This window comes from Heptranchias perlo, chromosome 20 (genome assembly GCF_035084215.1).
Source record: "Heptranchias perlo isolate sHepPer1 chromosome 20, sHepPer1.hap1, whole genome shotgun sequence".
Classification (NCBI taxonomy): Eukaryota; Metazoa; Chordata; class Chondrichthyes; order Hexanchiformes; family Hexanchidae; genus Heptranchias; species Heptranchias perlo.
Window position 1 is genome coordinate 48,402,646 of NC_090344.1, and position 288,358 is coordinate 48,691,003.

Genomic DNA, 288,358 nt, shown 5'->3' on the forward strand with positions numbered 1-288,358 from the left:
TGAACCTTAATAAAACACTGGTTTGGCCACAACTGGAGTATTGTGTCCAGTTCTGGGCACTGCACTTCAAGAAAGATGTGAAGGCCTTAGAAAGGGCCTCAGAAGAGATTTACTGGAATTATTCCAGGGATGAGGGACTTTAGTTACTTGGATAGACTGGAGAAGCTGGGGTTGTTCTCCTTGGAACAGAGATGTTCCAAGGAGAACAACCCCTTGGTTGCAAGGAGATGTGATAGAGGTATTCAAAACCATGAAGGGTCTAGACAGAGTAGAGAGAGAAAAACTGTTCCCATTGGCGGAAGAGTCAAGAACCAGAGGACATAGATTTAAGGTGACTGGAAAAAGAACCAAAGGTGACATGAGGAAAAACTTTTTTACACAGCGAGTGGTTAGGATGTGGAATGCACTGCCTGAGGGGGTGGTGGAGACAGATTCAAAAGGGCCTTCAAAGGGAAACTGGATAAGTACTTGAAAGGAAAAACTTGCGAAAGGGCGGGGGAGTGCAACTAGTTGGATTGGTCTTGCAAAGAACCGGCACGGACTCAATGGGCCAAATGGCCTCTTTCCGTGCTGTAACCTTTCCACGATTCTATGACTCTACGACCTCAGCTTTGAATATACTCAACGACCGAGCATCCGCGGCCCTCTGGGGCAGAGAATCCCAAAGATTCACGACCCTCTGAGTGAAGAAATTCCTCCTCATCTCAGCCTTAAATGTCCAACCCCCTTACCCTGAGACTGTGCCCCCTGGTCCGAGACCATTCAGCCATGGGAAACAGTGGCTCAGCATCGACCCTGTCAAGCCCTCTCAGAATGTCCTGTGTTTCAATGGGATCGTCTCTCATGGACCCATTGGACTCAATCTCCCCTCATGGGGACAACCCCCTCTCATCCCAGGAATGAATCCAGTGATGTGGATGGATGGACAAACCATCTAAACCCTTCAATCAGTTGGAGATTATGATCATGTTGAGCACCAAAGCATCACTCTGACAGGCAACACTTTCTCTGGGACCAGAAGCTGGGCAGACAGTGACTGGGAGCTGCAGTGTGAGGCCGCCGGCCGGCAGGGGGTGAGCGAGTCCGGCTCCGGGGCGGTTGCCGGGGGGACGGGTTAGTGTGACGGAACCGGGCTTCTGGAAAGTTCCTCCCTCCACTGCCCGGGGGGGGTTTTTTTGTTCGGGGACCGGGGCCGCAGCCATGGGCCGGAGTAGGAGCAGGTCCCCGCGGAGGGGTAAGTGCGGAGAGGGCCAGGCTTTCGGGGGGGGGAGGACTAGGCCTCAGCCTGGGTGTCGGAGTGAGCTTGGAGTCCCGAGGTTTAAGGGGGAGCCCTGGGCCTCGGGCCCCGGCCTGGTCCGGTCCTTGGCGGCAGATTCCTGGTCTGCTTTGCACCTTCACAAACCCAGAGCGGACACACGAGAGGCCGCTAAAGGCCTGAGCCCAGCGGCCCGCCCCAGGCCCCTGGATTTATTGTCATCCCCCCCCCCCGATTCTCTCCATTCCCCCCCCCCCCGATTCTCTCCCCTCCCCCCCCCCGATTCTCTCCCCTTTCCCCCCCGATTCTCTCCCCTTCCCCCCCCCCGATTCTCTCCCCTTTCCCCCCCGATTCTCTCCCCTTTCCCCCCCCCCGATTCTCTCCCCTTTCCCCCCCCGATTCTCTCCCCTTTCCCCCCCGATTCTCTCCCCTTTCCCCCCCCGATTCTCTCCCCTTTCCCCCCCGATTCTCTCCCCTTTCCCCCCCCCCCCGATTCTCTCCCCTTTCCCCCCCCCCCCCGATTCTCTCCCCTTTCCCCCCCCCCCCGATTCTCTCCCCTTTCCCCCCCGATTCTCTCCCCTTTCCCCCCCCCCCGATTCTCTCCCCTTTCCCCCCCGATTCTCTCCCCTCCCCCCCCCCGATTCTCTCCCCTTTCCCCCCCGATTCTCTCCCCTTCCCCCCCCCCCGATTCTCTCCCCTTTCCCCCCCGATTCTCTCCCCTTTCCCCCCCCCCGATTCTCTCCCCTTTCCCCCCCCGATTCTCTCCCCTTTCCCCCCCGATTCTCTCCCCTTTCCCCCCCCGATTCTCTCCCCTTTCCCCCCCCGATTCTCTCCCCTTTCCCCCCCGATTCTCTCCCCTTTCCCCCCCCCCGATTCTCTCCCCTTTCCCCCCCCCCGATTCTCTCCCCTTTCCCCCCCCCCGATTCTCTCCCCTTTCCCCCCCGATTCTCTCCCCTTTCCCCCCCCCCTGATTCTCTCCCCTTTCCCCCCCGATTCTCTCCCCTTTCCCCCCCGATTCTCTCCCCTTTCCCCCCCGATTCTCTCCCCTTTCCCCCCCGATTCTCTCCCCTTTCCCCCCCGATTCTCTCCCCTTTCCCCCCCCGATTCTCTCCCCTTTCCCCCCCGATTCTCTCCCCTTTCCCCCCCGATTCTCTCCCCTTTCCCCCCCGATTCTCTCCCCTTTCCCCCCCCCCGATTCTCTCCATTCCCCCCCCCCCGATTCTCTCCATTCCCCCCCCCCGATTCTCTCCATTCCCCCCCCCCCCGCCCGATTCTCTCCATTCCCCCCCCCCCCCCGATTCTCTCCATTCCCCCCCTGGCCTCACTTCCAATGTTCAGAGAGGCTGCTCTCCCTTGTCTGACCCACAGACCCGTATTTTGGGGGCAGCTGTCACAGTTGCATTGAATGCGCCCCCCCCCCCCGCCTTTCCTGCAGCTTTGTGTATTACTCGTCCTAATTACACTCACTGATCTCTTCCCCAAAAGCGTGTAATGTGGCAATATCACTGCAGAATAAGACGATAGGAACTGACAGACTGCAGCGGAACACCAAGCAGATTTCACTGAATATTGAAAGGGGGAGGGGGGGGGAGATTAATTCCTTGAAAGTGCTGCTGACAGACTACTGGATTTGAGCCATTATGTTCAATGCTGCCAATGGTTGAATTCAGTTCCATGGGAAGCAGATTGTGATTGTCAGCATCGGGTTTCTTGGCCTGTGTCACAGTGAGTCAGGAGCAGCTCCAGCTTGTGTGTTCAGTGATCTCAAACAGTTCTGCCCCTGCCTCAACCCATCTGCTACAAACCCTCATCCATGCTTGTCTCACCTCCAGACTCGACTATTCCAGTACTCTCCTGATTGGCCTCCCATCTTCCACAAATGCACAGTGGGTCAATCAGCAGCTGACACAAAGACAGGTTTTAGATGCTGATCGACCTATGCATTTGCAACATATACAACTTTCTTCCTACTTCCATCTCCCCACGTATCCCAGGCTATTAAAAGAAGCAAGAGACGAAATGGCGGAGGCTCTGACCATCACTTTCCGATCCTCCCTGGCTACAGGCGTAGTGCCGGAGGATTGGAGGACTGCTAACATTGTACCGTTGTTTAAAAAGGGAGACAGAGTAATTACAGGCCAGTCAACCTAACCTCGATGGTGGGCAAATTATTGGAATCAATTCTGAGGGACAGGATAAACCATCACTTTGAAAGGCACGGAGTAATCAAGGACAGTCAACATGGATTTGTTAAGAGAGGATCGAGTCTGACTAACTTGATTAAATTTTTTTGAGGCAGTAACAAGGAGGGTCAATGAGGATAGTGCGTTTGATGTAGTCTGCATGGATTTTAGCAAGGCTTTTGACAAGGACCCACATGGCAGACTGGTCAAAAAAGTAAAAGCCCATGGGATCCAAGGGAGAGTGGCAAATTGGATCCAAAATTTGCTTAGTGGCAGGAAGCAAAGGGTAATGGTCGAGAGGTGTTTTTGTGACTGGAAGGCTGTTTCCAGTGGGGTTCCGCAGGGCTTGATACGAGGTCCGTTGATTTTTGTGGTATAAATGATTTAGACTTAAATGTACGGGGCATGATACAAAATTGGCCATGTGGTTGATAATGAGGAGGAAAGCTGTAGACTGCAGGAAGATATCAATGAACTGGTCAGGTGGGTAGAAAAGTGGCAAATGGAATTCAGTCTGGAGAAGTGTGAGGTGATGCATTTGGGGAGGGCAAACGAGGCAAGGGAGTACACAATAAATGGGAGGATACTGAGAGGTGTAGAGGAACAAAGGGACCTTGGAGTGCATGTCCACAGATCCCTGAAGGTATCAGGACAAGTAGACAAGGTGGTTAAGAAGGCTTAAGGGATACTGTCCTTTATTAGCCAAGGAATAGAATATAAGAGCAGGGCGGTTATGCTAGAAATGTATAAAACACTAGTTAGGCCACAGCTTGAGTACTGCATACAGTTCTGGTTACCACATTACAGAAAATAAGTGAATGCACTCGAGAGAGTACAGAAGAGATTAACGGGGATGTTGCCAGGACTGGAGAATTTTAGCTATGAGAAAAGATTGGATAGACCCCCAAATAGTCAACGGGAAATTGAGGAGCAAATATGTAAGGAGATTACAGACAGCTGCAAGAACAATAGGGTGGTAATAGTAGGGGACTTTAACTTTCCCAACATTGACTGGGACAGCCACAGCATTCGGGGCTTGGATGGAGAGAAATTTGTTGAGTGTATTCAGGAGGAATTTCTCATTCAGTATGTGCATGGCCCGACTAGAGAGGGGGCAAAACTTGACCTCCTCTTGGGAAATAAGGAAGGGCAGGTGACAGAAGTGTTAGTGAGGGATCACTTTGGGACCAGTGATCATAATTCCATTAGTTTTAAGAAAGCTATGGAGAATGATAGGTCTGGCCCAAAAGTTAAAATTCTAAATTGGGGAAAGGCCAATTTTGATGGTATCAGACAGGAACTTTCAGAAGTTGATTGGGAGAGTCTGTTGGCAGGCAAAGGGACGTCTGGTAAGTGGGAGGCCTTCAAAAGTGTGTTAACCAGGGTTCAGGGTAAGCACATTCCTTATAAAGTGAAGGGCAAGGCTGGTAGAAGTAGGGAACCTTGGATGACTCGGGAGATTGAGGCCCAAGTCAAAAAGAAGAAGGAGGCATATGACATGCATAGACAGCTGGGATCAAGCGGATCCCTTGAAGAGGATGGTGATTGCCGGAGTAGAGTTAAGAGAGAAATCAGGAGGGCAAAAAGAGGACATGAGATTGCTTTGGCAGATAAGGCAAAGGTGAATCCAAAGAGCTTCTACAAATACATAAAGGGCAAAAGAGTAACTAGGGAGAGAGTAGGGCCTCTTAAGGATCAACAAGGTCATCGATGTGCGGAACCACAAGAGATGGGTGAGATCCTAAATGAATATTTCGCATGGGTATTTACGGTTGAGAACGGCATGGACGTTAGGGAACTTGGGGAAATAAATAGTGATGTCTTGAGGAGTGTACATATTACAGAGAGGGAGGTGCTGGAAGTCTTAACGCGCATCAAGGTAGATAAATCTCCGGGACCTGATGAAATGTATCCCAGGACGTTATGGGAGGGTAGGGAGGAAATTGCGGGTCCCCTAGCAGAGATATTTGAATCATCGACAGCTGCAGGTGAGGTGCCTGAAGATTGGAGGGTAGCAAATGTTGTGCCTTTGTTTAAGAAGGGCGGCAGGGAAAAGCCTGGGAACTACAGACCGGTGAGCCTGACATCTGTAGTGGGTAAGTTGTTAGAGGGTATTCTGAGGGACAGGATCTACGGGCATTTGGAGAGGCAGGGACTGATTAGGAACAGTCAGCATGGTTTTGTGAGAGGAAAATCATGTCTCACAAATTTGATTGAGTTTTTTGAAGGGGTAACCAAGAAGATAGATGAGGGCTGTGCAGTAGACGTGGTCTACATGGACTTTAGCAAAGCCTTTGACAAGGTACCGCATGGTAGGTTGTTACATAAGGTTAGATCTCACGGGATCCAAGGTGAGGTAGCCAATTGGATACAAAATTGGATTGACGACAGAAGACAGAGGGAGGTTGTAGAGGGCTGTTTTTCAAACTGGAGGCCTGTGACCAGCGGTGTGCCTCAGGGATCGGTGCTGGGTCCGCTGTTATTTGTTATTTATATTAATGATTTGGATGAGAATTTAGGAGGCATGGTTCGTAAGTTTGCAGGTGACACCAAGATTGGTGGCATTGTGGACAGTGAAGAAGGTTATCTAAGATTGCAACGGGATCTTGATAATTTGGGCCAGTGGGCCGATGAATGGCAGATGGAGTTTAATTTAGATAAATGTGAGGTGATGCATTTTGGTAGATCGAATCGGGCCAGTTAATGGTAGGGCGTTGGGGAGAGTTATAGAACAAAGAGATCTAGGAGTACAGGTTCATAGCTCCTTGAAAGTGGAGTCACAGGTGGATAGGGTGGTGAAGAAGGCATTCAGTATGCTTGGTTTCATTGGTCAGAACATTGAATACAGGAGTTGGGATGTCTTGTTGAAGTTGTACAAGACATTAGTGAGGCCACACTTGGAATACTGTGTACAGTTCTGGTCACCCAATCATAGAAAGGATATTATTAAACTAGAAAGAGTGCAGAAAAGATTTACTAGGATGCTACTGGGACTTGATGGTTTGACTTATAGGGAGAGGTTGGACAGACTGAGACTTTTTTCCCTGGAGAGTCGGAGGTTTGGGGGTGATCTTGTAGAGGTCTATAAAATAATGAGGGGCATGGATAAGGTAGATAGTCAAAATCTTTTCCAAAAGGTAGGGGAGTCTATAACGAGGGGGCATAGATTTAAGGTAAGAGGGGAGAGATACAAAAGGGTCCAGAGGGGCAATTTTTTCACTCAAAGGGTGGTGAGTGTCTGGAACGAGCTGCCAGAGGCAGTAGTAGAGGCGGGTACAATTTTGTCTTTTAAAAAGCATTTGGACAGTTACATGGGTAAGATGGGTATAGAGGGATATGGGCCAAGTGCAGGCAATTGGGACTAGCTTCGTGGTATAAACTGGGCGACATGGACATGTTGGGCCGAAGGGCCTGTTTCCATGTTGTAAACTTCTATGATTCTAGGCTGGGGTTGTTTTCTTTGGAACAGAGGAGGCTAAGGGGTGATTTAATTGAGGTGTATAAAATTATGAGGTGCCTCGATAGAGTGGACAGGAAGGACCTATTTACCTGAGCAGAGAGCAATAACCAGGAGACGTAGATTTAAAATAATTGGTAGAAGGATTAGAGGGGAGCTGAGGAGAATTTTTTTCATCCAGACGGTGGTGGGGGCCTGGAACTCACTGCCTGAAAGGGTGGTAGAGGCAGAAACCTTCCTCATATTTCAAAAGTACCTGGATATGCACTTGAAGTGCCACAACCAACGGATCAGATCAAAGCCCTGCAGTCCTGCCACATCCAGTCGTGAATGGTGGTGGACAATTAAACAGCTAACGGGAGGAGGGGGCTCTGTTAACATCCCCATCCTCAATGATGGTCGATCCCAGCACGTGAGTGCAAAAGACAAGGCTGAAGCGTTTGCAGCCATCTTCAGCCAGAAGTGCCGAGTGAATGATCCATCTCTGCATCCTCCCGACATCCCCACCATCACAGAAGCTAGTCTTCAGCCAATTCGATTCACTCCACGTGTTATCAAGAAACAGTGAGTGCACTGGATACAGCAAAGGCTATGGGTCCCGACAACATCCTTGGTGTAGTGCTGAAGACTTGTGCTTCAGAACTTGCTGTTCCAGTACAGCTACAACACTGGCATCTACCCAACAAAGTACAAAATTGCCCAGCGATGTCCTGGGGCTTAGATAAATGGCCTCCAACAACCACTACCATCTTCCTTTGTGCTAGGTATAACTCCAGACACTGGAGAGTTTTCCCCCAGTCCACAAACAGCAGGACAAATCCAATCCAGCCAATTACCGCCCCATCCGTCCACTCAACCATCAGCAAAACGATGGAAGGTGTCGTCGACAGTGCTATCAAGCGGCACTTACTCACCAATAACCTGCTCACCGATGCTCGGTTTGGGTTCCGACAGGACCACTCAGCTCCAGACCTCATTTCAGCCTTGGTCCAAACATGGACAAAAGAGCTGAATTCTGGAGGTGAGGTGAGAGTGACTGCCTTTGACATCAAGGCAGCATTTACCGAGCGTGGCATCAAGGAGCCCTAAAATTGAAGTCAATGGGAATCAGGGGGAAAACTCTCCAGTGGCTGGAGTCATACCTAGCACAAAGAAAGATGGTAGTGGTTGTTGGAGGCCAATCATCTCAGCCCCAGGACATCACTGCAGGAGTTCCTCAGGGCAGTGTCCTTGACCCAACCATCTTCAGCTGCTTCATCAATGACCTTCCCTCCATCAAAAGGTCACAAGTGGGGATGTTCGCTGATGATTGACCAGTGATCATTTCCATTCAAAACCCCTCAGATGCTGAAGCAATCTGTGCCCACATGCAGCAAGACCTGGACAACATACAGGCTTGGGCTGATAAGTGGCAAGTAACATTTGCACCAGACAAATGCCAGGCAATGACCCTCTCCAACAAGAGAGAGTCTAACCATCTCTCCTTGACATTCAATGGCATTACCATCGCCGAATCCCCCTCCATCAACATCCTGGGGGTCACCATTGACCAGAAACTTAACTGGACCAGCCACACAAATACTGTGGCTACAAGAGCAGGTCAGAGGCGGGGTATTCTGCGGCAAGTGACTCACCTCCTGTCTCCCCAAAACCTTTGCACCATCTACAAGGCACAAGTCAGGAGTGTGATGGAATACTCTCCACTTGCCTGGATGAGTGCAGCTCCAACAACATTCCAGAAGCTCGACACCATCCAGGACAAAGCAGCCCTCTTGACTGGCACCCCATCCACCACTTTGAACATTCACTCCCTCCACCACCGACGCATCATGGCTGCAGCTTGTACCATCTGCAAGATTCACTGCAGCAACTCGCCAAGGCTTCTTCGACAGCACTTCCCAAACCCACGACCTCTACCACCTAGAAAGACAGGGACATAAGACACATGGGAACAACACCACCTGCACGTTCCCCTCCAAGTCACACACCATCCTGACTTGGAAATATATCGCCGTTCCTTCATCGTCGCTGGGTCAAAATCCTGGAACTCCCTTCCTAACAGCACTGTGGGAGAACCTTCACCACACGGACTGCAGCGGTTCAAGAAGGCGGCCCACCACCAGTGTGGGCAATAAATGCCGGCCGTGCTAGTGACGCCCACATCCCATGAATGAATAAAAAAAAACCTGCAGGGCTCCGGATCAAGTGCTGGAAAGTGGGATTAGGCTGCGTAGCTCTATTTCGACCAGCACAATCACAATGGGCCGAATTGCACCCTTCTGTGCCTCCGGAACATTGCCCGTCTCCACCCTGCCTCAGCCCATCTGCTGCTGAAACCTTCATCCATGCTTTTGTCACCTCCAGACTCGACTATTCCAATGCTCTCCTGGCCTGCCTTGCACCTTCTATAAACTTGAGCTCATCCAAAACTGCTGCCTGTATCCAAACTCGCACCAAGTCCCCATTACCCCTGTGCTCGCTGACCTCCATTGGCTCCCGGTCCGCCAACGCCTCAATTTTAAAATTCTCATCCTTGTGTTCAAATCCCTCCATGGCCTCACCCCCTTCCAAACTCTGTAACCTCCTACAACCCTCCAAGATCTCTGCGCTCCTCCAATTCTTGCCTCCTGCATATCCCTGATTTTAATCGCTCCATCATTGGCAGCCGTGCTTTCAGTTGCCTTGGCCTTAAGCTCTGGAATTATCTCCCTAAATCTGTCTGTGCCTCTCTTCCCCCTTTAAGACGTTCCTTAAAACGTACCTCTTTGCCCAAGCTTTTGGTTACCTATCCTGTATGTGGCTCGGTGTCAATTGTCTGATAACACTCCTGTGAAGTGCCTTGGGACGTTTTACAGCACAAATGGTGTCGTGGTACATGCAGCAGGTGTCAGGTTTCCATGAATGCATCATCACTGACTAAATTGTTCATGTGCAAAAGATTATTATTAATGACAGAGAGTTTGACTGTCGGACAAAACTGTGTTTGACTCCATCCATTGTTGCAGTTCAGGGATGGTTATTCAATATTTTACATATTTCAAGAAGTTGGTGTGGTCTCAGAGGCAGTCGTGTCGTGGTTGTTGTGATGATGTCACTGATTACCCGATGTTTTTCTTTTCAAGTGATGACCATTCGCTCCACAGAAACATAATGGACATTTGTCCAAGAGCCAGCTTAATAATTGGCCTGAAATGAGCACTGCTGCACAGAGACCGATACCTGTACCTGTTACGGTGAAGCAGTCTCGGGTGGGTGGTTTGAGGAACGCTGTGTAATGGCAGCATGTGCTCATGACCCAATATTGATATTTTCAAGAAGTAATCCCCGCCCCCCATAACCAAAACTTGTTGTGTCCAACCGCTGTCGTCAATACGTTACTTATCGGCTCTTGTCATTTTGGGGACCAGGGACTTCTGGCAGTTGATGGTTGTGTCATTTTATAGTGGAGCTCCGCCTGTGTTCTCACAGGTTTTTACTCACTTTGTGATTGGTTGTGAAGATGACCTCAGGGTCAAGGAAATGCCCCCAAGTCCTATTCTGTTGACTCTGGGACGGTGTGTTGTCCGTGGATGTAAAGGATTTCTATCTATACATGTACAGAACGCCGTCGGTCGAGATCAACGTCCAGAGAGAGGGAAAGAGCTCGACGACGTGAACGATCCAGGTCTCGAGAGCGAGACCGCGAACGTAGGAGGAGTCGTTCAAGATCGCCACACAGAAGGCGCTCAAGGTCTGTGTTGAACTCGACAGTATGTGGTAACCAGTTTCAAACAGTTGGGTTCGCTTTACTTAACTGATATTTTCCTAATCGTATAATGATCCCTGTTTTTCGGTACTTTTCATGTTGAAAAGATGAGGCAGCAGTGTCGCAGCATGCATGAATTGCTGAATAATATTTTGTTCGCTTGTTGATGTGCTGTAGGTCTCCACGACGACATAGGTCAAGTTCAACATCTCCTTCGAGGCAGAAAGATCCAAAGGAGTCCAAATCTGGGAAAGAACATGAGATTTCAGGTAACTGAGCTGCTTCCTCTGTCAGTCAAGTAAACCTTAGGTTTGCAATGCCTGACCACCCTTTCTATTCATGGCCCGTTCCCAGGTCCACTGGAGCCAACTTCAACCTTGGCATTGTCTGGTATTTGTATTTTCACTATTGCAGGCATTGGGTTTCCCATCTCCATTGAATACCCCATGCAGCACTGAAAAGACGTGAGATTCCTTTCACCAGCAACTCACATGGTACTGGAGCTGGGTATGTGGCGATATCTGACCTGGGGAGGGAAATGGAGGAATGCATTTATAAAAATGAGAACTTTGAGGGATTGAAAGAATCTCTGTAATGATAATACCTATAATGGCTGAAGCTAGCGGACCAAACTTTGGACTGTGTTCAGAAAAGCAAATTTTCATTTCAGTTGACTGATGAGCTGTAAAAGTGTCGAGCAGTTTTGTGGGTGGGGATGTGAACTTTACAGTCACTAGTAAAATTTCATTGGTAAGGCTGTCATAAAAGTTCCTCAGAGATCAAGTCTCCGAGGGCAAGAAGGTCCAGTCCATTCCTGGTCTGTGCTGTCATAGCTGAGCTTAGTTGGGGCAGCATCAGGAGGAACTAGAATTGGTCTCAGGACTTTCGGGTTCGAGAAAAAATCGGCCTGTGTTCCTCCTGCTGATCGTTACATAGTAAACTCAGCTGGAAGTGTAAGTCTTTGGGTTAGAACAGGATTGGGCTTGGTTGTGATGCCTGGCTGATGCTGTTGAGACTTGCAGTAACGGCTATCACAGCGAGATTCTGGAGGATGACCATGACCAGCACCCCAATAAGCGAGTCAAGGCCTTCAGGGAAAGAAAGTTGGAGAGGAAATTTTTTGAAAAATACTTATCTACAGAGCAACAGTTTCAATTGGCAAGTCGCAGTGAAATTGTTGGTCACTTGGAATTTTAAAACAATGGACCAGTGTGATTGAAGATCAAAGAAGTCTTTGATCTCTTTGAAGGCACTCTGAGCTGTTAACCTAGACAAGCTGTATCTATGCTTTTATGGTAGCCTCCGCTTGTGGGTGCGAGCCTTCATCTTACTTTCTCAGTGAAAACTGACACTGCTGTAAAGCTTCATTAATGTTTCGTTCGGCAGTTTCTCGTTCAGCAATACTTGTATTTGTGACACTCTTTAAATCGGAGAATGATTTGCTTAATTTCTTTTCCTACCTTTTAGAGGCAGACATGGAGGGGAAAACTGAAGAAGAGATTGAAATGTTAAAGGTGATGGGATTTGGTGCTTTTGACACTTCAAAGGTGAGTGTGGGAAATTTAAGGGCTTCCATTCACTCCTTGACAATTCTGTTGGGTCGATTGAACGTTGAGTTCATGGAGGAAATGTACTGGCCCTGTCGGCTGAGAACATCAGAAATAGGATCAGGAGTGGCCCCTCAAACCTGCACTGCCATTCAATAAGATCATGGCTGATCTTCGACCTCAACTCCACTTTCCTGCCTGATCCCCATATCCCCTGATTCCCCTCGAGTCCAAACATCTCTCTATCTCAGTCTTGAATATACTCAATGACTGAGCATCCACAGCCCTCTGGGGTAGAGAATTGCAAAGATTCACAACCCTGAAATCCTGCTGAACATGGCACTGCCACTGTAAAGCAATACTGCTAAAAAGTGGCATGTGGAAGTCAATGCGAGGTGGTACGTTTTGCTTTGAAAAATCGTAATAATTATACTTTGAATGGGGGAGCAGTAGGGGATGTGGAAGAGCTGAAGGATTTGGGGGTTCTGGATCACAAGACATTAAAAACTCCAAGCAAATACAGCATGGACTTGCAGTTAGTTTAACAATGATGCCACAGACTCTGCTTGGAGAGCAGAATTGTCTGCAACTGAACATATTTGAGGGGGAGGGTCCAAGAATCATCTCAAGAATTCCACATTTCTAAATGAGTTTTGGGATTCCCATGTGTTCCTGTTGGCCTTCTCCTCAACATTCTGAGTTGTGCCACTAGAGGGTGGTGTTCACCACATCCAGAACATCAAGCTCGCAAATGGTATATATATTTAAAACTTCAGTACGCAACACAAAGTGAACAGTCCCTTCGGCAAGGAAGATGCATTCAGTTCCCAACCTTTTCTGTTTTCTTTCTTGTGTGCAATTTCATTTTTTGGATTTCAGGGATTTAAGAAAAGGTGTTCGACCAACTCCCTGTAATTCCGTGTTAAATGCGCTTTGAATTAATTTGGCCTTTTAAAAAGTCAGCCTTCCAGTGGTTTAACAGTTCAATTAGTACACAGAGTTACCCCAATCTCCACACACATTCACCTTCCAGCATGGTAGCGTACCAGATTGAAAACCCTTGTTGGTTTTATTCTTTCCTACCCTGAGACTGGTTGTAGTGCCTCAATGATGCTGGCTGAGATCGGCTGTCTCAGCACAGACTGAGTTGAACATGAGACCTCCTGTTGTGTCTGGCTCAGCACGACACTGGGTGGTGCCTTCTACCCGCTGTCATCGGGGAGTTTGAAAACCAGATTCAAACTCGTGTGTTGACCTTTGTTTTGCAGGGAAGGAGAATGGATGGCTCTGTAAATGCTTACGCTGTGAACGTACAACAGAAAAGAAAGTATCGGTGAGTAAGTGGTGTGATTTGCATGGTGTTGCTGGGACTTATTTCTAATCTTGGCACCAAGACACTATAGACAAAGTTGTAATTAAGACAGTTAGTTTTAATGTTGACTCAATACATCGCTAATGCGGTACTGCTGATTTATCACCTTAAATTGATCCCACCACGGCCACCCCAGTATGACAAACGCTCCGTATGCTCTCTTGGCACAATTTGAAAAGATAAACTGTAAATTGTATTGCTGGCTGCACATTGTATAAAAATTTCACATAGCATTACGATTTAATGAAACTCCAGTCAAGAATTTATCATTTCTTGGCAGTTAATTGCCACTTGATTTTACAATCCTTAATGCAAAGAGTAGGCATCAGTGCACATTGACTGCATGAGGCACATGAGCTACTGGCATCCACTGTGCAACCCTGCATATGGTAAACAAAACCCAAGAAAACCACAGATATTATGTAAATTACAAAAATCATGTTCATGGAAAAGTGACTTCACAGCTCTAATGTCATTTCAGGGAATTGTCGGGCACTCTCCAGGGTTTTATGTTCCTCTGAACCCCTCAATTCGGTTGCCATCTTACAGTCACTATTGAGAATTCATTATCTGCACAGTGCTGAGAAGAGTGGCCTACTTCTGTAGGTTCATTCAAACCTTTCTTATCCATGCCTTTGCTACCTCTGGACTTGACTATTGCAATGCTCTCCTGACTGGCCTCCCATCTTCCACCCTCCATAAACTTGAGCTCATCCAAAACTTTGCTGCCCGTATCCTAACCCGCACCAAGTCCCGTTCACCCATCACCCCTGTGCTCGCTGACCTACATGGACTCTCGGTCCGGCAACAACTCAATTTTAAAATTCTCGTCCTTGTTTCCAAATCCTTCCGTGGCCCTCGCCCCTCCCTATCTCTGTAACCTCTTGCAGCCCTACAACCCTCCGAGATCTCTGCGCTCCTCCAATTCTTGCCTCTTGCGCATCCCCGATTTTAATCGCTCCACCATTGGCAGCCGTGCCTTCAGCTGCTTAGGCCCTAAGCTCTGGAATTCCCTCTCCGCCTCTCTACCTCTCTCCTCCTTTAAGACGCTCCTTAAAACCTACCTCTTTGACCAAGCTTTTGGTCACCTGTCCGAATATCTCCTTACGTGGCTCGGAGTCGAATTTTGTTTGATAATCGCTGCTGTGAAGCGACTTGACATGTTGTACTACGTTAAAGGCGTTATATAAATGCAAGTTGTTGTTGTTCTCATCAACTGGTACTATTCTACTGCTGATGTAGCATAAGAGTGTAGTAAAATGCCCCTTCCAGGCATGAGACAGAGGGCCACAGAACAATTTCAGCCAATTCGTAATTGTTGCAGTAAATACCATTGTGAAAAGGATACTGTAATTCAACCTCCGTATGATAAACTCAAATAACACACACACATTTGACATCCTTGGTTATTTAAATTCGAAAAGTTACCGGTAGAATTGCCTTACAATCATCGTCCTGAATAACTTTCATTTTCCCCCCCACAGGCAGTACATGAACAGAAAGGGTGGATTTAACAGGCCTCTGGATTTCATTGCATAACGTCTTTCTGTCCTGGAGCGGCACGGTGATGGGATGTAAAGTTCTCAACGCTGTGACCAGGACAACGGCCAGTTATTCCTCATCTTCTGCCACAATTTACGGGCAGAGTCTGCACAGTTTTTTTTTTGCATGTCAGAGTAAAGCAGTGGTTGTGGGCATGGTCTTCAGGCTTGACAGTTCAGGTTTGACTGCATTTATTATGTTTCTTCTGTATATTGTTTTCAAATTAGTGCACTAATATTTAAGAATAAAAATATAAGATGACAGAAATACACTGCAGGTTCGTCGACGTTTATAAAAAGCAAAGGTAACAACTTTTTGGGTCTGCGCCTCCAGCATTAACCTGTATTTTTAGTTTTTATTTCAGATTTCCAGCAGATGCGGTTTCTGTCTTTTTATTAGAGTAGTGGTTGGCGATTGAAATCGTGAAAGTCTTCACCATAGGAAAAAAAATCCCAAGTGTAGCATGTTCGTACGTTTTTCTTGGTCAACATCCAAGTTTGCATAAACAAATTTAATTATGTACTTTTTGATGCACCAGCCTGTGGGTTTAAAGATACGTCCACATTAAATTAACAGCTACTTCTAGATTTGAGTTCCGTCTGAATTATCAGACAGAAGTATGCTTTCTTTTTACTTCATTTTTCTTTGTTCGTTTGATAGCGTGCATGCTAGAATTCAAGTTTAATACATAATGCCTTGCTGCAGATCCAGCTGCTAGATTTGATGTGTGAAGTCTTTGTCTTGACAATGTAGCTGAAATTTTTCTGACCTGCCACCGTGACCCATTATCAACGCAATTCACTCCAGATTTTTTGTTTGAAAAATCCCTATCTGAAATTTTGTGGACTTATCTGTATCAAGCAGTGCAACACAAAAATAGTAATCTGCAGTTTTCCTGAACCAAATAAAACTCGATGCTTTTACACCAAGGTGTGTGACGTACCAACTTCAGTGTAATGCAAGGACTGGGGGAGCATGTACTATTCGCTTCTCTCTGATTTGAACTGAGCGTTAACTCTTGGGGGGGCTCCAGTGTAAATGTGTTTGAAATGATTGCAGTGGGGATAAAACAGACCGAGCGCATTGCCAGAGCGACAGTGGGGAGATTTGGCGGCCAACATAAATGAAGCTGTTACCGTCCAACCAACCCCCTTCCTGCACTCACTTAAGAGAATTCAGAATTGAGTGATTCAGCTTGCAGGTGCCATTAGGGGGTTCCTCAGTCAGCTGTGTAATTTCCCACCCCTTTCGTTTCCTGGATGACCTGTGCTGGACTGTCAAGTAATTATGTGGAGGGAGGGAGGTAAGAGAGAAATCAGCCCAAGTCAGAGTGTTTGTTAACACTGAGATTTGAGCTGTCCTCTGAATCGCAGCTCCAGTGCTTAAGCATTTTATGCTTAGCTACCAGCACTCTTCAACCTAATTACAAACTTAAACCTACACTTTTATGTTAGACAGTGTACTGGAAAAATACTCTGAGGTGGAAGAGTGGACAGTGATTTTTGCTGTTTGTTTGTGCCATGTCATATTTAACGCGAATATTTATTTCCATGTTCTGACAAACCATAAATTATTTAAAACTCAGCGTAAATTAATCGATAGTCCTCTATCGTCTCGATTTGCCCTCAAACAACAATAGTGGAATCTGAAGTTCCTTGTCTTCTCTGCAAATTATTAACTACCAATCGGTTGGCACAGAACAACATATCTATTACAGAGATGTCAGAATAATGTCTTTATAAATGGGTCTTATGTTATTCGTTTGCAGTTGTCACTGTTTAAAAATCTTGTCGTATCCTGAAGATTTCCCTTTGGATTTGTTTTATTTGTACAATTTCTCCCCTCCCCTTCTGTTCATCTGATTTTTCTTCTTTTTTAAACTTCAAAGCTAATCTTATTGGGAGAGATAGCAGAACCGGGCCAGTCTGTAGGCGCCTATCATATCAGGGTGACATTCCAGAGTTTTAAGAAGTTGATTGGTGAGGATCAAAACTTCTTAACTTCACGTTAGGAGTTTATCTTGTGAAATACTTTTAACTGAAGTGCTCCTTCAATGACTTCAGGATGTGAATTTGCACCTCAAAGAACATTCAGTTCCAATTGGAGAGAAGCTGTGGCCTATTTTAAAAACATATGTTCCAGTAGCTTGCTGCCAAGTGAATCGTCTGATTTCTGCCTGCACCAGCATGTAGCTGTGCTGGGCGATAGCCATTCTCAGAATGGACAATTTTTCACCACTTGGGTTTTAACCTCTTGCTGCCTTTCCACAAGTGTTCTGTGTCAAGGACCAGTTTTTGTGCAAAACATCACTAACAGAACAGGAGTAAAATATGCAGTAGAATTTTCCGATTGGGCAGCTTGTAAATATGGTCAAAAGTCCATTTTTGATTTTGACTTTGATTGAGCCATCTTCCATTGCATATGAGAAGATGTGAGATTTTTTGCAATGACATGCAATTCAACATCTTAATTTTTTTGTGGTCTTTGCTGCTCCTCCCTTCTTGAGGAGCACTTATTAAACCTCTGAGGTTCCTGTGTGTCGCAGTGATTGTCTCAAAGTCCTTACTGGACTTCTAAGATTTCTGTAAAAGTAAACTGAAGTGTTTCATTGCCAGTCTCCCGTTAGCTTGTATTTCATTGTTATTTTAGTATTTGTATCATATTCTGTTGTAAATAAAAGTTCTTCTGTTACTGTGAATGCTTGTTGTTGAAATCTGTCAAGAAATTTGAAGCATTACTGGCAGCAGTTGATGTTTTCTTGGGACCTCTGCAGATAAATGCACACTAGTTCACATGAAGTGCCATGGAAACAAGTTACCGGATTAATCCAGAACCCTTTGTGTTTTTGATAGCACTATAATTCGTAGGAAATGACTTGGATTTGTCGAGGATGAATCGGTATAACTTATCAACATGAGGCCACAACACAAAATGCTATTAAATATCTTTCCTGATTATGTTAACAAACAAGCAACAATTCAAATTGCTGATGTTTATTCCAGGATCTGTCTGAATAACATTTGTTTTTGCTTCCCCAGTGGCTGAGTAGGTACCGACACTGCCAAGTTCACTCCGACCAAACAGTCCCAGATTCCGTTCTTTGGTGAGTTGGCTGATCAGCATATGACTTAGCGCCTTGGTCCAGGGAAGGGGAAATCCGTCCGATCATTGGTAAATCATCCCTGGACATATAACCCCTTCTGCGAATGGGCTCCCATTATCCTGGTCTCTGATGATGTCAGCAGCATTACTGCTGAAACAATAACATGTAAAAGAAATGTCCTCCCACCATCCACCGGCGATGACAGGACCTCATGTACAGAACAAGTCGTTTAAGGTATCGTGGGAGCATAACCCAATAACCCATACCCCCTTGAAACAAGGTCACAGTCTGTTGAACTTCTAATACGCTACTGTGAAATGCATTACATGTTGGAACGGTTTAGCTGGCCAAGTGATAGATGTACTGTGTCTCGAGAAGAGGTTTTCAGTCTCTTGAAAGCACCATCAAATCGAAACATTCTCCAGAGCGCCTCTGGTATATTTTAATTACAGTTTTCAGAAGTGGTGCACACCTGCAAGTTCTGTGAAGCCTTCTGGCCAATTTCTTTACACTTAGCACGTTAACATCTGTCCACATGCTGTATCTATTCTGAGTGACGCATAAAACTGGAATGAGGAATTTACCATCTATTTTTAGCCTCAAATTATATTTCACCTGAAATTACATGGGTTTGACTTTGGAAAAATGTAATTTCAGAGATGTAGCAATCAGTTCTGATCTGATAAAATCTTTATTTAAGAATATTGTACCACCTGGAGGAAGACATACTTTGTTCAGTTTGGATTTTGCACTTTTTGACCTTTTTACCTTTTTCAGTTTCATTTTCTTAAATCACCATTTGCTTGTTTCTGTTTTAGTTCAGTTGGGAGGACACTGAATAAATAGAAATGAAAGTTCTCCCATTGTTTTACATACTAGAGGCAAGTGAGCTCCAGGATGATCGAATGAGACTGAACTTAAGCCTGCCATCATAAAGAGCCTTGTTCTTGAGTTTGCTTTTTACAGTTATTCCCTCGGGCATGTGAAAATTATTTTCCTGAATCCTTCTTACCGAAACAAATACTCCACGATTGTCCCACACTGTGCCTGATTCCCAATTGCAACGACTTTTCCGAAGCTTCTCTCTCGTCAGGTCGGCTGAGGTACCCCGCGTGTTGCTGAACATTCCCACTCTTCTGCTACTCAACCTCATCCATCTGTCCCTTGGCGGCTGAGGGAACAGATTAACCAAACCATCTATCAAGTAATTTTTGAGCACCATGATGTCCTACTTGGGAGTAGGCTCTGATATCTATGTTAGAGAGATTCACTCAGACAAGGAGTAAATGGATCTTACCCCTGTCATCTAATCCATCATCGAGACTTCTGAAACATCACCCACCTCTGCTCCCTACTTTTATTCTGGTTTGAATCTTGTCAACTAAATATTCCTTCCAGTCTTTAAATTTCATGTATTTTCTTGTTCCAACAATGATGTTCCGAAAGGAATGAGCTAACCTATTTATGTATGGGCTGAACCCCATACACATTTCGGTCAGCTCAATTCATGTCGCGTTTCAAATTAATTTATTCAGAGAAAGTAACATGGAGGCAAAATAATACATCTTGGGTTTAAAATTGGACCAGTTTATCTTGGGTGCAGTTTGAATTTTCTGGGCTTAGAAAGGAGATTGTTTCTGTAATATTGTGAAGAACCACACTACCAGGAGCCATTAACTATGTTTCAGTGTAATCTGTTGAACAGTTTTATGTGTTTGCATAGCACTTATCAAGCTAACTTTCAGTTTGCACCTAGATTAAAATTATGTTCCCTGAACATGAGGACTGCCACGTGTAAACATCTTAGAGCAGACCCAGACAGTCAGGATTTGCATGCAGTTATCCCCAAGCTGTGTTGACTGCTGTGGTGAGAATATTGATAGCAGGAGAGACATGCAGATCAATATTGCCAATTCTTGCAAAAACAATCCCACGTTAACAGACATTTACATTATCTTACATAAAACAAGGTACTAACTGTACAAATTTGAAAAAAGAACTTGGGGAGTGGGGGAGGACCAAAGTCTAAACCAAGAAAATAAATAGTCATACACCAAGGTTAATGAGTATGCGCTTATCATGCTGGCAATCATCAGCACAGGCTAATCTTGATAGATTTGTCTGCGAGTCAGCAGCAATAAATTCTAATCATTGGTACAGCGCTCCAACGGCAAAGATGCATGTTGGTGTGTCAAAAATGGAACCAAGACACAGACTGAGAATGAATGTGGATTGGCTCCATGTCCCCAACAAATTGCGCAGTGGGATAAACTGATAGAATGCTTGGCATAACACCCCTCGCCGTTTCAAAGTCAGGAGGCTTGGGGATAGCTTGGCTCTGTTCTCTTTGAAGAGGGAAGGCGAAGGAATTCCATCATGTTCCTCTTGCATCTCCCTTCCCCTTCAGAGGCAAAAAACTTAAAGAACCTCATTATACAGCATTTCAGTGTAAGTCCTGTGAATGTGGGGTGGTTTTTGCAAGAATTGACTATATCGATCTGCATGTCCAGCTGCGATATTTCAAGAAGTTGCACTGATCCTTGACAGTTGTGTAACCTCTCCCGGTCATCAGTAAAACCTGTTCTTTGGGGCTTTTCTCGGAGAAAGATGGACAATAAGAAACGACGAACTCTGTAAAATCACCAATTGTTTGGGGCTTACAATCTCATAGCTTTCATAAATGGTTAGCGGTGTCCCAGTGATTTATTTACGATTGTTAACCATTTTATTCATATAATGAGCCTCGTGCTGCTGTTTTGCAATGCATATTCCTTTTTGTTGATATTTTCTTTAAAAAACACGTTGCACAGAAGAACGTAAGCCCAAGGAACAAGAGGTTGTTGAGCCTGTTCCAGCCACAGATCATTTGCAATCTGCTCCACCTTGAGGGATACTGAATAGCACAGTCTGGTGGAATTGTTATGCTTAGGACCCATAATTATTTGAAATGACCTCCAGAACAGAAAAATGGAGAGCCAGGGGAGATGAAGGTCGATCAATCGGAGAAAGACTGAGATGAACCTGGAATTAAATAAATAACTGTTGAGACTGGGCCGACATTGTAATGTCACTTAACAGTTCCAAAAGTGGCACAAAACACCTGTAAATCAGAATTACGAATTTCCAATCGATTACAAGACATGTAGGATAAACATGAAGTTGGAATATCATAATAGTGACTGGACAGAGAGCAGTATTGATGTAATATTTCAACAGATAGAAAATTGAATTCATTTTACAAATCTTATGTCAAATGTAGCTGCATGGTAGCATTCTCACCTCTGAGTTGGAGATTTGTGGGTTCAAGACCCACTCCAAAGACTTGAGTACATAAACTAGGCTGACACTTCAGTGCAATACTTGAGGGAGGTGCCGTCTTTCAGATGAGACGTTAAACCGAGCCCCCATCTACCCTCTCAGGTGGATGTAAAAGATCTCATGGCACTATTTTGAAGAAGAGCAGAGGAGTTCTCCCCGGTGTCCTGGCCAATATTTATCCCTCAACCTCCACCAAAAACAGATTATCTGATCATTATCACCTTGCTGTTTGTGGGATCTTGCTGTGCGCCAATTGGCTGCCGCGTTTCCTACATTGCAACAGTGACTACACTTTAAATGTACTTTATCGGCTGTAAAGTGCTTTGCGACATTCTGAGGTTGTGTAAGGCCCTATAGAAATGCCAGTCTTTCTTTTTTAACTGCTCCATTATCATGCACCTGTATTTACAGAACTGGACAAACAGGGAAAGGAGAGTCATGGGGAAATATTTTTTGTTTAAAGTACACCTTTTATATACTAGGGAATAAGGGTCCTACCCTAAATTTCTTTGCTTTTTTAAATATCAATTTTGTGGCTGGGACAAAGATCTTGAGTCTGGGTCTTCCTGCTGAGCCAGTCCAATTACATCAATTACAGAGGCCGTCCTTGTGTTTTCAATGGTCACTCCAAACTTCAAACTAGCCTGACAGCATCCTAAAACCCTCTCAACTCTGAGAAATCATGCTCCAGGATGGGAAATCTGCAGCCTATTTTGAAGTGCTGGCCCCTGCTGTTAGGAATGGAGATGCTCCAGGACTCTTCCTTCAGAATGAATTTGAATTCGGGGGAGGGAAACTCCACTTGAGGTCTCCTTGTCAGCAGTGGCACCGCTGTCATTTTTTCAAATGTCAAAGAAATTTTAGCGAAGACTTCTTTTCTCGTCTTTATAGCCGAAGGGGGAGCACTTGAAACAAAACGTTACACCCCCCCCCCCCCCCCACCACACACCCCAGACTTCATTTCCTGTTTAAGTAATATCATGTGGTTGATATTCAAGCAGAATATTAGACTAGATCGCTCATGGGAAGAAAACATCACTTGATGGGCCAAATGGCTTGTTTTTCACTGTAGCACTCTATCGTTCTCGGACATGTAAGACCACTTACTGCAACTGGGGAAAAGCTAAAGAATGCACCACAATCATAACCAGGTTGTAAAAGTGAGCACAAATGAGAATTCTCAAAATTATTGTGCCAAACTTTGGCAGCTCATGAGACCATGTTTTCCCAAAGGTTTGGGAATGAAGTAACCCTGCCTCTTTTTTTAGTTGTAAACAATTTTACAACACCAAGTTATAGTCCAACGATTTTTATTATATGTGTTGGACTATAACTTGGTGTTGTAAAATTGTTTACAATTGTCAACCCCAGTCCATCACCGGCATCTCCACATCTTTTTTTAGTAACTGAGTTGTGTGAAAACTGAAGAGTATCAAGAGTTCTTTGAAAAAAAATATACCAACTTGATATAAAAGAACTGATGCTGACAGGTGTAAAATAATTTGCCCTTGTTTTCACTTTATTGTTCCCTTTAATATTTATGCGTAAACTATCGCTATTGATAGTGGGGAAACAGGCATGACATTAATGATCAAAAAAGTGAGAAGGATTGCAAGCCCTTGTAAGAATTGAAGTGCTTATTTTTAAGAGGCAGATACATCAAAATACATTATATTTTTCAACCAGAATGAGTGTCAGAACTCCTAATGAGCCCTTGTCTATTCGTCTCTCCCATATTACCTGCCACCCCTTTATATGTTGACGATGTGCCTCTTTCTTTCTTCCCTTCTCCCCATAAAAAAAATTGGTTCATATTTGCCAAGTATATGGGCAGACAGGCCAAGGTTGGGGAAAGGACATCCATGATTTGAGTTCTGATTGATGTCTCTACACGTGTTGAAAAAAATTACAGGGCGATGGGGAAAGAGCAGGGGAGTGGGGCTAATTGGATAGCTCTTTCAAAGAGCCGGCACAGACAGGATGGGCCAAATGGCCTCCTCCTGTGCTGTAACATACTATGATACTATGATCGTAAGACAGGGAAGTGGGGAAAAGCATTTTATTTTTAAAAGGCGGTGTTGTATGGGGGGATTACATTTTAGAAATTTCCATGCAGCCCACTCCGAAACCATTCAGGTGCCAACCTGAAGATTCATGCCTTTGGGCAGGGTGAGTTGCATTCTCTATGAAAGGGCAATGGAAGCAGACTCAATAATAACTTTCAAAAGGGAATTGGATAAATACTTTTGAAGGGGGCAACATTTGTAGGGCTTATGGGGAAAGAGGTGGGGGGAGTGGGACTAATTGGACAGCTCTTTCAAAGAGCCAGCATCGGCAGGATGGGCCGAATGGCCTCTTTAAAAAATTCATTCATGGGATGTGAACGTCGCTGGCAAGGCCAGCATTTATTGCCCATCCCTAATTGTCCTTGAGAAGGTGGTGGTGAGCTACCTTGAACCGCTGCAGTCCGTGTGGTGAAGGTTCTCCCACAGTGCTGTTAGGAAGGGAGTTCCAGGATTTTGACCCAGCGACGATGAAGGAACGGCGATATATTTCCAAGTCGGGATGGTGTGTAACTTGGAGGGGAACGTGCAGGTGGTGTTGATCCCATGTGCCTGCTGCCTTTGTCTTTCTAGGTGGTAGAGGTCGTGGGTCTGGGAGGTGCTGTCGAAGAAGCCTTGGTGAGTTGCTGTAGTGCATCCTGTGGATGGTGCACACTGCAGCCACAGTGCGCCGGTGGTGAAGGGAGTGAATGTTTAGGGTGGTGGATGGGATGCCAATCAAGCGGGCTGCTTTGTCCTGGATGGTGTCGAGCTTCTTGAGTGTTGTTGGAGCAGCACTCATCCAGGCAAGTGGAGAGTATTCCATCACACTCCTGACTTGTGCCTTGTAGATGGTGGAAAGGCTTTGGGGAGTCAGGAGGTGAGTCACTCACCGCAGAATACCCACCCTCTGTCCTGCTTTTGTAGCCAGAGTATTTATATGGCTGGTCCAGTTCAGATTCTGGTCAATGGTCACCCCCAGGATGTTGATGGTGGGGGATTCGGCGATGGTAATGCCGTTCAATGTCAAGGGGAGGTGGTTAGACCCTCTCTTGTTGGAGAGGGTCATTGCCTGGCACTTGTCTGGCACGAATGTTACTTGCCACTTATCAGCCCAGGCCTGGGTGTTGTCCAGGTCTTGCTGCATTCCGGCACGGACTGCTTCATTATCTCCTCCTGTGCTATATCATTATGTCTGCTGCCCTGTTTATTTACTGTGTCGGGTTTCCACGCTCTCTCTGGGCAAGTGCAACACGTCACACGTGGGTTTGGAGGCTGGTAAACCAGGCGACCCCTGATTGGGCGAGAGCCGCATTACATAAACCCCTGAGCGGCCCATCAGAATCCTCCTGCGTGACGTCAGGGAGGAGGCGGGGGGGGGGGTTGGGTCCGCCAATGACGGACAGCTCGAGCGACCAATAGCGCCGGGGGAGGCGGGATCTAACCTTGACCAACGGAGGCCAGAGGCGGGACTTTGCCGCTCTTGTTTTTTTTGAAAAAAAAAGGCACAAAAGTCTCGAGCGGTCAGGATGATGGGCGGCGCCTTCCGCCAATCGGAAGCAAGGAAGGGGCGAGCCCACGTGGGGCGGCGACCAATCGGCGAACGGGAACCCGCTGGGAAGGAGGCGGGACCTTGATTCAGGTTAGGTTGCGCGGCCGCTGTGCGTTTATTTTTCAGTCCAGGTAAACAAAAAGCCTCGAGTCGGCGGACGGTGCGCTGTCAGCGCGGGCTCTCATCGTGTGGTGAATTTAACCGAAAGACATTTAAACCCTTCCTTTTATTATTTGTATTTTGTTGGGTTTTTATTTAAAAAAAAATCCCCCTCCCTCACAATGAACACGGTGCAGCTGATCAACATCGAGAGGCTGATCGAGGCCGCCCAGTACTTGGACAGGCGAGAGCGAGGTAAACAGTCCCTTTCCCCTTCCCCATCATCAGCGCTGAGGGGCCGGGGCCGGGGGGCCGGGGCCTCTCTCACTCCACTCACTGACCGTCTTGTTCTCTTTTTTTTTTCCCCTCCACCTCACACAGAGGCCGAGCACGGGTACGCGTCGCTCCTGCCCTGCAGAAGCGAGGAGGCGGGCAGCAAGAGGAAAAGCAAAAGCAAGAAGGGCGCCGGGAACAGGTAAAGACGGCGAATTGATCGGGGGGTCGGGGTGGGGGGGGGGGACGGGGCGGCCTGTGATCTCCTCTCCTTTACCTGCCCTCGGGATCCCGGACTGTCCTCTTCCCCCCCCCCCCCCCCCACCCTCAAGATCACAGACTACCCCCCCCCCCCCACCCGCAGGATCACAGACTACCCCCCCCCACCCTCAGGATCACAGACTACCCCCCCACCCCCACCCTCAAGATCACAGACTACCCCCCCCCCACCCTCAGGATCCCAGACTACCCCCCCCACCCTCAGGATCACAGACTACCCCCCCACCCCCACCCTCAAGATCACAGACTACCCCCCCCCCCACCCGCAGGATCACAGACTAGCCCTCTACCCTTAGGATCACAGACTACCCCCTCCCCACCCTCAGGATCACAGACCAACCTCCCTTCTACCCTCAGGATCACAGACTACCCCCTCCCCACCCTCAGGATCACAGACTACCCCCTCCCCACCCTCAGGATCACAGACTACCCCCTCCCCACCCTCAGGATCACAGACTACCCCCTCCCCACCCTCAGGATCACAGACTACCCCCCTCCCCACCCTCAGGATCACAGACTACCCCCCCCCACCCTCAGGATCCCAGACCAACCTCCCCCCCCCCCCACTCTCAGGATCACAGACTACCCCCCCCCCACTCTCAGGATCACAGACTACCCCCCCCCCCCACCCTCAGGATCCCAGACTATCCCCCCCCCCCACCCTCAGGATCCCAGAATATCCCCCCCCACCCTCAGGATCCCAGACTATCCCCCCCCCCACCCTCAGGATCCCAGACTATTCCCCCCCCCCTACCCTCAGGATCCCAGACTATCCCCCCCCACCCTCAGGATCCCAGACTATCCCCCCCCACCCTCAGGATCCCAGACTACCCCCCCCCACCCTCAGGATCCCAGACTACCCCCCCCACCCTCAGGATCCCAGACTACCCCCCCCCACCCTCAGGATCCCAGACTACCCCCCCCCACCCTCAGGATCCCAGACTATCCCCCCCCCACCCTCAGGATGCCAGACCAACCTCCCCCCCCACCCTCAGGATCCCAGACTACCCTCCACCCTCAGGATCCCAGACTATCCCCCCCCCCCCCACCCTCAGGATCCCAGAATATCCCCCCCCACCCTCAGGATCCCAGACTATCCCCCCCCCCACCCTCAGGATCCCAGACTATTCCCCCCCCCCTACCCTCAGGATCCCAGACTATCCCCCCCCACCCTCAGGATCCCAGACTATCCCCCCCCCCACCCTCAGGATCCCAGACTATCCCCCCCCCCCCCCACCCTCAGGATCCCAGACTATCCCCCCCCCCCCCACCCTCAGGATCCCAGACTATCCCCCCCCCCCCCCACCCTCAGGATTCCAGACTATCCCCCCCCCCCACCCTCAGGATTCCAGACTATCCCCCCCCCCCCACCCTCAGGATTCCAGACTATCCCCCCCCACCCTCAGGATTCCAGACTATCCCCCCCCCCCACCCTCAGGATTCCAGACTATCCCCCCCCCCCACCCTCAGGATCCCAGACTATCCCCCCCCCCCTCAGGATCCCAGACTACCCTACCCCCCACCCGCAGTATTCCAGACTGCCACCCCCCCCTCCCTGCCCGCAGAATCACAGACTACCCCCCCACCCCGCCCGCAGAATCACAGACTACCCCCCCACCCCGCCCGCAGAATCACAGACTACCCCCCCACCCCGCCCTCAGGATCACAGACTACACCCCCACCCCACCCTCAGGATCACAGACTACACCCCCACCCCACCCTCAGGATCACAGACTCCCCCACCTATCTTCTGGATCCCAGACTAACCCCCACCTACCCTCAGGATCCCAAATTAACTCCCTCCTACCTTCCCTCAGAATCCATAATAACCACTCCTGCCCTCAGTAATCCCCCCTCACCCATCCTCAGTATCCCAGAGTTATCCCCCTCAGATTCCATAATAAATCCATCCCACCCCTCACCCCCACCTACCCTCTGGATCCATAACAGTCTCCCCCTGTAAACTTGCCCTCAAGATCTCATGGTAATCCCTCCACCTGACCTTAGGAACCCAGAATAACCCATCCTTGCTGTCAGGATCCCACAATAACGCTCTCGACTTGCCCTCAGTACCCTGGGATTATCACCATTCTCTCAAATTGGTCAGGGACTTAATTTGTCTCTTATACTCTCCTAGAATCACGGCGATTTACTAACCCTGCCATTGCTCTGGGATTAAGCCTGTTCTAAAGTTAGACTGCCTGTGCTTGGGTTAAGACCAGTTTTGCTCTGCCACTTTCCTGGGATTAAATTCACAGTTTATTTCTCTTCACCCGCTCCCTACCCCCAGTTGAAGTGTTAAAAGTGAAGGATGATGCTGACAGGGAGGGCTGGACTGAGATCGGTGTGATCTCCTTTAACACTGATTATTGACCACGATCCCCATCACCGTGTGTTTGTAAACAAGGTAATAAAATAAATATGTACATGGACAGAACTAAAACAAAATGGTAGATTTTAGGAAGCAGGTCCATTAAGAATTACATTGCAAGCCTGTACGGTTACAGTTGCTTTTTAGATCTTTCTTTATCCAGCTCATGTGGTTTTCACCATTTAATTAGCTTCATTGACTTTCTCTTCAACTGTTGTGTGAATGATTGTTGCAAATAAAAATTGAATGTAATCTTTAGTCCAAGAAGTGCCTCAAGTCCTTTCCAAGATAAAATTTACTTTTTGCTTTTCTATCCCAACCCCTGCAACTCATTTCTGTTTGATCTGTGGAGACCTTCTCATCTCAAAAGAAAGAAATGAATTAACATTCACTAATGTCTTGGAAGGTGGTATTTTTAATGTGAGTAGGATCATTGTAACAATATTTGCACGATAGGAGTTTATTTTTGTTGTACGAAATGCCATACTGGTAATCTGACCAGTTTGTCATTTAATGGCCCTTTTACTTTCAGTCGTCAGTTTTAAAAAATAATACTGGCATTGCACTGTTATCAGCAATCCAACTTACTCTCGCCAAACTTCGATTTCAGAGTGAAGGATCAGTAGTGAGTTGACGAGCAGGATTTGTTATTTTTGGATGTATGTTGAGAGCTCAAGTTCATTTCAGGTTCATGTTTAAGGGATAGAGCGAGGTCATTTTTTTTTTAAGACTTAAGAGCCTCCTGTTTTTCACTTAATCCATGAACAAACTCCTGGAGAAAATGCGATTTTCCGCCAACCGCCACTACCTCAACAAATCAGCCCTTTACTTCAGGTGACAGGAGCCACACAGTGGACGCCTGAGAGTTGCCTTTATTTTCCTTCTTGTGGGGAAACAACATTGTTTTTCTCACCAACCCATCCAAAAGCAAAGCTGACATTGGGGACTTTGTGGAGGGAATCATAAAAGAGAGGCCCTTCATCAGTGGCACAGTACGTGGAAGCCAACAACAGACATTTCCTTTAAATGTGGAACTGTATTGTGGCATCTTCACCAATGAAAATTGCCTCATCCTTTTTGAAAAGCAATAATCGCCACAAAAACTAAGTCCCAACGCTCTCATTCCACCTTTGGTTGCAGTTATACTGCATGTTTTGCAAACTCAAAACCATGTGAGTTGGATTGCTGGATGGGGGTCTCACACCTCAAGATTTTAATGCACTCAGTTGCCTTTTGAGTTTTACTGCTACTTTTGTCCAAATATGCACCCATATTCGCTTTGCTTCAGTATAACTGCAACCTTGGTGTTGAAGCTGTGGCGTTTCGTTGACTGTGAGGGGAAATACTCTTTTTCTTAAAAAAAATGTTGTCTTCTCCAGGCAGGAGGGTTGGTTTATTTTGATGGCCGTGGCAACATGCCAACCAGAGTTGAATGGCAAATTGTTCTTTCAAGTTTTGTGGCTGTATTCTGTACATTATAGGACAATTGGAAATGATTGCTTTTATACTGCTCTGGCTTGCTGGTGTTTTTAGTGAATGTGCATTTTAATATTTATTGCATTAATGCTTTTAAGGTTTATCTCGAGCAAATTACGCATGCTGACGAGGTCATATCTAAAGCATCAAACGTTTAAGGAACTGGTTATTTTGCAACTGAAAAGGAGCATTTGACAAAATGCAACATCTTGCTCTGCTGTTTAAAGTTAATTTTAAACCAGTTTTCTCTCGAAAGTCCATTGAGAAGACACTTCCCCAGCATCCCAGGCAAATTCCGCAACTCGTGAAAAGAAATGTGTTAGTTAGTAAAACCCAAGCAATGCAGATAGAGAAACCAAGTTGCAGAGCTTAATTGTAGCCTGTGAAGCACAATATACCCTCTTGTCATTACAGCAAAGCAGCAAGTTGTGTTTCAAATGGACACTGTGAGTTGTGGTGTAATCTTGTGATTTGAATGTGCGGAGTACAGTCATTCTGCCATTAATATCATTTATTTTATAAATCTAATTCTGATGTGAAGACCGTCAGTTTTCACTGTACAATTTTCAAATTCTTGCATTTTATTAGGGACAACCTGCAAATGGTGCTTTTACCCTTAGACCACCATTCGACCCAGGGAAAGAGCTGGCTCCCTAGGCTGGCCAGCTGTGAAGCTGAAAAGAACACTGGTTATTATTACAATGACAAAGCTGCTAAAATACCAGGAATGGTTTTATTATTTTAATACTAAACCATAAAAATAAAGTATCTAAATTAAAAATTGAATTATTAATGGGAGATGAAGTTGAAGAACCATTAGCTATGGCAGTAGATTTAATTTTTTTTCATTTCCTAATTCAAATGGCTGAGGTGACCAAAGAAAAATGGAATCTTCCGCAACACAACTTTAATTTTGTAGATTGTGTAATAGCCTATTTCAAACATGCTTATCAGTAATAGATCACAGTTAGCTGTAAATTGCCATTTATTTTTTAAATTTAACTTGAACAGATTGTAATCCTTGTTTCATTCTTTTTCTAGGTCAACACACAATGAAATGGAAAAAAACAGGTAGGCTGATTGAAGACTGTATGTGATGAGTTGAAATGTTCATATGTAACTGTGTGGTTAGTTTAGTATTCTGTAATACATACTTCCACACTGTGACCTCCTGATGATCAACTACAGATTATTTCTCGATGAATTAAGATGATTAAGTCGAAGTCTTTAGTGCTTTGTGAGCCTAATTATGCATTATTGACAGCGGGCATACTGGGAACTGTTGCCTGTACAAAAATGAACTACGTCCTGAACTTTAACTCTAGCCTTTTTTTAAAAAAAAATAATATTTTATGCTTAAGAACCAAGAATTTAATATTAGGGTTCAAGTGACTGCCAGAAGTTGTTTTTCTAACTTGTGATGCCATCTGAGCCCCTTAATCAGATCATAGCCGTGGATACTTTCTCGGGAAACTATACTTCACCATTAGAAGAAAAGAAAGACTTGAATTTCTATTGCACCTTTCATGACCTCAGGATGTCCCAAAGCACTTCATAGCCAATTAAGTACTTTTGAATTTTAGTCACTGTTATAGTCTAAGAGCTGTGTGGGTAATAGAGCAGCAGGTGCAGTATTAATGTACTGTTTCATCCTGTAATTCTTCATTTCTAAACAGCTTTAGCCTACATCTCATTAGATGTACATTTCTAACTAATGTACACAAATCACCTGTACCTGCAGTAAAGCATCAGATATGGTCACTGTTTAATGCACTGGTTGGTGTGGTATTAAGCCATATGGAGCCATTGCCTTTTAGGGTTATGTACTAGTTTGGGTTTTTTTCTCCTTCCCTCCCTGCCACTCCCCTACCCCAAGACCTGGGTCGGCTTTCCCCCCGGCCCCAATCCATCTCCCCATCCCCTCTGCCCATCCATCTCTCTCTCGATGTTCTGTACCCTCCTCCCAGTCCACAGTCCCTCTCTCCTTGCCCCCAGGTTTGATTCCTGGCTGGTACTGAGTTAATTGTTCTTGGCCAGAGTGTTATTTGAGGCACTACAGTTAGCTCTAATGCCCTGTACTAAGGAGGGAAAAATGAGGAAGAGTTCCTGCTGCTTATTACAACCATTGACAGGATTGGCTTGGCTGTGATGCCCAATAGTTGAATAGTCTGATGACACACAGTGTCCAGGTTTTCAGATATACGACCATGTGGAAGGTACTGGAGGGTGACTTCTGGAACTGTATCCTACTAAGCCTTCAGGAGTGGAAGGAACAACATTTTTTTTAGATCAGAAATGTGGACAGAGCAGGTGGCTGGGTTAGGGTTAGGGTTACAGGGGTTATCATTGAAATGTCAGGACGTTTCTGGAAGAATTTCTGTCGATAGTTTTTCCAAATTCCCCCCTCCCCCCCCCTCTTGAGGGTATGCATTTTCCAATGTGCCACATGCCTCCTACGTTCCAAGAAGATCAGATGGGTGTCCTTCTCCTAGTATTGAGCCATGGCTCCTTGTGGTTAGTTACCAAGAAAAGCACATTGGAGACTTCCCATGTCTGATAATTGTTCCTCAGTGCAAGGAAGCACTTCATCTCTGCTCTGTGCCTCTCACAGAAAAATGAGTAATTGAGCAAAGTGAGGGATTGAAACTGCATCCATCCAGTCTCATTTGTTGGATTGCTCACCACTGCACTGCTTCCTCTGATCCCACATTCTTAAATGTCAGTTTTGACTAAAAGCATTAAATGGTTTTCAAACTCTCTTCAAAGCAGAATTTTGCCACACACTTTGATTTTGCAATTGGCACTCCATGGGCTGAGCAAAAGAACGTAATTGTGAAGCCTGCTTTTGTGTCTCTGGAACTGGGCACCTGCCACACAGCACTGTGTAGTTTTAAAAGGTAGCCTGGAGACTAATAAGAAAGACTGCATTAAGAAACCTTTTCCAGAGTGCAGGAGTTTTAATCAAGTGGTAGCCCCCCATGTTGTAGTTTCAGGAACATGCTGTTTGCACTGCTCTATGCTTCATGTTCTAGCTTTATAGTTGGTTCTGGTTGTTTTTTTTTTGCTTTCTCCTCTCTCTCCCTTCAGCCATCCCAGGATGACCTGCATCCAGACATCCACTACTCACACGAGGAAGTGCACAAGCAGTCTGGGCAGTCTTTTTCTGGGATGCTTGCCTCCCCACCCCTGTCCTAAGGAAGCAGCTAGCCATCCCCTCCCAAGTATTTGAGTAAACATGTTTGGACTGTCGAGTGCCAAAAAAGTTTCCATTCATCAGAAAAAGTACTTAGCGTTCAGCTCGTGTGAAATAGTCGGCTCCTCATCTGTTTTGTTTGTGTACAGCATGAGCACACTTTTTGAATAAAAATATCTGAAAGAAAAGGAGCTTGGGAGAAATATTTGATCAGATTTATGTGTACGTGTAGAGTTGATGTCGCTTTATGTGTACTTAATTATACTGGTGGTTTATGGTTGGTGATTAACATTTCCAGTCAGTTCCTGCTGCTTGCACCATGGTGGGCGAGGATAAAAGAAGAGAACTTGATTCTTGAGAGTACAAAGAATTAGCAACAAATTGTACACAACTTGAAGAACTTGTTCCACCTACATCTCCGATGTTAACAACAATTACGGCAGTCACACAGCGGATGCTTTTTGCAACGAGTTTTGTCAGCACCAAGTACCTGATCACTCCATCTACATAGTTTGCTTCTTTTCATGGAGCTAAAACTATCTTGAACATTTTCCCATATTGAATTGAGTGTCCTTTGAAAGTTGAAAGCATGACTTTTCGTGTGATGGAGTGGTACAGATGCACATTGTCATGGAGTGGGGGAAGCATGGGTTGACCCCCCACACATCTTTTCCTACCTAAGCAATGCTGCCCATGGAAGGAAAGGAAACTCTGAAGGAATGGCTCAATTGGAGAGTTGCTTCACAGCACTTGGCAGCTGGCTAAGTGCTGCATTTATGGTAGTTTGATACCTGGTGCTCTCAAGGCATATGGATTACATTGGGGAGTGGGAGGGAGCTGAAAGGAAAGAAAAGCAGGGAGATGGGGTGAGAGGCCAAACAAGTGTTCATCCTTTCCAAGGTAACCTGGATTGATAGTGATTTCTAAAGTGAACTGGTCATATAATAATTATATGATGTAACTTAGAAAAATGAGGCCCAAAATCTTCTATCCACAAACACTGCATTATGTTAGTCATAAAGCAACTTGTATGAATACAACTGTGCCCTGGTTGAACCGTCTGCATTGGGAAGTAATGCACATTGAGCAATATACATTGCAGCAGATACATATCCGGTGGCTTGTCCAATATTTCACTTGGTGCCTGCTTGTGTGCTTCTTTGAGCTCATACTAGGTGGACTTCTAAATTAGAACAGAATCTCCAGTCCTTTTTAGTTCCCATTGAACTTTTTCAACTGCTGAAGTTAAATGGAAGCTTTGGACCAGTTTGTTGTGTATCATTAGATTAAAGGGATATTATTGTTCAACAATTCATATTTGTGCAAATACACTAGTATAATTAATGATGTGTCTCAGATAACCCTTATTGCCGTATTTTGTCATTTTGATTTGAGGCAGCTTGGGAGCAGATCTCTTCCAACAGTTCCCCTCATGTGGAGGTCTACGCAGGGAGATGGGAGAGAGTCACCATGGCACATTTCTTGGCTAAACCTAGGAGAATATTGTTTGCCTACTTGGATACACTGGGAAGATTTCGAATGATAAAAATGTACAAAATAACATCCACCAGTCCCTGACCAAAAGTCAATTTTGAAAAATGTTTTCACATTTGATTTATTTCAGTTTAAAACTCCCATTGTTTTCCTGGCCTCTGTGGACATGTACCAGTTGCAGGGAGGTGGGAAACATGCTCCAAGGCCTCTGCTAATGTCGCCCTGAACGAGCTGCACAGAGGCCCACAGGAGTGGCCTGGGGAGAATTTGCATTCCATTTCTCCAAATATTTTGCTGATATTTCAGATCTATGTGATAAAGCCTGAGTGTTGTAAAATGAAGAATGTAATGCAGACTTCCATTGCTTTCATTCGTCTCAGTTGCTTTCATGAGAAAGCATAGACATGAGGATACATATCTGCGAAGAATCAGGTTTCATATTACATGCTGCAGATTTCTGAATGAGATAATGTGGGTCAATCTTCCACTTTCTCCAGGTGGAAGGATCCCAGTTGTGGTGAAGGTTCGTGCGCTTGACAGATCACGCGAGTTTAACATAACGAGATAATAGAGGTTGGATGACGGAATAAATGGTCAGAATCTTGAGAGGACAGCTGCAATGGAGCTGCCACTGACAGCAAATCTTGTGCTTCTATATTTCCTGAATTGACTTTTGGAATTGCAGTTTTTAGTTGAGGCAGGAGACAAATCCAGTTTATTTCGTGTGAATTGCACTGTGCTTACACTTCAGCTGTGCTGCTGTTAGGAATTTTTCATAATGCTACAGAGGTAGTGAACGCAACATGTAAAGATGTATTTCAGCTAATGGTGCCCATTGCATATGGGATATAACTGACTTACCATGGAGTAATGGAAATAGCTATGACACAGGAACAATGCTCACATGGATGCAGTGTGCTGAAAAATGGTAAACTGTAAAGTTGCAGGATGCTGAACAACCCACCTACCTTGCTGTTGCAGAATGTTTCCTATGAGTCACATTTTAAACACAGAGGATATTTTGAGAATTAAAGATTGAGGTAATAAAGGGCCTTGTGCATTTCGAGTGATTGTGTCTGGTCTGACTGCATGCAAAAAGCCCCAACAACCAAGGATGCATGGATAAGGTAGTTGGTGAAGCGAGAAAGTCTATCTTTTAAAATAATTGCAGGGCCTCTCAACCTCTTGTGGATTCATTTCTATTCCCTCTTGTGGCTTACACTTCATTTTTGAAATGCTTTATTGCGCAGTATTATGCAGCTTTTAACAGTGCATTCAATCTGAAGTGAAGCTTGTTCTCGGGTGGGCCAGAATTTGTTGAACCCTGAATGAAACTTTTTTTTAATCAAGCCCTTTGCCTCTGAAGGTCACTTTTGTTGCACCCCTCATCTCCAAACATTATTCACTGGCCAACAGAGCAACCAGGAAACCTACTTAATGACACTCTACGACTGGCCAAATGGGTTGTTGTCGGGGAGGCCGTCACAATTAAGAAAATTTTCCTTAGTGTAGCATTGACCCTTGTCACCAGTGCAGATTTGCAGATCCAAACTTGAACCTTAACATCCCATTTACTGAGTTGTTGTATTTGAGTGCACTGTACCAACACACTATGTAGCTGGTGGACATTTGGTTTGCCCTTTTACTAATAGCTCCCTTTGACTGTAAAATGGAGTTGGAACCGTGGTTGAAGAAAGCAAACTAACCTGTTTGTCAACAGGTAGAAGAGCTGTAATGCTGATCATTAATGAGCAATAAATCAGACATTTGCCAAATTCATTTCAGATCGCAGGGAACCTGAAATCTTAAGGCAGGATTACTCCTAACTAAAGAAAGCTAATGCTCGAGAGAAATTGTTGCTAAAATAGGCCAATCATATGTCACAAGATGTGCGCTGGGAAGGCTTTTTTAGAAATGTGTGCGGTTGTTAAGTGCGCTGTAGTGGTTATGTTACTGGACCAATAATCCAGAGACCTGGACTAGTAATCCAGAGAATGTGAGTTGAATTCCCACCATGGCAGTTTGAGAATTTGAATTCAGTTTAAAAAATCTGTAAATAAAATACTGGACCCTGAAGCTGATGGATTGTTGTAAAAACCCACTAATGTCTTTTAGGGAAGGAAACCTGCTGTCCTTACCCAGTGTGGCCTCTCTGTGACTCCAGCTCCACCCCAACGTGGTTGACTCTTAACTACGGACTGAAGTGGTCTAGCAAGCCTTTCAGTTGTATCAAAATGCTTCACGCAGCAGTTAAAGAAGGAGGCCCACCACCACCTTCTCAGGGCCATTAGGGATGGGCAATAAATACTGGCCTTGCCAGCAACGCCCGCATCCTGAGAATGAATAAAATGCACAACTTTTGCTATCTGACCACCAAACTTCCCCAATGTTAAACAGTGGTCTGACAAAACCAATAATACAAAAAAATTTTCCTGGCCTGTATGGGTGGGCTCAGCTCACAGCCTGCCTGTTGCCCAAACAAAATGGTGATCCAGTGCTGCCAAAAGCATCAGTTTGCTACCAGGAGTGCTGTGTGGGGGAAAAGATCTCTCGAATTCATATTTCAGGACTGCTGCTGGAATGGAGGCTATCTGCATTGTAAACACTGTGACTAAAATGAGATCTGAGTGTACTTATCTGCATTGCTTCAGTAAAGATGGGGAAAAGACTCCAACAAGTAAAAACTCAATTGACTTCTGTTCTGCTGTCAATCGGCAGGTAGCACAGGGCTGTAATTGCTTCATGTATCGGTTGTGGGTGGCAGAGCAATCCTTTTACATTTGTCTTTAACATGTTAACCTGTTCATCAGTAAATAAAACTGGTTCAGGGAACTGTGTGGTTGAGGTATTGTGGCACTAGAAGTAACTTCCTTAATTATCTGTGGTAGGTTGGTGGAGTCATATTGGATCATGAGGTTGGAATAATGTGCTGGAGTTTTGTTGGATTACCTTTTGGGGCATGGGTGGAAACTTCATATACCTTTCTCTTAGAGATGCTTGTTTTTTTTTCATCAGGAGAATGGGTTTTTCTGGTTATAGTGCAAATTATATTTGGTCAATTGGGGAAGTGATTTTGAGGAACAGTGGCTTTTTCTTATAATGTAATTCTTCATGTTGACTCCACATTTTAAAAAAAAACATTCAAAGCAATTTTTATACTTCTGTAACAGACTTGTTAAAAGCATACGCATACCTTTATATACTGTATGTGCACAGACAAATTCTTGATACAATCATGTTGAAACAGATGGTAATGGTGACTGTACGTCTTGCAGATTGGTTGGTGTCGGCACGCAAACCTAATTAGATTTGTGTAACATAGTTTTTGTTTTGTTAAAGGGAGTTGGACCTTTCGATCTCAGCAGGCTCAGTCCAATTAGGATATTGTATTATGCTAACAAATTTGGGGTATATCTGAGAGGGGTGACGTCCGGAAGGATGATGAGGAAGTTCTGTTTATCTGTAAAGTGGAAGGTATATCCCTATTTCCCCCCCACCCCCAAATAAAACTGCTCACAAAAAGATTTAAACAAAATATATTTTTTTGTTTTTTGCAATTGTATTTAGTTGTGTTGTGTACCCATGATGCTTCAGCGTCTGTTTGGAGTATCGTGGAGAGGGCAAGAATTATGTAAAGCCTCGTACATTAGAGAACCTTTGGGAGAGTCTTCACAAACTCTGTAAACCACAGCAATTTCTGGACTGTGTTACAGCACATTGTGATATTCACAGAAGGTTTCAGAATTGTCTATTGAGACGGCAGTTAAAAATTAACACCAATGTAGGTGCTGTAAAGCCATTGTCTAACTTTTTCCATTTGTACTGTTTTCTTTCAAAGACACATTATGAAAAATGTAATTTTAACCCTTTTGAAGGCTGCAGCACTATTTATGTGCCTGCCAACCTGGAATAGTAGCAAAAACTGACCAGCAGATGACTCAAAAGCAACCATGAATATAGGCGTCTGATAGGTTGTTATAATCTTCAGTTTGTCGAGGGAAGTAAACAGCAAAGATCAGGAGCTTAGAAAGATGGCAGTTTCTTTGTACCAACAATACTGTCAATCAAAACATGTTTTGTGATTCTGTCCTCAACTTCTACTTGATAATTAGAAATGTTTTGGCACGCTTACACGAAGGAGAAAGGTGTGCCCAATAAATATGTTTCAGCCGTGAGGGCAAAGATAAATACTACGAATGACGAAGCTAAAATAGGCAAGATTGTCAGCTGATGCAGGCTTTGGTTTTCACATGAACCCTTTTAAAATCCAGCAAGGAAGGAATTGTAGCTTTCAGTTTCCCTTTCGGTACTTGGCTTGCGGGTTTTTTATATTGTTGAATGCACCCTCCAAACAATGCTGTACTTTATGCCAGCATTAAGTAGAATGTTGCTAAACAGGATCTTACAAGAATATATTTATATCTTTGGGGGAATTTAGTATTCAGCACAGCCAAGCTTCCTGCTCCATTTACACCATTTGAGGGGACTCCACTTGTCTGAAATTATTCCCTATACAATGGCACTGTTCTCTTACACAACTGAGGCAAATCTTCAGTTGCAGGAGAAATAGAACTTTGATTTCTTTGTGTATGTTTTGTTCTACAAGCTAATATTTATGCTTTGGAATAATGCGCTCCAGACATATAATTGCAAATTTATGATTCTTTTTCCCTAAGTGTCAATCAGCCTTTAGTTGTCATCAATCCTCCCTATCTAGAGTGCTCTCTTAAATATTGAGGAGCCTTATGTTGTAGGCCCAAATCTTATCAGCCGTTGAAGAACATGTTCTATTGTTCTTTTGCTCACTGTTCAAACCAAGCACTGTGGATCAGGCATGAGGAAGCCCCTTGTGGTGATCTGTTTTCATCTCTATTTCAAGGGCTGGTGTGTTGGAGCAGTGGTACCTGATGAGTTCCCTGACTTTGGCCATGCTGCTGTTGGGAGGAGCCAAGTGCCAATCAGCCATCTCCTCACAGAAAGGGAAAATCATCGGGAGAGTTCACACAGGCCTCTCTATTTAATACTGTTTAATGGGCAGCTGAAGAACAGCATTGACCAAGGCCTGTGGCCAGCATGCTGTCTCAGCCACCAGAGGAGTGTGACCCCAGGTACGTGGGAGGAGGTGTTCATTTTACTTAGTCTAAATTGGCGTAGCTGAACTGAATTGCTTGAAGCCTCTTCATATCTCTCCACGTGACGGTTTTATTGATGTTGATCCCGTTAAGCGATCCAGCTTCATTTAACTTACAAAAGATTATTTTCTCCTCTCCCAGGAGTAAATGTACCAAGGTGTCTGTTATTGAAACGTACGGACCAGGAAGGTCCAAAGCTCCATCCCAAATCTGTGTTGAGTGAGATGACCTTAGTTTGCATGGTGTGAGGCATAACCATTGACTTCAGTGCTGCCAACCTCAGGAAAGAGAAAAAATAACCAGGGTCAGTGCTCCTGGTAACTATCCATTAATCTGTGCTGGAAAGTACTTGTGTGGAAGTAAAATGAATTTCAGTTTTTCATCACTCTTTTCCCCCCCCCCCCCACCCAAGATTTGTTCATTGTCATCTATTACTAGATAATTGGCACAACACTCCTTCTGTTGTACAGTGGAGATTCAGCATTTCAGGTGTGGGAGATGCCAGTCATCTTCAACAGGTGCCACCCACAGGTTGTGTCATCTCGAGCTTCCATTGACCATATGGGAATTGGCTTGCTTTCAGTTCCTAAATGCTAATGCAAGGTCAGTGATTTTTTCACTCTCTGCTTCTGTGTCTGTTAACTGAGAGCAACTACAATTATGGATCCCCCAAAAGGAGTGGAACAATGAGATAAAGCGGTATTTCACCAAATGGGCAGACAAGATACTTCGATTTTTTTTTAAATATGCATGAAATCTTGACATTTCTTCACTTAGCAACATAATCCTGACCAGCTGAAGCCCAGCAATCTCACCTTGAGCAACAATGTGTACATCCTTTTACATAGCAAGGTGTTAATTGACGTCGTACTGAGTGAGTCCTCATGATGGATATTTGATTTGTCTATTCAGTAATTGATGGAGCACCAACTGGGAGGACGTGTTCATTTTACTTAGTCTAAATTGGTGCCGCCATATCATTAGGTGCATTAGAAAGCATTTTAATTTTTATCACTAAAAGACCATGGGGTTTATTTCAGGATGGCCGAGCGGGTGCGAGGTGGGGGGGCTCGTAAAATCGGGGAATCCCGGAGCGGGTCCGGAGCCTGGCTCCAACCCGCCCACTTCCAGGTTCCCCAGTGATGCGTGCGCACCCAAACGGAGCTCCCGCATGCGGGACTCCCACCAGCAATTAAAGCCGGCGGGATGACAATTTAAATACTTACTTACCTCGTTGCGGTACTTGACAGACCTCATTGACAGGAGATTTTGGCAGGGGTGCAATTTTCATGGATCCTCAGCGTGTTTCCCGTGCTGTGGGAAATACTCCCTGTTGGAGCAGACGTGTTTCAGTCAGCAGCCAGTGGGAGATGCAAAGGATTTTTTGACAGTTTGGGGGAATACCTCATTTATTGCAGCAGGGCACTCTGTCACTTCAGACAAAGTTTTGGCTGTTACACCTTTGTCTTTCCACTCAAAGTTATTAATTTATACCCTAAACTCTGCTGTGCAAACACATTTACCTACTTTGCAGACCCCCTCAAACTCACACCGTCAGGATGGGGGGCGCCATGGCTGCATTCATCATTTCATCCGAGGACAAGCAACATCACCAGCCTCGCCAGGCACGCCGTCCACCTCCGCCACGTGGAGCTCCACAACACAGTGCTGCCACAGGCACCTGCACAAAATAGTCGTGCAACTACACATATACCCACTGTAGGGTGACCCAGTGGGTGGCATCAAGCATGGGTGTTCATGGTGAACCTCATAAAAGGGACTTATTGCACAAGCCAGTCAAGAATGGCCAAGACGTGGCAGTAGTGGTGACAATATAACATTTAATGTGAGTTGAACCAAAATCAAATATAAATTAAAAACATGACAAACCGTCAAACACCCTTGTGCATCCCCTTTGTGCTCACGAAACCTTTGCCTTACGCTTCCTACTACTCATACATGATGCATCCCCTGTGGCTGCAGCAGAGGTAGTGGCAGCTTGGGTGAGGGTGACCGTGAAAGAGATGCATCAGAGGGTGAGTGTGAGATTGTGTGAGGATTGGGTTGAGTGGTAGTGGTGGGATGAGTACTGGGGAGGTGAGTAAGTGCAGGTAAGTTGAGGATGAGGTTTGAGTGAGTGTGAGGAGCGATGTGATAGAGTAGTGTTGGCAGTGCAGAAGGAGTTGTGGGGTGAGGGGGGTGATGTGGAAGACTGAATGTCGGAGAATGAGTAAGAGTACTCACTTTGGCTGACCTAGTTTGGTCATTGAAGCGCTTCCTGCACTGTATTCAGATGCGGGATATGTTGCTGGTGCTGCTGACCTCCTCTGCCACCTCGAGCCAGGCCTTCTTAGTGGCAGAGGCAGGCCACTTCCATCCGCTGGGGAGAAGATCTCTCTTCTCCTCAACCCATCCAGTAAGACCTGGAGTGAGGCATCATTAAACCTGGGAGCAGCCTTTCCCCTGGGCTGCTCCATGCTGTAATTTTGGCTGTTTGCTGCAAGAGCAGCATTGAAGGACTGCCCCTTTAAATAGGGCTCCTCCAGCTGACAGCCTGTGATGCGGGTCCGCCGTCCTCCCACTGCGCAGGTTTCCAGTGGGAAACCCGGAAGCCAAGGTAAGTGGCTTCCATTTACTCACAATCGCATGGGGAACGCACCGATTTTACTGGGTGGTTAACCCACGCGCCCAGTTGCCCCGCCCCCCCCCGCTGCCAACCTGCCTCCCTGGTAATATCGGGGCCCAAGTCTTAATTATTTAACCCTTACCCCCCTGCCCCCACAGTTATTTTGGGAGATTCATTCTGATGGATAGAGCAAAATCCATTGCTCAGTTGTTCAGTTGGAGAAGGAATGATACTGTCACAGCATTTATCATCTGGTGACTTTGGACCATTCTGTCAGTGAGTAAATGATTGAGCCAGCCATGGTTGGGCATCTTCAGATTAGAATTCTGTGCTTCAGCCACACCTTTAATCTAATTTTCCTCGACAGAAATTAGCTAACGGTTGGAATATCCAACCAGCTGTAGCAGAATACATCAACATCACAGTAGTTTACATGCCATTGTATTTTTAAAAAGAAAAATCCCTGACTATCCAGTGAAAAGTATATGACAGTAGTTGCTGTGATGCCTATTACTGTACTAGATTTGTTGTGATATCGATACACTGTCAGCAAGTTTGTCCTAATGTTTTCTTTTTACTTTTTCCCCCCACTTGTTTTCTCCCTTGTGCTTATTGGAACTCCCCACCCCATACACAGCTCACAACCAATTGGTGACAAGCTGTCAGTCTTTTATCAGCATCATCTTGAAATCAGCTGTGAAGATATCTGCAAGTGAGGCCGAGTGATGACTGATTCAGAATTTTTTCCTTCCCCCTGTTAAAATGCCTGGCTTCCATTTGCCACTGCCCCACTGGTGGCATTATGAATTTAGCCATCTCAATAAATGGTCATAATTACAGACTGCATCAGACTATAAATGGTCAGTAGATATGTACATCTGCTACACACACACACACACAGACACAGACACAGACACGATGTAGTACAAATTCTCAGAGAAGGTAACTGATTCAAGGGTAGGGTGGACATTTGATGCCTTTAAAAGGGAACTGGGTGGGATTGAATAAATTTCACAACACTGCTTGATTATGTTTTCAGGGAGCTCTAGGAAGTAAATTTATGTTTTGAAGTCGGGAAACAGGTTGGTAAGGTGAGAGGGAGGGAACTCTGATAGAACAATTCTCCATGAGCTGTGGTTGGAGCAGGCTTGATAGGTTGAATGTTCTTCCAGTTTTTCTTGTGTCTGGAACTGCAGTGGAGTTTCTTCCTCTCTGTAATCCTGTGACTGTCAGGGATTCAGAGCCCATATTCTGCACATCTTAGTGGTTAGCTATTTGTTTACTTGACTCGTCTGTATCATCAATGATTGTAACTTACAACTACAAAACTCAAGATGAATACTGCAGTCGCAGGAGGTTGGCAAATCTCTGGTATGCAGTTGGTGAAGGAGAAGAGAGGTGCTGGACCTCCCATATGGAGAAAACCATCCAGATCCCACAACAGCAGTGAAATGAATGATCAGTTGGATCTGTTTTTTTCTGATGTTGGTTGATGGAAGAATGTAGGCCAGGATACGCTGAGAGCTTCCAAGTCTTGTTTGAAAAGCTTTATGTACACAGTACTGAGTGGTTCTAGTGCCTTCAACATTGCTGAGTTACCAGTTTTTGAATGCGTTCTGCTTTCTGAGATACAACACTTCAGAAGTAGGCTTTTTAAAAAAAAAAGTAACTATTAAATCTGAAGTCTTTTGAGGTATCTTTTTATTATGACAATTGAATTGAATTGAAGAAAAAGTGCAAAGAAGCACACCATTTAAATGGCGACTTTTGTCAACCCACTGGGTTCCCAAAGTGTAGTAATGGGTTCCTGAGCCTCATGATTCTCACCAGCTTGAGAAGCCGTAGTGTGTTGCTAATCTATTGGCAAATGCCGACGTTTAAATCAGAGCAGCTGAACTGCTGTCTGATTTCCCCATGTATCGGATTAACTTTGTGAGCTCACGTTCCATCATCTGCATCCCATTCAGCCTGGAGTAAACAGGCATGGGACACGTGCTGTCCAGGGTTGTGTGAAATCGTGTGCTACATTACACTGGCATAATGCCCAGAACTGTAAATTCAAGCACCGTATCCAGATTCGGAGACACTAAGTGTGTACAACAACTCAAGGAAGCAGTAGGGCTGCATTTATTCACATGCAACTTCTACAATCCCTAAAAACAAAATAAATCCATTCTGGTTACATGTGGCACTGACTTCAGCTGATTTTTAAAGTTGCGCCCTGATGACGGTTTATGGACTAATCTAATTCTCCTGGAATTCTTTCACATTTTTATTGCAATTCATCCCTTTTTTGTCAACGAATCTGTGCTAGGAACAGTTTGTCATTTCAGTAATTGCAAAATGCATTACTGCCTCCATTAGTTTCTTCAGAATCTGATCTCTATTGGTGTACACTACTATGGATTTTCATAAATTCAGTATTGCAGGCTGTATGTACTCATATTACAGAAACATAGCCTGAGATTTTTTTTTAAGAGAGAACAGTTCACTGTTGCAAATTTCCAGTGCAACGAATTTCAAAGCAACCACTAGTCCTGGAACATTCAAGATTCTTGGCCGTACTCCTTCTGAAGCCTTGCTGCCAAAGAACAGTTAATGGGTGTGTTTGTGGAGCCTGTGAAGTGTTGACTTGGCTTGACGGTAGCACTCTCGCCTCTGATTACGTTGCCACTTTCAGTATAGTTAGTTAAGAAAGAACGCAGCTTATATTAGCGCATTTCAATCGTCGGGACTTCGAAGCGCTTCACCGGAAATAAATTACTTTTTGAAGTGTGATCACTGTAGCCAATTTGTGCACAGCCATGTCTCTCAAACAGCAGATGAGATAAGTGATCAGTTGACCTCTTTTGGTGGTGTTGGTTGAGAGAAGGACATTGGCCAGGATGTATGGATACCCCTGCTCTTCTGTGACTAGTACGATGAGATCTTTTACATCCAGCTGAGCAGTTCCATCTGAAAGATCACACCTCTGATAATGCAGCACTCCTTCAGTACTGCACTCGCGTGTCAGCCTAGACTATGTCTTCAATTACTGCATGAACCTATGATCTTCTGACTCAAAGGTGAAAGGGCGACCACTGAGTCAAATCCTGCACAGTTTGACCTGTGTTGACCAGTAGGTAGGTGCATTACAGCATCAACAAAAAATGAAAGCCATTGGTTAACATTGTCAGACTGTGTTAAGTACGTCATAATATCATCTAATTCCTTCTCACGTTGATTTATGATGTACTGAATCAAAAGCATCTGCACTACAGAATGCCATCCTTGAGCACCTTGCAACTTGGTCAAAAATGGAGAGTTCTGAGGGGAGTAGAATTTTAAAAATTGGTTTGTGTCCCAGTATCACTTAATTCATAAATGATTGTATTTTTGAATGAATTATTGTCCCACCAGCTCCTAGGTTGTATGTTTTTTTTTAAAAAGTGAAATGCATATTTTTTTAACCAGACGGGCCCACCTACGACTTTGCTTGGAACGTTTGAAAGAATTGGTACCAGTGGGACCTGAGAGCTCGAGACACACCACACTCAGTTTACTTATGAAAGCCAAATTACATATCAAGGTAAGCTACTGGGAAGAAAATGCTGTATGAAATCAGCCCTGCAGGATAAATTGCAACACCAGGGAGTTAATAATATCACTGACCCCAGTTCGCCTGTTATTCACAAATAAGATAAGGGCAGGAAGGGCTGGTCCCATTAGGTGTTAAATAGTGTCAAATTTAACACCTCACAAAACTTTATGGCATTTAGACATTGGTTTTCTTGGCTATTGTAAACAATTTTACAACACCAAGATATAGTCCAACAATTTTTATTTGAAATCTACAAGCTTTCGGAGGCTTCCTCCTTCCTCAGGTAAATGTTCAGGAGCTCCTCGAAGCCTACGCATTTATTGGCTAGAGGTTGTGTATTTAGTTTGATACTTATTTTTGCACACATGCTTAATATAGGTAGGACCCTTTAGGTTTTTACGTAAAGGTTTAAAAAGTGACTGTTTTGCCTTCATTTGAATACCTGGGCAATTGAATGTCATTTACACTTTTGACAGCAGACAAAACTATTTCTGATGGAATGACCTACATAGTTACCTGGTCTCTTCCCTCCAGCCACTACTGCAATGCACTGCAGTATCATGGTACCGTGTTCAGTGCTGTTAATGTAAAAGAGTATGTGCGAAGGTAAAATTGATGACTAATCTCACCAAGCAGATGCTGCCGCCCACATTCTCATTCAGATTCTGATCTCTAAAAATCCTTTAGGAGATAGATATTGAGCAGAAATTAGGCAATTCCCTACCAATGACAAAAATCTGATGGAAATGCACCCTAAGGTGATTTGGTGCCTCTAGTTAGAATTGGCAGAGTCTTGGGACAAGTTACTTAATTGATATCCTGGTCTTGTAATTTTGTGTAGTGCATGGGAGGAGAGGGGTGTGATCTAAAGAGGGAAGAAAAATAACTCAACAACTAGCAAATGGAATGAAGATCTGTAAAACTGAAACCGTGTTATTGGTGTATGGATTTCATTTGACATAAGAGTTATACCTGCACAACTCATAGGAACGTAGGCTAGGGTATCAAGCAATATGGAGCAACGGTGGGTAAATGGAGTTGAGGTTCAGATCAGCCATGATCTAATTGAATGGTGGAACAGTCTCAAGGGGCTGAATGACCTACTCCTGTTCCTTCACCCCACTGCTTATTTTCTTTCCTCTTAAGTGACATGAGTCATGCTAGCCTTGCTATGAATACAGAGCTGTTGACCCACCACATAAGGTGCCATCTCGGCTACTTCTCGTGGTTCTTGAGCAGCGGAGGAAGACCAGGTTTTTACCTCGATTTCCCTGACTGTTTAGACTGATTGTACTCCGCCTGCAGGGAAAGCCTGTTGTTTGACTGCTTAGACTTGAGCCCCAGGATTGTCATGTTGGAGCAACCTAACTGTGCCCGGAGAAGTGTTTGACACCGTAGCTGGTAGGAATGGAGCAAATCTGACTATCTGTTTCTTGGGAGGTATTCTCACAGAAGATCTGGCCACTCACCTAGAAAGCCAGAAATCCATCACACCAACGATATAAAGGCAAGAATATTCACTTGAGAGAACTCTGTGCGGCAAGCCCCTGTTCCATCGGCCAATCTGAATATACGTAATCAAAGTGTCTGTACTTCCTTAGACTCTTGAAGAAGGTGATCGAAGGGCACTTCATCAGATTGATCAGCTAAAACGAGAACAGCGTCACTTGAAGCGGCAGCTGGAACTGCTCAACGTTGAGAGGACGCGGATGGACAGCATAGGATCAACTGTTTCTTCAGACAGATCAGATTCTGATCAAGGTAACATCTAAAAGCAGAGCGTACATTTACTGCAAAATCATTGTCTGCGGGTTGACCATGACAGAGAAACTTCTGACAGTAGTTTCGTTGGTATTGATCGAAGAATAGCGAAAATTCTTGATTACGTCGTTGTGAAATTGCTTCAGGTATAAATAGAAGTCTTTTTTTTAAAAGAGTTCACATTTTATCCGTATGCTCAACCTCTTCTGTCAGGTAGCAACAAAAAAATTATGCCTCCCATCAACTCACCTTTGTTTTGATCCCAGGTTAAGGCGAGTGAGACTTGGGCGTTTTTTTTCACCAAAGTCCTGTAAAGTGACTCATGCAATTTGTGGTTGAAATTCTTGAATACCTCAGCTGGGCACAAGCAGAAATGCAGACAGGATTATTATGGAGCCTTGTGTCATCCCTGGTTTAGAAGAAACGACTTCATGGTAGAGTTGGAGGAGGGAAGCAGCTTGTAGAAGATGCTTGCGCACCCCATGTACACCTGGGTCCTTGGAAGGGTTACTTTGGGAGAATGTTGGTCAGGATGCTGTTAGTAATTTGTGAAATCCATCATCCAGCAGGGTAGGGAGTTAAGACGACAGATCAATCTCTGAAGGATGAATCTTCCAAAACAGTTCCCACCTATCACTGGGGTGTTATAAAAGGCATCGCTGAGTGTCCTATTCTTTCCAATAGGTACAAGAACCCAAAAACTTGTAATCTAACAGCCAGGATCATTACCAAGTCAGGCCACAAATAATTGCCCATAAACGTGTGCTTTTTTAAAAATGGACAATAATATTCTTCTGCTGACGCAAAATAAAAGTATTTGTTCACAATAATTCAAAGTTACAATCTGTACAATAAAAACGAGAGTGGAATCTTAAAATGGTTGCATGAGCAAAATGGAGGGCAAAACCTCTCGCTGCTTTTGGTCATAAAACGTGATCCTTCTGTTTCCTGCAGAAGAAATCGATGTGGATGTGGAGGGTACTGAATACCTGTCACAAGACCTGGACTGGAGCAATAGCAGTGTGAGTGACTCTGACGAGCAGATCAGTGTGAAGAGCAGCTGCAGCGATGAGGGATACTTCAGTACTGGCATCAAGAGAATGAAACTGCTCCCAGCCCCTCACAAGACCCACACCAGCCTCTAAGGAAAACCAGTCCAGTCGTAAATTTCTTTCACACGACACATTGCTGCTCCTTGGTTGGACTTAGTGTTCAGTAGCACAACATGTCTTTTTCTCCCCCATTCACCACGCATTATTGCCTCCTGGTACTTTAAAGTTGCCCCGAAGAAAATGCACGTCATTTTAAGAATGGAACAAATTACAGAAGATTTGGAGGGGGAGAGGAAGAGGAGCGAATTACACTCTGAAGGCACGTCTCATATATTCACAGGTCTAGCTTTCCTTTTTTGTGTTCGTTCTTACACACGTTCTTTTTTTTTCACTTTTCCCATCAAACCCCCCCCTTTCCAATTACATTTAGAGGCACTTATAACACTTGCAGCAGTATAGGGAAGAGATCTGTTTAAACAGCCACAAGCTTGTCTCACAGGGTGCTGCATCATGCCACATGTTAGCCAGTGGACAGATTTTGCCATGGGGCACTGAGTGGCTGTTTAGTATGACACTCTTCTTGTATTACTCACGTTTTTGAGTTTAAGCTTGTTTATGATGCAATAGGGGTTACCTCATGTTTTCAACAAATTCAGCATAACTTTTTAGAGCAAAAATGCATCAACTTTTATATAAATCCTAATATGTATTAATATGGTTTTACTTATAATTTATACTGTTTGTTATAAATCAATAATGGGTAAATTTCATATGCATTTTATTGGATTGGATGCACTTGGCCATTTCCCCACTCCACCTCTCTTTTTCTTTAAAGAGATGGATTCGCTGCATGTAATCATTCTTGCTTGAGGTGATCAGCAATATCCTTCTAAAACCAATTCATGGAACAGAAGTGTAAACTTTGTGTGAAAACCTGTCTGATACAAGGATTCTTTATTAGAAATCCAACTCTAGGAACCTTACGTTTCAAAACCATTGCAAATTTTACAAGAATTGCCACAAAAACGCCCGCCCACAGCAAAACAGTGGTTCTTTGGTAACATCAAAAGTGGTGGTGGAGAAAAGTCGGTCGGACAACATACAGTCAAAGCATGTTTTTTCTTGATTTTTGTACAGGTACAATCTTTATTTTAAAAGGTCTTCGCTTGAAACCCAAAACCCTCCACCAGCAGGAATCTTGTGAAGATCTCTGTGGATGCTCTGCCACCCTATTCTGATGTTCAGATGATTAATTATAAGCACTCCCCATCAAAATGTCACATTTCTCCAGAGAGGCAACATTCAGGGCTGTGAGGTTCACTTCACAACCCTTGCCCGTGTGCTGCGACGATCCTTTTAATTTCCTTCCCTTCCGCTTTGCGGGCCTTCCTGTACCACGCACCATTCCTGGGTGATGGGGCAGGTGACCTGCTCCCAGCTCTCAACCAGTATTCCTCTGAAATTGTCCGGAGCAGCTGCACAGGACCGTCTCCTGTACTCTATCTCTTCCTGGAGAGAACCAATCGCTATCTACTCAGTGCCCTAACAGGAATCTGTTAAACTGGTCGGCAGCTGTTTTAATGTTTCTGTTTTATGTGTTGTCAGCTATGGCAATCGTGGAGGCTTTCCACCAAACCTGTCCTACATGGCAAGAAGTGCCTGCCCGTCGTCCTTTGGTAAAGAAAATGGCAGCTGGTGATAATCCTGATAAATTAAGTGCTGAATATGTTTTTTTTTTGAAGTGCACGTGCTTTTTTTTAAACATTGCTGCGCTTATACCATTGATCAGTCCATGGTGTGCACTTTCTGAAAAAAAGTTGGTGCTCACAAAGTTGTGACCTCCTCCTGAAGCTCCAGGAGTAAACCTTGATCTTCAGGAAAGGAATACTTTGAATATTAAACTGTCAAGTCAGAGAGGCCTCTTGACAAAAAAAAATGATGAAACCTGCACTTTGAAGATGGTTTGTTTGAATTCACTGACACTAGCCCTGGCCTGAGAATTCTTCCAAGTCCATCTGTGTTCTAAAATTGCCTCAAATCCAATAAAAGGATTTTAAAAATGTCGGTACCATAAAATTCTCTATTGACTGTAAATATACCTTTCCCATTTTAACTTGAAGTTGAGTCTCAGACTCTGGATCTTTTTATTATGTATTGTGCCTTCTGAGTTTTGTAAAAGTTGGAGGTCTGTGATTTGCTCCTCTGGAAGGCCCCTTCCCACATTCTCGAGAGAGGCCGTTCTCCAAGTGGCCCATGAGGAGTTTATCCTTGGAAATTTGGCTGAAGACTGTGGGTATTCTATAGGATAAGATAATCTAAATGCACATATGGGATAAACAAGAGTGCTAGATATGGGGAATTAGAACTCAGTTGACATTGGGCTGCAAGATGCTCAAGATCCATGCAGGCCAAGGTCACTCGTATGTTACCCATGCCACAATCAACATCTATTCTGTAGGCCGCAGGCTCCCTGTAGTGTATTTACCTTATGCTAAGCAGACTGTTTGGCTCATGGGTCTGGCGCTACCATTTTTTTCACCAGTTCCAGTAAGCTTACCTGTTCCCATTCCTGCTGCAACGCTGGAGAGGTAACAGCAGCTTGTTGGATGCACAAACCATGGTACTAAATGGAGCATGCGTAAAATAAATCTAAATGCCCTGATTCAGTTAGTCTGGAAGTTCGAGGTTACTCCATAGCAACGCAGTACTCTTGTGAAAGTAGACAAATGCACTTGATGTTGGCCGCAGACTACGTTGGGCCGGATGATTGTTTACTATTATGCTGTACATACCAAACTCAGATTTCCATTTGTCTTAGAGGGGTTTTCAATATTTTTCTCTCCATAGCTTGCTTTTAATCGATTTATTTGTTTTCAAGCCTTTGTAGTCTCATTTTTTCCTTACCCCCTTCCACATGTTGTACTGTGAAAAGGGATACTTGTCCCTTTTCTGTTTTAAAACAGTACTTTTGTATTTATGAAGGTTTGATTTCCCAGACACAGGTCCAAGTACTTGTGTCATGAAACCCAATCCTTAGTCCACTGTGCTCAGTGAACAAGGCAAAAGGCCATCTTAGAAAAAGGCCTGTTGTTATGTTACTGAAATTATATGTTTTGTCTTTTCACTCCTTGCACTTGAAGAGCTTCGTTCCAATACAGTTTCTGGCTGTTAATAATAATTATAAGACAAAATGAGCTCTGGGTTCAAAATTAGTATAACTGGTACAAAGGGTTCGTTGTAGTTTTAAAGAAAGTGTGCCCTTTCTCAGCAGCATAGACACAGCCAGTAATTTTTTTAGTGGCAGGCCACTTGTATCCATGTGTTGCTTGTGGCAACAGTTCAATTATTAACACTTTGGTGACAGTTGCACAAAAATACACATATGAAATCGGTGTCTCAGAGACCACCTGCTTGTAGCAACCAGCAAACATCTGTTACAACAATGAATTAATGATTCTCTCCAGCCTGTATCAGGAAATTTCTCTTTGGGACCACTAAAATCAGTCCAGAAAGGCAGCTGAATCAAGTGGCTTGACTGCAACTCAGTAACATTAACTCGGTCTTCATAGGAGTGGCACCAGTGTTAAATTTGAACCCTTGTGTTTCTGATGTACTGTATTTTAGGCACTGGTGCCACACTTGAGATTTTCCCTGCACTGGCATCAAGTGTGCAGCATCCTGCTGCAGATGCCAGCCCAATCACACTGGGTGAAAGGCTGCCTCCAAGAGATGGTCTTGCACTTATTTTACCGAGTGCTGACCACAGTAAAACTGCAGCTGTATCAAAGCCTGCCTGTTGTTTTAATTATCTTCCCCCTTGCCCACTTTTTACATTTATCTCTTCACAATCAGAAATTACATCAGGAGGCTGGTGAATCACACTCTGAGTTTGCATGTGGAGATCTCTTTCATCTCTTTCCCACCGCCCCCCCTCCCCCCATTCCATATGGAGTAACCTTACCTGCACTTATACATGAATGGTGCCAGCACTGAACCCCAACTACAGCACTGACCCCAGCAGTTTGAATGTCTTGCCCTGGTTTAAAAAAAATTAGAGAAGCTGCCCTACACCTCCCCCCCCCCCCCCCCCCCCCGTCCAATATAAAAGCACCTGTGAAGATGATACAGTGTGCTTCAGTTATTGCCCCCAGCACCACAACTGTAGCATTAATTGTGGGGGGGGGGTGGGGGGAGAAGGGGAGATTTGCACGTACAAAGCTCTACCAGCATAAATCAGTGAGAGGAATCATATGGCAGTCACAGAAACTCAGCCCAGAGGTGTGTATGCCATTACTGATCACATCAGTATAAATTTTTAAAAATTTGTTGACAGCGATTTGGTACAGTTTTTTCACCTGACTGGTTTAAAATGAATGCTAAGCATTCAGCACATTGTACCAATTGTGTCACTGCCGAGCAGAGACAATATGTAAAGTTTTTTTTTAAATGGTCGCCCGTTTCCAGCCGTACCTCTGTTTTTGCTCGATTGAGTTTGGTTTCCAGTTGTGTATGTGATGCACCAACCCCTCTCCCATGATTGCACTAATCTCTTTCTCACTAATGATGGGCACGTAAGGATTTTTCTACCTGAAACTGCAGAATTTTCCCATTTTGATGTTGTATTTCTGATTAACCAGGTAAAATTTAAATGAATGCGTAAGAAAAAAAAAAAATCAACTTTATGCCGTGTTGTCACTTGGCTTATTGGTACCAATAAGTGGCAGAAAAAAATTCAGGCCTTAGGGAACAGTCCACTTTAATGTGCGATACCCGTAATTCACCCACACTTTAAATTGCTCCCACCGTTACCCTCACCATCTGGCCTGTAACCACCAGTACTTCACCATCGTGTTATAGAGGTGAAAATACGGTGTCCAGACACAAGTCTGGAGGAGCAGAATCTATAACTGTATTGCACATCCATCATTACACTTTACTGAAGCCCTGGTGATGAGATGGTGCCATGATATACACCACGATGACGAATTTATAATGTTTTCCCAACCAAAATGCATTATCAGCGTAATAAATTGAACAGTGTAAGTAAGTCTGGTGGGGGATGGAAAAGACATGGATTGCAGGTACTGCCAACTCTTAAAGACCCAGTTTGTTTCCTGTGCAGATTGCAATTACAAAATGTCTTCATGGACTTTTTTTTCCCCCCCGAAGTATCAGTTTTCATCTGTCATTGTGTAAATGAGAGAACCTCGTTCTTGGAATAAGCCTGCCTTTTTGTATCTGAATTGAGCACTTTTGGAAATGCAGTACAAAACCGCCGTAGAGCATTGTTTATGAAAAATATTTATACCATTTCATAATGGTGAAATTGTGCCTTCTCCCCTGTTGCAATGAAATATTGAAATTTGTACACACACTTCTCCACAGTTTGCAGATTTAAAATGGACAGTGAGCATGTTTCTGGGTCAGTTCACAAGTCCCATTTTAAAACTAAACTCTCAGGTTTTGACACTGACATTACCTGATAAACAGACTCGACCATGCTCGCTTAGATTGGAATATAGCCGAATTGCTATCAGTAGTTTATCTGCCGGTGCAATAGTGTGACAGAATACTTCAGAGCTGACTGATACCTGTTTTGTCCCTTTTTGCTTTCTTTTTGTATATGTTGTACTTAATGTGTAGGCTGATGGGTTTAAGGATACCAAAATCCTTGTAAGTTCTCAGGCACCAGTTCTGTTGTGAATGTTCAAGTCAATCTTCCACAGTGTTGCATAAAGTGGGGGTCAAAACCAGTTGTGGTCTTCAGGTGAAGCGGAGCTAGATAGCAAGGATGAGGGGGCACATATTCAGTTCACTCCCCATTTTGCAGTCATACATTCTGTCCTTCATTTTATTTTTCCATTATAAATTCCTGTGTCCACATTTATAACAGAAACTGCCTCTTGAATCTGGTCACACTGCAATTACACCCTCCTGCCAATGGTAGCTTGCAATTCATTAACAATTGCAGTGTAACTGGGTTCATGAAGTGACGAGAAGAACCACTTGTCTCTTCAGCAGCAAAGAAATCCAGTTCCAAACTGGCTTCATCCGTTTATCTTATAAAACGTTGTTCTGAAAAAACATGGTATGGTTGGGATATGGGGCCTTGTTCCCACAACTCAACCGTGCCGTCACGTGGAGTCACTCAGTGAGAGAGAAAATCAAAACTAAGAGATTCAGCTTGGTGTCGAGTAATCTGTATGTTCTCTCGGTCAGTTTAGCCCAGAGAGTGCAACATGAGGGAAATAGTGAGGAAAGAAATAGATTTGCAGAAGAGGGAATGTGCCATGTTTCTCAGTGTTCCTCCCAAACCACATTGGCTTCTGGCTGGCAAACCCCCAGGAGGAATTGGCACAGACATGGATTGGAGGTACTGCCACCTCTTAATGACCAGACCAGCAGAAACTAACAAACAATTTACTGAGTGCCTGAGAACGGACGTCTGTGTGGCTTTGGTAAACTGCGCTCCAGCTATTTTAATATTGCCTTCAGTCTGGCTGTCTTCCAGTTCCTTCAACAGACTCCATCGTTGTTGTCGGCCTTTCAAAGCGTGCATTTAAAAAAAAAACCTCAATACCAAAGCAAGTTTGCTTAACAGTAATTGTTCATAGTTATGTGCTGGAGGGGCAGGATTAAGGATGTAGTAATGTGAGGGCAGGGGGGTGTGGAGAGGAAGACTGGTGGGATTAATTTTGAAAGCAAAATGGATGGATTAAGGTTGAACTCCCTGTTTGTAAGATCTTTTTTCTGTACTTTCTCCAAATCCTCTTCTTGTTGCACTGGGCAGCTTCTGTGACAGGGAAAGGGAACGACTGCCAGGCTTCCACAAAGACCAACCTGGAATGAGCTACAGGTGACCTACCTCCCTCACCTATGAGGACACCATCTGGTCTCCACATGGTTCAGATATGGAGCAAGTGTGTGGGGAATTGCAGGTGTGATCGAATGTACACCGCTCATTAACCACATTGGCCATGGTTTTGTTACAATAAATCTGTTCTGTCACCTTTTGGGCCTTGTAGAAATAGCTCTTCTCCAGCTCCCCTATTAGTTTCAATCCAATCTGCAGGTCTTCCATACCGATTGTTTCTTCCCAGTATTTTTTTTCCTCCCTCCTCCCAAATTGGCATTATGAGAAACTGGATCAGTTGGAAAAAAATGAACTTTTAAATGTAAGCTGAAGATTCAAGTGTTGAACCTGCACAAGGGATCAACAGAGGGGAGGGCACAATCCTTTATTTTTCACATTCTGATTAATGTAAATACCTTTATTTTTTCCTCTGTCAAGACCATACAGTGGTGCTTATTATTCCAGGTAGCACGTGTGTTTTTAGGCTACTGTATGTGTTAGAAGACATGTTGCTGTGTGTATGTATACTTAATGTATTGTTCAATTGTTGTATAAAATTAAAAAAAAACACAATTTATTTCATTATTATACTGTCCCCGTTGTGATGCGTAAACAGTGGTGTGATTTTCGTACTCCACAATTGTGGCCCCTCATCTGCAGTCTAGTGATACAGTCTTATGTTGCAGGCTTGAAATGATCACAGCACTGCTGCCCAATTTGGGATCCCGAAGTGGGTTGCAAACAAAACTGAGAATCTGCCAGTCCTTTTCATTCACAAATTGATCCATGCTGGTTTTCCAGGTATGGAGCAAGTCAGCAGTACAAGGCAAAATCGTAATTCCTCCTGTAAAGGAATCAGTGAGTACGTAGGGGAACTGGATGGCGGAGTAGCTTAGACTCCTGGCCTATCACCTTTCGAGATTGCCTCCAATCCAACTCAAATTAATGTGATGCAAGTCTATTTCTTCTGGCTATAAGGGTCCTATATGAAATGAGTTTTGGCAAATCTTAATCTAGTTTTAGTGGACAAAGGCTTACAGCACAAAACCATCACTAATTGGCAATGTCATTCAGTGAGGCTACAAGCTGGCGAGTGTCGGGGAAAGGGAAAAGTTGTCACAACTGGGTACAGTAGGGGGTAACGTAAGGTTAGGGCTGAGGCTTGTTGACGTAGAGTTGCTGTCCTGTACCTGACCCAGATATGCTTATTGCTGACATTTGGGTGCCTGTAATGGGAAAAGTTCTATTCCCACATGAACATCCCCTCACCTCAATGAGAATGAGAATTAAGGGTTGATGCAGCTGTTTGCATCAAGAGTACCCAGACACAGGTTGCTTTGGACCAAGCCAAGTGGATTAAGTTTGTGTACAAGCAGCCCACTTAAATTGATGTGTCCACAATTGGGTTGTTGTGAATCTCTTTGTGTAGGGTCTCAGAAGGGAATGTTCTTACTCGCTCCATTCCTGCAGTCACCACTGAACAGGCCATTATGCACCATTTCCTTGAGGGCCCATTTGCAGTATTTATGCATTTTCAAAGCATTGCTTCCTTGAAATGACTGCTCAAAGTATCAAGAACATGACAACCAAGGTGGCCTGAAGTCTTGAGTGCTCAGGGACCCATCTCAATTACAATTGCAAAATGCTTCCTTGGAGGTATAACAGATGAAGTGTGGTATATTCTGAACCGTCTGTAAAGGCTTCCTCGTCGTTTGAAATTCAACTTAAACGTGCAAACCTTTTTGGTCAACCCACTTCTCGCTGTTCTACCGTGTCTGTGTTTGATCTTGCATTGCACCAAGTTTGTACTGGCACATTTTCATGCTCTCGCTGTTGGTTGAATTCCGAAAGGAAAGAAAGACTTGCATTTATACAACGACTTTCACAACCTCAGGATGTTTCAAAACACTTCAAAAGGTACTTTATTGGCAATGAAGTGTAAAGTCACTGTTGTAATGTAGGAAACGCAGCAGCCAATTTGTGCACAGCAAGCTTCCACAAACAGCAATGTCATAATGACTAGATAATCTGTTTTTCGGTGTTCGTTGAGGGATAAACATTGGCCAGGACACCGGGGAGAATGCCCCAGTTCTTCGAAATAGTGTCCATGGGATCTTTTATGTTCACCTGAGAGGGCAGATGGGGCTTTGGTTTAATTCTTATCGGAAAGACGGCACCGCTGACAGTGCAGCTGTGGAGAGATCCTGAGAGATGATCTTGAAAAGACAGTATCCTTTGGTTATTTCCCCTGCTCCTTCTGTGGTACTGAACGGAATTCTTTGTATGTTGCGGGGGGGCGGGGGGGTGGGTGGTTAGCGTACTCTCTTGGAGATACTGATTCCTGGTGGGATATGGTTCCATTCCTGCCAGCACCCCTCTAGTCTCTTGCCCAATTGAATATTCCTCATCGCGTCTGATGCCAATGAAACTTGCCAGCAATCATTGGATAGGAATTTAAAAGGAGTAACCCTGGTTAACATCACTTCCCCCCTTCCCACCTGGGCCTCTGTGCCCAACTGTGGCCTTAGCTGACATGAAGGAGGTTGAATTTCAGTCTAAGAATGGGTCCGACTCTGCCGATGAGAAGTAAGCGTATGTTGTAAGTGCACATGGACACTTAAAGCTGATTGAAGCACGAGGTATTCCTGATTTCTTGAAACCACGTGGGACTGGGTTGCCATTCCAGCACAGAAACCTGCTGGAAAGTTCATTACTACCAATAACATCATGGGGCGTTTGCTTGTCTTTGTGTGAGGATCTCTTAATTTTTCAGCTGCCCCACATCTTCCGTGTGCTATGTGTTTTTCCCATTAATTCAGTCGAGCTGTTGTAAGATAACTTCACAAACACTGGGTGCCTTGATCTTCAGATGCACATTTTACCAGTGCTGGCTTTCATGCTTGTAAAATCATGAACAGCTGCCCAGCTGACTGATGTAGAAGATTTGAAGGGAACAACTAATGAACTTGAATAATAAAGAGACAAGTAATAAAGGCACACATTGAAACCATTTATAATATAGATTTGATGACAATTTCAGGCAGACAATTCTTCCCCCTTCCAAGCACAAGAATATGTCGGCTTGCATTTAACAAAGTCATTACAGGTGACTGCCTGCCTGTGCTGCACAGTGGAATGGATACGAAGCAGCTCGGTTCGAAGGATTGAGGATTGAGTACTTCAGTTAGTCAGTCAATTCCCCAGTACAGTAAGAAAGTGCCTTTCTTAGGACGCCTCCCCAGGATGTCCCTAAATGCTTCGCAGCCAATTAAATAGTTTTGACTGTTGTTACGTAGGCAAATGCAGCAACCAGTTTGTACACAGAAGGATCCCACCAACTGTAATTAGTTCAGTGACCAGTTAACCTGTTTTGATGGTGTTGGTTGAGAGAGGAGTATTGACCAGGACATCAAGTGAATTCCATGCTCTTCAAAAGATTATAGCCACCTGAACAAGCAGAGGGGGGCCTCAGTTTAATGTCTCATCTGAAATATGGTTTAATCCCTCATTTATTCTTTGTTTTTGTCCTCCTTCGGTTGACATGGAATCATACAGTGCAGAAGGAGACCGTTCAGCCCATCGTGCCTGTGCCAGCTCTTTGAAAGAGCTATCCAAAAAGCCCCAATCCCCCTGCTCTTTCCCCATATCCCTGCAATTTTTTCCTTTTCAAGTATTTATCCAAATCCCTTTTGAAGGTTACTATTGAATCTGCTTCAACCACCCTTTCAGGCAACGGATTCCAGATCATAACAACTCGCTGCAAAAAAATATTCTCCTCATCTCCCCTCTGGTGCTTTTGCCAATTACCTTAAATCTGTGTCCTCTGGTTACCGACCCTGCTGCCAGTGGAAATAGTTTCTCCTTATTTACTCTGTCAAAACTCGTCATAATTTTAAACTTCTATTAACGCTCTAAGGAGAACAACCCCAGCTTCTTGAGTCTCTCCACACAACTGAAGTCCCTCATCCCTGGTACTATTTGGTAAGTCTCCTCTGCACCCTCCCCAAGGCGTGGAGAAGTGAAAAATTGTTCCATTTATCACCCATTGTCCGTTAAACCCAAGTCAGTACAACCTTTCACATTGCTGGTAGGAACTGTATTGGGTCCGCAACAACCAGCTCCATTTTGGTGGTACAACAACAGAAAAACAACTTGCATTTATATAGCGCCTTTAACATAGTAAAACATCCCAAGGCGCTTCACAGGAGCGATTTTCAAACAAAATTTGACACCGACACCCATAAGGAAATATTAGGACTTAAGGAGGGTGAGATGGAGAGGTTTAGGGAGGAAATTCCAGAGCTTAGGACCTAGGCAGCTGAAGGCATAGCTGCCAATGGGGGAGCGATTAAAACAAGGATGCGCAGAGATCTTGGAGGGTTGTAGAGCTGGAGGAGGTTACAGAGATAGGGAGGGGACAAGGTCATGGAGGGATTTGAAAACAAGGATGAGAATTTTAAAACCGAGGCGTTCCTGGACCGGGAGCCAATGTAGGTCATGGGTGAACGGGACTTGGTGCGAGTTAGGACATGGCCTGCAGAGTTTTGGATGAACTAAAGGTTTATGTCCTACCGTCTTCTGTCGACCATTCTAATTTTGTCGACGTAAACGGACATTTGGACATTTAAAAAAAATAGTTGTTTAAGAGTAAACTGTTTCACTTGTTTTCAGATTCGCGCTTGTCGCCTATCCAAATACTTAACTGCTTCTTCCATTTCTTCCAGCCGCATTTATTGAGCAATAAATGTCTGCAGTCCTTCGCAAATGCTTGTCCCATGATGCAGTGAGTTTTGCCCTGCTGCTCTCAAATAAGCAAGTCTGTCTCATTCGCTTTATAAATATGATCCGTGTTGTCATCCCAGGAAAACTTCCTGGAGATGATTCTTCGACTGGTCGAGGCGAGACACGTCAGAAGATTTACCCTCACTGCAACGTCAAGATAAGGGCCTATCAGCATTAGTGGTAATAAAAGAAGGCCTTTAATACTTAAGCATGCCAAAGTTTATCTCAACATCGACATAAACAGTAAGTCGATTTGCAAAGAAGGGATCGTTGCTTGTCAAAATAAGTGGCATGTCGATGTACACGAATTTGACATAAGTGGGCAAGATTGTATCACAGCGGGAAAATTTGATCCAATCAGTCTGGGTTGAATTCTAACTCAAGTTCCAGTGTGTTTAACTGAGACCCCCATTTTGCCCTTCAGGTTTCCTTTCCCTTCGAATTCTGTCTCGTCTAACCAGCACCAATAAAAGGAAGCTGTCTTTGAAATTTGCCTTTGTTTCCACGTTAAACAAAGTAGAGTTGTTCAGCAGGTATAGAGGGAGTTAAAAGTCCTTCCTCATAACTGGCTGACTGTCTGTTTCTTCAGGGCCAGCAAAACCTTTTAGCATCACACATATCAAAATATATATGATGTGGAGATGCCGGTGATGGACTGGGGTGGACAAATGTAAGGAGTCGCACAACACCAGGTTATAGTCCAACAGCTTTATTTGAAATCACAAGCTTTCGGAGCTTTCGTCAGGCGACGAAGGAGCAAAGCTCCGAAAGCTTGTGATTTCAAATAAAGCTGTTGGACTATAACCTGGTGTTGTGCGACTCCTTACATCAAAATATATATTGCACTGACCGAGGCTTTTGTCTTAAACCTGTTTGTGTCACCAGCAAGATCTTTAACACACACACACTCCCCGGAGAACAGTGTGATTTTCTCCTGTGGCTGCTGAGAGACAGCTTGACAGGACTGTTCTTTATCTGCCATTATCACAGGTAGTAAACCAGAATTAAACAAATAATATCAGTTTACATGCGGTTTGATATGCTGAATCAATAGGTTCAGTAGCTCCTGTGGTGACAGTGTTGCAGAGATGACTGTGAATGCATCTTTCACTCTGGCCCCAGAGCCTTTACTTGGGTTATTTGCAGTGCTATGAGTGTCCAGGAGGCAAAGGCTGAAGGTAGGAAGAAAACTCATTACAAATCTCTCCAGCACATGAGTACATTCTCACATTAAATTGTTATTAACCTTTTGCACTGAGTCCCTCAGCTTGGTGCTAAAGCCAATGAAATGACGATTCACATTCGTCAGCTGATTCACCTGCGTCCTTAGGTAAATGTTTCTTGGGTTTTTTTCATTCATTCTGGGGATGTGGGTGTCGCTGGAAAGGCGGGCATTTATTGCCCATCCCCACTTGCCCTTGAGAAAGTGGTGATGAGCCTTCCTCTTGAACTGCTGCAATCTGTGGTGAAGGCGTTCCCAGGAGGGAGTTCCAGGATATTGGCCCAGTGATAATGAAGGAACGGTGATATATGTCCAATTCAGGGTGGTGTGTGACTTGGAGGGGAACTTGGAGGTAACGGTGTCCCCATGTACCTTGTCCTTCCAGTGGTGGGGGTGGGGTGAGGTGTGGGACAGTTGGGGGATGCTGTTGAAGAAGTGTTGGCTTCCCCAATGCCTGAACTGGTTAAAGCTTTACCATCCAGACCATCGGGGCTGTGGATGGGACTCTTGGTATGTGCTGTTAGCTGTTCTGAGCTAAGGGGGACTTCAGCATCCTTGAGTGAGGGAGGGAAAAATCACCCAAGCTTCCCATTGCAAATACCTAGCAAGCAAACCTTGCCAGATTGGATGTATTTGGCTGGGATGGTCCCAGAGGGGACATGAGGAAAAGCTTTTTTACCCAGAGGGTGGTGGGTGTATGGAATTGGCTGCCCAAATTGGTAGTAGAGGCAGGGACCCTCAACTCTTTTAAAAAGTACCTGGACCTGCACCTAAAGTGCTGTAAGCCGCAGGGCGACAGACCGGGTGCTGGAAGGTGGGATTAGAATGGGCACCTGGTTGTTCTTTGAGCCGGCGTGGACATGATGGGCTGAATGGCCCCCTTCTATTGCTGTATCTTTTCTGATGTTCTATGGTTCTAATTGAATAGTCTGCCTTCATGCACTGGCCACTTGGCAGAGATTGCAGAGAGCTACCAGTCCCCTATGGACAGGACCCCAGCAAAGAGTCAATGGCGGTGAAATTGGACATGGGAGGGGGACGCCAAACAGAGGGAATCCCAATTGTCGCCTGTGATACCACGCACCCGAAATTCAGTTCTATTGGTCACTGGGACTGGATATCGGGTGGAGTGTATAACAGGCGACCGATATGATGCTGCCTCCCCAACCACATCCAATTTGAGCCCCACCGCCTTCGGGGGGGGGGGGGGGGGCGGGCAGAGAGAGGAAAATTGGTGGATGAAGGAGGAAGAAAGACAAAGCCACTTTATCCCAATGGATCAATTAAAATCCGCCTGAACAAAGTGGGTGGGGGTTAGGAGGGGGCCTGCAGTTGGGCACTGAAGGACACGGTTGCTTCAGTTGAGTTGCAGCCAAGTAAGAGAAGGATTTTGTCAGGACTCTTATTAGTGAGTACTTGTCGAACAGCTCATTCCACACACCCAAGAAATCAGCCAGTCAGTCAACTTCTGTCTGGCTTCCTGAAGCCACGAAGCAGCCTGGCAAGATGCCAGCTGGAGTGCCTGTCAAGTGGTCACGCAGCCAAAGTTTTTACTGTTTACATCTGACAACACACATTACAGAAAACTCCCCAGTTGCTGTGTGCGTGTGTGTACATGTGTGTGTGTGTATGTGTGTACACGTGTGCGTGCGTGCATGCATGTGTGCGCGCCCGTGTGTGTGTGCATGTGTGTCCGCATGTGTGTGTGTAGCCGTGGAGAGGGCTGGGGTTCGTGCAATGATTTGCAGGGGAAGAAACTTTGCTTTCTTGTCATACATTGGCGACACCATCAGTTCCCGAGCCCGGGGGTGGGGTGGGTGGGGGTGAGGCTACTAGTTTTACTCCCGATCTGCACTGATTTAACCTGATCGGGCACGGCTTCTTGCTTTGAGGCCACAGTGCGTGGCGGTGTAGCGTATGTGTGAGTGTGCGTGTGTCCTTTCAACAGGGCTCGAAAGGGGTTGGGAGGAGGGATTGCAGAAAGTAGCAACCATTAACAAGTGCACTTGGTCCCTACAGATGCACATGTTCTATCAGAAATAGTTTTGGTTGGGAGAAGTTAGCAGCCAAGACACTCTCTCCTGGCGATAGAGGGAGGGAGGGAGGAAACAAGGAAATCACTGTGTAAAACTAAGAACTTCGAGTACATAACACGAGCAACACAGACACTGTATACTAGAGCCTGTGGTGAGAGTGAGCATGGTTCTGACAGCCAGAGAAGTGGCAAATAATATCGGCACCCATATTGAACTGTGCAGCTGTGGTTGAGTCACACGGGCACAATGGCATAAGAAACATCTTGACTGCAGTTTCATTGCAGCTCAGAAATACGTGCTAAATTGCTCCGTCTTGGTCTGAATTGAGATTGTTTTCAACTAAATTCTGGCCCGCTGTTTAGGGCTAATCGGCTCGGTTCAGAATGCAGGATTTAGGCCACAGTCCTTGCCCAATTCCAGCCGTCGTATCGAGCCCAGTGCGAAGGAGGAAAAATTGGAGAGAGGGAGCATCCTCGGCTGTAAAATAGCCAGCCATGGAGTGACACAGGCAGGGACAAGGGCTCAGGTCTGCATCGTTTCAGTCGGGGACGTGCATGAGTTGGGGGAGACAAAAAAAATGGGCCAATGGAGAAAAATGTCAAATGACTTAACTGAAGCTTTACTGATGAGCCACATTTGCAAACTCTGACAAGCTCTAAAACCTACCGTGGACCAAAGCACTGAACTTTGAGTTAGCCAACAGGTTTTTTTTTTATTCGTTCACGGGATGTGGGCGTCGCTGGCAAGGCCAGCATTTATTGCCCATCCCTAATTGCCCTCGAGAAGGTGGTGGTGAGCCGCCTTCTTGAAGCGCTGCAGTTCGTGTGGTGACGGTTCTCCCACAGTGCTGTTCGGAAGGGAGTTCCAGGATTTTGACCCAGCGACAATGAAGGAACGGCGATATATTTCCAAGTCGGGATGGTGTGTGACTTGGAGGGGAACGTGCAGGTGGTGTTGTTCCCATGCGCCTGCTGCCCTTGTCCTAGGTGGTAGAGGTCGCGGGTTTGGGAGGTGCTGTCGAAGAAGCCTTGGCGAGTTGCTGCAGTGCATCCTGTGGATGGTGCACACTGCAGCCACAGTGCGCCGGTGGTGAAGGGAGCGAATGTTTAGGGTGGTGGATGGGGTGCCAATCAAGCGGGCTGCTTTATCTTGGATGGTGTCAAGCTTCTTGAGTGTTGTTGGAGCTGCACTCATCCAGGCAAGTGGAGAGTATTCCATCACACTCCTGACTTGTGCCTTGTAGATGGTGGAAAGGCTTTGGGGAGTCAGGAGGTGAGTCACTCGCCGCAGAATACCCAGCCTCTGACCTGCTCTCGTAGCCACAGTATTTATATGGCTGGTCCAGTTAAGTTTCTGGTCAATGGTGACCCCCAGGATATTGATGGTGGGGGATTCGGCGATGGTAATGCCGTTGAATGTCAAGGGGAGGTGGTTGGACTCTCTCTTGTTGGAGATGGTCATTGCCTGGCACTTACCTGGCGCGAATGTTACTTGCCACATATGAGCCCAAGCCTGGATGTTGTCCAGGTCTTGCTGCATGCAGGCTCGGACTGCTTCATTATCTGAGGGGTTGCGAATGGAACTGAACACTGTGCAGTCATCAGCGAACATCCCCATTTCTGACCTTATGATGGAGGGAAGGTCATTGATGAAGCAGCTGAAGATGGTTGGGCCTAGGACACTGCCCTGAGGAACTCCTGCAGCAATGCCCTGGGGCTGAGATGATTGGCCTCCAACAACCACTACCATCTTCCTTTGTGCTAGGTATGACTCCAGCCACTGGAGAGTTTTCCCCCTGATTCCCATTGACTTCAATTTTACTAGGGCTCCTTGGTGCCACACTCGGTCAAATGCTGCCTTGATGTCAAGGGCAGTCACTCTCACCTCACCTCTGGAATTCAGCTCTTTTGTCCATGTTTGGACCAAGGCTGTAATGAGGTCTGGAGCCGAGTGGTCCTGGCGGAACCCAAACTGAGCATCGGTGAGCAGGTTATTGGTGAGTAAGTGCCGCTTGATAGCACTGTCGACGACACCTTCCATCACTTTGCTGATGATTGAGAGTAGACTGATGGGGCGGTAATTGGCCGGATTGGATTTGTCCTGCTTTTTGTGGACAGGACATACCTGGGCAATTTTCCACATTGTCGGGTGGATGCCAGTGTTGTAGCTGTACTGGAACAGCTTGGCTAAAGGCGCAGCTAGTTCTGGAGCGCAAGTCTTCAGCACTACAGCTGGGATGTTGTCGGGGCCCATAGCCTTTGCTGTATCCAGTGCACTCAGCCGTTTCTTGATATCACGTGGAGTGAATCGAATTGGCCGAAGACTGGCTTCCGTGATGGTGGGGATATCGGGAGGAGGCTGAGATGGATTATCCACTCGGCACTTCTGGCTGAAGATGGTTGCAAACGCTTCAGCCTTGTCTTTTGCACTCACGTGCTGGACTCCGCCATCATTGAGAATGGGGATGTTTGCAGAGCCTCCTCCTCCCGTTAGTTGTTTAATTGTCCACCACCATTCACGACTGGATGTGGCAGGACTGCAGAGCTTTGATCTGATCCGTTGGTTGTGGAATCGCTTAGCTCTGTCTATAGCATGTTGCTTCCGCTGTTTAGCATGCATGTAGTCCTGAGTTGTAGCTTCGCCAGGTTGGCACCTCATTTTTCGGTACGCCTGGTGCTGCTCCTGGCAGATTCAAATGTGCTTGATGGGAAACAATGTCCGTGAGGATAAATTGTGCAAAGTATTATAATAATGGGTGGGAGAGGTAGGCATGGCTGCAGTTTAAGCAAGGGGTGCTCCTCAGGTCATAAACTACAACAGCAAAAGACAGACATGTTATGGAAATCACCAGACCCTCAAAGATGGAACTGTAGCTTTCAATTTTCTTCACAGGGATTTCTTGCAATGCACTCGATTCTAAAATCGGTTGCTGGGTTAATCCTAACTCCAGTAATGTGACCGCCCTGTCACTCCTCCCAACTGAGCGGTTACTTTGCTGGTAACTGGGTTTTCATTGCAAATTTGCAAGTTTCCACACTGAGTTGAAGAGAACCATTGCAGATTCGTGCACAGTGGCTAAAACACCGATTATTAGGAAGCAGAGCTGATTAGGACAAGCTGCCATTTCCTGTATGTGCCAATGGTCCACAGTAAAGTACATTTGCGGTGAGTTACAATACCTCGTCCTCTGTTCAAACTCATGCTGAGTCACAAATCTTCCCTGTCCGCCCCTCCTTAAGCTTTTCTTGCAAAGTGCCAATTATGATTCCATGACGTTGTAAAGGTGAACAACTCAAGAGAAGAATTTAAACAATGGTGACACTTTTATAGTGTTAAAAATACAACAGGGGTATTCCTCAGCTTTGTTCTCAGAATGATATAAAAGCGATTGGTTCCTTTTTATAAACGGTAGCTCGTGTCCTATGAGGTGGCCCTGTGTCCTGCACTATCGTTTTCTGGCACGTTCTGCCATTTGTCCTCTGACACTAGCCACCTTTTTGAGATCAGTGAAACCCTCTCTGCCGTCGTCTACACCCCAGTGCGTTTTGGAAGCTGCTCCTTTTAGCCGAGCACTCTGTTGCCCAATAATTGCGGCTAGATTGCCTCTAACATTATGTTTTTTCTCTCGTCATCCCCTTCATGGCCTGATCGAGGGCTTTACGATTATGATAGGGTTTGATAGGGTAGACGTGGAGAAGATGCTTCCACTTGTGGAGTCCAAAGCCAGAGGTCATAAATATAATTGTAAACAATTTTACAACACCAAGTTATAGTCCAGCAATTTTATTTTAAATTCACAAGCTTTCGGAGGCTTCCTCCTTCCTCAGGTGAATGTTGTGGAAATGAAATCCTCGAAATGAAATCGCATTTATAAATCACAGAACAATGCTTGGTGATTACAGACAGTCTTTTCAACTGCCCGTTGCCAAGGCAATCAGTGTGCAGACAGACAGGTGTTACCTACAAGGTCTCCGAATATACAAATCACCAAAAAAAAACAGAGATAGAGAGGTAGAAACATAGAAAAGACAGCAACTGACCCGTTATATTAAAAACAGATAACATTTGTTCGCTGGTGGGGTAACGTGTTCCGTACCCATGAGGACGGCCTCAACCGGGATCTTGGGTTCATGTCACGCTACACGTTACCCCACCAGCGAACAAATGTTATCTGTTTTTAATATAACGGGTCAGTTGCTGTCTTTTCTATGTTTCTACCTCTCTATCTCTTTTTTTTTGGTGATTTGTATATTCGGAGACCTTGTAGGTAACACCTGTCTGTCTGCACACTGATTGCCTTGGCAACGGGCAGTTGAAAAGACTGTCTGTAATCACCAAGCATTGTTCTGTGATTTATAAATGCGATTTCATTTCGAGGATTTCATTTCCACAACATTCACCTGAGGAAGGAGGAAGCCTCCGAAAGCTTGTGAATTTAAAATAAAATTGCTGGACTATAACTTGGTGTTGTGAAATTGTTTACAATTGTCAACCCCAGTCCATCACCGGCATCTCCACATCATAAATATAAGATAGTGACCAATAAATCCAATAGGGAATTCAGGAGAAACTTCTTTATCCAGAGAGGAGTTAGAATGTGGAACTCGCTACCACAAGGAGTAGTTGAGGCGATTAGCATAGATGCATTTAAGGGGAAGTTAGATAAACACATGAGGGAGAAAGGAATAGAAGGATATGTTGTTAGGGTGAGATAAAGAGGGGTGAGAGGAGGCTCGTGTGGAGCATAAACACCAGCATCGACCAGGTGGGCCGAATGGCCTGTTTTTGTGCTGTACATTCTATGTAATTACAATGGGAAGCTTTTGTTCCCTGGCACTGGCCCCAATTGTCATTTTTTCACTCGGTTTGTCACCAGCAGAAAAATAGATCAAATCGTTAACAGATGTCAAGCAGCTCACTTTCCGGTTGTTAAACTTGTTAAACTTTAATTGATGATGTCCCTTCTTGGGTTTCATTGGTCCTTGCCATCAGCAGTCACTTGCCACGTGAAAAAGGGCCAAAACCAGGAGCTGAGTAAGATCGCGCAAAACTTGAAAAAGTTTGTCTTGGCACTGGGGAATGGAAAGAGTTTCCATTTCAGGCACCCGGTGTCAGCACCAAACAGTTCCACAGGCAAGTAGCGCAGAGTGACTCTCTGCTCTGCTCTGGCTGAGTGCTCACTTCAGAGGTACGTTTCCTGCTGCACCAGTGTGACGTTTGTCCATTGGTAAAGCAGCCATCCTGTGGCCCCCCACCATCCAAGTGAGATTGGACAACACCGTGCCACTTTCAGACTTATCTGTGTTTCAGGCCCCACTGTGACTGACCAAACTCATTTCACATCGAAACCCTCACAGCCAGATGGAGAAAGGTTACCAAAAACAAACCGAAAACCCGCAGGTAGGATGAGAGGTGTCCCACCAACACATCACAGAGCAGTTAACTGCTGGGCCAGGGCCGTCCTGAAAGTAGGAAATTGTGTCAATGTAAGACTGAATAAATGCCACCACACAGACTATAATGAAGTTATTAGTCACGGTGAATGCAAAAAAAAATGACTTGTTCAGTGGTGCAGAGGCACTGGACTGCTGTCGGCAAATTGAATGGCAGAAATCCAATCGAGGGGTTCTGAAACTGCAAGAGCTAAATTTGAGGCTTTTGTATTGCATCGTCCAATTCCTGAGATTGGATTACGGTCTTATATTCACTGACAGCTGTCAGTCTCATTTATAATGCGAAGGGATTAGAATCATAGAAAGGTGACAGCACAGGAGGAGGCCAATCGGCCCGTCGCGTCCGTGCCGGCTCCATGCAAGAGCAATCCGGCTCGTCCCACTCCCCCGCCCTATTCCCCATAGCCCTGCACGTTTTTTTTTCCTTTCAAGTGCTTATGCAGTTCCCTTTTGAAGGCCATGATTGAATCTGCCTCCACCACCCCCTCGGGCAGCGCATTCCAGATCCCAACCACTCGCTGTGTAAAAAAGTTTTTCCTCATTACTCAATTTTTGATGTGTAATTAATCTAAGCATTGATGGCGGGTAAATCCTTTGACGTTGACTTGACGACGACAACAACAACGTGCACTTACATCGCGCCTCCAACGTAGAGACAGCCATTCACTCCAAGTGGTGACAAGTGACGTGAGGCCTAGCAGACGGGAGGCCCTGCCAGACCGTGGAGCAGTGGAATGGTGTTGGCTTACTTTGCAGTGCGGATGTCAGAAGGATTTGCTCTTCCACCACACCTTGCTGTATCTCTTGTATCATTCAGCACTGTCACCGGAAAGAATTTCCCCTCTTTGCCCACAATCTGGAGGAAGGCCCAGTTGCTGGGCCAAGGCCACCCCGCCCCCACCCCCGGGATGGGCTGCGAGAAACAGCCGTGCTCGAGCAGATATTTTTAATATTTGTTTGCCTGGGGGTGTGGGTAACACTGACAGCAGTATTTCTTGGGCGGACCCCTGAGGGCATTAAAGAGTCAATAATATAGCGTGGGACTGGAGTTGCACGTAGGCCAGACCGGATTAAGGTGGAAGATTCCCTCCTCTGAAGGACGTGAGTGGGTTTTTATAACAATCTGGCAGCTTCCGTGGTCATTTTTTCTGGTGCCAGCCCACAGGTTTATTGAGTTCAATTTCACCACTCGCTACGGTGGGATTTAACCTCAGAACCCCTGGGTTGCTCGTCCAGTCCCAGAACCACCGGGCCACCGTCTGCTGCAGTCTGGTGCTTTGGCGACGTGTAGCTGAGTTTTTCCGGCCTTCCCTTCTTGAAGTTGGTGCCTTGTGCTGGGACTCGGTTGTACAGACACCAGCAACCCGGGGAAAGAAAAGAAATCACAGAAGCATTAAAAAAATGTTTTTCTTTTCATTTTCTTTCAACGATTTGATTTATTGGTTGTAAAAATACAGCAGAGGGAGGGAAAAAAATAGCTATTTGACTAGGTGGGGCGGTGGATGGAGGCAAGTGATGAAATCTCCAGGAATGCGTCCAACTCGAGTTGGGAACCCCAGGCCAAGGCCTTGATGTGGGGGTGGGATCAGAAGTTGAGCTGCCCTGCGTCCGAGCTCCTTGCAGCTAATTACAGTGCAGCGGTGGCAGAGGGCTGAGTCAGATTACAAGGCCAGGGGGAGAGCTGAAGAGGGGAAAATATTAAGCAACGTTTGCAGAAAAGCAGGGAGTGGCAGGAATCAGATAAGGTGACAGTCAATCAGGTGATGGGGACTGTGACACCCTGCTCTTCACACAGCTTGACGACACGTACTTCACGTGTTACTGAAGCTAAATCCAGTAAGACAACCTTTGTTAATTGCCATGAGTCAGGTGGCTAATGACAAACCATAACTCTGTCTCTATGGTTACCATGTAACTCTCGGGCAATCAGACTGGTGCTATATATTCATTATCATTCCCTTTACAGCCGCACAAACGCACACAAAATAAAATTCCCGCACAGAGCGATACTGATATTAAGTCAATGATCCTCTCTAAATGATTGCTGAGGTCAGGCGATTAACCCTTCGAAGGGTTCCCAGGCAATGTTACTCCTGCAGTACCAAGGGAGTGCTGCACTGCCGGAGGTGCCAACTTTTGGATGAGATGTTAAACCAGGTGGATGAAAAAGATCCCTATTTGAAGAAGAGCAGGTGTTCTGCTGGGTTTAGCCTTCAGTGACACGCGGAGTATGTTTCGTCAAGCTGTGTGAAGAGCAGGGTGTTACAGTCTCCATCCCCTGATTGCCTGTCACCTTATCTAATTCCTGCCATTCCCTGTTTCTCTCCTGGTGTCCTGGCCAATATTTATCCCTCAAACAAAACTTCACAAAAACAGATTATCTGGTCGTTATCTCATTGTTGTTTGTGGGAGCTTGCTGTGTGCAAATTGGCTGCCCTGTTTCCCACATTACAACAGTGACTGCACTTCAAAAGTACTTCACTGGCTGTAAAGCACGGTGGGACGTCCTGAGATCGTGAAGGACACTATCGAAATGGAAGTCTTTCTTTTTACTTGCTGGTTCTTTTGAATGATGCATGGCGGGATCCTTTTATCAAACGTTCTAACAGTTCAGTTCTTCATTTTTTTGACAGTACAGGCAGCTGGGGACATACATCTGCTGTCAATATGGGGTGAGAAATTCCCTCTGCTGCTCCATGGATGGAACATCATGGGCTGGGAATGCTCAATTTTGGGACACATGCTTGCAGCCCTTGCCGAGGGACGGGGTAGCAGATTTCGTCGCCCCCATAGTGGTTTGAACCCAGCCAAACGTCCCTCATACTTTCGATCCATTATAAAGGATCAACCCTCGATTCTGCTCTGTGAAAGGTGTTGCATGGCGCTGTCAGCCTGACGCCTCCTGTCACGGACTGGCCGTCACATCCCGATTGTCATGCAATGGCTGGCCCTCCTGCTCGCTGCGTGCAATGCCACGGGAGGAAAGAAAAACCTGAAAGAACTTGCATTTATATAGCGCCTTTCACGACCCCAGGTCGTCCCAAAGCACTTTACAGCCAGTGAAGTCCCTTTGAAGTGCAGTCACTGTTGTAACGTAGGGAGATCGGCTAATAATGAAATAATTGACACTTTGGACATCGTGACCCGGCTTGAATAAGCGAATCAGTTTTAGTTTTAGTTTTATTATTCTGAAACCCCCCCCGACTCCGAGCTGGAAGGTGGTGCCATTGTATTTTCACTGTGCATTGCATTGCCATGGCCTATTTTTATCATAGAACTGTATGGCACAGAAGGAGGCCATTCGGCCTATCGTGCCTGTGCCGGCTCTTTAAAAGAGTTATCCAATTAGTCCCATTCTCCCCCGGCTCTTTCCCAACAACCCCTGCAAATTTCTCCTTTTCAGGTATTTATCCAAACTTTTGAAATGACAATTTGCAAAATCGTTTAAATAAGGCTCCGATTGCGGGAAAGGTTACGATCCCGGGTACTTTAAGAGGGCTTTTGTTATTTATGATAGCCTTCGGAACGAGCCGAACGGTACAGAAGATCAGGTTTTTTTGTTTTGTTATGCTCACACTCTCTTCTTCACCCCCTTCCCAAGGTGTATGAGGGACATCACCTCTGACAAGCCGTGGGGGCCCACCCAAAAAAAATCAATCACACCTGCCACCTTTGCAGTTCAACCTCAAGGCGGACAGGCAGGGTTCAGAAATGGGATGGTTCTGTCTGCCGAAATGCTGACAGGTTTTCAGGTCTGTTTGTGTGGAGACAGCGATGCTTTGGAGCAGAATGATAATAGTTCTGTTTTCCAGCTAAATGATGGTATGTTGAACGCGAGTCACCGCACAGATATTGCATTGATTACGACATTGTTGTGGTTTCAATGAGTCACTAATGCTGATGATGATATTAATAAAACACGTACATTAAATGGGAGCATGCATCCCATCAAAATAGAAACAGTTGCTCTGGGATGGGGAGGGAATTCGATACCGATTTTGTATGGGGGGAAAACACCAGGCAGGTAGTAAAGGATTAAGAGAGAGGGGAAACCCAAGACATGGTACAAAAGATGGGTGACAGGAGGCTTTGACAGCAGGAGTCACATAGCAAGACAACGTGGCTTTGGAGGAGAGTTGCAGAGGGTAGGATGTGTAATGGTTGAAAGATCGGCCTTCAATAATGGTGCAGAGAGAATGGATTAGTTCCTGGTTCAGCAGGAAGGGGAGGTGGATGGGTTGGGGGTAGGATGGAGAGGAAAAACGGTCAGTGCACCACCCTAAAACAGGCCCTGAATTTTAAAAATTCATTCTCGGGGTATGGGCATCGCTGGCGAGGCCGGCATTTATTGCCCATCCCTAACTGCCCTTGAGAAGGTGGTGGTGAGCCGCCTTCTTGAACCGCTGCAGTCCGTGTGGTGAAGGTTCTCCCACAGTGCTGTTAGGAAGGGAGTTCCAGGATTTTGACCCAGCGACAATGAAGGAACGGCGATATATTTCCAAGTCGGGATGGTGTGTGACTTGGAGGGGAACGTGCAGGTGGTGTTGTTCCCATGTGCCTGCTGCCCTTGTCCTTCTAGGTGGTAGAGGTCGCGTGTTTGGGAGGTGCTGTCGAAGAAGCCGTGGCGAGTTGCTGCAGTGCATCCTGTGGATGGTGCACACTGCAGCCACAGTGCGCCGGTGGTGGAGGGAGTGGGCGTTTAAGCCAGTGGATTGGCTGCCGATCAAGCAGGCTCCACTATCAGTTCTGAGACCTGGATTTGAATCTATCTCATGTTCCCCTCTCTCTACCACTTGTAAGAGTCCTGTGTTAAATGAATCTGGGGCAGTCCCATTCACCCATCACCTGCTCACTGACCTACATTGGTTCCCAGTGCCCTAACGCATCCAATTTAACATTTTTATCCTTGTGTTCAAATCTCTCCAAGACCTCACCCCTCCCTATCTCTGTAAAGTTCTCCAGCCCCGACATCCCTCCGAGAACTCTGTGTTCTTCCAACTCTAGCCTCTTGTGCATCCCCCTCACTCCCTTTATTGCACAATTGGCGGCCGTGCCTTCTGCAGCCTAGGTCCGAAGCTCTGGAATTCCTTCCCTAAACCTCCCTGACTCTCCCACCTCCCTCTCCTCCTTTAAGACCCTGCTTAAAACTTACCTCTTTGACCAAGCTTTTGGTCACCTGTCCTAATTATCTCCTCCTTTGGCTCGCGGTCAGTTTTTGTCTGATTACACCTCTGTGAAGCACCTTGGCGCATTTTTCTACGTTAAAGGCGCAATGTAAATTGTTCTTATTCTTGCTGCTGCAGTGCCATCCCATGTTCCTAGTTTGTGCAAGTTCATGCCAAACTATTCTCCCCCCCATTATTTACTGCCACTAAATTCTCAGTCTCACTCAGAGAGCCCACAAGGATGGTTCGTGTGACAAGTGAAACCGTCACCTTGGTACAGTATGAGGTGCTCCTGTGAGATTAAGGGTGAGGTACGTCTTGGGGGCAAAATAAAGGGAGCTTTACCTTGCACCTATTATTTGTTATCCATGGCCTGAAAGTGCTTGACACTGTAGCCTAGAAATTAGTGATATTAGCAGTCAGTACATTCATCCTGGTCCGCCAACGCCTCGATTTTAAAATTCTCATCCTTGTGCTCAAGTCCCTCCATGGCCTCGCCCCTCCCCCCGCTATCTCTGTAACCTCTTCCAGCCCTCCAACCCCCCGAGATCTCTGCGCTCCTCCAATCCTGGCCTCTTGTGCATCCCCCACTTCCTTCGCTCCACCATTGGCGGCCGTGCCTTCAGCTCCCGACGCCCCAAGCTCTGGAATTCCCCCCCTAAACTTCTCCGCCTCTTCACCTCTCTCTCCTCCTTTAAGACGCTCCTTAAAACCTACCTCTTTGACCAAGCTTTTGGTCACCTGTCCTGATATCTCCTTCTTTGGCTCGGTGTCAATTTTCTGATTACGCTCCTGTGAAGCACCTTGGGATGTTTCACTACATTAAAGGCACTATATAAATGCAAGTTGTTGTTAGAAATGTCGTTGCCTGCTATTTTAATGCAGACGTGAACCTGCTTGTTTTAAATGGATTAACGCCTTCACCATCTCCAACCAGAGTCTAACCACGTCCTCTTGACATTCAACGGCATTACCATCGCTAAATCCCCCACCACATCAACATCCTGGGGGTCACCATTGACCAGAAACTTAACTGGACCAGCCACATAAATACTGTGGCTACAAGAGCAGGTCAGAGGCTGGGTATTCTGCGGCGAGTGACTCACCCCCTGACTCCCCAAAGCCTTTCCACCATCTACAAGGCACAAGTCAGGAGTGTGATGGGAATATTCTCCACTTGCCTGGATGAGTGCAGCTCCAACAACACTCAAGAAGCTTGACACCATCCAGGACAAAGCAGCCCGCTTGATTGGCACCCCATCCACCACCCTAAACATTCACTCCCTTCACCACCGGCGCACTGTGGCTGCAGTGTGTACCATCCACAGGATGTACTGCAGCAACTCGCCAAGGCTTCTTCGACAGCACCTCCCAAACCCGTGACCTCTACCACCTAGAAGGACAAGTGCAGCAGGCACATGGGAACAACACCACCTGCACGTTCCCCTCCAAGTCACACACCATCCCGACTTGGAAATATATCGCCGTTCCTTCATCGTCGCTGGGTCAAAACCCTGGAACTCCCTTCCTAACAGCACTGTGGGAGAACCGTCACCACACGGACTGCAGCGGTTCAAGAAGGCGGCTCACCACCACCTTCTCAAGGGCTATTAGGGATGGGCGATAAATGCCGGCCTCGCCAGCGACGCCCACATCCCGTGAACGAATAAAAAAAACCATCTGGAGGAATGTCAGATTAAAAACACAGAGTCTTTGTCTATTATCACCAGCGGTCATTTCTGGACTTGTGTGTCAGAAGTGGGAAAACATTCCGTTCCCAGCACACAGGCCCGAACACCAGAAATGGAAATGTCATCATCAATCAACTATTGCCCAACACCCACCGGGTGCCATTGCAAGGCGATTACTCAATGGTGATTTGAAAAGCAACAATAAGAAGATGACAAGCCAGGTTTCAGATGGAGGACTGAAACCCCATTGTTTACAGGAATCAGCAGTGAGTTCTGTGCGTGACAGCAGCAACTGGGAACTCCTTGCGTCAATCACTCAACCACAATCAGGAAACAGATGTCAATCTGCCTGGTTTGATACGTGCTGGCTCACTGTGTTTTCTCCCCCCTCCCGCCCCCCCGCCAACAACTCCCATGCGTTAGTTGGACAATCAGTGTCTTAACAAAGAGCAGAAATGTGCTCTAAGCATAAGAACATAAGAAATAGGAGCAGGAGTAGGCCATACGGCCCCCGAGCCTGCTCCGCCATTCAATCAGATCATGGCTGATCTTCGACCTCAACTCCACTTTCCCGCCCGATCCCCATATCCCTTGATTCCCCGAGAGTCCAAAATTCTATCCATCTCAGCCTTGAATGTGCTCAACGACTGAGCATCCAACGACTGAGCTGCTGTGACAAAGCCCCACCTCTCCCACCACAACTATCACCTGGGGTGTCTACACCTGCTGGCCTCCACTGAGAGCCGGAAAAAGTACCAAACAGTCTGGGCCCACTTCCCAGAGGTCCCCTCGCCTTACCCACCCCATCACCAACCCCACAATACATCCTTATTAATGGGTGCAAGCTGAGGTAACAGAAGAAGGGGTGGGTCTCAATGGGGTGGAGGGAGGGCGGTTATTTCTAAGAGTACCTGCAGGCACCTGGTTTAATATGAAACGGTGATGGAGGAAGGTAAACTGGAGAGAAGCGATGGGAAAAGGAAAGCAGCCTTTTATTTTTTACATGTTATCAGCAAAACTAGAACTTGTAGCTAACTTCATGCCAGTGATGTGTTGAACCCACGACAAACGGAACTTCAAATCCAAATCTGCGGAAGAAAGCCACACAATGCCGACGTCAGAGGGGTCTCGAGGCTGCCCCCTTAACCCCACAAGTTGGTCTGTTGAATTGCGCAGAGGAATGTGGCTGATCATGCCCCAATATATGGACTATCCTGAATGCGGAGCGAGCCTGCCAGCCTTGCCGTGGGCAGCCTTGCTACACAATAGGTCGATAATGTCACCGCACAGCTGGTACAGAAAAACAGACTGTACGTTCCTGTGACTTTTTCCGACTCCTCTGTCTGCCAGTGCCTGTGGGGTGAGGTTTCAGGTGTGCTGTGCTCTTCAGATGTGAGTCTGTGGGTGTCTTCCTTCCCTCACCGTCTTCTGCACCCCTCTTTGCCGTTGGCTTTGGAGAGGTACATCTCTCTCTCTCTCTCTCTCTCTCCTGGCTGTCCTCAGAATCTTGGGGATCTGTATCACTCTCTTCCAAAACCACAAAGGGTGCATCCACCCCTCCACCAAAACAAAAGGGTACGTGCGGAGTGGGGTGAAGAGAACTCATATTTCCGTTCATATTTATGGGGACATAAAATACAATCCAAATTATTATCATTTATTTCATATCTGTGTGTTTGGCGTTGAACACAGTGCATGACGTGACACATGTATTGTCCCCGATATGGTCTCCTTCACTCCTCTTTTCGAGGAGCATGATAGCCAGGGTTTGATAGAAGGGGTTTTAGGGGGAGATGAGATTTCTAACTTTGGCCTTCTATTTTTTTCCTGCTACTTGTGTATTGCTTTGAATCCAGCCATCATCTCTAGAAAGAAAGAAAGAACTTGCATTTCTTTCACGACCTCAGGACGTCCCAAACGCCGATGAAGTACTTTTGAAGTGTAGTCACTGTTGTAATGTAGGAAACGTGGCAGCCAATTTGCGCACAGCAAGATCCCACAGTCAGCAATGTGATAATGACCAGATCATCTGTGTTAGAGATGTTGGTTGAGGGAAAAATATTGGACAGGACACTGGGGAGAACCCCCCTGCTCCTCTTCGAAATAGTGTCCTGGGGTCTTTTACACCCCCGCTGAGAGGGCAGACATTTGGTCCCATTCGACAGTCGGCACCTCCGACAGTGCAGCACTCCCTCGGTATTGTACTGGGAGCGTCAGCCTCGATCTTGTGCTCAAGTCTCTGGAGTGGGACTCGAACCCCTGGGCCTTTGGCACAGTTTGGTCCTCGAACAAGCTAATCCGCCTCATGTGTTTTACGGCCTTGATACTGCTGGGAATTCAGCTGGAAACTTCTTGTCTTTTTCCAACTGCTTTGAGTGAAATTTGCAATTCTGGTCAGATCAGGCGTGCAGTCAAATTGGTGGAAACGACATCAAGACACAATAAAAAAGGGTGAGTGCTGCGTTTCAAGGCAATAATTTGAAACATTCCCACTCACCTTTGGATGGTGTTTCTCATTGCCAGCGACAATTTCACATGTGGAAATGATGAATTTTTGAACTATGTGATCTGTTTGCCCCGAGTAACATCAACGGTACCTCTCCACCTCAGATTATGTTCAGTTTTGCCCAAGCAAATACAAAGAATTATGATTCAGTCCAACATCTGTTTTGCTTTTCGTTAACCTGTGCTGTTTTGATAGGGTTTTGCTGATAGGCTTCGATGAAGTGGAGTGGGAGGAGGCACATGTTGGGGTTGTATTCTCTCGAGTTTAGAAGGTTAAGGGGTGATCTGATCGAAGTTTATAAGATATTAAGGGGAACGGATAGGGTGGATGGAGAGAAACTATTTCCGCTGGTTGGGGATTTTCGGTGCAGGGGGCACAGTCTAAAAATTGGAGCCAGACCTTTCAGGAGTGAGATTAGAAAACATTTCTACACACAAAGGGTGGTAGAAGTTTGGAACTCTCTTCCGCAAACGGCAATTGATACGAGCTCAATTGCTAATTTTAAATCTGAGATAGATAGCTTTTTGGCAATCAAAGGTATTAAGGGATATGGGCCAAAGGCAGGTATATGGAGTTAGATCACAGATCAGCCATGATCTTATCAAATGGTGGAGCAGGCACGAGGGGCTGAATGGCCTACTCCTGTTCCTATATTCCTACGTTCCTATTTTCCTACATGTGGAGCATAAACACCAGCATGGACCTGTTGGGCCGAAAGGCCTGTTTCTGAGCTGTACATTCTATGTAATTCTATGTTTCATATTTCCAGCCTTGTCACCGGGCTTCTTCAGCTTATTGGTCCCAATCCACAGTGGGAAAATCACACTCTGGCAAAGCCCCTGGAATGTTCGGCCAATATGCTTCATGTGTGATGCTTCTTAATCCATCACTTTGAACTGCCCTGACCACCAGTTACCCCTGGAACTTCACCCCAGTGTTACAGTTCGGAATGCTCTCTCCTGGCACAGCCCCAAGTTTGGAAGATTGAAATCTATAAAGTAAGTCTGACTTGCTGGAATTCCTTCCCTAAAGATCTCTGCTTCTCCACCTCTCCCTTCTTTAAAAAGCTCCTCAAAACCCACCAGAATATTTTTTTAAATGGTAAGAAACTATTAAATGTTGGTGTTCAGAGGGATTTGGGCGTCCTTGTCCACGAAGCACGGAAAGCTAACACTTGGGTACAGCAAGCAATTAGGAAGGCAAATGGTATGTTGGCCTTGATTGCAAGGGGGTTGGAGTACAAGAGTAAGGAAGTCTTGCTGTGATTGTGCAAGGCATTGGTGAGACCTCACCTGGAGCACTGTGTGCAGTTTTGGTCTCCTTATCTAAGGAAGGATATACTTGCCTTAGGGGCGGTGCAACGAAGGTTCACTAGACTGATTCCTGCAACGAGAGGGTTGTCCTGTGAAGAGAGATTGAGTCGAATGGACCTATACTCTCTGGAGTTTAGAAAAATGAGAGGTGATCCCATTGAAACATATAAGAGTCTGAGAGGGCTTGACAGGGTAGATGCTGAGTGACTGTTTCCCCTGGCTGGAGAGTCTAGAACTGGGGGGCATAGTCTCAGGATAAGGGGTCGGCCATTTAGGACTGAGATGAGGAGGAATTTCTTCGCTCAGAGGGTTGTGAATCTTTGGAATTCTCTACCCCAGAGGGCTGTGGATGCTCAGTCGTTGAGCATGTTCAAGACTGAGACGGATAGATTTTTGGACTCTAAGGGAATCAAGAGATATGGGGATCGAGCGGGAAAGTGGAGTTGAGGTAGAAGATCAGCCATGATCTCATTGAACGGCGAGGCAGGCTCGAGGGGCCGTACGGCCTACTCCTGCTCCAATTTCTTATGTTCTTATGTTATTTTCTCATTGACCAAGCATACCTAATCTCTCCTTTCCGGGCTCGGTACGCATTCTCCATACACTTATCTGACTGAAATGATTCAAGGAGAAGACCCATCGCCACCTTTTTAGGGCAACCATTTCACAGTTGAATGGACATAGCATGAAAATGGTACCACACTGAAACCCTGGTGACTGTACGACTTTCTGTTTGAATGGCTGCTGGTGACCTGGCTGGGAGTTTGGAGGAGTCCCTGAACATCGCGGTGTCAGGGAGCTGGGTAACAGTGATGGGATGTGGGGCACTCACTGTGACCACTCTTCCCTAAACCCCCACTCTTCCACAAAAAAAAGGGACATGGTTAAAAGTTGCAGCCCTGGTTTGATGGCGATGAGCAGAATCTCTGATGATGTCAATCCCCCTCTTGCTGTGATTGTACGTAAGACCATAAGAGATAGGAGCAGGAGTGGGCCATTCGGCCCCTCGAGCCTGCTCCGCCATTTAATGAGATCACGGCTGATCTGATTTTTACCTCAGCTCCACTTTCCCGCCCTTTCCCCATATCCTTTGACTCCCTCGCTGATCAAAACTTTGTCTAACTCAGCCTTGAATGTATTCAATGACTCAGCCTCCACAGCTTTTTGGGGTAAAGAATTCCAAAGATTCACGACCCTCTGGGAGAAGAAATTCCTCCTCGTTTCCGTCTTAAACGGGCGACCCCTTATTCTGAGATTATGCCCCCTAGTTTTAGATTCCCCCATGAGGGGGAACATCCTCTCAGCATCTACCCTATCGAGTCCCTTCAGAATCTTGTATGTTTCAACAAGATCTCCTCTCAATCTTCTAAACTCCAATGAGTATAGACCCAACCTGTTCAATCTTTCCTCATAAGACAACCCTTCCATACCCGGAATCAACCTAGTGAACCTTCTCTGAACTGCCTCCAATGCAAGTATGTCCTTCCTTAAATAAAGGCACCAGAACTGTACACAGTACTCCAGGTGTGGCCTCACCAGCACCCTGTACAGTTGCAGCATGACTTCCCTGCTTTTATACTCCATCCCCCTTGAAATAAAGGCCAATATTCCATTTGCCTTCTGGATTACCCGCTGCACCTGTATGTTGACTTTTTGTGTTTCATGTACGAGGACACCCAGATCCCTCTGTACCACAGCATTTTGTAGTATTTCTCCATTCAAATAATATTTTGCTTTTTTATTTCTCCTCCCAAAGTGGATGACTTCACATTTTCCCACATTATATTCCATCTGCCAAATTTTTGCCCATTCACTTAACCTGTCAATATCCCTTTGCAGACACTTTGTGTCCTCATCATAACTTGCTTTTCCACCTATCTTTGTATCATCAGCAAATTTGGCCACAAGACACCCTGTTCCTTTATCCAAGTCATTGATATATATTGTAAATAGTTGAGGCCCCAGCACTGAGCCCTGCGGCACCCCACTAGTTACAGATTGCCATTTTGAAAATGACCATTTTATCCCGACTCTTTGTTTTCTGTTCATTAGCCAATCCTCTATCACTGCCAGTATATTACCCCCAACACCATGAGCTCTTATCTTGTGCAGTAATCTTTTATGTGGCACCTTATTGAATGCCTTTTGGAAATCCAAATATACTGCATCCATTGGTTCCCCTTTATCCACCCTGCCCGTTACTTCCTCAAAGAACTCTAATAAATTTATCAGACATGATTTCCCCTTAATAAAACCATGTTGACTCTCCTTGATTGTATTATGAGTCTCCAAATGTCCTGCTACTGCTTCCTTGGATTCTAGCATTTTCCCAATGACAGATGTTTGGCTAACTGGTCTATAGTTACCTGCTTTCTGTCTCACTCCCTTCTTGAATAAGGGTGTTACGTTTGGGGTTTTCCAGTCCGCTGGGACCTTTCCAGAATCTAGTGTACAGACTGAGAGTTACACCCAGCATCGGGCCCAGCAACTAAACCAAAAACTATTCAATATAAACACTTCAAAATCAATCCCGATGATGAAAGCTCTCCTCACACATCATCTGACATATTTATTTAAGTGATGTGAAACTGCAGAAGGGCTGAGGTGTAATCAAGATATTCATCCCCGCCTTATGTAATTAAGCAACAGATACCAGAGTTTGCGTGCAGGCACTGATACGAGCAGCATGCTGGAAATCCAACTGCAGTATCACACCACGTGCCTGGACATGTGTGTGCTCGTTTCCTGGTATGTACTGCACGTACTGGATGTGTATCGAGGCTAATGCACCTTTGAACAATGTGCCACTTGGCTTGTAAGAGCACAGCAGTCAGTTTCATTTTCAAATCTCTGTTTGCTGAACCTTTGCGAAAGGGCAAGGACCCAGTATTGCAAGAACCCACCAGCGTGTCCCTGCTCTTTAACTCGACCCTTTTGCGACGTTCCCCTTTCCCTTCGTCCCATGGTTTGGCGGCAAAGACTCCAGCCGCCCGGGTCGTAACTCCATGGGATTCCTTCCCCAAAGCTCTCTCCTTCCCCGCCTCTCCACCTGTAAAAAGCTCCTCAAAACCCACCCTTTTTTTTGACCAGGCTTTCAGCCAGCCCTCCTCATCTCTCCTTTCCGGGCTCGGTCTCCGTTTTGGATGCAGCGTTTCAAGGAGAACGCCCATCACCACCACCTCAGGGCAACGAGAGAGGGGCAATAAATGCCACCCGTGCCCGTGCCACCTGCACCCTGAGAACAATTTTTTAAAAAGGGACACTTTTGTACGTTAAAGGTGCCATTTAAAAGCAAGTTGCTGTTGGTTCATTTATTGGAAATTTGCATTTCAATCTCGGGATGAAGGAACCGTCAATTTGGGTTGAACCAAACTTATCCAAGGCTAAAGACTCCAACCCTGGCCTGGCCCCACTCAACCCGAACATCTCCTCCTCACACCTTTTTCTCACTGGCGAAGGGTTTTTGATGCTGAAATGTGGAGATGTTTGGTAACAAACGAAACAAATGCAGTGAAACTCGAACCGATGGGAGCTCCTAACTTTTAGCCGAATCCTCCAGGCTCGTTTAAACCATTCTGTCCATTCCTTGGCACTGGTGTCCCTGCATTTATTAATCATCAATCTTTCTCTTTAGTTTCTGTTGCTGTGGAGATGAGGAAAGCCCCTTGTGTGGACTCTGGCCAACTAAAATCACTGATCTCTCCTCCAACTCAATTGGAAAGTGAAAGTTTGGCTTCGAACCAAATTTCACTTCTTCATTGGAAATAATTGTTCAAAATTCCCTGGCTGATTTCTGCCACGGGACCCAAATTTAGATTCCTAATTCCTCACCAATCAAAGTTCATTCATCTGCTTTTCCCTGTTTGCCCCGACACACGCATATATGTTTGCACAAAACCACAAAATCACTCCCTCATCATCCCTACTCCCTCAAGTGTCAAAGTTTGTTCATCCACTATTCCTCTCCATCCCTCACCCACGCACGCACAGGCGCTATATAAATGCAACTTCTTCCTTTTCCCCAGCACCCCAGCATTGAGTGCTGTCTTCCTTTCTCCCTCCAATCTTCAGGCTGTTAGAAGTGACGACTGGTTTCACACACTCCCTCAATCGCAATTTCTCACCTGTTTCTCCTTGGTTGTATTGAACTTTGTATCAAACCTTGATTGAAGTTTCGTAGTTTCAGTGGAGCATTCAACCAGGGGAGGAGATCACAGTACAGCCTAATCCTGTATCACCCGGCCATCCCAACCACAAGCACAACATAGCAGTTAGGAGCAGGTTTCCCCATCCTCCATTCCCCCTTCTGGTCACAGGCCAACTGTGGCCAACTCACAGACCAGGCACCTTGTGTACAGTTCAGGAACACACCATGGATCACAGACCAGGCACCTTGCGTACAGTTCAGGAACACACCATGGATCACAGACCAGGCACCTTGCGTACAGTTCAGGAACACACCATGGATCACAGACCAGGCACCTTGCGTACAGTTCAGGAACACACCATGGATCACAGACCAGGCACCTTGTGTACAGTTCAGGAACACACCATGGATCACAGACCAGGCACCATGTGTACAGTTCAGGAACACACCATGGATCACAGACCAGGCACCTTGTGTACAGTTCAGGAACACACCATGGATCACAGACCAGGCACCTTGTGTACAGTTCAGGAACACACCATGGATCACAGACCAGGCACCTTGTGTACAGTTCAGGAACACACCATGGATCACAGACCAGGCACCTTGTGTACAGTTCAGGAACACACCATGGATCACAGACCAGGCACCTTGCGTACAGTTCAGGAACACACCATGGATCACAGACCAGGCACCTTGTGTACAGTTCAGGAACACACCATGGATCACAGACCAGGCACCTTGTGTACAGTTCAGGAACACACCATGGATCACAGACCAGGCACCTTGTGTACAGTTCAGGAACACACCATGGATCACAGACCAGGCACCTTGCGTACAGTTCAGGAACACACCATGGATCACAGACCAGGCACCTTGTGTACAGTTCAGGAACACACCATGGATCACAGACCAGGCACCTTGTGTACAATTCAGGAACACACCATGGATCACAGACCAGGCACCTTGTGTACAGTTCAGGAACACACCATGGATCACAGACCAGGCACCTTGCGTACAGTTCAGGAACACACCATGGATTAACAATGTGGAGATTGGTAAATCCACAGTACTGAAAGCACTGACTTGTTCTCAGCAATGTTTGTAACTGTTAACTGATATTCCACTCCCCTTACTGGAGTTCATGACACTATTTTCGAATGGTGTTTGTGATTTGGCTAATACTTCTGTCCATTACTATATGATCACTTGGAACATTCCACTCATTATTTCCCTCTGGCTTTTTCTTGTCTCTATACAGCTTGTCCCGCTCCACTTGTTCTGATTGTATTAATATGGTCATCTACCTCTTCAGGTTTGGACTGGTCTGTAACCTGTTTTTTTTTATTCGTTCATGGGATGTGGGCGTTGCTGGCGAGGCCGGCATTTATTGCCCTTCCCTAATTGCCCTTGAGAAGGTGCCTTCTTGAACCGCTGCAGTCCGTGTGGTGACGGTTCTCCCACAGTGCTGTTAGGAAGGGAGTTCCAGGATTTTGACCCAGTGACGATGAAGGAATGGCGATATATTTCCAAGTCAGGACGGTGTGTGACTTGGAGGGGAACGTGCAGGTGGTGTTGTTCCCATGTGCCTGCTGCCCTTGTCCTTCTAGGTGTTCTCCCCACAAATGCTGACTGACCTGCTTCCAGCATTTTCCGCCTCTTTTATAGACGTCCAGCATCTGCAGTATTTTGCTTTCAACACGACCCAGTTTGGCTGTTTGGGGAAATTCGTGTTAAGTGGAATTAAAATGGTTTCGTGGAACTCAGCTTTCTGTGAATCAAACTGCTGTACTATCATTGCCCACCTGAGGGCAGCTGTGAGCTGTGAGCACTGCAGCAGCTGATGGCAAGGTTCAGATGAATGGGGAGTCATCCTTGTTGAAGACAAATTAAGTTGGATTAGAAACTTGATTGCATTGAAATTAGAAGCAACATAAACTCCGTGCAAATTGGAGCAATTGTGCAAATGTAGTCGAAATAAGTACAGACGAAGGAATTCATTTGGCACACCTGTCTCAGCTCAATGCAGATACGTGCAGAAGCTCTCCCCAGTCACAGCGTGATCCTGGTCATTGAGTCCACTCAGACGTCCAGCCCGAGACAGAGATCGTTCTTCCTGACATCGGTTCTGAACCCTTTGTATCAGTCTCGGCTCCTTTTTCCTTGGATCCGTCTCTCTCCCAGTGTCCTCCAGATGTATTGCAACCTCATGGTGCTCAGAATTAAGGCCTCCCCTTTCCCTTTCTATCCTGCGTCCATCTTTTGGCGCACACTGATGGTGGTGCAAGGGTAGAGTCGGAGTGAAGTGCTTTGGCTTCACAGAGTCAACAATTGCAGTGTAACTGAAAACAGTGGCAGGTCCCCCGAAGGAAGTGGAGGCAGACTCCTCAGGGCAGGCCTGCGGTCCAACTACAAATTCCGCTGTTGTCAGTTCCAAAGTGATTTCCCCGCTGAGGTTCAGGCTGTGTTCATTGGTCTGGGAATGTCCTTTGGCTTCTCTGATCAGACAAATGGAGCCACTGATTACTGGCTAGCTGGCCTGGCTCAGCAGTAAAGGGTCATCTGTTCAAAACTCAAAGGGACATTCTCCCCGCCCCCCACTCCCCACCCCCTCACTGTAGGTTTACTGTTGGCTTTAATAGTGACGTCACACTCAAGTTTGGTGGACAGAAGTCACATTCGGCCAATTGCAATTTCAAAGAGAGTACAATCGAAAAAAGGAAATTCTTGAGTTTATATCGCGCCTTCAAAACCTCAGGACGTCCCAAAGTGCTTTACAGCCAAAGAAGTACTTTTGAAGTGTAGTCACTGTTGTAATGTAGGAAACGTGGCAGCCAATTTGCGCACAGCAAGCTCCCACAAACAGCAATGCGATAATGGCCAGATCATCTGCTTTTTTGGTGACGTTGGTGAAGGGATAAATATTGGCCAAGACACCGGGAGAACTCCCCGGCTTTTCTTCGAAATAGTGCTGTGGGAGCATTTGCAACCACCTGAGAGGGCAGACGGGGCCTCGTTTTAACGAAAGACGGTACCTCCGACAGTGCAGCACTCTCTCAATACCTGCAATCCAGAGGCCTTAAGGCAGGAGAGCTCTAAACAAGTTGTTTTAACAAGCAAACTACTGCACTAAAATCAATGTCAAAAGGATTTCAGCCGGAGTCTGAACTGGATTGTTTCGCTGCAGATTACTGGGTGGAAAGACACAGGTCCACCTGATGGAAAAAGAATGGGGGAAAGGTAACTATCCTCGGACCATCATTAACACACTCCCAGTATTCCTAATGGGGAAAGGTAACTATCCTTGGACCATCATGAACACACTCCCAGTATTCCTAATGGGGAAAGGTAACTATCCTCGGACCATCATTAACACACTCCCAGTATTCCGAATGGGGAAAGGTAACTATCCTTGGACCATCATTAACACACTCCCAGTATTCCTAATGGGGAAAGGTAACTATCCTCGGACCATCATTAACACACTCCCAGTATTCCTAATGGGGAAAGGTAACTATCCTTGGACCATCATTAACACACTCCCAGTATTCCTAATGGGGAAAGGTAACTATCCTTGGACCATCATTAACACACTCCCAGTATTCCTAATGGGGAAAGGTAACTATCCTCGGACCATCATTAACACACTCCCAGTATTCCTAATGGGGAAAGGTAACTATCCTTGGGCCATCATTAACACACTCCCAGTATTCCTAATGGGGAAAGGTAACTATCCTTGGACCATCATTAACACACTCCCAGTATTCCTAATGGGGAAAGGTAACTATCCTTGGGCCATCATTAACACACTCCCAGTATTCCTAATGGGGAAAGGTAACTATCCTCGGACCATCATTAACACACTCCCAGTATTCCTAATGGGGAAAGGTAACTATCCTCGGACCATCATTAACACACTCCCAGTATTCCTAATGGGGAAAGGTAACTATCCTTGGACCATCATTAACACACTCCCAGTATTCCTAATGGGGAAAGGTAACTATCCTTGGACCATCATTAACACACTCCCAGTATTCCTAATGGGGAAAGGTAACTATCCTCGGACCATCATTAACACACTCCCAGTATTCCTAATGGGGAAAGGTAACTATCCTTGGACCATCATTAACACACTCCCAGTATTCCTAATGGGGAAAGGTAACTATCCTCGGACCATCATTAACACACTCCCAGTATTCCTAATGGGGAAAGGTAACTATCCTCGGACCATCATTAACACACTCCCAGTATTCCTAATGGGGAAAGGTAACAATCCTCGGACCATCATTAACACACTCCCAGTATTCCTAATGGGGAAAGGTAACTATCCTCGGACCATCATTAACACACTCCCAGTATTCCTAATGGGGAAAGGTAACTATCCTCGGACCATCATTAACACACTCCCAGTATTCCTAATGGGGAAAGGTAACTATCCTCGGACCATCATTAACACACTCCCAGTATTCCTAATGGGGAAAGGTAACTATCCTCGGACCATCATTAACACACTCCCAGTATTCCTAATGGGGAAAGGTAACTATCCTCGGACCATCATTAACACACTCCCAGTATTCCTAATGGGGAAAGGTAACTATCCTCGGACCATCATTAACACACTCCCAGTATTCCTAATGGGGAAAGGTAACTATCCTCGGACCATCATTAACACACTCCCAGTATTCCTAATGGGGAAAGGTAACTATCCTCGGACCATCATTAACACACTCCCAGTATTCCTAATGGGGAAAGGTAACTATCCTTGGGCCATCATTAACACACTCCCAGTATTCCTAATGGGGAAAGGTAACTATCCTCGGGCCATCATTAACACACTCCCAGTATTCCTAATGGGGAAAGGTAACTATCCTTGGGCCATCATTAACACACTCCCAGTATTCCTAATGGGGAAAGGTAACTATCCTCGGACCATCATTAACACACTCCCAGTATTCCTAATGGGGAAAGGTAACTATCCTCGGACCATCATTAACACACTCCCAGTATTCCTAATGGGGAAAGGTAACTATCCTCGGACCATCATTAACACACTCCCAGTATTCCTAATGGGGAAAGGTAACTATCCTTGGACCATCATTAACACACTCCCAGTATTCCTAATGGGGAAAGGTAACTATCCTCGGACCATCATTAACACACTCCCAGTATTCCTAATGGGGAAAGGTAACTATCCTCGGACCATCATTAACACACTCCCAGTATTCCTAATGGGGAAAGGTAACTATCCTCGGACCATCATTAACACACTCCCAGTATTCCTAATGGGGAAAGGTAACTATCCTCGGACCATCATTAACACACTCCCAGTATTCCTAATGGGGAAAGGTAACTATCCTCGGACCATCATTAACACACTCCCAGTATTCCTAATGGGGAAAGGTAACTATCCTCGGGCCATCATTAACACACTCCCAGTATTCCTAATGGGGAAAGGTAACTATCCTCGGACCATCATTAACACACTCCCAGTATTCCTAATGGGGAAAGGTAACTATCCTCGGACCATCATTAACACACTCCCAGTATTCCTAATGGGGAAAGGTAACTATTCTTGGGCCATCATTAACACACTCCCAGTATTCCTAATGGGGAAAGGTAACTATCCTCGGACCATCATTAACACACTCCCAGTATTCCTAATGGGGAAAGGTAACTATCCTTGGACCATCATTAACACACTCCCAGTATTCCTAATGGGGAAAGGTAACTATTCTTGGGCCATCATTAACACACTCCCAGTATTCCTAATGGGGAAAGGTAACTATCCTCGGACCATCATTAACACACTCCCAGTATTCCTAATGGGGAAAGGTAACTATCCTTGGACCATCATTAACACACTCTCAGTATACCTAATGGGGAAAGGTAACTATCCTCGGGCCATCATTAACACACTCCCAGTATTCCTAATGGGGAAAGGTAACTATCCTTGGGCCATCATTAACACACTCCCAGTATTCCTAATGGGGAAAGGTAACTATCCTCGGACCATCATTAACACACTCCCAGTATTCCTAATGGGGAAAGGTAACTATCCTTGGACCATCATTAACACACTCCCAGTATTCCTAATGGGGAAAGGTAACTATCCTCGGACCATCATTAACACACTCCCAGTATTCCTAATGGGGAAAGGTAACTATCCTCGGACCATCATTAACACACTCCCAGTATTCCTAATGGGGAAAGGTAACTATCCTTGGACCATCATTAACACACTCCCAGTATTCCTAATGGGGAAAGGTAACTATCCTTGGACCATCATTAACACACTCCCAGTATTCCTAATGGGGAAAGGTAACTATTCTTGGGCCATCATTAACACACTCCCAGTATTCCTAATGGGGAAAGGTAACTATTCTTGGGCCATCATTAACACACTCCCAGTATTCCTAATGGGGAAAGGTAACTATCCTTGGACCATCATTAACACACTCCCAGTATTCCTAATGGGGAAAGGTAACTATCCTCGGACCATCATTAACACACTCCCAATATTCCTAATGGGGAAAGGTAACTATCCTTGGACCATCATTAACACACTCCCAGTATTCCTAATGGGGAAAGGTAACTATCCTTGGACCATCATTAACACACTCCCAGTATTCGTAATGGGGAAAGGTAACTATCCTCGGACCATCATTAACACACTCCCAGTATTCCTAATGGGGAAAGGTAACTATTCTTTGACCATCATCAACACACTCCCAGTATTCCTAATGGGGAAAGGTAACTATTCTTGGGCCATCATTAACACACTCCCAGTATTCCTAATGGGGAAAGGTAACTATCCTCGGACCATCATTAACACACTCCCAGTATTCCTAATGGGGAAAGGTAACTATCCTCGGGCCATCATTAACACACTCCCAGTATTCCTAATGGGGAAAGGTAACTATCCTCGGACCATCATTAACACACTCCCAGTATTCCTAATGGGGAAAGGTAACTATCCTCGGACCATCATTAACACACTCCCAGTATTCCTAATGGGGAAAGGTAACTATCCTTGGGACATCATTAACACACTCCCAGTATTCCTAATGGGGAAAGGTAACTATCCTCGGACCATCATTAACACACTCCCAGTATTCCTAATGGGGAAAGGTAACTATCCTTGGGCCATCATTAACACACTCCCAGTATTCCTAATGGGGAAAGGTAACTATCCTTGGACCATCATTAACACACTCCCAGTATTCCTAATGGGGAAAGGTAACTATCCTTGGACCATCATTAACACACTCCCAGTATTCCTAATGGGGAAAGGTAACTATCCTTGGACCATCATTAACACACTCCCAGTATTCGTAATGGGGAAAGGTAACTATTCTTTGACCATCATCAACACACTCCCAGTATTCCTAATGGGGAAAGGTAACTATTCTTGGGCCATCATTAACACACTCCCAGTATTCCTAATGGGGAAAGGTAACTATCCTCGGACCATCATTAACACACTCCCAGTATTCCTAATGGGGAAAGGTAACTATCCTCGGGCCATCATTAACACACTCCCAGTATTCCTAATGGGGAAAGGTAACTATCCTCGGACCATCATTAACACACTCCCAGTATTCCTAATGGGGAAAGGTAACTATCCTTGGGCCATCATTAACACACGCCCAGTATTCCTAATGGGGAAAGGTAACTATCCTTGGACCATCATTAACACACTCCCAGTATTCCTAATGGGGAAAGGTAACTATCCTTGGACCATCATTAACACACTCCCAGTATTCCTAATGGGGAAAGGTAACTATCCTCGGACCATCATTAACACACTCCCAGTATTCCTAATGGGGGAAAGGTAACTATCCTTGGACCATCATTAACACACTCCCAGTATTCCTAATGGGGAAAGGTAACTATTCTTGGGCCATCATTAACACACTCCCAGTATTCCTAATGGGGAAAGGTAACTATCCTCGGACCATCATTAACACACTCCCAGTATTCCTAATGGGGAAAGGTAACTATCCTCGGACCATCATTAACACACTCCCAGTATTCCTAATGGGGAAAGGTAACTATCCTCGGACCATCATTAACACACTCCCAGTATTCCTAATGGGGAAAGGTAACTATCCTCGGGCCATCATTAACACACTCCCAGTATTCCTAATGGGGAAAGGTAACTATCCTCGGACCATCATTAACACACTCCCAGTATTCCTAATGGGGAAAGGTAACTATCCTCGGACCATCATTAACACACTCCCAGTATTCCTAATGGGGAAAGGTAACTATCCTTGGGCCATCATTAACACACTCCCAGTATTCCTAATGGGGAAAGGTAACTATCCTCGGACCATCATTAACACACTCCCAGTATTCCTAATGGGGGAAAGGTAACTATCCTTGGGCCATCATTAACACACTCCCAGTATTCCTAATGGGGGAAAGGTAACTATCCTCGGACCATCATTAACACACTCCCAGTATTCCTAATGGGGAAAGGTAACTATCCTTGGACCATCATTAACACACTCCCAGTATTCCTAATGGGGAAAGGTAACTATTCTTGGGCCATCATTAACACACTCCCAGTATTCCTAATGGGGAAAGGTAACTATCCTTGGGCCATCATTAACATACTCCCAGTATTCCTAATGGGGAAAGGTAACTATTCTTGGGCCATCATTAACACACTCCCAGTATTCCTAATGGGGAAAGGTAACTATCCTTGGGCCATCATTAACACACTCCCAGTATTCCTAATGGGGGAAAGGTAACTATCCTCGGACCATCATTAACACACTCCCAGTATTCCTAATGGGGAAAGGTAACTATCCTTGGACCATCATTAACACACTCCCAGTATTCCTAATGGGGAAAGGTAACTATTCTTGGGCCATCATTAACACACTCCCAGTATTCCTAATGGGGAAAGGTAACTATCCTTGGGCCATCATTAACATACTCCCAGTATTCCTAATGGGGAAAGGTAACTATTCTTGGGCCATCATTAACACACTCCCAGTATTCCTAATGGGGGAAAGGTAACTATCCTCGGACCATCATTAACACACTCCCAGTATTCCTAATGGGGGAAAGGTAACTATCCTTGGGCCATCATTAACACACTCCCAGTATTCCTAATGGGGAAAGGTAACTATCCTTGGACCATCATTAACACACTCCCAGTATTCCTAATGGGGAAAGGTAACTATCCTTGGGCCATCATTAACATACTCCCAGTATTCCTAATGGGGAAAGGTAACTATTCTTGGGCCATCATTAACATACTCCCAGTATTCCTAATGGGGAAAGGTAACTATTCTTGGGCCATCATTAACACACTCCCAGTATTCCTAATGGGGAAAGGTAACTATTCTTGGGCCATCATTAACATACTCCCAGTATTCCTAATGGGGAAAGGTAACTATTCTTGGGCCATCATTAACATACTCCCAGTATTCCTAATGGGGAAAGGTAACTATTCTTGGGCCATCATTAACACACTCCCAGTATTCCTAATGGGGAAAGGTAACTATCCTTGGGCCATCATTAACATACTCCCAGTATTCCTAATGGGGAAAGGTAACTATTCTTGGGCCATCATTAACACACTCCCAGTATTCCTAATGGGGAAAGGTAACTATCCTTGGGCCATCATTAACACACTCCCAGTATTCCTAATGGGGGAAAGGTAACTATCCTCGGACCATCATTAACACACTCCCAGTATTCCTAATGGGGAAAGGTAACTATCCTTGGACCATCATTAACACACTCCCAGTATTCCTAATGGGGAAAGGTAACTATTCTTGGGCCATCATTAACACACTCCCAGTATTCCTAATGGGGAAAGGTAACTATCCTTGGGCCATCATTAACATACTCCCAGTATTCCTAATGGGGAAAGGTAACTATTCTTGGGCCATCATTAACACACTCCCAGTATTCCTAATGGGGAAAGGTAACTATCCTTGGGCCATCATTAACACACTCCCAGTATTCCTAATGGGGGAAAGGTAACTATCCTTGGACCATCATTAACACACTCCCAGTATTCCTAATGGGGAAAGGTAACTATCCTTGGACCATCATTAACACACTCCCAGTATTCCTAATGGGGGAAAGGTAACTATCCTTGGACCATCATTAACACACTCCCAGTATTCCTAATGGGGAAAGGTAACTATCCTCGGACCATCTTTAACACACTCCCAGTATTCCTAATGGGGAAAGGTAACTATCCTCGGACCATCATTAACACACTCCCAGTATTCCTAATGGGGAAAGGTAACTATTCTTGGACCATCATTAACACACTCCCAGTATTCCTAATGGGGAAAGGTAACTATCCTCGGACCATCATTAACACACTCCCAGTATTCCTAATGGGGAAAGGTAACTATCCTTGGACCATCATTAACACACTCCCAGTATTCCTAATGGGGAAAGGTAACTATCCTCGGACCATCATTAACACACTCCCAGTATTCCTAATGGGGAAAGGTAACTATCCTTGGACCATCATTAACACACTCCCAGTATTCCTAATGGGGAAAGGTAACTATCCTCGGACCATCATTAACACACTCCCAGTATTCCTAATGGGGAAAGGTAACTATCCTTGGACCATCATTAACAGGCTCCCAGTATTCCTAATGGGGAAAGGTAACTATCCTCGGACCATCATTAACACACTCCCAGTATTCCTAATGCGGGAAAGGTAACTATCCTTGGACCATCATTAACACACTCCCAGTATTCCTAATGGGGAAAGGTAACTATCCTCGGACCATCATTAACACACTCCCAGTATTCCTAATGCGGGAAAGGTAACTATCCTTGGACCATCATTAACACACTCCCAGTATTCCTAATGGGGAAAGGTAACTATCCTTGGACCATCATTAACACACTCTCAGTATTCCTAATGATACTGCTGTGTTACTGATTTATCAACTTGTCCTCCCATTTTTAAATATCTCTCTATGTGAAGCCCAAAGTCGCTGTGCTTCTCTACTCCTTTGATGTTTGACCATTTAGTGTATATATTCTCTCCTTATTCTTCCTCCAAAATGGATCATCCCAAATTACTCTGCATTAATTTTCATCTGACATCTGTCTGCCCAACTTCCTCTGTCACTCACAGCCCTCTTCATGGTTAACCATGCTTCCTATTTTTGTTTCATCTGCAAATTTGGATATTGTGCCTCCCATTCACAACTTGTCCAGATCATTTACAAAAATTCAGAAGAGCAATGGTCCCAACACTGATCCCTGGGGGACATCACTGTTTACATCCCCCAGATCAAAAAACATCCATTCATCTCCGTTTTGTATCTTTTAACTTTCCATCCACCTTCCCTTTAATACTGTGTACCTTCATTTTAACTGGAAGCCAAAAACCGTTCCATTTGGGAGTGAGGACACGGACTCTTCAAATGAGATGGATCTTCGTTCAGCCTGGTTTTTGAAGTGAATTTAATCCTTTGAGAATTACAGCTCTATAAATAACACAACAAAACGATAGATGGGTTGTCTGCTGCAGTGTGGAATAAAGTTAGTTGCAAATTGAACTGAATGTGGTCTGGCCTAGTGTTAATTTGGTCCGTCTTCGGAGAGATTGAAGGAGTACATATGCTGAGAAATGCAGACAAAGGAACAGGAGGAGGCCATTCAGCCCCTCGGGCCATTCAGTTAGATCATGGTTGATCTGTACCTCAACTCCATTTACCCACCTTTACACCAACTTCCTTAATACACTTACTTAACGAAAATCTTTCGATCTTAGTTTCAATTGACCTATTACCCATAGCCTTTCGGGGGAGAGAGTTCCAGATTTCCACTACCTTTTGTGTGAAAAAATTCCCCTTTGAAATTGGTAAAGTTTTTTTCCCTAAGTTTCCTATGTTTTCACAAAACGAATATAAAGCATGGTGACTACACATGAGACTAGTGTTGACAAACAATCTAAATTAGCCCTGAAAAGCATCAATCACAGGCTTTCCAAACCTTTTAAGTTACTTGTTTTCACGGGCTTATGGCTCCCTGATATCGCCATGTAATCTATCGTGGCTCATCTCCACTGTGCACGTGCCAATACACCATGTACGTGCCAATTCACTGTGCACGTGCCAATATATTGAGCACATGCCAATTCACTGTGCACGTGCCAATACACCATGTACGTGCCAAGTCACTGTGCACGTGCCAATATATTGTGCACATGCCAAGTCACTGTGCACGTGCCAATATATTGTGCACATGCCAATTCACTGTGCACGTGCCTATATATTGTTCACATGCCAAGTCACTGTGCACGTGCCAATATATTGTGCACATGCCAATTCACTGTGCATGTGCCAATACACCATGTACGTGCCAATTCACTGTGCACGTGCCAATACACCATGTACGTGCCAAGTCACTGTGCACGTGCCAATATATTGTGCACATGCCAAGTCACTGTGCACGTGCCAATATATTGTGCACATGCCAATTCACTGTGCACGTGCCTATATATTGTGCACATGCCAAGTCACTGTGCACGTGCCAATATATTGTGCACATGCCAATTCACTGTGCATGTGCCAATACACCATGTACGTGCCAAAGCACTGTGCACGTGCCAGTATATTGTGCACATGCCAATTCACTGTGCACGTGCCAATACACCATGTATGTGCCAAGGCACTGTGCACGTGCCAATATATTGTGCACATGCCAATTCACTGTGCACATGCCAATTCACTGTGCACGTGCCTATATATTGTGCACATGCCAATTCACTGTGCACGTGCCAATATATTGCGCACATGCCAATTCACTGTGTATATGCCAATACACTATGCAAAATGATACGTAGGCAGATTTGAAGTGCAAGACATTTGGGTCCCAGCTCGAGCAGAACAGATGGGCACCAAAAACACCTCTCAAGCAACTATACAAACAGTCTGGACCCTTCTCCACATTTGGAACAGGTTCCCTCTCATCTGCCCCTGCAGAGGTAGTTATAGATTAATGCGAGTGAGAGCACATACCTCGTACTAATAACTTTGTTACAATAGTAGCCAGACGTTTTTTTATATTCATTCTCAGAATCTAGGCATCGCTGGCGAGGCCGGCATTTATTGCCCATCCCTAATTGCCCCTTGAGAAGGTGGTGGTGAGCCGCCTTCTTGAACCGCTGCAGTCCGTGTGGTGAAGGTTCTCCCACAGTGCTGTTAGAAAGGGAGTTCCAGGATTTTGACCCAGCGACGATGAAGGAACGGCGATATATTTCCAAGTCGGGATGGTGTGTGACTTGGAGGGGAACGTGCAGGTGGTGTTGTTCCCATGTGCCTGCTGCCCTTGTCCTTTCAGGTGGTAGAGGTCGTGGGTTTGGGAGGTGCTGTTGAAGAAGCCTTGGCGAGTTGCTGCACTGCATCCTGTGGATGGTACACACTGCAGCCACGGTGCGCCAGTGGTGAAGGGAGTGCCAATCAAGAGGGCTGCTTTGTCCTGGATGGTGTCGAGCTTCTTGAGTGTTGTTGGAGCTGCACTCATCCAGGCAAGTGGAGAGTATTCCATCACACTCCTGACTAGTGCCTTGTAGATGGTGGAAAGGCTTTGGGGAGTCAGGAGGTGAGTCACTCGCCACAGAATACCCAGCCTCTGACCTGCTATTGTAGCCACAGTATTTATGTGGCTGGTCCAGTTCAGTTTCTGGTCAATGGTGACCCCCAGGATGTTGATGGTGGGGGATTCGGCGATGGTAATGCCGTTGAATGTCAAGGGGAGGTGGTTAGACTCTCTCTTGTTGGAGATGGTCATTGCCTGGCACTAATGTTACTTGCCACTTATGAGCCCAAGCCTGGATATTGTCCAGGTCTTGCTGCATGCAGGCTCGGACTGCTTCATTATCTGAGGGGTTGCGAATGGAACTGAACACTGTGCAATTATCAGCGAACATCCCCATTTCTGACCTTTTGATAGAGGGAAGGTCATTGATGAGGCAGCTGAAGATGGTTGGGCCGAGGACACTGCCTTGAGGAACTCCTGCAGCAATGTCCTGGGGCTAAGATGATTGGCCTCCAACAACCACTACCATCTTCCTTTGTGCTAGGTATGACTCCAGCCAATGGAGAGTTTTCCCCCTGTTTCTCATTGACTTTAATTTTACTGGGGCTCCTTGGTGCCACATTCGGTCAAATGCTGCCTTGATGTCAAGGGCAGTCACTCTCACCTGGCTCACATTGGTGAGTAAGTGCCGCTTGATAGCACTGTCAACGACACCTTCCATCACTTTGCTGATGATTGAGAGTAGACTGATGGGGCAGTAATTGGCCGGATTGGATTTGTCCTGCTTTTTGTGGACAGGACATACCTGGGCAATTTTCCACATTGTCGGGTAGATGCCAGTGTTGTAGCTGTACTGGAACAGCTTGGCTAGAGGCGCAGCTAGTTCTGGAGCACAAGCCTTCAGCACTACAGCGGGGATGTTGTCGGGGCCCATAGCCTTTGCTGTATCCAGTGCACTCAGCCGTTCCTTGATATCACGTGGAGTGAATCGAATTGGCTGAAGACTGGCTTTTGTGATGGTGGGGATATCGGGAGGAGGCCGAGATGGATCATCCACTCGGCACTTCTGGCTGCAAACGTTTCAGCCTTGCCTTTTGCACTCACGTGCTGGACTCCGCCATCTGCTGGTGGGACAGGACATACACAGGGCTGGTGATGGCAGAGTCTGGGATGATTCTGTGAGTTTGGTCATATCAGGCTGTTGTTTGACTGTGGGATCGCTCTCCCAATTTTGGCACAAGTCCCCAGACATTAGATGAGGAGGACTTTGCAGGGTCAACTGGGCTTGAGTTTGCCTTTGTCATGTCCGGTGCCTAGCGGTTTTATTCTTATTATGACCTTTTTTTAAGCAAGATTGTACAACTGAGCGGCTTGCTTGGCCATTTCACAGGACAATTAAGAATAATCAACCACATTGCTGTGGGTCTGGAGTCACATATCAGCCAGACCGGGTAAGAACAGCAGGTTTCTTTTCCTGAAGGGCATGAGGGTTATTGTAACAATCCAGTAGTTTAAAAGCCACCATTGCTGATATGAGGTTTTTAATTCCAGATTTTATTTAATTAATTGAATTTAAATTCCCCAGGTGCTGTGGCAGGATTTGAACTCATGTCTCTGGAATAGTAATTCAGTAACATAACCACTTTGCTACCGTACCCATTGCCCTTGAGAAGGTGGTGGTGAGCCGCCTTCTTGAACCGCTGCAGTCCATGTGGTGAAGGTTCTCCCACAGTGCCGTTTGGTAGGGAGTTCCAGGATTTTGACCCAGCAACAATGAAGGAACGGCCGATATATTTCCAAGTCGGGATGGTGTGTGACTTGGAGGGGAACCTGGAGGTGACGGTGTTCCCGTTCACCTGCTGCCCTTGTCCTTCTAGGTGGTGGAGATTGCAGGTTTGGGAGGTGCTGTCGAAGAAGCCTTGGCAAATTACTGCAGTGCACTCTGTAGATAGTACACACTGCAGCCATGGTGCGCCGATGGTGGAGGGAGTGGGAAGCAAAGTTGACTCTAGTTGGGAAATAGTTTGTCAGTTTGCATCTGTACTTGCTGCATTAATTCCTGGCAACACTCACTTTCATGCCCAATGTCTGTCACGTGAACCATTCCCCTGATTTTTTTTTATTCGTTCATGGGATGTGGGTGTCGCTGGCGAGGCCGGCATTTATTGCCCATCCCTAATTGCCCTTGAGAAGGTGGTGGTGAGCCGCCTTCTTGAACCGCTGCAGTCCGTGTGGTGACGGTTCTCCCACAGTGCTGTTAGGAAGGGAGTTTCACATTGCCAGAATTTATATACTGTGAGGCGGGGGGGATGAGTCAAAGACCAATAAAAATTTGAGACTGACACTTTTCTTTCCCTAAATTGCCAAATCTTGATTTAAATATTGGCCAGATAAAGGTTAAAATCCAGCGACGATGAAGGAACGGCGATATATTTCCAAGTCGGGATGGTGTGTGACTTGGAGGGGAACGTGCAGGTGGTGTTGTTCCCATGCGCCTGCTGCTCTTGTCCTTCTAGGTGGTAGAGGTCGTGGGTTTGGGAGGTGCTGTCGAAGAAGCCTTGGCGAGTTGCAACAATGCATCCTGATTATACATCTTACCACATTTACGGCCCCAAATACAATCTCCTTCTGTCGTAAATTAACATAGTGCTTTGACAATGTATCAAAATGCAACAAATTAAAAATAAACAGAATGAACTCAATGATGATTTGCAAAAGTGAGCAGTTGTGTGCAAGAAACGTATTGGGGCTGTGGGTCAGTTCAGTAAAGCAACCACCAGGTGTCCCATCTGACTGCAGTGGAAAGGTAAGGACCAGTCCATGGAAGCAAGAAAGCCGAGGCACTCCGAAACATAAACTTTATCCTAGTTTAAATTCCTGCTCCTGTTTCACATTGCCAGAATTTATATACTGCGAGGGAGGAGGGGGAAGAGCCAAAGACCAATAAAAATTTGAGACTGACACTTTTCTTTCCCTAAATTGCCAAATTTTGATTTATATATTGGCCGGATAAAGGTTAGAAGGCATTTCCCACTCCATTGAAAATCGATCGCACTTTAACTTGCTGTTATTCTTTTATTCGTCATGTGAAGCTATTGTTTTTATTGGTGTGTCATTTTCTCCCCTTGTCCTCTCCCGTAGGTGCTGGCTTTTGCTGGGTTATCATTGCGTTGGTGCTTTTGTCCGTCAGTCTGTGTCCGCGTACACTTCCAGCAACGTTCACCAGGTGGTGATGAAGAGCAGAAGATCGTGGCTGTCGGTCGGTGTGAAATTGGTCCAGCGTCCGTACGTTGTCAAAGGTTTATTTCAACACATCATAAGGAATTACCCTGCACAAATTGCCAGATTTCAGGTTCAACATCTCCACAGAGGAAGGGTCAAAGGTCCGTTCTCATCCTGTTATTGACAGCTGTGTTCATTTCTTTGTGCAGATATCGAATTGAAATGTTGTTGATGATTTTGTCTGTGTTTTCTTCCTGCTCATACGGCAACAGTTTGATTCTGGGAAAGACAAGAAAAAGCATTTATGAATCATAATTTGCATTTATGTAGTGCTTCTCATGATCTCAGGACATCCCAAAACACTTTACAGCCAATGAAAAGTGTAGTCACTATTGTAATGTAGGAATCATGACAACCAATTTGCGCACAGTAAGGTCCCACGAACAGCAATGTGACGATGACCAGATAATCTGTTTTTTAGTGATGTTGGTTAAGGGATAGATATTGTCCCCAGGACACGGGGGACAAATCCCCTGCTCTTCTTTCAAATAGTGGCCGTGTGATCCTTCGCGTCCACCTGAGAGGTTTAACATTTCATCTGAAAGGTGGCACCTCCGACAGTGTAGCGCTCCCTCAGTGTGTCTAGCATTCATTATCAAGCAGAGTATTACCCAAACGATAGATTTGATAGATAGGCTTGCATTTATATAGTGCCTTTCACCACCTCAGGACGTCCCAAAGCTCTTTACAGACAATGCGGTGCTTTTTGAAGTGTAGTCACTGTTGTAATGTAAAATGTATCTTGACCTGAAAGGAACTTCGAAAAAAATAGTTGCGGAACAAAAGGTAAGCAGTACTCTTGTGGTTGAAATGGCTAAGTATGCATTAATAGTTTATATGCTCCTCTGTTTGACCTGTTCCTTATTAATATTTATGACAGAATTTATGCTGAAAGTGTGCAGCTTTATAAAAAGTAGAAATGTGTCTGTTCACTTTGACCTTTTTGCAACAAAAATAATCTCATTTTATTAATGTTCCTTGATTTTAACAGCAAAGTGACAAACGCCCTTTACAGATTGGTAAAATGAGCTCTATAAAAGATGTGCAGAAATTATTTTTAAAAAAATCTTTCCAATGATGGGTGTTAGAAACAGGACAGATATCCAAGGAATGGTAAAAATGTTTCAAAATGTTATCATCTGAATAAAGTTTAGATGAAGCTGCAGCTTTTAACCTTGCTTTCGCAATCTGCTCCCCACCAGGACTGGGCGAGCAGCGGGCCCCAGGCCTGGCAGCACAAGAGCCGGAAGAGGCACCTTCACAGAGTGATAGGGGCAGCAGCACACTGTCCCTTCCCGTGGAACGTCCAGTATAGATCTCGGGCAATGCAGCCCTCGTTGCACATTTAATATTGGCTGCATTTAAATGCTTCAAATGATGACGCAAACACCAAATTTGGTCGGTTCAATGAAAAATCGATCAGATTTCCGCTTTTGCAGCTGCCATTTTGAAAGTGTTCCTTCTTTGATCCGGCAGGTGTGACTTGAGCCCGGAAATGTGAGTGTTTATCACCCCTTGTGCCCAGGTAGTCACCTATTCATCTTAAACCCTTCGTTGTGCTGGCAAGCAGGAGTGTCAGCCTCCTCCTTGGATGCAGTGACTATGCCTGAAGGATCCTGAGGGGCGCTCCCCACCATTTTGTAGAAGTTTGAAACTCTCTGGGCTGAATGGCCTACTCCTGCTCCTATGTTCCTATGTTCCTATTTTGCAGTTGTCAAGTGTCAAAGTTCGGAGGTACGGTCCCAGCCTCTGCTTTGAATTCCTGTTCCCTCAGCTGCTCCTGCAAATATTGGCTCCATTTTCGAATTGTCAATCTGCCTCCTCTTCTTCTGCACTATCGATCCTAGGAGAATGAAGATACTTATTTCAAGACTCTACAACCTCTCTGCTCACTCAACCCTCCCTACCCTGGAGTGTACACCTCCCTGTGATTTTAGAGTAAACTCCCTCAATGTTCATTGACCTCTGCTTTTGGAGACATGATCCGTGCCGAGAATTGTGCTCAGTGTTGGTTAAAGTGAAGGTTAGCTCCCCCCACCGCCTCCTCTCCCCAGCTCAATTATTTCCCTGTCGTGCAAGTTGTTTGAAATGATGCCGTGGTGCAGTGTTGACCAATACATGTGTGACTAGCCACATGTGGCTAATTGGGAATCCAGATGTGGCTAATTGGATTTTTGATTAGTAAATTAAAAATGAGTAATAGACACTGTTGTTGGTCACATGATCTCAACACTCATATTGCACGGTGTATGCATGTGAACTTTCACCTTTTTGTGCGTTTGCTGGTAAAATGTGTGAGACGAATGTGTGAGTGTTTTTTTAATGATCCGGTAATGGTTTTTCCACAATCTCTGCTGTGCTTTTCAGTATTTTGCTAAGATTGCAAATTTACTTTTGCCTCTTTTGTTCTCTTAAAGACGACTGCCTCTCACGTCTGTTTTCCAGGAAATTTTGTGCGGCTTCTCCTCGAAGCCACGCCTGGTGACGTAAGATGTCTTTCAGACGAGGACACTTGCCCCCTCGTTCCCCTCTCCCAGCTTCCAAAATGAGAACAATCGTGAGAAGATTACTCTATGGTGCTACTGATGTGCAACATTATAGCGTCACCACGTAAAGGGCATTCAATTGCTGAAACACTCATAATCATTTCCATTTTAATGAGGCGTACTGAAGGCTTTATTAATTGGATGAGCAGGCGGTCAGATTTTTATTTCTGCCTGTCTGGTGAATATTTTTTTCTAAGAGGAAACGTTTGTCCTTTTAATATGCCTCCAGGAGAGATGAGGACTGGGATGATATGTAACATGCAGTATCTGAACTCCAAACGATTCAGTGTTGTACTGTTTACAGGGTAACCTCTTTGCTCTCAATAAATCTTTCCTGTACAAGGGACAGCAAGAAGGGTGCTGGAACAAGAAACCTTAATGGGTTTCAAGGAGGAACTTGTCAACAAATGGGATTTAGAGATCTCTGCGCTCCTCCAATTCTTGCCTCTTGCACATCCCCGATTTTAATCGCTCCACCATTGGCGGCCGTGCCTTCAGCTGCCCGGGCCCTGAGCTCTTGAATTCCCTCCCTAAACCTCTCCGCCTCTCCACCTCTCTCTCCTCCTTTAAGACGCTCCTTAAAACCTTTGGTCACCTGTTCTAATGTCTCCTTATGTGGCTCGGTGTCAAATTTTGTTTGATGATCGCTCCTGTGAAGCGCCTTGGGACGTTTTACTCCGTTAAAGGTGCTGTATTAATACAAGTTGTTGTTGTTACTACAAATGCACCAAGGGAATACGATGGATAGTCAGGCTCGATGGGCTCACCGTCTTCTCCTGCCTGGATCTGTTACCATGTCCCACCCTTTATGTACGCTGGTCCGCACGAGAAACTGGAAGACGCTCAGGACTTTGACACTGGGTGGTAACTGGAAGAGGCTTCGACCTGTGTTGAAGGACAGAAGCTGGAAGTTGAGACTCTGACCATCAAGGCAGCTGAAAAGCACCAGAGCTGTGAGGAGAGGTTTTGGCTGGTCAGAAACAGGACTCAGACCTTAGTGGCTACATCTGTTGGCAGCTGCCTCACTGACTCCCTGTTTTTGGTCGTGTTTTCCCATCAGCATGCAGAGCAGCAACCATTGACCGAGTCACAAGAAGGGACCAATGTTTCACCATTGACTGACGACTAGTAGCCATAGTGACAGGAGTTTTGTGAAACGAGAAGTGTTGTGAGTGAGAAGCTGTTCCAATACCTCAATCACAACAACATGTCTATCTGCTTGCCGATTGCAGGGCTATGGGGAAAGAGCAGGGGGAAGTGGGTCTGATTGGATAGCTCTTTCAAAGAGCCGGCACAGGCACGACGGGCCAAATGGCCTCCTTCTGTGCTGTATGATTCTATAATTTGGCTTCACAGCAAATCAGTCAAACTTGTGATTTACTCAATGCTGCACAGAGTCAGAGCAGAATCCCCACATTTCTTGAGTCTCAGTGGATTTTCACCCTGGCCTGCTCTTGCAATTCCAGCATTGTTCAGACCACTCTCACCATCAGTAACGCTGTGGAAGTTAACCTGACGGCACTTTGCTCCACAACATATCTTTCCCCCACCCTCTCACGTCTGAAAGTGCTGACTCTTGCCTGGATAAAGCTTCATGGGCAGTGACTGACCTCAGCTGCCTCACCTCAGAGGCCATTCCTCATGTATGTGCCCAGTGAGAGGGGACAGGTCCATGACAGTGGCTCTGAACAGCTCTCTTGTTGATCCCAAATGCTCCATTCTACGTGTGCTTACCTCCCTGCATCCATACTGTGCTGGAAACAAGATTCACCAGATTGCTTCCTGCCCTAATTCATTTATTCCCAAGACCTTGAAACGAAGAAATTCCTGCTCTCTTGAGGCTTCATTTCTACAGACTACCTGCCTTCTCGCTCCTTCCTGAGGTCATAGGAATATAGGAACAGGAGGAGGCCATTCAGCCCCTTGTGCCTGCTCCGCCATTTGATAAGATCATGGCTGATCTGTGATCTAACTCCATATACCTGCCTTTGGCCCATACCCCTGAATACCTTTGGTTGCCAAAAAGCTATCTATCTCAGATTTAAATTTAGCAATTGAGCTAGTATCAATTGCAGTTTGCGGAAGAGAGTTCCCAACTTCTACAACCCTTTCAACAGTAGCGGCAATTAAAAATGATTTGCTGGTGATTCTTCATATCGCACCTACCATGTTCGTGCTTCTACGGCTGTTAAACATCACCGCTGGTCTTTTCGTCTTCCTCTTGCCTCCATTTCCACTTCCCCACTCCAATGGCCCTCTCCCCTGCTCCCATTTCTTCCTCCCAGCCCCCTCTGGACCTCTACGCCGTTAAGTGACCTTCTTTGGCCTTGCTTCCAGCCTGGGGTTGCCAACTCTGGCTGGATGTATTCCTGCCCCACCTCCAGCATTGGTCGACCGACACCTCCATCCACGTGACGCATCACCTTCACCAACTCCAACTGAGAAGCAAACAGACTCTCCGTTCCCCAATTGAATGATTCTCAACTTCAGTCAAGCAGCCAGTGTTTTTTCATAAGTAACAAGTGACATGTTCAAAGAACATTGAAAAAAACCACACCATTTTGTTTAATGCCCCGATGATTTTTCTCCCGGGTGTTGCTCCCAGCAGTATCCTGGAGATTAATCTTCAATTCCTGGAGATTCCAGGACAATCCTGGAGGGTTGGCGACTCTATTCCAGCCACTTTTGCCTCTTTCCCACTCCAATGGCCCCGTCCCTTGCTTTTTCCTCGCTCCCGGGTCTTGCTGGTTCATCATCTATTTGTGATGCTAATGCTCTAACCCTGAAACTCAACGACGAGCTGCCAGGAAAAAAAACTTAAACGTTACCAGTTGAATCTTTTGTTCAAAAAAAACCTTCGTCCGCTCCTGCAGCCCATAATTTAATACATAAATACGTAACTTACAAGCTTTATGTTTGCAAATGTCTCTTCCATAAATACCCTGCTCGATTAAAACCTCCTCCACTCCCAACTGCGAGACCCCCTGTCAACCAATAGTGCCAAACAATACACAATATTTAACTTCCGATCAATTGAGACAGGGGCTGGCCTCGGACACTGGTGGGCTGAGCTTTGAATGGTCTTTTCTCATTCTTAATTCTTCAATGTTCTTTTCTGTACCAGAGGGAACGGCACAGGGCTGAGGCATGAGGATAGTGGAAGTTAGCCTTTGTGACAGGACACCACAAATTTTTAAAGAGGTAATCAATAATTCAGGAGCTTTAGCTGTGAAATGTAGAGGTACCAAAGGGAGAGTAAACTAGAGGTTACCAGCTCTGAATTCAACAACATCCTAAACCTTCCTTAAACTTGTCCCAGGAGTATGCTGAATGTGCATTTCAGAACCTCATTTCCTTTTGAAACAACAACAAGCTGTAACATTTTGATTAACTCTGCAACTTCACTGCCTTAGAATTTAACCTGAAATGTCACCAGAAATCCTCCTAAGATGGTAAGATAAATCATCACTGCTGGGGGTGCAGCAATTGGTATTCGGGGTCGATGGCTCGCGGGGGGTAAATCAGCTCCTGGGACCTTTGTGTTTTGTGTGTGGGTATGGATGTTTGGTGGCCATGTAACATAGAAACATAGAAAATAGGAGCAGGAGTGGGCCATTCGGCCCTTCGAGCCTGCTCCTCCATTCAATGTGATCATGGCTGATCCTCTATCTCAATACCATATTCCCGCTCTCTCCCCATACCCCTTGATGCCTTCTGTGTCTAGAAATCGATTGAGCTCCTTCTTGAACATATTCAGTGACTTGGCCTCCACAGCCTTCTGTGGTAGAGAATTCCACAGGTTCACCACCCTCTGAGTGAAGAAATTTCTCCTCATCTCAGTCCTAAATGTCCTACCCCGTATCCTGAGACAGTGACCCCCTTGTCCTGGACCCCCCCCAGCCAGGGGAAACATCCTGCCTGCATCCAGTCTGTCTCGCCCTGTCAGAATTTTATATGTCTCAATGAGATCCCCTCTCATTCTTCTAAACTCGAGTGAATACAGGCCGAGTCGACCCAATCTCTCCTCATACGACATGTGGTTGAATAATGTGCCAACACTCACCATCTCTGCCAAAATCCACCTCCGACCGAGCTTTTGGTCGCCCCTCCTGATATCTTCTTTTGCGTCTCAGTATCCCCGTGTATTTGATTATGCCTCTGTGACGCGCTTTGGGACATTTATGGACGGCAGTATTTTTCAGTGCTCTCCACTTCCTTGGGTCTCGAGTCGGCAGGCACGGTTTGCCTCAGTGTGATCTTGATTGGCTGATTTTAGTGGCTGTCGTTAGGGTTTCACACAATTTCCCCGGCACACCCTCCTTCTGGCCACTCAGTGATTTTTTTTTTTCTCTTTGTTTGCGATTCCAGAACACCACGAGGGAGATTTTGCGCAAAGCATTTGGGCTTTCTGAGCTACATTTACTGAGATTCGGACGGATTAAAATTGTCAAAGATTCTTCCTGCTCACTTGGATATTTCATGGATTCCCGGTCGGGTGAGATTTGCCTGAGAGGCTTATGCTTTGGATCCATGTGTGTTCAGTGAGGGACTGTCATGTGATGGGAGATACGGCCCCATTGGAATCACTTGGTCACGTAACGTTACACTCACAACACCACCCACAGGAGCAATACCTCGAGCATCACCATTTTTAAGATATAACTGGTCAATCTCCCATTGGTCTAACAGGGTTAGAGGGATGGAGGGAGGGAGGATAATTGGGAGGGGGATGAGAATTCGGTGAGGGGGGGAACAGAGAGCGGGAACGACAGCGGAGAGATGGGAGAGGAGAAAGGGGAAAAGGTGGGATGGAGAAAGAGAGGGGATGGGGAGAGGAGTGGAGGGGAAGGGTATCGGGAGAGGAGATGGGACATGCAGTCCGTTCAGCCCTGCACTTGTGCTGGAGCCAGCTCTTTCATCCCATTTCCCTGCACCCTTTCGAATCTTTAGTCTTCCTTTTCACAGTCAGTTTCATTTTAAACCATGTCACAATCTCTGCCAGATGCAAAACGAGAAAGCCTGAAGTTTGCAAGCAGTTCACACGGGGGGCCTGCGCCTCACCGCTCGAGCCGTCTCTCGGAAATCCCCTCCGCACCTCTCCGCTCCGCACGGAGGGGTCTCCTGTACGGGCTGCTCCTGCACCACTCTCCACTTCACCGCCCTCGCCTCCCGTCCGCACACGCCTTGGTGTGTCATCTCCTCGTCCGGCGGAGGCCGGTGGGGGGGTCCCCAGTGGAGGGCTCTTCACTCGGGTTTCCTCCCCTGCACCACTGGGGATCTGGGGTGGGGAGTGTCGCATGGAGCAGTGCCGACCAATAGGTTTTTAAACCCCTTTACGGACTTCCAGGCCTGGATGAGTCCATTTTCCACGTATGCAGGGAGTGTGTGAGAGGGTTGCAGCCCCTGTTTCGCTATTTTGAAGGGGCTGCTCCTCAACTTCAGGCTCCTCTTCTTCAGCCCCACGCTCCTGATCTTTGGCCACCCGGTGAGGAGGCGGGGCGGGGTGGGGGGAGCGGGTAATTCGGAGGACCTCCTCGTGGGTCTGCTCCCGGGCCTGGCCAAGGTGACCATCCACAGGTCCAGGTTGGATGTGGCCCGTTGCTGGGGGCAGGGGGGGCTGCCGCTCTGCCTGTTTCTCTTCCGCGACCTTGCCCGTGCCCTGGAGAAGGAGCACGCAGTGATTTTGAGGCCTTCCCGCGACCGGTGGGTACCGCAGGGACTGGAGGGCATGGTGAATGGTGCAAATAATATTGTGATTTAATTTGCTAAATTTCCTTTGTCTTTTGTGTGATTTGGGTGTTTATCAGATGTGCCCCTCAGGAGCACTTTTGTTGGATTTCATTTATTTTGGGGGGATGACAGTGGGACAACCCGATGTCTCCGAGCATTAAAAAAAGGCAAGCAGTTACACCTGTCCTCTGATTGACCCCTGGCGGTTTATTAGTAGCTGGATTTATCTATTAATCTATTAAGAGCCATGGTCTTAAAGGGACAGGCCAAGCCAAATTGGTCACGAAACATCACAACCATGCTCCAGACCATCTGTGAGCAATGCTATGGGAGTTATTAATCTTTTAATGATGCGCACTGTTTGTTTTTCAAGTTTTATTGCCTTTGATTTACCGTCAAGAGCTGGCTTGCTGCTCACTGACTGACCAATACATGCAGAGCGGTGCTTGGCGGGTATTCGGTGCATTACAAGGTTCTGCATTCATGATCCTTTACTGGATTATTTGCTGCTCTGTCTGTGTTACATGAGATGACTTCATCTTTGGACCTGACTTGCAAAGGCTACAGATTAAGCCGTTTCTGAAAGCAAACACCTTCTCCCACAGATACCGTTTAAGAAGTGATTATCGACATCATTACCAGCTGTAAATTAAATGTTGCATTTCTGAGAGCTGATTCAATGAGACAGAACCTTTTCCACTGCCTTTTGGCAGGCCAATATTTAATATTTTACAAGCCATTTTGCTGTGAGCAAAGAAGGGATTTTGATGATTTTAAACAGCCTCCTCTTGAAAGAATGAATTATTAAAGATCTGGGTAAATTTTGCAGCATCAGGAGGAGGTAGAGTATTCCTCAAAAAACATGGGAACATAGGAACAGGAGCAGGCCATTCAGCCCCTCGTGCCTGCTCTGCCATTTGATAAGATCATGGCTGATCTGTGATCTAACTCCATATACCTGCCTTTGGCCCATATCCCTTAATACCTTTGGTTGCCAAAAAGCTATCGATCTCACATTTAAATTTAGCAATTGAGCTAGTATCAATTGCCGTTTGCGGAAGAGAGTTCCAAACTTCTACCACCCTTTGTGTGTTGAAATGTTTTCTCATCTCACTCCTGAAAGGTCTGGCTCTAATTTTTAGACTGCCCCCTACTCCTAGAATCCCCAACCAGCGGAAATAGTTTCTCTCTATCCACCCTATCCGTTCCCCTTAATATCTTATAAACTTCGATCAGATCACCCCTTAACCTTCTAAACTCCAGAGAACACAACTCCAATTTGTGTAATCTCTCCTCGTAACTTAACCCTTGAAGTCCGGGTATCATTCTGGTAAACCTACGCTGCACTCCCTCCAAGGCCAATATGTCCTTCCGAAGGTGCGGTGCCCAGAACTGCTCACAGTACTCCAGGTGCGGTCTAACCAGGGTTTTGTATAGCTGCAGCATAACTTCTGCCCCCTTGTGCTCCAGTCCTCCAGATATAAAGGCCAGCATTCCATTTGGAATGGAAACTGGAGTTGGAAATGACTCTCAGCAGGGTGTGAGTGCCAGCACCCGGGGTCAGGGAGAAGATAACATGGGGCTTGTGGCAGATTCACAGGTGCAGCATATGGTAATTCATTCACAAGAAGTACAGCTTTCATGCACAGACAAAAGGATTGCAAACATTTTTAATATATCTTCCCAAAATTAGTCCTCATCTTTTGCCTCCACCCCCCACCAAAGTCACTTGCTCCTCAGCTCCCCTGTGAAAGATGGAACAGTTCATGCTGCAGACTTGCCGCCACTGCCAAAAACGTTCCATACGCAGCCACAGGAGATACGCGCGTAATGAAGGACAAGAGGCAAAGTTGCTTCCTGTTTACGAGATGAGTGCTTGCTCGTTTACCAGAGGGTGCGCTGTCTTCAACAACGACGGCTTGCATTTATATAGCGCCTTTAACACAGTAAAACGTCCCAAGGCAATTATCAGACAAAGTTTGACACTGAGCCACATACGGAGATATTGGGACAGGTGGCCAAAAGCTTGGTCAAAGGGGTCGGTTTTAAGGAGGGTTTTAAAGGAGGAGAGAGCGAGGTAGAGAGGCGGAGAAAGAAAGGACATTTTTCTGTCGCTCCTTTCATGACCTCAGGATGTCCCAAAGCGTTTTACAGCCAATGAAGGACTTTTTGAAGTGTAATCCCTGTTGTAAGGTAAATATTCGGACAGGGTTCTGTGTTGAAGAAGGAATGGCTGTTAGAGATGAAAATCGATGGGAATTTGGACACAAATTCAGAACTTTGTTTTTCAAACTGAGTTTGAGTTTCAGAATTGGAAGAACACCTTTAACTTGAAGAACACCTAGAATCATAGAATCACAGAATGGTTACAGCACGGAGGGAGGCCATTCGGCCCGTCGAGTCCGCACTGGCTCTCTGCAAGAACAATCCAGCTGGTCCCACTCCCCCGCCCTTTCCCCGTGGCCCTGCAGATTTTTTTCCTTTCAAGTGCTTATCCAGTTCCCTTTTGAAGGCCATGATTGAATCTGTCTCCACCACCCCCTCGGGCAGTGCATTCCAGATCCTCACCACTCGCTGTGTAAAGAAAGTTTTTTCTCATGTCGCCTTTGGTTCTTTTGCCAATCACCTTAAATCTATGTCCTGTGGTTCTTGACCCCTCCACCAATGGGAACAGTTTCTCTCTATCCACTCTGTCTAGATCCTTCATGATTTTGAATACCTCGATCAAATCTCCTCACAACTGTCTCTGCTCCAAGGAGAACAACCCCAGCTTCTCCAGTCTATCCACGTAACTAAATTCCCTCATCCCTGGAATTATTCTCGTAAATCTCTTCTGCACCCTCTCTGAGGCCTCCACATCTTTCATAGGTACGGTGCCCAGAACTGGACACAATACTCCAGTTGTGGCCAAACCAGTGTTTTATAAAGGTTCATCATAACCTCCTTGCTTTTGAACTCTGTGCCTCTATTTATAAAGCCCATGATCCTGTATGCTTTTTAAACCGCTTTCTCAACCTGCCCTGCCATCTACAACGATTTGTGTACAAATACCCCCAGATCCCTCTGTTGCTGTACCCCTTTTAGAATTGTGCCCTTTAGTTTACATTGGCCCTCCTTGTTCTTCCTATTGAAATGCATCACTTCACATTTTTCTGTGTTACATTTCATCTGTCACGTGTCCGCCCATTCCACCAGCCTGTCTACGTCCTCTTGAAGTCTATCACTGTTCTCCTCACTGTTCACGACATTTCCAAGTTTTGTGTCATCTGCAAATTTTGAAATTGTGCCCTGTACACACAGTCTAAGTCATTAATATCTACCAAGAAAAGTAGTGGTCCTAGTACTGACCCTGGGGAACACCACTGTACACCTCCCTCCAGTCCGAAAAACAACCGTTCACCACTACTCTCTGTTTCCTGTCACTTAGCCAATTTTGTATCCATGCTGCTACTGCCCCCTTTATTCCATGGACTTTAACTTTGCTGACAAGCCGATCATGCGGCACTTTATCAAACGTCTTTTGGAAGTCCATATACACCACATCCACCGCATTGCCCTCATCGACCCTCTCTGAAACGTCATCAAAAAACTTAATCAAGTTAGTTGAACACAATTTGCCTTCAACAAATCTGTGCTGACTTTCCTTAATCAATCCACATTTGTCCAAGTGACTATTAATTTTGTCTCGGATTATTGTTTTTAAAAGTTTCCCCGCCACCGAGGTTAAACTGACTGGCCTGTAGTTGCTGGGTTTATCCTTACACCCTTTTTTGAACAAGGGTGTAATATTTGCAATTCTCCAGTCATCTGGCACCACCCCCGTATCAAAGGATGATTGGAAGATTATGGCCAGTACCTCCGCAATTTCCACCCTTACTTCCCTCAGCAACCTTAGATACATCCCATCCGGACCGGGTGACTTATCTACTTTAAGTACAGCCAGCCTTTCTAGTACCTCCTCTTTATCATTTTTAACCCATCCAATATCTCAACTGTATCTTCCTTTGCTAAGACTCTGGCAGCATCTTTTTCCTTGATAAAGACAGATGCAAAGTACTCATTTAGTACCTCAGCCATGCCCTCTGCCTCCATGCGTAGATCTCTTTTTTGGTCCCTAATCAGCCCCACCCCTCCTCTTACTACCCGTTTACTATTTACATGCCTATAGAAGACTTTTGGATTCCCTTTTATGTTGGCCACCAGTCTATTCTCATACTCTCTCTTTGCCCCTCTTATTTCCCTTTTCGCCTCCCCTCTGAACTTTCTATATTCAGCCTGGTTCTCACTTGTATTATCAACCTGACATCTGTCATACGCCCCTTTTTTCTGCTTCATCTTACTCTCTATCTCTTTTGTCATCCAGGGAGCTCTAGTTTTAGTTGCCCTACCTTTCTCCCTCGTGGGAATGTGCCTAGACTGTACCCAAACCATTGGCTCTTTAAAGGCTGCCCACCGTTTGATTACAGTTTTGCCTGCCAATCGTTGATTCCAATTTACCCGGGCCAGATCCGTTCTCATCCCATTGAAATTGGCCCTCCTCCAAATGAGTATTTTTACTTTAGAGTGGTCCTTGTCCTTTTCCATAGCTAATTGAAACCTTATGATACTATGATCGCTGCTCCCTAAATGTTCCCCCACTGACACTTGCTCCACTTGGCCCACCTCATTCCCCAGGACCAGATCCAGCAATGCCTCCTTCCTCATTGGGCCAGAAATGTACTGGTCAAGAAAGTTCTCCTGAACACACTTCAGAAATTCCTCCCCCTCTTTGCCCCTTACACTATTACTATCCCAGTCTATATTAGGATAGTTGATGTCTCCCATTATCACTACTCTATAGTTCTTGCACCTCTCTGTAATTTCCCTGCAAATTTGCTCCTCTGTATCCTTCCCACCAGTTGTTAGCCTATAGAATACACCCAGTAGTGTAATGGCACCTCTATTGTTTCTTAACTCTAACCAAATAGATTCTGTCCTTGACCCCTCCAGGACATCCTCTCTCTCCAGCACTGCAATATTCTCCTTAATCAATACTGCCACCCCCCCCATTTCTTTCCTTCCCTATCTTTCCTGAACACCTTGTATCCAGGAATATTTAGTACCCAATCCTGCCCTTTTTTGAGCCAGGTCTCCGTTATCGCCACAACATCATATTCCCATGTGGTTAATTGTGCCTGCAGCTCACCAACCTTGTTTACCACACTTCGTGCATTTACACACCTGCACTGTAAACCAGTCCTAGACCTTCTTGTGTCCTCTCTTAGTCTGATCCCATCTAATACCGTACTGTTTCTTTCTCTAATGCTGTCTGATTCTCCCAATCCTTTGTGCACTTTGTTTCTCCTTTCCAATGCTACATCCTGGTGCCCGACCCCCTGCCAAATTAGTTTATACCCTCCCCCACAGAACGAGCGGTGCAACCCGTCCGGCCTGTACAGGTCCCATCTCCTCCAGAACTGGTCCCAATGCCCCTGGAATCTAAAGCCCTCCCTCCTGCACCATCTCTCCAGCCAAGCATTCATCTGCTCTATCTTCCTATTTCTATACACACTAGCCCATGGCACCGGGAGTAATCTGGAGATCCTGTTTATTAATCTCTTCCCTAACACCCTAAACTCTTCATGCAGGACCTCATCCCTCTTTCTACCGATGTCATTGGTACAGATATGGACCACGACCTCTGGCTGTTTACCCTCCCCCTTCAGAATGTTCTGCAGCCGCTCAGTGACATCCTTGACCCTGGCAGTAAGGAGGCAACATACCATCCTGGAATCACATCTGCGGCCGCAGAAACGCCTATCTGTTCCCCTAACTATAGAATCGCCTGTCGCTGTTGCTTTCCTGACCTATCTCCTCCAACCCCCACCCCTCACCCCCCCCCCTCCCCCCCCCGCCCGTACAGCTGAGCCACCCATGCTGCCGTGAACTTGGCTCTGGCTGCACTCCTCAGAGGAACCGTCTCCCTTACCAGTATTCAGAACTGAGAGTGAGATGCCCTCAGGGGACTCCTGCACTACCTGCCTGGTCCTCCTTGTCTGTCTGGCGGTCACCCAGTCCCTCTCTGCCTGCACTCTTTTAAGCTGCGGGGTGACCACCTCCTGAAACGTGCTACCCACGTAGCTCTCAGCCTCGCGGACGCACTGCAGTGACTCCAGCTGCTGCTCAAGGTCTGAAACCCGGAGCTCGAGCTGCACCAGCTAACGACACTTCCTGCACATGTGGTTGTCCCGGACACGGGAAGCGTCCTGGAGTTCCCACATGGCACAGGATGGACATTCGATGGGACCGAGGTGCCCTGCCATGCTTCCATTTATGATATTATTAACTAAACAATGTTAACCTTTGTTAGATCCACATCATCCATAAACCCTTAGCTGGACTGTGCTTACCCTCCACCGTTTCTTTTGATGCCAATTGGACTGTGCTTTTCAACCAGAATTTGGTCTGATCAGTACTTGTCATTTTTGTTGGTCCCCTCCTCTCTTGAAGATGCTGATTCTTGCTGGCATATGATTTGTTGATGCTGACAGAGCTCTGGCACATCTTTCATCAGACCAGGAGGAGGCCATTCAGCCCCTCGAGCCTGTTCCACCATTCAGTTAGATCATGGCTGATCTGTATCTCAACTCCATTTACTCCATGTGTGAGTGTCAACAAGCTATTTGAATGTGGAGGGCATCACAGGTGACCTGATCTTGATCTCGCCTCATGTTCACTTATGCACACTTTCCAGCGGAGATTTTTTTTTTATTCGTTCATGGGATGTGGGCGTCGCTGGCGAGGCCGGCATTTATTGCCCATCGCTAATTGCCCTTGAGAAGATGGTGGTGAGCCGCCTTCTTGAATCGCTGCAGTCCGTGTGGTGACGGTTCTCCCACAGTGCTGTTAGGAAGGGAGTTCCAGGATTTTGACCCAGCGACGATGAAGGAACGGCGATATATTTCCAAGTCGGGATAGTGTGTGACTTGGAGGGGAACGTGCAGGTGGTGTTGTTCCCATGCGCCTGCTGCTCTTGTCCTTCTAGGTGGTAGAGATCGTGGGTTTGGGAGGTGCTGTCGAAGAAGCCTTGGCGAGTTGCTGCAGTGCATCCTGTGGATGGTACACACTGCAGCCACTGTGCGCCGGTGGTGGAGGGAGTGAATGTTTAGGGTGGTGGATGGGGTGCCAATCAAGCAGGCTGCTTTATCTTGGATGGTGTTGAGCTTCTTGAGTGTTGTTGGAGCTGCACTCATCCAGGCAAGTGGAGAGTATTCCATCACACTCCTGACTTGTGCCTTGTAGATGGTGGAAAGGCTTTGGGGAGTCAGGAGGTGAGTCACTCGCCGCAGAATACCCAGCCTCTGACCTGCTCTTGTAGCCACAGTATTTATCTGGGATAGTGACCAGGAGCAGCAACCATGGTTGATTTTAACCCTCCCATCACAGGAACTACTAATCGCACAGCTGATATTATCATACACCAGGGACCCAAATTACATTGAACAACTGGGCCACGAAGGTAGCTATGCCGTCTGTAGGTTAAAGTGCTGAATGTTTCTTATCCTCAGTTTGGATTAATCCAAACTAAACAAATGTCTGAATAAATTGGAATCTGCTCAATTAAAATCTGTCCAGATTTTGAAATTACGTTGGAACTTATCCTTTGAAAAGTTGGACTTAAAACTGCTAACTTTGTTACCTTGTGCAATAGACAGCTGCTGCTTCATGCATTGCAGCAACAGTGACACTTTTAATGACACCTTGCAGTGAGAAAGGTCACAGTCTACGGAGAAAAGTACATTTCACTTCCATTGTCAAAATCTCTTGACGTGTTCCCACAGTCACTTTCCACGTCTCAGTACGTTTAACTGCCAGGACGATACTTCAACAGCAGTTTCACACATTCCCCTCGTCCTTCCCTGGGGATTGATACATACTCCCCCCGATAAATGAGGGAGGGGGTGGACAAAGCAAGCCAGCTCTGACTGGTACGGCCTGTGACTAATTGCCTGCCAAGCAGGGGGATATGGCGTGACAGAACAGAATTGGAAAAAAACAATCCCCAGAACAAGGCAGAGGGCAGGAAATTATGAGTGTGCTGATTGGTATAACCGTGGATAGTGACAGGGGAACGAAAGCACATATCTTTAACTTCTATCCGTTACAAAATTGTACTGCTGAAGAATTATTCACGAAAGCATAAAATCAACTTTTTAATAAAAATCAAATCCATTCATTTCCACTTTTCCCCTCTTCTTTCCTGAAGGTGCTGATTCATGCTAGGGCACAATTTCACAGGCACCGCCTACCTTTAAATACCTTGCCCAGGTGGTCATGTTCATGTGTGAGCCAATATGAAGGGTTTTGATAAGAGTAAATAAGGAGAGACTGTTTCCCCTGGCAGGAGGGTCGGTAACCAGAGGACACACAGATTTAAGATAATCGGCAAAAGAACCAGAGGGGGAGATGAGGAGAATTTTTTTTTACGCGACGAGTTGTTATGATCTGGAATGCGCTGCCGGAAAGGGCGGTGGAAGCAGATTCAGTAGTAACCTTCAAAATTGGATGGATACTTGAAAAGGAAAGATTTGCAGGGTTATGGGGAAAGAGCAGGGGAGTGGGACGAATTGGGGGATAGCTCTTTCAAAGAGCTGGGACAGGTATGATGAGCCGAAGGGCCTCCTTCTGTGCTGTAAGATTCAATGTATGGAGTCTGTGTAAAACTCAGGAAATACCAGGCTGTCTCGCCCCATTCCTGGAAGGTCACAGACCCAGTAACCTCCGACACAGACCCAGGCCGCCCTCAATACTCTAATCCTTTCTGGTGGAGGTGATGATGTTTTTCATAAAGGCATTAAGTGCATCGAACTATTGAGTTAGACACAAATCTTCCAGCTGTACAATAAACCCGAGACTAAAGAGATCAGCAGGGGCCAGTGCTACTGTAAGCTCAGCCTTGTGAATGCTTGAGATGGACTGATTAGAAAGAAGACCTATTTTGAGTGTGTTTTCGGGCTACAACACAAAAGGTCAGCTTATGCGACGAATTATGAGAGGAAGGAGATAGAATTCAGACTTCAGATCTTCTGAATATCAAGTTTTGGATCACAGGGTGTGAAGTTGGGCTTTAAAAATCCAGATTCCTCCACTGCCGCTGTGGTCCAATGCACTTTGGGATACTGAGCCACACTGAGAAAGAAGGTCCCGGGTTTGATGCCCGGTTCGTGTCAAACCAGCTGTTCTCAATCATTATGGCGGTCGGGATAGAACAACTGGCCACAGCACCCATATCGATGCGGGCGGTGGGGGGAATATCCCATTGCTGAGGCCTGACCAGTGACGCCTGAAGAGTACGCCTGAATGGGTATCAGGCGAGGATCGGCTTGGATGTAACTCCCACCACAATCAAATAGCCTGCTGGCACTTCAGAAGAAGAATGGCCACTTGAGCGAGGTGTCAGTTGGGCTGTTGGTACTCAGTTCTCGGAGTCAGAGGGCCGTGGGTTCCATTCCCACTCCAGAGACTTGAGCACAAAATCCTGCAGTGGGGTACTGAGGGAGTGCTGCACTATCGGAGGTGCCGTCTTTTTTTTTTGTTCGTTCTGGGATGTGGGCGTCGCTGGCGAGGCCGGCATTTATTGCCCATCCCTAATTGCCCTTGAGAAGGTGGTGGTGAGCCGCCTTCTTGAACCGCTGCAGTCCGTGTGGTGAAGGTTCTCCCACAGTGCTGTTAGGAAGGGAGTTCCAGGATTTTGACCCAGCGACAATGAAGGAACGGCGATATATTTCCAAGTCGGGATGGTGTGTGACTTGGAGGGGAACGTGCAGGTGGTGTTGTTCCCATATGCCTGCCGCTCTTGTCCTTCTAGGTGGTAGAGGTCGCGGGTTTGGGAGGTGCTGTCGAAGAAGCCTTGGCGAGTTGCTGCAGTGCATCCTGTGGATGGTACACACTGTAGCCACGGTGCACCGGTGGTGAAGGGAGTGAATGTTTAGGGTGGTGGATGGGGTGCCAATCAAGTGGGCTGCTTTATCTTGGATGGTGTCAAGCTTCTTGAGTGTTGTTGGAGCTGCACTCATCCAGGCAAGTGGAGAGTATTCCATCACACTCCTGACTTGTGCCTTGTAGATGGTGGAAAGGCTTTGGGGAGTCAGGAGGTGAGTCATTCGCCGCAGAATACCCAGCCTCTGACCTGCTCTTGTAGCCACTGTATTTATATGACTGGTCCAGTTAAGTTTCTGGTCAATGGTTACCCCCAGGATGTTGATGGTGGGGGATTCGGCGATGGTAATGCCGTTGAATGTCAAGGGGAGGTGGTTAGACTCTCTCTTGTTGGAGATGGTCATTGCCTGGCACTTATCTGGCGTGAATGTTACTTGCCACGAATGAGCCCAAGCCTGGATGTTGTCCAGGTCTTGCTGCATGCGGGCTCGGACTGCTTCATTATCTGAGGGGTTGCGAATGGAACTGAACACTGTGCAGACAAGACGTTAACCCAAGGCCCCGTCTGCCCTCTCTGGTGCACGTAATCGACCCCACGGCACTATTTCGAAGAAGAGCAGGGGGAGTTCTCCCCGGTGTCCTGGCCAATATTTATCCCTCAACCAACATCACTAAAACAGATTATCTGGTCATTATCACATTGCTGTTTGTGGGACCTTGCTGTGCGCAAATTGTCTGCCGTGTTTCCCACATTACAACAGTGGCTACGCTTCAAAAGTACTTCATCGGTTGTAAAGTGCTGTGGGACGTCCTGAGGTCGTGAAAGGTGCGATATTAATGCAAGTCTTTCTTTGAGCCCACAACCTTTTGACGCAGAGGCGAGAGTGTGACCACTGGGCCATTGGAAACACCTGAAGCCAAAAAGCATCTTCTCCGTGACACTCCCTTCACACTTGGTGCATTTTGTAAGGCTGCCAAAAATGACCTTATTAAATGTATCACTTGTTTCCTCAGTCAAGGAAGTATTTCAGACACCTTTTTTTTCCTGCAAGTAAACTTGGTTCACTATTTCTGACACCGAATGCTGCATTTCATGTGGTTCGATGAAAATCAATTATGAACGCTGACTTGCCTTCGTACAAGTGCCGAAGCGATCATTCAGTTCATGTTTTGACTTTGTTGAGAACCAGGGTTTGACCTCAGCTTTCGGTTACCATGGCAACAACTTGTATCATTAGTGAAGCATAAAAATGCGTCCCCCAAAATTAGAACAAAGGTATTTTATTTGACGGATAAATAACTTTAGGACTGACAACTGAGAAGCTGTTCAGTGCACTGCTAACACAAGCTATGTATAATTAATTGCTATCCATCATGGATGACCTCTTCATCACACCGTGGGAAAAGGTTTTGCTGCTGTCGTGCCCTCTTCTTCAGCAGGAGAGCTGGTTTTCCGCAATTTTTCGGAACACTTATTTAAGGTACCCACTGAAGACTGAATCCACCTCGAATCATAGAAAAGTTACAGCACGGAAGGAGGCCTTTGGGCCCATCGTGTCCTCACCAGCTCCATGCAACAGCAATCCAGCTAGTCCCACTCCCCCGCCCTTTCCCCGTAGCCCTGCAAATTTTTTCCTTTCAAGTACTTATCCAGTTCCCTTTTGAAGGCCATGATTGAATCTGCCTCCACCACCCCCTCGGGCAGTGCATTCCAGATCACAACCACTCGCTGTGTAAAAAAGCTTTTCCTCATGTCACCTTTGGTTCTTTTGTCAATCAAAAAATCTATGTCCTGTGGTTCTTGACCCCTCCACCAATGGGAACAGTTTCTCTCTATCTACTCTGTCCAGACCCTTCATGATTTTGAATACCTCGATCAAATCTCCTCACAACCTTCTTCATTCCGAGGAGAACAACCCCAGCTTCTCCACTCTATCCATGTGACTAAAGTCCCTCATCCCTGCAATCATTCTAGTAAATCTCTTCTGTACCCTCTCCAAGGCCTTCGCATCTTTCCTGAAGTGCGATGCCCAGAACTAGACACAATACTCCAGTTGTGAGAACCTAGGACATGCTGGAATGCGAACACTATTTTTTGGAACATTTTTAAATCTTGGTAGTACTGGACACTTTAGGGCTGTGTGAAGAATCTGTCGCCCCAATTTTAACTCGGGGCGTGAGTGCGATGTGGGGTGAGGGGAGAGGGGCAAGCACTCGCCCACGAGAAACCCGGGCCATTTTCACCCCTGGGCGTCACCGCCATATTCAAAGGGGTTTCAGGGTGGCCCAAGGGAACGGTCCCCGGCACTAAGGTAAGTTAGTGGGGGGGTTTGGGAGGCGATCGGGGTCACAGGAGAGAGAAACCCCAATATTTCCTTGTTGGGACCCAGAGAAGCACTCCTGCTCCTCCTGGCTCACAAGGAAACCATTAAAAGTTTAAAAAGTCCCACACTGCCGGGCCTTTTCTAGCCCTGGATCCATTTGGCGAAAGCTGTCCCCGGTACAGTCCTCACTTTGAGTGACCTGCGCGGCTCAGGATCAGGATCTGTATGATGTCATCGGGCCCCGACTCTTGAATATTTCTGAGGCCCTCGTCTGCCTGCCTCACACGCCTCCCGAAACTGGGAGTTAAAATAACGGCTGATGGAAGTGGGCACGAGAATGGAAGGTAAGTACTCTGCCCCTATTTTAACCCCCGCATGCCCTGTTCTCATCAGGCACAAGGAGTTAAAATCAGGGCTTATGTTTTTAAACAATTACTAAATTTCCAAGAAAATAATTAATAATAATAATTACCTACACAATAGCATTTTCTGTTTTCCAAATGCCTCAAGTGATATTTACCATCAGAGGCCTGTAGCCTTAGTCTTCAGTTCGTGGGGGTTCTCAGAGACATCATTGTTACAAATTTTAGCGTGCATTCATGCCTGCAACTCCTAGAATTAATTTTCGACTAACAATAACAATGGTCATCCATAGAGCATGCCAGGACTTGCTGTTTGTAAGGCCCACCTCTTCTTCCAGTTCCCTGTGAATGAAACATGACTGTGGATGAAAACCTCCAGGGCCATCTTCTTCAGAAGCAGTGAAAGTGACCAGGATTAGTGTACAGAGTGTCTTCAATGTGAGCACATTACATTCCAAGTTGATAAGAGTCAGGGACACTCATGGGTGTTTCTGACTCTGGCTGTTCAATGCTGGGGCTCTGAGAAGGGGTTGGCCTGGCTCCATGTCCCTCCATTCCCAGCCAGAGGTTTTGAGGGAGTGGGAGTCTTGCACCATCCAATAATAGTGGTGGAAGTTTGGGAGACTCACCCAGCCTTCCCTCTCGGGGAGCTGTCAACAGCCCAGGCACTTCCTTGGCTGCCTCCTTGCCCAGAGGAACTGGCAGGTGTGCTTCTTGAGTTTGAGGAACTGCTGTGTTGAAATCCAGATGGCAGCATCTGGAGCAGGTGGAGAAGGAAGCTCCATATATATTTTTTTTCTCCTTGCCATAAAAATCCATCCGTTGGTCATGGTTAAGAACGATGCCCCGTGTTGCATGCAGAAATTTATGATTCACCTCAGTGAGGTATGTGAAGCAAACAATTTATTTATTGCAGTGGGTGAGGAAATCGTTTTATTTTTCAGGAACCAAAGTCAAACATCACTGTCCCTGACGAGATCTTTGCCATCTTTCTTTCAGTTAACTCGTGCCTCCCAGGTCGACTTCCACAGGGTAATCTCGAACCCACGGAGAGCAATGACACGGGGCATCTGCCGGCCTCCATCAGTTTCTCTTGACAAGAGCAAACTCTTTCACTCAGGCATGAGGTGTTTTGCTTCACCTGCAGTGTGCCCTCTGACCTGAGGTCACCCTGTGGTCTTTTATTCATTCGCCAGCCAAATTAATCATTAATTAAAGACTTATAATCACATCAAGCCTTTGAGTGCTAACAGCCTGTGCAGATGGCTTTATTTTTTTCAGCGGTACTGTTGGTTACGACTACAGGTATGCTGTCTGGATTTTGATATTTATTTCTGTCAGATCTCAAAGCTTATTTTTCACAGATTATCATTTGATCAAAATAGAGTTTTTCCCAGTGTGTAAATGTTTCTTAATTTTAAAAAAGTCAAAATTAGTATAAAATCAGGTTTTTCATAAAGTATTAATGAAGTTATTTTATTTGTAAAATAGCAATAGTAAAAGAATAAATTTATAATCTATCGACATCTGTTTTTCGGGTGAGATGTTAAACCGATGGCACTATTTTGGAGAAGAGCAGGGGAGTTCTCCCCAGTGTCCTGGCCAACATTTATCCCTCAACCAACATCACTAAAAACAGATTATCTGGTCATTGTCACATTGCTCTTTGTGGGACCTTGCTGCGCGCAAACTGGCTGCCGCATTTCCTACATTACAACAGTGACTACACTTCAAAAGTACTTCAATAACTGTAAAGTGCTTTGGGACATCCTGAGGGTGAAAGGTGCGATATAAATGCAAGGCTTTCTTTTTCTTTCTCTTACATCTAATTTAAAATAAGTCATTGTTCATAAATTGTATATTTCTGATGCCTCCTTTGACATTTTGCCGTCTTTCCAACTGATAACGACTTCCACCTTGGAGAACAACCTTGTGACAATGCCACTTGTGGCTGGCAAGGTCAAGATGGCAGAGACATAACCTGCTGATTCAATGTTGATTATTGTATTTCGGTTCTCTGGATGCAGGTAGTGTCGGCATTATTAAAGGACATGCTGGGTCGGGCAGTCAGTCGTGTGGGCCTCTTTGCATTGTGCGGGTAGTTGAGAGAAAGGGCTCACTGCAAGTCCCACCATCAGCTGATTGCTGCTGTTAATGCATGAGAGACCCCAACTTCTAGGAATAAAAAAAATGAAAAGGACGACAGTGCCCGGCCTGGCAGAGAATCCATAAAACAACGGGAGTGCACAGCAGGTCCATTGGCATCTGAAAAAAAGAAAAGGCAGGTTGATGTTACAGGTTGAAATCCAAATAAGAACATAAGAAATAGGAGCAGGAGTAGTCCATACGGCCCCTCGAGCCTGCTCTTCCATTCAATAAGATCATGGCTGATCTTCGACCTCAACTCCACTTTCCTGCCCGATCCCCGTATCCTTTGATTCCCTGAGAGTCCAAAAACCTATCGATCTCAGTCTTGAATATATTCAACGACTGAGCATCCACAGCCCTCTGGGGTAGAGAATTCCAAAGATTCACAACCCTCTGAGTGAAGAAATTCCTCCTCATCTCAGTCCTAAATAGCTGACCCCTTATCCTGAGACTCTGTCCCCTCGTTCTAGACTCTCCAGCCAGGGGAAACAGCCTCTCAGCATCAACCCTATCAAACCCTCTCAGAATCTTATATGTTTCGATGAGACCACCTGTCATTTTTCTAAACTCCAGAGAGGAGAAGCTCATTCTACTCAATCTTTCCTCGTAGGAGGAGGAGTAGGACAGCCCTCTCATCCCAGGAATCAATCTAGTGAACCTTCGATGCACTGCCTCTAGGGCAAGTATATCCTTCCTTAGGTGAGGAGATCAAAACTGCACACAGTTCTCCAGGTGTGGTCTCACCAAAACCCTGTACAATCACAGCAAGATTTCCATACTCTTGTCCTCCAACTCCCTTGCGTTCCTAATTGCGTGCTGTACCTACATGTTAACTTTCTGTGTTTCGTGGACAAGGACACCCAAATTCCTCTGAACACCAACATTTAATAGTTTCTCAACATTTAAAAAATATTCTGTTTTTCTATTCTTCCGACCAAGGTGAATAACCTCATATTTCCCCACATTATACTCCATCTGCCACCTTCTCACCCACTCACTTAACCTGTCTATATCCCTTTGCAGACTCTTTGGGCTTCATTTTAGCACCCGCTATCGGGTGCGTTCCTGGCTGGGGGGGGGGGCTCCGAAAATTGGGGAATCCCGGAGCGGGTCCGGAGCCTGGCTCCAACCCGCCCACTTCCGGGTTCCCCACAGACGCGCCGACGTGCGCGCGCAGCCCCCGCATGTGGGAATCCCGCAGGCAATTAAAGCCAGCGGGGTGCCACTTGAGAGTATTTATTGTGCTATTTCAGGTCATTAACTGACCTGATTAAGGGATTATGTGAGCAGGGGTGGGATTTTATAGACAACTGGGACTGTTTCCCACACTGGGGGAAACACTCCCAGTTCAAATGGACGTGTTGCAGCTGTCAGCCTGTGGCAGCTGCAAAGGTCCATTTGACAGGTGGTGGGGGGAGACCCTCACTCATTGCAGGAAGCCACTCTGTCACTTGGGACAAAGTTTGGCCTCCACCACCCTCCTCCCAACAATAAAATTCACCAACTTGCACACTTACCCCGGTGTCCAGACACATGTACCTACCTTGCGGACCCCCTCAGATGTGCATCTTCTGGATGGGGGCCGCCGTAGCTGCAGACTTGACCTCCTCGGAGGGCGAACAGCATCACCAGCCTCGCCGGCCACGCCGTCCACCTCTGACACGTGCAGCTCCACAACAGAGTGCTGTGACACATCCACCTGCACAGCAGGAGGGAGGGCAACCACAGAGAGAGATGCATCGCAGAGGGCACTACCCTCACCACAGGGTCCACAGACTGAGGCTCAGCTTCCTGGACCTCTCTGAGCAGCAGTGCACACGGAGGCTCAGAGTCACTCGACATGTAGTCGTGGACATCTGCAGCCTCCTTCATGCCGAGCTGCTCCCGGCTGGCCCGAGCACCATCTTCTTACCTGTCGCTGTCAAAGTCACCACTGCCCTCAACAACTTCTCCTCCGCATCCTTCCAGGGTGCTACCGGGGACATCGCCGACGTCTCTCAGTCGTCTGCACAAAAGAGCCCTGCAAATACACCTACACCACTCTGCAGTGACACACTAGGTGGCATCAGTTGTGGGTCTTCATTGTAATCCTCAGGAAAGGGCATTATTGCACAAAGCAGACAAGATTCGCAAAGACGTGGCAGTAGTGGTGCCAATATAATATGTAATGTGAGTTGGTCAGAAATTAAATATAAGTAAAAACCATGACAAACCCTCAAACACCCTTGTGCATCCCCTTCATGCGCACAACACGTTTGCCTTACGCTGCCTACTGCACATATGTGACGCATGCCCTGTAGCTGCAGCACAGGTGGTGGCAGGTTGAGTGAGGCTGACTGTGAAAGAGATGCAGGAGAGGGTGAGTACGAGATGGAGCCATGAGATTGTATGAGGATTGGGTTGAGTGGTAGTGGCGGGATGAGTACTGGCGAGGTGAGTAAGTGCAGGTCAGATGAGGATGAGCTTTGAGTGGGTATGAGGGGTGATGTGACAGAGTAGTGTTGGCAGTGCAGAAGGAGATGTGGGGTGGGGGCGGTGATGTGGCAGATGGAGTGTAGGGGAATGAGTGAGTGTACTCACTTTGGATGACCTACTTAGGTCATTGGAGCGACTCCTGCACTGTATGCAGGTGGGCGATATGTTGGTGGTGCTGGTGACCTCCTCTGCCACCTCGAGCCAGGCCTTCCTGGTGGCAGAGGCAGGCCGCTTCCTCCCGCCCGCCGGGGGGAAGATCTCTGTCCTCCCCCTCCTCCTCACCCCATCTAATGATACCTGGAGTGAGGCATCATTAAACTGGGAGCAGCCTTCCCCCTGGGCTGCTCCATGCTGTAATTTTTGCTATTTGTTGCAGCATCAGTCAGTGGAGGACTGCCCCTTTAAATAGAGCTCCTCCAGCTGACAGAGCTTACTGCGCATGCGCAGCCCGCCCGACACACAGCTTAGCAGCGGGGAACTCGGAACAACAGGTAAATGGATCCAATTAGGCTGCGGGGGGGCGGCAGACTGATTTCGCCGGGCGCGTTACCCACGCGCCCAATAGCCCCCCCGCCGCAAACCCGCAGCCCTGGTAACATCGAGCCCATTGTGTCCTCCTCACAGCTCACTTTCCCACCTAGCTTTGTATCATCAGCAAACTTGGATACATTACGCTCAGTCCCTTCATCCACGTCGTTAATATAGATTGTATTTAAATCATTAACTTGTCTTTTTCTGATGGGATTCTGACGTTGTACTTGGCCGTATGATCCCAGGTTCAATCCAAGTCTGTGTTGTGTTAGCTGAGCTCAGCCAGACCAGCAGTTGGTGGTACGAGAATTGGCCTGGGTCCCCTGGGTCACAGAGGGGAATATCAATCAGGGCTCTCTCCCCCAAACACTACCTACTGACTCCTGCCATGGATGTAGGATACGGACAAGATCAAGCTCTGCTGTAATGGCCTCTGTGGTCAAATCGCTTTGACAGTCACTGTCTCGGCTGACAAATGAGGAATGGCCACTTCGGGTGGTCAAGTGGAGGGTGGGCAGTACTGCAGCATGAGTCAGTGCCTTCAGGAGACCACCATGAACAAGAAAAAAGTATTTTCTGTACAAAGATCGTGTTCAATAATCAGTCCAAAATTATGTCACAAAATCACTGTTCCCAAACTCAATTTGTCCATCACCATCTAATGTAATATTAAATTGGCTATTTTGTCTGCAGAACATCGAACTGCAGGCTGAGGAGAATCCATCAAGAGGAATTTCTTGCTTCTGAGCACAGGACCTCTGAACGGCTCACAGCTGCAAATTAACAGCTGCTGTGAAAATAATATACCCAGTGCTGGAGGAGGCACACACAGTTCCACCTGGGTTTCTGTCAGTTGCATAGTCCTAATTAAATATGTACTTTGTAATAAATTAATTGCAGGATTGCAAATTAGTTGACAGACCCCGAAATGTTGAATAAGGTTTACTGCTGACCCATTGTGGCTTCTGTGCTTTTTTTGGTGCCCACATCAATTCTGAGTGACAATAACCGGAAGAAATTAGGGAACATGAGTTTGACAATGCTCCTGAGGGTTATTAACTGTAGGTGAAAGGTCAAACTCTCCAATTAAGACTTCGACTTTCCTTCTGGGACATGGGCAGGTTGGGCAGTAATAATTGAGAAGTTTGCCAGTGTGACATAGTGACTTATGAGCGGAACTGGTGAGGCGATATGAAATACTCAGTGCTTTCTTGCTAAATCAGTAGCTTTTTAATGCAGTTCTCACTGGACTGGTGATCATTTACCCAGTGCATTACCATCAGTTCTACAGCTGTGAAGTAGCACTCTGAGAGCAGCAGCTATCATATAATATTGATGTGGGGAAAGGCTGTGTCCCCTCCCTATAAGGCCAACTCCCTCGATGTTTGAGCAGGAGCAGCCATGCCTTATTACCATATGAACCCTCAAGTAATCTATTGCTATGTGTGTGCACACAGCTGTTCTCAGTGTGACCTCCAGTGCATTAGCGTCAAATGCACTGAGATCATAATGAGGTCATTGGGGTAGATCCACACACTTACAGATAACGGCCATCCACCACCTCCCTTGTTTCCAGGATAATATTTACCTAAAATAAAATGCAGAGCAGCAACGGCGTCTAGCTTTGCTTTGGTTAACAAAGGGTTAAAATTGTTGGAGCTAAAAGTGGATCTCCCACACACACCTTGTCAAACGAACATGCTCTCTCTTGCCCGCCTCCATCACTTTTTGCTGTTACTCTCTTTTATCTCTCCCCATTTCTCCTTCTCTTCGTCTTTTCCGTTTCATCCTTTCCTCTCTCACCCCGGTGACCCGGTGGAGAGGTGAACTACCAAATACTGAAGGCTGCATTTTCCCAGGGGAGCAGGTGAAGGGGAAAATGTGGCCGGTACTGCATTGATGGCCTGCTTTCCGTCCCTCCTGTCCCCCCATCCCCACTCCTTTTTGTTCCATCGTGCTCCGTACCCCTTTGTTAACCAGCACCCCCTGCTTCCCACGACCACCAAATGCCTCACCTACCCCTTCCCCTTCAAACTATCCGTTCAGCCCCCGTATCGTTCCTTCCGTTACCCCAATTCCATTTGCCCTCACCCACTATCCTTTCACGAGATTGGGTGGATCGAGGTCCCCCTCCCTCTTGCCTTGCCTCCCCAATTATCCCGAACCCTTCCCATCCCGAAGACCGCTCCGATTTTGCCTAACTCCACACCCCTGTGCAACCTATTATCCTGACCCTACAACTCCTCAGACAGGAGGTCGTTTCCCAGTAAGAAGCAGGAACGCCGGCAATCTGTTTTTAAAGCATTTATAGAATGCAGCACAGTCGATACTTCAACAATAAAACTTAACTCCTTGCACGTCCTTGTAATGTCTTTCCATTGCCTCACTCGGATAATCTTTCATATTGTCCAACAGTTTGCTATTAAGAAGTCTGCATGTCATTCAACCCATTAACTGCGATTGCAATGTTTGTTCTTCCTTCCCACCCCTTGGCCTGGGTATTAATTCGGAGCCGGGGAGAGAGCGGGGCGGGGGGGAAGGGGGGGGGGAGGATTTTCGGATGGGAAATCCGGAAGGAAGGGTTTCCCGCATCTCGTGAAGGGTTTTGATGGTGGGATATCTTTTAAATTTTTTTCAAGAGGTTTTGCGCCCGGCAGCCAGCCAGATGGACAGGCTGGGAGCGACTGGGGGCGGGGGTCACCGATTGTGTTGGTGGGGGTGGGGGGGCGGGGGGTGAGCAGTCAGAGATTGCGGGGGTGGCGGTGAGAGTCGGGCATCGCGGGGTCCGATCACGTGGTGTGTAAACAGGTTAGCTTGGGAGGGGGTTGGCGGGGGAAGCACTCCTGCTCCCCCTGGCCCACGAGCAGTGCTGGAAGTGCACTAACCTCATGGATCCGGCCCTTCTCGCCTCCTTTACCTGTCGGGATTCCCACAGCCCCGGAAACCCGGCCTCCATGGGTTAAAAATAAAAATGTTACTAAAATGGAGGCGCCCAGCCACCTTAAAAGATTTCACTGACTGTCCCGCCTCCCGAGAGGGGGTTAGTCCTCCTCCCCCCTGCCCCCGACCTGCCTCTGTTAAACCCGGAAGTGGGCGCGCTGGAACCGGGTTGTGGTCACACTTCAAATTTCTATTATTTCCCACCCGACCCCAACCCACCCGCTCTGGGGGGTTAAAACTCCCCTCCCGAGTCTTTCTTTCCAACCATGATCAGCCATGATCGAATTGAATGGCAAAACAGTCTCGAGGGGCTGAATGGCCTCCTCTTGTTCCTACGTTCCCAAACCTGCACTGCAAAAGAACAAGATAGGTTCAGGTCTCTGTTTAAATGTCACGTTCCTGGCAAGGGTCAACGTAAAAACCACCTGGAAGCTGACAGCAAGTTGCATGATCACCATCTACAGCTTAACAAAGATCTATTATTGCAAGTTTATTACTGAAACATGGATAAGGGAGGGGCAGGACTGGCAGCTCAATGTTCCAGGGTACAGATGCTATAGGAAAGATAGAGCAGGAGGTAAGAGAGATGGGGGAGTTGCGTTCTTGATTAGGGAGAACATCACGGCAGTAGTGAGAGGGGATATATCCGAGGGTTCGCCCACTGAGTCTATATGGGTAGAACTGAAAAATAAGAAGGGAGAGATCACTTTGATAGGATTGTACTACAGACCCCCAAATAGTCAACGGGAAATTGAGGAGCAAATATGTAAGGAGATTACAGACAGCTGCAAGAAAAATAGGGTGGTAATAGTAGGGGACTTTAACTTTCCCAACATTGACTGGGACAGCCATAGCATTAGGGGCTTGGATGGAGAGAAATTTGTTGAGTGTATTCAGGAGGAATTTCTCATTCAGTATGTGGATGGCCCGACTAGAGAGGGGGCAAAACTTGACCTCCTCTTGGGAAATAAGGAAGGGCAGGTGACAGAAGTGTTGGTGAGGGATCACTTTGGGACAAGTGATCATAATTCCATTAGTTTTAAGATAGCTATGGAGAAGGATAGGTCTGGCCCAAAAGTTAAAATTCTAAATTGGGGAAAGGCCAATTTTGATGGTATTAGACAGGAACTTTCAGAAGTTGATTGGGAGAGTCTGTTGGCAGGCAAAGGGACGTCTGGTAAGTGGGAGGCTTTCAAAAGTGTGTTAACCAGGGTTCAGGGTAAGCACATTCCTTATAAAGTGAAGGGCAAGGCTGGTAGAAGTAGGGAACCTTGGATGACTCGGGAGATTGAGGCACTAGTCAAAAAGAAGAAGGAGGCATATGACATGCATAGGCAGCTGGGATCAAGTGGATCCCTTGAAGAGTATAGAGATTGCCGGAGTAGAGTTAAGAGAGAAATCAGGAGGGCAAAAAGGGGATATGAGATTGCTTTGGCAGATCAGGCAAAGGTGAATCCAAAGAGCTTCTACAAATACATAAAGGGCAAAAGGGTAACTAGGGAGAGAGTAGGGCCTCTTAAGGATCAACAAGGTCATCTATGTGCGGAACCACAAGAAATGGGTGAGATCCTGAATGAATATTTCACATCGGTATTTACGGTTGAGAAAGGCATGGATGTTAGGGAACTTGGGGAAATAAATAGTGATGTCTTGAGGAGTGTACATATTACAGAGAGGGAGGTGCTGGAAGTCTTAACGCGCATCAAGGTAGATAAATCTCCGGGACCTGATGAAATGTATCCCAGGACGTTATGGGAGGTTAGGGAGGAAATTGCGGGTCCCCTAGCAGAGATATTTGAATCATCCACCGCTACAGGTGAGGTGCCTGAAGATTGGAGGGTAGCAAATGTTGTGCCTTTGTTTAAGAAGGGCGGCAGGGAAAAGCCTGGGAACTACAGACCAGTGAGCCTGACATCTGTAGTGGGTAAGTTGTTAGAGGGTATTCTGAGGGACAGGATCTACAGGCATTTGGAGAGGCAGGGACTAATTAGGAACAGTCAGCATGGTTTTGTGAGAGGAAAATCATGTCTCACGAATTTGATTGAGTTTTTTGAAGGGGTAACCAAGAAGATAGATGAGGGCTGTGCAGTAGACGTGGTCTACATGGACTTCAGCAAAGCATTTGACAAGGTACCGCATGGTAGGTTGTTACATAAGGTTAAATCTCATGGGATCCAAGGTGAGGTAGCCAATTGGATACAAAATTGGCTTGACGACAGAAGACAGAGGGTGGTTGTGGAGGGTTGTTTTTCAAACTGGATGCCTGTGTCCAGCGGTGTGCCTCAGGGATCGGTGCTGGGTCCGCTGTTATTTGTTATTTATATTAATGATTTGGATGAGAATTTAGGAGGCATGGTTAGTAAGTTTGTAGATGACACCAAGATTGGTGGCATTGTGGACAGTGAAGAAGGTTATCTGGGATTGCAATGGGATCTTGATCAATTGGGCCAGTGGGCCGATGAATGGCAGATGGAGTTTAATTTAGATAAATGTGAGGTGATGCATTTTGGTAGATCGAATCGGGCCAGGACCTACTCCGTTAATGGTAGGGCGTTGGGGAGAGTTATAGAACAAAGAGATCTAGGAGTACAGATTCATAGCTCCTTGAAAGTGGAGTCACAGGTGGATAGGGTGGTGAAGAAGGCATTCGGCATGCTTGGTTTCATTGGTCAGAACATTGAATGCAGGAGTTGGGATGTCTTGTTGAAGTTGTACAGGGCATTGGTGAGGCCACACTTGGAGTACTGTGTACAGTTCTGGTCACCCTATTATAGAAAGGATATTATTAAACTAGAAAGAGTGCAGAAAAGATTTACTAGGATGCTACCGGGACTTGATGGTTTGACTTACAGGGAGAGGTTAGACAGACTGGGACTTTTTTCCCTGGAGAGTAGGAGGTTAAGGGGTGATCTTATAGAAGTCTATAAAATAATGAGGGGCATAGATAAGGTCGATAGTCAAAATCTTTTCCCAAAGGTAGGGGAGTCTATAACGAGGGGGCATAGATTTAAGGTGAGAGGGGAGAGATACAAAAGGGTCCAGAGGGGCAATTTTTTCACTCAAAGGGTGGTGAGTGTCTGGAACGAGCTGCCAGAGGCAGTAGTAGAGGCGGGTACAATTTTGTCTTTTAAAAAGCATTTGGACAGTTACATGGGTAAGATGGGTATAGAGGGATATGGGCCAAGTGAGGGCAATTGGGACTAGCTTAGTGGTATAAACTGGGCGACATGGACATGTTGGGCCGAAGGGCCTGTTTCCATGTTGTAACTTCTATGATTCTATGATTCTATAAGTTGTATCTGTACAAAGACCATCATTGTTGAAGGGTGAGCCTCTGCATCCTATTAACCTCAGGGATAAATGTACGGCCATGAACGTGTGAAAGGGAAGCATGTGAAAGCAAGTCATGACCGACATCCCACAAGTGAGGAAAAAGAACCAGGTGATGATTGAGCAGCCAGTGTACATGGTTTGCAGCAGGGAGCCTAGCCAGTTCAATCTTCCCTGTGTCGCACTTCTTCGTTCAGATCCATTGCAGGAGCAGATAAAGAAAGACTGGCATTTCTGTCACACCTTTCAGGACCTCAGGACTTCCAAAGCACTTCACAGCCAATGAGGTACTTTGAAGTGTAGTCTCTGCTGTATCTCGGAAACGGAGAGGCCGATTGGCACACAGCAATGTGATAATGATCAGATGATTTTTACTGATGTTGGCTGAGGGATAAATACAGGGCAGGACACAGGGGAGAACGCCCCTGCTCCTCTTCTTCCGGTAGAGCCTTGGCACCTTTTGTGTCCACCTGAGACGGGCAGGCGGGGCCTCGGTTTCACACCTCATCCGAAAGACGGCACCTCCGACAGTGCAGCACTCCCTCAGTCCTGGCACTGGGAGTGTCAGCTGAGGTTAGGCGCTCAAGTCTCTGGAGTGGGACTGGAACCCACCACCTTCTGACTCAGAGACGAGAGGACGTCCCACGGCGAACAACTTGATGCCTCTTGGTCGTTTCGTACCCAAACAGACACTTTGCTCGTCCAAATTTTGCTGATCAATTCGAATAACGATGATAACCATGGCAATGATAATTGAAGTAATCTTGGGTTCTGCAGCATTTGTCAGCAAGTTACCACTCATTGCAGGTCTGAAGGCAGCTGCTCGAACACAGACACAGGCAGTTTGAATTTCGGTTTTCTGATTGTAGGCTGTCACTGGTGCAGTCGTTTGTAGCCCCTCGAGCATGTGGGAAACATCCTCTGCCTCCATCCATTCAAATCGCACTTCTGCTTTGTGGGCATAGTTGGGGGAGGAAGGAAGTGAAGTTACCCTGGCATTCAGTCATTTAAAATAAACAAGAAGCGCAACTAAAGTCTGCCCAGTGGGTGTCTGACGGGGGAAGGGGGGCCGGGGGGGGAATCATCGTTGAAGAAGTTGTCACTGAGCAGCAGACATGAAAGGAAAATGAGTAGATTTCCCCGTGGATCAACACGTTAGGGGCCTGGGGCAGGGAGGACAGGGGGGTGTGGCTGTGCCTCTGTGTTTGTGAGAAAAGCTCCTACTGCTGTCACTCCTAACCGACTGAGAAAGAAGCAGGACATTCTGTGTGTGTGTGTGGGTGTGTGTGTGTGTGTCACGCTGCATTTGCAAAACTCTTAGTCGATGAAGCAAACCTGCACCGTCTCCCAGACTGACAAAAATACAAGTTTGCAATCAAGACATGGTCAGTTGTTCATTTCAAAAGGTACTTCATACTTTTGCCTACTCTTGTTACTTAGATATTGTACAGTCACAGATCTGTGACACTTGGATTTTTTTTTAACTCTGCTGGGTAAAACGTGTTAATTTGAAAGCTGTTGTGTTAAGATGGGATGCGGTTGCAAGGTGTTCGTGCACTGCTCCAAGGCACAGGCTGGAATACGAACCCTGCCTTGGTGTTTGGAATCGGTCCCTTCTGTGCCCACCCCCCCCCCACGGTGAGGTTCATGTCACAATCACTCGGATACAGCACCGAGTGTTGGCACAGTGCTCGGTCAATGCGAGGCAGAGAAATTTAGCAGGGATTCAGCTAACAATAGACTTGCAGGGTTGTGAAGATGTCTGTGGTTGCTCCACTTTGACTCATCAGCTGGATTCTAGGTTGTTGCACTGAGAGGCTGGAACAGAGGGAAAACTCGCACAAAATACTTGAAAAAATAACATTGTTTTCAAGGGTCCTGTAATCTTACGGTGTTATTATTTTTGCTGGCATGTGGCGCAGTAAATTTGGAATGTTTGAAGTTATTCTGAAGCAGCTTTGTGTACATCAGGAAAGCAGTGTTGATATGATGAGTGAGAATTCTACAGTGCTGTTTGTTGTCAGTCCTCAGTGCAACATTACCTTTATATGTGTGGATTGTGCAGATTTTTATCTCTGTTATTGATGTGGATAGTATATTTTATATAAATATACAGTTACTAATATATTGATTTCTAATAATCTACGTTTGCTTTTAATTGTGCTGAAAATCACAAGAAATACAAAAAATTCTTAAAACTTTCCATTGCATTGATGCATTGAAGGGGAAACTAGATAAACATATGAGGGAGAAAGGAACAGAAGGTTATGCTGATCGGGTGAGATGAAGAAGGGTGGGAGGAGGCTCATGTGGAGCATAAACACCGGCATGGACCTGTTGGGCCGAATGGCCTGTTTGCGTGCTGTATATTCTGTGTAATTCTATTTGCATCATGTAAGTTTAACACAAGGTGGTGTCGGAGCTGTGCACGCAAACAACTACCTGAAAGTTCATTCCTCCTTCAAGCACCGCAGCATTCCTGTAACACGTTCTTATTCTATTACACTGTCTTATTAACTAGGCTCAATTGCTGGGAAGAAACTGGGTAGAAAGGGGTGACATCATGGCATGGAGTGAGCCTCGAAATTAATAACATTTCCTTTCTCACAACTCTGCTCCCTGTACTTCAGGGACCCTCGTCTTTCTACCTATTTCCTTCACCATGCGGGGTTTTTTTTATTCGTTCATGGGATGTGGGCGTCGTTGGCGAGGCCGGCATTTATTGCCCATCCCTAATTGCCCCTTGAGAAGGTGGTGGTGAGCCGCCTTCTTGAACCGCTGCAGTCCGTGTGGTGAAGGTTCTCCCACAGTGCTGTTAGGAAGGGAGTTCCAGGATTTTGACCCAGCGACGATGAAGGAACGGCGATATATTTCCAAGTCGGGATGGTGTGTGACTTGGAGGGGAATGTGCAGGTGGTGTTGTTCCCATGTGCCTGCTGCTCTTGTCCTTCTAAGTGGTAGAGGTCGCGAGTTTGGGAGGTGCTGCAGTGCATCCTGTGGATGGTACACACTGCAGCCACTGTGCGCCGGTGGTGAAGGGAGTGAATGTTTAGGGTGGTGGATGGGGTACCAATCAAGCGGGCTGCTTTGTCCTGGATGGTGTCGAGCTTCTTGAGTGTTGTTGGAGCTGCACTCATCCAAGCAAGCGGAGAGTATTCCATCACACTCCTGACTTGTGCCTTATAGATTGCACACTGTTGCACACTGTCCTCTATGTGACAAATGGAAAGAAAATATTATTTTAGATGTTTCAGCTGCCCAGGCTCTAAGCACTGGAACTCCCTCCCTAAACCTCTCCGCCTCTCTCTCCTCCTTTAAGATCCTCCTTAAAACCTACCTCTTTGACCAAGCACCTGTCCTCAGAGCTCCTTCTTTGTCTTGGTGTCAAATTTTGTCTGTTAACGCTCCTGTGAAACGTCCTGGGACGTTTTACTCCGTTAAAGGTGCTGTCGAAATCATGTTGCCGTGCTGCCTGGTGCTCTGTTCCTACGAGGCCCCGAATGCGGCTCTGTGTTTTTTTTTTGAGAAGCTGACAGCAGTAACCCAAGGCTGTGCACTGGGCGATAAATCTGGAGCGAGTTGAAGGTTTCACACATGTGTTGTCTTCTCCGAGACACTTGTAATTAAAAGAGCTTCTCCAGCTCAGAGCGGCAGTAAAGACAAAGACTGCCCCTCTTCATCTGCATCAAGTCCAGTAGCAGCGATGGAAAAGGGAGAGATGCAAACCATTTCATGTGAAACAGTTCAACTCGCTGCTGATGCCGGCTTTGTCCTCTCCTGTCAGAGGGTCTCCGTGACATGAGCCAATATCAAGGTACCAGCTGTCTGTGTGTTTGTTAAGGTGGTGACAAAGTATGTTGTGGTGTTAGTGATGTTTGGAAATTTGAAGGCGTGGGTTGGAAAATTCACCAGTTCATCAACACACTGCTCTGATAGTTTGACAAATACACTGACAGAAGGGAATTGGAATCGGGCATTAATCGGACCTAAGCAAGGAAATTATTCGACAATAATTAGGCTCTGCTGGCATGAGAGTGAGCTTTGAACATTGACGTATCAGCAAAATCTCGTGTCAAAGGATTGACAAATCCCAGTGTCCACGGGGAGTGTTATTTGATGGTTTTCTGAAGTTTACATAACTGCGTTCTGTCTTCAGCTTCACAAACATCCTTTGGAGTGCGGTACCCTTCTGGGAATGCGAGGTGGCTGAATTCACACTGATATTTCACCAGAGATGGGGAATTGAAAAAGAGGATGAATAAATAACCTGTCAGCAGATTGCAGAATATAGTTTTGATTGGCTTGGATGTTGTGGTGACAAGAAACCATGTTTAGGTGATTATTGATCATTCACTGATGGGATCCTGTCAGTATAAAGCTGTTATCCATAAGGCCTGAGATGCATCTTAAAATCAATCTGGGTGACTTAGTCACTGTATAACCAAAATTGTGAAAGGATGGGACCAAGTTGATAGAAGCAGGCGTTTCCAGCAGTTGCTGGGTCGGAGATCCAGAGTAAATATAAGAGAGTTACACAGAGGACAGGAGAAATCTCTTTAAACATAGATTAGTGAGGCTGGGGAGTTTACGGCCAGCATTAGTGGTTGTGGCAGAATCTACATCAACATTCAAAATTAGATTGGATGGCTGGATGAAGAAAAAGGGGTTTTAGGTACGTGGGGACAGAGTTGGTAAATGTGATTGGAACTATTAGCTGGTGTGGAGGGTAAACGGTGATATGGACTGGTTGGGCCAAATGGCCTGTTTTGGCGTTGTAACTACTATGTTTGTATGTTTATATGTATTTCATTGGTGAGGCATCATTTGGCATTCTGCATACCTGAAAATCTATGGGACCAGGTGTTCTGAAGCTGTGCTGATGAGGTGGGACCTGCCCTCCGATGCTCTCCAGGGTTGTAAAATGCAGAGTCCACGAATTTAAATCTCCAATGGTGTTGTTGGAATGCAGCTCCCGTGTAACATGGAAGTAGTACGCTGGGGCGGAGGGAGGTGGAAACTTGAGAAGCAGTCTTTAAAATGCTGCATTTACTCAAGAGATCAGCAGCAGACTGGGGGAGCAGCAGGTCAGTACTGAAACAAACTCCTATCAGAGTGCAGTGAATGTTGGCTTATAATGATAGATGCCTCATCAGGGATTTTCTGCAATTTTATTAAGAATGGCTTGAACTGGAGGAGCAGACGGGAAGTCTAGATCACAAAACTTCAATAAGTAAGACATTCAGACCCTTTGAGACAAAGTGTAGCAAAGGAGAGAAGGACTGCTGGGCATCTAAAGCGTCTTGCAAGCCATGTGGATGGAGGTGGCAGGGGCATTGAATACCACCTCTCTCACCCCAGAACAGCAGACCAGTGCAAGAAAAAGTTGAATGACCTGACAAGTGAAGACAAAGTAAGAGAAGTGCCCATGTCCCTTTTCTCTCTGTGCACCATGGATACCAACACACTGATCACCTCCTGTTATTACCTGGAGCACATCCTCCTTCACACTGTACTTTCAGCCAAGGGCTCCCTAATTGTTCATCTTGCAATATGTTTTGACATCTCCCCTTTACATGACCTACTGGGAGACATCCTTCACATTCTAGCCTCCATTTAATGCCATTAATATTGTTCTGGGAGAAACTGCCACACAAGGCCCAGGAAAGGCAGACCACCATTGAGGAAATGGTGACCCACTTCTCAACTCCAGCTGTTCAAGAAGAAGGCCCACCACCACTTTTTTTGCAAGGGCAACGAGGGATGGGCAATAAATGCCGGCCTTGCCAGCGATGCCCGTGTCCCGAGTGAATGATAGAAAGATCCCAGGTAAACGTGAGCTGACCCCGTTTGAGGAGCAGGCCGTAGATCTGTTTAGAAGGCACTCAGCCCCTCGCCTACAGATGGCAAGATCAGTGGGATTGTGTGGGCTGCAGGTTAGTGGGTTCACCATGGCAGCCCTGTATACCAACGCGCTGCCACAACAGTCCATACCTTTCACTGTCTCCTCAACCTCAGGAGTTCTGCTCAACCATTCTTAGCTCACCCCTTTCCCTTCGGAACCATCACAGCAATGAGGGGGAGCAGATGAACTGGAGGAAGATGATGAGGAGAGAAATCATTTCTTGCTCGTAGATGCTCATAAGGATGATGAGAAGCAGCCTACCCAAAAGTCCCTGGATTAAGATCCAGCCCCATGCTCCGCCACCCCCAACCCCCTCGATATCCCCCCCTCCATCACTTGCTTTCTTGTTCCCACACACCAGTTCAGATACTTTCACCTGGGGAGAAGTAGATCATGTAAGTAAGGAGGTGGCATTGAGTGACTCGACAAAGCATGAGGCGGCTGGAGGAGCAGGGAGTGGATGAGCACGGTCCAGCTACCCAACAGAGGATGGCTGCCATTGCCTGGGACTCAACTCTCACGAGTCCTTGCCTTATAAGGATGTTAGAGGTCAATGAGGTCAGTCTCCAATGATGTGACTCTGGAGTCCACAGTCCTCATTTGCGGTGACACCAGGGAAGTCTGTCCTCGTTGCAGCACCATCGTTGGAACCTGCCACAGTTCCCCAGGACCTGTCAGTGATGACTCCTCCTTAGAAGCACAGACTGCAGGCCTGGATGGAGGTTAAGCGGACTGTCCATTCCAGCTTTCAGACACGGGGTGGGGGGTGAGGGTGGCATCATACTGTCTGCGGGCTCTCAGGCTTACAGCATCTGATAGCAACCATTAAACCTGATGGGTAGACACATACACACATCCAGTCTCGTGGTAATGGCTGGAGTCCACCTGCATGAAGCTGCATTCATTCAGGGTAGCAGCACATGTCAAGCTTGCAGCTTATCCCCCTCAGAGTTCCAATAGAGTGCCATGTAGGAGGTGTGATCAGGCTGCCCAGACTGATGCTCAGGAGATGTAGCCTGCAGCGGCTCCTTATCCAGGACCAAGCTGCCTTGAGAGGAGGACCACCTCAGTCCTTTGTACCACAAGAGCATCCATCCACCTCCCGCGATACTGGCCCCCAGGTTACACCTACAAGTAGGTCAATAGAGTGAAAGGAAAGCACGGTTAGACTCCCAGGGGTAACAGTGTGAGGGAGTAAGATGTGCAAGGTTATTGTGATGGAAGAAAAGGCCCACTTGTTTGGCCTTTCCTGGATTTGTGCTTACATTCAATAAGGGTTAGAAAATTTAGTGGGACTTTTTTAATACTATTATAGACAAAGGTGCTCACTGCATTCCATGAAGCTGATTCATTGACACAAATATTGCCAGAAACCTGAAAATTCTAAGTGCAAAGATATTGTCTGCACAAGTGACATAGACAATAACCCCATTCGACTGCCGTGGAGAATTGTGCCCATCTGAGCTCAACTGAAAAATCACTGGGACGTTGGTGAGCTTCTATCAACTTCTGTGCGGACAAATATTTCTGGGAATGGAATCAGGACTCTTGGTTCTGTCAATGAAAGCAGTTGGCATCAGAGATACGCTTTACATCAAGGGTTGTAAAAATGACTTGGGGAATCTTCTGAAATCTGAAGCATTATACAGAGAATAAGATTAAAGAGAGCAGGCTCTTGCTAAATCTCATGGTTGTGATACATTGTCAAAGCTACCCAGTAATTAACAGGGCGATGAGATTGTATGAATAGACTTGACATAGAATCTTGACATATATTCGGCCCAAGAGCTGCAGTGTGTTAATCGGATTTGCTGGCATATCTTATTATAACAAGTGTTAATCTGGTAAATGTAAAGAATCTTACAACACCAGGTTATAGTCCAACAATTTTATTTGAAAATCACAAGCTTTCAGAGATTATCTCCTTCGTCAGGTGAATGTGGAAATCCTTGAACGTTTTGCATTTATATATTCAGAGAACAATACCTGGTGATTACAGATAATCTTTCCAACTGCCCATTGTCAAGGCAATCAAAGTGTTCAGACAGAGAGGTGTTACCTACAGGACCACCGAATATACAAACGGCCAGAACACAAAAGAGAGACAACGCAAAATCGTCGAGCAGAAATTGATAGCCAAGTTCCGCACCCATGAGGACGGCCTCAACCGGGATCTTGGGTTCATGTCACGCTACACGTAACCCCACCAGCGAATAAAAGTTATCTGTTTTTAATACAACGGGTCATTTTCTGTCTTTCTCTTCCTTTCGGATGTTTCTCCCTCTCTCTCTCTCTGTTTTGTGTTCAGGCCGTTTGTATATTTGGTGGTCCTGTAGGTAACACCTCTCTGTCTGAACACTTTGATTGCCTTGACAACGGGCAGTTGGAAAGATTATCTGTAATCACCAGGTATTGTTCTCTGAATATAAATGCGAAACGTTCAAGGATTTCCACACTCACCTGACGAAGGAGAAAGCCTCCGAAAGCTTGTGATTTTCAAATAAAATTGTTGGACTATAACCTGGTGTTGTAAGATTCTTTACATTTGCCAACCCCAGTCCATCACCGGCATCGCCACATCATAATCTGGTAAAGCTAATGTACGAACAGATTAAAATTAATGAGTATCATTTTGGATTACATTTGACAAAAACGTCCCTTGATGTTTTCCTTTTTTGGATCGATACCTGACCGGTTAAACTCGGGGACAGAATTCAAAGTGTAAAACATGAAAAGGGAGATGATGGGAATGATTTCAGACAGTCAACATGTGGAATTGGCTCTAAAGGTCAATTAGTGAAAAAAAGGAACTTCAATTGTTTGGTTGCAGCAAAATAACTTCAGATCAGCAGAATGATAATCCTTCTCTAAAAATTGCCCTTCAAAAGGAATGCTCACAATCCTTTGTGTCCTTTCTTCTCATTTGTAAATGATTGATATTACTTGTGAGTGACTACAAGAGGCGCCGTGCACTCCGTTTGAGATTTTGAGCAACCGCAGGAATTTGGGCCCATGCAACATCCCATTTGCTATTTGTGGGACCTTGCTGTGCATGGTTTGGCAGTGGTATTTGTCTCCATAACAACAGTGATGCCCTTTAAAAGTACATTCATTGCCTCTGAAGCACTGTGAGATACTGAGGATTGTGAAAGATTCTGTATAAGACTTGACTTTTTGCTGGGATATGGTTCGACAGGCACCATATGCCCTCATGTACCTCATCCACATCGTTAAACGTCCCAAGGTGCTTAACAGGAGAGTAATCAGACAATATTTACCACCAAGCAACATGAGGAGGTACTAGGACAGGTGATCAAAACCGTGGGCAAAGGTTTTAAGGAGCATCTTAAAGGAGGAGACAGAGGTAGAGAGGCGGAGAGGTTCAGGGAGGGAATTCCAGAGCTTAAGGCCCAGGCAGCTGAAGGCACGGCCGCCAATGGTGGAGCGATTAAAATCGGGGATGTGCAAGAGGAGGAGTGCAGAGATCTCGGAGGGTTGCAGGGCTGAAGGTTACAGAGATAGGGACCTCTTCTCACCCTTCATTTCCAGCAGGCATTGCTTGCAAGCGACCAGTAGTTTACCTCTCTGTGGCCCAGGGATGCTGAAGCTAATTGTAGTGACCCTACTGTTGCCTGGCTAAGCTAATTCAGCACAGACCTGGGAGAGAGTCTAGGACCTAACTGGTCAGTATAATTCAGGTGCTCATTGGCAAAGCCAGTTGAGCCATTGGGGGGAGCCTTTCCTTGGTTGTTACTTCTAACTTTAAACACCCTTCACTAGCATCTGCCATCAAATAAATACACCTCACAGGAGGTGTTTGAACTGCGTAATGAGCAACATTCTGGCTGCTGAAACCATGTTTGTGTTCAGCTCCTCCCCCCCAATGCTTGAATTTAACTAAACACGTTTGAAGCATTTTTTGCAACGATTGTACGGTTACATTAAAACAAAAGTTAAACTGATAACTTCATTTTTTTGGAACAGAATTAAGCCTGCTGCCAGCACAGTGAGGGTCCAGCCTGAGTGGCGCATGTTAAAAGCAGCATTTATCACTTTGCAACAGCTTTGCTATCGTAACACGAAATAAATTGGCTTGGGGACCCCCACTGAGAGCAATTTCAGCTTCTCATTCCTAGCTCCTCTGAGGATGATTGGCTCTCTCCGCATCAGGAATTTCACGATAACTAGTATAAGCATCAAATTAGTCGTCTTGTGTGTGTGTGTTTGTGAAATCATTTATTGATTGAGTCTGATGCACTAATAGCACACTCCCAGGCCTGAGTCTTAATCCCTCCCGCCCCCTCACAGTGGGCAGGGCGTTTATATCAATGGGTGTTACTCTTTTCTGTAAAGTCTTTATCTAAATGTGAGTTGCTCTTTTCAGTAAAGTTTGTTCTTCCTTCTCAAGTACGTGTGAGTTACTGTTTTCTGTTAATTAAGTCGATCTAGCTTTTTTTTTTATTCGTTCAGGGGATGTGGGCGTCGCTGGCTGGCGAGGCTGGCATTTATTGCCCATCCCTAATTGCCCTTGTGAAGGTGGTGGTGAGCCGCCTTCTTGAACCGCTGCAGTCCGTGTGGTGACGATTCTCCCACAGTGCTGTTAGGAAGGGAGTTCCAGGATTTTGACCCAGCGACGATGAAGGAACGGCGATATATTTCCAAGTCGGGATGGTGTGTGACTTGGAGGGGATCGTGCAGGTGGTGTTGTTCCCATGTGCCTGCCGCTCTTGTCCTTCCAGGTGGAGAAAGACGCTGCCTCACTTGCTGAGCTTTTCCAGCATTTTCTGTTTTTATTTCAGATTTCCAGCATCCGCAGTATTTTGCTTTTGCTTCTTAAGTATGTGAGAGTTAGGTTTGTTCTTGCTTCTTCAGTAAGTAAGTGTGAGTTACTCACTCTTTTCTGCAAAGTTCTTGTACAACGTTCTGTACGAACATTCACACCACAACATTCTCACAGCCGATGCACGCCCCTTCTGCACTACAAGCTCGCACTTATGTAGCATGAATCTTATCTGACACTCACCCGCCCAGGCCTGGATGTTATCCAGGTCCTGCTGTAGACTGGTGTGGGCTGCTTCATTATCGCAGGAGTTATGAATGGAGCTGAATATTGTGGAATCATCAGCAGACAGCCCGTCTTCTGACCAAAAAACAGAGGGAAGGTCATTGAGGAAGCAGCTGTAGTTGGTTGAGCTGAGGATGCTTTAGAAGGCTGTTATTTCCCGTAAGAATCCTTGCAGGGTGTATTGAATGGGACACAGTGATGCCACATTGTGACATATGGTGTGTTTTGAGAATGACTTTGGTGCCTTGACTTGTTACTGAAGCTACTTGGAGAGAATGGCACTGAGCCAGTCATGATGAGCTGAGGCAGCTCCTGTAGGGCACAAGTCATTGTGACAGCCTGAATCCTGCTCTGTCTGAAATACAAAAACAAAAACCATTCCTATTCTGTTCGACAAATTGACAGAATGTGTCTTGTGAAAGGCTGTGGTGTAACCTGAGTACTTAAAGGAACTCTGTACCTCAAGAATTTAAAGAATGAACTGCTGATCATATGACTTAACTTATATACAGACACACTGAATGTGTCTCCATCAAGACAATGGTCGTAGAAAGGGACACTGGCAAGGGAGGCTGCTGGGTGGGAATGCAGTGCTTTCAGTTGTGGGACAGTGGTTTGAGACACATTGGAACAGGAGTAGGCCATTCAGCCCCTCAAGCCTGTTCTGCCATTCTATTGGATCATAGCTGATCTATACCTCAACTCCGTTTACCTGCCTTTGCTCCATATCTCTTGATACCCTGAACGATCAAAAATCTATCGATCTCAGTCTTGAAATTTCCAATTGTCTTTCAGGGGAGAGAGTTCCAGATTCCCATCACCCTTTCAATCCAGCCCAAACTGAAGAGTGGAAATCTCTTGCTGGCAGCTGTGAGCATCCAAAGTGAAAGGAATATAGGCGACCTGTTTCTAGTGGATGTAAGGCCAGAGCCCAAAGCTGCCTGTAATTGGGCACTGAACTGTCTCTCTCGCTCACAGATGCCACATGGATAATTAATTCATTGATCAATGTTTCTGTGGTGTCCACCAGCCACCAGCGATGAAGATATTGAGGCTGAGTCCTTGTAATTGTAACATTTGAGTGATATTAACATGTGTAGGCTCTACCTGACCTGCTGTCAGTACAAGTAACCTTACTGTCACATTAGAAAGCGACAGGAATGTGCAGAGAACCAGAAGAATGAAAACAATTGAGGAAAAATTGCTCCCAGCAATGGCTGCTCTTTTTCTCAGACGTATGTATTAGTTCCCTTCCCATCTCCAGACGGCCCCCCCCCAAGGCCATCAGCTTGCTCAGGCTGACACAGATTAAGACTTCAGTAGTCAGAATGGTTGGTGAACCATGCTGGTCTGGTCAGTGTTTGTGGTCAGGCTCCCAGGCCGTGTCTCTTCTGAAAGCTGTATCGTCTCCTCTCTCTCCGTTTTTCCCCTCTGCAGGTCCTTGTGTTCCCGACACTGATCCTTTACACGTGCGGGAGTGAAAACTTCACAATGGGGAATCGAATTACTGCGTTGCTATTAGAATCCCAGAGAATTACAAAGATGCAAGGTGCTGAGGAAGATCGGAACAGGAGTTGGACATTCAGCCCCTCAAACCTGCTCCGCAATTTAATTAGATCAAGGCTGATCTGTATCTTAACTCCATCTACCCGCCTTGATTCCGTAGCACTTAATACCCTTGCCTCACAGAAATCGATCAATCTCAGTTTTGACATTTTCAATTGACCCCCAGCCTCAGTAGCTTTTTGGGGGAGAGAGTTCCAGATTTCCACTCCCCTTTGTGTGAAGAAATGCTTCTTGACATCATCCCTGAACGGCCCAGCTCTAAATTTAAGGTTATGCCCCCTTGTTCTGGACTCGCTCACCAGAGGAAATAGTTTCTCTCTATCTACCCTGTCAACACCTTTAATCATCTGAAACACCTCAATTAGATCACCCCTCAATCTCCTATATACACGGGAATACAAGGGCATCCAAAACAGTTAATCAGGACTCGATGTCGTTTTAAGTAGCACGTGCAACTTGTCGTTGAGTTTGTCGCCTTTAGGTCAGAATATTCTGGGATTGAGCCCCACATCTGAATTTGAACACGAGTAAATTCTGGGTGTGCATATCTCGAAATTTGACACTTTCTTTAAAGATGTTGTAACAGACGAATGGTAATGTGTGACAAAAGCAAAATCCTGCAGATGCTGGAAATCTGAAATAAAACACAGAAAATGCTGGAAATACTCAGCAGATGTGGAGCGAGAACCAGAGTTAACGTTTCAGGGCGAGGACCTTTCATCAGTAATGTGAGACTGATTTGAGGTTTCCTGGATTTTTTTTGAAACTTCCTCCCCGTTTTCATTTTCCAGGTCTCCAGTTCCAATCCCTCTGACTGAACGAATGGGAACCAAGGTTCCTGTCAGCTTTCATTCAGTGTTGCTTCAAACCAGGCAGTGGGTTCTGCTGTTGGGAAACAGAGAGTTGGAGCTTTTTTTTCACAAGGTTGAAATCAGCCGAGCTTGTTTTTTCTGCAGAGGAAGCCGGCAGAAGGGACTTTACTTCACTGAGAACTGAAGCTTCAGGAGTTCAAGCTTTTTCTCAAAGCTTGTTAAAGAAAATACTGTGATGATCTGTGTGGAATCATTAACAACAACTTCCATTTATTTACCACCTGTCACGTAGATTCTCGTAGGCACAAGGGAACAAATAGACACCTGTCCAAAGAAGTAGATACCAGGATAGGCGACCAATACCTTGGTCAGAGGTGACCTTTAAAGAGGGTCTTGAATAAGAAGAGAGAGGTGGAGAAGCAGAGGCTTTTAGGAAGGGAATTCCAAAGATTGGAGCCCAGGAGGTGGGGTGAAGAGAGGGAGGATGCACAAGAGGCCCGAATGAGAGGAATGGAGAGTTCAGGGGAGAGAGTTTGTGGAGTTGAAGAAAGTTACAGAGATGGGAGAGGGCACGGCTACAGAGAGATTTAAAGGCAAAAATAAGAATTTTACATCTGAGGTGTTTGGGGATCAACGTAGGTGAGCAAGGGTGGGGCTGCTGGGCAAGGAGGGCAGTGTGGGATAGGATAGGAGCAGGAGAGTTATGGATATTTTCAGGGTAATCAAGTCAAGGTGGATTGTTACTACTTTGATCATGACCCTGGGTTTAAGGATTTCCCCCTGGCTTTATTTTGCTCGAATTGTGCAGGTTCAGGGCACTTTGCCTATAATTGTGGAGCTGAGGACTGTGCAAGTGCAGAGCGGTCCAGCTCGCTCTAAGTGTGTTGTGGAAGAAGAGTGTGAGGAGGAGGAATCCCAAATACCAGAAGTATTTGTAGAGAAAAGAATTACAGGAACAAGAGGCCGAAGGCGGAAAGAGAAGTGAAGAAGTGCAGTTAGAAGAGGAGAAATCGCTGTAAAGTGCGTCTGTGGAGAATGTTTCACAGGAAAACCAAGATGGAAGGTGAGTTGGTGGGGCGGAGATGAAGGGGTTAAATATTAATTGATCTTAATAAATGTGTTGGTTGTGGGGAGGGGGAGAATAAAAGAATTAAATATGTGGATGAAAATAAGAGAAAACCACAGAGATTGATGAGGATAAGGGACCAGTATTAAAAAAGGATGCAAATGGTGGCTTATCGAGAATAGTCATTTTCAACAATCAGAGGCTGATCAGTGAGTTGGAGGGAGCAAGTGTGTGAAGAATGTGTGAGATAAGGTGAACGGCAGAATGCACTGACATCTGGTGGAGAGTGTGTTGAGGCAGCTTCAAGCTCTGCTCGAATTGTAAACACCAAACACAGTTTGAGAAACTTATCAGTCATTCAAACTTCTGGATTCCTTCCATCCCACTTTTTTTCTTTGCTCCTTTCTCTCCTTTTCTTTCTTTCTCCGTCTCTTTTGCTGGTGACAAATGCAGGATTTGTGTAATGATTACCCTGGGGCCTTGAACCACTGTCATTGTCAGGTTTAATTTCACTGCCTATTGCAGTCTGGTAGCAATCCCCTGTGTGTACATTATACACGTGGTAATTACCAACTAATGAGCCACTGCAAAATAAATCAAAGGGAAAACTCGTCAAGGGTGAGAATCATACCAGTCGGAGGTGCGGGACCGATAGATTTTTGGACTCTAAGAGAATCAAGGCTATGGGGATCGGGCAGGAAAGTGGAGTTGAGGTGGAAGATCAGCCATGATCACATTGAATGGCGGAGCAGGCTCGAGGGGCCGGATGGCCTACTCCTGCTCCTATTTCTTATGTTCTTGTGATGTGACTGCAGGGGTTCCTCCAAACACCATCGTCCACCCAACCAGAAAACAAAAAGCAAAAGACTGGAAATGTGAAATAAAACAGCAAATGCTGGAAACACTCAGCAGGTCAGGCAGCATCTGTGGAGGGAGGAAGGCAGGTGGAATGTTCTGATGAAAGATTATCCACGTGAAACACGAACCCTGCCTTCCTCTCTGCACAGATGCTGCTTGACCCAACCACCTTCAGATGCTTCATCACCTTCCACCGTCCACACCAGAACTTTTCGGGGAACGCACATTCAGCGTTAGACTGTCTCTTACTGCACCTCTCCTCCATTGTTCGGAGTCTCCCTCCCTGGATCTGGACTCCACCCAGCACTTTCAGCTGGACTTTCAGCCAGACAGCCCGATGCAATTGCAGCAAGACTTCCTGACTCTTGTACTCCAACCCCCTTGCAATAAAGGCCTACATACCATTTGCCTTCCTAATTGCTTGTTGTACCTGCATGTTAACCTTATGTGTTTCTTGTACAAGGACACCCAAATCCCTCTGGACACCAACATTTAATAGTTTCTCACCATTTAAAAAATATTCTGTTTTTCTATTTTTCCTACCAAAGTGAATAACCTCACATTTCCCCACATTATACTCCATCTGCCACCTTCTTGCCCACTCACTTAACCTGTCAATATCCCTTTGCAGAATCTTTGCTTCCTCCTCACAGCTTACTTTCCCACTTCGTTTTGTATCATCAGCAATCTTCAATACATTACACTCGGTCCCTTCATCCAAGTCATTAATATAGATTGTAAATAGCTGAGGCCCAAGCACTGATCCTTGCGGTACCCCACTAGTTACAGCCTGCCAACCTGAAAATGACCCGTTTATTCCTACTCTCTGCTTTCTGTCCATTAACCAATCCTCAATCCATGCTAATATATTAACCCCAATCCCATGAGCCCTAATCTTGTGTAACAACCTCTGTGTGGCACCTTATCGAATGCCTTTTGAAAATCCAAATATACTACATCCACTGGTTCCCCCTTATCTACCCTTCTAGTTACACCCTCTCAAAACTCCAATAGATTTGTCAAACACAATTTCCCTTTCCTAAAACTCTGCCTAATCATATTATGATTTTCTCAGTGCCCTGTTATCGCATTCTTAACAATAGATTCTGGCATTTTCCCTGCTACTGATGTCAGGCTAACTCGTCTGTAGTTCCCTGTTTTTCTCTCCCTCCTTTCTTGAATAGCGGATTTAGATTTTCTACCTTCCAACTCACGGGGACCGTTCTAGAATCTCGGGAATTCTGGAAGATCAAAACCGATGCATCCACTATCTCTGCAGCCACCTCTTTTAAAACCCTAGGATGTAGGCCATCAGGTCCAGGGGATTTGTTGGCTTTTAGTCCCACTAATTTTTCTAAAACTTTTTCTTTACTAATCTTAATTACTTTAAGTTCCTCCCTCTCATTCGAGCCTTGCTTTGATAACGCTTTTGTTTGATAAATTTTGTTTGATAATCACTCCTGTGAAGCACTTTGGGGCGTTTTACTATGTTAAAGGCACTATATAAATGCAAGTTGTTGTTGTTGGTTCCCCAGTATTTCCGGTATGCTTTTTGTGTCTTCTACTGTGAAGACAGATATGAAATATTTGTTTAACATCTCTGCCATTTCCTTATTCTCCATTTTAATTTCTCCAGTCTCTGCCTCTAAGGGACCCATGTTTACTTTTGCTCATCTCTTCCTTTTTATCTACTTGGAGAAGCTCCTACAATCTGTTTTTATATTTCTTGCTAGTTTACTCTCATATTCAATTTCGTCCCTCTTTATCAATTTCTTGGTCATCCTTTGCTGATTTCTAAAACCCTCCCAATCCTTAGGCTTGCGACTCTTTTTGGCAGCACTGTAAGCCTCTTCTTTCAATCTAACACTATCCTTAACTTCTCTAGTTAGCCACGGTTGGATCACTTTTCCTGTGGAGTTTTTATTCCTCAAGGGTATGGATATTCATTGGGAATTATGAATTATTTCTTTAACTGTTCACCATTGCTTATCTACCATCATATCTTTGAATCCAATTTCCCAATCTACCTTAGCCAACTCTCCCCTCATACCTCCGGAATCGGCTTTGTTTAAATTTAAGACCCTAGTTTCAGACTTAACTACATCACTCTCAAACTCAATATGAAATTCTGTCATGTTATGATCACTCTTCCCCAGAGGATACTTTATTATAAAATTACTAATTAATCCTGTCTCATTACACAATACTAGATCTAAAATAACCTGTTCTCTAGTTGATTCCTCGACATATTGTTCGAGTAAAATCTCTCGGATGCATTCCATGAACTTGTCCTCCAAACTACTTTTGCCGATTTGGTTTGCCCAATCTATATGAAGATTACAGTCCCCTATGATTATTGCATTACCCTTGTTAGATGCTCCTCTAATTTCCTGATTTATACTCTGAGCAACACTATAGCTACTGTTAGGAGGCCTGAAAACTACTCCCACCAGTATTTTTTGCCCCTTGTTATTTCTTAGCTCCACCCATACTGATTCGACATCCTGATTTTCTGAGCTAAGCTCTCCTTGAGCTTTCTCACCACTGTCTTAATCTCATCCTTTATTATCAGGGCTACCCCCCAACTCCTTTTCTATTTTGCCTATCTTTTCTAAAAGTCAACTATCCTGCAATATCTGGTTCCCAACCTTGGTCACCCTGCAACCACGTCTCAGTAATGGCGACAAGATCAAACCCATTTATCTCCGTCTGTGCCATTAATTCATCTATCTTGTTACGAATGCTTCGTGCATTCAGATACAGCGCCTTTAATTTTAACTTTTTACTTTTTCCCCGATGTGACCTTCATCACTAATGACTGTCTGACGGAAGGTCATCATCCTGAAACGTTAACTCTGTTTCTTTCTCCACAGATGCTGCCTGACTTTGTATTTCCACCGTTTTCTGTTTTTATATTAAAAGAATAGGAGAGGGAATTGCAGATGTGTTAGTCATAAAATCAGGCGAGCTCTGTAACAGGCCTATGCTCCTCCCATCCCGATTGCCCTCTATATGCTCTGCCTACCTGGTGTAACATTCCACTCACACTTTCCAACAGTAATCACTGGATAGTAACCAGACGAGGGAACTATGGCAGATTTTCCTCTCCCCCTCACCAATCCTGAAGCACTGATGGCAATTGCAACAACTGAAACACCTCTCCGGTGGTAATTCATTTAATTGGTGGTTTAGGCACCGAGCAGTAATCCATTCTAGTCTTTAACGTGCTGAGGAATACAAGAGTTTGTGGTTTATTGGGCTGAAAATAGAGTTGCTGACAAAAAAAGCAGCTCAAAGTGATAAGTAGGCAGACACAGAAGATGCACAAGAAAATCCCAAGACTCCCCTGAACCCCATTGCTCAGTGAGTTATGGTGTGATACTGGACCATACAGACCATGCAAGGTCCCAATTCCAACCCCTGGCCTGAGTTGACTAATTTCAGTGCGGACAGCAGTACAGGCACCGACATTGGTCTCAGGCCGCTGGGCTAGGGAGGTAAAAATCAGTCAGAGTTCCTGCTCCTAATCGCTATCCAGTAACCCCTGCTGGAGGGAGAAATGTGTGAGGTCATGGTCAGGCTGGCGCTGCCCTCTATGGTCGCATAGCGTGCTCCCACTCACCATCTGGGATCACACATGAAAAATGTTCACTCGGGCAAGGTACTGGAATGCAACTGCAGCATCAGATGCTCCAGATGGGATAACATTTTGTATTATACAACAAATTCCATGAATCAGCAACTAGGCAACAAATAGTGCGCACAGTGCAAGACATACCATTAAAACCACACTGACATCAGTGTGTATGGGTTCAGAAGCAGCTGCCTCACACTGGCCTTAACTCTTTCCCCATCAAGCTGTTCTTGCCCTCCTTTTTGTACCAACTTTCTCCCCTCCCTTCCTGAAGGTGCTGATTCTGACTCGGGGATGGTTCCCATCAGTCAAAAGGGACCATTATTGACACATGATCCTTTGATGGTGAGTGTCAGCAGGACATTTGTCCAGGAGGAGTATTGCAGGTAACCCAATACTATCATCAGCCAATGTCTGTGTCCGAATAGCAACCAGAGACAGGAGTCTTGGTTGGTTTCCCTCTCCCTAACCCAGGGGGTGCTGAAACCCAATTGCAGCTCCTTTATTGCTGCTCTGGCTGAGATCAGCTAACTCAGCCCAGACTGGAGATTGACTGGCCCTTTCTTGGCTACTCATTCCCTTTACCAACCGAGCCCCAGCAGATCATCGCACCCCGTACACCTTCCTGGTCATGTATGTCGGTGCCACAATACGCAGTCCCTTACGCACTGGGCCAACTTTTGTTTTCTGAGACCTGTATGAAAGGCTTTCATTCATACAGCACCTTTCGGTTACAAGATTTGAATGGGGCAAAAGGGGGAAAAGACTCCATTCCCTTCCGGAACTTTCCACCACTAACTTTGCTATGCAGCCATATAATAAGACATCTTTCCTGTACAGAAACTGGACAATGCACAGGTCCAACACAGTCCGAGGACAGGAAAGGGATGGCACCCACTTAGATTTGGTACTGCGAGTGGGTCTGTTCCCCATGAATTCCAGCCTGGGGAATGACCCACCCCTTGGTATTTCTAACTGTGCAGTTTCTGTGGAATCAGAGCAGCCCTCTCCCCCTGTGCATTTGAAAACATCATTTGTTTGTTGCATTCAGTCTTCTTGAGCACCAGACCCTGCAACTTTTCTTTTAAAATGACGCATTTGAGTCTCCAGAGAAGATCTTCTCGTGAATCCTGACGCATTTTGGTGCATCTGCTGAGACCAATGGTGGTGCAGTCAGCAGGAGATTTAATTAAGGAGCAAGTCGCAGGAAATTGCTGCATAATAAGGGGAGGACGCACACTGGAGAAAGGACTTCAGTCAGGCACCATGAATCTTTCACAAATCCCTGGTGTATTCAACACAGTTACATCATCGTCCCTCTGCCACTGGAATCAGTGTCTCCTTATTTACTCTGTCAAAACCCTTCTTAATTTTGAATCGATGCATTTAAGGGGAAGCTAGGTCAGTCCACGATCGGGTTAGATAAAGCAGGGTGGGAAGATGCTCGTGTGGAGCAGAAACACCTGCACAGACCAGTTGACTGAATGGCCTGTTTCTGTGCTGTAAAATTCGATGTAATTCTTATCACTTTCAGATTAAAATAAATTAGCCCTCACTTCTCACTGAGATATGTTTCTCAGGATGAGTTTTGCAACTTTTTTCTCTCACAGTTTTGTCACTCTGCATCTAACTGTTTACACTTGTACACAAACTGCATTTACAACTCATGAGACAAAATGCTTGATCACTGATCGATGATAAGATTTACAATCATTTAACACGGTATTTCCTGCCATTTCTGCACCCCTTCCTTTTGAAAAAGGAGGCATTTTATTGGCGGGCAGATCAAGACTTTTCCAAGCTGCTGGTTGATATTTTTTTCTCACCCATTGGATGTGTCGTTTGAAAATGAAGAACTGTTTAGTTTCAGAGCTCTGTCCATTCAATATTTCATAACGAATCCCTCTTCCAGAAGTGATGCTAACAAATGTCTTTTTTATATATAAATGGGATTCCGTATAAACCTAGTGACCCATTCCCTGCCCGTGTGTGTCAGGTTACAATTTTGCTCGGGATACTGGGCATCTGGCTCGACCTTGCGACTGGTTCGTAAAGGGGACGAGAAGAGGGAAAAATATGAATGAAACTGCATTGAGGAAGGAAGGTTCAATATTCCATGAACAGGAGTTTTTAATTTATAAAGAATGTGGCACTTCTACAGGACATCCCCTCACTACACTGTGCTTTTTCAGTGACCTCTAAAAAGCAGGGTTCATGCACCCAGTTGGCTTAATTGGAATTTATCGTTGAACGTATTCAGAAAAGTTGCCAATTTTCGTCTCACTTTCTCCTCCTCCTCCTTTGAAGGTGTTGACTCCTGCTTGGGGAATGTGCTGGAGGCAGCAAGCAAGACTTTTTGCTGAATGTGGAATCTCCTTTCACTGGACTCCAAGTGGAATCATAGAATGGTTACAGCACGGAAGGAGGCCATTCGGCCCATCGAGGTCCGTGCCGGCTCTCTGCAAGAGCAATCCAGCTCGTCCCACTCCCCCGCCCTATCCCCGTAGCCCTGCACATTTTTTCTTCTCCTTTCTCTCTATCTACTCTGTCTGGACCCTTCATGATTTTGAATACCTCTGTCAAATCTCCCCTCAACCTTCTCTGTTCCGAGGTGAACAACCCCAGCTTCTCCAGTCTATCCAGGTGACTGAAGTCCCTCATCCCTGGAATCATTCGAGTAAATCTCTTCTGCACCCTCTCATCTTTCCTAAAGTGCGGTGCCCAGAACTGGACACAATACTCCAGTTGTGGTCGAACCAGTGTTTTATAAAGGTTCATCATAACCTCCTTGCTTTTGTACTATGTGCCTCCAATTATAAATGCCGGTGATGGACTGGGGTTGACAATTGTAAACAATTTTACAACACCAAGTTATAGTCCAACGATTTTATTTGAAATCTACAAGCTTTCGGAGGCTTCCTCATTACCTGAGGAAGGAGGAAGCCTCCGAAAGCTTGTAGATTTCAAATAAAATCGTTGGACTATAACTTGGTGTTGTAAAATTGTTTCTAATTATAAAGCCCAGGATCCCGTACGCTTTCTCAACCTGCCCTGCCCCCTTCAACGATTTGTGCACATACACCCCCGGGTCTCTCTGTTCCTGCACCCCTTTTAGAATTGTACCCAAGTGATGGTTATATTTTGTCTCAGGTGTCAGCCTTCGCTCCATCGAAGCTCTCTCCGCTCCGAGTCAGATGGTTGTGGCGTCATGCTCCACTCCAAAGAGTTGAGCTCATAATCAAGCACTGCGCTGTCGGAAGTCCCATTCTTCGAATGAGACATTAAACCGAGGCCCCGTCTGCCCTCTCGGGTGGATAGAAAAGATACCTTGGCACTATTCGAAGAGAAGCAGGGGCGTTCTCCTGGACAATATTTATCCCTCAACCAACACCACGAAAGCAAATTAACTGGTCATTTACTCCATTACCTGTGTAACCTTCCTGAGCACAGCTTGATTGCTGAGTTTCCTACATTACAACATTGACTGCACCTTCTTTGGCTACAAAGTCCTTTGGAATCCCCTGCACTTACTATGCACACTGGGTGGGATGGGGGGAATGAAATCTATTCAATATTACAATTATGGGGACTGAACTTAATAAGCACCCGATAGCTGTATTAATTTTTAATCATCTTGCAAACGTTCTTGCCTTCCCTCCTGAGGGCACTCATTCCTTATTGACCCCTTATTATTGGGGTGCAGTTGCTTGGTCATAAGTCGTGTGTGAGCGAGTGAGTGTTGGCAGAGGGCATCATTTTCCAGCTCAGTCCAACATCTGGACACATGCACTTTCCAGCAGGGGCTGCTGCTTAGCGACCAGGAGCGAAAACCCTCCCTAATCAAGGCCACTTCTCACACCCCACTGCTCAGTGACTGCGATAAACTAATTCAGCACAGGTCAGAAATCGAACTTGGGACTTTCTTATCTCGACCTTTCAACTACTTACCGGATAAGCTCAGTGAGCTGGCAGGAGAGTGAATTAGCTGTACGAACCCAATAAAGTATTAAAAAGTCACCATTCACGTGGAAAAACAAGGCTGGGAGAGGTACATTTTTCAAAGGTTATAAAAGCAGCATTTTTAAAAAAGAAAACACAATTATTATCTAATCCCTGAATTAGGAGAAAATCACGGAGTATCACACGCTCCATTACAGGGACTTTCACATTGGTGTGAAAACACTGCACGGACAATCCTCCATCGGGCAGGCAAAAACAACACCTGGAGCAAGGGTGAGAGATATCACATGGACACGCTGCCTTTCTATAACCAGGAGTTTAAAAGCTGCAGCTAGATGGAGGAAGGAGCTAACTGGCTCCAGGCAGAGCGGGGTTTGTGAGCTGTGACACACTGTGCCTGTGACAGTAGTGTTGCTCCCAGAGGGACATTCCCATAATGAGTCTTTGACAAGGAGCACTCCAGTCAATGGCCCACAGCGTCTAGTGCAGGAGCAGCAGCAGAACGACTGAGAAGCTGGCAGACTGTGAAAAGCACAAAAAACCTGGAACGCAAACTTCCCTTCCTGTGTCCTGCAGCTGCAAAAGCTGTTGTGAAGTTGGGAGTTTGGATTGTGTTGAAATGAACAGCGTCCTTTCTTGTACTCCAGTTTTAGCTCAAAGAGTTGTGACATTTTTTTCTTGCCCACAAGCAAGGAAGTAATGCAAATTGAGCAAATTTTATACAGAGTTGGCTTTACAAAACATTCACATGGCTGATTTCTCACCTGACCGCCTTTGACCTTTGCTACAGTGCTGCAGAAAACATTAACGATGATTTAATTTTGGGTTCAAAATGACAGACACATTATCAGCAAAGATAAGACCCATTGTGAAAATGTCCTGATTTGCAGTTAAACATTCCAGCCTCGAGTGTCAGCGCCGTCATTTGGTTTGAACGCACATGTCTGGCTCCAATAGTTCTCAATTAGTTGGACACAAGACGGGTCATTTATCCTGATATTTTTAATTTTTTGTTTTAAACAGATGGAGCTCAACTGCGTCCCTCCAGGAGATGTGGGCAGTTCCAGGCAGTGACACTGTGGTCTGATTTGGTGCTGTTTCCTGGTCAAGTTTTGCTGGTTGGAGATTTCTCCTGTCCCTCCTGATGGCCTGGTTGTTCTTTGGGGCTCTGATGCTCCTGCTGGAAGTATCTCTGGACCTTTCAAACGCCCAGCCAAAGGGCTCAGCTTTCTCGAACCAGCGACACCACGTAGCTCAGAGAAAGAACCGTTTGTCCATCTCGGCCACGAACGTCACTCGCAAGGTATTGAACTCATGACCATTTCACTGAGTGTTTTAGTCAAGTTTTAAATGCTGACTAACCCGCGACACGATTCGTTCCACTCCACCTAAGCCTCGGATGACCTGTCAAGAAATCTTGCCAGGTAAGGTTACAGGAAGTGGTTAATCGTGGAGTGTGCAGCTTTGCGACTGTTTAGTTCAATGTGCATTCTTGCCTTCAAAATGCAAGAGGTGCGCTCTAGAATGGGGTCTCTGGATCCAGCAAGCTTTACCGAAGGCTGTTAAAGAGGCTGTACCATTTGGCATCAGTAATGTGTGTTGCACAGAGCGCTGGGTGTATCAGACGCAGTCTGGTTAATTATTTCACACCATTTTAACAGCTGGAATTCAGGTTCATTTCCTTGACTATTGCAGTCTGTGTACACGTTACAAGTCTGACAGTGATTTGGGAGGATCCAGGATTATCCATCCTGGCCTGGATCTCAATCTTGCAAGCAAACGTCTTAACTGCATCACTCCATTCCCTGCCTGGAGTCGCTAGTCAGGTGATTTGATATCCCGGGGACTCCAAGCTCCTCTCAGGTGAATTGTAAGATGTATTACTGTAAGAGGTCTAACTTTCCGAACTTGTTGTTACAGGTTCCACAGACTATTATCATTGGAGTTCGGAAAGGAGGGACAAGAGCTCTCTTGGAGATGCTAAATATCCATCCTGATATTGTGGTGGCAAAGGCAGAGGTCCATTTCTTTGACTGGGATGAGAATTACCAGAAGGGCTTTGGTTGGTACTGTGAGCAAATGCCTGCGTCTTTGCCTCACCAAATCACGGTGGAGAAAACTCCTGGTTACTTCACCTCGTTGAAGGCCCCTGAAAGAATTCACGACATGAACAGCTCAGTCAGGCTCCTGCTCATCCTCCGAGATCCCGCAGAGCGCGTTATATCAGACTACACCCAAGTGCTGTACAACAGAAGGGAACGTCACAAATCTTACAAACCTGTTGAAGAAATCCTGATGCGGAATGGAAAACTAAACACCAAGTACAAGGCTGTCCAGCGCAGCCTGTACGATGTCCACATGGCCAACTGGCTGAAGCTGTTCCCAACGCACCAAATCCACATCGTGGATGGGGATATCCTGATCAAGGACCCACTGTCTGAGCTGCAGAAAGTAGAGGCGTTCCTCCAGCTTCCTGCTCGCATCAAGCCTCACAACATCTACTTCAACCAGACCAAGGGTTTCTACTGCCTGCACACGGCGGGACGCGAGAGGTGCCTGGACGAGTCCAAAGGACGGCCCCACCCTGCAGTAAACGGAACCGTCCTGGGGCAGCTCTGCCATTATTTCAGAGGACACAATAAGAACTTCTTCAGGACAGTCGGGAGGACATTTAACTGGTGCTAAAGAAGGACCTTTGGGGCTCATTTGTAGACTGGTTGTGCTGGAGGCCCAGAGCTGTATCTGGCTTCCAGCACCAATCCGGTTAGTTCTCCATCAGCAACAAAGCTTGTCAAAATGTAGGTGGACACAGTGTGCTTAGCAATTTGTGACCTTCCAAGGACCTCTCCTTTCAGCTTCACAGTCCTGGAAGGGATGCTTTGTGCTGTTTGATTGCAGGAAGACTTCTCGTCTGATTCTTCAAGTTCATTTCTGTAAATACTATTTGCACATTTTGTAGACGGTAAAAGATACAACTCTCTCCATTTTCGGAGTAGCAGAAAGCAGGTTCATTTGCTTAAATGGCATCACCACTCAGTGAAACAGAAGCATGCACAGCCCATCACCGGGAACTTTTTCTGTCCACTTCAGCAATTGATTGTTACCGAGTCACTGATCTTTCGGTGCAGGCAGCTCAATCTGGAATTGCATCTGGAGATCGATTGCGCACAGGTAAAGATAACAGGCCAATCCCAACACTCACCTAACTACAGGGTGAGTGGGTGCAGTTACAGTTCAGTTACAATTGCAATAAAACCTTTCGCTGTTTGCACCACGATAAAAATGTAAACACATGAAAAGTGCGACGTATTGATTGGAAAAAGCACCGGCCAATTATTTGGGCTGAGTCTCAAGAAGGACAGGGGAGCAGGAGTCCATGGGCTGGATGTCACAGAGCAGCCCAGAAGTTTGGGGGGGGGGGGTGGGGAACACAATGTGATGGGACCTGGCAGATTAGAAAATGGTTTTTGTTCAATGTTTTTAAACATCAAACAAGATTTTTGATGTATGTGCATGTGTCTTTATATATGAAGGACACAGTTAGTGACAATGGGAGTTGTCAATAGTGGTTTCTGGTGGCAGTGCAGAGGTAACTGCGCAGAGGGCAGCTCAGATCTCATACAATTCACAGAGCTAACAAGTCCCATGTTCCCTGGAGGCAGGTGTCAGATGCTGATTGACCTTTGTATCTGAAACATTTACAGCTTTCGTTCCACTTCCATCTTTTCTTTCTTCCCACTCCACTCCATCACCAAGACCGCCTACTTCCACCTCCATAGCATCGCCCGTCTCCACCCCTGCCTCAGCGTATCTGCTGCTGAAACCCTCTTCTATGCCCTTGTTACCTCTAGGCTCGACTATTCCAATGCTCTCTTGGCCGGTCTCCCATCTTCCACCCTCCGTAAACTTGAGCTCATCCAAAACTCTGCTGCCCGTATCCTAACTCACACCAAGTCCCGTTCACCCATCACCCCCTGTGCTCGCTGACCTACATTGGTTCCTGGTCCAGCAACCCCTCGATTTTAAAATTCTCATCCTTGTTTTCAAATCCTTCCATGGTCTTGCCCCTCCCTATCTCTGTAACCTCCTCCAGCCCTACAACACGAACTTGCATTTATACAGCGCCATAAATGTAGTAAAACGTCCCAAGGCGCTTCACAGGAGCGATTATCAAACAAAATTTGACACCGAGCCACATAAGGAGATATTAGGACAGGTGACCAAAAGCTTGGTCAAAGAGGTAGGTTTTAAGGAGCGTCTTAAAGGAGGAGAGAGAAGCGGAGAGGTTTAGGGAGGGAATTCCAGAGCTTGGGGCCCAGGCAGCTGAAGGCACGGCCGCCAATCGGGGATGCTCAAGAGGCCAGAATTGGAGGAGCGCAGAGATCTCGGAGGGTTGTAGGGCTGGAGGAGGTTACAGAGATAGGGAGGGGTAAATTGTTGTTGAATATTTTCTGTGGTCCTGTCCGCATGCTCTTGCCTAATCTTAATTGGAAGTTCTGGACAAAGTATTAGTCCCAATATAACTCGATCAAGGATGACTGTGCTGACCATTTTGATGCTGGTTCAGCCAAGGTAGAGCATCGATTTCACAGCTGATCCTCTCCATCTTACCTCATTCTGAATCAGTTGTGAGGTGATTCTTCTTGCGATGTGCAGCCGAGGTTACTGAGCTTTCCTGGTTCAACGAGATCCCTACCGCTGGACTCAATCTCTAACCGCTCTCCATCATCGGCACACTGTGCCATATTCATGATGTGCAGGATGCAATGCGGAAACGCACCCAGGCTACTGCAACCGCACCTCCCTCCCTGCAACCGCTACCATCGAGATGGACAAGAACAGCAATATCATGGGAACACCGTCACCAAGTACCTCCAAGGCACACACTATCCTGACTTGGGCAGATATCACCGTTCCTTCATTGTCACTGGGTCAAAATCCTGGAATTCCCTACTTAACATCATCGTGGGAGCACCATTAAAACAAGAACTGCGGACAGTTCCACGGAGGCCCATCACGGGATGGGCGATAAATGTGGCCTTGCCAGCATCGCCCACATCCCGAAAACAAATAGAAAGAAAAAGTTAATCACCACAGCAATATCTGCTTTTGTCAGGAGCCTGTTCCACATCTGCACTATTCTGCGGGAAAAGCTCTTCCAATTTTTAATCTGGCTTGAAGGTTGCAGGGAATTTAACGGTGGCACGTTTTCAAAATGCATCTTGCTTTACAGAGGAAAAGAAACTCTGGGCAGAACGCGATCTGTTGGGCAGCAAGGTCTGAAGTTCCTCACCCCAGTCCGCCGCTCTGTACGGATTGAGCATGTGTCTGCTTCATACCCTGAGATGTTGAGAGAGCATGACTGCTGTGTAACCTCACTGAATGAACTTTTAGCTGTGGAGGAGGCTGGAACATTTGTTTATAGTGAAAATCAGGCTCTGCTGGGAGAATGACAGATATATGACTCTCTAAAGCAATTATATATGTGCTTCAGAACCTTACAGCATTCTTTTATAAATAAGCTTGTTATAACCAATATGCAACGTATTAAGAATTGATATAATAAATGACTGAATATAGTCATTTTGTTTTAATTGAGAATTAGCCCTTAGCCATATCCTTGGACGTGCCTGCATGTATCTCCTTGGGAGGCCACATTCTGTTTTCACAAACACTAACATTCCAGTAATGCAAGTTCTCACATGTTGGGAGGACCTTTACTGCTGTAGTATTACCCCTGAACTTCAAAAGGAAACATTAAAAACACTTATTCTCTCCCCCTGCTGTCCCTTGTTGCATTTATATTTTGTTATTTTCCTGCCCAACCTTCATCATTATAACCTCTTCTAAGAATGTTTCAATTCACCTGTTCCATTCAGCCTCTGATCTGTGATGGAGGAAGGACTGTTGCAGTTTGATCTTTCTCCGAACCCTTGCACTCGCATTCGAACCGCTGGTTAACAGTTTGCAAACCCAAGGCCTTCACCGTTCATTCAAAGGAGAAAAATAACACATTGGCCAATACAAACAGACTAAAACGACAGGGCAAGTTTGTTCAGAGGTGAAATAATATACAATAGTGCAACAACACAGCTCAGCACTTGAAAACAAAACAAAATTAGAATCAGTGATGGAGGTTCATGTTTACTTCAGAACTGAATTTCTTTCTTTGATAAGCAACTGGATCTTTGGGTGTCTCTCTTGTAAACCTGTAAGATGAGATGCACCATAGAGACGACACAAATTCTGGTTCAACCACACAGTTCAGATGCTTTTTGGGAGACTGGGAATTCGGAGCCAGCCCTGTGATTTCATGCCATGAAACTTCTTTCATGTTAATAATTCCCCCGGGTGAAAATAGCTGGTGGTTTGTTGTTTCCTCTCCCTGGGTTTCACGCCTTAGAATGGATTTTCCTGGTAGCTCTGAAATCTGCGGGCCGTCTGCATCGCTGTCCATGCACCTTCTCAGCCTTGTGCCCCCCCGGCCATCCGGGAGAACAAAGGGACTTTGTCCATTCGAGGGCAGTCCCACTCAGCGGGACAACGGAGGATGGTGTGGCGCAGACAGGCGGAGAAGGATGAGGAGGGACAGTTCACTGCGGTCACGGTCACAGAGGATGTCACTTGTGACTTTGATAAGGGCTGTTTCAGTGCTGTGGCAGAGACGGAAACCCGATTGGAGGGATTCAAACATGGAGTTGCGGGAAAGATGGGAATGGATTTGGGAGGCGACAACACGTTCAAGGACTTTGGAGATGGGACGGTAGGATGCCAGGACAGAGGGGTTTGCAAGGATTTAAAAGGGGCTGCCATTGGTGCGACATGAGGTGACCACAGTGTAAGCAGCAGCTTGAGACCCTGTTCTGATGAAGGGTCTGTATCTAAACATCATCATAGAATCATAAATTCTTGTCTAAGCTCTGGTGAAGCTCACAGATACCAAATTGATAATATAATGAGGTACAGCACCCAAAGCTCCACTTGCCAGAGCAGCCAACAGCACACAATTGGCTACCATGAATGACACAAGCTGCAGACAGTATCACTGGTTGCTCTGCTTGCTGAAGAACAGCACCTCCCTGCTCTCACTGGACCACAAACATTCTGCTGTGTTCTGCACTGCTCACTGTCGGATAATCTGACACTACCTGTTATGCGAAAAAAAACACAGACCTGTCTGCACTTGTCCTTCAATGGAATTGGCAATTTTTGCCCTCAAAGTCGATTACACTTTTGAAAAGTGGACTGAAATAAAGTATTTGAATGACTGTAGGTTGGAGCACACTGCGAGACTCGGGAACCTTCTTATACGTTCCACGGTGCACTGGAAAAGCTCACCTCAGGGTTAACACATTTCCTTGATCTAAGATCCCTGGAAAGTGCCAAGTCTCTCACTCAGAAACAACCAAGCTCAGTGTTTAATTGACAAGATACCATTAAATCTCACGCCGTTACAACTCCACCTACAAAAGGAAATAACCAGGTCTGAGAATCGCAACCTAACTCGAGAAGCTATAATGTGTCAAACTTGCACTGATCCTTCTTTGCACGGGTTTTATTTAAATCAAACTACAGCAGGTAATTGTTCATTAATTTAGATGGGGGTTAAATTCAACGTTATTCTCCACAAATGCGTTGCTGGTGGCTCTTTAGTCTCCTTGCTTTCCGACCAGTGAACAGAACCAACCCCACGGTAAAGTTACCTCCATGAGTGACGTGAAAGCAAAGTGTAGCAACACACAACCAATTGGCTGTATCATTAAAGGGGAGGGGTATTGGATCATTGGACCAGGAGGAGGCCATTCAGCCCCTCAAGCCTGTTCCACCATTCAATTAGATCATGGCTGATCTCTTAACTCCATCTACCCGTCTTGGTGCCGTAAACTGGTAAATTTTTATTTTGGAGTTGTATTTGTTTGTAATTCCCCAGTGAACACTGTGGGTGATACTCCCAGTAATCATGTAATCAAACCGGATCAGGTAATCTTTCCAATAAAAGACTAAAACTTTTTTTTTAAAAAGGAACTACTATGTAGAACTGGAAAAGGCTGAAATTAATAGACACCCAATTAAAATGATAACCTTTTTATTTATGTAAATTAGCAATTCCCATCCTCCCCTTCCCTCCTGGCCTAATGCAAACATTACACTTCCTTGTTCTAAATAATTGTGTCTGTAGTACAGTGTCACACTAAGAACTGTGAAATGAATACAGGAAGTCCAAAACACAGCATTCAGTGGCTCATTATCAATAACTGGAAATAGAAGCAGGAAATGCAAAAAAAATGCAGAGGTATTTTGTATAAAAATTTGTTAGCATTCGACAAAAACGGTGCAGTGGTTATTTAATATGCAGATAATTATTTTTATAGTTACACCCTCTGGTGACCCATTCAACTAAAGATTGTCTGCAGCACAATATTTGACTGTTATTTTTGTTTCAGCCACAAGGTGGAGGCAGTGATCCAATTCACAAACAGCGATCCTCTTGAGTTCTCTGTCAACTTTTACAGTTCTGTTCTGTGAAAAGACAAAACTGACTTAATAACAGCCCGCCAGTGTGATAAATAGCGTGATGTATTATACTGCATATTTTAAATGGGATGGGGGGAGAAATCAGAGGGATAGCCTTAAAGACCCATTTCCAAATAAAGAAACAAAGAACTGCATTTATATAGCGCCTTTCACGATCTCAGGGCTTCACAAAGTGCTTTACAGCCAATGAAGTACTTTTGAAGTGTAGTCACTGTTGTAATGTAGGAAAGGCAGCAGCCAATTTGCGCACAGCAAGATCCCACAAACAGCAATGTGATAATGAGCAGATAATCTGTTTTAGTGAGGTTGGTTGAGGGATAAATATTGGCCCGGACACATACAATCATAGAATGGTCACAGCACAGAAGGAGTCCATTCTGCCCATCGAGCCTGTGCCCAACAGGGAATGTGGCAAATTGGATCCAAAATTGGCTCAGTGGCAGGAAGCAAAGGGTAATGGTCGACGGGTGTTTTTGCAACTGGAAGGCTGTTTCCAGTGGGGCGCCGCAGGGCTCAGTACCAGGTCCCTTGCTTTTTGCGGTATACATTAACGATTTGGATTTAAGTGTAGGGGGCATGATTAAAAAATTTGCAGATGACACAAAGATTGGCCGTGTGGTTGATAGTGAGGAGGAAAGCTGTAGACTGCAGGAAGATATCATTGGACTGGTCAGGTGGGCAGAAAAGTGGCAAATGGAATTCAATCCGGAGAAGTGTGAGGTAATGCATTTGGGGAGAGCAAACAAGGCAAGGGAGTACACAATAAATGGGAGGATACTGAGAGATGTGGAGGAAGTGAGGGATCTTGGAGTGCATGTCCACAGATTCCTGAAGGTAGCAGGACAGGTAAATAAGGTGGTTAAGAAGGCATACGGGATACTTTCCTTTATTAGCCAAGGTATAGAATATAAAAGCGGGGATGTTATGCTGGAATTGTACAAAACATTAGTTAGGCCACAGCTTGAGTACTGTGTACAGTTCTGGTCACCACATTACAGGAAGGATGCAATTGCACTCGAGAGGGTGCAGAGGAGATTTACGAGGATGTTGCCAGGACTGGAGAATTTTAGCTATGATGACAGATTGGATGGGCTGGGGTTGTTTTCCTTCGAACAGAGGAGGCTGAGGGGTGATTTGATTGAGGTGTACAAAATTATGAGGGGCCCAGATAGAGTGGATAGGAAGGACCTATTTCCCTTAGTGGAGGGGTCAATAGCCAAGGGGCATAGATTTAAAGTAATTGGCAGAAGGATTAGAGCGGAAATGAGGAAAATTTCTTTCACCCAGAGGGTGGTGGGGGTCTGGAACTCACTGCCTGAAAGGGTGGGAGAGGCAGAAACCCTCAACTCATTTAAAAAGTACCTGGATGTGCACCTGAAGAGCTGTAACCTGCAGGGCTACGGACCAAGTGCTGGAAAGTGGGATTAGGCTGGGTGGTTCGTTTTTCAGCCGGCGCGGACACGATGGGCCAAATGGCCTCCTTCTGTGCCGTAAATTTTCTGTGATTCCATTCTAACACCGGGGAAAATTGCCCTACACTTCTTTGAAATAGTGTCATGGGATCATTTATGTCAACCTGAGAGCAAAAAGCGACGCAGTAATCATTTATAAAGGAATTTTCAGAACGCATGGGTGCAGATCCGCTGTTTAATGCAGTTTGCAGTGCAGTGAAGTTATTGCTCCATTCCTTGCAGGGAGCGATTCAAAATCTGCTGCATCCTCTCACCCTCCTTTGATTGACAGCCAGGTCTGGGGAGTGATTGACATCTGAATAGACCAATGACAGCTCGCGCTCCGGTTGGGTCGCGGAACCGGCTGAGGCCAATCAGAAGCGGAGGGGGGCGGGGATTATTTAACCGGTTTCCCTTGACAACCGGGCCTGGCCCGGGGGGTGATGGAGGAGCCTCAGCCGGAGTCTTGCGGTCCGGCTCAGGCGGACAGGACAAGGACAGGGCGGGCCTGGGGGATCAGGCCGAGGGACAAAGAGCCGCTTTGCGGCCTCCGGGTTTGGAGCAGGGCCGCCCCGCACTGGGAGTGAAACTGATGCCGCAACATCAGCAGCTGCTCCCGGGCCGAGCCTCGCCGCCTCTTTAATGAGAGGCTTTTCTTTCCACGGACACAATGCTGGGCCAGGCTGGAGTGGTTTTGTGCTGGGACAAGGTGGGCTCTGCGGCGCTTTCATGTTTCTCCCCCCAATTCAAAGTGTAAGAAGGAGTAGGTGAGGTGAATAACAGGGATGGATTTAGTGGGAAGCTGGATAATCACATGAGGGAGAAAATGGTAAACAATTTTACAACACCAAGTTATAGTCCAGCAATTTTATTTTAAATTCACAAGCTTTCGGAGGCTTCCTCCTTCCTCAGGTGAACGATGTGAAATCCTCGAAATGAAATCGCATTTATAATTCACAGAACAATGCTCGGTGAGTACAGACAGTCTTTTCAACTACCCGTTGCCAAGGCAATCAGTGTGCAGACAGACAGGTGTTACCTGCAAGGTCTCCGAATATACAAATCACCAAAAAAAAACAACAAACAAAAAAAACAGAGAGGTAGAAACATAGAAAAGACAGCAACTGACCCGTTATATTAAAAACAGATAACATTTGTTCGCTGGTGGGGTAACGTGTAGCGTGACATGAACCCAAGATCCCGGTTGAGGCCGTCCTCATGGGTGCGGAACTTGGCTATCAATTTGGTGTTGTAAAATTGTTTACAATTGTCAACCCCAGTCCATCACCGGCATCTCCACATCATGAGGGAGAAAGGAATAGAAGGAGATGCTGATGAGGGTGGGTGAAGAGAGTGGGAGGAGCATAAATATCTGGACAGACCAGTTGGGCCGAATGACCTGTTCCTGTGCTGTCGATTCTCTGTAATGTGTAAAGGTGCACAATCTGCAGGTATTGCCTTTTGTTTTTACTTTGTGATATTCCAAGTTCCTGTGGGAAGAATGTCATTGCTTGTCCATTGATTTCCTTTTCCAATCCCCCATTAACAGCTCAGTCCTCCTCGTAGGTCCCCTGGGCAAGGTGGGGAATCAATGAGAATGGGTTTTGAGTGATAGAGCGAGTCATTCTGGCTCTTTTAAGGCAGATGTGTATTTTGTGTTTTTTTTAAAATTTCACTGGACGTGGCAAAGCTTCATTTCTTGCCCATCCCTAGTTGCCCTGAGAAGGTGATGGTGGATCTTCTGCTTGAACAAATGCAATCCTTGTGATGATAGTGTTAGTTTGGAAATTGAAGGTCAGTGAAGGAACAGTGATCGATGGCCCCATCAGGACGGAGTGTGACTCGGAGATGGTGTTGTTCCCGTGATAATGCTGCTCATGTCCTTCTTGGCAGTGTGCCGAGGTAAGCTCGGCAAGTTGCTGCAGTGTATCCTGTCAATGGTACATACTTGCAGTCATGGTGTGCCCGTGGGGGAAGGGGCTGGATATTGAGTCCAATATCCGATCAAATTGTTCTGTATTGTGTCGAACCTATTGAGTGTTGTTGGGCTGGCGGTGACTCTTCCATCACACACCTGATAAGCTTTGCAGATAGTGGAGAGGCTTTGAGGAGTCAGGAGGTGAGTCATTAATGAAAAAGTCACTTGTGATTGATGTCACAAACTTCAATGCTGAAAATGGAATTGCTAATAACTTGGTGAGTGGAAAGGTGTAGTTTTGCAGGGAATTCATGGTAGCAATTATTTACAAAATATTTTTGTAAATGTTGTCATTCCTTTGGTTCTGTCGTTAATATAACGCTTCATGGAGATGATTCTTGTCTCAACTTTTTGTCCCTACCTAACAGCACTGTGGGAGAACCTTCGCCACACGGACTGCAGCGGTTCAAGAAGGCAGCTCACCACCACCTTCTCAAGGGCAATTAGGGATGGGCAATAAATGCTGGCCTTGCCAGTGACGCCCACATCCCATGAACAAATAAAAAAAACTTTTTGTTTTCAACATTGCTTCATAGGTAGGTGGGATTGTGTTCGAGAGGGTATTTCAGTAGTTGAATTATTTGTCAAATGTTGACATAAGTGATGTTGTTTTAATTCTTAGGAGGATGAGCGATGCATCAGAGAGCAATGCAGAATCCTTGCAGGCGAGATGGTGGGACAGAGTGTCACCTCTTCCACTGAGAGTCAGGGACATCTTAAATTTGATCTCATTAGCTGTGAAACACACAGAGAAGGCTTCTCATCCAATGACTATTCCTGTGGAGTTGTGTGCCACAGAGTAGTGGCAGCCTTCCTCAACAAAGACAATGAACTGTGGCTGTTGACTAACAATCAGGGCTATCCTCATTTCCCTGTGACTGTTTGTGGCTCTTCCTCAGCATCGAAGTGACCATCTGTAGACTGACCAAGGAGTGCTTGAGGGATTCACAGGTCAAGGTGAAAATGCATAGCATTTTGGGATTGCAGCACTGTGGAGCAAACCTTGGGAAGACAGATGGTGTTTGTTTCAATGTGTTAGTCACTGTCGCCCAGATGGAAACCAAATACAGCCAGATCCCTCCAGATGTTAACAGCAAGAAGTATGGTTGGCACAAAGTAGATAATGATGATTTGAATATTCAATTGTTAGAGAGGTTGTCATTTCCTTCTGTTGTGCCATTTTTGAATTAAAGTGTCGTGGGAGATGATGGAATAAAGACAGGTTTAATTTTGTTGAGCTGTTAGTCCATTAAATGATCTTCAGGGTACGGGGGTTCTAGTCCTTCCAGCCCACTTATCAGAAATATTGTTAGTGTATTGCCATTATCCTCTTGACCACAAGATGGACACAAAAATGCACAGAACGGTGGCTCCGTCAGTTGGAGGTGCATCAATTTCACCGAAGATTTTCTCTCCCGATCAGTGTCCGTTGATCTGTAAAGTGCTGCAGAACATCTTTCTAAATCTATCTGAATGCACTTTGTTTTATTATTTTACAGTAAATACCAACCTGTGAATTGTCACTTATTGGGATTGGCAATGACTTATTAACGGAGCAGGCTCGAAGGGCCGATTGGCCTGCTCCTGCTCCTATTTCTTATTTCTTATTAAGTTATAAACTGTGACGCGTTTGGCTGGGCATTGTTTTAAAAATAAACACAACTCCATACATTTTTATTTTGGTTGGCAGCCACCTTGTTTCATTCTTGCTGATCATAAAGGTCACTTCTAATATTTCCAGTATTTACAGCCCTGTTGCTCCAGTCCCATTTTGTTAAAAATAATACCCAAGAAAGAAACATCCCACCCTATTTTAGTGGAAGAAAGAATGTTCAGCACAGAAGGAGTTCATCCATCCCAATGTGCCTGTGCCGGGGAAAGCTCTTCAGCTGGAGATGTCTACTTTAATCCCATTCCTCGGCCATTTCTCCATATTCTTCCTTTTCAAACACTCACCTAATCGCTTTCAAATGATGTTATAGTCTCTGCTTCAATCACCACTGTGATACAGGAATCTACCTTCCAATAACTCTTTGTGTGAAAAAATGTCTCCTAAATTCCCACTTTGTTCATCTGCTGAGTCGACACTCCCTTGTATTTGATTCACTAACCAATGATAACCTTTTTCTACTAGCAATAACAACTTGTATTTATAAAGCACTTTTACAGTAGATGCCTCACCGAGATGTAAGGAACAAAATGGCCACTGAGCCACGGGTGGAGATATTCGGGGCAATGACCAAAAGCTCGGTCAAAGTGCTGGGTTTTAGGGATGGTCTGAAAGGATGATCGGTGCTGGGTCCCTTGCTGTTTGTGGTCTACATTAATGACTTGGATATGAATGTAAAAGGTATGATCAGTAAGTTCGCTGATGATACAAAAATTGGTAGGGTGGTAAATAGCGAGGAGGATAGCCTCAGTCTGCAGGATGATATAGATGGGTTGGTCAGATGGGCGGAACAGTGGCAAATGGAATTTAACCCGGAAAAGTGCGAGGTGATGCACTTTGGAGGGACTAACAAGGCAAGGGAATACACAATGAATGGGAGGACCCTAGGCAAGACAGAGGGTCAGAGGGATCTTGGTGTGCAAGTTCACAGATCCCTGAAGGCGGCGGAACAGGTAGATAAGGTGGTAAAGAAGGCATATGGGATACTTGCCTTTATTAGCCGAGGCATAGAATATAAGAGCAAGGAGGTTATGATGGAGCTGTATAAAACACTGGTTAGGCCACAGCTGGAGTACCGTGTGCAGTTCTGGTCGCCACACTACAGGAAGGATGTGATCGCTTTGGAGAGGGTGCAGAGGAGATTCACCAGGATGTTACCAGGGCTGGAGCGCTTCAGCTATGAAGAGAGACTGGGAAGATTGGGTTTGTTTTCCTTGGAGCAGAGGAGGCTGAGGGGGGACATGATTGAGGTGTACAAAATTATGAGGGGCACAGATAGGATGGATACTAAGGAGCTTTTTCCCTTCGTTGAGGGTACTATAACAAGGGGACATAGATTCAAGGTAAAAGGCGGGAGGTTTAGAGGGGATTTGAGAAAGAACTTTTTCACCCAGAGGGTGGTTGGAGTCTGGAACTCACTGCCTGAAAGGGTTGTGGAGGCAGGAACCCTCACAACATTCAAGAAGCATTTGGATGAGCACTTGAAATGCCATAGCATACAAGGCTACGGACCAAATGCTGGAATATGGGATTAGAGTAGACAGGGCTGATGGCCGGCGCGGACACGATGGGCCGAAGGGCCTTTATCCGTGCTGTATGACTCTATGATGAGAGGGATGTGGAGAGGTGAAGGGGTTTAACAAGGGAACGTCAGAGCGTAGGGCTTTGGCGGCTGAACGTACAGCTGCCAATAGTGGGGTAAAGGGAGACGGATATGCAAGAGTCGAGTCAGAGGAATGGAAAGTTTGAGTGCAGTTCTAATGCTGGAGGTTACAGAGTTAGGGAGGGGGGAGGCCAGAGTGGATTTTAAACAGGAGGATGAGAATTTTAAATTTGAAGTATTGGCGACGAGGACAGGTGTGATGGGCGATTGGGACTTTGTGCGGAATTGGACACGGGAGCAGTTTTGGACGAGCTGAAGTTGAGAGTGTGGAGGTTGGCAGTCCAGCCAAGGCAGCATTGGAATAGTCGAGACGAGAAGTCACAAAGGCATGGATGAGGGTTTTAGTGGCAGATGGGCTGAGGTTGGGGTAAAAGCAGGCGATGTTAAAGGTGGAAGTAGGTGGTCTTTGTGATGGACAAGATATGGTGTTGGAAGCTCAGTTTGGGGTGAAATGGGTAGACAAGGTTGTGACCAGTCTGGCTCAGCGTGAAAATCCCAATTGCATTCCTCCTTCAACCTTCTCTGTTCCAGTGAAAATAAACTCCAATTAATAAAAACATTTTATTCAGAAGCGAACCGTAACTATAACCTATCCACAGCTGGAATATCTTTCCTATTATGGAATATCTAGAACTGCTCACACACCTCCAACATAATCAGTGTCTTGAAAATGATTGTGAAACTTTAATAAAGAACTATTTTTCCATCAAGAAGTTCTTACAAAGTTGATTAAATGACCATATTCAGTATTGTAGAGCAGGTTCTCGTGAATACAACTGCAATTCTACGTTTGGTCCGAGCCAGACCTGGGAGCATTTGGATGAAGCACAGCTGTTATTGCCAAATGAGGCGTCTGTCAGTGTCCAAGGGTTGGAGGATGAGGCTCGTCCAGTTCCTGACTGATGCCGATCAGAATGGAGTGAGAGTGGGAGTAGAGGAGAAGGATGGAGGGAATGTCACTGATCTGAATTTATTTGATGGGTCCCTACCCCAGAACCATGAGGAGTTTCTGGAAAAGGGAGAGACTGCCATGGAAACTGCAAGAAGGTAATTGATCATTTTGTTCATCATTTTTTAATTGTAAAAATTGTTTATGTATCATATTTGGGAACATTCCATATGATGAAAAGCATGGGAGTGAGAAAAATGAATGCTCCTTTTGCTGTTTTACAATCTTTCATTTTATTTGATTGTGATATGAAGTGTGATTGGCTAAACAACCATCACTTGTAATCTCTGTATAATATCAGGCAGTCAGTCCAGTCCGGGCAGTGATGTCAGCGGGAACTGAGTATCTTGTGTTTGCTGATGTCACATAAATGGCCTGCGTCTGTAATGCTACAGATAAATAATATACTTTCTCATGTCACTGTGATCTCACTCACAAAATTAGTAGGAGGTGGAATGTTTACATTGGAGAAATTCATAAGCTCATGTTGATGATTAAATTTAAGATCACAGGTGTGGGACTGCAATCCATTGTAAAGCTTCGTAAAGCCTGCTCCTCTTGTGTCTCCTCTCCTAATAGTAGTGAGGTTTAAATGCCTGTGTTAATGGCAGTATTTTTTCTTATTCGTTCATGGGATGTGGGCGTCGCTGGCGAGGCCAGCATTTATTGCCCTTGAGAAGGTGGTGGTGAGCCGCCTTCTTGAACCACTGCAGTCCGTGTGGTGAAGGTTCTCCCATAGTGCTGTTACGAAGGGAGTTCCAGGATTTTGATCCAGTGACGATGAAGGAACAGCGATATATTTCCAAGTCGGGATGGTGTGTGACTTGGAGGGGAATGTGCAGGTGGTGTTGTTCCCATGTGCCTGCTGCCCTTGTCCTTCTAGGTGGTAGAGGTCGCGGGTTTGGGAGGTGCTGTCGAAGAAGCCTTGGCGAGTTGCTGCAGTGCATCCTGTGGATGGTACACACTGCGGCCACAGTGCACTGGTGGTGAAGGGAGTGAATGTTTAGGGTGGTGGATGGGGTGCCAATCAAGAGGGCTGCTTTGTCCTGGATGGTGTCGAGCTTCTTGAGTGTTGTTGGAGCTGCACTCATCCAGGCAAGTGGAGAGTATTCCATCACACTCCTGACTTGTGCCTTGTAGATGGTGGAAAGGCTTTGGGGAGTCAGGAGGTGAGTCACTCGCTGCAGAATACCCAGCCTCTGACCTGCTCTTGTAGCCACAGTATTCATATGGCTGGTCCAGTTAAGTTTCTGGTCCATGGCGACCCCCAAGATGTTGATGGTGGGGGATTTGGCGATGGTAATGCCGTTGAATGTCAAGGGGAGGTGGTTGGACTCTCTCTCGTTGGAGATGGTCATTGCCTGGAACTTGTCTGGCACGAATGTTACTTGCCACTTATAAGCCCAATCCTGGATGTTGTCCAGGTCTTGCTGCATGCGGGCACAGACTGCTTCATTATTTGAGGGGTTGCGAATGGAACTGAACACTGTGCAATAGAATCATAGAATCATAGAAGTTTACAACATGGAAACAGGCCCTTCGGCCCAACATGTCCATGTCGCCCAGTTTATACCACTAAGCTAGTCCCAATTGCCTGCACTTGGCCCATATCCCTCTATACCCATCTTACCCATGTAACTGTCCAAATGCTTTTTAAAAGACAAAATTGTACCCGCCTCTACTACTGCCTCTGGCAGCTCGTTCCAGACACTCACCACCCTTTGAGTGAAAAAATTGCCCCTCTGGACCCTTTTGTATCTCTCCCCTCTCACCTTAAATCTATGTCCCCTCGTTATAGACTCCCCTACCTTTGGGAAAAGATTTTGACTATATACCTTATCTATGCCCCTCATTATTTTATAGACTTGTATAAGATCACCCCTCAACCTCCTACTCTCCAGGGAAAAAAGTCCCAGTCTATCTAACCTCTCCCTATAAGTCAAACCATCAAGTCCCGGTAGCATCCTAGTAAATCTTTTCTGCACTCTTTCTAGTTTAATAATATCCTTTCTATAATAGGGTGACCAGAACTGTACACAGTATTCCAAGTGTGGCCGAACTAATGTCTTGTACAACTTCAACAAGACATCCCAACTCCTGTATTCAATGTTCTGACCAATGAAACCAAGCAAGCTGAATGCCTTCTTCACCACCCTATCCACCTGTGACTCCACTTTCAAGGAGCTATGAACCTGTACTCCTAGATCTCTTTGTTCTATAACTCTCCCCAACGCCCTACCATTAACGGAGTAGGTCCTGGCCCGATTCGATCTACCAAAATGCATCACCTCACATTTATCTAAATTAAACTCCATCTGCCATTCATCGGCCCACTGGCCCAATTTATCAAGATCCCGTTGCAATCCTAGATAACCTTCTTCACTGTCCACAACGCCACCAATCTTGGTGTCATCTGCAAACTTACTAACCATGCCTCCTAAATTCTCATCCAAATCATTAATATAAATAACAAATAACAGCGGACCCAGCACCGATCCCTGAGGCACACCGCTGGTCACATGCCTCCAATTTGAAAAACAACCCTCGACACCCACCCTCTGTCTTCTGTCGTCAAGCCAATGTTGTATCCAATTGGCTACCTCACCTTGGATCCCGTGAGATTTAACCTTATGTAACAACCTACCATGCGGTACCTTGTCAAAGGCTTTGCTAAAGTCCATGTGGACCACGTCTACTGCACAGCCCTCATCTATCTTCTTGGTTACCCCTTCAAAAAACTCAATCATCAGCAAACATCCCCATTTCTGACGATGAAAAATATTCAATTGAAGCCAACCAGGGAACAGCTGGCAGTAAGTTACAAAACTGCCCGATCAGAAATATCCATGGAAATAAAGTGAAATTTACAACAATTATAAATTTGTTTGAGTCGAATTGAAAACATATTTAAACAGTAAACTAAGATTCCTGTGATTCCACCAAACATACTGAGCCCTCCCGCACCATTCTGTAACAGTCTGAGAGGCTGCGATGATCAAAGACACGGTCATTCAGCAAATTCGCCATCGCCATTGATTTTAATGGGGGCGGCGCTATGATAATTAACTGTTCACTGCTTCAGCAAGGGAAACAACGAGAAAGTCCCAGGAGATGATGGTGTGGTGTAAATCACTTAGTCCATAATTTCCTGGGACTGCTGTGGCGTAAATCTACGATGTAGATGCGCCATTACAATGGTGCAAGTCTCTCGGAAGTTCTGCACCATTGTGTCCCATGGTTCTTGACAATTAGACACCAAACAAAGAGTACATTCACACTTTATCTAAAGACTGAAGAATATATTGAAAAAACTAAAATATAAAGAAGTTCAGTAAACTGACGTTTACCCCAGTCCAACAAATGAAAAGCAGCAGGTTGGTTGTGTCAGAATTTTCATTGATCTTGAAGTCAAACCATGTTCAGGTGTGGACAGACTGCAGTGTCACCTTGTGGGATGCTAATGTTATTACAGCAACCTGTGTCCTCTCCCTCTCATTTCCAATTTGCAGTGCACAGGGCACCAGTTAGTCTGAAACCAGGAGATGCAAACGATGATAATCAAAAGCAAAATACCGCGGATGCTGGAAATCTGAAATCAAAACAGAGACGTGTTACTGCGGCTGAATCCATCCGGGTCAGTGGTGAGTATTCCATCACACTCCTGACTTCAGCCTTGCAGATGGTGGAGAGGCTTTGAGGGGTCAGGAGGTGAGCCACTCGTCACAGCTTCTGCACTGCTCTTGTAATCACATTATTGATAAGGCTGGTCCAGTTAAGCCTCTGCTTAATGGTGACCCCCCACCAATGAAGTTGGTGGGGAACTCGGCCATGGTGGTGTCATTGAAGGTCAGGGGGAGGTGGTTGGGCCTTTACTTGTTGGAGATGGTCATTGTTTGGCACTTGCATGTTGCGAATATTACCTGGCACTTAACAGCCTAAACCTGGAAGTTATCCAAGTCCTGATGCAGGCTGCCGTGGGCTGCTTCATTATCAGAGGAATTGTGAATGGAATTTGAACATTGTAGAATCATCAGCAAACAGTCCCTTTTCAGACCTTATGATGGAAGGAGGGTCATTAATGAAGCAGCTGATGGTTGGGTCGAGGATGCTTCCCTGAGGAACTCCTGCAGTGAAGTCTCTGCTTAAAAATAGCAGACCCCAGACTACTTGTTCACATGGAATATAAGAAGGTGCACAGTCTTACAGAGAAGGCTGGCTGGTTGTCCATATACAGGGCAAGAGACTCTTGGAATATATAAATCAGAAAACCACATTCTAGCTCCAGGAGGTGGATGAAAGTGAGAATACTGACTTCTGTAGCAAAAGAAATTCCCCGTGGTAGGAACACAGGGCGTCTAAGGACAGCCATGTTGTTGTGCCAGATGAATAAATGGTTTGTTGCAGAAATGAGCATCACCAGGACCTACCATTTTACTCTTCATTCACAGGAACACAGAGGTTTGAAGAGGCGAGCATAGGGAAGATGTGTTGGGCAGGGTTCCCTGCCCAAATCATGAATATAATATCGGGCGATGTTACAGTCTTTCTGAAAAAACCTACTGAAGCCCAGAGTAATTGCAAGATGCACTCTGATGGAGTGAGATTTCAGTTTATTTTGGAGTTTATTCAGGGAAGGCTTTCCAGAAGCCAGGTATTGGGGCAGGGCAAGTTGCTTCATCAAGCAGTGGCCAATCTGAAATGCCTCCAAATGAGCAGGTTAAGAATGAATCCTGTTTGAATTTTTTGAAGAGGCGACTGAAGTAGTGGATGGGGGAATGTCTATGGATGTTGTTTACATGAACTTCCAGAAGGCATTCAATAAAGTCCCTCATAAGAGACTGTTAGCTAAAGTTGAAGCTGGTTAGGAGATTGGCTGAGTGGCAGGAGACAGAGAGTAGGGATAATTGGCAGGATGTAACTGGTGGTGTCCCACAGGAATCTGTGTTGAGGCCTCAACTATTCACTATTTATTAACGACTTAGATGACGGGTGTAAGATTGTCCCCTTGTTCATAGCAAAGTGGGCAAGTGAAATAGTTATAATGGCATCTGCATGTGTATCTTTTTCTTTTGTTTGATTGTATGTAATTCAATGCTGTGGTGCTGGAGAGCCACATATCCAAGTTTGCCGATGACACAAAGATAGGCAGCATTGTAAGCAGTGTAGATGGAAGCATAAAATTAGAGAGAGATATCAATAGATTAAGTGAAGTGGCAAATGGATTTCAATGTCGGCAAGTGTGAGGTCATCCACTTTCGGCCAAAAAAGGATAGATCAGAGTACTTTCTAAATGGTGAAAAGCTTGAAACAGTGGAGGTCCAAACAGACTTAAGGGTCCATGGACATAGATCATTAAAATATCATGGAAAGGTACAGAAAATAATCAAAAAGGCTAATAAAATGCTGGCCTTTATATCTAGAGGACTAGAATACAAGGGGATAGAAATTATGCTGCAGCTATACAAAGCCCTGGTTAGACCACACCTGGAGTACTGTGTTCAGTTCTGGGCACCGCACCTGAGGAAGGATATATTGGCCTTGGAGGGAGTGCAGCGTAGATTTACTAGAATGATACGCAGACTTCAAGGGTTAAGTTACGAGGCGAGCTGACACAAACCAGGGTTGTATTCCCAGGAATTTCGAAGATTAAGGAGTGATTTGATCAAAGTTTTCAAGATATTAAGGGGAACTGATAGGGTAGATAGAGAGAAACTATTTCCGCTGGTTAGGGAGTCTCGGACTAGGGGACACAGCCTAAAAACTAGAGCCAGGACTTTCAGGAGTGAACTGAGGAAACACTTCTACACGCAAAGGGTGGTAGAAGTTTGGAACTCTCTTCCACAAACAGCAGTTGATGCCAGCTCAATTGTTAATTTTAAATCTGAGATTGATAGATTTTTGTTAACCAAAGGTATTTAGGGATATCGGGCCAAGGTGGGTATATGGAGTTAGGTCACAGATCAGCCATGATCTCATTGAATGGCGGAACAGGCTCGAGGGGCTAAATGGCCTCCTCCTGTTCCTATGTTCCCTCATTTGCTGATTGAAAGGATCATGGTGCCTTCTGTCGAGAGATAGTGGAGCCTGGAATTGCTGCTCACCGAAGAAAGGATATACTTGGCCATAGAGGGAATGCAGCGAAGGTTCACCAGACTGATTCCTGGGATGGCAGGACTGTCGGATGAGGAGAGATTGGGTCGAATCAGCTTGTATTCACTCGAGTTTAGAAGAATGATCGGGGATCTCATTGAAACATATAAAATTCTGACAGGGCGAGACAGACTGGATGCAGGGAGGATGTTTCCCCTGGCTGGGGGGTCCAGAACGAGGGGTCACAGTCTCAGGATACAGGGTAGGACATTTAGGACTGAGGTGTACAAAATTATGAGGGGCCCAGATAGAGTAGACAGGAAGTACCTGTTTCCCCCAGCGGAGAGTTCAAGAACTGGAGGAAGGATTAGAGGGGACATGAGGGAAAACTTTTTTACCCATTGGGTGGTGGGTGTTCAGAATTCACTGCCCGAATTGGTGGCAGAGGCAGGGACCCTCAACTCTTTTTAAAAAGTACCTGGACCTGCACCTAAAGTGCTGTAAGCTGCAGGGCTACGGACCGGGTGCTGGAAGGTGGGATTAGAATGGGCACCTGGTTGTTCTTCAAGCCGGCGCGGACAAGATGGGCCGAATGGCCCCCTTTTGTGCTGTATCTTTTCTATGGTTCTATTCTGTGGTTCTATGAGGAGAAATTTCTTCACTCAGAAGGTGGTGAACCTGTGGAATTCTCGACCACAGAAGGCTGTGGAGGCCAAGTCACTAAATATATTCAAGAAGGAGCTGGATAGATTTTTAGACACAAAAGGCATCAAGGGGTATGGGGAGAGCACAGGAATATGGTATTGAGATAGAGGATCAGCCGTGATCTTATTGAGTGGCGGAGCAGGCTCGATGGGCTGAATGGCCGACTCCTGCTCCTATTTTCTATTTTTCTATGACTGACCCATTATGTTCAAAATGATCTGGATTCCACAGAATAATGACAATGAGTGAACCTGTCACCTTTGCAATCCCTGTCCCTAATCTAAGTCAGTCTGTTTATTTCTGTAATATTCACCAGCTCTGTAAAGTCTCACTACCTTCTACAGATAAAATGTGCTGACAATTTTGTTTGAATTTCTTACAGCGTGGAGACACTGTAGAATGTGAAATAGATGAAATCGGAACCCACTTGGATCCTCACTGTTTTCAGATTGCGTTCACAGAAGTTATCAAATTATCTTTAATGAGAAATGTTTGAATAATACCTAAAGAGTGCTGGAGACAGGGGGCAGTGTCTGGGTGATAGTAGGCCAGGGTTGAATAACAGAGATCTGTGGATGGAGAAGATTCTAGAGTTTTGTCTGATGACCTTTGAGGATGAGGGATTATTTATGAAGAACTTTCCCTCCAATTAATGGGTGGGGCAGAGTCCACAACGGGGTAGATTGTGCACGAACCGAGGGAGCAATGGCCTTGACGGGCTGAATGGCCTTTTCTCATTCCATGTTTATGTAGATTCTTACCCAAAATTGCTGCATGTTGGGCCTGGCTTTATTGCCCATTTTGCCAGCACACAGGAGGAACTGCCACAACAATCCCACATTGATGTTAGTTGCCGTTCCTTGTTTCAAGAACAGTTGTAGAAAAAGTCAGAGAAATGTTCGGAAACTGGGCCTAAACACAGCAAAGTGCAGAACTGATGCTCCAAACTCAACAATCAATATTCAACTGCACATAACATGCTTCAGAATGCTAAACTGGGATGCTCTGTCCCATGACATGGAAGTTCCTTTGCATCTGCTTTAATTCAATTTCAGAAGCAGCTGACAAACTGGATTAGATTGACCAAGACGCTGGCTGTTGAATGGGACTCTGCAATGCTCTGTGTTTCAGAACTGAAAAGTACATTCAGTCCCATCACATCCCACCACCTTCTCAAGGGCAATTCGGGATGGGCAATACATGCTGGCCTTGCCAGCGACGCCCACATCCTATGAACGATTAAAAAAACAAATAAATAAAAACATCTAAGAATAATTGTCACCATGATTTAAATAACTTAATTCGTTCAAGTTTTTAGGTAATTTTTTCCATAACATTTTAAATGGCATGAGGAGGGAACCTTGAAGGATTGGACAAAAATCCACTGTAAAAATGGAGGTGAAGATCTCTGCTCAGAGACAGCCAGAAACCATGTTGCACTAAAAATTCCAACACTGATTTAAACTGGAGAAACACGTTTTGTTTTTCAGGCTGATTTATCTGGTGAGATGGAGCATCTTTCTGTGGAGAGTGGCCAGAATGTGGGAGGAAGTCGAGGTGGATTACCTGAGATGGAGCTGCTGTGTGGAGAAGCAGCTGACTGATTGTATCCTGACCCTAAAACATGGGCTTTAATGAGAAATGGAACTTTCAAAATCATCTGATTTACAGATTAGCGATGAATGGTAAATGGTGACTTGTGAAAATAAATCTGTTATTACTGTGCTGAGGTGTGTACATGGAGCTTTTATAAATGTAAGTTCCTCATTCCCATGTGGTTTTCCTTTATTTTAATAAATTATGACTTGTTACATTTCAAAAATACTTTGTTGGATGTGAAGTTCATTGGGACATCCTGAGGTGGTGAAAGGCGTTCTAGAAATACAAGTTCTTTCTTCCAAACATTGATGATTGAGCATTAGATGTGGAAGTTCTTGGACTGCAGTCTCCAATATTCTGGTGGTGATCCTTCAGCCGATGCACCATTAGATCCTTATGTATTTGCCCAGTTGAGGGAGAGCTGTTTCACCGTCTCCATCACTCAAAGTGTAGGTCGAGATTATAGAGTGATGCTCACTGCAGTCAGTCAGGTTGAAGAGCTGTCACTGAGTGTTGCTCAAGCAGAGTTCCAGTATTGCTCTTTGCTGTTAGTGAATGAGGTAACAGAACCTCAGTGCAAGTTCAGAAGCAGCCAACAAACTGGATTCACTCAACCAAGATGGTGGCTGTTGACTGGGGCTCTTCCAGACTCTGGGTTTCAGAGATGAAAAGTACATTTATCTCCATCAAATCAAACATAATTAATTGTTACCATCATTTAAATAATCATCAAACAGAAACAATTTAAATATTTTTTATTATGTAAATTACATTCTTACAAACTAAAATTAAATAAAAACTATTTGGGATTTGAACCCCAGCCCAGCCCATCCCATAACAAGACCAGGACCTTATCTCTACACCAACTCTCAATGGTAGGTTGAGATGTTTCTCCAATCTATTTATCATTGAGTTGGCCACTTTGTGCTAACTGAAAGATAAGTATAAGTTCCAAAGTAGACTTTTTTGTGAAAACCAAAATGGCCCACTGGGTAGGGTGTTTGCTTTCGAGTGGAGTAATTGTGGGTTCGAGTCCCACAGGATACTTTGTTCTTGCTCAATTTTTTTATATTGTCGAAAGTGGTAAAACCCACAGTATCTGGTGGCACTCCCTACAGTCGTCTTCAAGCTTTCGTTGGATAGAAACAAGTCTTCAGCTCACTCGCCCCCATTAAATTATTAAACTAACCTTTCCTATCCTGTTCTATCTTGTCCCTAACCTGGACTTGAACCTAAGACCTTTCCAATCCAAGGTCAGCTCTCAAACCGCATGGCCACCAGACACTACGGCTGATAGAGACTTTTTTTTTGGGCTTTTATCTCTTAGAATTATAGATTCATGTTTAAAAAAAAAACTTTGCACAACCAACAACAAATGGAAAGAGCGAGATTTGAATGCCCCACTCCCACTTACCAAGGACACATTCTCTAAACAGTCAGCCAACCCCCAAAAAATCCCAGTCCTTTATCCGATGTGACACGTAGGTGCCAAACAAGCAAAATCTTCAACTTGTTCTATGTCACACACTCTTTATTGGACTTCACCGTTCTGTCGTGTTTCTCGATGGCACTTCAATCGGGTTTTCCCATTTTCAGCTCTGTCACACCAGCAGCTGTACACTTCTTCCACCAGATGGAGTTTCAATATCTCCAGATCCTCAACTTTCTGGAAATTGTTCCAGAGATCCTGTTTTGCCAAGTTGGAGTCTGCTGAGGAAAAATTTCATAGAATCCTGGAATGATGCAGCACAGGAGGAGGCCATTCGGTCCATCGTGCCTGTGCCGGCTCTTTGAAAAACCAATCAATATGTCCCACTCCTCTGCTTTTTCCCCATAGCCCTGCAAATTTTTTCCTCCAAGTATTTATCCAATTCCCTTTTGAAAGTTATTATTCACTCTGCTTTCACCACCCTCTCAGGCAGTGCATTCCAGATCATTACAACTCACTGCGTAAAAAATGGCTCCTCATCTCCCCGCCCCGGTTGTTTAGCCAATTATCTTAAATCTGAGTCCTCTGGTTACCGACCTATCTGCCACTGGAAACAGTCTCTCCTTATTTACTCTGTCAAAACCTTCATGATTTTGAACACCTCTATCAAATCTCTTCTTTGCCTTCTCTGCTCTGAGGAGAACAATCGCAGCTTTTCCAGTCTCTCCACATAACTGAAGTCCCTCCTCCCTGGTACCTTTCGAGCAAACCTCCTCTGCACCCTCTCGAAGGCCTTGACATCCTTCCCAGTGTGCTGCCCAGAATTGAACACAATATTCCAACTGGGGCCTAACCAGGCTTCCATAAAGGTCAAGCATAACTTCATCACTTTTGTACTCTATGCCTCTATTTATAAAGCCAAGGATCCCGTATGCCTTTTGAACAGCCTTCTCAACTTGTCCTGCCACCTTCAAAGATTTGTGTACGTACATCCCCATGTCTCTCTGTTCCTGTACCTCCCTTTAAAATTGTACCATTTAGTTTATATTGCCTCTCATTCTTCCGACCAAAATGAATCACTTCACATTTCTCTGAATTAAATTTCATCTGCCATGTGTCTGCCCATTTCGCCAGTCTGTCTATCACCTCCTGAAGTCTGTTTCCATCCTCATTGTTTACCATTTTTCCGAGTTTCAAGTCAACTGCAAACTTTGAAATTATACCAAGTCCAGGTCATTAATACATATCAAAAAGAGCAGTGGTCCTTATACCGACCCCTGGGGAACACCACTGTATACTTCCCTCCAGTCTGAAAAACAACCGTTCACCACTACTATCTGCTTTCTGTCCCTTAGCCAATTTCATATCGACGTCACCATTATCCCTTTAATCACAGGGGCTTCAATTTTGCTAATAATCTATTATGTGGTACTTTATCAAACGTCTTTTGACAGTGCACAGACACAACAACCGCAGTACGCTCATCAACCCTCTCCATTACTTCAAAGAACTCAATCAAGTTCATCAAACTCGATTTGCCTTTAACAAATCTGTGCTGACTTTTATTTATTAACCCACATTTTTTCATGTGCCAATTAATACCGTTAAAAGCAAATTTAGTTTTACATTTTAACATTTAAAATTTTTATTTTAAACAGTTAAATTTAAAAAGTAATTTTCTCTCCCTTTTTTCGGTTCTGAAGTGAGTTTCCTTCCTTTTGTCTCCTCTTTACTCACTCCTTTCTCTGGAACTGCCTCCAACTACCTGTCAATAATGTGATGGAAGATCCACTGGTGAGTAAATAATGTCCATTTTAAGGAATCTCGAAAGATGTCTTTGACGCAAGTCTGTCAAGCTGAGTATTAACTGCTTCAAACTATTCCTACTTTACTGCTATTGGATCTATACTAGAATCCCAAGACATTCAATAAATCAGGATTGACAAACAGCTGGTAATAACATAACAGGAACAGCTTTACCAGTATTAACCCCCAGAAACAAACGGGACCTTGGAACGTGTGCTCTGGGACCACATCTGCTTTTCTTTTGATATAAGGACAGTGATCTGCCAGGACAGTGATCCTCAGAGATAGTTTGTACAATGCTCCGGGTAGTTTCTTACTAAACATAGGATAAGGTAGATTGGACTCCAAATTTCCTGGTGATTCCTGACAACTTGAGGGAATGCATTTTACAGTCTAGTTTGCTGGTTGCGGTGGTTTAGCTAAGGCTTTGTTCCCATAAGAAAATGAAGTCCTTGGTGGTATTGATTTAGGATGTGGAACTCTGCCTGTCCGCACTGCAGTAAATCAGTGGAAAAAACGCAAAGTGGTGGGAAAAAAGTACTGCGATGCTGAGGCTGAGTTTAGACAGGAACAAAGAATGTGATTTTAAAGCTGCTCTGTCCGTGTACCAAAGAGTTCAGTCAACCACCAAACCCTGAGCATCAGTGAGCCCGTGAGCTGAAACTGCTGCCAGCAGGGTGGGACCTTGGAACATAAAGAATTTATGATCACAGGAACCCAAGGATATGTTAACTGGTGAATGAGTCGTTCCAGGCACCCAACGAGAATCTGGGCCACATCATGAGGATTTCCTGTCAAAGGCAGTTGAGAGGTTGTGGTAATCAGAGAGCTGGAGACAGAGCAGGGTAAGAAATGCCTTAAGGTATAACAGGAGAGGTAGAACATCACGATCCAATGGGTTTCAGTCACGGTTATGCTATGAAATGGAACAAACCTTTTCCATTTGACAGTTTTAAGGGGGAAGCATTTCAAGATACGAGGATGATTTATGGTACTGATGGGAGGAAATGCATGTTCTGGAGTAAAAAATTAACATTATCACCTGCTTTTTTAGCTGGGTGTCTTTCAACACTATTTTGTGAGGAAACAAAACACTCTCCGATGATTCTGGTCTCACTTCAGACCTGCTCCTTTTGTATTTACGTCCTCTAAAGTCATTTTAAACTGTGTCCTGGACATTCTGGTGTTATGTCCACTCAATCTTTTCGATGAAAATGTTTAGGTTTGATTCTCTTTTCATAATTGAGAGACCCAATACTTGAAACTATCACAGGTTTTTCTCTGAATTGATCTCCAATAGATCAATGTCCATAAAGTCAGGCTGTTTTACACACCAGAACGTCCAGGGCACGGTTGAACCTGCAGTTCGGTGCCTCAAAATACAACTAATAGTATCGATACAGTCCTTGGAATCTGCTCTCCTCAGATGTATTCAGAGACAAGTATCACACTACTCTGAATTTCAACACCTTTTATGTCGGAGCATGGGTATGGTGAAACACAGCTCGTGCTGGATAACGTGTTTCTATCACCAGGGTGTTCAGTATTCTAAGACCAGGACCAGCACCAAATGTAGTGCAACATTCCAGCATAGTCCCTACGTACACCCGTGACCACAGTTACATAAAGTACATTAGTTTATGTAGTACCGGGTTAAAATGAGTATGTGGCAACAGGGAGATTACGTCCCCAGACCAGTCTGAGAAAACAATTTTCTCATTTACATAGAATGTACAGCACAGAAACAGGCCATTCGGCCCAACAGGTCCATGGTGGCGTGTATGCTCCACACGAGTCTCCTCCCTCCCTACTTCATCTCACTTTATCAGCATATCCTTCTATTCCTTTCTCCCTCATGTGTTTATCCAGCTTTCCCTTAAATGCATTTATGTTAATCGCCTCAACCACTCTTTGTGGTAGTGAGTTCCACATTCCAACCACTCTCTGGGTGAAGAAGTTTCTCCTCAATTCCCTATTGGATTTATTAGTGACTATCTTATATTTATGGCCCCGAGTTCTGGTCTCCCCCACAAGTGGAAACATCTTCTCTGCATGTACCCTATCAAACCCTTCCACAATTTTAAAGACCTCTGTCAGGTCACCCCTCAGTCTTCTCTTTTCTGGAGAAAAGCGCTCCAGCCTGTTCTTTTTGAGCTATCTAAGATTGAATGAACAGTATCGAAAAGACAAATCTAAAAAATTAAATTGTGAGAGTAGGACAAGGGGCCAAATGTTGAAACTAGTAAAAGACAAATTTCGGACTGATGTCAGGAAGCTCTTCACACAACACATGGAACGATATCCAGCTGGAGTAGGGGAGATGAAACCCTGGAATTATTTAAGAAATGATATGATGCTGCAATGGAAGGACTTTAGGGTTATACTGTATGGATGAACTAAGGTTGGCTGAATAACCTTCCTCTTGTGAACTGCAGATGATATGATGAAGAGGACAGTCAGCATGTGGTGCCCACAGAAGGTTTGCTGCACCTGTTGCCGTAAAATACCACAGAAACATTATCAGTTTACTAATAAACTTTTGCTATATACATATTTTGCTGAGTGGAACATGCAGGGCAGCACCAACACCAGAGGGAGCAAATGATTTTCTCACCCCACCCATCTTCTCCTGGAAGGTGGCGACTCATTTCCAGTCTGTGTGCCTCAACTCACCACCATGTGCTGCATTTACCGACTGAACCATTCCCACTGACGCTCGCCGACCTCACCCAAGAGATGATGCTGCAAAGGAACAGTACGCTCACAGAAAGGGGAGTTCAGATAATCCCAGTCTAAAACTGTTAAAGATTCAGGCATCTGTGAAGCATAATGGAATGGAAAATGTTGGGTTATTTTCAGGATCGATTCAGTTGTATTGTAAACACACAGGAGCAGCATGGCATTATTCAATCTTCAGTTCTCCATTTCAAATCATTCAGTGAAGAGCAGACTGCTCTGTATTATATTCACCCACACCTTGCATCGAATGGGGATTCACGACACAATCACTGATGCAAAGAAAGCCAGTCACTGGTGCCTGAAATTTACAAGCAGTTCCAACTGCTCCCTGATTAATCTCAGTGATTTGGAAGCAACTATAACCTGGATTGAACCAGTTCATACCACTTCCCCACTGACCGTTCTTTCAGAGAGACTTCAAAGAGAGAGACTTGGTTGGCAGCGAAGTATCAGCCATGCTTGAGACCATAACCTGTGAGATAAGCCGTGGGAGATCTCCCCTTATAAATATATATGTATAAATCTCAAGCTTCGCAATTAGCCACACTTGAATTCTATTGGCCCGGAAATTGTGCTCAGCGGCGAATTAACCTCGCCCACCGCATTAGTTATTAACTCGCCCACAAACTATTCGCACCAACTGGGCACCAACTTGCTTCAGTGCTGAGTTGCAAAAAGTGCAGCGATTTTTCCCGGGCTTCTGTCAGCTGGAAGAGCAGAGAAAGGATCACTCTCTCCCCTCAACCAATCAGCTTGAAGCATCCTTGACAAGCTGCACAATCAGAATCAGGAAGTGAAATCTACAACAATGAATTCAAACAAATCAGAACCAGGAAGTGAAATCTACAAGTGAATTCAAATAATTCAGAATCAGGAAGTGAAATCTACAACAATGAATTCAAACAAATCAGAACCAGGAAGTGAAATCTACAAGTGAATTCAAATAATTCAGAACCAGGAAGTGAAATCTGCAACAGTGAATTCAGTAAGTCAGAACCAGGAAGTGTTACATCGAAACAACAGCACAGAAACAGGCCGTTCGGCCCAACTGGTCTATGCTTCCTCCCTCCCTATTTTATCTAACCCTATCAGGATACCCTTCTATTCCTTTCTACCTCATGTACTTATCTAGCTTCCCCTTAAATGAATCGATGATTTGCCTCAACTACTCCTTGTGGTTGCAAATTCCACATTCTGACCACTCTTCAGATAAAGAAGTTTCTCCTAAATTCACTGTCAGATTTATTAGGGACTATTTTATATCAATGACATCCAGGTTTGGACTCCCTCACAAGTGGAAACATTTTTTCTACGTCTATCCTATCATTATCTTGAAGGTCTCTATCAGGTCACCCCTCAGCCTTCTCTTTTCTAGAGAAAAAAGAGCCCCAGTCTGTTCAGCCTTTCCTGATAAGAATATCCTCTCAGTTCTGGTATCATCCTTGTGAATCTTTTTTGCATCCTCTCCAATGCCTCTGCATCCTTTCTATTAATATGGAGACCAGAACTGTGCACAATACTCCAAGTGTGGTCGAACCAAGGTTCTGGACAAGTTCAACATAATTTCTGTGCTTTTCAATTCTGTCCCTCGAGAAATGAACCCCAGTGCTTGATTTGCCTTCTTTATGGTTTTATTCACCTGTGTCAGAATAAGTCAGAACCAGACAGTGAAACCTACAACAGTAAATTCAAATGTAAAATCAGTTCAAGAAAGCAAAATAAAGAGAGGGTAAGATTAAATGACAGAGATAGAAGAGGCAGAAAGAAAAAGTTTAAAAATTTAAATTTCAAATTAATTCTTTTTAAAATGTCCAACAACAATTAATATGAGATCAGGATGGACACGGGGAGAATGCCCCCTCTCCCACCCTCCAGTGTTCAAATCGACATTCGCCATTTCAGCTCATATATGAAGCTGGCTTAATTTGGATCTGTGGAAACGTTCACCCAACACGAGTTGCTACCTTCGGGAGAAGGGATGAGTGAGATTATAAAACCAGTTTTAAATATACAGAAACACTACAATCACTGACCTGATCCATCCTTTGACAAGCTGCGCACTGGTTACCCTGTGACCTTGATTCATCAGTCACAATTCTCAGGGATGCAAATTCAGCACAAACTGAAGAGAACCAGAGCTGAGCTTTCAGCTTCATTATTTCCATTAGGGACAGGCACTGAGGGTTGGTTTTACAAACTGAGAGCTCACCTCACTTTATTCAAGCACTGAAGCAGAACAAGGCAACAAAATCCACCTGACCAACACAAAATCAGATATAATCAGTGAATTCAGAACAAAATGAGTTCTGTCTTTTCCATTTACACTGAAACAAAATTCCGTCCTTTTTTGTCTGAGTTACACATAAACTTCAAGAATTTCCTGAAGAGAGATTGAGGCAAGAGCTTCCCACACAGCCATGATTCCAGTTTGTAATTGGTGTTGATGCTCAGCCAACTATGATGCAGGGTGAGAAACCACATCGGTCCTAATGTCGTCAGCCACAATGATGGGTCCATCCATGAAACAGGAAGGAGAGAACAGCCCAGACTGGAAGGCAAGGAAAAGCTCACTCTGATGGAAGTTGGTCTCCTCTCTCTCTGAGGGCTGATTGAAGAGGTGATGGGGCGATGCCACAAATCCAGAAATAAACTTGGGAGTCTGACTGAATCAAATGAAAAAGTAGAACTGTTTACACTTTGTACTTTAACAGGAGAATTGCTGGATGAACTGCTGGAGCTTCAGTCCATTTTCAGGTTGTCGACAAGTTTCACTCAGTTCCAGCAAAGGTCCTGTCAATCCAAGCTTCTCTTTGAAAACCTACAAGAGAAAGGAAACCATTTGAGTTACTGCTTCCTCCACCTTTATTCACATATATCACTGCTCTATAACATGTCAGAAAAAAGTTCAGAAAATCCCACTAAAAAAGAGGCAACTACAGCGTGAAACACTATACTTACACCTGAATAAGTGAAGTTGGAAGTTTCCGTCCAACTATTTATCAGTGATGCCGCGTCCCAGAAAAATTAAATCCGTCTTTCCAAGGCATAGTATCTTAGTATAATACAACACAGGAGGCTGCCATTCAGCCCACCATGCCTGTGCCGGCTCTTTGGTTGGGCTATCTAATTAGTCCCACTCCCCTGCTCTTTCCCCATTGCCCTGTAAATTATTTCCCTTCAAGTATTTATCCAATTCCCTTTTGAAAGTTACGACTGAATCTGCTTCCACCGTCTTTTCAAGCAGTGCATTCCAGATTATAACAACTCACTGCATTAAAAAAATTCTTCTCATCTCCCTGGTTCTTTGCCAATTACCTTAAATCTTTTTCCTCTGGTTACCGACCCTTCTGCCACGGGAAACAGTTTCCCCTTACTACCTCGAACAAAACCTTCATTATTCTGAACACCTTTATTAAATCTTAACCTTCTCTGCTCCAAGGAGAACAACCCCAGCTCCTCCAGTCTGTCCACATAACTGAAGTCCCTCATCCCTGGTACCATTCCAGTAAATCTCTTCTGCACCCTCTATAAGGCCTTCACATCCATCCCAAAGTGTGGTGCACAGAATTGAACACAATACTCCAGCTGAGGCCTAACCAGTGTTTTATGAAGGTTTAGCACGGCTTCCTTGTTTTTGTATTCTGTGCCTCCATGAATAAAGCCCAGGATCCCATATGTTTTTTTTTGAACAACCTTCTCAACTTGTCCTGCCACCTTCAAAGATTTGTGTACGTACAACCCCAGGTCTCTCCGTTCCTGCACCCCCTTTAAAATTGTACCATTTAGTTTATATTGCCTCTCCTCATTCTTCCTACCAAAATGAATCACTTCACACTTTTCTGTATTAAATTTCATCCGCCATGTTCCTGCCCATTTCACCAGTCTGTCTCCTCCTGAAGTCTGTTACTATCCTCCTCATTGTTGACTTCATTTCCGAGTTTTGTGTCATCTGCAAACTTTGAAATTATATCCTGTATACCAAAGTCCAGGTTATTAATATATATCAAAAGAGCAATGGTCCTAATACCGACCCCGGTGCTGACTTTCATTTATTAGCCCACACTTTTCCAAGTGCCAATTAATTTTTTCCAGGTTATTGTCTCTAAGTTTCCCCACCACCAACGTTGGGCTGACTGACCTGTAATTACTGGGTTTATCCCTCTCCCCTTTGATGCACATTTGCAATCAAGTGCTTAAGTCATTGACACTTTGTGATTTCTTTGACTTTATGTGACCATTTTGTGCAATAGATTGTCATCTTTGCCATATCTTTTCAGGTCAGATACATTTTACAGCAATTTTATGTACTTTGTGGAACTCTGTTGATTATTCTTGGTATCACAGTCCAGGCCTTCTGTGGCCGGGACAAGATTGTGTGCAGAGCTGAACCTTTTCCCGTCAATTCATCCTTTTGTTAGGAACAATTCAGTTTCTGAAAAGCAGTGCTTGTGTTTTACCCTCACAAGGGGACAGTGGCACATCCGTCAGCAGAGGCTAAATGCCCCATTACCACAAACTAAAGTGGTGAATCTGTAAAAACATATTGATTCCTGGGATGAGAGGGTTGTCCTGTGAGGAGAGATTGAGCAGAATGGGTCTGCACTCTCTGGAGTTTAGACGAGTGAGAGGTGATCTCGTTGAAACATATAAGATTTGAAGAGTGCTTGATGCTGAGAGGATGTTTCCCCTGGCTGGAGAGTCTCGAACTCGGGGACATAGGACAAGGGGTCAGCCATTTCGGACTGAGATGAGGAGGAATTTCTTCACTCAGAGGGTCGTGAATATTTGGAATTCTCTGCCCCAGAGGGCTGCAGTTACTCAGTAGATTTTTGGACTCTCAGGGAATCAAGGGATATGGGGATCGAGCTGGAAAGCGGAGTTGAGGTCGAAGATTACCCATGATCTTAATGAATGGCGGAACAGACTTGAGAGGCCGTATGGCCTGTTCCTCCTCCCATTTCTTATGTTGTCAGTTGGACTGTCAGCCTCCCGGGCTCTGAGTGGACTGTCCAGAAATGTTTGAAATATGAATCTCAAACTAAAACATCAGTTTTGAAAATAAAAAAAAGTGAATGCACTTTTTTTGATTCGGGCTCTGTGATGTGTTTTTGGACATCTTTCCACACTAAAGGCACGATATAGATGCAAGTTATTGGTGTTAAGGGTTGCCAACCCTGGGTGGACGTATTCAGGGGGGTTTTACCACATGACCTCTAACCACCCGCCCAGATCCATCTCCAATTTTTTTTATAGCTAATAAACGAGAGTGTTCAAAGAAAATGAAAAAACAAACATTTTTTCGATTGGCCCGATTATTATGATTATTATTTCTCCTAGGTTTTGCTCGCAGCAGCATCCGGGAGATGGAGACTCCAGGACAATCCTGGAGGGTTGGCAACCCCGACTGAGAAGTTATTGGGGTTTAAAACTGATCTTCAACAACTGCAGAGAAAAGACGAGAATCAGTTCCCGCTCCCCTCACCCCCCGGGCCCGGCTCATGTCCCCCCTCCCCCCCGGGCCCGGCTCATGTCCCCCCTCCCCCCCGGGCCCGGCTCATGTCGGCCCCTCACCCCCGGGCCCGGCTCATGTCGGCCCCTCACCCCCGGGCCCGGCTCATGTCGGCCCCTCACCCCCGGGCCCGGCTCATGTCCCCCCTCACCCCCGGGCCCGGCTCATGTCGGCCCCTCACCCCCGGGCCCGGCTCATGTCCCCCCTCCCCCCCGGGCCCGGCTCATGTCCCCCCTCCCCCCCGGGCCCGGCTCATGTCGGCCCCTCACCCCCGGGCCCGGCTCATGTCGGCCCCTCACCCCCGGGCCCGGCTCATGTCCCCCCTCACCCCCGGGCCCGGCTCATGTCGGCCCCTCACCCCCGGGCCCGGCTCATGTCGGCCCCTCACCCCCGGGCCCGGCTCATGTCGGCCCCTCACCCTCGGGCCCGGCTCATGTCGGCCCCTCACCCCCGGGCCCGGCTCATGTCGGCCCCTCACCCCCGGGCCCGGCTCATGTCGGCCCCTCCCCCCCGGGCCCGGCTCATGTCGGCCCCTCACCCCCGGGCCCGGCTCATGTCGGCCCCTCCCCCCCGGGCCCGGCTCATGTCCCCCCTCCCCCCCGGGCCCGGCTCATGTCGGCCCCTCCCCCCCGGGCCCGGCTCATGTCGGCCCCTCACCCCCGGGCCTGGCTCATGTCCCCCCTCCCCCCCGGGCCCGGCTCATGTCCCCCCTCCCCCCCGGGCCCGGCTCATGTCCCCCCTCCCCCCCGGGCCCGGCTCATGTCCCCCCTCCCCCCCGGGCCCGGCTCATGTCCCCCCTCCCCCCCGGGCCCGGCTCATGTCGGCCCCTCCCCCCGGGCCCGGCTCATGTCGGCCCCTCCCCCCCAGGCCCGGCTCATGTCGGCCCCTCCCCCCCGGGCCCGGCTCATGTCGGCCCCTCCCCCCGGGGCCCGGCTCATGTCGGCCCCTCACCCCCGGGCCCGGCTCATGTCCCCCCTCCCCCCCGGGCCCGGCTCATGTCCCCCCTCCCCCCCGGGCCCGGCTCATGTCGGCCCCTCCCCCCCGGGCCCGGCTCATGTCGGCCCCTCCCCCCCGGGCCCGGCTCATGTCGGCCCCTCCCCCCCGGGCCCGGCTCATGTCGGCCCCTCCCCCCCGGGCCCGGCTCATGTCGGCCCCTCCCCCCCGGGCCCGGCTCATGTCGGCCCCTCACCCCCGGGCCCGGCTCATGTCGGCCCCTCACCCCACTTTAACCCACTCCAACCGCTGACCATTGTGGGAATGATTCACAACCGACACCAGAGTGACAGGGCACCGGGGACCGACTCCGAGCTCCAGTCCCCGCCGCCGCCGCCATCCCACCTCGGCCCCTCCGGCCCGCAACCTCCGCGCTTGGAGACCGCACTGCACACGCACCAATCCCCCCCCAACCTTCCCGCGCCCTCTGCCTCGTGGGTCAAGTTGTGGGTGGGGGGAGAGGAGGAGGAGGAGGGGAGAGGAGGTGGGGGGGGAGAGGAGGTGGGGGGAGGGGAGGAGGTGGGGGGAGGGGAGGGGGGGAGGGGAGGAGGAGGTGGGGGGGGAGGAGGAGGAGGAGGTGGGGGGGGAGGGGAAGAGGAGGAGGTGGAGGGGAGGAGGTGGCGGGGAAAGGAGGAGGAGGAGGTGGGGGGGAGGGGAAGAGGGAGGAGGAGGAGGGAGAGGGGAAGGAGGACGAGGAGGTGGAGGAGGAGGAGGGGAGGGAGAGGTGGAGGGTGGGGGAGAGAGGAGAGGTGGGGGGAGAGGAGGAGGAGGGGGGGAGAGGAGGGAGGAGGGGGGAAGGAGGAGAAGGTGGAGGGGGAAGAGGAGGAGGAGGGGGGGAAGAGGAGGAGGAGGAGGAGGAGGAAAGGAGGAGGAGGAGGTGGGGGAGGAGGAGGAGGAGGAGGAGGAGGGGGGAAAGAGGAGAAGGTAGCGGGGAAAGGAGGAGGTGGGGAAGTGGAGGAGGAGGAGGAGGGGAGTGGGGGGGGAGGAGGAGGAGGAGGAGGAGGAGGGGGGGAACGAGGAGAAGGTAGCGGGGAAAGGAGGAGGTGGGGGAGGAAGGAGAGGAGGTGGGGGGAGGGTGAGGAGGTGGGGGGGGGCGAGGGGGAGAGGGAGAGGAGGGGGGGGAGAGGGAGAGGAGGTGGGGGGGAGAGAGGAGGAGGAGGAGGTGCAGGGGAGGGAGGAGAGGAGTGGGTCAATTGTCCCTTTACGATTTCTCCCTTTACGATTTCTCCCTGAGCCTTTGCAAGGTTGGGTTTGGCACTGGAAGTTTCTTTTAAAAGTGTGTGTTCTCCATCAGAGCTAAAACCTCTGGACACAGTTGAGGAGTGTCACCGCACTCCTTCCTGCAGGCTCGCCCGTGGGGACGCTCGCTCTGCCTTGTCCACACCAGGGCCGGCCCTGGAGAAGGAGCACGCGGTCCCCCACCAGTACACTCGAGGCCTTCCCGTGACCGGTGGGGACTGGAGGGCATGGTGGATAGTGCAAACAATATTCAATTTTATAAATTTCCTTTGTTTTGCGGTTTAGTTTTCTATTAGTTGTGCCCCTTCAAAAAGGGAGCACTTGTGTTAGGTTTATCGTTGATGACACGGGGGCATATAGTTCAATTAAGAAAAGGCCGACTCATTACACAACAAAGTCAGAGTCTGATGAGAGGTTGTCACTGGTAAATTTGGTTAAAAATCAGAGTCTTGAGAACGTAATGCCACAAAGTCAGAAATTATGGTTTCTTAAAACATACCGTTATGTTGCTGCACCTCAAATGTCAAAATCTATGTCAATGTCCAAGTCCATTGAGCAAACTCCTGGTGCTCACCGCTTGATATTTCCCAACAGATTGTTTTTTGGAATGTTTCATTGACATCACATCAAGCAGCAGAAATGCATGAAAAACAATGATGCCATTACAAGCAAGGGCAATCCCACAGAGGTGGACAACAAAGGAGAGGTGTTGGAGGAAAATGGTGTGGTTGGCCATGTCAATGGCTGCAGAGAGGACAAGGAGAGATAATGCACCATGGTCATCGCCACAGAGAATGTTCATAACTTTGATCAGGAGCGATTTAGTGTTGTGGGAGCTTTGGAAGCACGAGTTTAGGATTCTAACAAGAAGCTGGAGGAGAGGGGGACATGGATCAGGGAGAGGACAATATGTTCAACACTGACTGCCCAGTGACACCGGCGCACCACACACCCACTGTCCAGTGACACCTGTACATCACACATCAACTGCCCAGTGACGCCTGTATATCAATCACCTGCTGTCCAGTGACACCTGTACATCGCACACCTACTGTCCAGTGACACCTGTACATCAATCACCGACTGTCCAGTGACACCAGTACATCACACACCGACTGTCCAGTGACACTAGTACATCACACACCGACTGTCCAGTGACACCAGTACATCACACACCTACTGTCCAGTGACACCTGTACATCACACACCTACTGTCCAGTGACACCTGTACATCACACACCTACTGTCCAGTGACACCTGTACATCACACACCGACTGTCCAGTGACACCTGTACATCACACACCTACCGTCCAGTGACACCGGTACATCACACACCTACTGTCCAGTGACACCTGTACATCACACACCTACTGTCCAGTGACACCTGTACATCACACACCTACTGTCCAGTGACACCTGTACATCAATCACCGACTGTCCAGTGACACCAGTACATCACACACCGACTGTCCAGTGACACTAGTACATCACACACCTACCGTCCAGTGACACCGGTACATCACACACCTACTGTCCAGTGACACCTGTACATCACACACCTACTGTCCAGTGACACTAGTACATCACACACCTACTGTCCAGTGACACCAGTACATCGCACACCTACTGTCCAGTGACACCGGTACATCACACACCTACTGTCCAGTGACACCAGTACATCACACACCTGCTGTCCAGTGACACCGGTACATCACACACCTACTGTCCAGTGACACTAGTACATCACACACCTACTGTCCAGTGACACCTGTACATCACACACCTACTGTCCAGTGACACCTGTACATCAATCACCGACTGTCCAGTGACACCAGTACATCACACACCGACTGTCCAGTGACACTAGTACATCACACACCTACCGTCCAGTGACACCGGTACATCACACACCTACTGTCCAGTGACACCTGTACATCACACACCTACTGTCCAGTGACACTAGTACATCACACACCTACTGTCCAGTGACACCAGTACATCGCACACCTACTGTCCAGTGACACCGGTACATCACACACCTACTGTCCAGTGACACCAGTACATCACACACCGACTGTCCAGTGACACTAGTACATCACACACCGACTGTCCAGTGACACCAGTACATCACACACCTACTGTCCAGTGACACCTGTACATCACACACCTACTGTCCAGTGACACCTGTACATCACACACCTACTGTCCAGTGACACCTGTACATCACACACCGACTGTCCAGTGACACCTGTACATCACACACCTACCGTCCAGTGACACCGGTACATCACACACCTACTGTCCAGTGACACCTGTACATCACACACCTACTGTCCAGTGACACCTGTACATCACACACCTACTGTCCAGTGACACCTGTACATCAATCACCGACTGTCCAGTGACACCAGTACATCACACACCGACTGTCCAGTGACACTAGTACATCACACACCTACCGTCCAGTGACACCGGTACATCACACACCTACTGTCCAGTGACACCTGTACATCACACACCTACTGTCCAGTGACACTAGTACATCACACACCTACTGTCCAGTGACACCAGTACATCGCACACCTACTGTCCAGTGACACCGGTACATCACACACCTACTGTCCAGTGACACCAGTACATCACACACCTACTGTCCAGTGACACCGGTACATCACACACCTACTGTCCAGTGACACTAGTACATCACACACCTACTGTCCAGTGACACCTGTACATCACACACCTACTGTCCAGTGACACCTGTACATCAATCACCGACTGTCCAGTGACACCAGTACATCACACACCGACTGTCCAGTGACACTAGTACATCACACACCTACCGTCCAGTGACACCGGTACATCACACACCTACTGTCCAGTGACACCTGTACATCACACACCTACTGTCCAGTGACACTAGTACATCACACACCTACTGTCCAGTGACACCAGTACATCGCACACCTACTGTCCAGTGACACCGGTACATCACACACCTACTGTCCAGTGACACCAGTACATCACACACCTACTGTCCAGTGACACCGGTACATCACACACCTACTGTCCAGTGACACCGGTACATCACACACCTACTGTCCAGTGACACTAGTACATCACACACCTACTGTCCAGTGACACCAGTACATCACACACCTACTGTCCAGTGACACCGGGACATCACACACCTACTGTCCAGTGACACTAGTACATCACACACCTACTGTCCAGTGACACCGGTACATCACACACCTACTGTCCAGTGACACCGGTACATCGCACACCTACTGTCCATTGACACTAGTACATCGCACACCTACTGTCCAGTGACACCGGTACATCGCACACCTACTGTCCAGTGACACTAGTACATCACACACCTACTGTCCAGTGACACCGGGACATCACACACCTACTGTCCAGTGACACTAGTACATCACACACCTACTGTCCAGTGACACCAGTACATCACACACCTACTGTCCAGTGACACTAGTACATCACACACCTACTGTCCAGTGACACCGATACATCACACACCTACTGTCCAGTGACACTAGTACATCACACACCTACTGTCCAGTGACACCAGTACATCACACACCTACTGTCCAGTGACACCGGGACATCGCACACCTACTGTCCATTGACACCTGTACATCACACACCTACTGTCCAGTGACACCTGTACATCACACACCTACTGTCCATTGACACCAGTACATCACACACCTACTGTCCAGTGACACCTGTACATCACACACCTACTGTCCATTGACACCAGTACATCACACACCTACTGTCCAGTGACACCTGTACATCACACACCTACTGTCCATTGACACCAGTACATCACACACCTACTGTCCAGTGACACCTGTACATCACACACCTACTGTCCAGTGACACCAGTACATCACACACCTACTGTCCAAATACACCGGTACATCACACACCTACTGTCCAGTGACACTAGTACATCACACACCTACTGTCCAGTGACACCGGGACATCGCACACCTACTGTCCAGTGACACCAGTACATCACACACCTACTGTCCAGTGACACCGGTACATCACACACCTACTGTCCAGTGACACTAGTACATCACACACCTACTGTCCAGTGACACCAGTACATCACACACCTACTGTCCAGTGACACTAGTACATCACACACCTACTGTCCAGTGACACCAGTACATCACACACCTACTGTCCATTGACACTAGTACATCGCACACCTACTGTCCAGTGACACCGGGACATCACACACCTACTGTCCAGTGACACTAGTACATCACACACCTACTGTCCAGTGACACCAGTACATCACACACCTACTGTCCAGTGACACTAGTACATCACACACCTACTGTCCAGTGACACCAGTACATCACACACCTACTGTCCATTGACACTAGTACATCGCACACCTACTGTCCAGTGACACCGGGACATCACACACCTACTGTCCAGTGACACTAGTACATCACACACCTACTGTCCAGTGACACCAGTACATCACACACCTACTGTCCAGTGACAATAGTACATCACACACCTACTGTCCAGTGACACCAGTACATCACACACCTACTGTCCAGTGACACTAGTACATCACACACGGACTGTCCAGTGACACCGGGACATCACACACCTACTGTCCAGTGACACTAGTACATCACACACCTACTGTCCAAATACACCGGTACATCACACACCTACTGTCCAGTGACACCGGGACATCGCACACCTACTGTCCAGTGACACCAGTACATCACACACCTACTGTCCAGTGACACCGGTGCATCACACACCTACTGTCCAGTGACACTAGTACATCACACACCTACTGTCCAGTGACACCAGTACATCACACACCTACTGTCCAGTGACACTAGTACATCACACACCTACTGTCCAGTGACACCAGTACATCACACACCTACTGTCCATTGACACTAGTACATCGCACACCTACTGTCCAGTGACACTAGTACATCACACACCTACTGTCCAGTGACACCAGTACATCACACACCTACTGTCCAGTGACACTAGTACATCACACACCGACTGTCCAGTGACACCGGGACATCACACACCTACTGTCCAGTGACACTAGTACATCACACACCTACTGTCCAAATACACCGGTACATCACACACCTACTGTCCAGTGACACCGGGACATCGCACACCTACTGTCCAGTGACACCAGTACATCACACACCTACTGTCCAGTGACACCGGGACATCACACACCTACTGTCCATTGACACTAGTACATCGCACACCTACTGTCCAGTGACACCGGGACATCACACACCTACTGTCCAGTGACACCGGTACATCGCACAACTACTGTCCAGTGACACTAGTACATCACACACCTACTGTCCAGTGACACCGGGACATCGCACACCTACTGTCCAGTGACACCGGGACATCGCACACCTACTGTCCAGTGACACCTGTACATCACACACCAAATGTCCAGTGACACCTGTACATCACACACCTACTGTCCAGTGACACTAGTACATCACACACCTACTGTCCAGTGACACTAGTACATCACACACCTACTGTCCAGTGACACCGGGACATCGCACACCTACTGTCCAGTGACACCTGTACATCACACACCAAATGTCCAGTGACACCTGTACATCACACACCTACTGTCCAGTGACACTAGTACATCACACACCTACTGTCCAGTGACACTAGTACATCACACACCGACTGTCCAGTGACACTAGTACATCACACACCTACTGTCCAGTAACACTAGTACATCACACACCTACTGTCCAGTGACACTAGTACATCACACACCTACTGTCCAGTGACACTAGTACATCACACACCTACTGTCCAGTGACACTAGTACATCACACACCTACTGTCCAGTGACACCAGTACATCACACACCAACTGTCCAGTGACACCTGTACATCACACACCTACTGTCCAGTGACACTAGTACATCACACACCTACTGTCCAGTGACACTAGTACATCACACACCTACTGTCCAGTGACATCAGTACATCACACACCGACTGTCCAGTGACACCAGTACATCACACACCTACTGTCCAGTGACACTAGTACATCACACACCTACTGTCCAGTGACACTAGTACATCACACACCTACTGTCCAGTGACACCGGTACATCACACACCTACTGTCCAGTGACACTAGTACATCACACACCTACTGTCCAGTGACACCAGTACATCACACACCTACTGTCCAGTGACACTAGTACATCACACACCTACTGTCCAGTGACACCAGTACATCACACACCGACTGTCCAGTGACACCGGTACATCACACACCTACTGTCCAGTGACACTAGTACATCACACACCTACTGTCCAGTGACACCAGTACATCGCACACCTACTGTCCAGTGACACCGGTACATCACACACCTACTGTCCAGTGACACCAGTACATCACACACCGACTGTCCAGTGACACCGGTACATCACACACCTACTGTCCAGTGACACTAGTACATCACACACCTACTGTCCAGTGACACCAGTACATCACACACCTACTGTCCAGTGACACCGGGACATCACACACCTACTGTCCAGTGACACCGGTACATCACACACCTACTGTCCAGTGACACCGGTACATCGCACACCTACTGTCCATTGACACTAGTACATCGCACACCTACTGTCCAGTGACACCGGTACATCGCACACCTACTGTCCAGTGACACTAGTACATCACACACCTACTGTCCAGTGACACCGGGACATCACACACCTACTGTCCAGTGACACTAGTACATCACACACCTACTGTCCAGTGACACCAGTACATCACACACCTACTGTCCAGTGACACTAGTACATCACACACCTACTGTCCAGTGACACCGGTACATCACACACCTACTGTCCAGTGACACTAGTACATCACACACCTACTGTCCAGTGACACCAGTACATCACACACCTACTGTCCAGTGACACCGGGACATCGCACACCTACTGTCCAGTGATACCTGTACATCACACACCTACTGTCCATTGACACCAGTGCATCACACACCTACTGTCCAGTGACACCTGTACATCACACACCTACTGTCCATTGACACCAGTACATCACACACCTACTGTCCAGTGACACCTGTACATCACACACCTACTGTCCAGTGACACCAGTACATCACACACCTACTGTCCAAATACACCGGTACATCACACACCTACTGTCCAGTGACACCGGGACATCGCACACCTACTGTCCAGTGACACCAGTACATCACACACCTACTGTCCAGTGACACCGGTACATCACACACCTACTGTCCAGTGACACTAGTACATCACACACCTACTGTCCAGTGACACCAGTACATCACACACCTACTGTCCAGTGACACTAGTACATCACACACCTACTGTCCAGTGACACCAGTACATCACACACCTACTGTCCATTGACACTAGTACATCGCACACCTACTGTCCAGTGACACCGGGACATCACACACCTACTGTCCAGTGACACTAGTACATCACACACCTACTGTCCAGTGACACCAGTACATCACACACCTACTGTCCAGTGACACTAGTACATCACACACCTACTGTCCAGTGACACCAGTACATCACACACCTACTGTCCATTGACACTAGTACATCGCACACCTACTGTCCAGTGACACCGGGACATCACACACCTACTGTCCAGTGACACTAGTACATCACACACCTACTGTCCAGTGACACCAGTACATCACACACCTACTGTCCAGTGACACTAGTACATCACACACCTACTGTCCAGTGACACCAGTACATCACACACCTACTGTCCAGTGACACTAGTACATCACACACCGACTGTCCAGTGACACCAGGACATCACACACCTACTGTCCAGTGACACTAGTACATCACACACCTACTGTCCAAATACACCGGTACATCACACACCTACTGTCCAGTGACACCGGGACATCGCACACCTACTGTCCAGTGACACCAGTACATCACACACCTACTGTCCAGTGACACCGGTACATCACACACCTACTGTCCAGTGACACTAGTACATCACACACCTACTGTCCAGTGACACCAGTACATCACACACCTACTGTCCAGTGACACTAGTACATCACACACCTACTGTCCAGTAACACCAGTACATCACACACCTACTGTCCATTGACACTAGTACATCGCACACCTACTGTCCAGTGACACCGAGACATCACACACCTACTGTCCAGTGACACTAGTACATCACACACCTACTGTCCAGTGACACCAGTACATCACACACCTACTGTCCAGTGACACTAGTACATCACACACCTACTGTCCAGTGACACTAGTACATCACACACCTACTGTCCAGTGACACCGGTACATCACACACCTACTGTCCAGTGACACTAGTACATCACACACCTACTGTCCAGTGACACCGGGACATCACACACCTACTGTCCATTGACACTAGTACATCGCACACCTACTGTCCAGTGACACCGGGACATCACACACCTACTGTCCAGTGACACCGGTACATCGCACAACTACTGTCCAGTGACACTAGTACATCACACACCTACTGTCCAGTGACACCGGGACATCGCACACCTACTGTCCAGTGACACCTGTACATCACACACCTACTGTCCAGTGACACTAGTACATCACACACCTACTGTCCAGTGACACTAGTACATCACACACCTACTGTCCAGTGACACCAGTACATCACACACCTACTGTCCAGTGACACTAGTACATCACACACCTACTGTCCAGTGACACTAGTACATCACACACCTACTGTCCAGTGACACTAGTACATCACACACCTACTGTCCAGTGACACTAGTACATCACACACCTACTGTCCAGTGACACCAGTACATCACACACCTACTGTCCAGTGACACCGGTACATCACACACCTACTGTCCAGTGACACTAGTACATCACACACCTACTGTCCAGTGACACTAGTACATCACACACCTACTGTCCAGTGACACCAGTACATCACACACCTACTGTCCAGTGACACCAGTACATCACACACCTACTGTCCAGTGACACTAGTACATCACACACCTACTGTCCAGTGACACCTGTACATCACACACCTACTGTCCAGTGACACCGGTACATCACACACCTACTGTCCAGTGACACCGGTACATCACACACCTACTGTCCAGTGACACTAGTACATCACACACCTACTGTCCAGTGACACCAGTACATCGCACACCTACTGTCCAGTGACACCGGTACATCACACACCTACTGTCCAGTGACACTAGTACATCACACACCTACTGTCCAGTGACACTAGTACATCACACACCTACTGTCCATTGACATTAGTACATCTCACACCTACTGTCCAGTGACACCGGTACATCACACACCTACTGTCCATTGACACCTGTACATCACACACCTACTGTCCAGTGACACTAGTACATCACACACCTACTGTCCATTGACACCAGTACATCACACACCTACTGTCCAGTGACACCGGTACATCACACACCTACTGTCCAGTGACACCTGTACATCACACACCTACTGTCCAGTGACACCGGTACATCACACACCTACTGTCCATTGACACCTGTACATCACACACCTACTGTCCAGTGACACTAGTACATCACACACCTACTGTCCATTGACATTAGTACATCTCACACCTACTGTCCAGTGACACCAGTACATCACACACCTACTGTCCATTGACATTAGTACATCACACACCTACTGTCCAGTGACACCTGTACATCACACACCTACTGTCCATTGACACCAGTACATCACACACCTACTGTCCATTGACATTAGTACATCACACACCTACTGTCCAGTGACACCTGTACATCACACACCTACTGTCCATTGACACCAGTACATCACACACCTACTGTCCATTGACATTAGTACATCACACACCTACTGTCCAGTGACACTAGTACATCACACACCTACTGTCCAGTGACACTAGTACATCACACACCTACTGTCCAGTGACACTAGTACATCACACACCTACTGTCCAGTGACACCTGTACATCACACACCGACTGTCCAGTGACACCGGTACATCACACACCTACTGTCCAGTGACACTAGTACATCACACACCTACTGTCCATTGACATTAGTACATCACACACCTACTGTCCATTGACACTAGTACATCACACACCTACTGTCCAGTGACACTAGTACATCACACACCTACTGTCCAGTGACACCGGGACATCACACACCTACTGTCCAGTGACACCGGTACATCGCACAACTACTGTCCAGTGACACTAGTACATCACACACCTACTGTCCAGTGACACCGGGACATCGCACACCTACTGTCCAGTGACACCTGTACATCACACACCTACTGTCCAGTGACACTAGTACATCACACACCTACTGTCCAGTGACACTAGTACATCACACACCTACTGTCCAGTGACACCAGTACATCACACACCTACTGTCCAGTGACACTAGTACATCACACACCTACTGTCCAGTGACACTAGTACATCACACACCTACTGTCCAGTGACACTAGTACATCACACACCTACTGTCCAGTGACACTAGTACATCACACACCTACTGTCCAGTGACACTAGTACATCACACACCTACTGTCCAGTGACACCAGTACATCACACACCTACTGTCCAGTGACACCGGTACATCACACACCTACTGTCCAGTGACACTAGTACATCACACACCTACTGTCCAGTGACACTAGTACATCACACACCTACTGTCCAGTGACACCAGTACATCACACACCTACTGTCCAGTGACACCAGTACATCACACACCTACTGTCCAGTGACACTAGTACATCACACACCTACTGTCCAGTGACACCTGTACATCACACACCTACTGTCCAGTGACACCGGTACATCACACACCTACTGTCCAGTGACACCGGTACATCACACACCTACTGTCCAGTGACACTAGTACATCACACACCTACTGTCCAGTGACACCAGTACATCGCACACCTACTGTCCAGTGACACCGGTACATCACACACCTACTGTCCAGTGACACTAGTACATCACACACCTACTGTCCAGTGACACTAGTACATCACACACCTACTGTCCATTGACATTAGTACATCTCACACCTACTGTCCAGTGACACCGGTACATCACACACCTACTGTCCATTGACACCTGTACATCACACACCTACTGTCCAGTGACACTAGTACATCACACACCTACTGTCCATTGACACCAGTACATCACACACCTACTGTCCAGTGACACCGGTACATCACACACCTACTGTCCAGTGACACCTGTACATCACACACCTACTGTCCAGTGACACCGGTACATCACACACCTACTGTCCATTGACACCTGTACATCACACACCTACTGTCCAGTGACACTAGTACATCACACACCTACTGTCCATTGACATTAGTACATCTCACACCTACTGTCCAGTGACACCAGTACATCACACACCTACTGTCCATTGACATTAGTACATCACACACCTACTGTCCAGTGACACCTGTACATCACACACCTACTGTCCATTGACACCAGTACATCACACACCTACTGTCCATTGACATTAGTACATCACACACCTACTGTCCAGTGACACCTGTACATCACACACCTACTGTCCATTGACACCAGTACATCACACACCTACTGTCCATTGACATTAGTACATCACACACCTACTGTCCAGTGACACTAGTACATCACACACCTACTGTCCAGTGACACTAGTACATCACACACCTACTGTCCAGTGACACTAGTACATCACACACCTACTGTCCAGTGACACCTGTACATCACACACCGACTGTCCAGTGACACCGGTACATCACACACCTACTGTCCAGTGACACTAGTACATCACACACCTACTGTCCATTGACATTAGTACATCACACACCTACTGTCCATTGACACTAGTACATCACACACCTACTGTCCAGTGACACTAGTACATCACACACCTACTGTCCATTGACACTAGTACATCACACACCTACTGTCCAGTGACACCGGTACATCACACACCTACTGTCCAGTGACACCGGTACATCACACACCTACTGTCCAGTGACACCTGCACATCACACACCTACTGTCCAGTGACACCTGTACATCACACACCTACTGTCCAGTGACACCGGTACAGCACACACCTACTGTCCAGTGACACCTGCACATCACACACCTACTGTCCAGTGACACCTGTACATCACACACCTACTGTCCAGTGACACCGGTACATCACACACCTACTGTCCAGTGACACCGGTACAGCACACACCTACTGTCCAGTGACACCTGCACATCACACACCTACTGTCCAGTGACACCAGTACATCACACACCTACTGTCCATTGACATTAGTACATCACACACCTACTGTCCATTGACACTAGTACATCACACACCTACTGTCCAGTGACACTAGTACATCACACACCTACTGTCCATTGACACTAGTACATCACACACCTACTGTCCAGTGACACCGGTACATCACACACCTACTGTCCAGTGACACCGGTACATCACACACCTACTGTCCAGTGACACCTGCACATCACACACCTACTGTCCATTGACACTAGTACATCACACACCTACCGTCCAGTGACACCTGTACATCACACACCTACTGTCCATTGACACCTGTACATCACACACCGACTGTCCAGTGACACCAGTACATCACACACCTACTGTCCATTGACATTAGTACATCACACACCTACTGTCCAGTGACACTAGTACATCACACACCTACTGTCCATTGACACCAGTACATCACACACCTACTGTCCATTGACACTAGTACATCACACACCTACTGTCCATTGACACTAGTACATCACACACCTCCTGTCCAGTGACACCGGTACATCACACACCTACTGTCCATTGACACTAGTACATCACACACCTACTGTCCAGTGACACTAGTACATCACACACCTACTGTCCATTGACATTAGTACATCACACACCTACTGTCCATTGACATTAGTACATCACACACCTACTGTCCATTGACATTAGTACATCACACACCTACTGTCCATTGACACCAGTACATCACACACCTACTGTCCATTGACACCAGTACATCACACACCTACTGTCCAGTGACACTAGTACATCACACACCTACTGTCCAGTGACACCAGTACATCACACACCTCCTGTCCAGTGACACCGGTACATCACACACCTACTGTCCATTGACACTAGTACATCACACACCTACTGTCCAGTGACACTAGTACATCACACACCTACTGTCCATTGACATTAGTACATCACACACCTACTGTCCATTGACACCAGTACATCACACACCTACTGTCCATTGACACCAGTACATCACACACCTACTGTCCAGTGACACTAGTACATCACACATCTACTGTCCAGTGACACTAGTACATCAGACACCTACTGTCCAGTGACACTAGTACATCACACACCTCCTGTCCAGTGACACTAGTACATCAGACACCTACTGTCCAGTGACACCAGTACATCACACACCTACTGTCCATTGACACCAGTACATCACACACCTACTGTCCATTGACATTAGTACATCACACACCTACTGTCCAGTGACACTAGTACATCACACACCTACTGTCCATTGACACCAGTACATCACACACCTACTGTCCATTGACATTAGTACATCACACACCTACTGTCCATTGACACCAGTACATCACACACCTACTGTCCAGTGACACTAGTACAGCTCAATGGCAGAATTAATAACCACTTGTTTCACCACGACTTCGCAGTGATTGTGACCCAAGTCACCCTTTGCTGGAAGAAACAGTAAACTTCACTTCTGCTGCCTGCACAGCTCATCCTGTCCCCGAAAGTCAGTGTCTCACTGTCACGCCAGCCATCCTTGAACTAAAGTTGTTCCTTAAACACACCAGCTTAACTGGCACTTCCTTACGCTACTCCTGGAAATATTGACAGTTATGAAACACAAAGGATCTTGCTTGTGGAACAGATCCAAGACCCTTCACCAGCAAAATGTCTGAAACGAACAGCAGATGGCGCACAAAGCCCATCGCCAGCACCGTGCACTGAACCGCAACACTTGAGCACAGTCATGGAGCACAAGGTCCAGCATATGTATTGATAAGTTTACCATTGCTCAAGTGGAAATTTAGTGGGGCCTCATAATTCTGATGACTTCTTGTGTTTAAGCAGGACGGGGGTCAGGAAAAATTCCCACAGGACGTGTGACGGCCAATTCACAGCGATGCTCTCGTCGATCATTCGACCTTGGCTCGGCCCATCGATGTGAAGCAGAACCGCCCAAGCGTTGGCTTGTTCGCCCACTGATGGAGGGCGTGAGATGTGTTCAGACCACCATGAGGCAGGATCGTCCTCCCCGACTGACTGTCACTGTACTAATCCACGGTGCGTGAGGCACCATGTCCGAGGACTGGACCAAACTCAATACCCACGCTGCCCCCTTCAGCGAAACTCATTCAAGGCACAACATCTCATCTGGAAGACGGCTCCTCCGACAGTGCAGCACTCCCTCAGTCCTGCACTGGGAGTACAGTGGAACCTTTTCCAAACCATCCTTCTTGTCCCGTTCCACAGTGTGGAAGTGCACAGGAAAAGCTCACCTCAGGGTTAACACATTTCCTTGATCTAAGATCCCTGGAAAGTGCCAAGTCTCTCACTCAGAAACAACCAAGCTCAGTGTTTAATTGACAAGATACCATTAAATCTCACGCCGTTACAACTCCACCTACAAAAGGAAATAACCAGGTCTGAGAATCGCAACCTAACTCGAGAAGCTATAATGTGTCAAACTTGCACTGATCCTTCTTTGCACGGGTTTTATTTAAATCAAACTACAGCAGGTAATTGTTCATTAATTTAGATAGGGGTTAAATTCAACGTTATTCTCCACAAATGTGTTGCTGGTGGCTCTTTAGTCTCCTTGCTTTCCGACCAGTGAACAGAACCAACCCCACGGTAAAGTTACCTCCATGAGTGACGTGAAAGCAAAGTGTAGCAACACACAACCAATTGGCTGTATCATTAAAGGGGAGGGGTATTGGATCATTGGACCAGGAGGAGGCCATTCAGCCCCTCAAGCCTGTTCCACCATTCAATTAGATCATGGCTGATCTCTTAACTCCATCTACCCGTCTTGGTGCCGTAAACTGGTAAATTTTTATTTTGGAGTTGTATTTGTTTGTAATTCCCCAGTGAACACTGTGGGTGATACTCCCAGTAATCATGTAATCAAACCGGATCAGGTAATCTTTCCAATAAAAGACTAAAACTTTTTTTTTAAAAAGGAACTTCTATGTAGAACTGGAAAAGGCTGAAATTAATAGACACCCAATTAAAATGATAACCTTTTTATTTATGTAAATTACCAATTCCCACCCTCCCCTCCTGGCCAGCAGCCCACCCTCTGGTGACCCATTCAACCAAAGATTGTCTGCAGCACAATATTTGACTGTTATGTTTGTTCCAGCCACAAGGTGGAGGCAGTGATCCAATTCACACACAGTGATCCTCTTGAGTTCTCTGTCAACTTTTACAGTTCTGTTCTGTGAAACGACAAAACCGAAATATGCTCAGTGCCACAAACAAAACTGACTTAATAACAGCCCGCCAATGTGATAAATAGCATGATGTATTATACTGGATATTTTAAATGGGATGGAGGAGAAATCAGAGGGATCGTCTGAAAGACCCATTTCCAAATAAAGAAAGAAAGAACTGCATTTATATAGCGCCTTTCATGAGCTCAGGGCTTCACAAAGTGCTTTACAGCCAATGAAGTACTTTTGAAGTGTGGTCACTGTTGTAATGTAGGAAATGCAGCAGCCAATTTGCGCACAGCAAGATCCCACAAACAGCAATGTGTTAATGACCAGATAATCTGTTTTAGTGATATTGGTTGAGGGATAAATATTGGCCAGGACAGCATGGGAAAAGCTACCCTACTCTTCGAAAAAGAGCAAAGGGATCTTTTACATCCACCTGAGGGAGCAGACGGGGCCTCAGTTTACTGTCTCATCTGAAAGACGGCACCTCTGACAGTGCAGCGCTCCCTCAGTGCTGTACTACTGTCAGCCTAGATTATGTGCTCAAGTTCTCTGGAGTGGGACCCGAGCCCATGACCTTCTGTCTCAGATGCGGGCATGTTGCCCACTGAGACACGGCTGGCACTGACCAATGTTGGGAGAACTGTGCACGTGTCCTCGGTGTCACTGTGAATAAAAGGCCCTTTAGCTGTCGCAAAGGGCAGTTGATGCGAGTTCAATTGTTAATTTCAAATCTGAGATTGATAGATTTTTGTAAACCAATGGTATTTAGGGATATGATGGCGGAGTCCAGCACATGAGTGCAAAAAACAAGGCTGAAGCGTTTGCAACCATCTTCAGCCAGAAGTGCCGAGTGGATGATCCATCTCAGCCTCCTCCCGATATCCCCACCATCACGGAAGCCAGTCTTCGGCCAATTCGATTCACTCCACGTGATATCAAGAAACGGCTGAGTGCACTGGATACAGCAAAGGCTATGGGCCCCGACAACATCCCAGCTGTAGTGCTGAAGACTTGTGCTCCAGAACTAGCTGCGCCTCTAGCCAAGCTGTTCCAGTAAAGCTACAACACTGGCATCTACCCGACAATGTGGAAAATTGCCCAGGTATGTCCTGTCCACAAAAAGCAGGACAAATCCAATCCGGCCAATTACCGCCCCATCAGTCTACTCTCAATCGTCAGCAAAGTGATGGAAGGTGTCGTCGACAGTGCTATCAAGCGGCACTTACTCACCAATAACCTGCTCGCCGATGCTCAGTTTGGGTTCTGCCAGGACCACTCGGCTCCAGACCTCATTACAGCCCTGGTCCAAACATGGACAAAAGAGCTGAATTCCAGAGGTGAGGTGAGAGTGACTGCCCTTGACATCAAGGCAGCATTTGACTGAGTGTGGCACCAAGGAGCCCTAGTAAAATTGAAGTCAATGGGAATCAGGGGGAAAACTCTCCAGTGGCTGGAGTCATACCTAGCACAAAGGAAGATGGTAGTGGTTGTTGGAGGCCAATCATCTCAGCCCCAGGACATTGCTGCAGGAGTTCCTCAGGGCAGTGTCCTAGGCCCAACCATCTTCAGCTGCTTCATCAATGACCTTCCCTCCATCATAAGGTCAGAAATGGGGATGTTCGCTGATGACTGCACAGTGTTCAGTTCCATTCGCAACCCCTCAGATAATGAAGCAGTCCGAGCCCGCATGCAGCAAGACCTGGACAACATCCAGGCTTGGGCTCATAAGTGGCAAGTAACATTCGCGCCAGATAAGTGCCAGGCAATGACCATCTCCAACAAGAGAGAGTCCAACCACCTCCCCTTGACATTCAACGGCATTACCATCGCCGAATCCCCCACCATCAACATCCTGGGGGTCACCATTGACCAGAAACTTAACTGGACCAGCCATATAAATGCTGTGGCTACAAGAGCAGGTCAGAGGCTGGGTATTCTGCGGCGAGTGACTCACCTCCTGACTCCCCAAAGCCTTTCCACCATCTACAAGGCACAAGTCAGGAGGGTGATGGAATACTCTCCACTTGCTTGGTTGAGTGCAGCTCCATCAACACTCAAGAAGCTCGACACCATCCAAGATAAAGCAGCCCGCTTGATTGGCACCCCATCCACCACCCTAAACATTCACTCCCTTCACCACCGGCGCACTGTGGCTGCAGTGTGTACCATCCACAGGATGCACTGCAGCAACTCGCCAAGGCTTCTTCGACAGCACCTCCCAAACCCGCGACCTCTACCACCTAGAAGGACAAGAGCAGCAGGTACATGGGAACAACACCACCTGCACGTTCCCCTCCAAGTCACACACCATCCCGACTTGGAAATATATCGCCGTTCCTTCATTGTCGCTGGGTCAAAATCTTGGAACTCCCTTCCTAACAGCACCGTGGGAGAACCTTCACCACACGGACTGCAGCGGTTCAAGAAGGCGGCTCACCACCACCTTCTCGAGGGCAATTAGGGATGGGCAATAAATGCCGGCCTTGCCAGCGACGCCCACATCCCGTGAACGAATAATAAAAAAAAATATGGGACTAAGGCGGGTATATGGAGTTAGGTCACAGATCAGCCAGGATCTCGTTGAATGGCGGAACAGGCTCGAGGGGCTAAGTGGCCTCCTCCTGTTCCTAATTACTTTAATGTTTGTACACTGGTATAAAGCCGCTTTCGGACTGCTGTGGGAAACACATGCAGCTGCAGCGTCCCCAGAGTGAACTCGCCAGGCTCGCTGACTCACTTGAGACATTTGCCTGAGGAAGGAGAAAATCTCCGAAAGCTTGTGAATTTAAAATAAAATTGCTGGACTATAACTTGGTGTTGTAAAATTGTTTACAATTGTCAACCCCAGTCCATCACCGGCATCTCCACATCATCACTTGAGACTGGTGGCTGAGAGTCAGGAGTCGGTCACACTGGAGCAATACGACAAACGATAAAACCCTGCAGCTGGAACTCTTCCCCCAAAGCAATGCAGGAAACTTCAACCCACACAAGCCAGTCTCACTGAAGCTCTGGCCACACTTCGAAGGTGTTGGGAGCCACGAGGGAGATAATGAGTGTGTCTGGGGAGGGACAGGGTGCTCCCCAGCCCACAGGCTCTTATCTTCACAGAGCAAACTCGCTGTCTTTTCATCCTGGGGCAACTTCAAACACAATTCCACACCGACAGATAACTGCTGATCACTTACAATGCAGTTTGTATCAACTGGACATTCAAGTCAATCAGTCCACCGGAGGGGCAACATTTTCATCGTAAATAACACTGAGCGAGATTAAAGATTCCCTGCTCTGCACTTCCAAACAGACAATGCTGGAAGTGCTAATTTATTTCACAACACAAAGGCTGTGTCAATATACAAACAAAGGAGGGTCCGAAACAGAGAGAAAGGCTGCGTTTTACATTTAAAAACTTCAGCCAGCAGCAAACATGTGGTCCTTTCACTGTGGGCTACAGCCAGCGACATAAACTGATCTCTCACTGTCGACGTATAATTTCCACTGTTACAGCAGCAACAGAAACGCACTCTCTGTGGGTCCTGGATTCACTTCTTTTCCTGAGGCTGAATGAGGACCAACTGATTGAAAGAAGTCAATCAGAAGCCTCTCCCAAACCCATACAGGAAATTTATCAGCAAGACATCCAGAAACCAAAAACAGAGACAGACACTGTGAGGGGACAGATAAAACAAGAGAGGCAGATAAAGCAAGAGATTGGTTCTTCAATGACTCCACTCCTCTGCCCAGGAGCCCAGTCCATGTGTGAAGAAATATTTCCAGATCTCAGTCCTAAATTTGCCCCAAATTGAACCTGTGTCCCCATGTCCTAATCTTGCGACTTACTTTTATGTAACATTGTGGAGTTCCGTTCTCCACTCCCTTAACTGCCTCGTACACCTCTGATGCCTCCTTTCTCCACCTCTCCTCATAACTCACAGCTCTCAGAAGCAAAAGAACAACAACTTGGATTTATATAACCCATTTCATGACCTCAGGACGTCCCAAAGCGCTTTACAGCCAATGAAGTACTTTTTGAAGTGCAGTCAGTCATTGTTGTAATGCAGGAGAATGGGGTCTCAGCCTCGTGACCCATTCTCTGCACTGCTCCCAGTGCTGAAATGTCTCCCTCGTGTGTCAAGTGACCAGAATTTGACACAGTACTAATGGTGTGGTCTGACCAGGGCCCTGTCCAGTTTGATCACAACTTCAGCCGACCTATCATCATGTTTTGGCTGTGTGGTTCAGCATTCTATTGGCTTCGTTGGTTGCTGCTCAGCATTGGTTGGACATGTTTAGCACTGGGACTATTTTAATTGGACCAATAGGGGTGACACTGAGATTCCCCGGGCACCACTGATACAATAACCCAACATGTGGTCCAATGAAACTGAAAATAAAGCAACTATTCCAATGCTCTCCTGGCCGACTTCCCACCCTTCACCCTCCGTAAACTTCACCTCATCCAAAACTCTGCCTCCCCTATCCTATCCTATCCCTGTCCAAGTTCTGCTCACCCATCGCCCAGGTCCTTGTTGATCTAAATTAGCCCCTGGTCCCCCAACATCTCAAATTTAAAATTATTTATATGTTTAATTCTGTTCATTGTCTTTCCCCTCCCTTTCTCTCTGAAATTCCTCCAGCCCTACAACACTCCCCCCTCAATCCCCAGCCCAACTCTCCGTTCCTCTGACTCCCTTCGCCCCCACCATTAGTGGCATCTGGATCCCGCACTCTGGAATTCCCTCCCTCAACCTCTTCACCTCCCTATCCTCCTTTAAAATCATCGCTGACCAATACCCTTCCTTGGCTCTGGGTCCAATTTGTCGAATTAAGTCTCTGTGAAAAAGCCTTGGGATGTTTCTCTGCGTTCAAAGGTGCCACATAAACACAAGGCTGCTGCTGCAGTTGCCATCTCGTTCATATTCCAGCGTTCTCTCTGAAAACATGGTTAGAAAGGCCAGCACTGAAAGAGTTAAAACAACAAGCAGCTTTGTTGAAAGATTTTCCAAACCATTGGGGGAGGAGGGTGAAGAGTGAACAGAAAATCACACTGAACTTCTTATAAACCCAGACTTCAGAAAGACACTTCCTTCAGCAGGTGCAAACATGCTGACTGTGGATTTGAAAGAACCTTGTGGTTATCACTCAAGACACACTGATCTGATTGTAATTTTTTTAATAAAAAACTGTGCTCGGGAGATCAAAAAGCTGTGATGATCAGTGAGTACATGTCTCCCCGGTTTGTTGGCCAGGACTCTGCCCAAATCAATTTGTTAATGTCTTCCCTTTCATGTCGGTCTCAACACAAACACTGTTTAAAATTAGAAAACAGGGATTTGACCAGACTCCTGGCTCCAAGCCACTGGGGCAGGCCACACAAACAGCGCCAAATGCAAATTGCTCTCTCTGGTGCCACGCAGAGACTCTGCTCCTGCTGCAAGCGGGACAATTGTTCATTTCTGTCCTGAACAAACAGGACAAGCCAGAAAAGCCCACAGCCCCGATTGACAGCTGCACCAAAAGATTGTTTTAATATTTGAACCAGGAATTTCACACAAAACACCTTCAAAAAATACGGCATTTCAGTTATTTTTTTTTCTTGAACAAGATATTATGTCAAGGCCTTGGAGACGGTGCAGAGGTGGTTTACCAGAATGGTATCAGGGATGTGGGACTTCAGTTACCGGGAGAGACTGGAGAAGCTGGGGCTGTTCTCCTCAGATGTAAGGAATCTTACAACACCAGGTTATAGTCCCCAACAGTTTTATTTGAAAATCACAAGCTTTCGGAGGCTTTCTCCTTCGTCAGGTGAAGTGTTCCGAAAGCTTGTGATTTTCAAATAAAACTGTTGGGGACTATAACCTGGTGTTGTAAGATTCCTTACATTTGTCCACCCCAGTCCATCACCGGCATCTCCACATCATGTTCTCCTCAGAGCAGAGAAGTTTAAAGGGCGATTTTAATAGAGGCGTTCAAAATGATGTGGTGTTTCGAAAGAGTGAACGAGGAGAGACTGTTTCCATTGGCAGGAGGGTCAGTAACCAGAGGACACAGATTTCAGGTCAGTGGCAAAAAAGAACCAGAATTTTTTTTTTTGATGCAGCGAGCTGTCAGAACCAACGACCTTTTGACTCAAGATGCCAGGGTGCTGCCCTCTGGAACCAAGGCGTGGGGTGGATCCGGCTATTCGACCAGGGCTCTCACAGCCAAGCCCGACCTTGTTTTCACTGGTGTCCACGCACATCTCCAGGGTGTGTCCCTGAATCACGGGGAAAGATGAAGGAACTGCAGGAATGGTGATGTGGCTTTCAGGATTCAGGATTCTGTTTGAACTTGGCACCTCGGTTGGAGGAGATAGATAGATAGACGGAGCAGACTCTCTGGAGCCTGGAATTAATGGCCTCATTCGGTGCCACAATCAACTGGGGAAGAAGGAGCTAATTACGGTCCTTGTGACCAGCTTGCATTGTGTCAGCAAACTCACTTTGATGTGAGAGGGGAGGGGAGCAAATTGCAAATGAAAGCTGGGGAGTTCCCTATATATATATTAAAAAAAAACCCTGCAGCCATCTGCTGTGTCACTGATCCCCGCCCGGGTAAAAAGGAGGTTTTTTTTTTTTTCCTTGGACCAGGTTGGAGAATGAGCTGCAACTTTTCTGTGGACTGGCTGGCTGAGAGCAGCCGCAAGGCGATCCCTGAAACGCCGCACGCTTTCGAGGCAGTCGCCGGGCAGGGTCGTCTCGCTGTCTCCAGCAGAAAGGGAGCGATTGTAGCAGAAATTAACCAGGACCGGGGACCCGAGGACTCGAGCAACGAAGCTGATTTCCAGGCGGCGAGGGAGCTGCTCAACACCTCTCCAGGTCAGACTGAACATTCCTGCAGTCCAAACAAAAAAACAAAACAAATCCTAACTTTCCGACAGATGCCACTCGAGAAAAGCGTGCAGGGATTTCAAACACTGGCCGTCTAATTTATTTATTTATCAATTTATTTGATCATTAATCCCGGCGGAGGCAATAATCTAAAACCGAAACATTAAACCCCAGAAATCATTCCATGCACAGGGTAATGAGAGCGGTCGGATTCGGCTGAGATTATTGAAGTGGTTTTCGGATGTTGTGCTTTGTGCAGTGGGAGTGAATGGTTCTTATTTTGATCTGTTCTCCAGTGAGCGCTGAAGTCACCAAACTATTTCTTTTTTTTGCAGAGTCTTTCCCCCCACCCTCTTCATTTCAAGATTTCATGTCCAATGCTCGCCCCCTCTTTCCACCAAGCAGTCGTTTCTTTGTATAATTAAATATTCGTGCAGTTGTCACTGTCCCTTTTATTCTGCTTCCTTGCACTTTTTAATTTGAAGTCCAATCATGTCGTTAGAACTCGCTGGAAAATCCCTCGGATCTCCTCTCCTCTTTCTCTCCCCCCTCCTTTTTTTTTTGTTGGCGTTACTTTGCCGTAAGTGCGGCGGAATCCCTGTTTTTTCGATGTCAACGGGGTTTCCACCTAGGAACAGGAGGAGGCCATTCAGCCCCTCGAGCCTGCTCCGCCATTTGATAAGATCATGGCTGATCTGTGATCTAACTCCATTTACCTGCCTTTGGCCCATATCCCTTAATACCTTTGGTTGCCAAAAAGCTATCTATCTCCGATTTAAATTTAGCAATTGAGCTCGTACCAATTGCCGTTTGCGGAAGAGAGTTCCAAACCTCTACCACCCTTTGTGTGTAGAAATGTTTTCTAATCTCGCTCCTGAAAGGTCTGGCTCTAATTTTTAGACTGTGCCCCCTACTCCTAGAATCCCCAACCTGGCAAAGTAAGGCCAGCCAAACGCGAGCACGTCTGAGGAATTTCCCGCCCACCCCGTGCCAGTGTAAGGAAATTCACTGAAAGGAAAACTGCGGTCTTTCCCCTCTCTGGATTGGGAATGTGAGCCGAGCAGGACAGATATTCCTGTGCTGGGGGAGCGGGGATGGGTCTCTGCTCAGGGTATTTGTGGGGATGGAACGCTGCGTTGATTTTTCTAGAAGGTAAAATAATACCTTTTAAATTATTTTCTGCAAACATCGAGGAGCCTGGAATTCTGGTGATATTAATTTATTTCTCCGTTTAAGCAAACGGCAACTCTTAAAATCCAAGCTTTCCCCAAAAGTGCAGCCCACTGGGCAATAAAGTAATCTTTTTCAGGGGAAGCTATTTATCGATTCCCTGTTAACTCATCCTGGGGACCCAAGGGCTCCTGAGGACTTTGACGCTCAGCTGTCAAGTGTCCAGCAAAGTCGAATCTTCTGATTGACACCTTTTTTTAAAAAATTCAAATTGTGAAACCCAGGTGAAGAGCCGAGGTCCACAGTACAGGACAGCACCGAGTTGAGAGAGAAGTAGACAGGGTAAATCAGGAGGTGTGATTAAAGTGATGTGAAGCTTGGGTTTTGTAGATTATCGGTCATGTTCGGGGGAAAAAAAAGTCCTTGCTTTAATACATACATGGCATCTCACCTGGGCAGGTAGTGAAGGGTGAGTGGCCCCCCACAGAATGACTAATTGTACATCCCATGGATAGCAACTGATAAAACACTTTTTTTCCCCCAAATGACCTGGTTTGCCTGTTTCCAATGTGCTTCGTGTCCTGGTTGTGGGCAGATGCGCAGGCCAGTAGTGACAGGTTTGCACACGCGTGTGGTTGTTCTAAAGGTTGCGTTGAAAAGGCAGTCGCGGTTCACCTCAATGCAACAGTTCAGGATGGACATTGGAGGGACAGTGCAATAGCTCTGCAGGCACAGGACTCGGTGACAAGGAGCAAGGGAGAGCACACAGGTGCATTTAGCAATACAGATTCAGGAAATTGGTCCTCCTTTCCAATAGATTTAAACTATGGCACAGGTAGAACCAGCAGTGAGGAACAGTGTGATAATGGAGTTATCTCATGCAAGAGGAAGGTTTCTAACTTATTGGTGATAAATCGCTCTGGGATCCCGATGCCAGAATCTGGGTATTGCACACACCCCTTGGGTTTTCTTCCATGGAATGAATTATCCTGCTCGTTTTATTCAGACAGTGAATTAAACTGCAACAGTTCTGGTGAGACTTCAGGCTACGAGAGCGAGGGGGAACGTTTCGATTCGCTATCGGCTGGAAACCGAGCCCGCACTGCCTTCACAGTCGAACAGCTCAAACAAATGGAGAAGATATTCAAGAAGAAACTGTACCTGGGGGCAAGGGAGAGGCAGGAGCTGGCCAAAAAACTCACCCTCTCTGAAAAGCAGGTACTGCGTGGTTTGAAGATGTTTTGAGTCGAAAGTATTTAATTGCAATCATCTTTTTTTTTTCAAGTCTGCCTTCCTCTCCTGACTCTTTACTGGGTTATGGTTCGAGGCACAAGGCAGCTTTTAATCCCTTGGCCAAATGCTGTTCTTCCACGTGCGATGGCAGCGAGGAGGCAGCCCCTCTTGACTGTGGGGCATCATTGGTGAGCCTGATCCAGTCCTCACCCACTCAAATTTTCCAGTTGGGTCACCAGGTGTGATCAAGGAGCAGGAACCCTGGCTGAAACTTCCCCCCCCTCCCCCTTCCCTAACCCAGGGGCGCTGAGACCAATTGTCGCTCCCCAGACGCCTCACAACTAACTCCGCGTAGGTCACGAATTTAACCTGGGACTTTCTTGGTCCATACGATGGTGGGTTTCACACACTGGGCTGGGGGAAGTGGGCTCCTCGTGTCTTGTGTTATTAAAGGCCACTGATTTTACATCAATCGTGGCGACATCGAATGGAATTGTGGAATTCAACCCCCAAAATATCGGTGGGGTGAAAAATACAGCATCCCACGTAATAAAAAGACAGAATTCAATGAAGTTTCCATAAACCCAATCCCTCAAATTAAGCACCGACAGAATTGGGAAATCTGATCCCAAATACAGGTACGGTAAAAATTCTGGAGTCTCGTGCAAGAAAAAGGCAATTTTGACTTCGGTCACATGTCAATCAGTGGCCCTGCTTATTATTTGTTAGTTCATTAGCTCTATTTCACTTTTTATATTTTTTTTTTAGGTAAAGACTTGGTTTCAGAACAGAAGAATGAAGTTGAAACGTCAGATGGAATACTCCAGGGCACAAGACTTCCACTGGCACATGGCTTCCCAACTCATATCATATTCCGGTGTGCCAGCCTATGGCCACAGTCCCTACACCGGCTACACCCATATCTCCGAGGGCAGTTCTTACCCACCAGTCGTCTATAAACAACACCCTGGGTACCAGTTGCCAATCCCACCTCTGGTGATGGACCCTCTGCATCATTACCACGCACCACCCATCTTACCTGGTGTCACCCCGGGTGTGATCAGTACTGGAAGGTACCAGACGTATGGAGCCACGTTATTATTGTGACAGCAGTAAATGGTCAAAAAAAGCCCTTGAGATTTTGGGGTGACCACAAAGGCTTTACTGAGAGGAGACAGGACGTCTCGAAATGGGCAACGTGCAATAATAATTCAGTATTATTTAATGTGAACAGTGTATATATCTTACAGATATAATGTGTTTTTCAATGTCATCCAGATTGGATGATGATTCTAAATTTTTTTGTGATAGTATTTTTATTGATGAGAGAAGACGTTCGGTAGTGGGACAATTTTAAAGGGGGTACAGGAACAGAGAGACCTGGGGGTGTATCTTTTGAAGGTGGCAGGACAAGTTGATGAAGTTGTTTTTTTTTTTAAAAAAAAAGCTTACGGGATCCTGAGCACAAAAGCAAGGAAGTTGTGCTAAACCTTTCTAAATCTGGTTAGACCGCACCTGGAGTACTGTGAGCAGTTCTGGGCACCGCACCTTCGGAAGGACATATTGGCCTTGGAGGGAGTGCAGCGTAGGTTTACTGGAATGATACCCGGACTTCAAGGGTTAAGTTACGAGGAGAGATTACACAAATTGGGGTTGTATTCTCTCGGGTTTCGAAGGTTAAGGGGTGATCTGATCGAAGTTTATAAGATATTAAGGGGAACGGATAAGGTGGATAGGGAGAAACTATTTCCGCTGGTTGGGGATTCTAGGAGTAGGGGGCACAGTCTAAAAATTAGAGCCAGACCTTTCAGGAGTGAGATTAGAAAACATTTCTACACACAAAGGGTGGTAGAAGTTGGAACTCTCTTCTGCAAACGGCAATTGCTAATTTTAAATCTGAGATAGATAGCTTTTTGGCAACCAAAGGTATTAAGGGATATGGGCCAAAGGCAGGTATATGGAGTTAGATCACAGATCAGCCATGATCTTATCAAATGGCAGAGCAGGCACGAGGGGCTGAATGGCCTACTCCTTTTCCTATGATTTCCTATGATCACTGGTTAGGCTTCAGCAAGAGTATTGTGTCCAATTCTGGGCACCACATTTTAGGAAGGATGTGAAGGCCTGAGAGAGGGTGCAGAGGAGATTTACTAGAATGATTCCAGGGATGAGGGACTTCAGTTCTCTGGAGAAGCTGGGGTTGTTCACTTTAGAGCAGAGAGTGTCAAAGGGAAATTTAACAGAGGTGTTCAAAATTATGAGGGGTTTTGATAGAATAATTAAGGAGAAACTGTTTCCAGTGGCAGGAGGGTCGGTAACCAGAGGACACAGATTTAAGATAATTGGCAAAAGAACCAGAGAGGAGATGAGGAGAATTTTTTTTTAAGCAGCGAGTTGTTACGATCTGGACTGCGCCAACTGGTGGAAGCAGATTCAATAATAACTTTCAAAAGGGAACTGGATAAATACTTATCAAGAAAAAAATTGCAGGGCTCTGGGGAAAGAGCAGGGGGGAGTGGGACTAATTGGATAGCTCTTTCGAAAGAGGTACCCCAGGCACGATGGGCTGAACATTCAATTCTATGGCCACTTGGAAGAAGTCCAGTTTGCACCGGTCCCTGTCGAACTCACTGCAACAAGATTCACGCAGCTTCAGGAGTAAAAGTGGGGGTGGGGAAAATGAGCTTTTAATAGCGGCCAGCAATTTTCATTCCACGTGCACCCAGTCTCCCACATACACTTCTGACATTATGTTGAGCCAGAGAACCAAAGCCTCCTTTTGTGCCTTCACTCTACACGTGGTTTCGACACGTCGTGTGTTAACACCACATCCCCGATGAGGGGAGTTTCAAGATGGAAGCCCATCCGCTACTGTAAAGAGCCAAAAAGGCAACTTGGAAAATGCACTCTGGTCTGCAAAAAAAAATAGGTTGGATTTATTTAAAATCCAATATTAGTTTCATTTAAAAATGGTGTGGACACAATTGTCAATGGGGAGCTGGTATACACAATTTAGTGCCACTCCCCGGGAAATCCTTTGACAGGTATCCAGCCCTCCTGGGAAGGCTCTTTTTGGCGGTGGGAGGAGGGGGAGTCACACCGGCCGTCATGGTGTGGGGGGCAGGCTTGATGGACCAGTTGGTCTTTTCCTGCCCGTCAGTTTCTTCTATTCTTATGTTAAGTTCTGTATTCTAAACTTCCCCCACTGACCTTTGTCGACAGTACTTCTAAAAACAATAAAAGACATTTTTCATTTCTCAGAAGTGCTGTGCGGCGAGAGTTCTTTTATCTGACCCCACCCCCACCCCCAAACTGTTAAATCTCCTCGAAGTGATACGGTTGTTGGAATTCTGTAAAGGCTTTAAAACCGCTGGTAGTACAGCATTGTTCAGAGGGCATGATTATAAATTTAACTTAAATCTCTGCCTCATCCGATCAATCATCTGAAACTCAATTTTCCTCCAGATCGGAACCCTAACTCTGCCCAAGTGAATCCTCTTTCTGTTCACCCCCACCCCCCCCCCCCCGCAATCCTCGCTCCTCTGCTGCTGTATCAGACCCGCAGGTGTACATGAAACCGCGACAGGCCTCCGTTGCCTCGTGGTCGATTCTCCACGCCTGCTCTGCCCTCTGGTCCACCAGGACTGTGCCCACTGATGCTCTGCCCTTCGACTGGCTCCTGATTCACTCCCTGTCCACAAAGTCAGCTTCAAACCCACCTTCGGAACTCAGACCTGAACTTTCATGGTTTCCTCCCTGACCTCTGTTCGCGATCTAACTCTGCCATCCCATGTTTGTGTGACCTGAATTCCTTCTGTGTCCATTCCCATGCACATTTTGGCTGTCACTCGAGACCCGGGCCCTCCTCTCCCATCTCCTCCCCTTTTCATCACCCCAGCCATGTCGCATTTCATTTCTTCCCCTCCTGGCGACTTTACCCCCCAATCCCAACCCATCACTATTCCTCTGCCTTCCAACGCTGTTGCTGCCATCCCGAGCTTGAATCCCCTTGAATAAATGCCCACCGCTGCCCTGCCCTGCGTGCCTCTCTTGGCATTATCTGAAGAGGCCATCGCAGCTCCGATTTCTGCCTCCTTACGAGCTCCCCCAATTACCCCATCCTCCTCTCGGGCCAACCTTCCCACTGGGGACTAATCTTCCTGTCCTGCCCACCTCATCCACTGCCCCTCTCTCTGCAATTCCCTCCAGAATGTCCATTCACTCATGAACAATGCCCTTGCCATCCAATTGTAGATATTTGTATTGACACCATGGCTCTGACTGAAACTCGGCTCATGGGTAGCCAAATGTTGCCCCTTACTAAAAAGCCTACTTGTCTACCCATAATAGTCACCATCTGCCCACCAAGTGGCCCTTATTATCACTGAATCACACCTCGGTCACTCCCCCCTACTCCTCTAGTCCCTCACTGCAGCCTCTGACACGGTCGACCGCACCAACCTCCTCCAACCCCTTCGTCCACCTCTGGGACAAGGAAACGTGGAAGCTTTTCCCAGCAATGGCTTCTCGTCCCGCTCATGCACTGTTAACCCTGGAGTCCCCCCGCAAGGATCTGTGCCCTTGGCCCCCTCCTCTTCATTTACATGCTGCCCCTTGGGGAAATCTCCACAGACACAGGGTCAGCTTTCCACACGTCGGCTGACGACACTCAGCTCCATCACTTCAGTGTTGTCAGACTTCATCTGCTTTGGATGAGCTGCAATTTCCTCCATTGGCCGGACCAAAACCATCAACTTCGGCCCCCCACCATAAACTCCGTACCCTTGCCACTGATTCCATCTCCCTCCACAGCCATTGTCTCAGGCTGCACCAGACTGTTTGCAACATGGGCATCCTATTCTGTCCCATCACAAAGACTGCCTGCCTGCCTACCACCACCTCCGTAACATCGCCCACCTTAACCCTTACCCATCACAAAGACTGCCTGCCTACCTACCACCACCTCCGTAACATCACCCACCTTAACCCTTACCCATCACAAAGACTGCCTGCCTGCCTACCACCACCTCCGTAACATCGCCCACCTTAACCCTTACCCATCACAAAGACTGCCTGCCTGCCTACCACCACCTCCGTAACATCGCCCACCTAAACCCTTACCCATCTGCTGCTGAACTGTGCCTTTTGTCACCTCCAGACTCCAATGCTCTCCTGGCCGGCTTCCAACCCAACCTCCGGCCAAGCTCCTAATATCTCCTTTGGCATGGCATCCATTATTGTTTGATTACACCTCTGTGAAGCACTTGGAACATTCTTGTGCATTAAAGGCACTATATAAATGCAAACTTGTTGTTATTGACATGTCCCTTCTGCTGCACAGATTGTTTGCATTAATTTTTTTTTAAATCTAGTATTACATGAAGTTCATGCAAATCTAAAATATTTTTCACATGACGTTTGCTTTAAAGCAGGTTTTGTACATTCATAGAATCACAGGTTACAGCACGGAAGGAGGCCATTCGGCCCATCGAGTCCGCGCCGGCTCTGTGCATGAGCAATCCCACTGCCCCACCCTGTCCCCTCAGCCATAATCTTATGATGATTAGATTTCTGAGTAAAAACATCTCCCTACTCCAGCAGAGTCTGGAAATCAAATGCATGCAACTGTAACAAACATCTGATAGAAACTAAGGCAAACAAACAAAACTGACTGACCTTGATCACTGCATTAACCAGGTAATCTCGAGAATGGGAACCTGGAAATAAATACTCGGCTGTGATTTAAGCATGAGGGTTTGGGGGCAAAACGTCACCATTTCTTTTTTTCTACTTTCTGGAGTATTTCAATAATTTTATCATTTTCTTATTAACCTGCCTGGCCATGTCGACAGCTATAATGGCAGCTGCGCAGCCAGCTCACAGGATATTTAGCAATGCTCTGTTCCCAGCTCCCTTTATGCACCAGATGTCACCTGCTCCCTGAGCCTCCACTCAGCACCAGCCTGCTTGCTGTGGCAGAGAGAGAGAAGGACTCGAACCAAAGTCTCCGTCTCCACTTCTGCAGGACAATCATCAAGCCTCGTTCGATGCTCAGACCACGCTTATAACCAGAAGTGGCCAGCGTTTAATTCATTGTGTCTTTATGATGGAGACCTCATTTTACCAGTCGTCAATTCAGTGACTAATACACATTACAATGTAATCCAGTAAACTCGCTATACTGTGACGCAGAAAAGCATTCTTCCTTTAACTTGATAAGAATAGCTCACAAAACCCTTTTGTAAAATGCTGCATGCATGTTACGAAGGCTGTCACACAGCCATGTAATGTAAAAGGCGCAGTCCACAGAGCGTCACGGTGAGTTTTATATAAGGGTATGGGTGAGAACATAAGAACATAAGAAATAGGAGCAGGAGTAGGCCAATCGGCCCCTCGAGCCTGCTCCGCCATTCAATAAGATCATGGCTGATCTGATCCTAACCTCAAATCTAAATTCATGTCCAATTTCCTGCCCGCTCCCCGTAACCCCTAATTCCCTTTACTTCTCGGAAACTGTCGATTTCTGTTTTAAATTTATATTATGATGTAGCTTCCACAGCTTCCTGGGGAAGCAAATTCCACAGACCTACTACCCTCTGAGTGAAGAAGTTTCTCCTCATCTCAGTTTTGAAAGAGCAGCCCCTTATTCTAAGATTATGCCCCCTAGTTCTAGTTTCACCCATCCTTGGGAACATCCTTACCGCATCCACCCGATCAAGCCCCTTCACAATCTTATATGTTTCAATAAGATCGCCTCTCATTCTTCTGAACTCCAATGAGTAGAGTCCCAATCTACTCAACCTCTCCTCATATGTCCGCCCCCTCATCCCCGGGATTAACCGAGTGAACCTTCTTTGTACTGCCTCGAGAGCAAGTATGTCTTTTCTTAAGTATGGACACCAAAACTGTATGCAGTATTCCAGGTGCGGTCTCACCAATACCTTATATAACTGCAGCAATACCTCCCTGTTTTTATATTCTATCCCCCGAGCAATAAAAGCCAACATTCTGTTGAGCAAGCAGTTATGGTACATACGAGCAACCTGGAGTTCTCGAGCTCAAACCTCACCATGGCCAGTTATGAAATGGAGTTCAGTAAATCTGGTCATTTGTGTGCAAGCAATTGACCATGAAAACCCAACTGGTTGACCGCGGAGCCTGCCACAGCCCGACATGGCCTTTGAAGTGGCCTATAAAAGCACCCAGTTATAAAGAATTGCTGCAATGTTCAGCATTGAGGGGGGGAAAAAAATCATCCAGCAATGATCCAAACACCATATAAATTCTGGAGGCTGGTCTGGTATAAACCATGGGGAGAGCTGTCCCACGAGACCAGCCCAGCAATAGCATGACACGGTTGTACTCAGCCAACCCATCCCAGACTCCCGAGTACGTCCTGTCCCAATTGCAGGATATACCCACCAGAGGATGGGGGCACCGTGGAACACAGTCGAGGGGGAGGCCCTGGGAGTTCTTAACTTTAACTCCGGACCCCATGAAGTCTCTTGGCTTAAGGTCCAGCAACATTAAGGGGAAAAAAAATAGTATCCCTCCACGGGAACAGGAGCAGGTCGTTCAGTCCTTCGAGCCTGCTCTGTCGTTTAATTAGATCATGGCTGATCTGCGCCTCAGCTCCATGCATACCTGCCTTTGCTCCATCTGCTCCCATTCCTCTGGAGGAGTGCTGTTTTTTGATAGATTCCTATCCCAGTCTTGAAAGCTCTAATTGACGACCCCTAACATTCTTTTGAAGGGGTCGGGGGGGGGGTGGAAGAGAGTTCCAGATTTCAACTACCCGTTGTATGAAAATGTGGATCCTGATTTCGCTCCTAAACGGCCTGGCTCTGATTTTATTTTGTCCCCTTGTTCTTCATTCCTCCAACAGAGGGAATAATTTCCATCGACCCTGTCAAATCCTTTTGATATTTTAAACACCTCAAATCAGGTCACCCCTCAATCTTCTATATTCCAGGGAATACAAGCCAAGTTTCTGCAACCTGTCCTCATAATTTAACCCTCTAATCCCCGGTATCATTCTGGTGAACCTGTGCTGCACCTCCTCCAAGGCCAATATATCCTCCCTGCTCATCATAGCGGTGGTAGAATTGACCACTGAAAAATCTTGCCGACACTGTGAGGACACCCTCCATCATGGTCGTGTGGTGTTCCCACTGTCTGAGCTGGACAAATCCAACAGCCCAAAACTCGGAACCATGAGGCACAGGTATATATCACCACGATCTGTAACGTCATGGCCTGGCAAATCACCATCAAGCCAGGAGACCAACCCTTCAATGGAGTGTGGAGAAGGTCAAGCCAGCGGCAGCATCAAGCATCCCTCAGAATGAGATACTAAGCTAGTGATGCGACTGCACAGGGCTAAACATCAGAAGCAGCAGACGAGAGAGCGAGCCGCTCAGGACCACAACCGACAGGTCAGAGCAAAGCTCTTTCGCCCGACCACATGGTGGTGGACAACCAGGCAACGAACAGGAGGAGGAGGAGGCTCCATGAACATCCCCATCCCCCGAACACAGGAACAGGAGTAGGCCACTCAGCCCCTCCGGCCTATTCGGCCATTCAATGAGATCATAGTTGATCCTCAACCATGGCCGCGGCTCTCAAGTGTTTGCTGCAAATGTCTTCAGCCCAGTGGATGATCTGACTCAGTCTTTTCCTGAGGTCCCATACCAGTGTCCCGCCAATTCAGTTCACTCCATGTGACACTAAGACGGGTGGGAGTGCACTGGGCAGCCTCGGATAATTTAGATAGTGAAACTAATTGGGTTGGAACTTCCTGCTAAACGACATCCAAAGCAGGGAATTTCCTACTCTCTGAATGAGGGTGTGAAGAGAAGCAACTGGAATCTTTCCCAAGCACAGGAAAGAGGTTGGCGAGTTCACCTCCCGGCCACTTGAGAAGCAGCTGGAATTAGTGAAGATCAGAGTTGCCCCCTCCGTCTTTTTTTTTTCACAGCAACAAACTACTTCAAACGGAGCAATCGGCGGCAACGGCGACTTGTGAAGCGATTGAAAATTAATCAAAGAGCAGAATGGACTGTGGGTTTAGATAACGAGTAATTGTCAGCGCGGGAGACACAGACATAGGAAAACACACATCAAAGTGGGAACACTGCACAGGCACAACCTCCCACCGGCCTTTCACACGATGAGCATTTTGTGAATTTGCAACACTGAGCTCACAAGGTTTCTCTCAACCGCCAAGCTTCGGTTTTTGTTCTCAATTTACTGGAAAACTGTGCTCTCTCAAGGGTGCGAGTTACTGTTTAAAAACACAGTTAACGACACCAGGGCCAGAATGGATAAAGAATCCCACGTCTCCCTCAACTTTTAAAATCCATTTTGATTTGATTGTCTGGTTTCGTTAAAAACTTTTGTTGAAATCTTCCGACCAATTCCCACCCAACAATGGTTTGAGCCTGAAAGAAGTTCAGACACGGCAGATTATAATAAAACTAATATAGTATTGATTTTATTGTAGTGAAATCACACAGATGGTACCGATCTGATCCTGAACGTTGTACAGTTAATGTGCTGTGTTCAAGACCGAGGCAAACTTTAATAAGATTTGCAGAATTTTAAATTCCCTCCTTTTTTTCCGATAAAACCCGCAGCCTTAAAACGCTGCACGTTGTGTCAGCTCTGAACCCGTGGCAGTCAGTGGTTCAGATGGTTGTGATTCACTCACTCACTCACATTGCATGAGTTTAGCGTCAAGACTCTAAACTTGGGAGCTCTCAATGGGCGTGAAAGCCCGAACTTGACCCCAAAGCGAAGGGGGGAAATCGAGGCTCCCTCCCCGCTTTATTCCAGTGTCGGACCGGTTTCAGTCTCGATTCCAAACGGTTCGCACCTCACTTGCAGATGTGGAGTGAACTCAGGCTGAAATGTCAGGGGTTTTTTTTTTGCAGAAAACTCTGCAACAGATGTTTTTTTTAAAAAAAAAAATCACCAGTTTGTGACCCCGAGAAGCGGGTCTTCATTTCTAACCCAAGTCCTGTTCAAAATGAGGTTGGAGCTGGAAACATGCCAATTGAGGCAGAGACCGTTCCTGGCGCCACCTTTATTGCATAAAGATAGGTTTTCCTAATTAAAAGGATTCAACGAGATCATAAGGCAGCTGTGTGTATTTTTTTTTTATATAATCATCCTGCGGAGAAAGACCGGACCCTATCTGGTTGTCGTCTGCAAAATCCTTTTCTTTTTCGACCCGAGTTGGCAAAAAAACCGACGGATTTGCGGAACAATTTCGGGGGAAGCCGCTTCTCCGCCAGTCGCGAAATGGCGGCGCGGCGGCCATTTTGTGCGAGCTGCCTGGAATAAGCCCTATTCGCTGCACTGAGTGGAGGACACACCCTGCACTCGTTCAAACTCCCTTCAAATCCAACCCCAAACCTCCAGCAGCGTACAGGACCGGAATAACACATTCTCAACACTTCAGCACATATGATTTGTGAATTCAGAAATCCAATAGTTTCTCCTCCTGACATTAAAACACACCAACACATTTGCAACATGACAGGTGAACATCAATAACCTGTCAAAACCAGGCAGTGTAATTATTACCTGGTATTTAGGGGGGGGGGGGGGGAGAGAAAGGTGCAATAAAATCCGGATAAATAATAAACTGACCTGACCCATAAACCTGGAGCAAACGAGGCCCTCTCTTCCCCCGCATCCAGCTCTCATTCCAAGAAACAGTCGCTGATTTCTGTTCTCTTGCTGTGAGGTCAAAATGAGAATCAAGCTTTGCTCATTGAGTTGGATTAGCTGCAAATGTCACCGGTTTCTAAAAAAAAACACCACTCCCAACCCTCAGGAGTGCTGGTCAAGCTCCATCTGGAGGTGATGACCACACACACCTGTCCACTGACTGACAGTACAGAGTGGGCAGTCCAGGAATTTCCAGTAGGTAAAGGAGCCACAGAGCATGGTTTTGATAATTAAGCTTTTCTTTTGACACTTTTGTGCCTTATGATATTAAGACATTAGTTATTAAAATTTCATCAATGATCTCCCCTTCCCTTTGTGGCTCAGTTGCTTAAAAGCAGCATGATGTGGAAAGCAGCATGCAATTGTTGCTGCCTTTACCCCCTCCCATTACGACTGCCGATGCTTTCTGTGCAGTTCCACGTTTTTTTAAAATTCATTTTTGAGATGTGGGCATCACTGGCAAAGCCAGCATTTATTGCCCATCACTAACTGCCCTTGGCTGGTTTGCTGGGTCTCCTCAGATGGCAGTTCAAGTCAAAGATGTTGGTGTGGGACTGGAGTCATATTTCGGTCAGGCCATGTAAGGACAACAGCTTTCATTCCCTAAAGTGAACCAATTGGGTATTTACGACAATTCGACAGCTTCATGGTCACTTTTACCGACTTTTAAAAAAAAAACTGAATTCAAATTCTCAAACTGCGATTTGAATTAATTCTCTGGATTATTAGATTATTTGCTGCATCAATCAACTTCCCTCCATCACAAGGTCAGGAGTGGGACTGTTTACTGGCGATTCCAGTGTGCAGCTCCATTCGCAACTCCTCCGATAATGAATCAGCCCATGCCAGCCTACAGCTTCAGCTGAGCAACATTCAGGCTTGGCATAACAAGTGCCAGGTAACATTTGTGCCACACAAGTAATAATTATCTCAAACAAAAGTAAGCCCATTATGCCGCCAAGTTTAGAAGCAGCAACTGAAAAGAGAGGGTCTTACTGAGAAACGACACCAGAAGGAATATAACGGCAGTGAGGTGCTTTGGGATGTCCTGAAGATGTGAACGATGTTATAGAAGTGCCATTTTGTTCTTTCTTATTTACAACAAAACAACTTGCATTTATACAGCGCCTTTAACATAGTAAAACATCCGAAGGCCCTTCACACGAGTGATTATCAAACAAAATTTGACACTGAGCCACATAAAGAGATGTTCGGACAGGTGACCAAAAGCTTGGTCAAAGAGGTAGGTTTTAAGGAGCGAGGGGCCTAGGAGGGTTAAAGAGAAATGAAAAAAAAGGGGGGAAATAGAAATGATGGGCTCGGTACATAGTGGCAGCCAAAACACGCACCCAACTTATATATTATGGTTATAGTCAGAGATTCTGGCCTGTTCTCAGTGCTACCACTTATTGCCATCTTTTACCATGATGAAGGATAACTTGTGCTGAGGAATCTGCAGATACATCTCACCTGGCAACATGAGGAGGAGTTTGGAAGTTGTGTGGAGTGTGCCTGTGCAAGAGGGAGGAATATAACGGTGATGCACCAGGCATCAGGAGCACTGCCAAGAGCGATACAAGCAGGTAGCTCGGTCACGCTGGCTCCTACACCGTTTCTGGGTCTGGGAGAGCCGAGATCTGTCTTCAAAGAGAGGCAAGGAATTCTATCCACTCCCCTCAACAACAAACATCAAGTACCTCCTGGGGTCCCTCTCTTCCCTAATGGTTGGGGAATGTTCGCACAGGACAGTGGAGGTAAACGTGCGAGTGTTTTAGCCAGTCTGCCTGTTAGAAGCCAAAAAAAATGGGTGTCTCTATCTCTGGGTTTACGAAGCAGCACCCAGTGGACTAGTGGAGGCGCAACCGAGAGCCATCCCTTTTGGTGGTGACCACTGCTTCCTGGAGGTGCATTGATGGTAACTTGGCAATGCAAAATATCAGACTTCCATCCTGTGGCCAAAAGCTGGATTATCCTTCTCCGCCAGGAATTATTATTAACTCAGAACTGGAAACACAAGAGGGCATTAAACACTCGACGCTAACATATTGCCTTTGCAGTTAGAAACAAAAAACAGAAAATGCTGGAAATACACGGCGGATCCATCAGCAGAGAGAAGAGGAGACGACAGGTTAACATTTCGGGTGCATCGGGCAGCAAGCAGTTTTTTTTTTCTTTTTAATCCCGTTATAGTCAGGATCTCCTTCAAATAGTATTTTTGTGTCCCATCCCCCATTTTATTCCTTCCTGTGTCTGACCTCACTCACACAACTTCCAGACTCCCACCCAGGTTCCCAGGTGAGAACTCTCTGCAGGTTGTTCAGCTTGGAGATGACCCAGAGGGAACGGACTGGCAAATGCTTTTTTTTTTGCCATGGTAAAAGATGCCACCCAGTGGTAACACCAAGAACTGTCCCGAATCTCTGAACATACAAATAATATCGAGTGCTGGGTAGACGAGAGCCCAGAATTTGCTGGAACAGGGCATCTCGCGGTGAGCGGCTTGAGTTATAATTTCTTCCTCACCCTTCGGTTCAAATTAATTTTGCGCCGCAAGTTGCTGGAAGTGCGAGCTGATAACGAGGCACCTGGGACTTTAGTGAACGAAGGGACCAACAGTCCATCTCCTCAACCATTGAGATTTAAGGATTGAGAAAGAAACAGAGTGGCTGACGGAGAAGGAAATCGGGTGAATGTCAAATTAGACACAGAAGGAGAAATAGAGAGAGAAAGAGAGAGAAAGGAAAAGTCAGAAAAAATAATTTGAATAAAAAATTTTAAAAACCTCTTGGAGCAATTTACAACCTGCTGGAGTGAGAATCCACAGTTTTAATTGTTCTCTTTCTGGGCCTCCGAGGTTGCGTGGCATCGCAGGATCGTAAATCTAGTTGTTAAAAGGGTCCTTACGTTGTTAATTACCAGCCCTAACTTTCTGCGGCGAGTTTAATTCGTTTTAACAGCACAAAATGCAGCAATTTCTTGACGCTCGCAGGGAGGTTGGGGGGGGGCGAGCTCCTCGTTTTTGCGAGGCTAACTGCGGAGCGGCGCAAATCGTCCGACAATTTGTAGCGATTCGCAACTCACGGTGTATCTCTTCCTCGCCAAGAGCGCATTTAACTCGTCGTTATTTTTCCAGCAAATTCGAAGCCAATATATAAAGCCGACCTAATTAATGGTAGAGAATAAGGTGACCTTGTGCTGCCATGAGCAAGCAAGTTATGAATGAGTTGCATCGGTAAAATTGGTTGGGCAAGTGATTTGTTATTGCTGGAAAACTCGCATTTTCTCTGCTGCTGGGATTGTTAAAGGAAAGTCGTGTTACTCAGGCAGTGAAGTGCACGACCTGTTGCAAGTGTAGAAAGATGCAGGATGTCCTATCAGGCCAAAATGTTTTTTTCCTAATAATTGTTGATTTATGGTTTTCCATTTCATATTCTGCTGAGGCCATAGATTAAAACCAAACTTAAATTGGATATTGATATCACTGCAGCTACAGGAGCACACTGACATTCCAAAACCAGCCACTATGTAAGGCTCACCTCCCAGCACTGCATCTCTGTATTATTTTAATAATGCAATAATAGCATTTATTAGCACCTTTCATTTCAAAACATACGACACAAGGATATTACTTTTTGAATGTAGGCAAATGTACACCTATGACCTGGAGGAGATCTTCCACCCGGATAAGGGGAGAGGGACTTCATGGCTTGAATACAGGCTTTGCTGAAAAATTCCTTAAAAATAAATGCCCCCACCTTAACCTTAATAATTAATAGATCCAGATCATAAAACATCATAATAGGTGGATGAAATGACTTGTTCGATATTGTTTTAACTCTTAGAAATTTTCAGGCAGTCCACTCAAAACCCAGACATCCAGTACACAAGGAATTATTCTTGAAGTACCACCAAATAGATGACTACCCTTGTACTGTATACCATGCCAACAATATATGAATGTATGACTGTGCGTTATAACCAGAGATTAACTAGAATTAAAATATGCTTACGTGTTCTGTTTTACCATTTTCTTCCTTTAGAAGCAAATTCAACTGTGATTAATAATTAGGGTTTAGAAAAATACATCTTTCTTTAAACTTTAGCAGGCATTTTTAGAAATTCAGTTTCATTAATTCACCTCCAAGTGCAGGTCAGGCAGCTCATAGTAGGACACATTTAACTGGCAGCATCGGAGTTCCAAAAAGAAAATTTGCAACAAGAAAGTTACAATTCCGTCCCCACCCTGATGGCTCAGTGAGTAAAATGCACCATCTGATGTGGAAGGGAGTCATGGACATCGCCAAAGTCTCAAGATCTGTCCCTAGTCCATGCTGAGTTATCTGATCTCAGCCAGGGCAATGGGAGGAAATACAATTCGCTCCCAGCACCTCTGGGCGAGGCAGGGAGACGTGTTCCTGCTTCTGGTCACTGTCCAGTGACCCCTGCTGGAAACTGGGTATGGAGTATCATATTCAGGAGAGAGGGGAAACTTAGGGGAAACAGGAGGGCGGGGGGAGTGGGGGGGAGGTAAGTCTGTGGCAGTCTTAACCCAGTTCCTTCTGTGCACGCAACCAGAGTACGAAACTGTTATTAAGTTGGCAATATTTAGTCAGAAAGGTGGCTGATGCAGGAAACAAAAATATCACACTGGTGGAATAGCAGTAATCTTCAGAGGTTGGGGCTGAGGCACATTATTGGAGCAGAGTAATGGGAATTTTGTACTGCACCTAACCCGGAAAGAAGCGTTTGTTGCTGACGCCGGGTAACCCAAACGAGGAAGTATTCCATTCCCCAGCATTAACATTCTGGATAAGCACAAAATTTCACCAAAGAGGTTTCCACTGTATTCTGATTCGCTTTTTTTCCAGTTTCCTCTTACCCTCTTTGAACTTGCTGTATCCTTCTCAACTAACTTTCTCAAATGTATCTCAGCAGCTGGTGACTCCTGGAGACTGGAGCAATGAATCCAAAGGGCACAGGTAGTCTACAAAACATTGGAGCTTCTGAGAAGGAAAACAGCAGAGGAGTGGCATGTATATGACTGCAAAAATCTAATTTATATTGAGTGGAAAATTCTTTTTCTGCTGCTAGTTTTCTTCCCTTCCCTCCCCGACTAACTGTCACTGGAGTGCAGTTCCACGGGTGCCTGGAGACCTCTGGTGCTGTGCCCAACTGACCATTCTTCATATGTGAGCCTGGAGAGCAACTGCCAGCAGGTTATAGAAACAGGAGTCTGCAAACTGGCGATTGAGCCTATTCTGCAACTCTATCTTGATTAATCCCAAAGTTCTGCCATCTCTTTAGATCCTTACTTTCCAAATAAGTATTTGCCTCCCTTTTGAGCAACTCAATTGACTCTGCAACAATGGCCTTCTAGCGCAGTGCAGACCATGTTCTCAGACTTTTGAGTTAGCTCATTTCAGTCACAGCTATTTGGTGCACTACAGTGGGTGAAGCAGAAAAATCAGAAAGGCTTTTTGCTTTTGATTGCTTTCCAGCATCCACTGTTGGAAAAATGCTTGTGGGTGGACATCGGGTGAGGAAAGAATCAGGATCTGCTGTAATGGCCTCTGTAATCAAATAGCCAGGTGATGTTTGGTGACCATGGGGTTAGAGAGTCGGGGTTCGACACTATTCCTGGATTCACCTTAAAGTGACTTTGTTCTAATTTTAAGGTAATGTCTGCTTGTTCTGAATTCCCCTCCTAGAGGTAAGAGTCACTCCCTATTTATCTTATCAATTCCCTTCATTACTTCAAGCACCTCAATCAGATTTTAAACCCACAGTATCGAGTCAGGTATCCAATAGATCTCACTGAGTAAACATCAGATAGCTCACTAAGCCCAATTAATTAACTGATCTACCTTATCCTAGTGTCCCATTTTGTTCCTATAATGGAGCTCCAACCCTGGACCCTCTGTGTCTAACCCCGACTCTCTAACCCCATGGTCACCAAACATCACCTGGCTATTTGATTACAGAGGCCATCACAGCAGATCCTGATTCTTTCCTCACCCAATGTCCACCCACAAGCATTTTTCCAACAGTGGATGCTGGAAAGCAATCAAAAGCAAAAAGCCTATCTGATCTTTCTGCTTCACCCATTGTCGTGCACCAATTTGCTGTGACTGAAATTAGCTAACTCATCACAGACTGAGGATCAAACCTGGAACCTTCCTGGTCTGCATGGCTTGACTGCTCACTGCCTTAATTAACTGAGCCATTGGGGGAACTGTTTGTTACATGTTTTATAATGATACAGAGGAAGCAACAGTGCAATGTGAGTAACCAAACTCAGCCATACCCCTTCTGAGGAGCTCGCAGGGAGGGGACAAGGACACGCTCGTAGGGAGGGAATATCAGCGGTGAAATCACCTGGCACTTCCCCCAACTGTCTGTGAAGCACTTTAAGATATCTGGAAGTTGTAAAAGATGCTATATAAATTCAAGTTCTCTTTCTTTCTAAAAAAAATGACTCAGGCGAGAGTGCTACCATCGAGACAAGAATAATACCAAAATGGCGAAATTAACACTACGGTATCTAAAAATGGAAAATAGTCCCCCGGGATAATCTGGAGCCAAGTGGGAGAAATCCAGCCCCCAGTGACAGGTCTGCTCCCCCTCCAGGTTCCATTAATGAGCCAGGAAGGAAATATGTATATAATCTTACACCTGCATACACTTCCTGTCCACTTTTCCCATCATCAGCTCCCATGTCCCCATTTCTAATGGAAAATGCCACCACTCGCAGGAGGGTGTAATTAGTCTGTCGAGTTTACAAAAAGCAGTTTCCATTATAAATGTTGACATAGGAATTCACAATGGAAATACAAACACAAAGGACTTTAAAAGGGGTTTGGAATTGTTACACCCTGGTCTAATCATTCCCTGCTCTCTAACCCCACTTCACCTGAAAATTAGATTTTATCCTGACTCCCCATGTGAGCCACGAGAAATCAACAAGTTAACAATGATCCAGCCTCCTTCGTACAGAGATCAACTCCTGGGGCTTCCTTCAGCACTGAGTGGTCTCAGCTCTTTTGTGTGGGATGCAGATGCATTTATATCACTTCATAGAATCATTACAGCACAGAAGGAGGCCATTCAGCCCATCGAGCTCATGCCGGCTCTTTGTAAGAGCAATCTAGTTGGTCCCATTCTCCCACTCTTTCCCCGTAGCCCTGCAAATTTTTTCCCTTCAAATATTTATCCAATTCCTTTTTGAGAGCCACAATTGAATCTGCTTCCACCACCCTTTGCGGCAGGGCATTCCAGATCGTAACTTCTCACTGCGTAAAAAGATTTTTCCTCCGTCACTTTCAGTTCTTTTGCTAATCACCTTAAGTCTGTGTCCTCTGGTTCTCGACCCTTCCGCCAATGGGAACAGTTTCTCTTTATTTACTTTATCTAAACCCTTCATGATTTTGAACACCTCTATCAAATCTCCTCTCAACCTTCTTTGCTCTAAGGAGAACAACCCCAGCTTCTCCAGTCTATCCACATAACTGACATCCCTCATTCCCAGAAGCAATCCAGTAAATCTTTCCCGCACCCTCGCCAAGGTCTTTACATCCTTCCTAAAGTGCGGTGCCCAGAATTGGACACAATACTCCAGTTGTGGCCAAACCAGTGTTTTATGAAGGTTCAACATAACTTCCTTGCTTTTGAACTCTATGCCTCTATTTATAAAGCCAGGGATCCCATATGCTTTTTTTAAAAACCGCTTTCTCAACCAGTCCTGCCACCTTCAAAGATTTATGTGCATATACCCCCAGGTCTCTCTGTTCCTGCACCCCCTTTAGAATTGTCCCATTTAATTTATATTGCCTCTCCTCGTTCTTCAAAACGTATCACTTCGCACTTCTTGGCATTAAATTTCATCTGCCATGTGTCCGCCCATTCTGCCAGCCTGTCTATGTCCTCTTGAAGTCTATCACTATCCTCCTCACTGTTAACTACACTTCCAAGTTTTGTGTCATCTGCAAATTTTGAAATTGTGCCCTGTACACCCAAGTCCAAGTCATTAATATATATCAAAAAAAGCAGTGGTCCCAGCACCGACCCACTGTACACCTTCCTCTATTCCAAAAAACAACCGTTCACCACTACTCTCTCTTTCCTGACACTTAGCCAATTTTGTATCTATGCTGCCACTGCCCACTTTATTCCATGGGCTTCAATTTGCTGACAAGTCTATTATGTAGCACTTTATCAAACGCCTTTTGAAAGTCCATATTCACATCAACCGCATTGCCCTTATCAACCCTGTTACCTCATCAAAAAAACTCAATCATGTTAAACACGATCGGCCTTTAACAAATCCGTGCTGACGTTCCTTTATTAATCCACACTTGTCCAAGTGACAATTAATTTTGTCCCAGATTATCATTTCTAAAAGCTTCCCCCACCACTGAGGTTAAACTGACTGGCCTTTAGGTGCTGGGTTTATCCTTACACCCTTTTTTGAACAAGGGTGTAACATTTGCAATTGTCCAGTGCTCTTGCACCACCCCCATCTCTAAGGAGGATTGATGTGGAGATGCCGGTAATGGACTGGGGTGGACAAATGTAAGGAATGTTACAACAGCAGGTTATAGTCCAACAATTTTAATTTAAAATCACAAGCTTTCGGAGATTATCCCCTTCGTCAGGTGAATGAGTGAAAGGTTCTCAAATCGCATATCTCATATTAGGCTGGGACACCATCACACCAATCAAAAGGTGTCGTTGGTGTTCAGACAGGTTAGCCACGGAAAACAGTAGGTCCCAGTACACTGAATACACATTGTGTCAAATACACATTGTGTACTGTTTTTAATATTCTCTCTCTCTCTCTGCCATTTGGGTCTCTTTCTCTCTGTCTGTGTAATTTGACACAATGTGTATTCAGTGTACTGGGACCTACTGTTTTCCGTGGCTAACCTGTCTGAACACCAACGACACCTTTTGATTGGTGTGATGGTGTCCCAGCCTAATATAAGATATGCGATTTGAGAACCTTTCACTCATTCACCTGACGAAGGGGATAATCTCCGAAAGCTTGTGATTTTAAAATAAAATTGTTGGACTATAACCTGGTGTTGTAAGATTCCTTACATCGAAGGAGGATTGGAAGTTTATGGCCAGCACCTCTGCAATTTCCACCTTCACTTCCTCAGCAACCTATCGAGACCCGGTGACTTATCTACTTTAAGCACAGGCAACCTTTCTAGTCCCTCCTCTATCAATTTTTAAGCCCATCTAGTATCTCAACCACCTCCCCTTTGACTGTGGCTTTGGCAGCATCTTCTTCCTTGGTAAAGACAGATGCAAAGTACTCATTTAGTGCCTCAGCTACGCCCTCAGCTGCCTCCATGCGTAGATCTTTTTGGTCCCTAATCGGCCCCACCACCACTCTTACTTCCTGTTTACACTTCATGCGCCTACAGAAGTATTTGGATTCCGTTTTGTTAGCCACCAGTCTATTTTCATACTCTCTTTGCCCCTCTTATTTCCTTTTTCACTTTTAGAAATCATTTCTACATTTTGCTAAATATAAATTTCACACACAGGCCGAACAAAATAATTGAATATAAGCCATTGAATACACTGTGATAGCGACCCTTCTGAAAAGTTTGTGAGGAATCTGCAATAGATCACTACCACAAGTTTATAGCAGTATTTTTTTTAAGTTTTGGACCACCTCATCGGAATGATTTATGCATGGATGAGAATTACCATGGAAACAGTGTGTTAGTGCAGAGATCCTGGCAGCTCTCATTCTTTTGTTTCAGAAGTTTTTGCTGTAAATTTTGCTTACAAAAGGTGGAAAATTCTCACACCCTTTTTATTTTCTCCCCCCGCCAAGCTTTCTTCGTCTCTTGAGGATGCTGATTGTTACTAACATGGGTTCCATGGGTGCTTTCAGCACACAGGCTTGCCTAAGTGCCCATTCTTCATGAATTAACCAATACTGCCTGTGGAGGACATCACAGCCCAGTCCACTCCTCTCACCTGACATTTCACACAAATTTTCCAGCAGTTGCTGAATTGTGTGAAGGTAAAAAAGTTTGTTTGGAAAGCTAGCTTTTGGTAACAAAGCTAGAGCTTACTTTTACCCCAGTTAAGTGAAACTATTGCTAATGCTTTACAACTAAGGTTCAGACAATATTTTAAAGCAAGGTTTTTTCTTTAAAAAGAATACTCCATCTATAAATTGCAGGGAGTTTGATCTGAACCTAAGAAATAGGCTTGGCATTCTTTTCCTTATACTGGATGAAGTCAAAGTTCTAACCTCACCTAACCATGTCCCAAAACAAATTCATTTAAGTTCAGTCGGACTTCAACTTAAATCCATGTCAGAGCACCAACAAACACGTGTATCAGAGGGGAGTTTGATACTGTGCCAACCAGGCTATCGTTTGGGTAACAGGTCAAGTTTCTCTGATCAACTTTTGTTTCAATAATTTGGACTGTATCAGGCAATCCTGCGTAAACTTGTGGATTCCTCATCACGTTATCATCAAAAAAGCCTACAGCAGAGGCACAGAGAGAAATGGCAATATCAGCACATCGAGAAACATTGAGGATGAACCAGATTTTGCAATTAAATCACAAAGAAAGTTTGGCAGTAATTGCTGCTTCAGCTCTGTAGTGGATTCAATTAAACTGGGACGTACATACAAATAATTACATTTGACTGGTATGCCAAAGAGTTAACAATTTGCACTGCACAAGAACAGAAGACCACAGATCTAAATAACAAATAGGGATTCAGAATGCAGACTTAGGAAATATATTCATACACAAATGACAATAATCAGAAGCTACAAGACCTCTAACAAACACTGCCGTTTGTCTCAGATAAGTGAACATTTTCTCCAGCTTAAATGTAGGCAAAACTGCCATCCGAAGTCCTTGACTGATGCTGCAAGCTCATTTCGGGTGGTACAGAACCTGGGCATGCTGCTCAATCCCAAGCAATTTCCTTCCCCAAGTCACTCCAACACCACCACCTATCATCTCAACTCTGCCAATCTCCACTGCCATTGATGCTGATCTATATCTTCATTGCCCCAAACAATATTCTCTAGACAGCCTCCCCACTTCCATTTTGAAACTACAACTCATTCAGAATGCAACCATTTTGTGTCCTCGGGGGCTCATGAAACTCTAATGGCACTTACGAATCAATTTCAAGAGCCTTACGCTCACTTTCAAATCCTCCAGTCTCACAACCTAGCAGTGATTTCCTTCAGCCCTATTGCTAACCCACCCCCTGCATGTACTAGTCTCTCCTGATATTCATCGTTCTATCCTCTTCAGCAACACAATATGCCTTTATCCTCTGGAACTCATTCCCTAAAAAAAATTACTCGCTGAGCAGATGAGGGAGGCCATTTGTCCTTCTAACCAATCAGTCATTGAAACTTATCACCCATCAGTTTCCAACTCCTTTTAAACTTAAGTTTTTGCCTCAGAAAGGAAATGACCAATGCCTGTTTGCCTATCTTCAGCTTTAAGTCACCTTTTCCAAATCATTTATTTTAATAACTGCAGAATGTACAAGGAGAGAACAATTATGCAAAATATGTACTAGATTTCAGTGCAGCACCAATGCAGGAAAACATATTCTAACATAGTTATAATAGCTTTCACATAAGGAATAGACCACCCTGCACAGGCACTCATCTCAAATAGGAAAAATAAATATACTCTTGCACATAAGGCAGTTCTACATGTCAAAAAACTGAAAATGAAGTGCCCAGGTATGGCAAATGGGTAAAACTGGACATAGCTTAACATTTGATGCTCTCAAGTCTTGATATTGCTTCCATTTATTCACACACACCCCACTTACTCAATGATTTGCTACAGTTGTGCCTGATTCAACCCATTTATAAAATAGGGTGGATTTTGCAATTGACTACAACTGCACATATGCAGTTGCTACAGATTTGTGACTTTACTCATGCAACCCCATCAGGGGAAGATTATAAAGGCCAAGAATATGAATATCACATTGCTGGGCAGCATGGCCCACAGAGTTACACTTCGGGGAAGCAAGAATAAATTGGCAGTCCCACCTGTGTTCCATGACTCCACATGGACAATCGTAATTAAATCACGGAGAATGTAATCCTTGAAAGCAGTTTGCTGTGGGCTCATTCGAAGGGCAAGGATAGCATCCCCATCTCAGAACCAAGATAAGCATTCACTGTAAAGACAATTATATATAAAATTCTCTCGTGGAAATATGTTCTGCTGTACATGGGGAAAGCAGCAGAATAATCTGTTAATGGGTAAAACGACTGATGATCAGTGGGAAATGTTTAAAGAAACATTTAACGTGATACAGAATCGGTTTATACCCCTGAGGGGCAAAAACTCTACTTGCCAAAAAAAACAGCCATGGACAACTAAAGAGGTAAGGGACAGTATAAGACATAAGGAAAAGGCGTACAGAAAGGCAAAAAATGGCACAGATCCTGGCAAATGGGAAAGATGCAAAGATCAACAAAGGGTCACAAAACAGAGCAAGAACTACAAAAGGAGAGTATGAAAAGAAACTTGCAAGGGATATCAAAACCAATACGAAGAACTTTAAGAGTTACATTATGAAAAAGAGGGTGGTCAGAAGTAGCATTGGCCCCTTAAAAACCGAAAGTGGGGATATTGTCATTGACAATGGGGAAATGGCGGACATGTTGAACAATTACTTTGCGTCAGTATTTACAGTAGAAAAAGAGGATAGCATGCCGGAAATCCCAAGAAAACTAATATTGAATCGGGGACAAGGACTCGATAAAATTAACATAAGTAAAGCAACAAGAATGAAGAAAATAATAGCACTAAAGAGTGACAAAGCCCCAGGACCAGATGGTTTCCATCCCAGGGTTTTCAAGGAAGTTGGTGAGCACATTGCGGATGCCCTAACTATAATCTTTCAAAGTTCTCTAGATTCAGGAACTGTCCCTCTGGATTGGAAAATTGCACGTCACTCTGCTTTTTAAGAAAGGAGAGGGAAACCAGGGAATTATAGACCAGTTAGCCTAACATCTGTTGTGGAGAAAATGCTGGGAGTTTATAATTAAGGATAGGGTGACTGAACACCGAGAATTTTCAGTTAATCAGAGAGAGCCAGCATGGATTTGTGAAAGGTAGGTCGTGCCTGACAAACCTGATTGAATTCTTTGAAGAGGGGACTGAAGTAGTGGACAGGGGAATGTCAATGGATGTTATTTATATGGACTTCCAGAAAGCATTTGATAAGGTCCCACATAAGAGACTGTTAGCTAAGATAGAAGCCCATGGAATCAAGGGAAAAGTACGGACTTGGTTCGGAAGTTGGCTGAGCGAGAGAGTAGGGATAATGGGTAGGTGCTCACATTGGCAGGATGTGACAAATGGAGTACCGCAGAGGCCTCAATTATTCACAATATTTATTAACGACTTAGATGAAGGCATAGAAAGTCTCATATCTAAGTTTGCTGATGACACAAAGATTGGTGGCATTGTAAGCAGTGTAGATGAAAACATAAAATTACAAAGGGATATTGATAAGATTAGGTGAATGGGCAAAACTGTGGCAAATGGAATTCAATGTAGCCAAATGTGAGGTCATCCACTTTGGATCAAAAAAGGATAGAACAGGGTACTTTCTAAATGGTAAAAAGTTAAAAACAGTGGCTGTCCAAAGGGACTTTGGGGTTCAGGTGCATAGATCATTGAAATATCATGAACAGGTGCAGAAAATAATCAATAAGGCTAATGGAATGCTGGCCTTTATATCGAGAGGACTGGAGTACAAGAGGGCAGAAGTTATGCTGCAGCTATACAAAACCCTGGTTAGACCGCACCTGGACACCGCACCTTTGGAAGGACATATTGGCCTTGGAGGGAGTGCAGCGTAGGTTTACCCGAATGATACCCGGACTTCAAGGGTTAAGTTACGAGGAGAGATTACATAAATTGGGGTTGTATTCTCTCGAGTTTCCCAGGTTAAGGGGTGATCTGATCGAAGTTTATAAGATATTAAGGGGAACGGATAGGTTGGATAGAGAGAAACTATTTCTGCTGGTTGGGGATTCTATGAGTCGGGGGCACAGTCTAAAAATTAGAGCCAGACCTTTCAGGAGTGAGATTAGAAAACATTTCTACACACAAAGGGTGGTACAAGTTTGGAACTCTCTTCCGCAAACAGCAATTGATACTAGCTCAATTGCTAAATTTAAATGTGAGATAGATAGCTTTTTGGCATCTTTCATTAAGGGATATGGGCCAAAGGCAGGTATATGGAGTTCGATCACAGATCAGCCATGATCTATCAAATGGCAGAGCAGGCATGAGGGGCTGAATGGCCTGCTCCTGTTCCTTTGTTCCTAGTACCCAACATGCTGCACCACGGAGCAGTTAAATGTAGGTTGATGCTTACAATCCTTCACATGCCAAGTTTGATACATCCTGTTGTCACAGGGGTTGCTCAGCAGGGGCCACGTCCCTCTCCACAAGATAGGCAAGGGAGAGAAGAGCTCATTCGCCCAACAGCAGTGGGGGACTGTGTGTACAAAATAGGGAGAGACAAAGACCATTGTGCAGGACACCAAAACTGAAGGGAATAGAAGACAATGTAAATTAAGTAATGATTAGATGTTGCCAAGTTTGGGTTTTAAATGGGTACAGATTGTAGAAGGCAGACAGAGCTAAGGAGTTCTATAGTTATGATGTCCTGGGAAATCTTTGTCTTGACTTCAGTGATGAAGAACATGTATGCTGGTATTTCTTCGTTACTGCAAAGATCAGAGCATTAACCATAATAGTGTTGATGAGAGACAAGGAACAAGTTATCCATCTGGAAAAGTATGTGGCACAGCAAAGAAAATATCTTAAAAAGAATCTTAGCAACACCATATGATTTGTTGCTACTGACAGACCAAGTAACTGGTGAAATGAAGTACAAGCTTCAAAATGCATCAAGACATTAAAACCAGATGTAAATTTATCCCCAAAACCCATGAGCCTTTAATCATTTAATTCAGCTAAAGAATTTTATTGCAGTTCAACTACTGTAAGTATTGAAAAGCCAATGATAAAAAATTACTTAGAAGGACAATGCTGTACTTCCAACCTTCCCTAGTAATTAATTCAATCATCTTTTGAAAGGACACACGGTAAACACAAGGTTTTTAAAAAATGGTTTTATGAATTGTTTTATTGTATAAAACACACTTGTGTAACCTAGTTGTTGACAAACTGCTGCATCTTCTAGTTATATTTTCATACAGCTTCATATCTAAACTGTAGGACATACAAACGGGTCTTTCAGAGTATATTGAACACTAAAGTCATCTCCTAAAACTCTTCCATTTTATTTTAACTACTCTTTTTAAAAAAAATATGCCAAGTATCCCCAGGTTTCTTCTGTCCAAATTACAGTACGACAGTAGGGAGGAAGAGGGTAGGTTCAAAACTGGGCCTTATGCAGTTTTCTGCTGTCCCTTCTTCCCAATCAGAGACTTGTGGATGTGGGGGATCACACCTGTAACAGAAAAAAAACATGTACAAATCCAACAGCTCACAGAGCGTAACTTCATCAAGTTTATGCACAGTATTTCACCCAACAAAAAAAGTCGAGACTGCCCACCTCCATTTGATCCCTTTCTCAAGATGATCATTCTGAGAGATGGGAATGTTCCCCACAGCTTTCAAAGTAGGCCAACGTGTGTTAAAATTGAACACAATGGATAATAAGCAGCTATTATGGAAAAAAAATCAGATACAATCTAAAAAAAATTACAACCATGGTCTAATATTGCATATGTAATGAGCTCTCCCTACTGTTCTATTGGTATTTCTGTTGATGAAAATGCAGTATCTCCCATAGATCATTTGAAACATCTGTTGAGAACTTTAGGTTGAAGACTGCCTGGCTTGAACACAAGATTAGCCAAACACTCTACCACGAGTACCAGCATCATTTAAAAGAAAAGGGAAAAATAATTCCGCTGATCAATTACTCAAGTGAAGGCAATTTAAAGCACTTCTGTTCAATCTGGAAAATTAGTGACCGATATGAAAATGTCACATTTCTTGCCTCACAGTTTCCTGCCATTTTAGATCTACTCTCCTCAGCCCCTCCATGACTTATTTTACAGGGACAGGCCTTCTGCATCCCAGAGGAACTCCACTGCAGACTGGACTGCGAGGAACTGATGGAGCTGTTCTAATACATGAGTAGACATTTCCTATGATATGCCACTGCAGAGGTGTGGGAGGGGGGGAGGGGGGAAAAAAAGAGAGGGAGGAGGGAGAGAAGAGAGAAAGCAAAGTAAAGAAACCTGAAATAAGTCTGTGAAGCTATAAAATTTAATTTTTCAGATTGAAAAAATCTTTCGATACTTCCCCCTCAAGATACCAATTTCATGCTGGGGTACAGTTCCACAGCCTCCTTCCATGCAGGGATAGAGGAAGGAAAAACCAATACCACTACACTGAATTATCATGCAACAGCTACAGTGTGCACACTATTTCATAAGAAAAGACGAACCGGAACTAATTGCATAACTTTGTTCTTTCAGTGCCAAGAAAGACATCTGAAACGTCACTGAATTTCCAATGCTCTTAGAATACAGGATTTTCAGATGATGCAAAAGCATTAACGCGCAGTGACCAATGCACAAGAGCCATTCTAAACGCATTGATGTGTCCAAAGTTGAGTGATGAATAGCATGCAGAATCTTCAGCAAGTTTCTGACCGAAGAGACCATCTATTTGGAGTTATTAAAAAAAGCAGACAATGTACCCACCGCTGCACTTTAACATCTGAGGCCAGCTCAAGAGCAACAGGATGACTGCAGTGGAACAGTGTGCAATATTCAAGAATGTACAACAAAGCTGCTCAATGTGGAAAGTGCAGTGAGTTTTTAGACCGTTCTACAATTCAGTCATTGTCGATAATTTAGATTAACATTAAGGGCCGCTTCCGAAATTCTCTACAAAAGAATATTTTTCCCCAATGTGTCGACTGTATAATCCTAACAATGTAGTTGAAGTAAAAAAAAAAATCAGGAATTATCAGCACATTTAACATCCACCGTCAATAGCAGAATAGAGATGAAACGTTAGGTCGTGTAAATATGGTCAGTAAGATAAAGTTCTGAAGTGACTGTTAGACTTCAAAGTGTCTGCATTACCTTAAGTTCGTTCCCACTTCGAGAAAGTTTATCGGTCTTATCGATAGGACCTTCCCTTAAAATTGTTCAGGCAGTTTCATCTGCACAATTATATTGAGTATTTTAATGGTAATTCAGAAAAAAGCTCAAAATCAAGGCAAAAGCCAGAAAATATACAGCTCATTAAGTTTTGTTCCTTGATATAAAATATCTTGGATGTAGTGTGTCTTATGCAAGTCAAATGTCCATCTCAGCCCTATTCATGCACACCAGCAGCTCCCCTGAAAACAACTACATCTGCATCAAGTTAACACGTACCACCACCGGCAATGGTTGCCTTGATCAGTGAATCCAGCTCCTCATCACCTCGGATAGCCAACTGCAAGTGACGTGGCGTGATGCGCTTTACTTTCAAGTCCTTTGAAGCATTTCCTGCCAACTCCAACACCTATGGAATATCAAGTTAGTAAGCCAGGTTTTAACAATTCTCTTGTTCATAATTTCTGAATATATTAAAGCCAAAAGAACAGTAACTATATACTAAAATAAGAATTCCATCAGCAATCAGTATTTTTCTTTACAACACAGGTTTTGTTGCGAATGAAGTAAGATGTTGAGCAGGTCAATGTTCCCAGATTTCCAAGTTTGGGGAGGGACTGGAAAATAAGGAAGGAAAGAAGAGGTGATGGATAAGAGGAAAGAAATCCACACCACCCATCCTCTTCAAACTCCACTGGTTCCCCATTCCCAAGTGAACTTCAATTCTCTTCCTTGCTTTCATATCTCTTCAAAGTCTTGTCCAGCCCTACCTCATATACTCACATACACCCTCCATTCCCTCTGTTTCACCATCAGCCACTACATTCCTGCCCCTGGAATTCTCTACACAGTTCCCTCCACCTGGTCAACTCCTTCCCTGCTTTCAGAAACTCCCCATCCTAGCTTTTCTATGTCCCTCTGCTTTCCTCTATGCTGAAGTTCACTGTATCCCTTTCCTCCTCCTTGAAAAGGTCGAAGTCATCCTGTACGTGAGGATCACTAAACAAGTGCAAGTTATTGTCCTGACTTTCAAATCCCTCCATGGCCTCGCCTCACCCGACCTCCTCTCACCGTATATCTGCACCAGCACTATGCTCCTCTAACAAGCTTCTCCTTATCACTCGCACCATCAATGGTGGCTAGTAACTAAGCTCCAGCCCAGTTCTTTCTGCCATATTCAGTTTTTGAAAATCTCTTCTATACAGAGCCTTTGATTCCCCAGCCATAATCATATTCATTTCTCCCTTCTCCTTGGTATCAACTATTTGTCGTCCTCACTGTAAACCGCTTGAAGTCTTCCTGCATTTGAGGAATGCTATAGAAATGCAAGCTTTGTGGAAAAATCACAGTAGCATACAACAAGGTAGTCAAGAATGTCTCAATCAAAATCAGCAACACAATTTTATGGCCTTCATTTTATTCACACTCTTCTCATCCAAAACTAAAAAGATTGTGCCCAATTTTTGAAATACAGGTCAAATCCATCATCGCCTACCTCAGCAGTGAGATACTCGAGGATAGCTGCACTGTACACTGCAGCTGTAGCACCCACCCGTCCATGGCTCGTGGTACGAGTCTTCAAATGCCTATGAATACGACCCACAGGAAACTAGAAGAAAGAATACCAAGTGAAAGCTGTCAGCATAATCATAAGAGTGTACACATCCTATGCAAGGAATAAAACCCATCTGTATTCCATCCATTGCCACTTTTCACATTGTTATACAGTTCTTCAAGTCCGAATAAAATATATGATTAGATCCATGGCTTAATATACAAACTGAAGAGGCATTTTAAAAAAAAAAGTCTACTTTTCTTCAAAATTGGCTGCTATATTTCTCCAACTGCCTCACCCACAAATCCCTTGCCCTTTGGTTTCTCTCCTGAAGATCATAATTCTTGTTGGAGTAATTGTTCTACAGATGGCAACATTGAATCTCATTCTTTGGACTGCTAACAGAATTCTTGGTTAACTGCCTCCCCCCAATTCCATCAAAAGATGGTTCCTCCTCAAACCCAAGTCAAAAATGCAAACTAAATTTCTGCTGGTCTTATAATTGATGTTGAACTGTTGTTGCATTATTTTAACCTCATGTTTAAACATTTTATCGAAGTTGGTTTTCCAAAGGTTTGACACTTTCACTGCTTTGAGTCACCCAAAAGGAAGGCATACAAAAAAACAATCCTGATAATTTTGTTAAATAGCATTTACACTTAATATTCTAATGTTTATATCTCAATCTTCTAATGGTCATTCCTTCTATGCAAAACCCTTAGTATTTCTGCACGGTTTCACTACACTGAAAGATGGGTTACCTTTATAAATCACTGGTAGGCCTCAGCTGGAGTATTGTGTCCAATTCTGGGCACCACACTTTAGGAAGGATGTCAAGGCCTAGGAGAGGGTGCAGAGGAGATTTACTAGAATGGTACCAGGGATGAGGAGAGACTAAAGAAGCTGGGATTGTTCTCCTTATAGCACAGAAAGTTAAGGGATGATTTAATAGAGGTGTTCAAAATTATTTGGGGTTTTGATAGAGCGCATAGGGAGAAATTGTTTCCACTGCCAGAAGGGTCAGTCACCAGAGGACACAGATTTAAGGTAATTGACAAAAGAACCAGAAGAGATGGGGAGAATTTTTTTTAACGAAGTGAGTTGTTATGATCTGGAACGCACTGCCCGAAAGGGTGGTGGAAGGGGATTCAGTTGCAACTTTCAAAAGGGAACTGGATAAATACTTGAAAGGGAAACATTTGCAGAGCTATGGGGAAAAAGCTGGCGAGTGGGACCAATTGGATAGCTCTTTTAAAGAGGTGGCACAGGCACGATTGACTGAATGGCTTCCTTCTGTGCTGTCCGTTTCAATGATTCTACATTTACCACTTCTCCCCAAAAAGGGGGTCAACTGAAATTTTCAAGAAGAGAACGATAATTTATCAGGTAGGAGTATCAAGGGAGATGGAGCAAAGGCAGATAAATGTGAACCGAGGTATAGATCAGCCATTATCAAACCGAATGTCGGAACAGACTCGAGGGACTGTTCCTACAGGACTAGCATCTCCATGCATTGATTCCCTGCATTCACTTCATTAAAACTGGATCATTATCCAACTGAGCGCTTCTCTGGCCAAAGAAAAAAAAGAGTGAAGTAAGCCAATTTTAACCATTTAAACAAGAGCAGCAGGTGCACAGATGTCACTTAACTCATACACTAACTATAGAAGTGAATCAAAAGTGCCATACAACATTGTTGATAATGTGTGGGAGTGTTAGATGCAGAGCCAAACTTTCCCAACTTAAACATTGAAATTGACAGACATTAAAGCACACTGCATCCTTAGTAGTGAGTACATCCATATGTTGTTTTATTACACAGATATTTTCAGAAACTAACACGAAAAATAAGCACAGGAACCTCAACTATCCATGGGATGCCCACTCAAGATCATTGAGTAATTCTACACTAAACAATTCAACAAGATTAAATGCCCCCTTAAGCTTTTTTCACTCCCTTCCTGAAGGTATTGCTTTCACTGGGGTTTGACTCCCCAGTCGCCTTCAGTAACTCAATCAAATGAGCATGCCTCATGCAAGAGCCTTAGAAGGCTACGTGACGGGAAGAACACAACCCAACATTCACAAAGAGAGGGGTGGAAAAAGGAAAAATCCTAGCCACTTTTTCCTTCCTTTGCCCAGGAGCCAGGAGACCAATTATGACAGTCCTATCTCACCTTCCGTGAGATCAACTAATTCAGCACAGACTGGGGATCAAACCTGGAAGCTTCTCAATGTGGCTCGATGTCAAATTTTGTTTGATATCACTCCTGTGAAGCGCCTTGGGATGTTTTACTACGTTAAAGGCGCTTTATAAATGCAAATTGTTGTTGATCGACAATCTTTAGCTACTCATTGGATAAATTCACTGACGAAGAGAGGGCAAACTAGTCTAGTTCAACTGTGGCTGAACATCCAGAGTTTACATTTAGACAACTTTGTGCCGTTGACAAGTTACTGGAGTGTTTTTTTTAAAAAAAGAATCGGTACTAGGTTTAAGAAACTATTTCTAATAGCAATAGCTCATGCCAAGAGATCAGATCCACACCTGTTCATTACTGAACAGTAAATGAACACTAGAAAAATAATTTGAAAAGGGAAAGTCAACCACTACCCATCAGATGAGGCTAAATTTCAAATCAGCTCGAGGTGACTTCTAAAATTCCTTCTTTCAACCTTATTTTGTGTGTAATTCAGATTACCTGACAATTTATTAGCCACACCCAGAGTCAGGGCCATGCGCTTTGCAGAGCACATTTCCTGGCAATGTCTCAGAAGCTTCATAAATTTGGAGGGAGGGAGGAGTCTCAATAGTTCTACAGCCTAAAATATGCTACCTACTTTCGCCCCTCTCCAAACTTTAGAAAGCTTCAGGAGCTATATACAAAACAAACAACCCTACCCAAAGTACTTCAGCCAATTACAAATTGGTTTCAAGAAAAACAATCCAACCTGAACAAAAATATGGGCCCTTGTCAACTTTCATTCTTGCAACATTGTACAGTTAGCGCACAAAATAATTCTCCTCCCTATTTTCCCACAAATAGCTCAGTAAGCTTATGTACTAAGTAGCTGAGCTGCAGAGACCAGAAACGTCTCAGTCCTGATGTGAGTTAGCTGATCTCAGCCAAGGCAGCAGGTGTTCTACAACTGGCCTCAGGAAGGGGAAAAACTAGCCAGTGTTGTGGCTACTCATCACAACATTATACTGCCAGAAAGGTGGAGAATCACCATTGTTCTAGAGATGCACAGCCCAGCAAGACAATAGGGAGTGACAACCTCTCTTTTTAAAGGGTTTTTTTCTCTCCTCTCTCCCCAAGGATGCTGATTACTTATGTACGAATCAATTAGCACCCTTCAGGACCTTGCCCAGTGGCAATTACTCACCATTTACTGGTGAGTGATCAAGAAGCTTGACATTATCTCGCTAATTTTTAAAAATATAATTGTTATCTGGATGTGGGCAGCACTGACAAGGCTGCATTTATCGTCCATCTCTAGTTGCCCCGAGAATGTGATGACTGGCCTTCTCTTTGAACACTGCAGTGGGGCATAGTGGTATACCGTTGGGTGGGAGTGGCCAAGGGAGTCCTCAACATTGACTCCAGATTCCAGTAGCTCTTTTCACTTTTGGTCAAATAAGGTCAAGGAAATCTGGTGATTACCTTATTTGCTGCCCCCCATTCTTCCATGTTGAACATCACTTGGAAAAAAAACAAGAATGTACTTTGAATGGCTTTGTAGTCCTGAAGGGCATAGCTACCGGACTGGTGGTGTTAGGTGATGAGGGTACCAATACATCTTGTGATGGTGGTCTTGTCTCCACAGTGAGGGTATTCTCCATTTTGTAGTGTGGCAGTACTGCTGTGCGAAGTGGAACAGATGAACAACAGATCTAATAGCCCAAGACTGAATATCCATGTGGCACTATGGACAATCACCACCACAATCTAACCTCATGGCTTGGCACATCTCGCCACCATGGATCAATGGAGAGTATAGGAGGGTGTGCCAAGAGCAGCACCAGGCATACCTCTGAATTAGGTACCAACTTAGTGAAGTTATGACACAGGACTACCTACATGCTAAAACACCAAAAGCAAAAAAACCCTAAGCAGATAAGGTTGAAGTGTTTGCAAGCATCTTTAACCAAAAATGCCGAGTGGACGACACTAGTACTTTTTTCCCCTAAGGCCTTGTCGTCAGAGATGCCAGTGTCCAAAAATTCAGTTGACTGACATTAAGCAGCTGAGTGCAGTAGGCACAGTGAAGGCTTTGGGCTGTAGTGAAGCCCTGTGCACTAGAATTAGCTGCCCCACTAGCAAAGCTATTCCAATGCAACTCGTGTCTGCCCAACAATGAGGAAAATTAACCAAAAACAGGATAAATCTAACTTAGCCAGTTGCTGCTATATCAGCCTTTTTCCAGTCATCAGTAAAGTAATAGGTAGGAGCTATCAATAGTGCCATCAAGCGACATCTAATTGCCAATAACCTCACTGATGCTCAGTTCAGGTTCTTCTAGAAACGCTCTGCTCCAGATCTCACCACAGCCTTGATGTAGACATGGATGCAAGAGCTGAATGCCAGAGGAGATGCAGCATCTGAAATAGTATGGCATCAAGGCACCCCAGGAAAACTGAGGTCAATGGGAAAACCATCCAGTAGCTGGAGTAGTACCAGGCAGGTTGGGAAGATTGTTATTTGTCGAAGGCCAATCATTGCAGCAAGTTTTTCAGGGAAGTGCCCCCAGCCCAAATCATCTTCAGGTGTTCCATCATAAGGTCTGGAGTAGGGCTGTGTGAAGCACCTTAGGGTATTTTTCTCTGTTAAATATGCGATATAAATGCAAGTTGTTCTTGTATAGAACTCATTTACATTCCTTTTATAAATAGAACCTCAATTATTTGGAGGTATGGTTCCAATTCTGAAAATACACCTCTTTTTGTCTTCTGTCAAATCCATTCTGAACACAAAGCCTACCTGTAATCCTGCTCTCTGAGAGCGGGAAACTGCCTTAGCCTTGGCCTTTCCCGAGTCCTTCCCAGCTTTCCCGCCAGCCTGTCAGAGAGAGAGAGAGAGAGCGGAAGATAAATCGACCAAACAAATTAAACTTCTGTGGATCTATAAAAACCTGCAGCAATTGCACAAATGAAGGATAGCTCTACCAATGAACATTTTTTAAGTCTAGAGGGATGCAGGAGGGCTGCTCAAAAAAATATACCATGATTCAACTTTTAATACAGAATTTCTCTTCTATGCAGTCATATCAGCAAAAATATAATTGTCTCATAACGTATTCTGGATTCACATTAGATCAGCAAGACTCATTAATATTATAAATGTCCAATGGCTAGAAATTTGTATACTCAAAGTATATATAATGTTGATCAGTCTAGCCAGTTTTTTTAAACTATACGCTGGCATTTTAGAAAGAGACACACCACAAGGTATATTTTAATTCTCACTTGTGACACCACATGATGCAAGTTCAACATTTCCAGTTGAAACAGGAGGCAGCACTCTAGAATTAAGCTGAAAAGCAATTGCATTTAACACTGAAGGCAATTTTATAAACTCAGAGCGATATCTTTATTGGGCTAAACAACAATTTAACAAACTGAGGAGGAAAAAAGTTATTCGGAAAGCACGTTCCAGGTATGTAGAACACATTTTAATTATGCAACGGCTGATACTTCACATTTGGATACGTGAAATATTAGTCCAGTTTTCCAAATTTATTCAGTGTTCAAGAAATTTAGGAAAGAAAACTTAACTGTAAACAACTTTTCAGACAATGAGCCTACTTTCAACACACACTGAAGTTCATGATTTCTATTTAATACTACTTCTGTAATGATGCACTTTCATACGATTGACCAAAACATTAGTCCTCAAAGTGCATTTCTGCCCTAAAAACTAGCAATCTGAATTTGGATGGCTTATTTGTTCTATTATTTGGCATATGAACAATTACATACTGCTCTCAGCATGTGTTTGGGATGCAAGTAACTAACATCTGAAATGGGATTTTGAATGTAAACCAGGATACAAGTTACACACATTTGTTTTGAATCTACTGTTGGTGCAGCAATGAATTTTGGAACACCAGAAAATATTTATAACTAGGCAAAGTTTGTTCAGTGGCTGGCGTTATCCAGTGCAAATACCACAATTAGATCTTAATTTTTTTTGATAAGCAGGCACCACTTACAGTAGTAGTACATGCAAGTTAAATTATGCCCATGTATTGCAGTTCAACGCTCTTAAGTCATTTAGCATAAAACCAGACTAATACACCCTTCACCCAGTCAGTGCCAACCTCTCTCTAGATCAGTCACAGATGCAAGCACATTTTGCTCACCCATCTCTGTACCACAGAGATTCTGGAAACTGGTCGATGCAGGTGGCCAAGAATTCAACCCGTCTGCTTAGACACATATAACTGCCATTAATGAATCTACCAAAGAACACCACTCCCCTAATCTTAAGTGAATGCAGCTTTAAATATTACACAAAAAACTTGTGAAACAAATCCAAATAACTCAATAGCAGTACATTCCCTCACACCACCCCTCTAAGGTGTCACATTAGAATAACTAAAGTTGCAGGCCATTTCCACCCTCTCCTATAAATACAGTGCACTGACAATTTGAATTATCTGATCATTCAAACATTTAAGTAAATTCCCACCTCTGTAAGCTATTGCTTAGTTCAAGTTACTTCAAGCACAATGACACCAACTTTTCAGGCGGAGACTGTAAAAACATTTATATACTCAACACGACACACTTGAAACTGGGCTGAAACCAATACAAAACTGTCAACCCAATCATAGAACGGTTACAGCATAGAACGAGGCCATTCGGCCCATCAAACCCGTGCCAGCTCTTTGTAAGACCAATCCAGTTAGTCCGATTCCCCGTAGCCCTGCAAATTTTTTTCCCTTCAAGTACTTATCCATTCCTTATAAAATGCAGGCATGATGTGGAGATGCCAGTGATGGACTGGGGTTGACAATTGTAAACAATTTTACAACACCAAGTTATAGTCCAACAATTTTATTTGAAAATCACAAGCTTTCGGAGGTTTCCTCCTTCCTCAGGTGAATGTGGAAATGAAATCCTCGAACCTTTCGCATTTATAAATCACAGAACAATACCTGTGATTTATAAATGCGAAAGGTTCGAGGATTTCATTTCCACATTCACCTGAGGAAGGAGGAAACCTCCGAAAGCTTGTGATTTTCAAATAAAATTGTTGGACTATAACTTGGTGTTGTAAAATTGTTTACAATTATAAAATGCAGGGTTAATATCACCTTGTAAACTTAAATAATAATACCCATTTTCAAATTTTTAGTAGTTCTGCCAAACATTAAATCAAATGGAGCAGAATAAAGCACTTTTGTAACTAAACTAGCCTAGTTTGGAATAGCCTGCATCTGGTGTGGGTTTTTTTCTGTTACAATTCCACTAGTGCTCAAAATCGAGAGAAGTACTTCAGTGAATACAGCCAATTTCCTACCATTTTAAAATTGTCTGAATTATAAATTGAGATTTGTATACACTCAGATCTAAGTGTTTAGTCATACACTTCAATAAAGTTTGCTGAAGTCTGAATGTTTAGTGATTGCAATTTCAGTTAGTACAGCTATTAAACTCGAGCAGTTGCTTGCGATAAATTTAGTTACTAAATGAGACCAGCACTTGTGATTTAAAAAAAAATAAAACACATCATACATCTGATATCTACAAACATGTCAAATTCAAGAATATACACTGAACAGTGACAGAGTGAGCCCGAACCCATTACACCGATCGCACCCGAGCCTCAATGACGAGGGAAGGACAGCTTTTCCCGCCAGTTCGCTGTCACTCACTCACACACACAAAACAAAACAGCAACAGATTGAAGAACGGCGGACAGGCATCGGAGAAAGTCACAAGCAAACAAATCTTCCATAACTCGCTCCTTCGGGGGGGAAATAAAAGGCGGGGGGGGGGGGGGATAACCCCGATAACATTAATGCAAATAAGTGTATTAAACCAATTACCATAGGACGCTTTTAAACACATCCCAGTCTCAATTTACAGAGGGGGGAAAAAAGCCAAAGAACAATCTTATATGTATATATGTATATTTAATTGAGAAAATACAGTTAAGTGGATGCGAGTTTGAAGTGTGAGGGGGAGATCGGCCACTCACTCATCCACTAGGAAATTTCCCAGAGTGGGTTTCCATTTCAAAAAAAAAACCCGCAAAGAGAAAATTTAAAAGCAGACGCACATGCACACACGCTGCAATAAATACAACCCTAACAGATTGTGCATGAGGAGCGACACTTCCCAACACAACCATTAAAAAATTATACAGCGAGCCGGAGCGGGGCCGGGCTGCGGTTACGCGCGCGCTCGCACGGCTTCTGTCAAAAAGGCGCGAGCAGGAGCAGGAGCGGGAGGGGGGGGGGGGGGGGAGGGAGGAGAGGGGGGGGGGGGTAGTGGAAAAGAGGAAGAAAAAGAAGAATATTCCCCCCCCCCCCCAACTACTACCCCGAACAGCCGGTGAAATAATAATAAAAGGAGAATAAGAGTTACACCGGCACATTCAACCCTCGCCCACTACTCCCCACCTTTTTCCGGGGAAGGGCGACCGACTCACCATATTTCGCTCCTGTCAGGACTCCGTGCCTCGCACCGACACTTTCCACTCAAACAATAACCGACACTTCACGGGGGCCCGCCGACATCCGGGGCACGGCGGCCACGACAAACCACCCCGCCAATCGCGGCCCCGCGTACTCATTCAAAATCCGCCGCCCGGCCAATCGCCGCTCCCCTTCTTCTAACGTCTTTTCCTCCTCTTCCCCCCCCCCCCCCCTCCTTGCCAACGGTTTTTCTTTCTACCCCCTTTTTTTCCCCCTCTCACTCTCTTACACGCGGGCGTTTGAAAAAGGAATTTATTTCCCGAACGATATTTTCCTTGCTTGAAAATTTTTTTTTTTTAGAAATCTCCTTCTTTAGTTGGACGGCGGTTCAACTGTGGGATGGAACAAAAGAAAAGAGAAAAGCCTTTATTTGACATATGAAGCACGACCAATCGGACTTGAGCTTCCACATTTGTCCCGCCTTCCCCTCCCCCCCCCAAGGCATTATGTATTTATTGATAAAATGAGATTTTATTATTTACACGCTGGCAATTGCATTTTTAAAAAAAAAACCTGCTGCTTTTTGAAACTCAAAAAAACCAGCAACGCCTGCTTTAGTGACCAGGGTTTGAAAAAAGGAGATTGGAGTCAGCGTCTGACCGACAGCGGGAAATGTCCACTGAGAGCGGAAAGCGGTTTAATTGACGGCTCCGGCAGGCAATCGTTGGTCAAAACGCCTCGTCAACAGCGCGCGTGTTCAGTTAGCAACGGGAGATGACAACAGCAAGTGACTGACAGGACCAGGAACCAATTCAAAAAGGGAATTAAACCTCTGCACAGTTTGAAACTCATTTTGAAAAACAACAGCATATGTGTCCTTATATTTGCATCCTATGCATGCAACTTTTCAATTTGCTTTCAGAATTCACTCGTCAGTTCTGCAGGACGAGCACCCCAACGATTCCTATCCTTGACTTTGTAGATAGCAGTTGAGAAGTACCACCTTGCAAGGATTGATTTTTAAATTAGTGCAAGGCAATGTCAAGTTTAAGTGTGGTACTCATTTATTTTTGTTGGTATTTGCATTAAGTTCGTGGTCACAGGTTAAACAGGTGGTACATTAATAGTTGGTCTTTAAGGCAGGTTGCATCAGATGCTCCTCCCAGTTGGGAGTTGTACAGAATCAGCAACAGAGGATTTATGTACTTCCAAATACGTCACAACCACACCATTTCCAAAGACAATGAGTGATGAGTTTCCTGACATGCTTACACTTGATTTTATGAATGTTGCATTGCTGTCATTTTCATTCTTCACTTTTTATATCTTTGTTTGCTTTCCAATCTAATATATTCCCACCATCAGCAACAATGGTAGGATCCTACAGAATGTTTAAAATTACATTAGCAGGCAGACCTCTTGACGGCTTCTTTTTCTCTTCCATGTCTAACGGCACATGAGGCAGCCCATTTCTTCCATTGCTTTTACATACAGCAGATCGTGCTGAGTTTTTTCGAAACAAAGTCCCTTTTTACGTGGGCACAGGGACATAGAAACAGGAGTAGGTCATTCAGCCTCTCAAGCCCGTTCCGCCATTCAATTACATCATGGCTGATTTGTACCTCAACTCCATTTGCCCGCTTTTGCTCCATATCCCTAAATACCTTTACCCAACAAAAATCTATCGATCTCAGTCTTGAAAGTTTCAACTGAACCAGCATCCACAGCCTTTTGGGGGAGAGAGCATCAGATTTCTACTACCTTTTATTCGAGGAATTGCTTCCTGATTTCACTCCTGAATGGCCTGGCTCGAATTTGAAGATGATGCCCCCATGTTCTGGATTCCCCCATCAGAGGGAATATTTTCTCTTTATCGACCCTATCGAATCCTTTTATCATTTTAAACACCTTGTTATTAGCAGGTTGTTAGCCTGACTTACAACTCCCCATCAGGAGAACCGGCTAGATGCGATGGATGGGGTCACCACTCCACTCCCATCGGACATGTATATCCCGCTGGATGTCAACCCAGTATCCAGAGGCTGGAGCTCTCGTTTCTTGCTCACTGGAATTGCCTGGAGTTGGGCTTGAACACGTAACCTTCTGACCCAGAGACGGGAGTGCTACCACTCTCCTTGATGGCTTAGTGGGTTAAATATAATACTGAGCCATACAAACCAGCCATTCCAAAATTGGATTCCCAGTCAGTGCTGAGTTAGCTGATCTCAGTCAAGACAGCAATAAAGGCACAACAAATGATTTCAATGCCCATGGGTTGGTGATGAGGAGAAAATCAGGCAGAGTTTTGGGCTCCTGATCACAATCCAGTTACTCTTGCCATATCCCAGCATGAAAATGCACATTATTGACACCTGGAAGAGGATATGTATTCTCTTTAACTGACACTTTTACTGTAAGAAATACTGTCATGTATCTGTGCTCTGGGACATTAGTCATTGCTATTGAAACTCCCTTGAACTGGCTGAAGTCCTACGATAAAAACCGACATTAACAAGCACCTGTCCATATTTTGAATGTAACTGAAACTCAGTGGACAGCTGCTGGATAAGACAGGTCTGAGTAGCACTCGGACAATGAAGTTAAGAGACAGCATGGAAACACAGGGCTTAGCTGGCCAGTTCCCGAAGACACGGGCTGACCCAGACTGCTGCTGGCTCACCAGACATATTAGCTGGAAGCGTCCCTGCTGCGAACAACTGGTCAGTGTCACAGGAACACTGAATGGAAATCGTGGGGAAACAAAATTGAGGATGAAACGGCACTGTGGAAACTTAGCCCAGGGTACCTGACTGGCTCCAGTTTCAATCCACCTTCGACCTCTGAATCAAATAAAATTCTTCTGGAAAAATTCCTTCTTTTACATGTTCACATTTCTGTTTGATTTTCTCCACTTTCAAAAATGCAGATTCTTACTTGGGTACAATTCAACAGATGCTGGTCTCACTCAGTCCCTTATCCAGATGCCCTTTCTTCATGTCGGCTGGCTATTTGTTCACAGAAGGCATCATAAATGAATCTGGCTGATTCTGTCCTCGCTCAACGTTCACATCTGACCTTTCCAACAGAGATTACTGCGATATCAATTGGGAGCGGGGACCCTGGTTAATATTTCCCTCCCTAGCCCGGGGAGGCCCTATTTTGAATTATTTCTTCATTAATCTGAGTTCAATAAACGACAAAGCATTGTTGCCCGCACCAACAAACATACAGCTCATTCCAAAAAAATAATTAGTTCGAAACATACTGGGGCGATTTTCATCCATGTTTTCGGGCAGGAAAAGGGCGATTGCGGGCCGAAAACTGCGGCACAGCACTTGTCGCTCGTTTCCTGCCAATGTGCGGCCCACCACGATTTGGAGTGGGTGGAAAACAGGCGAGCAGCATTCCTGCCCGAAAGAGGCGGGATCCTACTTACAATATCAAAACTGGGGTCCTACACCGTATTTAGAATCCAATATAATTCTGGTCTTCCACTGGACGTGCTCCCAGTGGAACCGAGTGATGACCAGCTAAACCAGCGGTCCTTAAAGGGACCACTGCAGGCTGCTCAGAAAAATAATTCAAAAAAGAAGCTTGGCCAATGATATTTATAGGGCCTGGGGGGAGCACTTGTGCCCCCCAAAAAAATCTTCCCGTACACTGCCAGTCATTCCATGGCCCCCCCACCAGATTGCCTCTTCCCCCCTCACCCCACCTCCACCCCATCCTTCAATGCTCCACTTCCGGCTCAGCTCCACAGAGGAGCCACCAGATTTCCTGCCCCCCACCTACTGATCAATGAGATGCCCGTCAGCACTCGTTTAGTGCTGGTAGCTCGCTGATATATTGTAATAAGGCCTGGCCACGAGAAAGGTTCGGGCCTCACGCTAACAGCGGATGCTGCCCCCTCTATCCACCTGGTTTACGCGCTAATCAAAAATTGCCCCTATCATGCCTCTGTACCAGCTCTAGGGCCTGCACCTTGTGGGGGATCAGCTTTCTAGTGTTTGGTGTGCCTCCCTCAAGTCCCCTGTCTTTCATGGACGTAGTGCATAAGTTTCTATTGTAATAAGTTAGGTTAAGACTAGAATTTGAAGGATGGCTCTCAAGTGGATGTAACAGATCTGCTGGTAGCACTCTGTTACAGTGGAGGCTGGGGCTTTCAGGTTCCGCATGCAAGTAATTGCTGTTAGGGGAGTTAGCAACCTATAGATACAGAATTATTGAACCTCTTAACGACAGTGCAGTGTGAAGGGTGACTTGTTCAGCTATTCATTTTAGACGGTGAACAGTTACTACTGTCCACGGTGCCCAAAAAAGAAAAGGGAGGATGGCTGGTGTGTGACTCTGCCCTTGTCTGGTCACTGAATCTTTTCCGGTACTAGTCTGCAGTTCTGGGGGTGAGAGGTCTCCCTCAGTGTCACTGCCACCCCCCTCTACATGGCACGAGACACACTTCCCCATGGGCTCCCAGCATTTTTTACTCCATTTCATCTGTGAATGCCGAAAGATAGGCCTCATTAACATTTTGGGCTCTTCTTTGCCTCCTTCTCGTGCCCTGTTCCCTTCTTTGGGTGCCTCTGCCTGCTTCTCCAGTGGAAAGCACGCTTTAAAAGTTCCTCAAAATCTCACATGGGCCATCTGCTTACAGCTACCTAACAGTCAACTAAGTCTTGCAGAAAGTTTACTACTTACCTAGTGCTTTCCCCAGCCAGCTGCTGAAATTTTCAACCATTCTAGGCTCTTTAAAAGGCTCTACTTTAAATTTCCAACCCGCTCTCCGCAGTGCAGTATTACACCATTCAACCAACATCAGTGAGGGTGCAAATGAGCTCACCCTACAATTTATGATGAGGTCAGCGCTACAGTGCGTCCGCAGGCAGAAGGCTCTGCAGTACCACATCGGGGAAAATGGCCACATGGAAGGTCTGGCCTAGAGTATCATGAAATGAAAGAGAACAGGTCTCCAACCTGTTATAATCCAGTCAGTGTATTTCCTACGGACTTTACTGTGCTAGAAACTCTTATAATAGTTAGGCATCGGCATGGCAAGATTTCAGTGAGAAATCCAGGAACTGTGAGTACCTGTAGGTGTAACACTGTACGAGCAGACTCAGGCAGATTTACAATGGCCCTGTTAAACACTCCTGATCCACAGGAGAATAGGTTAGATTTAAAGTAGGCACCTTGCTGTACACAGAGAGGCACTGTTGCCTCACACACAAACAAGGGATTGTGAGGGGATACACAGATCATAATGGGATCCAGCACAACAGATACTACACATTGGTCACTGATTCTGTTTGCATTAATGCAAAGAATTGGTTGTGTGTTTAACCTCCTCAGGCTTGTTTAAATTCTGGGAACAGGGTGGATTATTCAAAAAGAGTTTAACATCCTCAGCTGACACAACGAAAGAAAGGAAATTACATTTTCAATCCCACGTCTTTTTCTTTTACTATGAGCCCGTTCTGTTATAAAACAGACTTTTTCTTTCTTCCCTCCCCCGCCCCCATCTTTCTCTGCTGCCCATATCCTAACTCGCACCAAGTCCTGTTCTCCCATCATCCTTCTGCTTACTGACCTATATTGGCTCCCGGTCCAGCAAACACCTCAAATTAAACATTCTCATCCTTGCGCTCAAATCCCTCCATGACCTCGACCCTCTCTGTCTCTGTAACCTCCTCCAGCCCTACAACCCTCCGACATCTGTATTCCTCCAATTCTGGCCTCTTGTGCATCCCCGATTTCGTTCGCCCCACCATTGGCGGCCGTGCCCTCAGCTGTCCAGCTCTGGAATTCCCTCCCTAAGCCTCTCAACCCTTCTCTCCTTTTTTAAGACACTCCTTGGAACCTAACTCTTTGACGAAGCTTTTGGTCAACTGTCCTAAAATCTCTTTAAGTGGCTCGGTGTCAATTTTTGTCTGATTATGCTCCTGTGAAGAGCCTTGGGACGTTTTACTACGTTAAAGGTGCTGTATAAATGCAAGTTGTTGTTTCATTTTCTCCTCTCCTTTTCTGGGGGCGCTGGCTCCTTGCTGAGTATCGTTCCACAAAGGGTGCTGCATGGATCAGTGCTTGGGCCTCAGCTATTTACAATCTATATTAATGACTTAGATGAAGGGACTGATTGTAATACAGAGAAATGATATTGGGACAAAGCATCAAGATAATGAAACAGTTTGGGTGGAGATAAGGAATAATAAGGGAAAAAAAACATTAGTGGGCGTAGTATATAGGCCTCCTAATAGTTGCAACTCTGCTGGAAGAAGTATTAATCAGGAGATAGTCGGGGCATGTAATAAGGGAACAGCCATAATTATGGGGGATTTTAATTATCATATTAACTGGACAAATCAAATTGGGCAGAGCAGCCTTGAGGACGAGTTCATTGAGTGCATCAGGGATGGATTTCTTGAGCAGTATGTAACTGATCCTACAAGGGGGCAGGCAACCTTGGACCTGGTCCTGTGTAATGAGTCAGGATTAATTAATAATGTCCTAGTTAAGGATCCCCTTGGAACGAGCGACCACAACATGGTTGAATTCCATATCCAATTAGAGGGTGAGAAGGTTGATTCTCAAACAAGCGTACTGAGCTTGAATAAAGGAGACTATGATGGTATGAGAGCGGAATTGATTAAAGTGGACTGGGAAAATAGATTAAAGGGTAAGACGGTACATGAGCAGTGGTGTTCATTTAGGGAGTTATTTTACAACTTTCAAAATAAATATATTCCACTGAGGAAAAAAGGGTGTAAAAGAAATGACAGCCATCCGTGGCTAAGTAAAGAAATCAAGGATAGTATCCGACTAAAAACAAGGACATATAAGGTAGCCAAACTTAGTGGGAGGATAGAAGATTGGGAATTCTTCAAAAGACAGCAAAAAGTAACTAAAGGATTGATTAAGAAAGGGAAGTTAGATTATGAAAAGAAATTAGCAAAAAATATAAAAACAGATAGCAAGAGTTTCTATCGTTATATAAAAAGAAAAAGGGTGGCTAAGGCAAACATAGGTCCCTTAGAGGATGAGACCGGGAAATTAATGGTGGGAAACATGGAGATGGCAAAAATGCTGAACAAATATTTTGTTTCAGTCTTTACAGTAGAGGACACTAAGAATATCCCAACACTGGACAAACAGGGGACTCTCGGGGGGGAGGAGCTAAATACGATTAAAATCACTCAGGAGATGGTACTCAGTAAAATAATGGGACTCAAGGCGGATAAATCCCCTGGACCTGATGGCTTCCATCCTAGGGTCTTGAGGGAAGTGGCAGTAGGGATTGTGGATGCTTTGGTGATAGTTTTCCAAAATTCCCTGGACTCAGGAGAGATCCCGGCAGATTGGAAAACTGCTAATGTAACACCGTTATTTAAAAAGGGTAGTAGGCAGAAGGCTGGAAATTATAGGCCAGTTAGCTTAACATCTGTGGTGGGTAAAATTTTGGAGTCTATTATTAAGGAGACAGTAACGGAACATTTAGATAAGCATAATTTAATAGGACAAAGTCAGCATGGCTTTATGAAGGGGAAGTCATGTCTGACAAATTTGCTTGAGTTCTTCGAGGATATAACGTATAGGGTGGATAAAGGGGAACCAGTGGACATAGTGTATTTAGACTTCCAGAAGGCATTCGACAAGGTGCCACATAAAAGATTATTACTTAAGATAAAAAATCACGGGATTGGGGGTAATATTCTGGCATGGGTGGAGGATTGGTTATCGAACAGGAAGCAGAGAGTTGGGATAAATGGTTCATTTTCGGACTGGCAACCAGTAACCAGTGGTGTTCCACAGGGGTCGGTGCTGGGTCCCCAACTCTTTACAATCTATATTAACGATTTGGAGGAGGGGACCGAGTGCAACATATCAAAATTTGCAGATGATACAAAGATGGGAGGGAAAGTAGAGAGTGAGGAGGACATAAAAAACCTGCAAGGGGATATAGACAGGCTGGGTGAGTGGGCGGAGATTTGGCAGATGCAATATAATATTGGAAAATGTGAGGTTATGCACTTTGGCAGGAAAAATCAGAGAGCAAGTTATTTTCTTAATGGCGAGAGACTGGAAAGTACTGCAGTACAAAGGGATCTGGGGGTCCTAGTGCAAGAAAATCAAAAAGTTGGTATGCAGGTGCAGCAGGTGATCAAGAAAGCCAACGGAATGTTGGCTTTTATTGCTAGGGGGATAGAATATAAAAACAAGGAGGTATTGCTGCAGTTATATAAGGTATTGGTGAGACCGCACCTGGAATACTGCATACAGTTTTGGTCTCCATACTTAAGAAAAGACATACATGCTCTCGAGGCAGTACAAAGAAGGTTCACTCGGTTAATCCCGGGGATGAGGGGGCGGACATATGAGGAGAGGTTGAGTAGATTGGGACTCTACTCATTGGAGTTCAGAAGAATGAGAGGCGATCTTATTGAAACATATAAGATTGTGAAGGGTCTTGATCGGGTGGATGCAGTAAGGATGTTCCCAAAGATGGGTGAAACTAGAACTAGGGGGCATAATCTTAGAATAAGGGGCTGCTCTTTCAAAACTGAGATGAGGAGAAACTTCTTCACTCAGAGGGTGGTCGGTCTGTGGAATTTGCTGCCCCAGGAAGCTGTGGAAGCTACATCATTAGATAAATTTAAAACAGAAATAGACAGTTTCCTAGAAGTAAAGGGAATTAGGGGTTATGGGGAGCGGGCAGGAAATTGGACATGAAGCTGAGTTCGGATCGGTCAATGCCCTGTGGGTGGCGGAGAGGGCCCAGGGGCTATGTGGCCGGGTCCTGCTCCGACTTCTTGTGTTCTTTAGATTTGTGGTTGGGATCAGATCAGCCATGATCTTATTGAATGGCGGAGCAGGCTCGAGGGGCCGATTGGCCTACTCCTGCTCCAATTTCTTATGTTCTTATGTTCTTATGTAATGTATCGAAGATTGCTGATGATGCAAAGCTAGGTGGGAAAGTAAGCTGTGAGGAGGACACAAAGAGTCTGCAAAGGGATATAGACAGGTTAAGTGAGTGGGCAAGAAGGTGGCAGATGGAGTATAATGTGGGGAAATGTGAGGTTATTCACTTTGGTAGGAAGAATAGAAAAACAGAATATTTTTTAAATGTTGAGAAACTATTAAATGTTGGCGTTCAGAGGAATTTGGGTGTCCTTGTCCACGAAACACAGAAAGTTACCATGTAGGTACAGCACGCAATTAGGAAGGCAAATGGTATGTTGGCATTTATTGTAAGAGGGTTGGAGTGCAAGACTAAGGAAGTTTTGCTACAGCTGTACAGGGCTGGAGTTTTGGTCTCCTTACCTAAGGGAGGATATACTTGCCTTCGAGGCGGTGCAACGAAGGTTCACTGGATTGATTCCTGGGATGAAAGGGTTGTCCTATGAGGAGAGATTGAGTCCAATAGGTCTGTATTCTCTAGAGTTTAGAAGAATGAGAGGTGATCTCATTGAAACATATAAGATTCTTAGAGAGCTTGACGGGGTAGATGCGGAGAGGCTGTTTCCCCTGGCTGGAGAGTTTAGAACTAGGGGGCATAGTCTCAGGATAAGGGGTGGGCGATTTAAAACTGAGATAAGGAGGAATTTCTTCACTCAGAGGGTTGTGAATCTTTTGAATTCTTTACTCCAAAGGGCTGTGGATGCTCAGTCGTTGAGTATATTCAAGGCTGAGATCGATAGATGTTTGGACTCCAAGGGAATCAAGGGCTATGGGGATCGAGCGGGAAAGTGGAGTTGAGGTAGAAGATCAACCATGATTTTATTGAATGGCGGAGCAAGCTCGAGGGGCCGTCTGGCCCACTTCTGCTCCTATTTCTTGTTGGCCCCTACTCTTCTCCTCTTTGTACTAAGCCAATAACCGTAACCGGTGACTTCCGGTCAACATTCTTATGTTTCTTATGTTTCCACAGTCACCCTCTGGTGCTTCAGCCAAGTAGCCATTCTTCAGGTGTAAGCCTAGACATGGAGTGTCGGCAGGATGTTCTAACCCGGGGGACATTAAAGCTTACATACGAACATACGTATGCCATTTGATGAGATCATGGCTGATCTGATTGTGACCTCAACCCTACTTTCCTGTCTACCTACTATAACCTTTGACTCCCTTGTTAATCAGAAATCTATCCAACTCAGCCTTAAAAATATTCAATGACCCTGCCTCCACCGCTCTCTGGAGAAGGGAGTTCCACAGACTCACGACCCTCTGAAAGAAAAAAATTCTCCTCATCTCCCTCTTAAATGGGAGACCCCTTATTTTTAAACTATGGCCCCGAGTTCTGGACTCTCCCACAAGGCGAAACATCCTCTCAGCATCTATCCCTTCTCGTCCCCTCAGGATCTTATATGAACTTGATCCTGTGCTCACCAAAAATTTCCAGCAGGGGCCACTGGACGATGTTCAGGAGCAGGCTGATTTGCCCCTCCCCAACCCGGGGTGCTGAAGCCAAACGTAGAGCCTCGGCTGAGATCAGCTAATAGCTCAGGCCGAGGATCAAACCTGGCCTCTCCGACTCTTTGTGGCTCAGTACCAAACCAGCTGGGACTTCTATCCTGAGTCATCGGCAGGAGCCTCAAGCAGAAACTTCACAACAAGATGGGCCACACTAGTGCAGAACAATTTGCTCCCACACCAATTAGCAAAAGACATCAAGGTATCAAAAAAAATCAGCATTTTGGACAGATAGTGAGGCAAATGCAAACAATTCAGATGCCTTAAATGTAAACCAAAGAAGGGGGCATTGCTTAAAACTCTCCATCGACATTCTATGCTTTCTGGTCAGCAGCTGTTGAGAATCTTGCAGTTTTTAAATCTAATTTTCCAGTGTACTAATATATGAAAAGTTTGTATTTCTCAGTAAAGTTCTCAAGGGGTTAATCTGCCACCAGGAAACAAATGTGTGTTCGTCCATAAAAGGAAATGTTTGTTTTGGGAACCCTCCACAGAACAGGTGCCTCTGAAAGACGGTTAGAATGGGACTTGCTCCATTGACTGCTCCTCTAAACGGGCGCTCGAGGCATCTGCTGGAAAAAGTGGAATTCCCTGAAGAGCCAGCAGGGTTTATCCCCAACCGTGCAATGTGCACAGCAGAACCGCATAATAACCATGTGAGAATAAACTGCCATTCAAAAGCCATCTGTAGTAGCGACCCCACTGGCTCAGTGGCTAATGTGCAGCAGCACGGGGTACTCAGCCGGAAACAACTGGAAGATACCAGCTTCAATACCTGGTCTATCCTACGTGAGCTGAACTCAATCAGTGAAACAGTTGGGGTGTTACAGGTTCCCTGGGTTCGGGAGGGGAAAGATCAGCCAAGGTCCCTGCCCCTGATCATTATCCAGCAACAACCGTCAATGTATGTAGGTGTTGAATCTCTGGAACCTCCTCCAGCCCTACAACCCTCCAAGATCTCCATGTTCCTCCAATTCTGGCCCCTTGTGCATCCCCCGCTTCCTTTGCCCCGCCATTGGTGGCCGTGCCTTCAGCTGCCTCGGCCCTAAGCTCTGGAATTCCCTCCCTAAACCTTTCCGCCTCTCTCTCCTTTTAGACACTCTTTAAAACCTGCCTCTTTGACCAAGCTTTTGGTCACCTGTCCTACTGTCTCCTTCTTTGGCTCAGTGTCAATTTTTTGGTCTGTTTATGCTCCTGTGAAGCCCCTTGGAACATTTTACTACGTTAAAGGCACTATATAAATGCAAGTTGTTGTTGTTGATCCTGTCCTCACCCAATGAGGACAGGATCAACAACAACAACTTTTTAATAGGAGTCACTAGAATGTAATCAGGATCAGGAACCCTGGATGATTTTCCTCTGCCTCACCCAGTGGTGCTGAGAGCAATTGTAGCATCCCTACGAGGGCCTTTGCCTGCTGCAGGGTTATAAGCTTTTGAAAAGTAGCAGATGGAGCAAACATTACCCCCCCCACCCCCTCCACCCCTACACACGACCAGCACTTTCCCTGAATGCTGCTCTAGGAACAGATCCTGAGATCTGTCAGTAGAAGACAAGATAGTTCCGACTTAAAGAGAACCCAACGCTTGCCAGCAAAGTTAGGAGGCAGACTTTCCGGCCTGCTTCAAGGACTTAAATAGCCTGCAAGGAACACCAAACAGATCCTGCAGACCAGGAAACAGCAACCAGGAAACTGCAGGAAACAGTTAAACCCCTAGCAAAATTCATAAAAAGAAAGGGGAAAAGAGTGAATCTGAAATCAAAACAGGAAATGCTGGAAATACACAACAGATCTGCAAGCCTCTGAGAGATGTAACATTTCAGGTGGGACCCTTCGTCAGGTAATGAAGAGTTCCGTTGAAGGGTCTCAATCCAAGATGATGATCTATTTTTTTCTCTTTCAAATGCTGATGGACCTGCTGTGCAATATCAGCCTTTTCTGATCCTGTTTTAATAAATATACCAGTCTGGGGAAGTGGAAATGACTCGTGGGTCCTGAATCCTAGTTGGGGAGCGGCCTGAGGGTCAGATTGCATTGTCTGGTAATGAGGCAGCAGATGGATGCTGCAGATATAATGACAGAGGAGCAGGGAGCAGGATGTCTAATTAATAATGTAATAATGCACACACAACAACACAACACGACCTCTTCAATGTCACCAATCAGTCCTCTCACAGAAATGCACCGCACAAACTCTGGGGGTGTTTCCCCAACAGAAAACATGCTCAATATTTCTGTAAAAGATGAGAATTAAAAAGAAAATAGTTCGGAAATATAAACAATAGGGAACTGCTAGCAATCAAATCAAATTCACCTACTATTTAACCTGAAATAAAATCAGACATGTAATGGGTGGTGCATGTGTTAGTGACACAGGTAAGACAGGTCTACGCTCTCCTATCACTCAGTTTTCTGTTTTGCCAGTTGTCTTCACTCCTGTTTGAAGGCCTGACTCTTGCTGAACACATTTCCAGGACTACTGGTGCCAACTAATAGCTTGCTCAAGTGAGCCTAGACAATGAGTGCCAGTCAGCAACGTCACCATGGAAAGTATCACAACCAAGCCCAATCTGCTCCTCGCCTGATATCCACATGCCTGACCCTTCCAGTCACGGTTGCTGGATTGCCATCAGGAATGGGAAGCCCAGCCCAATTCCCCTCCTTAATACCAAGGGGCACAGAGGGCAATTGGGAGGCGGGATTCAGTCTGGGTTCCTGCTTTAAATCACTATCCAGTGACCCATGCTGGAAAATGCGTTTGTATGGGCAAGATGTGAGGATGAGATCAGATGGCCGTGATACCCAACACAGCTTGTAAACACTCACTGCCTACACTCACCCATGAAGAACAGTCACTAAGGCAGGGAGGAGGCTGAGCACTGGTAATACTGTACTCTTGTGTGAGCTGCCCCCTTTCTCTTACTGTCAGTTCTTTTTTCAGATCAAAACCGGATGAAACTCAAAAACTGTAGGAGTTGAAGACAGGGATGCAGATGAGGTAGAGAGACCCACATTCACTGACCCTTCACTGACCTGCTGCACTGTCCTGTAATCATTGGCCCCTGCATTACTGGGAAGCGAATCCTCGGTTAATTATGCTGGCGATTTCATATATCCTGATTGAGTTAGGTAATTATTTTTGAATCCTCCGCCGCAATACAAGACAAGAAGTTGCCCGCATGCTTTCTGGAGAACCCAAACAGTCCTTGCTTTTGGAAACGAGAGCTCAGTTGCTGACACTGAAGGCTGAGTGGTTACTGAAACATGACACTGCCGAGTTCCCTGTGGAGGGATCTGTCTGGGGAGAGCTGTGTACACTCACATGGTGAAGGTGCCAGTTCCACAACATGGAGGGAGAGGCAAGAGACAGCAGTTCCTCTGTGCTGGGGGGTGACAGTGAACTACTGGGACTGGAGTAAGTGACGTCCTGCGGTGCTTCTTGCAATTTGTTCCAAACTGCTGCTCTTTCTCAAACCAATTCTAAGCAGCACCATTTCTCTGTTCGTTCTCTTTTCTGTTTCAGGTGACAGTTACAGACAAGTCCAAGACTCCAGCAACACTCCCTTCTCTCCCAACAACACTGGGCTATTTTGCTGCACAGATTATCCAACCTATACAAATTGTAGTGCTACCCCTTTTAACTGCTGAATTTGTTTGCAATGCAAACCATGCCTTTTTCAAAAAAAAAATTGATGCCCTCCAGTACCTCACCCAAGTGGCCATTCTTTATGTGTGAGTTTAGACAGTGAGTGCTGACAGGTTTTTTGACCATAGAGAGAAATTACCAGCCGAGCCCGATCCTGTCCTCATCCGACAACTGCACACACAGACGCTTTTCCAGTAGATGTCACTAAATAGTGATCAGGAGATGGAAAGGACATGCATTTATATAGCGCCTATCACATCCTCAGAACAATCCAGAGCAGTTTATAGCCAATGAAGTACTTTTTAAAAAAGTGTAGTCACTGTTATAATGTAGGGAGATGCTGCAGCCAATTTGCACACAGCAAGGTTCCACAAATTGCAATGCGATACAGACTTTCCCGGTCTGTATGGCTCAGTACCACAATGGACGGTGCCATTACCCATTGAGCCATTAGGGAGCGCGCTTAAAGAGATAGATGAAAGATTTAGGCTGTTGTGTGGCAAAGTAACAGGCTTGGTAGGCAGCTCAGAGATAAGTCTGTTCAGGCCTGACTGACGATGCTCTGATTGCCTCCTGCTCTCCACAACTGGTGCCATGGTGACATTTCAGCTCATGCTGCAGAGGCACTACTCATCGTGAATGGACAGCATGACAGTTACGTGCTCCGGAAAGACAAGGACGAGGATGATCAGTTGTCCTAATGGAGGGGGAAGGATAAATGAGCCTTCAACAATGAACACTACCCACACAGAGCCACAACACAGCATGTCACCACATTCAGCTCCAATTGGCAATCTCACTCTGAAGGTCCACAGGATGACTGATGTGGGAAATGGAAGAATGTTGCACTGGTGCAGGCTGAGGTTAGGGTTGAGATACATTTGGGAAGCAGACTGGAAGGAGCTTCACCCTGTATCTAACTCGTGCTGTACCGGGCCTGGGAGTATTTGATGGGACAGTGTAGAGCGAGCTTTACTCTGTATCTAACCCGTGCTGTACCTGCCCTGGAGTGTTTGATGGGACGGTGTAGAGGGAGCTTTACTCTGTATCTAACCCGTGCTGTACCTGCCCTGCGGGTGTTTAATGGTAAACAATTTTACAACACCAAGTTATAGTCCAACAATTTTATTTTAAATTTCACAAGCTTTCGGAGGCTTCCTCCTTCCTCAGGTGAATGTTGTGGAAATGAAATCTTCGAATCCAACGCATTTATAAATCACAGAACAATGCCTGGTGATTACTGCCCGTTGCCAAGGCAATCACAGTGAGCAGACAGAGAGGTGTCACCTACAAGGCCACCGAATATACAAACCCCCCAAAAAAAAAGAAAAAAAAAAGAGAGAGAGAGGCAGAGACATAGAGACATCCGGAAGGAAGACAGCAAATGACCCGTTATATTAAAAACAGATAACATTTGTTCGCTGGTGGGGTAACGTGTAGCGTGACATGAACCCAAGATCCCGGTTGAGGCCGTCCTCATGGGTGCGGAACTTGGCTATCAATTTCTGCTCGACGATTTTGCGTTGTCGTGTGTCTCGAAGGCCGCCTTGGAGTACGCTTACCCGAAGGTCGGTGGATGAGTGTCCATGACTGCTGAAGTGTTCCCCGACTGGGAGGGAACCCTCCTGTTTGGCGATTGTTGCGCGGTGTCCGTTCATCCGTTGTCGCAGCGTCTGCATGGTCTCGCCAATGTACCATGCTCTGGGGCATCCTTTCCTGCAACGTATGAGGTAGACAACGTTGGCCGAGTCACAGGAGTATGAACCGTGCACCTGGTGGGTGGTGTCCTCTCGTGTGATGGTGGTATCTGTGTCGATGATCTGGCATGTCTTGCAGAGGTTACCGTGGCAGGGTTGTGCGGTGTCGTGGACGCTGTTCTCCTGAAGGCTGGGTAATTTGCTGCGAACGATGGTTTGTTTGAGGTTGGGTGGCTGTTTAAAGGCGAGTAGTGGAGGTGTGGGGATGGCCATAGCGAGGTGTTCGTCGTCATCGATGACATGTTGAAGGCTGCGGAGAACATGGCGTAGTTTCTACGCTCCGGGGAAGTACTGGACGACGAAGGGTACTCTGTTGGTTGCGTCCCGTGTTAGTCTTCTGAGGAGGTCTATGCGATTTTTCGCTGTGGCCCGTCGGAACTGTCGATCGATGAGTCGAGCGTCATATCCCGTTCTTACTAGGGCGTCTTTCAGCGTCTGTAGGTGTCCATCGCGTTCCTCCTCGTCTGAGCAGACCCTGTGTATTCGCAGGGCCTGTCAATAGGGGATGGCCTCTTTGACGTGGTTAGGGTGGAAGCTGGAAAAGTGGAGCATCGTGAGGTTGTCCGTGGGCTTGCGGTAGAGCGAGGTGCTGAGGTGCCCGTCTTTGATGGAGATTCGTGTGTCCAAGAAAGAAACTGATTCTGAGGAGTAGTCCATGGTGAGCTTGATGGTGGGATGGAACTTGTTGATGTTATCGTGTAGTCTCTTTAGTGATTCCTCACCGTGGGTCCATAGAAAGAAAATGTCGTCGATGTATCTGGTGTATAGTGTTGGTTGGAGGTCCTGTGCAGTGAAGAAGTCCTGCTCGAACTTGTGCATGAAAATGTTGGCGTATTGGGGTGCGAATTTGGTCCCCATGGCTGTTCCGTGTGTTTGGGTAAAGAACTGGTTATTGAAGGTGAAGACATTGTGATCCAGGATGAAGCGGATGAGTTATAGGATGGCGTCTGGAGATTGGCTGTTGTTGGTGTTGAGTATTGATGCTGTCGCAGCGATGCTGTCATCGTGGGGGATACTGGTGTAGAGTGCCGAGACGTCCATCGTGGTGAGAAGTGTTCCTGGTTCAACAGGTCCGTGGGTACTGAGATTTTGTAGAAAGTCTGTAGTGTCGCGACAGAAGCTGGGGGTTCCCTGCACGATGGGTTTCAGGATGCCCTCGATGTATCCAGAGAGGTTCTCACACAGGGTTCCGTTGCCTGATACGATAGGACGTCCGGGTGTGTTGGCTTTGTGTATCTTTGGGAGGCAGTAGAAGTCTCCCACGCGGGGAGTACGTGGGATGAGAGCGCGTAGGATGCTTTGAAGGTCTGGATCGAAGGTCTTGATCAGTTTGTTGAGCTGGTGGGTGTGTTCTTTGGTTGGATCTGTATGACGATGGCTCCTCCTTTGTCCGCTGGTTTGATGACGATGTTGCGGTTGGTCTTGAGAGCTTTGATGGCGTTGCGTTGTGCTCGGGTGACATTCTGGACTGTCTTCCAAGTGCGGCTGATGAATCTGGCATGGACGCATTTCCTGACAGCTTGAGCATACATGTCAAGCTGAGGGCAGCGACCCTCCGGAGGAGTCCAGTGTGACTCTTTCCTCTTCGGTTGCTGTACCGCGGATCCCTCTGTCTGCTGTTCCGGATCGTTGATTGTCTCATTGGGTTCGCTGCTGAAATCTTGGGGTTTGTGGTAGAATTCCCGGAGCCTCATTCTCCTGATGAATTCCTCTGTGTCCGCCGCGAGACTAATGGGGTCCATTTTGGTAGTGGGGCAGAAATTGAGCCCTCAGCTGAGCACTTCGATTTCGTCTGGTTGAAGGGTGCGGTCGGACAAATTGACGATAGACTTCCCTGTGGTTGCAACCGTGGTACCAGGGGAAGCTTGGTCGATGCTGGTGGTGATGCCGAGTTTCTCAAGCTTCCTGCTCTTGGTTTTCATGTAGGCAGCGTAGTTCCGTTGCCTCGTCTGTTTGGCGGTATATCGTAGCTGGTCTGCTGTGTCCTGAGTACAGGTTGAGAGTATGGACTCTATCTTAGTTTCGAGGTTGCGGCGTCTGCTGTAGAGTTGGTGTACGAGATGGTTGCGGAGTGTGCAAGAGGTACGACGGCAGAGTCTCTCAGCGTAATCCGAGTTGTATGTGGACTTGAGTGGGTTCGTGATCTGTCGTCCTTTCGGGATCTTGTCTGCTTTTTAATGGTGTTTAATGGGACAGTGCGGAGGGAGCTTCACTCTGACTCTAACCCGTACTGTACCTGCCCGAGGGGTGTTTGATGGGACAGTGTAGAGGGAGCTTTACTCTGTATCTAACCCATACTGTACCTGCCTGGGAGTGTTTGATGGGACAGTGTAGAAGGAGCTTTACTCTGTATCTAACCTGTGCTGTTGCTGTAACTTCCCTGGGAGTGTTCAATGGGGCAGTGTAGAAGGAACAATACTCTGTATCTAACCCTGCCTTGGGAGAGCTTGATGCTGATGGTGCATGCCTGAAAAACATTCCCCAGCACTAACAAATCTCACCTTGAGCACAAAATTCACAAAACAAATCATTAAATGTGTAATAAAAACTTGGCTGAATACTTGACATAATAATCTCATAGTTCCCTCCCTTTGGCTGAAGTGATGTAACTCACTCTGAATGTGTTCTGCATTATTGCATCTAAAATCACAACAGAGAGAATATTAACCGAAGAATACTATATTACTATTACAAATTATTCACTACTCATTACTCAAAATTCTCCAAATTTGAACCAGACATTTTAATTTCTGAGTTTTGAATTATCACACAAACATCAAGCTACATTCATTTGGTGAGACATGAAGAGGACTTATAGAGTCATAGAGTCATAGAGTTATACAGCACGGATAGAGGCCCTTCGGCCCATCGTGTCCGCGCCGGCCATCAAGCCCTGTCTACTCTAATCCCATATTCCAGCATTTGGTCCGTAGCCTTGTATGCTATGGCATTTCAAGTGCTCATCCAAATGCTTCTTGAATGTTGTGAGGGTTCCTGCCTCCACAACCCTTTCAGGCAGTGAGTTATGTCCCTGTTTTCGAGTGGGAGCGTGGCAGTAGTGGGCTAAAAATCATGGCACAGCTCTTGCCACCTTGTTCCTGCCAATATCTGGCTTGTCGCAATTTTGGAGCGGACCCCAATGTAATTCAATCATCCATTGGGCAGAGCGTGTGCTCCACCAACAACAACTTGCATTTATATAGCGCCTTTAACATAGTAAAACATCCCTAGGCGTTTCACAGAAGCATAATGAGGCAAACATTGTCACCGAGCCAAAGAAGACATTACGACAGGCGACCAAAAGCTTGGTCAAAGAGATAGGTTTTAAGCAGAGTCTTAAAGGAGGAGAGAGAGATAGAAAGGTTTGGGGAAGGAATTCCAGAGCTTACAGCCGAGATGGCTGAAGGCACAGCCACCAAAGGTGGGGCAAAGGAAGTGGGGGATGCATAAGACGCCAGAATTGGAGGAACACAGAGTCCTCGGAGAGTTGTAGGGCTGGAGGAGGGTACAGAGGTATGGAGGGGCGAGGCCATGGAGGGATCTGAACACGAAGATAAGAATTTTTAAATCGAGGCATTGGTGTACTGGGATTGGCTGTAGATCTCTGCAGAAAAATATTCTCTGCCTAAAGTTTCATTTTGGAACTTTCCTCCAATTCCCCCTCAAGTGGTCTTTCTTCCCACGAGGCTAGACAGTGGGCATCAGTTGTTCAATTGGAACAATGTCACAGCCAACCCAATCCTGAGTTGGTCAGGGAATTTTGCAGATTATAAAGTACTCGATAGTTTAAGGTTTAGGTCAGAAGTTAGTTTTTCCTACTTATTAAAATCGTTTCGCATTTGTAAGAGTGTGACGTCTGGATGCATTGACATTCTTTTCCAATACATTAGAATAATAGTTACAAGCACTCCATGTAAGAGTGTGGCTTTATATAAAATATACAAACCATTTCATTGTAAATAAAGAATGAGCAGTGATGGGGCAGCCATGTATGGCATTGAGTCTGGTGTGGGGCCTGCCCTGAGCTGTCAGTCTTATACCAGTAAATCCTGCCAGCACCTCCCACCTGATCAATTTCATTAATTTCTGCCACATATTCAGTCATGGTGGATGAATAAAGAAGGTTATTAACAACAATCTGCACTTCAACCTCCTGTCTGTGAATGACACCCAGCCACAGGTTCTTGGCCTCTGAGTCACCAAGTCCCCACAGCAGGGGCAGGGTGTTCCAGCAGAAGTTACCAGACACATGGAGCACATTCAAGCAGCTGCACTGCTGAGCTCAGCTAACCTCACATCGCTTTCAGTTCTGCAAGGAATGTTGTGAGGAATTTAAAGAATCTGCGTTTTCTGTTACAGACATGGAAAACTTACTGGGTGACAATTCAGAGATTATGAACTCAAATGCTACAAGGACAAACAGATAAAAGATGTAGCAGCATCAGAACATGTAAGATGTGTCTGTCAGTGTGATGGGCATAGATTGTTTGATAAAGTGCTTGATCTGGCTGGAGTTTTCTCCTTAGATCGAGTGCTCTAATGAAGATAGTGACCTCCATGTCCCATGTGTGACTTCAATGACTGCGGGTCCTGTTGAACAGCCAGTAGAAATAAGGAAACTGAACCTCGCATGGGTCAGTGCCATCAGGACATGAGGGGGAAAACAGTGGGTGGAGGTTTAAAAAATTGCATTTTACCAAGTCTCAGTGGGAGTGAGTTCCTGAGAGATAAATCCTCCCCCAAATCAGTTTGTTTCTGGTGCAATCAGTCACGTCACTTGCATATATAATTCAAAAAACCTTCCTTTCTCATCTGATAGGATTCCACTCTCTCTGCTATTCCATGTAAGTAGACAAACGTTTTTCATTTTTTTTGTTCCAATTTTGTCTCCTTCAAGGCGCTGACTCTTGATGAGACACGGTTCCATGGGAACTGGTTGCTTTCATTTCCAAGGTGCACTGTACATGTTAAGAGAGAAATTTGGGGACTCTCAATTCTTCACCATCTTCCATTATCTACCGGGATGAATGATGGAGAGTCCACTGGATTGTTGATCCCTTGTGAACAGTTAATGTTTCCCTCCTTTCATTTCGAACCCCTGTTCCACATCCTGTTTTCCAGGTGCAAAGCAACAAGTGACTTATTCTCAGGTCTCCACCAATACTGGGAGGAGTAGGGGAGTGACAGAAACTCTCTCTGTCTGAATTCCCTGCCTCTCTCCCTGTGCAGGAGAGCACAGCCTCCACTTGACACTTGCCCATCATGGATCCAACAATAACTGCATTTATATAGCGCTCCCTCACCTGAAAGAACGCTTAGAGAATTGTGAGCGCAGGCCTGCATCTTATCACTGCTGTAATGCCAGTTCGTCGCTCCGTGAAGTTGCTGTTTGATTTATTATCCTCATGCTGCACAGTACAGGTTTAATTAATGCCTTTCATTCTCACCGGGACAGAGAGCCTCTTGGATCCATTCAACCTGTCCCAGTGCACTGACATCCAGTTCGACTACTCGCAGGTGAAGGTGAACTCATTCTGGTAAGTCAGACAGACCCTGTCAGTGCTCTGTCCTCCTCTGCAGCTTTCTGAGGATATGAAAAACAATACTTCTGTTAGTAACATAATTTTGGGTAGGAAAAGATATTGGCCCAGCTCACCAATCTTTCCAAAACCTCCCATCAGCTTCCTTACTGTGTTTCTAGGACTAATAGCCTTGAACTACATTCACTATCAGGAATGTATCCAGTCCTTTTTAAAATCAGGCATTGTAGAATACTGGGGGATTTCAGAAAGAAAATAGCAAAGACACTGATCACAAGCTTTCAAATATGTTTAGATATGGAAATTGTGCCAGAGAACTGGAAGGTTGTCAATGTAACACCGTTCAAAAAGGGATAGCATCATACACCACAGGAGACCATTCACCTGCTCTTTGAAAGAGCGAGCTAATTAGTCCCACTCCTCTGCTCTGTCCCCACGGTCCTGCAAATTTTTCCTTTAAACCAGGTAACCATGGACCAGGTAGCCTAACATCGGTAGCCGGTAAGCTTCTAGAGACATAATTAATGACCGATAAATTAAATACCATTCTCAGTAATCGCACCTTTCAAAGCTACATGACCCCACAATTTCCTTAGTGGGTTGTCAATTACAGAGAAATGCAGGCATTCTGTTCAATGAGGAATCTCACCCCTAGGTCAGTTGTTGGGTTGGAATCCTGATCTTGATCACTCAGCCTTTCATCCTTTCGAGGTCCAAGGTTGATAAAACAGTTAGCACATGCAAGGATGCTGGGAGAAAACAGGAGACTGCAGGAAATGAGCAATGCCATCTGCTGTCTCATTATGTTTCCTGACTGTTCAGCTATAAAATGGGAATCGACCTCATATACATTAGACATAGCACACCTAATGGAGACTGACCTTTGTCTCTCTCTCTCTCTACATCCTCACTGTGTTGTAACTATGATTCATTGCCCCATCTCCTCATGTAAGACATTCTTTCCCAGGACCTCAAAACTGTGGAATTCTTTGTCTCCCTCAGTCTTCCCTCTCTCCTATAATCTAAAACCCAACATTTAAAACCCAAGTTTGACGGCACTACTTACTGATTTACCTCATCTTCTTTCCTATTCTTTTCAACTTCAGTGGTGTCCTGCAGTACAGACTTCGGCCCAACAACTGCTGTTCTCAATAAAATGAATATGACTAATCATGGGTCAGGGAAGTGTTATAAAGAGAGAGCTGTGTGTGCTGGATGTTCAGGGTTGCTCCTCTCTGCTTCCTCACACAGCCTAGTTTCTCCAGAACAAAACTATTATCTCTGTGCCAAGTCTGCCCTGGAGACGGATGAATCGATGAGACTCATTCACTGGAAGCTGGTAAGGATTGTGTGTCAGTCGGAGCTGATCCTTATCGTCAGCAGCTGAACTGTTTAGGAAATGCAGAGTAGCTTTTAGAGATCCGCTAAAGATCCTCAATCCTTGTTTCCTGTTCCTGTCAACATCAGCCAAGGTTTCTCTATAGTTTTTTCAGGATTTACTTAGTTATTTGGCACATGGGACTGATCAAGGTAATGGGTGTAGTGAATCGTGGTGACCAGGAAGAGAACATTTTCCACCCTGAGGGCTGGTGTGCTGCTGTAAAAGGTCAGGTCAAGTGCAGTGTGGAACGCCCAACATCAAACCAACAATGTACCTCACCCTCAGCTGTGGTAAACTCCCCCACAACTGCACCTACCTGCGCAACCACACAAACCCACACCCACATACTCTCTATCACATTCATGCACATACCCACACTCTATCAGACTCATATACACACATCCACACTCCCATACATTCTCTATCACATTCATACTTACTCCCTCATTCAGTCTCTCGCATGCACATATACACATGCTGTCTGACACACACGCTCTCACACTTATGCATGCTGTCTCTCATACTCACAGACTCCCTCAGATGTAAACAACCAATATTTATACAGCTCTGCTCATGTAAAACAGCATCTCACAAAGGGTTGAGACAGACACCGGTTATGAGATGAAGGAACTTAGGGGACACACTGATGCACAATTGAAAAGTTCCAGAAGTGAGGGGCAAATGGTGAAAGATCAGCCTCCAAAAGTGGAGCACAGGAAGCAGAGGAAAAGCAGTAATCCAGAGGAGCAGAGGGTACAGCATGGGACATATGGTGAGAAGGTTTCTTAAATAGAGTGAGGCTTAGATGAGGAAGGCCCCATCTGTGGTGTCTTTATTCATTGACTGAGGGAAGCTGCTGATGTTGTAAAGGTTTGTGCAGTCACACTCTTATTTCACTCACATTCAGCATTTATAATCATCTATTTGCTCACAATTCCCTGTGAACTCTATATTTGTAATGATGGGCTGTGGGGGAGTCTCCCCCCTCCAACCTAATGGATTCTGTCTCACACTAACAGGAAGTGGCAGTACAACCAGTGTGTCTCACTGAAGCATTCAGTTCTGCCACATCATGAGACTGGAAGAGAAGCTGATAACAGGAGAGAGCTGTAGTGATGTCCACACATCACAAACACAGCACAGAACACAAGTATAAGACACACTACCAGTACCCTGTGTACGAGAGAAATGCTGCAAATATTCTCAACGTTGGATTAAGTAGATTAATTATTACATGCCATTCAGTTAAGTGTCATCTGTTTTATGGTAGGAGCACGATGCTTTGTGGATTCAGTGCTAAAATGCAGCCTTTACAGAGCCCCTGAAACACGATTCCAATTCTTGTTACATGGCCTCATTCTGTCGATTTGCTTACGTCAGTTTATCTGCATCTCAGCCAGGGCTGCACTGATAAATCACCAGTTCTCATGCACCATAAATTTGCTGAGGGCATCACACGTCAGGATTCATTCTTACAGCTATTTTTGAGATTAACGATTAATTTTTCTTTTACTCCTCTCCATAATTCCCTATCTTACTCTCATGTTCTCTTTCCCATACACCTTTCTTTATTCTCCCCTACTGCCCTAATCTGCCTTCTTTTGCTCCTCCACATTTTCCTATTTCTTTAGAAACAGCAGAAGAAGCAAAGAAGAACCTTACCTGATCTCATAGAAGAGTTGAGAAGGATGAAAATGTGATACTTTCAAAGGATTGTGAAGAACACAAAGTCTGTCCCTGCACTCTCAGCACACTGCTGACAGCATATTTCTATCCAGTAAACATTACGTTTCATGTACATGGGATAATAATGCCTCAAAATTGTCCATCTTGCTCCTCATGGTCACTGTTCTAACACAGTAAGTTGAAAGAAAGGCCCTGTAGTGTTGCCATATTTGAGTTCAATTTTCACCAACTTAGAATGGTTTACGGTACTCGTGAAGTTCGGTGCAATCACGTGCAGTGGCACAAGTCCGACCTTTTTTATAACACAGCTGATAGTTTTCTTCCCTCCTCTGCTGAAGGTATTTGCAACTTTCCAACCTCCTGGACTCAATATTGATTTCAATAACTTCAGATCATAACCACTGCTCCCATTTTTACAGACGGCAAGTGTTGGTAATGGTTCTGATGTTGCCATTTACAGCTCCTCCAGACCCATCTTTTGCTCCTTTACTTGTCCCATTCCCTCCTCCTGGACCATGACCCCACCGCCGAACATCAAGCCATAGTTTCCCAGACCGTCACTGACCTCATCTCCTCTGGAGATCTTTCCCCCATGGCCTCCAACCTCATAGTCCCCCAACCCTGCACAGCCCGCTTCTACCTCCTTCCCAAGATCCACAAACAGGACTGCCCTGGGAGACCCATCGTTTCAGCTTGTTCTTGCCCCACGGAACTGATTTTGTCCTATCTCGACTCTTTCTCCCCTTGTCCAATCTCTTCTGATGCTCTCCGCCACTTTAACAGTTTCCAGTTCCCCAGCCCTAACCGTCTCCTTTTCACCTGGACATCCAGTCCCTCTACACCTCCATCCCCCACCAGGATGGCCTGTGGGACCTCCGCTTCTTCCTTGAACAGGGGCCCAACCAGTCCCCATCCACCACCATCCTCCTCCGCCTGGCTGAACTTGTTCTTACGTTGAACAACTTCTCCTTTGACTCCACTCACTTCCTCCGGATACAAGGTGTCGCTATGAGGACCCGCATGGGTCCTAGCTATGCCTACCTTTTTGTGGGATGCATGGAACATTCTTTGTTCCTGTCCTTCTCAGGTCCCCTTCCTCATCTCTTTTTCCGGTACATTGATGACTATCGGTGCCGCTTCCTGCTCTCGCCCCGGACTGGGAAATTTCATCAACTTTGCTTCCAATTTCCACCCTTCCCTTGCCTTCACATGGTCCATCTCCAACTCTTCCCTTCCCTTCCTTGACTTCTCCATCTCCATTTCTGGGAATAAGCTGTCAACCAATATCTATTATAAGCTCAACGACCCCCACAGCTACCTTGATTACATTTCGTCCCACACAGTTTCCTGTAAACACTCTATTCCCTTCTCCCAGTTTCTCCGTCTCCGTCGCATCTGTTGTGACGATGCAACCTTCCACATCAGTGCTTCCGATATGCCTTCCTCTTTCCTCAACCAAGAATTCCCCTCCACTGTAGCTGACAGGGCCCTCGACCATTTTCCACACCTGCCCTCACCCCTTCCCCTCCCTCTCAGAACTATGATAGGGTCCCCCTTGTCCTCACCTTCCACCCCACCAGCCTCCACATTCAATGTATCATCCTCCGCCATTTCCGCCACCTCCAGCACAATCCCACCACCAAACACATCTTCCCCTCCCCTCCCTTTCAGTATTCTGAAGGGGCCGCTCCATCTGCGACACCCTGGTCCACTGTTCCATCACCCCCAACACCCGCTCTCCTCCCCACGGCACATTCCTGTGCGAGCGCAGGAGATGCAACACATGCCCTTTCAACTCCTCACTTCCCACTGTCCAGGGCCCCAAACACTCCTTCCAGGTGAAACAGCGATTTATTTGTACTTCTTTCAATTTACTATACTGTATTCACTGCTCACAATGCGGTCCCCTCTACAATGGAGAGACCAAATGCAGATTGGGTGATCGCTTTGCTGATCACCGCCGCTCAGTCTGCAAGCGTGACCCTGACCTGCCGGTCGCTTGCCATTTTAATTCCCTGTCCCACTCCCACTCTGAGCTCTCTGCCCTTGGCCTCTTACACTGTTCCAATGAAGCTCAACGGAAGTTCCAGGAACAGCACCTCATCTTTCGATTAGGCATTTTACAACCTTCTGGACTCAACGCTGATTTCAATGGCTTCAGATCATAACCACTGCTCCCATTTCTTCGCACAGCAAGTGCTGATAATAGTTCTGATGTTGCCATTTACAGCTCCTCCAGACCCACCCTCCTTGCCTTGCACCATCATCCTTTTTGTCATTTAGTCACTCGTGCCCTCCACCCTATCAGGGACCTTCCCTATTGTTCTTTCCTCCTCCACCCCCCCCTCCAACCAATCTTTTCCCTGGCTCTGTACTTGCTTAAAAACTGTTTAATCTTCAACTTCTTCCAGTTCTGACGAAGGCTTATCAACCTGAAACGTTAACTCTTGTTTCTTTCTCCACAGATGCTGCCTGACTTGCTGAGTATTTCCAGTATTTTCTGTTTTCATTCCGATTTCCAGCATTCCCAGTATTTTGATTTTGTATTTGTCTATGCTGAGTTACAATTCCATGGGCACTGGCTGCTCTCCTGTATCTACCTTAAATAGTCACTCTTCTTGTGGGAGACTAACACTGAGTGTCAGCAGGCTAATCGACAGTGGAAATGATCACAGTTGATTCAGACCCTATCCTCAACAGCTGTCACACATAGGCAACTTTCCAGTAGAGATTCATTGAACACTGAACCATGGCTGACCTCCCCCCTCCCCAGCCCAAATTCTAAGTCCTCCTACTCCCATCTCGACAATCAACCTTCCCTTTCTCAGCATTGCATTCTTGAAGAAAATGACATGATTACCTTCTTGAAACTCTCAAATCTTTCCCACTGCAATTATTTTGAAGGGATTGTGTTCCCACTGCTATTATTCATAACTGCACTGTGATTCCATTAGGGATTCTCCGATTTCTAAGATTGGAATCTGCCACAGCATTTTGCTTTCAGAAAGGGTGTCATCAAAGGTCCTGCGACTGTGTTGATAAATGCATGGCCTGGTGTGGTAGTGAGTTGCTTGGACTAGAAAGTCCCAGGTTCACTCCCCAGTCTGTGCTGAGTTAGCTGATCGCAGCTGGGCAGTACTTGGGGCATTACAATTGCCCTGGGCTGGACAAGGGAGAGAGAAACCAGCAGGGCTCAGATGAACATATGTAAAGAAGGGTGAGAAATCACTGCAGGGCCCATTAATGTTCATTAGGCAGGGTAATTTCCTCAGTCATCAATAATGTTAACACAAAGGAAAAAAACTTCAGGAAAAAACTCTGGGAAATTCCTCCCTGACTCTCTAAGACAAACAAACTCCAGGAGATCATTGTTACTTACGATGCATCATTTGATATCATTAATTAATCTTCCCTGTCTCCCACTTGCAAAATGTCCTTAGGAACATAGTACTGTACAGGGTTGGAAAAGACCTTTTTCAACCACTGGGGCAGTCCTAAAATCACAGACGTCCGACCCCAACTGACCTTTGATAGTCCTGCCAAAATGTTATCCATCACCCTCCTGAAATTTATAACACTGTCCACTTCCACTGTCTGACGAAAGGTCAGCGACCTGAAACGTTAACTCTGTTTCTTTCTCCACAGATGCTGCCGGACTTGCTGAGTATTTCCAGCATTTTCTGTTTTTATTTCAGATCTCCAGCATCCGTGGTATTTTGCTTTCCACTTCCACTGTCTGCCTGGATCAGCTATTCCACATATATACCACCCTCTGTGGGAAGAACTTATATATTAAACTGTGTATTCACTTTTTCTTGTTTCGGTTTGGAATCCAGATCCTGTTGTCATGGACCCTGTGTTAATACTGAACATAATCAGAGATCCAGTTTGTTTATTCTTTTTAGTTATGTTAGATACCTCAATAAGGTGACTGTTAAAATACCTCTTTTCCAGTAATGAACATCCTTCATAGCCTTGGTCTGTTTTCACAGCTCAGCTATTCAAATGCATGTAACAATTTATTTGTTCTTCGGAGCCCAGAACTGTACACAATACTCAGGGTGGGTGTGGGCTGGTGCTTTGTACAAGCTAACTATCACGCCCTGGGACTTGTGCTTTATTCCATGAGCTATAAATTGCCTTTTTCACCACCACTGAACATTGCCTTGACAGTTTATGGGCGTTTTCCAATCAAACCCCAGATCCTTCGACTGTCATTTGCTGCAGGCTGTTCCCATTTATTTTGTACTCCACGGTTTGTTTTCCTTTCCCAGTTTCAAGACTTTGCATTTCTCCACATTAAATGGCATCTCCCACGTTTTGGCCCAATCCACAATCAGTCCAGATCCCTCTGTCACTAATCCACTTATTCCCACCTTTTATAACCCCACCCAATTGATATTTTTGGCAAACTCCTAATCATTGTCCTGATGTAAAATGTGCATGTGCAGACATCAGGATGAGGACACAATTTGATTCGGTTGTGATGCCCCCACCCCCACCCATGAATAAATATCCCGTCAACCCTTACTCTCAATGCTCACATAAAAAATAGCCACTTGGGTGGCTAGTACTGGAGGACGGATAGCACTGAGAGAGAGACAGTGGTTCAGTAAAGAACGGGTGAAAATTAGCAAAAGAAAATGCAGAAACTATAGGGAGCAATGTTTCTGTTTAATTTACAGGTAATTTGCCTGAACAATGGTGCTGTCTGGGAACAAAGACCGAGTGAGAAGGGAGCCTCTTCCTGCATCACTCTCCTCATGGTCTAAAGCAGCTGCAGATGTGTGCAGTCTGAAGCAGCCCATCGTCCTCAACAAGTGACGCAATTGGATCCAACTGCTCTACACAGACATCAGTAGCACAGTTTCAATCAACGGGTGGGAATCAGAAAGCTTTCCGATCAAATCTGGAGTCAGGCAGGGCTGTCCTCTCTCCTCCGTCTTGTTTGTGTGTTGCATCGAACCCTTTGCCGAGTCCATCAGGAGGGATGTGGGCATAAGAGGGGTGACGGTCCCAGGCAGTGGAGGCACTCAGGTCAAGGCCTCCCTGTACATGGACGACGTCGCCATCTTTTGCTCAGAGCATCTGTGACCAGTTCGAACTGGCCTCGGGGGCCAGGGTAAATCGTACCAAGAGCGAGGCCAAGTTCTTTGGGAACTGGACCGACCGATCCTTTGTCCCTTTCACCGTCAAGTAAGATTACCTGAAGGTGCTGGGGATCTGGTTCGGGGAGGCCGGGGCGTGGGAGGAGTGTATTGCCAAGGTGAAGCAGAAACTGGGACTGTGGGATCGACAATTCCGCTCGATCGTGGGCAAGAACCTGGTCATCAGGTGCGAGGTGCTCTTGGTGTTGCTGTACGTGGCGCAGGTCTGGCCCATACCTCGCTCCTGCGCCGCGACAGTCACCCGAGCCATTTTCCACTTTATCTGGAGATCAAAAATGGACCGTGTCCGCAGGGACACGATGTACAAATCTCCGGAGAAAGGGGAGAAAGGCGTGCCCAACGTGGCCCTCATCCTGAGGGCCACCTTTGTGTGAGGCTGCAACAGGCTGTGTATGGACCCTCGATACACAAACACAAAGTGTCACTACGTGCTGAGGTTCTATCTGTCCCCGGTGTTGAGAAGGATGGGCCTGGTCACGCTGCCACGTAACACTCCGTCCAGTTGGACCGCTCCGCCCCACCTGCCCTTCGTCGAAAAGTTTATGCAAAAAATCACCTTTGACCACAAGGCCATCAGCAAGTGGTCCACACGTAACGTCTTCGAGACCCTGCGGGAAAAGGAGATAGTGGATCCTGTCAGTTGGTTCCCCGAGCAGACTGTCGATGTCATTTGGCAGAACGCCTCATCGCCAGAACTTTCAAACAAGCACCAAGACATAGCTTGGCTGGTGGTGAGAAGGGCCCTTCCCGTCAGATCCTTCATGAACTCCCGGAGTCTCAGCGCCACCGCGCACTGTCCCCGAGGAGGCTGCGGTGGAGACGAGACCGTCACCCACCTCCTTCTGGAATGTGCCTTTGCAAAGAAGGTCTGGAGAGAGATGCAGTGGTATCTGTCCAGGTTCATCCCGAGCAGTTCTGTAACACAGGATTCTGTGCTCTATGGGCTGTTCCCGGGGATGCACACCGAGACGGACATCATCCGCTGCCGGAAGACCATCAACTCGGTGAAAGACGCCCTTTGGTCTGCCTGAAACTTGCTGGTCTTCCAGTGCAAGAAGCTGTCCTCGACCGAGTGTTGCAGACTGGCACATTCCAAGGTCCAGGACTACGTGCTCAAGGATGCACTGAGGATGGGTGCGGCTGCCGCAAAGGTTCTGTGGGGAAAGGAAACCATTTAGAGCCTTCCCGCCATTGTATACCGAGGGGATGCAATCAGGGAAAAACCCCCCGGGGCAGAATGTAAACTTCAAATTGATATGATGTACCTGTAATGAATCTGCAACGTAACTGTAATCAATATTCTGCATTGAGTGTAATGCAATGAGGCACCCTAGAGTGTCATGAACTGTAATTATGTACAATGTGTTCATTGAACTGTACTTGATGTAACCTGCAAATTGTATAATCTGTATTGTGTATGTTTGGAATGTGACATGACAACTGTATTGCATGTATTGTTGCAAACTTTATGAATAAAGTATATTTTTTGAAAAATAGGTGACAAGTTCAGTCACTAACGAGAGGAGAGATTAAAAATCCAAACATCAGGCCTACTTAAAATTCATATACATGTAGGGTGTCCCCTTTAAGGAAGATTTCCTCCGCCCAATATTCATAATTAAACCATAGAAGTATTGTAAATCGGTT

The 288,358-nt window shown here is 45.8% G+C and overlaps 4 protein-coding genes, 1 long non-coding RNA gene and 1 pseudogene across 6 annotated transcripts; 5 read left to right on the plus strand and 1 right to left on the minus strand.

Moving 5' to 3' along the window:
* The first annotated feature begins 1,106 nt into the window (after positions 1–1,106).
* On the plus strand, positions 1,107–17,799 carry snrnp27 (small nuclear ribonucleoprotein 27 (U4/U6.U5)). The gene is made up of 6 exons (XM_068001270.1): positions 1,107–1,234; positions 10,496–10,625; positions 10,818–10,909; positions 12,108–12,187; positions 13,456–13,520; positions 15,044–17,799. Exons 1-6 carry the CDS (start codon positions 1,201–1,203, stop codon positions 15,096–15,098), a joined length of 456 nt encoding a protein of 151 aa, XP_067857371.1. The 5' UTR covers positions 1,107–1,200; the 3' UTR covers positions 15,099–17,799.
* A 7,425-nt stretch (positions 17,800–25,224) lies between these two features.
* On the plus strand, positions 25,225–122,510 carry mxd1 (MAX dimerization protein 1). Of its 2 annotated transcripts, XM_068001272.1 has the most exons (6): positions 25,225–25,470; positions 25,597–25,690; positions 30,656–30,685; positions 45,513–45,627; positions 47,241–47,400; positions 48,355–55,890. In XM_068001272.1, exons 1-6 carry the CDS (start codon positions 25,398–25,400, stop codon positions 48,543–48,545), a joined length of 663 nt encoding a protein of 220 aa, XP_067857373.1. In that variant the 5' UTR covers positions 25,225–25,397; the 3' UTR covers positions 48,546–55,890. The 2 variants fall into 2 exon arrangements, with proteins under 2 accessions (XP_067857373.1, XP_067857374.1); XM_068001273.1 differs by lacking the exons at positions 45,513–45,627; positions 47,241–47,400; positions 48,355–55,890 and adding exons at positions 100,301–100,542; positions 122,321–122,510.
* An 11,488-nt stretch (positions 122,511–133,998) lies between these two features.
* On the plus strand, positions 133,999–158,982 carry LOC137336149 (heparan sulfate glucosamine 3-O-sulfotransferase 1-like). Its single transcript, XM_068001630.1, has 3 exons — positions 133,999–134,151; positions 156,632–156,911; positions 157,529–158,982. The coding sequence occupies exons 2-3, from the start codon at positions 156,753–156,755 to the stop codon at positions 158,291–158,293; spliced, it is 924 nt and encodes a 307-aa protein (XP_067857731.1). The 5' UTR covers positions 133,999–134,151; positions 156,632–156,752; the 3' UTR covers positions 158,294–158,982.
* Positions 158,983–165,984: 7,002 nt separating this feature from the next.
* Positions 165,985–169,249, plus strand: LOC137335822 (8-oxo-dGDP phosphatase NUDT18-like; annotated as a pseudogene).
* Positions 169,250–170,629: 1,380 nt separating this feature from the next.
* LOC137335823 (uncharacterized) lies at positions 170,630–180,472 on the plus strand. Its single transcript, XR_010966502.1, has 3 exons — positions 170,630–171,951; positions 175,363–175,494; positions 180,139–180,472. It is a non-coding gene; the product is annotated as an uncharacterized lncRNA (long non-coding RNA).
* Positions 180,473–244,845: 64,373 nt separating this feature from the next.
* On the minus strand, positions 244,846–257,197 carry h2az2a (H2A.Z variant histone 2a). Its single transcript, XM_068001274.1, has 5 exons — positions 257,089–257,197; positions 253,411–253,488; positions 248,369–248,482; positions 247,153–247,282; positions 244,846–245,201 (listed from the first exon to the last, which is right to left on the minus strand). The coding sequence occupies exons 1-5, from the start codon at positions 257,089–257,091 to the stop codon at positions 245,140–245,142; spliced, it is 387 nt and encodes a 128-aa protein (XP_067857375.1). The 5' UTR covers positions 257,092–257,197; the 3' UTR covers positions 244,846–245,139.
* Between the last annotated feature and the right edge of the window lie 31,161 nt (positions 257,198–288,358).

Excerpts from the sequence above, each read along its gene's own strand:
- snrnp27 (XM_068001270.1), top strand. The coding sequence starts at position 1,201 with ATGGGCCGGAGTAGGAGCAGGTCCCCGCGGAGGG. Across the intron at positions 1,235-10,495 it reads GAGCAGGTCCCCGCGGAGGG|AACGCCGTCGGTCGAGATCA; the intron begins GTAAGTGCGGAG and ends ATACATGTACAG. Across the intron at positions 13,521-15,043 it reads CAACAGAAAAGAAAGTATCG|GCAGTACATGAACAGAAAGG; the intron begins GTGAGTAAGTGG and ends TCCCCCCCACAG.
- mxd1 (XM_068001272.1), top strand. The coding sequence starts at position 25,398 with ATGAACACGGTGCAGCTGATCAACATCGAGAGGCTGATCGAGGCCGCC. Across the intron at positions 25,471-25,596 it reads CTTGGACAGGCGAGAGCGAG|AGGCCGAGCACGGGTACGCG; the intron begins GTAAACAGTCCC and ends CACCTCACACAG. Across the intron at positions 47,401-48,354 it reads CAGATCAGATTCTGATCAAG|AAGAAATCGATGTGGATGTG; the intron begins GTAACATCTAAA and ends TGTTTCCTGCAG.
- LOC137336149 (XM_068001630.1), top strand. The coding sequence starts at position 156,753 with ATGGCCTGGTTGTTCTTTGGGGCTCTGATGCTCCTGCTGGAAGTATCT. Across the intron at positions 156,912-157,528 it reads CCACGAACGTCACTCGCAAG|GTTCCACAGACTATTATCAT; the intron begins GTATTGAACTCA and ends TTGTTGTTACAG.
- h2az2a (XM_068001274.1), bottom strand. Across the intron at positions 248,483-253,410 it reads CTCAGAGAGCAGGATTACAG|TTTCCTGTGGGTCGTATTCA; the intron begins GTAGGCTTTGTG and ends TCTTTCTTCTAG. Across the intron at positions 247,283-248,368 it reads TCGAGTATCTCACTGCTGAG|GTGTTGGAGTTGGCAGGAAA; the intron begins GTAGGCGATGAT and ends GATATTCCATAG.